Raw genomic sequence first — 288,358 nt, 5'->3', positions numbered from 1 at the left:
GTGTTTTTTTGTGGGGATGGGTGAAACGCTTCCAGCTTGGTTCAAATCAAGTTTCATGTCTTCAAACTTTTGACCTCAATTTACTCAGAGAATTACATTTGCTTCAAGCAATTTAAATCTTAACTGTGATTTACTTACAACTTAAGATTTACTTAAATCTGTGTCTGAATATTCACAGAAGCAGTGCATTCAAAAGATAGTGCAAATATTCAAATGCCATTGAATTAAAGCATGCGTGTGTAAATAATAACATCCAAATCAGGTCAAAAAGATCCAAGGGTCTGATTCATCAATGTCTTTTCCTATAGACACAGAATGAAGGGAAAGCCTTAGTGAATTGGCCTTAAATGGTTGAATGTGGGAATTCAAGCTGAGCCACAAATGGCTGAGATACAGCTGAGTCAAGTCACAACTTCTCCTGAGCCAGCTCCAGTTATTCAAACCTCCTGGTTCAGGTGGGGTTTAGATTTAGTCCAAATCATTCACCCATCTGTTGTATATTTGCATATCATTATCCTATATTTTTAAGTGACTGTCTGAAGAGATGCAGCTCTAGCCATACATCTGATTATGCCGAGAGTACAGTGCATGTGAAGTCTGGGTGATGAAATAAATAATTTAGTATCTGGCACCTTAAGTGTTCTCATTGTTAAGAGAATTAGGCTAATCAAATTCTGTTTTCTCTTTTTATAGGGTAACACTGGTCCTGTTGGTCCAGCTGGCATTATAGGCCCAACAGGCAAACTTGTAAGTGAAACTTATTCTTTGCTGCGGGTAATCCATTTTTGTAATTCTGTTTTATGTTCTTAAATCTCCTTTTCTTAATTATACATGTAAAGCACTGCATTTGCATTTCAAACTTAAAAGAAAAATTGCTTCTCTTCTGACTTTGTGTTTTACACACTGTCCCATAACTTTAAAGGACCCAAGTGTACCAAAACATCATAATCATGATAGTGGTACTAGTTTCACAGGTCGGTTAAAGAGTCCCTTAGTTTGATTCTTATGACAAAGGATCATCTGGCAACCCTATGAAACCACCATCTATATTACTCCTGGAGGAATTCTGCACAACTATACAATGTAGAATATGTGCAGAATTCCCGTCCACGCAGAACACACAGAATTCTGCAAAGCTGCTGTGCCCCTACAGAGATTGCATGGCAGCAGGAGGAGGAAGAAGTAAACCCCTACACATCGGGTCACTTCCTCCTCCTCTGCTGACTTAGACCCTATATTGTGTATGAACCATGCAGTTCATATACACAGTCGAAACTAAGTCGGCAGAGGAGGAGGAAGTGACCCAGTGTGCAAGAGTTTACTTCCTTCTCCAGCCAAGCGATTTTTGCAGGGGAGGGGAAGAGAACAGCAGATGCCAGCTGAATGGGCCATGGGGAGGGTGGGAAGGGGCATAGCTAACTGAATGTGCCATGGGGGAGGGCATACTGCAAACTGAGTGTGCCATGGGGAGTTGGGGGGTGGCAGGCAGAGCAAACTGAATGTGCCATGGGAAAGGGAGGAGGCAGACAGAACAAACCGAGTATGACTTGTGGGAGATGAGCAGAGCAAACTGAGCACACCATATGGGGAGGGCGAGTGTTCCATGGGGAAGGTGGGATGGGGAGCAGAGCAAGATCAGAGTGTGCCATGAGGAGGGTGGCAGTGGCATAGGTAAAAGTTCATTTTTGGGGAGGACCCAGAAGTAGAATGAGGGGGCCTTGTATTCCCCCTCCCCACCTCTATTGCATTATCTCCTGCATTAAGCCATATCTAAGAGATCTCCTGCACGAGTCCTTGCATGTGCAGCCAGAGCAGTGCTTAAGTCGGCGGCATGCATCAGCCACCCATGCCAACATTTTCGTACATGCTCAGTTCAGTGTCCTTGAACTGAGCATGTGCAAGAGTTCCTGCATCAGCAGCTGATGCACGCTGGATGGCTTAAGCGCTCCTTAGACAGCATGGGGAGGGGCTCTCACAGGAGATTACTTTGGCTTTTCAGGGCTATTAAAGCAGAGGGGACTTGAGCCCAAAGTGGGGGGACAAGGCCTCCAAGAACCCTGCTGGCTACGCCCCTAGGGGTGCGAGGGATTTTGCCATGGGGGTGGGAGCAGAAGAAAGTGAGACTGTGCCATTGGTGGGAAGGGGGGAATCAAGCTTGAGGGTGTGCCATGGAGAGGATGGAAGAGATAGAATGATAGCTGCGGAGAGGAGGAGAAAGAATTAGAAGTGAGGGTTAGTGCTTGGGGAAAGGAAGAATGAGAGATAAAAATAATAATGCAGAATTTAAAAAAAATATTGTGCATATAATTTTCAAAAAATGCATAGAATTCCCCCAGGAGTACTGCATACACAGTATATACAAATACATTTTTTGACAACTAGGAACAATTCAGCAATAATTTATTGTTATAATGATTTCAAGGCAATATTTCCATGAGAAAAGAGCATCTGTTCCAATAGACATATATTGAAAAGGTTTTACAAAATCCATACTCTAGTGCTTCAAATAAATATTTCCCTCTGATAATCGTTTTAAGATGATACTTTGGGTCCTTAGGGGTACAACTTGTTTATTTTTCATTTGTATCATCAGGGATTGGTTACCCTGTAGGGTACTTTATTCTTTTGAATAGTTCTGCTCTACTGTTGCGATTCTATAATGATGGGGTTTGTATTTGAAAACAATTTTAAAACCCTTAAAAGAAATACAACTGAATTTACGTAACAACTGAGGCATTTCACGAGACAGCACATTTGGAAGTACAGTACACTAAGGCACCGATGCACAAAAGTCCCCGTTAAAAAAATCCATTGCCTTTAGATACCTGGTAAAAGTTAACGAGTTTGAAATAGCGAGCAATGCTCAATGGAAATCTCATGCAAATCAGCTGCTCACAATTACAGCAAACAGCTTTTTAGAGAAAGCACCAGCGCATGCGTAGAACAGCCACCCGCTAAGCTGCGCATGAGTAGGACAGTCACTCATAAAAACATAAGCGTTGCCATACTGGGACAGATCGAAGGTCCTTCAAGCCCAGCATCCTGTTTCCAACAGTGGTCAATCCAGATCACAAGTACCTGGCAAGATCCCAGAACAGTAAAACAGATTTTATGCTGCTTATCCTAGAAATACACAACAAACTGCAGGAGGAGCAGCTATTACTCAATACACCTTGTACTGTTTACTAAGGGGACGTCTCATACGGTCACATTGGCATTCAATATCATGCCTTTATTGAGCCTCTGCTTTTGTGACTCTTTATAATCATAGACTGCCCCCAGCCTCCGAAAGTGCACTCAACGTGCTTACTATAAATGTCCTTTAGTGTATAAACTTATCTGTGCAACAATTCATTTATGTTTTTCTTTTTTATATATTTTTATATTTTTATAGTGCACTGTCGCTTAAATTCTGAGCTGCAGACAAACTGCAGCACTGGTGTAATGAGCTTAATCTCCTGCAGAAGCAATTGACTTATCTTTGTCTTGCTGAAAGCATCTAGCTTCTTTGAAGTCATTAGATCATGCTGTGACTTTAAACATCCTGCACTTCAAGGATCTCGCTTGTCCGTATTCCGTTGAATCTCCAGTATCCGTCTTATCCCGACAGGAGCCTGTTTCGCATTATACCGCTTTGTCAAGGGAAGACTTATATATAAGACAGAAAAGCGTCACAAAAGCAGAGGCTCAATAGAGGCATGATATAGAATGCCAATGTGATGGTATGAGATGTCCCCTTAGTAAACAGTACAAGGTATATTGAGTAATAGCTGCTCCTCCTACAGTTTGTTGTGTATTTTTCAATTATAATAAGGTGGAGCACTGCCATTTTTGTGTTATTTTTTTTATTGTTATCCTAGAAATAAGCAGTAGATTTTCCCAAATCCATCTTAATAATAGCTTAAGGACTTTTAGGAAATTATGTAAACCTTTTTGAACCTCGCTAAGCTAACTGCTTGTACCATGTTCTCTGGCAATGAATAGAAGAAGTGGGGGGGGGGGGGGGGGTCCAATGCTTCCACAAACAAACCAGAAGAATAAAAAAAACAAAGGTGGAAGAACACCAGCAAGTCCAAAAATAACCACTTCCATATCATCGAGCTGATCAATCCATAGACTGGTGGGTTGTGTCCATCTACCAGCAGGTGGAGATAGAGAGCAAACTTTTGCCTCCCTATATGTGGTCATGTGCTGCCGGAAACTCCTCAGTATGTTCTCTATCTCAGCAGGTGGTGGTCACACACAGCAGCAGCTCTGGCTAGGCCTCCAAGCCTAATCCTTAGGTTTTGTTGAGGCCTGGGGTTGAGGGCTCTTTTGAGCAAGTGCAAACCTGGTGGTGCCAGGTCCCTCCTTTTCTCCCCCCTCCCGCTGGCTCCGTTTAAAAAAAAAAAAAAAATTTTTAAACGTCTTTAAAGGCGTTTAATTCGACGTTTCTTTAAACGTTCATTGCAGCTACTCACTGGGACACCAGTTCGTTACAGCTCGGAGCGGCAAGCAGGTAATTTTACCTTTTTATAGCGGGCAGGGGGTTCCCCGATTCTTCTCCTCGTGGCAATGGCGTCGGAGGGCGAGGGCGCAAAGGCTCGCTCCCCGGATCGCTGGAGCGCTTCTAGAGGGGATGCGGGGGTTTTACAACCTGATTCGCCCTTGATGGGTGATAGTTTAGTGACCGATGAATGTCCCGGTCGTTCCTCCGGCGTGGCGGTTTTTCCCGCCATAAACGCCCATCCCCCGCTCCTCGCCTCCGCCATCTTGGCCGGCCACGCGGCTCGGACGGCTTCTTCGGGGCCGCCCTTGAGGTTGGAGACATTAATGCCATGAACGCCCTTAATTTGGGCGACGGCACAAAAGCGGCTAAAGTTAAGCGCCGTTCTTCCCGCGCGGCTCCTTCACGGAGTTTCGCGCCGGACGCCATTTTGGATGCGCAGCATGTCTCTCCCCCGCTATTGCGAGCGCCGGTTGAGAGTGCGTCTAGGGCTGTTGCCCAGCCTGCGGAAGTGCACAGTCTGGGGGGTTTCTCCCCCGAGTTTGTTTTGCTGCTGCATCAGGCTTTCCTCATGCAAAACGCTGCCCCTGCTCCCTCTTCTGATAAAGAGGTTGAGGTTCCCAGAGGTAAACGCCCTCGGGTTGATTTCCAGGCCTTGGAGGACTTTTGTCTCCTCCGATGTAGATGAGGGCAGCGTGTCTGAGGTCTCCCAACGATCCTTTGCGGATTCCTTGGAGGAGATAGATCCCCGCTCGGATGGAGCAGATGACCCCTCTGCAGCGCGGCTTTTTAGCCCAGAGGATTTGCCCAACCTGTTGTTACAGGCCATGGACACTTTGAAGATTTCCTCTCCGGAGGACGTCTCTCCCTCAGCCCCTGTTGGCTCTGCCATTATGCTGGGGACGAAGCGCCCGCCTAGAACCTTCCACGTGCATGATGCCATGCACACCTTAATTGCGGCTCAATGGGATGTCCTGGAAACGAGCCTTAAAGTGGCTAGGGCTATGTCCCGCCTCTATCCTTTGGCTGTGAGTGAACGTGAGGCCTCTCTGTGGCCTACCGTGGATTCTTTAATCACTGCGGTGACTAAGAAAACGGCGTTGCCGGTGGAAGGTGGCACGGCCCTAAAGGACGCCCAAGACAGAAGATTGGAGGCGGCCTTAAGGTCGTCCTTGGAGGCAGCTGCTTTAAGTTTGCAGGCCTCAGTTTGCGGCTCCTATGTGGCCAGGGCGTGCCGGACTATGGTGCAGCGGGCTTCCCCCTCGGTTCATTCCTTGAGGGCTGATTGGCCGGCCCTGGAATCGGGCTTAGCCTATTTGGCAGACTTGCTGTATGATGTCTGGAGAGCCTCAGCTAAAGGCATGGCTCAGACAGTCTCTGCGCGGCGGTGGCTTTGGCTGAAACATTGGTCTGCTGACCACGCCTCTAAATCCCGCCTGGCTAGATTGCCTTTTAAAGGCAAGCTGCTCTTTGGGGTCGAGCTGGACAAAATCGTGACCGTTCTCGGCACGTCTAAGGGCAAGAAATTACCAGAGGTCAGGGCTCGGGTTAGTACTCGTCCCGATACCTCCATACCGCCCGGGCAAGTCGGGTTCCTCTGCCCCCTCTTCCTTCAAGAGGAATTTCTCCCCCAAGCAGCATTCCTTTCGCAGAGACCGCCGTCCCGGAGGTGCTCCCTCCGGTCCTCCCCCAGGGTCTCGTACCCAATGACGGGGCCTTGGTCCACGCCCCAGTGCAGATTGGAGGACGGCTGTCCTCGTTTCTGGGCGAGTGGACCACTATAACTTCAGACGCGTGGGTGCTGGAAGTCATCAGAGACGGCTACAAGCTAGAGTTCTGCCAACCCTTAAGAGACGGGTTTGTACTCTCTCCCTGCAAGTCTCCGGTCAAGCTGTGGTAGTGCAGCAGACCTTGGACAACCTGATCCGCCTGGGTGCGGTCGTTCCGGTGCCAAAAAATCAGATTGGCAAGGGACGTTACTCCATTTACTTTGTGGTTCCAAAGAAAGGAGGTTCTGTCCGGCCTATCCTCGACCTCAAAGGGGTCAATCGGGCCTGGAAAGTGAGGCACTTTCGCATGGAGACTCTCCGCTCTGTTATAGCGGCAGTGAAGGCAGGAGAGTTCTTGGCTTCCTTGGACATCAAGGAAGCGTACCTGCATATTCCCATCTGGCCTCCTCTCCAACGCTTTCTGCGTTTTACAGTCCTGAGACGACACTTCCAGTTCAGAGCCCTCCCTTTCGGGTTGGCTACTGCTCCGCGGACCTTTTCCAAAGTAATGGGGGTCATAGCGGCCTTCCTGCTAAAGGAAGGAGTACAAGTCCATCCTTATCTGGACGACTGGTTGATCCGAGCCCCCTCTTATGCAGAGTGCGGCAAAGCTATGGACCGGGTAGTTGCTCTTTTGAGCTCCCTGGGATGGATCATCAACTGGAAGAAGAGCCAGCTGCGCCCGACTCAGTCCCTGGTGTATCTGGGAGTTCGATTCGACACCCAAGTGGGCAGAGTGTTCCTGCCAGCAGGCTCAGGTGGACTAGTTCCTAGTAGCCTCTCCTATTCGGGCTTGGGACTACGTGCAGCTGTTGGGCTCTATGACGGCCACGATGGAAGTAGTGCCCTGGGCCAGGGCTCATATGAGACCACTACAGCTATCTCTGCTGCTGCGCTGGACTCCGATGTCGGAGGATTATGCTGTGCGCCTTCCCGTGGACCCAACAGTGCGCAAGGCGCTGAGCTGGTGGACGCAGACAGACAAGTTGTCTGCAGGATTGCCTCTGGTGACCCCGGAGTGGATTGTCGTCACGACAGACGCCTCTTTGATGGGCTGGGGAGCCCACTGCTTGGGAAGGACAGCGCAGGGGCTCTAGTCTCCTGCAGAGGCAAGTGGTCTATCAACCTCCTGGAACTCAGAGCCATTCGCTTGGTGTTATTGGAGTTCATCCCGGTACTCGTGTTGAAGCCTGTACGGGTCCTGTCGGACAATGCCACGGCTGTGGCCTATATCAACCGCCAGGGAGGTACCAGAGCGCCCCTCTAGCCAAGGAGGCTATGAGTCTTTGCCAGTGGGCGGAAGCGAACCTGGAGCAGCTTTCAGCGGCCCACATTGCCGGAGTCATGAATGTCAAGACGGACTTTCTCAGTCGCCATACCTTGGAGCCCGGAGAGTGGCAACTATCTGCTCAGGCGTTCTTGGACATCACGAAGCGCTGGGGCCAGCCGAGCCTAGATCTGATGGCGTCATCGGCCAATGGCCAAGTGCCGCGCTTTTTCAGCAGAGGACGGGACCCTCGATCCCTGGGAGTAGATGCTCTTCTCCAACAGTGGCCGACACAAGAGCTCCTCTATGTGTTCCCGCCCTGGCCCATGTTGGGCAGGGTGCTAGACCGGGTGGCAAAGCATCCCGGCAGGGTAATCCTGGTGGGTCCGGATTGGCCCAGACGTCCCTGGTATGCGGACTTGTTCAGGCTCTCAGTCGACGATCCTCTGCGGCTGTCAGTGGAGCAGGGCCTGTTATATCAGGGTCCCGTGGTGATGGAGGATCCCTCTCCCTTTGGTCTTACGGCCTGGCTATTGAGCGGCAGCGTCTGAGGAAGAAGGGCTTCTCAGACAAGGTCATCGCCACTATGCTGAGAGCGAGGAAGCGCTCTACTTCTACTGCTTACGCCAGGGTTTGGCGTATCTTTGCAGCATGGTGTGAAGCAGGCTCACTTTCTCCCTTCACTGCTCCAATTTCTTCAGTGTTGGCGTTCCTGCAAGAAGGTCTGGAGAAAGGCCTGTCGCTCAGTTCCCTTAAAGTCCAGGTAGCGGCTCTGGCTTGCTTCAGGGGCCGCCTGAAGGGTGCTTCCCTGGCTTCGCAGCCAGATGTGGTGCGCTTTCTCAAGGGAGTTAATCACCTGCGCCCTCCTCTGCACTCAGTGGTGCCTGCGTGGAATCTCAACCTGGTGCTAAGAGCATTGCAGAAGCCGCCTTTGGAACCCTTGTCGAGGGCATCTCTGAAAGACCTGACGTTGAAAGCAGTCTTTTTGGTGGCTATCACTTCAGACAGAAGAGTGTCCGAGCTCCAGGCGCTCTCATGTCCAGAGCCTTTTCTGCAGTGCACTGAGGCAGGAGTGACTATTCGCACAGTGCCTTCCTTCCTGCCCAAGATTGGTTCTCGCTTCCATGTGAATCAGCAGCTCTGTCTCCCTTCCTTTCGTAGGGAGGACTACCCAGAGGAGTACTCCGCTCTTGAATATCTGGATGTGAGACGAGTCATCATCAGATACTTGGAAGTGACCAATGATTTCCGGAAATCGGATCATCTGTTTGTCCTGTTTGCAGGTCCTCGTAAGGGTCTGCAGGCTGCTAAGCCTACAGTGGCAAGATGGGTCAAGGAAGCAATTGCAGCGGCTTATGTGGCCGCGGGGAAGGTGCCGCCTATCCAGCTGAAGGCTCACTCCACGAGAGCTCAGGCGGCCTCGATGGCAGAGGCCGGATCCGTCTCCTTGGAAGAGATATGCAAGGCGGCAACGTGGGCTTCGGCTCATACATTCTCCAAGCATTACCGTTTGACTGTGGCTGCACGGGCGGAGGCCCGGTTTGGAGCTTCAGTGTTGAGGTCAGGGATTTCTATGTCCCGCCCTGGGTGAGTACTGCTTCGGTACATCCCACCAGTCTATGGATTGATCAGCTTGATGATATGGAAGGTAAAATTATGTATAATCATACCTGATAATTTTCTTTCCATTAATCATAGCTGATCAATCCATAGCCCCTCCCAGATATCTGTACTGTTTATATTCTGGTTGAATTTTAGGTTCAAGTTTAGCCTTCAGTTACTTCAGGAGGACTTCGTGTTCAAGTTCTTCTTTCACTTGGATTCTTCAAGAGTTGAGACGACTTTGTGTTACAGTGAGCTGCTGCATTCCTCTCCCCTCCGTTTTACGGGGCTGGATTGAGACATAAATTCTGCCGGCACTCCCTCCCGCTTCGTGCGGCTGTAGGGCAGCTTTGTACCCCTCCCGCTTCGGCGGTGTTAGGGTCAGTCAGCTCCTCCCGCGGTTGCGGTTGCAGGATAAGCCAGATCCCCCCGCATCGGCGGGTGTGGTGTCCCTCCCCCGCTCCGCGGGGATGAGCTGGACGGATTCCCCTCCCCCACTTGTGTGGGGATGAGCTGGGTTAATTCCCCTCCCCCGTTTCGGCGGTGGTGAGCTGGGCAGAGTGTCCCTTCGTGGGTGTAATTCTCTAAGTGCTGAGTCCTGCGGATGGAGCTTTGATATCGACATACTGAGGAGTTTCCGGCAGCACATGACCACATATAGGGAGGCAAAAGTTTGCTCTCTATCTCCACCTGCTGGTAGATGGACACAACCCACCAGTCTATGGATTGATCAGCTATGATTAATGGAAAGAAAATTATCAGGTATGATTATACATAATTTTACCTTTTGAAACCACAGTAGTAAGAGCATCAAATGAAAGTTTATTGGGACCTTACACGGTCCGTGTTTCGGCTAGACAACCTTCATCAGGGGTCTAAAAACATAAAACTAATTAATTTAAAACATCAAAAAACAAAACATAAAAGTTATATTACATATATAAATGGTGAGATGAGACGAATATAAAGCTTTAAAATTTAAAGATATAAATATGAATTAAAATAAAATAATATCATAATGTCAATTGTGAAGCGCTGCGTATGACTGGTAGCACTATAGAAATGATTTGTAGTAGTAGTAGTAGTAGTAATCATACATACAAATCATAAAACTTAATCGCAGTGTTAATACATTACACAGAAAATACATTGTAATGTTTTGTAATTAGAGCAATTAAATATATGTATATGTATATACCCATACTTTCATATGTATATTTTGTATAAATATGGATTATAGTAAGATGTAATATATTGCCCAGGACATAACCCTAACCCCAATTAGATATACGTGAATATATGTCTATATATCTATATATATCAGCACATTTGTACAAACACACATTTGTAAATACTACAGTGTTTTAACAAATAAAAATTCTAGAAATAGATGTAAACATATATGACCTTATATGTAAATATATATGTTCTAAAAGATCACATATGAGCACCTGAGATAGTTAAAAGTTTACGTACCAACAGCTTGACGTACTGTATACAGATTGGCTTCTCGATCTCTCAAGTTGAAGATAAATATAACTATAAAAGATGTAAAAAGATTGTAATAAACCATGGAAATGTTTGAAAAAACAATAAATATTTGAAAAAAGAAAAATTATAAAGAAAAATTGTGAGGAATGAAAATTCAAAAGAAAAAGAAAAAATGATTATAAGAATGGAAATGAAAAATAAAAATGAAAATGAGAATAAAAATAAAAATGGACAATGTTCATGTAGTGAAGTTTCGCACCTGAAGCAGGTATTCTCTGAGGACAGCAGGCTGGATATTATCACCATTGGCCCCCGGAGGATTTTTAGTAAAAATCTACAAAAGTCTCTTCTGGAGCGATCTACCGTGTGAGGCGACCGCACTGTGCATGTGCGTGCACGATTTCCCGCCCGTCGCGTGGTCAGGCTCCTCAGTTGAATCCAGTAGATGAAAAGAAATCAACTCCAAAGGGGAGGAGGGAGGGTTTGTGAGAATATCCAGCCTGCTGTCCTCGAAGAATACCAGCTTCAGGTAAGAAACTTTGCTTTCTCCGAGGACAAGCAGGCTGATATTCTCACGTGTGGGGTATCCCTAGCCCCCAGGCTCACTCAACACAACAAACATTGGACAATTGGACCTCGCAACAGCGAGGGCATAACAAAGATTGACCTGAAACAAGAAAAACCTAACTGAGAGTGCAGCCTGGAACAGAATAAAAATGGGCCTAGGAGAGTTGGAGTTGGATTCTAAACCCCAAACAGATTCTGCAGCACCGACTGCCCAAACCGACTGACGCGTCGACTATCCTGCTGAAGGCAGTAGTGAGATGTGAATGTGTGGACCAATGACCACGTCGCAGCCTTGCAGATCTCTTCAATAGTGGCTGACCTCAGATGAGCCACTGACGCAGCCATGGCTCTAACATTATGAGCCATGACATGGCCCTCTAAAGTCAGCCCAGCTTGGGCATAAGTGAAGGAAATGCAATCTGCTAGCCAATTAGATATGGTGCGTTTCCCGACAGCAACTCCCCTCTTGTTGGGATTAAAAGAAATAAACAACTGGGCGGGACTGTCTGTGGGGGTTTGACCGCTCCACGTAACAGGCCAATGCTCTTTTGCAGTCCAAAGTGTGCAGCTTGCTTTCGCCAGGACTTGTATGAGAGCGAGGAAAAAATGTTGGCAAGACAATTGACTGGTTCAGATGGAACTCCGACACCACCTTTGGCAAGAACTTAGGGTGCGTGCGTGTTATATGAAATTTATGGTAAGGAGCATGAACCACTAGAGCCTGAAGCTCACTGACCCTACGAGCTGAAGTAACAGCCACCAAGAAAATGACCTTCCAGGTCAAGTACTTCAGATGGCAGGAATTCAGTGGCTCGAAAGGGGGTTTCATCAGCTGAGTGAGACCGACATTGAGATCCCATGACACTGGAGGAGGTTTGACAGGGGGCTTTGACAAAAGCAAACCTCTCATGAAGCGAACAACTAAAGGCTGTCCAATGGTAGGCTGACCTTCTACACGTTGGTGGTAAGCACTAATCGCACTAAGGTGAACTCTTAAGGAGTTGGTCTTGAGACCAGACTCTGATAAATGCAGAAGGTATTCAAGCAGGGTCTATGTAGGACAAGAAAAAGGACCTAGGGCCCTGCTGTCACACCAGACGGCAAACCTCTTCCATTTAAAAGAGTAACATCTTTTAGTGGAATCTTTCCTGGAAGCAAGCAAGACTCGGGAGACACCCTCAGAAAGACCCAAGGAGTCAGATTCTAAGCTCTCAACATCCAGGCCGTGAGAGCCAGAGACTGGAGGTTGATATGTAGAAGCGCCCCCTCGTTCTGAGTAATGAGAGTTGGAAAACACTCCAATCTCCACGGTTCTTCGGAGGACAACTCCAGAAGAAGAGGGAACCAGATCTGACGCGGCCAGAAGGGAGCGATCAGAATCATGGTTCCACGATCTTGCTTGAGTTCCAGCAAAGTCTTCCCCACCAGAGGTATGGGAGGATACGCATACAGAAGGCCTGTCCCCCAATGAAGGAGGAAGGCATCCGACTCTAGCCTGCCGTGGGCCTGAAGTCTGGAACAGAACTGAGGGACCTTGTGATTGAGTGGCAAAAAGATCCACCGAAGGGTGCCCCACTCTCGGAAAATCTTTCTGGCTACAGCCATGTTCAGCGACCACTCGTGAGGCTGCATTATCCTGCTCAACCTGTCGGCCAGACTGTTGTTTACGCCGGCTAGATAAATGGCTTGGAGAAACATGCCGTGTTGGCGAGCCCAAAGCCACATCTGCACGGCCTCCTGACACAGAGGGCGTGATCCGGTACCCCCTTGCTTGTTTGTGTAGTACATCGCAACCTGATTGTCTGTTTGTATCAGAATAATTTGGTTGGATAGCCGATCTCTAAAAGCCTTTAGAGCGTTCCAGATCGCTCGCAACTCCAGGAGGTTGATCTGAAGACGCTTTTCCTGAAGGGACCAAGCTCCTTGAGTATGAAGCCCATCTACATACGCTCCCCACCCTAGGAGGGATGCATCTGTCGTCAGCACCTTTTATGGACCCCATACACACACCCGTGCCTCCCAACCTCCCTCCGATACAACTCCCTAGTAGACTTGTGGACCCCGCATCCCCTGTGATTGATGACCCCCCCCCCCCCCAAAAAAAAAAACAATTCCCTGGTGGTCCAGTGGACCCGGGCTGTCCCCTGCACCTTCCACCCTCAAAGCAGAGATTTACCCTGGTGGTTTCTAGTCACGCCTTCCCCTCTCTTTCCTGTATCTTAAAAAAGTTGGAGGCAGGAGAGCAGGAGCAACACTTCCTCTCTTCTGCCTCAGGTGCCACCTCTTCCAAAATAACGGCACCCAGCCCCTGCCTGGTGCATTCTGCGTAGTACTGGGCAGGGCTGTGGCGCTTAGCCCCACCCAGTGCATCCCAAAATGCATCAGTCAGAGGCTGGGCACTGCCATTTTGGAAGAGGTGTTGCTTCTGCCTCCAACTTTAAGGTACAGGAAAAGAAGGGCGGGGGGGGGGGTGGTCACTAGACCACCAGGGTAAATCTCTGCTTGGGGGGTGGGGGGGTGGCCCGGGTCCACTGGACCACTAGGGAATTTTGATTGGGGAGTGCAGGGGGGTTCGCCGGTAGGGGAGTGGTAGGGAGCACAAACAAGCAGCCTTTAAAGCTGTCTGCTTGTGCTTCCCTTCTGTCTGACAGCTCCAGAGCAGCCGTAAAATCTAACGGCTGCTCTGGAGCTGTGCATTGCCTGGAATGCTCATTAGGATAGTAATGAGTTGCTTGTAATACATTTGCATGGGGTTCTCAGTAGCTGCTAACAGCGCACATTAAAGCCACGGGAAACCCCTTTGTGCATTACTCACTGAATAACTTTTGCTTTAGACTGGCTACAACCAGTCTAAAGCAAACATTAACAGCACGGTAAGCTTTGTGCATCAGGGCCTTAAACTGGATGGCTACACAGATAGCGGCTAAATATCACCACAGTCTGTTGAGTTAGCTAAGATCACCGCTATCTATGTATATGCAGTACCACTTGCTATCTGGATAGCAGCACTAGATAAACAGAATAGATTTAAATTCTGCAGGCAGCATTTCAAAGAAACACTGGCCACAGTGTTTGAATATTGAGCTGAGTATTTATGTTTTAATTGTAAATCACTTCATATCCTTTTTGGATATGTGTTACAAATCAAATGATTAAGTAAATATACTTTGTTAATATGCCTTCCCTCCCTCACTGGCCTGAGTACAATCCCGTCCATAGTGTCCCCAGGCCCAGACAACCAGGGGATCTGAATCTAAATCCACACGCTGCCATGTACAGTGCTACAACCTAAACCCTGGTCTAGTGCCTTCATATGCAGGTTTGCAAATATTTATCAATCTGTGTAACATTGGCTAACCTGGATAACAGATTCTGTAAATTTATTTTATTTTCTTATACTATATCTTTAAAAAAATGCCCCATTACATTTCCCAACAATATTTCATTCCCTTAACAGAATGTAAATAATTAAATTATGTATATTATTGTTTTCCAGGGATCCAAAGGTGAAAAGGGTGCTAAAGGTGAAATGGTAAGTTAAATATAATGATGTAAACATACTTCTTAACCTTGTAAATATATTATTTCTTACATTAAATTTTAATATTCACTATGGGAGGCAATTTTAAAACTACCTGCAATGATGCAGAGTCCACAAGAACATTTTACTCAAGGTCTTGCTGCACTTTAGAAAGTAAAAATACATATATTTTCACATTGAAGCTTGCCAAAGGTAAAAGTGTCTGCAGAGATTGCTCTTATGTTTACTGCAGATATTTTTTTCAGCCAAAAACTAGACACATACCCTTAGATTCTTTATATTGCTTTTTGAATTGTGTGAGCAAATTCGGATGTGTGTCCAGTTTGTGCATGCAACATAATTGAATAACGAGCCAATCAGTACCGATAATTGGGCAATTTTCAGTACTAATTGGCAGCACTTAGAATTTACACATGGATCTTTTTAGGCATATTCTAGAAAGAGGTGCATGTAAATTCTAGTATGCGAATCTGAAATGGGGGTATTGTCATGGGAGGAGCACCCCATAATAGCATTCTATAATTTATGTGCATTGTTATAGAATTAGGGTGATCGCTTAATTTACTTGTGGGGATTTACACCAGGTTTTCATTGGTGTAAACGGTCATGCCTAAATATTTTGGCAGTTCCCGGCGCTATTCTAAACTGTGCCGAACTGTAGCATGGTTTATAGAATAGCACCAAGCATTTTGTAAACGCCATTTATAGAATCTAGTCCATAGAAGATAACTTTGTAAGAATCGTGTAGGTCAGCAAACAGATATTTAGTTCCGTGTGTTCAAAACAATGTTAGTATGGAGCCTTTTATAAAATATATGTAGTACCACCAAAGAAGCAGATATATTTGGCACCATGCCCAACATTCAATAAGAGAGCAGCTTACAAGAAGGCTTAGATGTGAGCAGTGGAGTGGAGAGTAGCCTAATGGTTAGTGCAATGGCCTGAGAACCTGGAGAACCTGATTCCCACTGCAATTCCTTGTGCCTCTAGGCAAGTCAAGTCACATAATCCTCCTTTGCCCCAGGTACAAAATAAGTACCTGTATATTGTATGTAAACCAAGTTGATATATCAAATCCCATCCTCCTTTCCTTATACATGTAAGTGATTAAAAGCAGAACTAGTAGATTTTGTAAACCTGCACGTCCATGGGAAGCTAATTAAGGAACCAAACTCTCAAACTCAAAGTTGTTTTCAACATCAGAGAGATGTGCATGATTCTCCTCTCAAGAACTCCTCCAATCCCCAGGGGGTTATGCATTACTTGGAGCAGATATTTATTTATTTATTTATTTATAGCATTTATACCCTGCTCTTTCCCACTCGATAGCAGGTTCAATGCGGCTTACAATGTATGAGTACAGAGTATTATATAAATGCTGATGGGGAAATTTTCAGAGGTATACATGTATTTCCATTCTAAATCCATAGCCCAAAGAGTTAAAGCAATTTATACATTAAGGGGAGAATTCATCAAACGGATTTATGGCGTTAATCCGCATTAAAGGAATTAGCGCTTGCTAAGTGCTAAATGTCCATTCTATACCTAGGGCTTTTAACATTTACCCCAAGTCTATATAGCGCACCTAGCGTTCCATGCCAAAATTCAGGCGTATTCTATAATAGTTCATGTAATTTGATTGGCTTAAGCTAATCAGCATTATTAACAGCAATGAACAAGCAATATTGGCAATAATTAGATTTTATGCACACAACTTGCTAAGCGTATTCTATAATGCCGTGTGCCCTAATTTCTAATGTGTGCACGCAGGCAAAAAGAGGCATGATTATTGGCGGGGAAATGGGCGTTTTGTGGGCATTCCAAAATTTATGCGCATTGTTATAGAATATGACCATCTCCAATCTACGTTCCAGGATTTATGCCATGTTTTCGTTGGTATAAATGGAGGCATGTACTTTTAGGTGCTGGGTTATCAACTAAGCATATTCTATATACCGAGCCTAAATCTAGGCACTGCTTATAAAGTACACAGGCAGAAATGTTTTCCACATGGATTTTTTAGGCACCATATATAGAATCTGGCCCTTAGCATGCACTAATTCCCTTAAGGTGCATTAAGGCCATAATGCTGCTTGATGAGTTCCCCCTAAGTGTTGTACAAAACAAGTAGCAAAAGTGAATATCCTGAAATATTTATATCTGGATATTGATTTTAGGAATGAAAAACTGTCCATATTCAGTTGGAATGTGGTTTACCACGTTTTCATGGTGAACCTGATGTACTCAATTAATCTAGAGTTTATTTTGATCATTTCAAGGCAATTTATTATCCAGGAATATGGGATGCTATCAAAGGTTTTCTTATAATCAATCCTATGCTCAGTGGCATAGCTATTGGGGGCCACGAAGGCTTGGGCCCCCACAAATTGACTCTGGGGCCCCCAGTTTGGCTGAAGTATTTGTCCCACACTGGTCTCGCCATATGCCTACTCTTTTCTTCTCAGTTGCACCGTGCATACTCGTTTTATTGAAACTCAGCATGCGCGACACTTCGCACGTGCTCAGTTTCATTAAAATGAAAGTGGATAGCATAGAAATCACTAAGTGCTCCCTTGTTAAATACTAGCAATTACTACATGCTAATGACTACATTAGCGCACAGCCTGCATAAAACATGCCCTCAAAAAGAAAATAGTGTTAGATTTGCAGTTAACATGTGCTAAAATCCGTGTTAACTTCAAATCCTAACCCTTTAGTAAACATGCCTCTTAAAGAGCACAGCAACACTAATCAGTGAATTCTCTACTTTCATTATCACTGAACTTCTCTAGAATTACAGTTTCTTCATTGTTTAATTTCTGAAATCAAGAAGTTTAAAGAGATTTGTAGTAGCAATCCTGTGCATTCCAGAGGAACGCTGCAATTTTTCAATTAATAAAATCATTAAATCCTATACTCCACTCCTCTTGTTCATAAAAAGAAAAAAATGTTATTTTATAAACATTATGTTGTGGGGTTTTTCTTATTCTAGGGCCCTCGGGGACCAAGAGGTCATCCTGGTCTACCTGTAAGTAATAAAAATATATTTGTATGAAACTTGTTTACAGTTTTAGAAAACTAGAGTGTTTAATGTGAAATTGTTCTCCTTTTTATCTAGGGACCACCCGGGATTCCTGGCCCAAGAGTAAGTTTTAAATTGATAAAGGCTAAGGGGTCCTTTTACTAAGCTGCAGAAAGCACTAGCGCATGCTTACCATGGATTAAAAAGGCACTACCAAGGGACGTGCTCAGGCATCCTGTGGTAATTTTGGAATACTAGATTTTATTTTTTAGTGCAGGGGCGTGTTTGGAGGAGGAGAATAGGCATGCCCTGCGCTAATCGGTTAATGCATGGACATTGGTGTGCATTGACCGATTAGTGTAGGATTAGCATGGGACCACTACAAAATAGGTGGTGGTAAGGGCTCCCACGCTAATGTCCACGATCTAATTGGAAAATTAACATATGGCCATTAATGGAAAAAAAGAAATTGCAGCCATTTTACAGCCACGGTAAAAGTGGCCTCAGTGCATAGGAAACCCACATTCTAAAAATAGCATAGGTCACTTTTTAGCGCAGCTTATTAAAAGGGCTCCTAAATTTGCTTTAAAAATTTCAAAAGCATGTTTATAAATCTCAGATTAGTCCATCATTTAACTATGAAGCATTTTTCGTGAATACTTTCTTTTTTATATATTTATTGATTTTAAATTCTTTTAACAAGAGTATACTTGTCAATTGAAATACAACAAGGTAATACAAGAAAACTTTTAAACCACAATTTTTCCGCTTTCTTAGACCACAATGAGTGAGGGCGTTAATGAATTAGAGAAGATTACAAGGAAAAATAGTTGTAACTTAATTAAGGCTATGTGCAATCCTCCAGCTCAATTTAAACAGACGTTATTTTAGCTTTTTTAAATCTAGAAAGGATTTCAGTTGATCAGGACAAAAGAAAACATATTTCGTCTGACCCAACCGAACAATACATTTACAAGGGTAAGCGAGAAAAAAGGATCCCCCCACTTCCACCGTCCTCTGTTTCATAGCCAAAAAGGCTCTTCTGCTGGGTCAATTTTGTTACGTCAGGGTATATCCATATTTTCCCACCTCCAAAATGAGAGTTGGTGTTCTTAAAATAAAGTCTCAAGATAGAGTTAAGATCCTGTTCAAAAACAAAGGAGACTAAGAGTGTAGCCCTCTCTGTTACATTTTCCAAAGACTGTGAGTATGGCAGATACATTGTTCACATCAAAGTTCACATTTTCTGCGCCCCTTATTTCTCCTTCTTCCCACCTGGGGCTACTAGGTAGACAGAAAATCTTATTTACTGGCGGTATAGCTTGAATACTTTTAAGAACAAATTGTACTCTTCTTACTAGGGAATACGGCGCATAGTGGTGTGCACTATTTCCACGCTGAGTTTTCAGCATGGAAAAGCGTTATAAGGGAAGCAAGGTGCCAAACTGGCCCAAAAACAGCAAATGGAAGTGGAACTACACTCGTATACTCAGTTATAGAATATCACCTAAGTATTTCTGTGCAGATCTGAAAAGGAGGCATAACGATTGTAGGGACATGACCGGGTCAGGGACGTTCTCTTATTATTATTATTATTTATTGCATTTGTATCCCACATTCCCCCACCTATTTGCAGGCTCAATGTGGCTTACATAGACTTGATAACATTGTCATAATAGGCTATCGGATACAATTAGTAATGTGTAGTGCTTAGGAAGGGGTGAGGGAAGAGGGAAGAAAGTTGTTAGGGTAATTATAGGAGGTGTGCGCTCATAGTGAGGTTATAAGTTCTCATTGTAGGCCTTGTTGAAGAAGAATGTTTTCAGAGATTTCCGAAAGATAGATGTTTCTTTGATTGCTTTCAGGTCTTAAGATGTGCGCAGTATTATAGAATTCGGGGGAGCCGCACCTAACTTGTGTGCCAGGATTTACATCTGGGTTCAGTTGGTGTAAATCCTTGCAGCCAAAGTTCAGCATAGATTCCGGCACTATGCACTATTCTATAAAGGATGCCCATCCCGGAGCGCCCTTTATGGAATACCGTTCAGCACCAATTTTTCAACACCATATACTAAATCCAGCCCTTAACAGCTGATACATACTACTGGATTCAAAGATGTAACCAGAACAAAATGATTCTCTAAGACAAAAGAAATCTGAAAATGATGAATAAAGCTGTATGTCTACTCCTAACTACTTAACCATCTACTTAAAAGCGAAGTTTCTTACCTGAAGCAGGTATTCTCCGAGGACAGCAGGCTGGATATTCTCACATGTGGGTGACGTCACATCGGCCTCCGGAGGATTTTTAGTAAAAATCTACAAAAGTCTCTTCTGGAGCATTTCACCGCGCATTCGCGCACGTAGTTTCCCGCCCGTCGCACGGTCATGCTCCTCAGTTGAATCCAATAGATGAAAAGAAATCAACCCCAAAGGGGAGGAGGGAGGGTTTGTGAGAATATGCAGCCTGCTGTCCTCGAAGAATACCTGCTTCAGGTAAGAAACTTTGCTTTCTCTGAGGACAAGCAGGCTGATATTCTCACATGTGGGGTATCCCTAGCCCCCAGGCTCACTCAACACAACAAACACTGGTCAATTGGACCTCGCAACGGCGAGGGCAAAACAAGGATTCACCTGAAACAAGAAACATCTAACTGAGAGTGCATCCTGGAACAGAATAAAAATGGGCCTAGGAGAGTTGGAGTTGGATTCTAAACCCCATACAAATTCTGCAGCACTGACTGCCCAAACCGACTGTCGCGTCGACTGTCCTGCTGAAGGCAGTAATGAGATGTGAATGTGTGGACTGATGACCACGTCGCAGTCTTGCAGATCTCTTCGATAGTGGCTGACCTCAGATGAGCCACTGACACAGCCATGGCTCTAACATTATGAGCCGTGACATGGCCCTCTAAAGTCAGCCCAGCTTGGGCATAAGTGAAGGAAATGCAATCTGCTAGCCAATTAGATATGGTGCGTTTCCCGACAGCAACTCCCCTCTTGTTGGGATTAAAAGAAATAAACAACTGGGCGGACTGTCTGTGGGGGTTTGACCGCTCCACGTAACAGGCCAATGCTCTTTTGCAGTCCAAAGTGTGCAGTTTGCTTTCGCCAGGACTTGTATGAGAGCGAGGAAAAAATGTTGGCAAGACAATTGACTGGTTCAGATGGAACTCCGACACCACCTTTGGCAAGAACTTAGGCTGCGTGCGTGTTATGATGAAATTTAAGGTAAGGAGCATGAACCACTAGAGCCTGAAGCTCACTGACCCTACGAGCTGAAGTAACAGCCACCAAGAAAATGACCTTCCAGGTCAAGTACTTCAGATGGCAGGAATTCAGTGGCTCGAAAGAGGGTTTCATCAGCTGAGTGAGACCGACATTGAGATCCCATGACACTGGAGGAGGTTTGACAGGGGGCTTTGACAAAAGCAAACCTCTCATGAAGTGAACAACTAAAGGCTGTCCAATGGTAGGCTGACCTTCTACACGTTGGTGGTAAGCACTAATCGCACTAAGGTGAAAAGGAGTTGGTCTTGAGACCAGACTCTGATAAATGCAGAAGGTATTCAAGCAGGGTCTGTGTAGGACAAGAAAAAGGACCTAGGGCCCTGCTGTCACACCAGACGGCAAACCTCTTCCATTTAAAAGAGTAACATCTTTTAGTGGAATCTTTCCTGGAAGCAAGCAAGACTCGGGAGACACCCTCAGAAAGACCCAAGGAGGCAGATTCTAAGCTCTTAACATCCAGGCCGTGAGAGCCAGAGACTGGAGGTTGATATGTAGAAGCGCCCCCTCGTTCTGAGTAATGAGAGTTGGAAAACACTCCAATCTCCACGGTTCTTCGGAGGACAACTCCAGAAGAAGAGGGAACCAGATCTGACGCGGCCAGAAGGGAGCGATCAGAATCATGGTTCCATGATCTTGCTTGAGTTTCAGCAAAGTCTTCCCCACCAGAGGTATGGGAGGATACGCATACAGAAGGCCTGTCCCCCAATGAAGGAGGAAGGCATCCGACTCTAGCCTGCCGTGGGCCTGAAGTCTGGAACAGAACTGAGGGACCTTGTGATTGAGTGGCAAAAAGATCCACCGAAGGGGTGCCCCACTCTCGGAAAATCTTTCTGGCTACAGCCATGTTCAGCGACCACTCGTGAGGCTGCATTATCCTGCTCAACCTGTCGGCCAGACTGTTGTTTACGCCGGCTAGATAAATGGCTTGGAGAAACATGCCGTGTTGGCGAGCCCAAAGCCACATCTGCACGGCCTCCTGACACAGAGGGCGAGATCCGGTACCCCCTTGCTTGTTTGTGTAGTACATCGCAACCTGATTGTCTGTTTGTATCAGAATAATTTGGTTGGATAGCCGATCTCTGAAAGCCTTTAGAGCGTTCCAGATCGCTCGCAACTCCAGGAGGTTGATCTGAAGATGCTTTTCCTGAAGGGACCAAGCTCCTTAAGTATGAAGCCCATCTACATGCGCTCCCCACCCTAGGAGGGATGCATCCATCGTCAGCACTTTTTGTGGCTGAGGAATTTGGAATGGGCGCCCCAAAACCAGATTGGATCAAATTGTCCATCACTGAAGAGAATTCCGAAAGTCGGTGGACAGGTGGATCACATCCTCCAGATCCCCTGTAGCTTGATACCACTGGGAAGCTAGGGTCCACTGAGCTGATCTCATGTGAAGACGTGCCATGGGAGTTACATGAACTGTGGAAGCCATGTGCCCCAGAAGTCTCAACATCTGCCAAGCTGTGATCTGTTGAACCTAGGAAACCAGAGACCAAAGGTTGTCTGCTCTTGGCTCGGGAAGATAGGCACAAGCTGTCTTCATGCACAACAGAGCCCCTATGAATTCCAATTTTTCAACTGGGTGGAGATGGGACTTTGGGTAATTGATGACAAACCCTAGTAGCTCCAGCACTTGAATAGTCATCTGCATGGACTGCAAAGCTCCTTCCTGGGAGGTGTTCTTCACTAGCCAATCGTCGAGATAAGGGAACACATGCACTCCCAGTCTGCGTAGAGACGCTGCAACAACTGTCAGGCACATGGTAAATACCCTGGGCGCAGAGGCGAGCCCGAAGGGTAGCACACAGTACTGGAAGTGACGTGTGTCCAGCTGCAATCGCAGATACTGTCTGTGAGCTGGCAGTATCGGGATGTGCGTGTAGGCGTCCTTCAAGTCCAGAGAGCATAGCCAATCATTTTCCTGAATCATGGGAAGAAGGGTGCCCAGGGAAAGCATCCTGAACTTTTCTCGAACCAGATATTTGTTCAGGCCCCTTAGGTCTAGGATGGGACGCATCCCCCTTGTCTTCTTTTCCACAAGAAAGTACCTGGAATAGAATCCCATCCCTTCTTGCCCTGGTGGAACAGGCTCGACCGCATTGGCGCTGAGAAGGGCGGAGAGTTCCTCTGAGTACTTGCTTGTGTTGGGAGCTGAAGGACTGAGCTCCCGGTGGGCAATTTGGAGGCTTGGTTTCAAGATTGAGGGTGTATCCTAACCGGACTATTTGAAGAACCCACCGGTCGGAGGTTATCAGAGGCCATCTTTGGTGAAAAAACTTTAACCTCCCCCCGACAGGCAGATCGCCCGGCACGGACACATTTATGGTGGCTATGCTCAACTGGAGCCAGTCAAAAACCCATCCCTGGTTTTTGCTGGGGAGCTGCAGGGGCCTGTTTAGGCGCACGCTGTTGACGAGAACGAGTGTGCTGTGGCAGAGCCTGAACCGGCTGTCGAGAAGTAGGAGTGTACTTACGGCCACTAGAGGTGTAAGGCGCACTTCTCTTCCCTTTAAAAAAACTTCCTAGATGAGGAAGCAGATGCACAAGGCGCCCGGTGGGAGAGAGAGTCCATAGCATTATCACGCTGATAGAGATAATCAATCAACTCTTTGACCTTTTCACCGAAAAGATGATCCCCCCGGCAAGGGATATCCGCAATTTTCTGCTGAGTTTGTTCCTCCAGGTTAGAGGCACGCAGCCATGAAAGACTGCGCATCACTATACCCATAGCAGAAAATCTGGATGTCACATCGCAAGTATCGTAAATGCCCCTGGACAGGAACTTGCGACACACCTTCTGCTGCCTGACCACTTGGCGAAAAGGCTCGGCCTGCTCCGGTTGGGAGTGCATCAACCAAGCTCTCAAGCTGCCACACTGAGTTCCGCAAATGAATGCTTGTGAAGAGCTGGTACGACTGAATTTTGGAAGCAAGCATGCCATTCTGATACGCCTTCCTCCCAAAAGAATCCAAGGTTCTATGTCCTCGCCCCAGGGGCGCCGAGGCAAAGTTCCTAGAACTTTTAGCTGTTCTGAGAGTGGAATCCACCACCGCAGAGTCATGAGGCAACTCTGGCCGGACGAAACTGGGTTCCCCGTGGATCCAATACTGGGATTCAGCCGGCTGCAAAGAACAAACTATCAAAAAACTCCAAACAGCCTAGAATACAGCCGCCAGACTCATATTTGGAAAAAATAAATATGAAAGTGCTAAACCCTTAAGAGAGAAACTCCATTGGCTCCCACTCAAAGAACGTGTTGAGTTCAAGGTCTGCACGATAGTACACAAACTTATACACGCAGACGCCCCAATCTACATGCTAAACCTTGTGGACCTGCCTCCCAGAAACGCTGTAAGATCATCCCGCAAATACCTCAATCTGCACTTCCCCAGCTGCAAAGGACTGACACATGCCACCACCTTCTCCTACTTGAGCACGCAGCTATGGAATGATCTACCTACAGACCAGAAAGCTATTGACGAATTAAATAACTTCCGCAAATCTCTGAAAACTCATCTCTTCCAAAAGGCCTACAAGGAAAATACATAGCCTACAAACTACTTCAACAAATCACACAATTACCACAGCTCACCTCTAACTTACCTAACACTTCCTGTCTATCCTTCCCCACCCAATATTTAAACAGCTAGAATTGTACTTGACATCATGAAACGACAATGCTTATCTTCTCTTACCAGCATTCAAACTATAAGAAATGTACCTGTTAACACGAAATGATTATGTCATAACCACACTCTGTAAGCCACTTTCAGCCTACAAATAGGTGGGAAAAGGTGGGATACAAATGCAATAAATAAATAATAAATACATTTTCTTTTATATGACTGTTTTATATTTTGTATGTTGTATTTTTTGTCATCTTATTATTATTTTTAGGGGTTTTTTTGTAGTGATGTTTTATTTTTGCTATTCATTGTGCCCCCATCTGAACTTGGTAATAGTAGGGGAATATAAATGCTTGAAATGAAATTATTGTCATTTGGACAACACTAACGGCATTGAATCTCCAGGTTTTATTTGGCTGCTAAAAAGTTAACTGGCTATGCCGATATTCAGCACTAACCAGTTAACTTCTTAGCAGTCAAAGATAGGCCTGCTATTTAAGTGGCCTTTTTTGACTGCTCAACATAGTCGGTTTGGTGCTGAATATCAGTCACTAACCAGGATATTTAGCGGGAGATAATTGGATTCTCTCTCGCTGAATATCCGCAGTTAGGTGCTTAAACACTAACCAGCCAGGAGCCGTTCCTGCCGGTTAAATAGTTTTGAATATCGAGGGGTATAATTTTAACATGCATCTCACTTAGCAAGAGGGAGTGCACAGGGGGTGGGCCATGGGTATGTCCAACATTTAATGTTGTAACTTACATAATATTAGTTACATATAGCGCCACATTTAGGCGCACGCATTTACACCTTTTGATAAGTTATAAGTGGGCGCATCTGAATGTAGACATGAAGAATACTGACTTTTGCTAGTATTCTATAATGGGTTCTGGGCATCCAGATGCCGTTATAGAATTAGAGCTCAGAACACTGTATCTAAGCACAGGATTTGTGGTGACCAGTTAAAGAATTTTCCCTTACAGTTTTAATCTTGTTGATAATTTGCTTAAATTAAGGCAACTTCATGTCTAGTTTATTTTGCTTTGACAGCCTACAGTACCTCTCAAAACTAGTTGCAAATATTTGAATTTAATGCAGCAAAAATTTATCACCTAGAACTGATCTGTAGACCTTCATTTCTTTTTTTTTCCATAGAAGGAAATGGACATCAATGCTGCTATTCAAGCCTTGATTGTATCTAATGCTGCACTACAGATAGAGGTAATGTACCATGGCTTGGCTTGTACATACTGCAGACAATGCTGCTGCCAAAATGCAACTCAACCACAGTGACTGACAATAAAGATGGGTTTGGAAATCAAACTTATAAATTTGTTATATGCCTAATATAAATTTACCATGTTATTTTATAAAGTTATGTTACCTATGAAACCAGACATCATACAATTATTATTTCTTTTGACTTAATTTAGGAGCCCTTTTACTAAGTTGTGCTAAGAAATGGGCTTAGCTTGCCTATATGCAGGTCTTTCCCATGCACTAAGCTCATTTATTGCACAGCCATAAAACATCCTCTTTTCTATTTGTTTTATTTATGGCGATGAGCTAATGTTACCATTAGCACACAACCATTAAAAAGGATTACCATGGGGAGCACGTACCACCTCCTATTTAGGAGGCAGTAAGGGTTCCTATGTTAACCCTGCAGTAAACAACACACACCAATGTGCACACACTAACTGGTTATTGCTTCCATGCCCACTCTCTGCCCATTCCACACCCATACAATACCCCCTCCCAAAAAAATTTAAAAAAATAAATACCTCACACTTAGTGTGCACAGATAACAAAACTAACACAAGATGCTTTAGCATGTCCTCCATTAGGCCATTAACGCTGCATTAGGTATGCGTTAGCACCTAACGCAGCTTAGTAAAAGGGCCCCTTTATTTTAAGTACGTCAGTATGGTACCCTAATCCTAATGCCTAGCTCATTCTGTGCTATGTATATCCTGTGTAACTGTGCAGTTTCTTCTTTGACCTAATTAAGGAAGCCTAGTTCTCAATAGCTAATCAAAAAAATTGAGGCCACGAAGGGAGGCCTCTAAATGTGACTTGTTGCTGGAGAATAAAAACAGTTATACTAGTCAGAAACCAACACTGTAAGACTTTGGGAACAGTTTTGTACAATGAACTAATTGGTGGTTTTCTTTTTTTGTTTGTTTAAATATATTTTTATTAATCGGTGGTTTTCTTGTCTTTCTCTTTATATGTTGTGTTTCTTGTCAATATATTATAACAATATTTTTGCATGATTATAATCTTGCTGTATGGTTGCTGTAATAAATTTAATAAACAATTTCTACTAATATCCACATGCTTTTTTAATTTCATCTGAACTTTTTATTGACTCACAAAACAAAAATGGCTGCATGCGCTTGTGATCTCTGATGGGCAATTGTCTTTAACTGCATGTCTGTGGCTGTGGGTTGGCTTTCTGGTAACAATATATCCAATGGGAATTTCGCAGAGCTACCAAAATACTGAGGTAGCTTTATTAGACCATAGTGCAGAGATATTCAAAACACTACACTACCTGACCAGTTTAATGCACAGTATCAAGAACCCACTTGGCACTCGGGATAACCCAGCACGCATATGCAGGGACCTGCTGAACTGTGAACGCAAAGTGTCAGATGGTAAGTGTGCTCGATTTCCTTCTTACCATTTTATGCAACTTTACACCTGTGGTCTGTTATTTGCTTAATTGACAATTTATCTTTAAAATATTTACTTCAGTCTTTTAATATGCCTAACATTGGTTTCTTAAAACATTTTCAAAGGATCTGTAATGTGTATGTAAGGTTCACTATTTAGATATTTTCCATAACCAATTTTTTTCCACTAATAACCTTAGGCAAGTGGTGTTATAAACGTGATACCAATGTATTCAATAGAAGTGAAATTCAAATGTAATTCAACTAGACTATTACTCTCTCATGTCTACCTGCATATCATTTTTTTGTGACAATGTATTTTTTGTGTATGAAATATGCATATTTCTATGTTAACTCTCTGGAGATTGGAGAATAATGTGGTTAATTTTAATCCCTTTAACACAAAAAATAACAAATTGGTAGAAGTGGCAGAAGATCATATGCATATATTATCTCAGATAACTATATTCTTCCACAATGCCTGGAGAATAGACATACCAGTATAAATACAGAGTTCCTCATTGGAACCAATTATATTTTTATTTCATTTAATTTATTAGCACGATAACTCACCTTTCTCTAACCACTAGGGATAGAACTAAAGATGTAACCAGAAGTCTGGGAGTTTCTGCTAGATTCACAATTATAGATGAAATGAAACCAGTAACAAAGAAATACATAGAAAAAGACCCATATATATATCAATTTGTACCATAAAATAATGTATAAACCTTGCTGTACCACCCCTAGTATCCAAACAGTATTTATTTGAAATAACTTGGCTCCATTCACATAGAGAATGCTTGTACATACAGCCCTATTTCATCTTTATTCCAGAACTGTAAATAGATAGGTTGCAGTCACACATCACAGTGTACACTGTTCCAAAGTATGGGTGCCACACAGCTGAATGGTGATTTCTTCATCATTGATAATTGTTCGGGTTTCAAAGACAAACCACGTATAGGCTCTGCTGAGAGGATGTAAGGTTCCTCTCTGGAACATATTGCACCAACAAATCCACTAGATAAGTTCACATAGCTCAATATTGCTCCAAGTACAAAATAAGTACCTGTATGTAAACCGCTTTGATTGTAACCACAGAAAGGCGGTATATCAAGTCCCATCCCTTTTCCCTTGTGAGAACTAATATTTTAAATGCTGTACAATGCTCCACCAGGAACCAATGAAGTACCTTTAAAATGGGTGTTATATGATCAATATTCGTAACCCACATCAGAAGCCTGGCCAGTTATACACTACAATTACAATCTTTTGAAATGCAGTTTGAGCATACCCTAATAACATGAATTACAACAAATCAGGCCCATAACCAATGGATAAATAATGCTGGCTACATCTTTTACACAATACATGAACTTACTGTCAAGATTTGATATAACTGACAAAACATGTTTTGTACCACTGCTGAAATCTGATTTTTGCATCTATAACTTTGGAACTTTGTAAGTCTAAGTGCTTTGAAAATACACCTCCAAGTCATTCTGACTGAATCTTTAAGAACATAGTAACGTAGTAGATGATGGCAGATAAAGACCTGTATGGTCCATCCAGTCTGCCCAACAAGATAAACTCCTACCCCTGTAATGATGGGATAAGTAGGGGCATTTCCATACATATTTAAGGACAAAGACTCTGATTTTGGAAATAAAAGGATTTGTGAAGCATGTTGTAGATATGTTGGTTGTCTTGATGACTGCCCTTGAAAGTCAGTTCAGCACAGATAAACTAAACTAGTCAGTGAGTTTCTGGTGTGGAGACAACTTAGCTAACATGTTGGGCCAACATTTATTCCCGTGCCTAAATATAACCTCAGCACTAATTTGTAGATTGTGTCTAACAGTGGGTGAAAAAAATACAGTACTTTATATTTCAATTATGGGGTCAGATCTTCCAGATTTGGGATGTGCATCAGTGGATGAATATCAAATTTAAGAGTTGGAATTGTTTATATTCCAAAAGAATAATATACAGTCATGATTTCCCCAGTGTACCTAGGGAGGAATGATCATTTTCTGCAAATAAAACAATGTGTTTTTTATTAGGAATATTGTTGCTTGCATTATTAGGAAAATACTGGATTGACCCAAACCTTGGATGTACTTCTGATGCTATTGAAGTTTTTTGCAATTTCAGTGCTGGTGGCCAGACATGTTTAACACCACTTACCGTGGCAAAGGTATTGTGGAATATTTATTTTATTTATTTATTGCATTTGTATCCCACATTTTCCCACCTATTTGCAGGCTCAATGTGGCTTACAGAGTTTTGTTATGACATAGTCATTCCAGGATATCAGATACAATTAGTAATATACAGAGATTAAGAAAGGGAAGAGAGAAGGAAGGTGTTGGGCAGGATAGTATAGATGATGGATTTTAATAACTGGGTGGGTTGGTGAGGTAGTTTTGTATATATACTTTATTCATAAGTTTAAAATTATTTCTCTGTTATGGAGGTAATTTTATAAAAGAAATTGGTGCATGTAAAGCCTGTTTTACACTCAGAAAAGGGTTTCTATAAAATTGTGCATCTGCATGCACATGTAAATGAAACTACAAATGTGTACTATTCAATAGGATATCAGTCTTCAAACCAATATAGCAAATATATATATATATTTTCTATTGTGGGATTTCTTATATTTGCTTTATTGGTTTTACACTTGTAAATAGCACACACATGGAAAGGGTGTGGCTACTGTTATGTAATTTGCATGTAAGCTTTCCTGAGGGTGTGGTTTGGGTAGAGTGAAGACAAAGTTGCAATATATATGTGTATTTTATAAATATGAGGGTAATTTCATAAAGAACGTACCAATATTTAGGCATCCAGAGTACCTAAATGCAATGACAATGTAATTTGAAGGTGGGCATGAACATGGGCGGGGTGCACAGTTACATACATAAATTATAGAATAGTATAATTTATGCATGTTTTCCTACAATCTAAGCATGAGCATTTACACCAGGCATAAATGCTCACACCTAAAATATAGGCATGAATTTGATCTGTTAAGTTTGTATTCTGTAAAGAAAAGCAAGTGCTACTCTTCTTTATAGAAAGGCTCTCAATAGTCACTTCTACATCCTTAGTATTGGCACCTCTTTATAACAGCGCCCTCTATGCCTGTACATATATACATTTACAGGCACCCTGACAAAATAGCCCTTCACAAAAATAAGAACTATTGTAAAACTTTATTAAATGGCATAATCAAATACCATCTACCATCATCATTCATTCATTTCATACTCTACATATAGTTTAATTCATGATAAACTATACACCTATTAATAGAATATGAGCCACGCTTTTAAGGAAGGTAATAATATCATCGGCATTATACGTTGGAACAAGTGCCTGTAAACGTTTCTCAAGTTGTATGTAATTGGACTTCGACATTCTAGCTGTCGAATGCCTGCATGATAACAAGACAGTTCTATTTCAGTGCAATCTTGTTCTTTCCTAAAAAGATTAACAAGTTTAAATATAGAGGGATTGTGACAGTCGATGGGTTGCTGAAATGATTGGTGCCATGCTTCTAAAGAGTTGTTTGTATGAGGTAAACCATCCAGCACACAGTTGCGTACGTTTTTGCCGCTGCCGTGCAATGAAAGGGCCCTCCTAGTAATCAGATACTGGCGTTATCTCAGGAGGACAGGTTTCAACAGCGTTCTCAACCCCCGCTGTGACATTGTCGATCAGTAGGAAACTCAATGCAAGCAGCATCTTTGTTAATCCAGATAACTTCATTGTCTCTGTAAGCATCTAATAAACCACTATCCTGCATCTTCCTCCAAAGACACTGCCCTAAATGAAATAAACATGCAGTTAAAGGAAAGGATGGAAACACTTTTGACACCGTATTCTGACTTGCTTTCTCAAGGTCAGGTAGCACATTAACGGGGTTCAAATTGGGATTTAACTCCAGAAGGATTTGAAACACGCACATGTAGGTCTCTTTCTTTTTGCCCCTCAACAGAACATAAATTAATTGTTTTGCAGTTTTGTCAATTAAAGCATGAACTGAAAAAACTTGAAAAAATAGTTCCAGGGTGACTTTAAACATCCCATCAAAGAACCAGTGAGGGTTTTTCTTGAGAAGACGTAGATTTGTACTCATTCCAAACATTAATATTCGATTGTCATCACCAACACCTGAATCCCATAGCAGGACGTTAGAATTTCTGGATGTCAGTCGAAGTCCACTATGGATATCAATCTCAGGAACAGTCCAATGATTGGAATAAAGATGATGAGCATGCTTACATTTACGCTGTATGGCCCATTGTGAAGCTACATATGCAGGAAGATGAACAGCCGAATCCAGAGAAATTCCACTGGTGCACTGTTGTATTATCTGCCTTGGCTTTTGCATTCCTTGTTCAGCTCGTCTCTTTATCTCAACCACACAATGAACTGCTTCATTCTTAGAAACATCAGATGCATGGTTATATTCAGTAATAGTTGTTGCTCTTTGGCCTCATACTTTAAGACATCCATTACAAAATGTTATTAGACAACGCCATGACCATACTCATATCAACATTGGTCTGTGCCTTCCAGTAATTATATCCATCTTTCAGCAACAAGTCAATCTCCATTCGAATTGACCTACAGAAAATAGGCAAAACACTAAAAACAAACATATGCAAAAATGAGGATTCAAAGAGAAACAGCCTTATCTGTGAAAGGGCAGCACTATTATTATAAATGACCTAGAGATGGGAATAACTAGTGAGGTAATTAAATTCGCCGATGACACAAAATTATTCAGGGTCGTCAAGTCGCAGGAGGAATGTGAACGATTACAGGAGGACCTTGCGAGACTGGGAGAATGGGCGTGCAAGTGGCAGATGAAGTTCAATGTTGACAAGTGCAAAGTGATGCATGTGGGTAAGAGGAATCCGAATTATAGCTACGTCTTGCAAGGTTCCGCGTTAGGAGTTACGGATCAAGAAAGGGATCTGGGTGTCGTCGTCGATGATACGCTGAAACCTTCTGCTCAGTGTGCTGCTGCGGCTAGGAAAGCGAATAGAATGTTGGGTGTTATTAGGAAGGGTATGGAGTCCAGGTGTGCGGATGTTATAATGCCGTTGTATCGCTCCATGGTGCGACCGCACCTGGAGTATTGTGTTCAGTACTGGTCTCCGTATCTCAAAAAAGATATAGTAGAATTGGAAAAGGTACAGCGAAGGGCGACGAAAATGATAGTGGGGATGGGACGACTTTCCTATGAAGAGAGGCTGAGAAGGCTAGGGCTTTTCAGCTTGGAGAAGAGACGGCTGAGGGGAGATATGATAGAAGTGTATAAAATAATGAGTGGAATGGATCGGGTGGATGTGAAGCGACTGTTCACGCTATCCAAAAATACTAGGACTAGAGGGCATGAGTTGAAGCTACAGTGTGGTAAATTTAAAACGAATCGGAGAAAATTTTTCTTCACCCAACGTGTAATTAGACTCTGGAATTCATTGCCGGAGAACGTGGTACGGGCGGTTAGCTTGACGGAGTTTAAAAAGGGGTTAGATAGATTCCTAAAGGACAAGTCCATAGACCGCTATTAAATGGACTGGAAAAATTCCTCATTTTTAGGTATAACTTGTCTGGAATGTTTTTACGTTTGGGGAGCGTGCCAGGTGCCCTTGACCTGGATTGGCCACTGTCGGTGACAGGATGCTGGGCTAGATGGACCTTTGGTCTTTCCCAGTATGGCACTACTTATGTACTTATGTACTTATATCCACAGAGGAAGCAGAGCACAAGGAACTGCTACAGATCTGTACACAGAAACTACAAACATGAAATGAAAAATCAGACCAGAATATTCAAAAATCAAACTGTTCACATCAAAAAAGAAATCTTTACACAATTATATGCTAAATCAAAATCCAAAATAGAATTATTCTGAAAGACAGTTGCCCAAATTAAATGACAACAGACTTTGGGGAGGAGCCAGCTGTCTTGGTACATGTGGGTACCAATGACATAGGAAAATGTGGGAGAGAGGTTCTGGAAGCCAAATTTAGGCTGTTAGGTATAAAGCTCCAAATCAAGTGCTACCCGTTCCACATGCAGGGCCCAAGAGACAGGCAGAGCTCCAGAGTCTCAATGTGTGGATGAGGCGAAAGTGCAGAGAGGAGGGTTTTAGATTTGTAAGGAACTGGGTAACATTCTGGGAAAGGAGGAGCCTATTCCAGAAGGATGGGCTCCACCTTAACCAAGGTGGGACCAGGCTGCTGGCATCGGCATTTAAAAAGGAGATACAGCAGCTTGTAAACTAGAACCTGGGGGGAAGGTCGACAGTCATTTGAAAGCATATGGTCCGGAACAAGGTATCTGTCAAAGATATCACCAAAACAGGGAAAATAGGGTATCTCGATAGTGAGGTTGCAAAAGAGACCATTGTAGATCAGGCATTCTTAAATAAAAAATCAGACAAAAGATTGCAAATTAATGCTGTCAAGTACTGAGCAAGATGTAACTAGGAACAACAAACATAGTTTGAAATGTCTATATGCAAATGCCAGAAGCCTAAGAAATAAGATGGGAGAGTTAGAATACATTGCACTAAATGAAAAATTAGATATAATAGGCATCTCTGAGACCTGGCGGAAGGAGGATAACCAGTGGGACACTGTTATACCAGGGTACAAATTATATCGTAATGATAGGGTGGATCGAATTGTTGGAGGGGGTAGCGTTGTATGTTAAGGAGGGCCTTGAATCAAATAGATTGAAAATTCTGCATAAAACAAAACACATCTTGGAATCCCTATGGATTGAAATTTCATGTGTAAAGGGAAAAAGGATAGTGATTGGAGTGTACTACTGTTCAACTTGCCAGGATGAACAGACAGATGTAGAAATGTTATAGGAAATTAGGGAGGCTATCAAACTGGGCAACACAACAATAATTGGTGATTTCAATTACCCTGAATGTTCTCGGAATAAGTATTATATATTATCAAAATTTCACCCACAATTCTACTCAATGTACAGTGTGTTTCTGGGTAACTGTGGCAGGAAATAATGAAACACATTTTTCATTATTTCCTGCCACAGTTACCCAGAAACACATTGTACATTGAGTAGAATTGTGGGTGAAATTTTGATTTCAATTACCCCAATGATGACTGGGTAAATGTAGCATCAGGGCATGCTAGGGAGGTAAAATTCCTTGACAAAGTCGAGGACTGCTTTATGGAGCAGCTGGTACAGGAGCCGACAAGAGAAGGAAAAATTCTAGACCTAGTCCTTAGTGGAGTGCCTGAGCTGGTGCGGGAGGTACTGGTGCTAGGGCCACTTGATAACAGTGATCATAATATGATTAGATTTGATATTGGCTTTGGAGTAAGTATACAAAGGAAATCCAATACATTAGCGTTTAACTTTCAAAAAGGAGACTGTGATAAAATTAGAAGAACGGTAAGAAAAAAAACTTGAGGAGCAGCTGTGAAGGTGAAAAATTTACATCAGGTGTGAGTGCTGTTCAAAAATACCATCCTGGAAGCCCAGGCCAAATATATTCCGTGTATTAAAAAAAGGAGGAAGGAAGACCAAACGACAGCCGGCATGGTTAAAAAGTGAGGTGAAGGAAGCTATTAGAGCTAAGAAAATTCTTCAGAAAATGGAAGAAGGAACCAACTGAAAATAATAAGAAACAGCATAAGGAATGCCAAGTCAAATGCAAAGCACTGATAAGGAAAGCAAAGAGGGACTTTGAAAAAAATCTTGCCATATTATCAGACTCTCTCTGTTTAAGTCCACCCAGGTAGGCAATTTGTCCCACTTCTAACTCTTTAAGAACTTATCAAAACTTTCACATTAAACCAGTGTTATTCTTTGCAAGGCCCAGCAGCTACATAGGCCGATGCCAGAACTTCTTTCTGCTGTGGCCCGCCCCTTTCTAACATAGGTTCCTGCTTCTGCAAGGGCGTTCCACGGCAGAGACAAGTGTCAGTGGCAGAGAGCCTATCTAGCTGCTGGTGCCCCTGCACTGGAGAAAAGGATGTTTTGAGATACGGGGGGGGGGGGGGGGATAGAGGGGGCGTGCCAGGCCCACAAAAAGAGGGGGAAGAGGGAGAGATGTTGGCCTCTGGAAGCTGTTGTTGGATCCAGGTTTGAAGGGAGAGAGAAGGAGGTGGACATGGAGGGAGAGGGGTATAGATGGTAGAGTCAAAGATGCAGATATGCAGGAGGCAGAAATGGTGGAGTCGAGGGGCAGAGGGGAGGTGTAGAGATGGTGGATGCGGGGATCAGTGGGCAAAGATGGTAGACTGGGGAGAGGAAGGGAGAGTGGAAATGATGATGGACCTGAGGGGAAGAGGGAAAGAGATGTTGATCTAGGAGTGGAAAGAGGGAGAGATATTGAATTTGGGGGGATGGAAGGGGAGAGAGATGTTAGATAGGGGGGAGGGAAAGACTTTGGACTCAGGGAGGGGGGGAGAGGAAGACTGAGAGAGAGAGATGTGAGACCCGGAGGTGGACGGGAGGGAGAAAGAGGGGAAGAGATGTGGGACCTGGAGGCAGAAGGGAGGTTTTGTATTATTTTACAATGTGGTTTGTAGTGGAGAGATTTATGTTGCCATTGCTCGGATGACACAAGAATCAGAAATTTTTTTTTTTTTTTTTTGGTATAGTGACGTCAATGGAGAAATTTCCTAGTTGTGATCTGCATCTATTGATGTGGGGAAACTGGATTTTTGTGGATGCAGAGCATATTACATTTAAATCATAAGACCTGCTATGCTGTGTGAGATCAAATGGCTGTGAGGGTCATGTCTGCAGTTTGTCACATATGTGAGCATTGACCATCAGGTGTGTTCCAACTGAAAAAAAGATGGAGAACAACTGTCCCAGAGCCTTAGGAGCACTTACAAAGCAAAAGAACATGCACTGCATTCCAAATGTGTACCCCAGATGCACTACTAGCATAATTTAATGACTTTGTACATTTCTACATTAGGGGTTTGTCTAAAGTGAGTTAGAAATATTACAACAGATGCTGAACCAGTAATCTCTATCGGATGGGATGGTTGGGAGGGGCCCATGACCCTTATTGCCCAGGGACCCAGATTCCTGTCAGTCTGCCCATGCCCACAACCTCTTCAGCTGGTCCTGATTGAAGTCCCCTGGCACCACAGCCCAAGTAAGGGCTGTTTCTAATTGGAAGCCAAAGAAAAGAAAAAAAGTGCCATTAGTAGCCAAACTGTGAGAACCAGTGAGTGAGCCAAATAGCAGAGTGGGTGTGAAGATACCAGAGAGAAAGGAAGAACTGTTCCATATATCTCACCTTTTGTAAACAAGTAGATCATGGGGGTCCCTGCCTGCCCATTCTCAAAGCCATCCCATAAATCAGGATTTGGGAGCATGATTATTAAGTGCACTAAGCAGCATTCAGGATTTAGCGCACGCCAATCATTAGTGTGGTCTCTTGGCTCACTAAAAATCCCATGTTAACTGCATAGCACATTAGGATTTGGGTTATGGGTGTAGTGTCGTGTGGTGTGGACTGCACATTGCAGTTAATGTACAGTATTTACTGCATACTGTCACTTATGCAGTTAACATGGGTGCAGTCAATGCCTCCTCAAGAGGAGACATTGAGTATCTGTGCTAGTTGTGAATAAATTGAACACATGGTAAAGAACATGTCATGGCAGTGCTGTAACTGCAGAAGCCATGCTGGACATACATCGAACAGTTAACACACAGCCTCTGTATTTACCACACATTACTTTTAAAACATGGTAAGCCTAATGATTAGACAAGTGAACTGGACACCAGGGAAGTCCAGTTCAAAAATCCCACTGTGGCTAATTGTGATCTTGGCCAAGTCACTTAACCAGTATTCCCTCTAAGCGGGGCACATGAGCAATTTAGGATCGTCGCTCACAGGTTTTACATGGTTGTTTTTTTGTGCTATGTATAGAAATGCATTGCTAATACTGGCGCTCAAAATTTGTTAATTTTTAAAACTTGTTGCTCTCACACAAAAAATTTGCGCACCCCATAGCCGGTCGGTGGCCCAACTGTTTGGGGAGGCTAAAGGGGGCGGAGTTATGGGTGGTGCCAAGGGTGGGGCTTATCTCTAAAATTGTCTGACAACACAGAAAAAAATAAATACGTAAAAGTAAAATAGTCAAAATTACTACCTTTTATTAAATGTAGATATTACATATATATCTTATGTCAAACAATATTTTTATTTTAACTTATAGAACCTCTCTCTCTGCCCCAATCCAACATTGCCCCTTTGTCTTGCCCCTCACCACTATCCAACATTGCCCCTATGTCCTCCCCATCTCTCTCTCCTCCAACATCCAGCATCATCACCCCGTCCCCTCACCAGTTTCCTGTTCAACAAAGCAATGAGACCCAAATACTCCTTACCGCTTGCTTGCTCGATCCGCTGACTCCCTCCCTGGCTTGGTCAGTGTCAGTCACTGATTGAAAAGAGCCGCCCCGTGCTGCAACACTCAGGCTCCGCCACTCCTGCTGCTCGCTCCTCTTCTTCCTGGCACCCCCCGCACCAGCCCTTTAAAAAGAAATGTCCGACGCGGTGGTGAGGCGCAGTGCCTCGCATTTGCATGTAAAAGAAGCGGATCATCTCATCGGGCCTTGCCTCACTGTCCCGCCCTTGCGGAAATAGGAAGTTGCGTCAGAGGAGAGCGGGACAGAATGAGGGAAGGCCCAATGAGATGATCCGCTTCTTTTACTTGCAGACACGAGGTGCTGCGCCTCGCCACCGCGTCGGACATTTCTTTTTAAAGGGCTGGTGCGGGGGGTGCCAGGAAGAAGAGGAGCGAGCAGCGGGAGCGGCGGAGCACCCCTCCCCCCTTGTGCTGACACCCTGCAGCCAGTAAGAAAAGAAATTAGTGGAGCGGGGCGGGCACCGGTGCTGGCGGGGAGAGGAAAATACAATTTTGTTCCTGCTCTGAATTCAGGAAGGCAGGGGAAGCGATAGGTCACGGTTGGGCTGGGAAGGCTTAGCCTCCCCAAGCCTCTTATATGGGGCGCCTATGGCACACACAGTCCTTAGAGGAAACACTGCACTTAACTCTCCATTGCCACAGTTACAAAACTTAGGTTATGAGCCTCCCAGGGACAGGGAAATACCTATTATGCCTGAATTTAACTCACCTTGAGCTGCAACTTACAAAGGAATGGAACTAAATCTAAATAAATATATACATTTAAGTATGAGCCCGCTTACCAATTACATTTTAACTCTATAAACTCATGGTCTAGTTACTGGAATCAGTTAAGTTTGAGAGAGATGAGACATTCTGATGGCATGAATTAAAGCTACGTAGATAGCACCAGTATTCACTGTATAGTTAACATGGACCACATAAATGGCAGTCTTAATGTTGTGAGTCTGTATTATGAAGTTCTCCTCATTACTTTTATCATGTCTTGTGCCGAACATTGTGGATAATAAAGGCAATTCTGTAGACTAGGCACTCACATATACGTGCAGTGTTTAGAATAAAGATGTAAGCGGGCAACCTGCACATATACGCCCCTAAATACCAATATTCTGCCTAAGTACAAATACCCACTTCAATTTGCATAGCTCATATTTACAAGGGGGTGTATACAGGCACAGAGCAGGGGTGAGACATTGACTTTTACGTGTAACTTACAGAATACTGTAAGTTATGTCTAAGTACAACCCTGCCACATTTAGGTGCCCACACAACAGCTCCATAGCCAGGGTAAATACCGATGCGTAAATATTAGGCAAACCAATAATGGGTTACTCTAGTATTCTACAATGGAACCTAGGCACCAAGGTTCTGTTAAGGAATAAGCTACTACCACATTGCTCAGGCATAGAATTTTATAGAGAGTACTTAAATGGAGGCCAGTTATAGAACTGCCCCCAATATCAAGTATTCTGTGATAAATGTTTGTCCTATTTATATACGTTTCAGATATCTACAGCTATCCCTTTGAATTCATCTTAGATGCAGCAAAATACCTTGATTCCCAAAAAAAAGAATATATATCCTCCACTACATGCCTATCTTTGAGAAACCTGGTAGCAGTGGTGGATTGGACATATTGTCTTACTGCTCCATGAATATACTCCATGCTCTTACATGGACATCTGCATAAAATTCTTACTGTAATGTTTGAGTTTTAGTTACAGGTAGATAAGATGACTGTCAGCCCTACCTTTGCAATACATTGGACTTTGGTGTGTTGGACACTGGTGAGCTACGTAGGTATGATGATGTTGATAATGCAGAAATACGCTTGACATGATGTGGTTTCTGTTTTACCAGTTGGAGTTTGGCATTGGCAAAGTGCAGATGAACTTTCTTCACTTATTGAGCTCAGAAGCAATCCACACCATCACTATTCATTGCTTGAACACACCTATTTGGAGCATCAATTGGACGGAGACCCAGAAAACATCTCTGCGTTTCAAAGGATGGAATGGTTACTTGTTCCAAACAAACAAACTACTTGAACCAATTGTTCTTATAGATGAATGCAAGGTAATAAATGAAATACTCTATTTAAAGGTGTGCTAGTTGTAGGTCAAAGCTTACAGAAGGCTAATTTCCTTAGCATCAGCAGCAGATGAAACCAGAGACCTGTGGATTGTGTTCATCTACCAGCAGGTGGAAATAGAGAGCACTGATTTGCTCTGCACATATAGGATGTGATGCTGCCTGACCACTCGGTATTCTCTATCTCCAGCAGTCATATGGACATGTTTCACAGGTCTCCTGGCTTCTTCTGTGGTGGCTCCTGTTCTGGCTTGGCTAGTTCAGTGGAGCTGGGTGTGTTCTGGCTAAACGACGCCAGCTTTAGGGGGTACACATGGTCACCCCAGGTCCCTTCCCCACCCCGTTCTCCTCTCCATGAGTCCTTTCTGCCAGCCCTTCCTTCCTCACAGTGCTGCCTCTGATTGCAAAAAAAAAAAAGGAACTAGTGTACTTGCACTGCTGTGCTATGGCTGTTTGAGGAGAGTGAGTGTGCTGCAACCTTGTTCCTCTTTGGTGAGAGATACCTTCTGCCATTCTACTGCTGAGGTTAGTCCCTTTCTTTCCTTTCTGAAAAAAAAAGGGCACCGTAGGAGGGCCCTGCATGCAGGGAAACAGTGAGTCCAGCTTTAAGCAGGGGTTAAGACTGCAGAGTTAGACAGACGCTGCTCCCGCTGAGGGAAGCAGCGTCAGGTCTGTGCTCGGCAGGGTGTTCAGACCTTGACTCTGTGGAAGACTCCAGCAGCGAATTTCAGGCTGGAGTTTCCCATGCACAGGGGTCACACTCTTCTCCTCGCTCTGATGATTCAGTGGCGGTCACAACTGTGGTCATTACTCCTCTTTTACTCACCTTATTTCCCGATGTTCAGCCTCCAAGATGGCTCCTGTCTGTCCAGCTTCCAAGATGGCTTCTGTCTGTCTTTCATGTGTGCTCACTTCCTGTGTGTTCCAAGCCTCTCTTTGGTGTCAGTGTGTTCCCTGCTCCTGTCCGCAGGAGGTAACATCATCAATGAGAGTCTTTATAAGGAAGGGGTGTACTTGCATTCAGGGCCTTTGCATTGCCAAGAATCATCAGGTTAGTCGGTGTGTTGTTGCACGGTTTACCTTGCCTTGTTCTGTGGGCTCTTGCCCTTCTGCTTTGTCTTGCTCTTGTTTGTGGGCTTCCAGTCCTTCTGTTTGCCTTGTTCACTGTCTGTGGTCCCTATTTGTGGTGGTTTGTCAGCCTTCAGTCTTGGTTCTGTTCTGTTGCCAATGTGTGGAGCAATGGTCTGTCATTCTGAGTGTCTGCAGTAGCCAGCATTGTCCTAATTAGCTCTCTGCTGTGCAGGTGGTCTGCTCCTGTTCTACCATGTCTGCTTTCAGCTTTCTTCCCTCTGTTTGGGACCCCTGCTTCTGCCAAGCTTGTGTGTATATCCTGGACCCTGCTTCTGCCTAGCTTGTGTGTGTATCCTGAACCCTGCTTCTGCCCAGCTTCTGTGTATATCTTGAACCCTGCTTCTGCCAAGCTTGTATGTACGCCCTGTCTGCCTAGTCTGTAAGTCCTGCAGGCCGCCCGCACCCAGGGGCTCAACCTCTGGGGAACGGTGGTCAGTGCAGGTGAAAACCGGAGCTGCTCCAGTCCTGTTTACCTCCTTTTATCCCAGTCCTGTGGTTCCAGCATTTGTCTGCCTACAGCCGCAGTTCCAGTCCTGTCATTCTGGCCAAGTCCATTCCAGATTCCAGCTCCAGCCTCGCTTGTTTGCCCAGTCCCAGCTGGGGGTCTTGCCTGCCGCTGCCGCTCCTAGGCAGTGGTCCAAGGGCTCACATTCTAGTGACTGTTTGTTTTGAATCTGAGATTGTAACAGTGGCCATCTTGCACCGGGGCAGTTTCCGCGGTTACCGTAGACCCATGGTGTTCAGCATCAGCTGCTCTCACTACTTTATCGGGTGGCTCTAGTGATGGTGAGGAAGCTCTGGGTGGCTCTTCCGTGGGAGGGGTGCACCTGCCCATCTTCCCAGAGTTTGTTTTGCTTATGCACCTCATTTTCTTATTAAAACAGGCTGCTGTGGGCTCTGAGAGCCTTGCTCCTCTCACGGGTCCTGTTTCTCAGGCAGAACTCGTCTCTTCTGATTTAGTGGCCCCATCATCGAAGCAGGGGTGTTGGGGAGCTGACTGAAGGGGATCTGAAAGGTCCCTGGTTCCCCAGTTCCTTTTGATAGGGGTGGAGTTTCAGTATCCCTGGAGGCAGCAGACTTGGAAGGCCTGCAGGACTCGGACCTTCAGGTGTTGGAGTCAGATGACCCAACTGCTGTCTGGGTCTTCTATAGGGAGGAATTATCCTCCTTTATCTCCAAAGCCCTGCAGGATTTAAATATCTCTTCTCCTGAGGCAGCTCTTCCAGGAGCGCTGGCAAGCCCCCTGCTTTGCCCCGACCTTCACAATGATGGAGCACAGGCCCACTCCTTGTTCTCAGCAGGGGGGCAGTTGTCCCGCTTTTTCAAGGAATGGCCACGCTAACTTTGGATCGGTGGGTCTTAGATCTTATTTGCAACAGCTACAAGCTCCAGTTCACCTCTCCCGTCAAAGAATTTTTCTTGGTATCTCCATGTGCTGCTCCTCAAAAGAAGCAGTCTGTTTCCTCCATTCTGATGGAACTTTTGCAGCTCGGGGCGGTGGTTCCTATGCCTTTGCATAAACATGGGCGGGGACGTTATTCCATCTATTTTGTGGTCCCCAGGAGGGGAGGATCCTTTCATCCGATCCTGTATCTCCATCAGGTGAACTGGTCTCTGCAGGTGTATCATTTTCGCATGGAGACTGTACACTTGATCATCGCAGTGGTTCAGCCAAGGGAGTTTCTGACAGCATTGGACTGCAAGGAGGTTTACTTGCACATTCCCATCTGGCATCCTCATCAGAGGTTTCTCTGCTTTGCTGTACTGGTGTCAGGACTGTGGTCGTGACCCCTCTTTGACTCTACTACTACTACTACTAACTAGCATTTCTAAAGCGCTACTAGGGTTACGCAGCGCTGTACAATTTAGACATAGAAGGACGGTCCCTGCTCAAAGAGCTTACAATCTAAAAGACAAGAGAACAATCTAAAGACAAGTGAACAATCTAGAGGACGAGTGAACAGTTAATCTGATAGAGTGGATAGATAGGGGCATTCTGTCTATCTAGAGCGGTTAGGTGCTGAAGGCAGCATAGAAGAGGTGAGTTTTAAGCAGAGATTTGAAGATGGGTAGGGAGGGGGCATGGCGTATGGGTAAAGGAAGATTGTTCCAGGCATAGGGTGAAGCAAGGCAGAATGAGCGGAGCCTGGAGTTGACTCACCTTATTTCCCGATGGTCAGCTTCTGAGCTGGTTCCTGTCTGTTCTTTCACCTTGCATTGTTGTTTCTTTCCTGTAGTGTTTCCACTTCCTGTGTGTTTCAAGCCTCGCTTTGGTGTTCAGTGTGTTTCCTGCCTCTGTCCTGTAGTTGTGACATCATTAGAGAGTGCCTTTATAAGGAAATGGTGGATTTTCATTCAGGGCCTTTGCAATGCCAAAGATCTCCAGGTTAGTCCGTGTGCAGTGAAGCACTTCTGCCTTGTTCATAGTCTGTGTGCCCGTGGGCACTTCTGTCTTGATTTCTTGTTTAGGGTGCCTGTGTGCACGTCTGCTTCTGTTCTTCTCTGTTTGTTTGTGTGCTAGGATCAGCCTTCAGCCTTTGTTCTGTTGTTTGTCTGTGTGGGTCAGCTTTTTGTTCTGCCTAGTCTGCCTTGCTTGCTCTAGTCCCCTGTACCTTCAGCTTCAGCTCCAGTCCTGTTGTTCCAGTCCTGTCCCAGCATTGCCTGCTTAAAGCTTCAGCTCCAGTCCTGTTGTTCCAGTCCTGTCTGTTCCAGCACTGCCTGCCTACAGCTTCAGCTCCATTCTTGCTTGTTAGTCCAGTGCTGGTTGGGGGGGGTTTTGCCTCCTGCTACCGCTCGACAACAATAGGCCAAGGGCTCACGTTCCAGAGTCCGTGACTGTTTGTTTAGAGCCTGAGACCGTGACAACTGGATTGGCACTTCCAGTTTCAGGCTCTGCCTTTTGGCCTGGCCACTGCCCTGTGCACCTTTTCAAAGGTAATGGTGGTAGTGGTGGCCACATTGCACTGAAAGGGTATACAGGTTCATCCTTATTTAGACGATTGGCTGATTCAAGCAGCCTCAGTCCAGGACAGTTTACAGGCCATGTCTCTTGTGGTGGACCTCCTGCAATCCCAAGAAACGGTCCACCTCAGCAACATGCACTCGAGTCTGGCGAGTTTTCAAAGCCTGGTACTTCAAGCAGGCCCTTTCTCCCTTTCAGTCTTCTTTATCGCAGATCTTAGCTTTTCTGCAATCTGGTCTTCAGAAGAGTTTAGTGGCCAGCTTGCTGGGAGTACAGGCCATGGCCTTAGCCTTCTATCGGGGTCACATTGCTTGACTTCCCCTTGCTTCTCATCCTGATGTGGTATGCTCAAAGGAGCGACACGTCTTCGGCCTCCACTTATCCGGCTTTGTCTGAATTGGAATCTGAATCTTGTTCTGCGAGTTGAACCAATCCATGCAGCCACGATGAAAGATGTCACGCTGAAGACAGTTCTCTGGTATCCATTTTGTCAGCCCCCATGGTTTCTGAGCTACAAGCTCTCTCTTGTAGGGAGCCCTTTCACCATTTTTCGGAAACAGGGGTAACAGTTCAAATGGAGTGGAGGAGTGGCCTAGTGGTTAGGGTGGTGGACTTTGGTCCTGAGGAACTGAGTTCAATTCCCACTTCAGGCACAGGCAGCTCCTTGTGACTCTGGGTAAGTCACTTAACCCTCCACTGCCCCATGTAAGCCGCATTGAGCCTGCCATGAGTGGGAAAGCGCGGGGTACAAATGTAACTAAAAAAAAATATATATATATATATATACTGTTCCTTTGTTCCTCCCTAAGGTGGTTTCTTCCTTTCATCTTAATCGCTGTTGTTTCTGCCTACCTTTCGTGCGAATCAGTACTGGAAGAATTTACACCACTTGTGCCTTCTGGATGTGTGTTGTGCTGTTCTGCCTTACTTGGACATTACTAATGACATTTGGCAGTCGGATCATCTTTTTGTCCATTTTGCAGGTCCTAAGAAAGGTGAAGCCACTTCTAAGCCCACCATCACTCACTGGTTGCAGGAGGCTATTTCTTTGGCCTATGTTTTGGCTGGCCATTCATCTCCTGATCAGCTGAAGGCTCATTCTACGCATGCTTTGGCTTCTTCTTGGGCGGAGGCATGGTTAGTGAACCTGGAAGAATGTTGTAGGGTGGATACATGGTCATCCATGCACACATTTAGCAGACATTATCAGGTATACGTTTCTGCCCAGGTGGATTCAGCTTTTGGAATCACAGTTATTTTGGCCGGGCTTGCTTCTGCCCACCCTGTTTAGATATTACTTCGCTATATCCCACAGGTCTCTGGATTTATCTGCTTCTGACGCTAAGGAATGAAAAATTATGTCTTACCTGATAATTTTCTTTCCTTTAGTCTTAGCAGATGAATCCAGAGTCCAGCCCTGTGCTTTCTGCTTATACCGTATTCTGGCAGAAGGTTTCTGTCCTGTTTAAAAATAAAATGTTTTTTTATTTTGCCTCATGGTTCAGGGAGGAGTTTGTTTTTTTGTGTGTTTCTGTTTTGTTTTAGATATTCGGTATGACACTAATTCATGAGAGGCATGTCTGTGAGGAAGGAGGTTGTTGGATTCTATCCTTTGCTTTGTTAAGAGATGTACCAAGTGGCCAGGCAGCATCATGTCCTATATGTGCAGGACAAACCAGTGCTCTCTATCTCCACCTGCTGATAGACGGACACAACCCACAGGTCTCTGGATTCATCTGTTGCAACTAAAGGAAAGAACATTATCAGGTAAGACATAATTTTTCATTCAAAACCACTTCTGCAGGTAAATGCTAATTTATATGGGAAACTGCCTTCCTTACAGCAGGGTTCACAGTGCCCATATTTTAAGCTGCATTAAAAAAAATAAAAAAGAAAGAAGGATTATTCCTCAAGCATATTTAAATCTGAAGAGAAAAGCAGCACACGTACCTGGCATTTCAAAAGTATGTGTATGAGAGGTCATGGCAGCCATTTTGTGAGGTTGGCCACTAGGGGCAGGAGTGAGGGGGCTGTGCTCCTGTCCCCAATGACTCTCTGGACCACCAGGGAGTAGAAGGTAGGCCTGGTGGTGGGGCCTGTCTAGAGTGCTCGGGTTGGTGTTGGGGAGGTCGATGTTGTAGGGGGTGGTTTAGACACGGGAAGGGGGGAAGGAAGGAGGAGGCCAGGAGGGGGATTGTGGCAGTTTATGTTTTTTAAAGTTATGCAGGTGCTGGCCTGATATTCAATGCCGGCACCCGCAACGCTAAGTGAGCAAATTTATGACAACTTTTGAACTCTCTTAAATTAGGCCACTTATGGGCTCATTTTCGAAAGAGAAGGACGCCCATCTTTCGACACAAATTGGAAGATGGGCGTCCTCACAGGGTTTCCCAAATCGGCATAATCAAAAGCCGATTTTGGGCGTCCCCAACTGCTTTCCGTTGCGTGGACGACAAAAGTTCATGGGGGCGTGTCAGAGGCGTAGTGAAGGCGGGACTTGGGCGTGCCTAATACATGGGCGTCCTCGACCCATAATGGAAAAAAAAGGGAGTCCCTGACGAGCACTTGGACGACTTTACCTGGTCCTGTTTTTCTTACGACCAAGCCACAAAAAGGTGACCTCCCCTGACTCCTCCAGTGGTCACTAACCCCCTCCTACCCTCAAAAAACATCTTTAAAAATATTGTGTGCCAGCCTCAAATATCATACTCAGGTCCATCACAGTACTATACAGGTCCCTGGAGCAGTTTTAGTGGGTGCAGTGCACTTCAGGCAGGCAGACCCAGGCCCATCCCCCTCTACCTGTTACACTTGTGGTGGTAAATGTGAGCCCTCCAAAACCCACCACAAACCCACTGTACCCACATCTAGGTGCCCCCTTCACCCGTAAGGGCTATGGTAGTGGTGTACAGTTGTGGGTTTTATGGGGGGGGTGTTGGGGGGCTCAGCACACAAGGTAAGAAAGCTATGTACTTGGGAGCAATTTATGAAGTCCACTGTAGTGCCCCCTAGGGTGCCCGGTGGTGTCCTGGTCTGTCAGGGGGACCAGTGCACTACGAATGCTGGCTCCTCCCATGACCAAAGGGCTTGCATTTGGTCGTTTCTGAGATGGGTGTCCTTGGTTTCCATTATCGCCGAAAATCAGAAACGACCAAGTCTAGGGACGACCATCTCTAAGGACAACCTAAATGTCAAGATTGTTTCGATAATACGGGTCCATCTTGTTTCGATAATACAGGTTTCCCTGCCCCTCCACTAGGACGTTTTGCGTGGACGTCCTCAGCAAAACTTGGGCATCCCTTTCAATTATGCCCCTCTTAGTGATGCGGGTGCTGGCACCTGTATAACACCGCCCCTGACCTTCCCACTTTTTTTGTGAGCAGTCAGAGGCGTTATTCAGTGGCACTGCCCGGTTTAGACCACTGAATATCGGGGGTTGAGTTGCCACAGGGAATTTATTCAGACAGGAGCCTCTCCTGTCCGCTTAAAGTTTTTTTTTAACTTATACATGCCTTTGAGCTGATTTTAAGCCCAACGTGGAAATTTTTCCCCATACACACATATTCACTTTGTAAAATGGAGAATACGTGTGTAGATTTTTTTTTCCCTCCCAAGCTACACCTGCTTGAAATCTCTGCAATGGTGTGGATCTCCATGTGTAAATAGCAGCTTTCTGAAATCAGTATTTACACACGTATGTGATATGCCCATGTCAATAGTGCTGTATACACATGGAAATATTTCTAAAGTAATGGCCTGTGTGTGTTAAAACCACCTGTGTAATTTGCAGTTATGTGTGAAAATTGTCCTCAAAACGATCATACTTGGTGCTTAGAAGCCTGCAAAAGTAGCAAATATTTTTAGTAGCTGAAACCACGTCCTTTGGCATCTCAGTTCAGCAAAATACTTATGCAAAAACAAGGAGAATTTGGAGGTAGGATGTTTTTGGGAATTTGAATTTTTATGTGCCCCTAGAGATACTCATTTGGCATTTTCTATATTTTGCTTGTGTCATTTTCATTTTTTTATTGTGATACTCTTGAGGCTGTATGGATAAAACATATAATCAAATTTGTGGAAAATAAAAATGTGAATCCTAGCTTCCACCATCTCAGCTCAGCAGAACAAGGAACTTTAATGAAATTTCATTTGATTTCATTTCAGCTCCACAAAATGTCTGTTTCAGGGAATTTAAAAAGGTATTTAAAACACCAAAAAAACATAATTTTAGGCTTCTTGTACTGCTCCCAGGAATAAGCTCTTTTTCTGTTGGCTCATTTTTTTCTTCGTATTCATTCATTTTACCCCCTTAATGTGTATAAACATATACAGAATTACCTTTGGACATATATCATATTCTCTGTATTAACCCCCCCCCCCCCCCATTTCAGGACCCCAAAAACCCTGGAAAACTCATTTTTAAAACCAAATCAAGATTCATCCAATAATGCCCCCACACACACACACACACACTTGGCATTGCTCTCCTCTACCCTTCATCCCACCCCCGAGATGAACAGATCTCTCCTCTGAAGGTTATGGTACTGAGCCGATGCAGGACCTTGATCATGCGCAGATGCAGGGCAGTGTGGAGGGTGGAAGAGAACAATGCCAGTTACTGCAAGAGGCAGGATGGAGGACAGAAAAGGTGGTTATCGTGGGGGGGCAGAGTGGAGAAGAGAAATGGTCATTGCGGGGGGGGGAGGGCTGAAGGAGAGAAATGGTCATTAACAGGAGGAGAGTCGAAAGAGAAGACGTCATCACGGGAAGGAGGGCTGGAGGAAATAATGCCTCCATTAATAGCCCACCCTAGATGTCAGAAAACTCGATATTTCTAATAATAGTCCAGGCGGTTATTAGAGAGAATATGGTACTTATTCCTATACATCAGAGAACAAATCAAAAGGAAAAGAACATTTATGACATGGGGCTCATTTTCAAAGCACTTAGACACACAAAGTAGCATAGGTTACTATCTTGCTTATTTTCAAACGAGAAGGCCGGCCATCTTCCAACACAAATCGAGAGATGGCCGCCCATCTCCTAACCCCGGCCAAATCGGTATAATCGAAAGCCAGTTTTGCCGGCTTCAACTGCTTTCCATCGCAGAGCCAGCCAAACTTCAAGGGGGCGTATCAGCAGGGTACAGAAGGCGGGACGTGGGCGTGGTTACGAGATGGCCGGCTTCGCCCTATAATGGAAAAAAGAAAGCCGGCCCTGACGAGCATTTGGTCGACCTCGCTTGGTCCCTTTTTGTTCACGACCAAGCCTCAAAAAGGTGCCCAAACTGACCAGATGACCATCGGAGGGAATTGGGGATGACCTCCCCAAGCGGTCACCAACCCCCTCCCACCCTAAAAAAAATTAGAAAATATTTTTTTGCCAGCCTCTATGCCAGCCTCAAATGTCATACCCAGCTCCCTGACAGCAGTATGCAGGTCCCTGGAGCAGTTTTAGTGGGTGCAGTGCACTTCAGGCAGGTGGACCCAGGCCCATCCCCCACCCTACCTGTTACACTTGTGGTGGTAAATGTGAGCCCTCCAAAACCCACCACAAACCCACTGTACCCACATGTAGGTGCCCCCCTTCATCCCTAAGGGCTATGGTAGTGGTGTACAGTTGTGGGGAGTGGGTTTGGGGGGGGGGGGGGCTCAGTATCCTGTGTCGCTGTTAAGTGTTTCCATCTTGAGTTACATAAGGAAAGGCACAATGAGAACAGGATGGAGAATGCCCAGAAAAATCAAAAACAAGAGCATGGTAAAATTTCACCCACAAATACAGCTTTTTAGAGTTCTCACACATTTCTACTTGTACAGTGCTGTTGAATAGGTTAATCATGATCAGATAACATGATAAATTATGTTTTAATTACCACTTACCTCATTTCATGTTACTCTAGTTCCATTAAGAGATAAAAGAACCCTTAAGTTAATAAACAAACTGGTCAGATGGAACTCTAAGCTTGTTTTCACTGTATTGAATCAGTACTTAGTTTCTTAATTAGTACGAAACCCAGAATCATGCATACAAAAGGATCACCATCAAAATTCAGGTACTCAATGTCAGAGACCATCAACCAGCTAAAGGAACCCAGTCCCATAAACATTAAAATGAAAACTACTTTCATTTTCAGTCGCTTACAATTTTTTTTAGGCAATGCCAGCACTGTCTGCTTCAGCCAATCCCGGAGACCTTCTTTCAGTTTCTTCCCCCCCCCCCCCCCCCCCCCCCCCCCCCCCCCCCCCCCCCGTTATGGCTTTAAAAAAAATTAATCGCAACAGAAGAAAAGGTACCAATTGCAGGGGGGTAGGACAAAGAGGAAGAGAGCGGAGAGGTGCTGCATCAGGGTGGCTGGGGAGAGAAGATGCCCAAGCTACAGGGGAGGACGACGCCAGGAGGGGACCTGAGCCCACATTTTGGAAGCTGGTTGTTAAAATAGCTATTTTAACAACAGCTCCCAAATGGCTCTCGCTAGCCAGTGAGAGCCAGCTCCAGCACACCACTGCTATACTCTATGTGTTACTAATTTATTTATCTTAAAATTCAATAAAAAAAATTTTTGACTAAAAAAAAAGAAAACTGTCACAAAGTCCACTAGTAAAAAAAATTACTTGAGGACTTTGCAGATATGCAGACAGTTTGAAAATTGTCATGAGGGAAGATAATTTTCAAAAGCATGAGAGTTACCTTATATGCATACTGCCATGTGTATAGGTTTACCTGGACTGAGCTGAGGTGTTCTGTGGGGTAGGAAGGGGGTTGTAAGTACGCACATACATTTGAAATTTCAACCACACATATGTGAATTAATCCTGAAAATGTATGGAGGAGTGGCCTAGTGGTTAAGGTGGTGGACTTTGGTCCTGAGGAACTGAGTTCGATTCCTGGCACAGGCAGCTCCTTGTGACTCTGGGCAAGTCACTTAACTCTCCATTGCCTGCCGCATTGAGCCTGCCATGAGTGGGAAAGCGCGGGGTACAAATGTAACTAAAATAAAAATTCAAAGAGCAAGTGTTAGTTTGAATGTGTATCTAACCCTAGTCCCCCCCCCCCCCCCCCCCCAGGGGACTACACATGCTTTCCTTTGAGTGATTTTCAAAGTAGAAGTATGCATGTACTTTCACTATAGAAATATGGCCATGTCTGCCCAGAGAAAAATATTCATGTGCGAGTATTTGATATAGGTTCAAGTGGTTGTAAAATTATGTTCATAACTTCTACTGTTACATTGTTAGAATTCATTCTCAAACCTGTAAGTTTCTAGCAGACGAAAACCTATTTCTCTGACTAGGCGTTGTGAGTTTGATTTCTAGGGATACTAATGGTGTGTATTTCTTTGCATTTTCTGCATTCCAGATTCAAGATGGCAGCTGGCATAAGACACAGTTCCTTTTTCACACTCAGGATCCTAACCAGCTTCCAATTGTTGAAATACAAAAATTCCCTCATCTCAAAGCAGGACAGCAGCATTACATAGAGAGCGGGCTGGTGTGCTTTCTTTGAATCTTCTAGTCTTGATGCTTTGGTGACATTTTTTATACCACTGAGGATTTAATAAATAAAATAAGTATCTGTTGTGTCTTTTAAAGAAAAATGTGTTTTGAAGATCATCAAAAAAAAAAAAACATGGAAGAAACCTACAAGCAAAAGTGTTGATTATAGCCTAAAGAATCTCAGGAAGAAAAGACTTCCTCCTAAGAAGGAGAACTGTCATTAAAAAAAAAAAATAGGAACATGACATTGACAAAGTATTTAATTTTTTTTTAATATTGATGGTGCTTTCTTGTATAATTTCCTTAAATGGAGAACTGTATATGAAATGGACTCCTTATCGGCCACCAGAGTTCTTAACCTATTCAACAGCACTGTACAAGACACCCCATTGAAAGCTGGAGACATGCAAAGGAGCAATACTGGCTAGTGCTCCTAAATGTGCAATAGCTTATATCTGAGAGTGACTTATGCCACACTTCAGCAATGTCTTCCTTTTCTTCTAACACAACTAGTCCGATGAGGACACATACATCTTAACAGATGGTACGCTACCTCTTACATGTTGCCTGTTTTTGTGTTGCCTGGTGCTCTTTATAACACAAGGTGCTAGTGGCTTTAGTAGAGATTATTTGATTACTTATTTTCCTTCGAGACTGTATGTACTGGTTACATCAAGATATAATTCTCTTGTAGAAGTACTTATTTGAATGTGTTTGGTCATATAGTTCATTACAAGTAAAAATGTTATTTATGAGAAACCCTTTTCAAGTGTAAAATGTTGGTTTATTTTTTGTGGAAGTGATATGCAAGTCAGTACAATGTAATTACTGCTGTCGGGCAGAACACTTTCTTAGTTCTTGTAAAGACTGCTAGAGAATGACTACAAGAGTTTGATAATTTCTAAAATTTAGTTTATTTTTCAACACCCATTGGCATCCCAAAAATGATGTAATATGTATATATTTTGTAACTCATAAAAAGGTAAATACAGCTGTTAAATTATAATCTGTTCACATTTTAGAAAATCCATGGTTTTCAATATTACTAGGCCATTTCACTTTACTTTCTATTTAAGTCATTAGAGGCTAAAAGTATTAAACCCTATTATTATTAAGAATAATGTTGAAAACACTTTTTTTCCTATTTAAAATGTTGTTTAGTGGATTATTTGACCACACCTGTTGTGAAGACATTCAAATTCTTACATATAACACTGTGCCTCTCTGTATTTGGAAAAAATGTTCGTAAGGTCCATCAAAACCACTTTTAGCCACAGTGAAACACATTTACCATCCTATAATAAAAGTGTGCTTCAAAAGCATATTTTGACTTCTATTGATTTTCTATTTGTTGTTTATTCAAAATTTCCATCAGTTGTCCAGTAACACACTTAGGGGCCCTTTTTACTAAACCACGTTAGAATCTGAGGTTAATGCATTTTTTTAACATGGTTCTTTCTCACGCGCTAAGCCCAGATTCAATGTGCCAGTTTTTTTTGGCTTTTTTTCTTTTCTTTTTTTTTTTTGCAGGTCCCATGCAAAGTTTTCCAGTAGCATGTGGGACTTGAAAAAATTTAACATGGGATCACTTACAGCCTCCTATTTAGGAGGCAGTAAATGCGCTGCGTTAACTTAATGTTACCGCACGTGCTAGCTGGATAATGTAGGAATTCCCACTCTGCAACCAGGGCCTAACCCCTGGTAAGCCTTTCCTCAGCTGAGAGGTGCCCAGCTCTACCACCGGCTGCCCTTCAGGTGCTGTGGAGGACTTGCAGCTCATCTGCATATCCTTACAGCCTTCTCCGGGGTGACACCCAGGTCCACTCCGATCCACTCAGGGCCTGGCATGTTTCTCTTTATGTCTAATCTTTTTCCAGTTGCTAAAGTACCTCAATCGTTTATGGCCCCTATTCACATTCTCTTCCTAGCTCTGTCTCTTCCTAATCTTTTCCCTCACCCCCTACCTCTCTCCGCTAAAGGAACTCACTGCCCATCCATTGACTTCATCACCTCACCTTCTCTCCTACCCTCTTCCTCCCTCTTGGCTTTTAATCTCCGTCTCTTTCTTCCCTCCATTTTGCCTTCCCCATTCCACCTAAATACCTCTCGCCTTCGACGCCTTCGTGGCCACACCTCTCCTACTCTCCTCCGCTCTCTTTTACTCCTTCTCTTACTCTCAGCCGGTGACATCAATCCCAATCCTGGCCCTCCTCACCAACTATTATCCAAACTCTACAGATCTCACCGTGACCTCTCTAACCTCATCTCTATTCCTCTACTCCCTTCCTCTTCTCTGCCCTTCTCTTGCGCCCTATGGAATGCCCGCTCTATCTGTAACAAACGCCCCTATATCCATGACCTCTTTATCTCGCGTCACCTCCATCTGCTCGCCATAACAGAAACCTGGCTGTGCCCTGATGACTCTGCTTCAGTCGCAGCCCTCTGCCATGGCGGTTATTTTTTTTCACATACTCCTCGCCCTGCTGGTCGCGGGGGCGGTGTTAGACTACTTCTCTCTCCCTCCTCCAGATTTCAACCCCTTCTTCCACCTCAATCTCACTGTTTTTCCTCCTTTGAAGTCCACTCTATCTGCCTTTTCTCTCCTCTGCCTCTTCGAATAGCGGTCATTTATCGTCCCCCTGATAAGTCCCTTTCATCCTTCCTCAGTGACTTTGATGCCTGGCTTGCCTTCTTCCATGATCCTTCCTCCCCCTCTCTCATCCTTGGTGACTTTAATATTCCTGCTAATGATCCTTCCAACTCTTATATTTCCAAGTTACTCGCTTTAACATCCTCCTTTAATCTCCAACTATGCTCCACCTCCCCCACTCATCAAAATGGTCACTGTCTTGATCTCATCTTCTCCTCCAACTGTTCACCCTCTAGTTTCCTTGCCTCTGATCTTCCCCTCTCTGATCACCATCTTATAACTTTCACACTTAAATATCCTCCCTCCCAGTCCCGTCCTATCTTATCTAATTTATCTAGGAATCTTCACGATATTGACCCTTCATCTCTATCCTCCCATGTTTCAAACCTCCTCTCTACAGTGGCTCCATCCACATCTGTCAACGAGGCTGTTTCTTCTTACAACAATACTCTATCCTCTGCCTTAGACACTCTTGCACCTTTGATGACCCGCCCTATAAGGCATACAAAACCCCAGCCTTGGCTAACTTCTAATATCCTCTACCTACGTTCCTGTACCCGCTCCGCCGAACGCCTCTGGCAGAAATCTCGGGCCCTTGCTGATTTCTTACACTTTAAGTTCATGCTGACCTCCTTCCAATCTGCTCTTTTACGCGCCAAACAGGATTATTATATCCAACTGACCAACTCTCTTGGCTCTAACCCTTGACTTCTCTTCACCACATTGAACTCTCTCCTCAAGGTGCCCCTCCCCCAACTCCCCCTTCATTATCTCCTCAGACCCTTGCTGAATTCTTTCACGACAAGATTCAAAAGATAAACCTTGCATTCTCTACCTCGCCACCTCTCCCTCCACTAGTCTGTTCCCCTCTCTCTCCTCCCCCTCATTCCCTTTCCTCCTTTCCTGAAGTTACTATTGAGGAAACTACACTTCTCCTTTCTTCCTCAAAATGTACCACCTGTTCCTCTGATCCCATTCCCACCCACCTTCTTAATGCCATCTCTCCTGATCTTATTTCTTTTATCTGTCACATGCTCAACCTCTCACTTTCCACTGTGACTGTCCCTGCTGTCTTTAAACATGCTGTGGTCACACCTCTCCTTAAGAAGCCTTCACTCGACCCTACTTGTCCCTCTAATTACCGACCCATCTCCCTCCTTCCCTTTCTGTCCAAATTACTTGAGCGTGCTGTTCACCGCCACTGCCTTGATTTTCTGTCCTCACATGCTATTCTTGACCCACTACAATCTGTTTTTTGCCCTCTCCACTCAACCGAAACTGCGCTTACTAAAGTCTCCAATGACCTATTACTGGCTAAATCCAGAGGTCTCTATTCCATCCTCATTCTTCTTGATCTTTCCGCTGCTTTTGACACTGTCGATCACAGCATACTCCTCGATACCCTGTCCTCACTTGGATTCCAGGGCTCTGTCCTTTCCTGGTTCTCTTCCTACCTCTCCCTCTGCACCTTCAGTGTTCACTCTGGTGGATCCTCTTCTACTTCTATCCCTCTGCCTGTCGGCGTACCTCAGGGTTTTGTTCTTGGTCCCCTCCTCTTTTCTATCTACACTTCTTCCCTTGGTTCATTAATCTCATCCCATGGCTTTTCCTACCATCTTTATACTGATGACTCCCAAATCTACCTTTCTACCCCTGATATCTCACCTTGCATCCAAACCAAAGTTTCAGCGTGCTTGTCTGACATTGCTGTCTGGATGTCTCAACGCCACCTGAAATTAAACATGACCAAAACCAAGCTTCTCATTTTTCCCCCCAAACCCACCTCCCCACTCCCCCCGTTTTCTATTTCTGTTGATGGCTCTCTCATTCTCCCTGTCTCCTCAGCTCGAAACCTTGGGGTCATCTTTGACTCTTTTCTCTCCTTCTCTGATCATATCCAGCAGATCGCCAAGACCTGTCGTTTCTTTCTTTACAACATCCTTAAAATCCGCCCCTTTCTTTCCGAGCACTCTACCAAAACCCTCATCCACACCCTTGTCACCTCTCGTTTAGACTACTGCAATCTGCTTCTTGCTGGCCTCCCACTTAGTCACCTCTCCCCTCTCCAATCGGTTCAAAACTCTGCTGCCCGTCTCGTCTTCCGCCAGGGTCGATTTACTCATACTACCCCTCTCCTCAAGTCGCTTCACTGGCTCCCTATCCGTTTTCGTATCCTGTTCAAGCTTCTTCTACTAACCTATAAATGTACTCACTCTGCTGCTCCCCAGTATCTCTCCACACTCGTCCTTCCCTACACCCCTTCCCGTGCACTCCGCTCCATGGATAAATCCTTCTTATCTGTTCCCTTCTCCACTACTGCCAACTCCAGACTTCGCGCCTTCTGTCTCGCTGCACCCTACGCCTGGAATAAACTTCCTGAGCCCCTACGTCTTGCCCCATCCTTGGCCACCTTTAAATCTAGACTGAAAGCCCACCTCTTTAACATTGCTTTTGACTCGTAACCACTTGTAACCACTCACCTCCACCTACCCTCCTCTCCTCCTTCCTGTACACATTAATTGATTTGATTTGCTTACTTTATTTTTTGTCTATTAGACTGTAAGGTCTTTGAGCAGGGACTGTCTTTCTTCTATGTTTGTGCAGTGCTGCGTACGCCTTGTAGCACTATAGAAATGCTAAATAGTAGTAGTAGTAATGACACGCCCTCTGTATAAAACTTTTTTTTTTTATAATTATGCATGGGTCTGCTCTAAGCCCTATTCTGTAACATGCACATATAAATTTCATAATGTGCAACTCAAAACCAGGCATGGCTGTGGGAGGGGCATGGGCAGGTCAGGGGCATTTCTAGAAATTAGGCATGATTTTATAGAATACCTGGATTTGTGCACCTGTCATTAGTTGGGCATAAGCATTTACACCAGCTTTTGACAGTCGTAAATGTTCGCGCCCAAATTAGAAGTGTGCCAAGTTAGTGTTCTGTAAAGAATGGTTTGTGCAGAGCACCCTTTACAGAATAAGTGCTGGGCAAGACTTCTACAATCTGTGCTTGATCGTGGCTGAATAAATTTGGATGAGCTGCATTTATCTAGTTGGGCAGACTGGATGGACCATACAGGTCTTTATCTGTCATCAGTGGAGGAGTGGCCTAGTGGTTAGGGTGATGGACTTTAGTCCTGGGGAACTGAGTTTGATTCCTGGCACAGGCAGCTCCTTGTGACTCTGGGCAAGTCACTTAACCCTCCATTGCCTGCCGCATTGAGCCTGGGAAAGCGCGGGGTACAAATGTAACTAAAATAAATAAAATAAAATCATCTATTATGTTATATATGTTACTATCTTAGCATGGGGCATAATCGAAAGGGGCGCCCAAGTTTTCCTGAGGATGTCCTTGCAGGATGTCCTGGTGAAGGGGCGGAGAAACCTGTATTATCAAAACAAGATGGGCGTCCATCTTTCGTTTCGATAATACAATCGTGGACGCCCAAATCGTGAAATTTAGCTCGACCTTAGAGATGGTCGTCCGCAGAGATGGTTGTCCCTGATTTTCCCCGATAATGGAAACTGAGGACGCCCATCTCAGAAACGACCAAATCCAAGCCATTTGGTCGTGGGAGGAGCCAGCATTCGTAGTGCACTGGTCTCCCTCACATGCCAATACACCAACTGGGCACCCTAGGGGGCACTGCAGTGGACTTCAGAAATTGCTCCCAGGTGCATAGCTCCCTTACCTTGGGTGCTGAGCCCCCCAACCCCCCCCCCTAAAACCCACTCCCCACAACTGTACACCACTAGCATAGTCCTAAGGGGTGAAGGGGGGCACCCACATGTGGGTACAGTGGGTTTCTGGTGAGTTTTGAAGGGCTCCCATTTACCACCACAAGTGTAACAGGTAGGGGGGGATGGGCCTGGGTCCACCTGCCTGAAGTGCACTGCACCCACTAAAATTGCTCCAGGGGCCTGCAGACTCTTGTCAGGGAGCTGAGTATGACATTTGAGGCTTGCAAAAAATATTTTTAAAGTTGTTTTTTTAGGGTGGGAGGGGGTTAGTGACCACTGTGGGAGTAAAGGGAGGTCATCCCTGATTCCGGTGGTCATCTGGTCAGTTCATGCACCTTTTTGAGGCTTGGTCGTAAGAAAAAATGGACCAAGTAAAGTCGCCCAAGTGCTCGTCAGGGACGCCCTTTTTTTTTTCCAATATCGGTCGAGGACACCCATGTGTTAGGCATGCCCCAGTCCCGCCTTTGCTATGCTTCCGACACGCCCCCGGGAAGTTTGGTTGTCCCCGCAGCGGAAAGCAGTTGAGGACGCCCAAAATCGCCTTTCGATTATGCTGATTTGGGCGACCCTGGGAGAAGGACACCCATTTCCCGATTTGTGTCAAAAGATGGGCACCATTCTCCTTCAAAAATAAGCCTGAATGGCACCTGTTAGGATGCCATTTACTGAATCTGGCCCTATGTGTATAAATATGGGTTACATTTTGCGCCCTTTTTTTTTTTTGGATGTCGCTTTATTCGTTATTTTTCTTTATTCTTTCTATGAGTTTCTTACAATCCTCTTCCCTTATTATATTTTTCTTTTGTCTTCTTCTTTGCATGATTTTATAGTCAGCAAATGCTGTATTCAGTGTGGTATAGATGTGTAGCTTTTCATTTCTGGTCTAAGAGGCCATTTTACTAAAGGGTGTTAAACCCTAATGTGCACTTCGCAAAGTTAGAAAATGCTTACCGTAAAATGTGTTAGTGTTGCGGTATTTTCTCCTTTTACATCCATACTTTAACTACATATTGACTCCTAATTACTGCCAATTAAGTGCTTGTTAACGCCAATAATTGATTGTTATCCCTTGATTAATTAGTTTACTTGCAGATCTAGGATCACTGCCCAAATTTGGGTGTCCTATTCAGAAATTGGGGGGATAGAATCAATTCTATAACTGGGCATCACAAATTTGGTACCTAGATACAGTGTGCTGAGTGCTAATTCTATAACGGCATCTGGCCTGCCTTGGTAATACTTACCGAGTTGCAGACAGTAACCAATGCGCAAAGGGGATTGCATGCAACTGAGATGCACAGATTCCCCCTTTGTGCATCAGTTGCTGTTGGCGACTCAAAACTGTCAAATGCATGTGGCAGCTTGCACAATCCCTTGTGGTCCAGTGGACTGCCTCCCAACCCCCCCCGTGCTTCCCTGCACCCCTGACCCACAACACAAAAGGTCCCTGGTTGTCCAGTGGACCCCACCCCCCCACCCCCAAGCTTGAGACTTTCCTGTGGTGGTGGGGTCTGGTGAACCCTCCAACTTCCCCTCTCCAAAGTATACCCTAGTGGTCCAGTGGACCCTGCACCCCCTCCCAACTGCCACACTCCAGCAAAGATCTACACTGGTGGTTGTGACCCCCTTCTCCTACCTTACCTTGCCTGTACCTTCAAAAGTTGGAGGCAGGCGCAACCTCTCCTGCTTCGGACCCTGCCACTTCCAAAATGGTGGCACCCAGCCCCTGCGCAGTGCATTCTGGGATGCACTGGGCGAGGCCAAACACCATATATGAAGACTGAACTAGGCCCTGCAGTGCCTTCTAGAAGCTATCTGTTAATGCTGTAGGCTGTGGCAGAAAGTTCAAATTTTAAAACTATGGGGAAAACGATATGGAAACTAATTGTTTGCTTTTTCGATTGTCTTTATCAATAAACCTACAATTCTTCTTTTAAACCCCAATCTTTAAATCACCAAAGTACAGAGCAAAAATAAGGTTCACTTACCCAGAGAAATGTCCTCTTCTCTCAGAACTTCTCAGAAAGAAGGTTAGCTGGGACCTTTCCTTTCTATATAGTTTTGATTCTAAGGGGACTGCTTCAAACAGACCCTTTGAAGCTAATACAGTAGTCAGGTTGCCCTAGTAACCTTTGCAGCTATTCTACCTTCCTCACAGTACCTTAACATCTAATTCAGGTCAGTAGTACTGCTACCTCTCCTGCAGCCAAAGAACAGAAAATCATTTTCTTGTAAGAAAAGGTTTGAGCCCTGCTACCATCCTTTTTAATGCTCTTGGCTGTTACAGACACTGGTACTTTTGTACTGGGGGTGCCCTCATTCAGGGACTCTTTTACTAAGCTGCATAGGTGCCTATGCGCGCCAAATGCATGTCAATTTTGAGTTACCACCCAGATACCTTGTGGCCCTTGCAGTTTCATTTTTGACATGTGTCTGCTAAGTATGCCGGTGTCAAGTTTACAAAGCTGGACACTGGGTTTGTGAGCCCTTGGGCCACTGCCGAGAAGTGGCAGTGGCAGGCAAAACCACCCCACGCTAGAGACAGAGCAGATCTCTGACAAACAGTTAGGCTTCATCTGCACCTGGCCACTATCCACCAAGAGTTGAGCTCAAGGCTTCAGGTGGCCAGCAGGACTTACAAGACAGGGCAGGACTGGCTAACAGCTAGGCAGCACAGGGCCAGCAAGGCAGGGAAAGGATAGGCTAAAGAACAGGACTGAAAGCTGCGAGCAGCCACTGAAACAGGGAACAAACACGGCTAGACAAGAGAATGAACTGAAAGCTGCAAGCAGCCACTGAAGCAGGGAACAAACACAGATAAACCCAGAACTAGACAAAGACCTACAAACAAGACACAAGACTGGGAAACAAGCAATACAGTAAACAAGCAATACCCTAAACTAAACATAGACTAACTAAAACAGGCAAGACTTCAGGCAAGAACAAGAGCAAGGAAACAAACTCAGGCTGAAGTGCAACAAGCACCAACATACCAGGGCCTTAAACGCAATGCAAAGGCAAAGCAGCAAGGTTTCAGAATGGCTAATAAGCCCAACAGCACCTGGAGCTCAGCTGCAACAATCACCAGGAAACCACGGGTGCTGTGTAGGTTCAATCCAAGCAAGCAAGTCTGGCAGCCCAGAAGATCCGGACCGGACTGGGCTGAAATCTGGAACGGATGACAGTCCACAGCATCCACCGGTTCTGGCCACTAGAGGGCAAGGTGAGCACAGACGTAACAGCCGGAAAATAATCTCTTTTTTTGTGGCGCGTGACAAAAATTGGGCGGTAATTGTCATTCTATACGTGTAGACAATTACCGCACAGTTACCACGTGAGACTTTACCGCTAGATCAATGGCTGGCGGTAAGGTCTCAGACCCATAATGGATGTGCAGCTCCCTCTGCCCCGGAACAGGTTACTTCCTGTTCCGGGGGCGGGCAGAGAGAGCTGCAGTGAACGAACGAAGTTTAGTGAACTGGGAGGAGCAGGCACGCACCGCGGCACCCCCCCCCCCCAGCGGCGTGCACCCAGGGGAGGTGTCATCTAGCGGGGGGGGGCACATCGGCACTCCGCCCCGGGTGCCATCCAGGCCAGAAACGCCACTGCTAAGGGCACCCATCTCTGAGGACGGCGCAGCAAAAGGGCAGGGCCAACCAAATCTTGACCTAAATGCTGAGATCACCGGATTTAGAGATGGGCGCCCTCAGTTTTCCCCCATAATGGAAACCTATGGTGCCCATCCCAAAAATAAACCAATCCAAGGCATTTGGTCATGGGAGGGGCCAGGATTCGTAGTGCACTGGCCCCCCTCACATGCCAGGGCACCAACCGGGCACACTAGGGGGCACTACAGTGGACTTGGCAAATTGGTCCCAGTTGCATAGCTCCTTTACCTTGGGTGCTGAGCCCCCCCAAAACCCACTCCCCACAACTGTACACCACTACCATAGCCCTAAGGGGTGAAGGGGGGCACCCACATGTGGGTACAGTGGGTTTCTGGTGGGTTTTGAAGGGCTCACATTTACCACCACAAGTGTAATAGGTAGGGGGAGGATAGGCCTGTGTCCACCTGCCTGAAGTGCACTGCACCCACTAAAACTGCTCCAGGGACCTGCATACTGCTGTCATGAACCAGAGTATGACATTTGAGGCTGGTAAAAAAAGTTCTTAAAGTTATTTTTTTGAGGGTGGGAGGGGGTTAGTGACCACTGGGTGAGTCAGGGGAGGTCATCCCCGATTCCCTCCAGTGGTCATCTGGGCAGTTTGGCACTTTTTTGGTACTTGGACCTAAAAACAAAGGGACCAAAAAAAGCAGACCAAATTCTCACCAGGGACGCCCATTTCTTTTCCATTATTGGCCGAAGCCGGCCATCTCTTAACCATGCCCCGGCACGCCCCTGTCCCGCCTTCGCTACCCTTCCGACATGCCCCAGGGAACTTTCGACCGTCCTGGCGACGGAATGCAGTTGGGGACGCCCAAAATCGGCTTTCGATTATGCCGATTCTGGCACCCCTGACAGAAGGGCGCCCATCTCCCGATTTGTGTTGAAAGATGGGCACCCTTCTCTTTCGAAAATGAGCAGGTTATTGTACTTGAATGTAACTTATTGAGCAAGTATTAGAAAAAGGCGTGAACTAAAATCCCAAATCTGCCCCCACCCACCATGTACAAACCCACCACCCTGCCATTTGACTACTATAACCAAGAGGCAAACAGTAAGGAAGGGTAGAAAGCAGTGCAGGTGGTATTGTTCCCAGGGGTGTGATGCAGAGCTGCCAAGTTACCCAGTTCTAGAGGGTTGTGTGGGGTGGCAGGCGGGGACTTTTTTTGCCAGTCCTGGTTTTGAACTCACATCTCCAATAAGACATATAATCTTCCTGCTAGAATTGGATAACTTGGAAATTCTGGTGATAGGGTTTCTTACTACTTAGATTCACATAATGCATCAAGATGTGGTTGTAAAAAATCCAGGTCTGGCATATAATCTTCCTGCTAGAATTGGATAACTTGGAAATTCTGGCGATGGGGTTTCTTACTACTTAGAAATACTGGGCCTGATATTCAAAATTATTTCAATGGCCAGGAGAGGCTAACCGGCCATTTTCAGTGGTGCTCAACTGGATAGTGCTTTTTTAAGTGCCAGTTTTCAGCATTTAACTGGCTAGGATAACCGTGTAAATAGGAACACATAAAACACAGTCCCATCTTTATGCGATTCTTCACAGCCAGTTAAGTTCCAAATATTGCACTTAACCGGCTATGTTTTAGTCATTTCCATATACCCAGAAATTCAATGCTGGAGACTGGACATGGGCCAGCATTGAATTTCTAAGTATAAAGTCAGTGGTGCTCAACAAAATACTGATCACCATTGGCTGACTATCAGGCCCATAAAACTGACATCTCTAGGAACCCTGCCTCACCCAGAGATGCCAAGGGTGATCCATCCCAAAGCTAGAGATTTGCCACTGCTATGCTGGACTTTTACCATGTTAATTCTCACTACTCACAAAATGGGCAACTCTATCCATAATTTGAGGTCATGTGATTTCGCTACCAAGCCACCTCCTCCTCTTCACCCTTTAACCCACTCCCTCAACCAACCAACCCAAGCTTCCTTCTCCTCTTTTCCTGATATCACCGAAGAGGAAACAGCCCAACTTCTCTCCTCCTCGAAATGCACCACTTGTTCCTCTGATCCCATCCCCACCAACTTACTAAACACCATCTCTCCTACTGTCACCCCCCCCCCCCATCTGCCACATCCTCAACCTCTCTCTCCACTGCAACTGTCCCTGACTCCTTCAAGCATGCTGTTGTCACACCACTCCTCAAAAAACCTTCACTAGACCCTACCTGTCCTTCCAACTACCGCCCCATCTCCCTCCTACGCTTCCTCTCCAAGATCACAGCATACTTGGATACCCTGTCCTCACTTGGATTCCAGGGCTCTATCCTTTCCTGGTTCTCTTCCTACCTCTCCCTCCGCACCTTTAGTGTTCACTCTGGTGGATCCTCTTCTACTTCTATCCCTCTGCCTGTCGGCGTACCTCAGGGTTCTGTTCTTGGTCCCCTCCTCTTTTCTATCTACACTTCTTCCCTTGGTTCATTAATCTCATCCCATGGCTTTTCCTACCATCTCTATGCTGATGACTCCCAAATCTACCTTTCTACCCCTGATATCTCACCTTGCATCCAAACCAAAGTTTCAGCGTGCTTGTCTGACATTGCTGCCTGGATGTCTCAACGCCACCTGAAATTAAATATGACCAAAACTGAGCTTCTCATTTTCCCCCCCAAACCCACCTCCCCGCTCCCCCCCGTTTTCTATTTCTGTTGATGGCTCTCTCATTCTCCCTGTCTCCTCAGCTCGAAACCTTGGGGTCATCTTTAACTCTTCTCTCTCCTTCTCTGCTCATATCCAGCAGACCGCCAAGACCTGTCGTTTCTTTCTTTACAACATCCGTAAAATCCGCCCCTTTCTTTCCGAGCACTCTACCAAAACCCTCATCCACACCCTTGTCACCTCTCGACTACTGCAATCTGCTTCTTGCTGGCCTCCCACTTAGTCACCTCTCCCCTCTCCAGTCGGTTCAAAACTCTGCTGCCCGTCTCATCTTCCGCCAGGGTCGTTTTACTCATACTACCCCTCTCCTCAAGACCCTTCACTGGCTCCCTATCCGTTTTCGCATCCTGTTCAAACTTCTTCTACTAACCTATAAATGTATTCACTCTGCTGCTCCCCAGTATCTCTCCACACTCGTCCTTCCCTACACCCCTTCCCGTGCACTCCGCTCCATGGATAAATCCTTCTTATCTGTTCCCTTCTCCACTACTGACAACTCCAGACTTCGCGCCTTCTGTCTCGCTGCACCCTACGCCTGGAATAAACTTCCTGAGCCCCTACGTCTTGCCCCATGCTTGGCCACCTTTAAATCTAGACTGAAAGCCCACCTCTTTAACATTGCTTTTGACTCGTAACCACTTGTAACCACTCGCCTCCACCTACCCTCCTCTCTTCCTTCCCGTTCACATTAATTGATTTGATTTGCTTACTTTATTTATTTTTTGTCTATTAGATTGTAAGCTCCTTGAGCAGGGACTGTCTTTCTTCTATGTTTGTGCAGCGCTGCGTACGCCTTGTAGCGCTATAGAAATGCTAAATAGTAGTAGTAGTAGTAGTATACTTGAACACGCCGTTCACAGCCGCTGCCTTGATTTTCTCTCCTCTCATGCCATCCTCGACCCGCTTCAATCCGGTTTTCACCCTGTATACTCAACAGAAACGGCACTCACTAAAGCGAATGCTACATACCTGTAGAAGGTATTCTCCGAGGACAGCAGGCTGATTGTTCTCACTGATGGGTGACGTCCACGGCAGCCCCTCCAATCGGAACACTTCCTAGCAAAGTCCTTTGCTAGTCCTCGCGCGCCGATGTGCACCGCGCATGCGCGGCCGTCTTCCCGCCCGAACCGGCTCGTGCCGGCCAGTCTCATATGTAGCAAGACAAAGAGAAGGGAAGACACAACTCCAAAGGGGAGACGGGCGGGTTTGTGAGAACAATCAGCATGCTGTCCTTGGAGAATACCTTCTACAGGTATGTAGCATTCGCTTTCTCCGAGGACAAGCAGGCTGCTTGTTCTCACTGATGGGGTATCCAGGCTCACTCAAAACAACAACCATGGTCAATTTGGCCTCACAACGGCGAGGACATAACTGAGATTGACCTAAAAAATTTACCAACTAACTGAGAGTGCAGCCTGGAACAGAACAAACATGGGCCTAGGGGGGTGGAGTTGGATTCTAAACCCCGAACAGATTCTGAAGCACTGACTGCCCGAACCGACTGTCGCGTCGGGTATCCTGCTGCAGGCAGTAATGAGATGTGAATGTGTGGACAGATGACCACGTCGCAGCTTTGCAAATCTCTTCAATAGTGGCTGACTTCAAGTGGGCTACCGACGCTGCCATGGCTCTAACATTATGAGCCGTGACATGACCCTCAAGAGCCAGCCCAGCCTGGGCGTAAGTGAAGGAAATGCAATCTGCTAGCCAATTGGATATGGTGCATTTTCCTACAGCCACTCCCCTCCTGTTGGGATCAAAAGAAACAAACAATTGGGCGGACTGTCTGTTGGGCTGTGTCCGCTCCAGGTAGAAGGCCAATGCTCTCTTGCAGTCCAATGTGTGCAACTGACGTTCAGCAGGGCAGGAATGAGGACGGGGAAAGAATGTTGGCAAGACAATTGACTGGTTCAGATGGAACTCCGACACAACCTTTGGCAAGAACTTAGGGTGAGTGCGGAGGACTACTCTGTTATGATGAAATTTGGTGTAAAGGGCCTGGGCTACCAGGGCCTGAAGCTCACTGACTCTACGAGCTGAAGTAACTGCCACCAAGAAAATGACCTTCCAGGTCAAGTACTTCAGATGGCAGGAGTTCAGTGGCTCAAAAGGAGGTTTCATCAGCTGGGTGAGAACGACATTGAGATCCCATGACACTGTAGGAGGCTTGACAGGGGGCTTTGACAAAAGCAAACCTCTCATGAAGCGAACAACAAAAGGCTGTGCTGAGATCGGCTTACCTTTCACACGGTAATGGTATGCACTGATTGCACTAAAGTGAACTCTTACAGAGTTGGTCTTGAGACCAGACTCAGACAAGTGCAGAAGGTATTCAAGCAGGGTCTGTGTAGGACAAGAGCGAGGATCTAGGGCCTTGCTGTCACACCAGACGGCAAACCTCCTCCATAGAAAGAAGTAACTCCTCTTAGTGGAATCTTTCCTGGAAGCAAGCAAGATGCGGGAGACACCCTCTGACAGACCCAAAGAGGCAAAGTCTACGCTCTCAACATCCAGGCCGTGAGAGCCAGGGACCGGAGGTTGGGATGCAGAAGCGCCCCTTCGTCCTGTGTGATGAGGGTCGGAAAACACTCCAATCTCCACGGTTCTTCGGAGGACAACTCCAGAAGAAGAGGGAACCAGATCTGACGCGGCCAAAAAGGAGCAATCAGAATCATGGTGCCTCGGTCTTGCTTGAGTTTCAACAAAGTCTTCCCCACCAGAGGTATGGGAGGATAAGCATACAGCAGACCCTCCCCCCAGTCCAGGAGGAAGGCATCCGATGCCAGTCTGCCGTGGGCCTGAAGCCTGGAACAGAACTGAGAGACTTTGTGGTTGGCTCGAGATGCGAAGAGATCTACCAAGGGGGTGCCCCACACCTGGAAGATCTGTCGCACTACACGGGAATTGAGCGACCACTCGAGAGGTTGCATAATCCTGCTCAACCTGTCGGCCAGACTGTTGTTTACGCCTGCCAGATATGTGGCTTGGAGCACCATGCCGTGACGGCGAGCCCAGAGCCACATGCTGACGGCTTCCTGACACAGGGGGCGAGATCCGGTGCCCCCCTGCTTGTTGATGTAATACATGGCAACCTGGTTGTCTGTCTGAATTTGGATAATTTGGTGGGACAGCCGATCTCTGAAAGCCTTCAGAGCGTTCCAGATCGCTCGTAACTCCAGGAGATTGATCTGCAGATCGCGTTCCTGGAGGGACCAGCTTCCTTGGGTGTGAAGCCCATCGACATGAGCTCCCCATCCCAGGAGAGACGCATCCGTGGTCAGCACTTTTTGTGGCTGAGGAATTTGGAAAGGACGTCCCAGAGTCAAATTGGACCAAATTGTCCACCAATACAGGGATTCGAGAAAACTCGTGGACAGGTGGATCACGTCTTCTAGATCCCCAGCAGCCTGAAACCACTGGGAAGCTAGGGTCCATTGAGCAGATCTCATGTGAAGGCGGGCCATGGCAGTCACATGAACTGTGGAGGCCATGTGGCCCAGCAATCTCAACATCTGCCGAGCTGTGATCTGCTGGGACGCTCGTACCCGCGAGACGAGGGACAACAAGTTGCTGGCTCTCGTCTCTGGGAGATAGGTGCGAGCCGTCCGAGAATCCAGCAGAGCTCCTATGAATTCGAGTTTCTGCACTGGGAGAAGATGGGACTTTGGGTAATTTATCACAAACCCCAGTAGCTCCAGGAGGAGAATAGTCATCTGCATGGACTGCAGGGCTCCTGCCTCGGATGTGTTCTTCACCAGCCAATCGTCGAGATATGGGAACACGTGTACCCCCAGTCTGCGAAGTGCCGCTGCTACTACAGCCAAGCACTTGGTGAACACTCTGGGCGCAGAGGCGAGCCCAAAGGGTAGCACACAGTACTGGAAGTGACGTGTGCCCAGCTGAAATCGCAGATACTGTCTGTGAGCTGGCAGTATCGGGATGTGCGTGTAGGCGTCCTTCAAGTCCAGAGAGCATAGCCAATCGTTTTCCTGAATCATGGGGAGAAGGGTGCCCAGGGAAAGCATCCTGAACTTTTCTTTGACCAGATATTTGTTCAGGGCCCTTAGGTCTAGGATGGGACGCATCCCCCCTGTTTTCTTTTCCACAAGAAAGTACCTGGAATAGAATCCCAGCCCTTCTTGCCCGGATGGCATGGGCTCGACCGCATTGGCGCTGAGAAGTACATAAGTACATAAGTACATAAGTAGTGCCATACTGGGAAAGACCAAAGGTCCATCTAGCCCAGCATCCTGTCACCGACAGTGGCCAATCCAGGTCAAGGGCACCTGGCACGCTCCCCAAACGTAAAAACATTCCAGACAAGTTATACCTAAAAATGCGGAATTTTTCCAAGTCCATTTAATAGCGGTCTATGGACTTGTCCTTTAGGAATCTATCTAACCCCTTTTTAAACTCCGTCAAGCTAACCGCCCGTACCACGTTCTCCGGCAACGAATTCCAGAGTCTAATTACACGTTGGGTGAAGAAAAATTTTCTCCGATTCGTTTTAAATTTACCACACTGTAGCTTCAACTCATGCCCTCTAGTCCTAGTATTTTTGGATAGCGTGAACAGTCGCTTCACATCCACCCGATCCATTCCACTCATTATTTTATACACTTCTATCATATCTCCCCTCAGCCGTCTCTTCTCCAAGCTGAAAAGCCCTAGCCTTCTCAGCCTCTCTTTATAGGAAAGTCGTCCCATCCCCACTATCATTTTCGTCGCCCTTCGCTGTACCTTTTCCAATTCTACTATATCTTTTTTGAGATACGGAGACCAGTACTGAACACAATACTCCAGGTGCGGTCGCACCATGGAGCGATACAACGGCATTATAACATCCGCACACCTGGACTCCATACCCTTCCTAATAACACCCAACATTCTATTCGCTTTCCTAGCCGCAGCAGCACACTGAGCAGAAGGTTTCAGCGTATCATCGACGACGACACCCAGATCCCTTTCTTGATCCGTAACTCCTAACGCGGAACCTTGCAAGACGTAGCTATAATTCGGGTTCCTCTTACCCACATGCATCACTTTGCACTTGTCAACATTGAACTTCATCTGCCACTTGCACGCCCATTCTCCCAGTCTCGCAAGGTCCTCCTGTAATTGTTCACATTCCTCCTGCGACTTGACGACCCTGAATAATTTTGTGTCATCGGCGAATTTAATTACCTCACTAGTTATTCCCATCTCTAGGTCATTTATAAATACATTAAAAAGCAACGGACCCAGCACAGACCCCTGCGGGACCCCACTAACTACCCTCCTCCACTGAGAATACTGGCCACGCAATCCTACTCTCTGCTTCCTATCTTTCAACCAGTTCTTAATCCATAATAATACCCTACCTCCGATTCCATGACTCTGCAATTTCTTCAGGAGTCTTTCGTGCGGCACTTTGTCAAACGCCTTCTGAAAATCCAGATATACAATATCAACCGGCTCCCCATTGTCCACATGTTTGCTTACCCCCTCAAAAAAATGCATTAGATTGGTGAGGCAAGACTTCCCTTCACTAAATCCGTGCTGACTTTGTCTCATCAGTCCATGTTTTTGTATATGCTCTGCAATTTTATTCTTAATAATAGCCTCCACCATCTTGCCCGGCACCGACGTCAGACTCACCGGTCTATAATTTCCCGGATCTCCTCTGGAACCCTTCTTAAAAATCGGAGTAACATTGGCTACCCTCCAGTCTTCCGGTACTACACTCGATTTTAGGGACAGATTGCATATTTCTAACAGTAGCTCCGCAAGTTCATTTTTTAGTTCTATTAATACTCTGGGATGAATACCATCAGGTCCCGGTGATTTACTACTCTTCAGCTTGCTGAACTGACCCATTACATCCTCCAAGGTTACAGAGAATTTGTTTAGTTTCTCCGACTCCCCCGCTTCAAATATTCTTTCCGGCACCGGTGTCCCCCCCAAATCCTCCTCGGTGAAGACCGAAGCAAAGAATTCATTTAATTTCTCCGCTACGGCTTTGTCCTCCTTGATCGCCCCTTTAACACCATTTTCGTCCAGCGGCCCAACCGACTCTTTCGCCGGTTTCCTGCTTTTAATGTATCTAAAAAAAATTTTACTATGTATTTTTGGAGAGTTCCTCTGCAAGTACCTGCTTGTGCTGGAAGCTGTAAGACTGAGCTCCCGGTGGACAATTTGGAGGTTTTGAGGCCAAATTGAGGGTGTATCCTTGCCGGACTATTTGGAGAACCCACTGATCGAAGGTTATGAGAGGCCACCTTAGGTGAAAAGCTTTCAACCTCCCTCTGACTGGTAGGTCGCCCGGCACTGACACTTGGATGTCGGCTATGCTCTGCTGGAGCCAGTCAAAAGCTCGTCCCTTGCTTTTGCTGGGGAGCCGAGAGGCCTTGCTGAGGCGCACGCTGCTGACGAGAGCGAGCGCGCTGGGGCTTAGCCTGGGCCGCAGGCTGTCGAGAAGGAGGATTGTACCTACGCTTGCCAGAAGAGTAGGGAACAGTCTTCCTTCCCCCAAAAAATCTTCTACCTGTAGAGGTAGAGGCTGAAGGCTGCCGGCGGGAGAACTTGTCGAATGCGGTGTCCCGCTGGTGGAGTTGCTCTACCACCTGTTCGACTTTCTCTCCAAAAATATTATCCGCACGGCAAGGCGAGTCCGCAATCCGCTGCTGGATTCTATTCTCCAGGTCGGAGGCACGCAGCCATGAGAGTCTGCGCATCACCACACCTTGAGCAGTGGCCCTGGACGCAACATCAAAGGTGTCATACACCCCTCTGGCCAGGAATTTTCTGCACGCCTTCAGCTGCCTGACCACCTCCTGAAATGGCTTGGCTTGCTCAGGGGGGAGCTTATCCACCAAGCCCGCCAACTGCCGCACATTGTTCCGCATGTGTATGCTCGTGTAGAGCTGGTAGGACTGAATCTTGGCCAAGAGCATAGAAGAATGGTAGGCCTTCCTCCCAAAGGAGTCCAAGGTTCTAGAGTCCTTGCCCGGGGGCGCCGAAGCATGCTCCCTAGAACTCTTGGCCTTCTTTAGGGCCAAATCCACAACTCCAGAGTCGTGAGGCAACTGAGTGCGCATCAGCTCTGGGTCCCCATGGATTCGGTACTGGGACTCAATCTTCTTGGGGATGTGGGGATTACTTAATGGCTTGCTCCAGTTCGCCAGCAATGTCTTTTTGAGGACATGATGCATGGGTACTGTGGACGCTTCCTTAGGTGGAGAAGGATAGTCCAGGAGCTCAAACATTTCAGCCCTGGGCTCGTCCTCCACAACCACCGGGAAGGGGATGGCCGTAGACATCTCCCGGACAAAGGAAGCGAAAGACAGACTCTCGGGGGGAGAAAGCTGTCTTTCAGGAGAGGGAGTGGGATCAGAAGGGAGACCCTCAGACTCCTCGTCAGAGAAATATCTGATGTCTTCTTCTTCTTCTCACGAGGCCTCACCATCGGTGTCAGACACAAGTTCACGGACCTGTGTCTGCAACCGTGCCCGGTTCGACTCCGTGGAACCACGGCCACGGTGGGAGCGTCGAGAGGTAGACTCCCTCGCCCGCACCGGCGAAGCTCCCTCCGCCAACGTAGTCGGGGAGCCTTCCTGGGAGGCTACCGCACGCGGCACCGACGCCGGAGACCTCACCCCGGGCAATGGGCCAGCCGGCGCCTCGCTCGACGGTACCGGATGCGCAAGCACCCCCGGTACCGGAGGGGTAGGCAACAGCTCTCCCAGGATCTCTGGGAGAACGGCCCGGAGACTCTCGTTCAGAGCGGCTGTAGAAAAAGGCATGGAAGCCGATGCAGGCGTCGATGTCAGAGTCTGTTCCGGGTGTGGAGGCTGTTCCGGGCTGTCCAAAGGGGAGCGCATCGACACCTCTTGAACAGAGGGCGAGCGGTCCTCTCGGTGCCGATGCCTACTGGGTGCCGACTCCCTCAGCGACCCAGAGCTCTCGGTGCCGACACAGGGAAGGGGACCGGTGACGATGCTTCTTCGACTTCTTGTGACGAAGCATGTCACCGGAGCTTCCCGGCACCGACGAGGAGGACGTAGAATCCAGCCGTCGCTTCCTCGGGGCCGAGACCGAAGGAGGTCGGTCTCGGGGGGGGGGCTGTACCGCAGGAGCCCTCGGGATGGGGGGAGACCCACCCGAAGGCTCACCGCCACCAGCAGGGGAATGGACAGCCCTCACCTGCACTCCAGACGAAGCACCACCGTCCGACGATATCAGCAGACGGGGAGGTCTCGATACCACCGACGCCGACGCAGCCTTCCGATGTCGCCCCGATGCAGAGGGCCGATGCCTCGATGCACTCGATGCAATCGGGGGCGAAGATGAAGGTCCAGGCGCCGACGACATCGAAGCAGTCGATACTCCCGGTGCCGATGCCGACGAAGAGCCCGAGAACAAAATGTTCCACTGGGCTAATCTCGCTACCTGAGTCCGCTTTTGTAAAAGGGAACACAGACTACAGGCCTGAGGGCGGTGCCCAGCCCCCAGACACTGAAAACACGACGCGTGCCTGTCAGTGAGCGAGATTACCCGGGCGCACTGGGTGCACTTCTTGAAGCCGCTGGAAGACTTCGATGTCATGGGCGGAAAAATCGCGCCAGCGAGATCAAAACTCGAAATGGCGAAAATGGCACCGCAAAAATAGGGGGAAGAAAAACTTCGACCGAGGCCTAAATAGGGCCTACCCCGACGACGAAAGAAAACTTACCGGGGCAAAGACTGGAAGTACGGGAAGGGAGAAAACCATAAAGGTCTCCTTCCGACACCTTTTTTTATTTTTTATTTTTTTAGAACGAAGTCGATAAACGACGCGCGAGGTCAACTTTGGGGCACGAACGGCGAAACACGACCATACCGAGCGCAGACAAAAGAAGACTGGCCGGCACGAGCCAGTTCGGGCGGGAAGACGGCCGCGTATGCGCGGTGCGCATCGGCGCGTGAGGACTAGCAAAGGACTTTGCTAGGAAGTGTTCCGATTGGAGGGGCTGCCGTGGACGTTACCCATCAGTGAGAACAAGCAGCCTGCTTGTCCTCGGAGAAAGTCTGTAATGACCTGTTCCTTGCCAAATCCAAAGGTCACTACTCCATCCTCATCCTCCTTGACCTATCCGCCGCTTTTGATACTGTTAATCATAATCTACTTCTTGATACACTATCCTCATTTGGGTTCCAGATCTCTGCCCTTTCCTGGTTCTCCTCATATCTCTCCCACTGTACCTTCAGAGTACACTCTCATGGATCTTCCTCCACCCCCATCCCGCTCTCTGTTGGGGTTCCTCAAGGATCTGTCCTTGGACCCCTTCTTTTCTCAATCTACACCTCCTCCCTGGGCTCACTGATCTCATCTCATGGTTTCCAATATCATCTTTATGCCGATGACACTCAGCTTTATCTCTCCACACCAGACATCACTGCGGAAACCCAGGCCAAAGTATCGGCCTGCTTATCCGACATTGCTGCCTGGATGTCCAACCGCCACCTGAAACTGAACATGGCCAAGACTGAGCTCATTGTCTTTCCTCCAAAACCCACTTCTCCTCTCCCTCCACTCTCTATCTCAGTCGATGGCACCCTCATCCTCCCCGTCTCATCTGCCCGCAACCTTGGAGTCATCTTCAACTCCTCCCTCTCCTTCTCTGCCCATATCCAGCAGACAGCCAAGACCTGTCGCTTCTTTCTCTACAACATCAGCAAAATTCGCCCTTTCCTCTCTGAACACACCACCCGAACTCTCATCCACGCTCTCATTACCTCTCGCCTTGACTACTGCAACCTACTCCTCACTGGCCTCCCACTTAACCATCTACCCCCCCCCCCTTCAATCCATTCAGAACTCGGCTGCGCGGCTTATCTTCCGCCAAAACCGATATGCTCAGATCACCCCTCTCCTCAAGTCACTTCACTGGCTTCCGATCAGGTACTGCATACAATTCAAGCTTCTCCTACTAACCTACAAATGCTCTCAATCTGCAGTCCCTCACTATCTCTCTACCTATCCGTAACCTCCGATCACAGGGCAAATCCCTCCTCTCAGTGCCCTTCTCCACTACCGCCAACTCCAGGCTCCGCCCTTTCTGCCTCGCCTCACCCTATGCCTGGAATAAACTCCACAAGCCCATATACCAAGCACCCTCCCTATCCATCTTCAAATCCTTACTCAAAGCCCACCTCTTCAATGTCGCTTTTGGAACCTAACCATTGTACCTCTACCCAGGTAATCTAGACTGTTCTAATTTTTGATTGTCTGCACTCCTTGTCCTTTTGTCCTTCTTGTCCTTTAGATTGTAAACTCCTTTGAGCAGGGACTGTCCTTGTTTATTGTACAGTGCTGTATAACCCTGGTAGCGCTCTGGAAATGTTAAATAGTAGTAGTAGTAGGCCATGTGATTTTGATGGAATTGTAATGCCCAGTTATGTGGACGATGACACTCTGTGAAGCACATTCAATCCTGCAGGCAAAGTTCAGCATGACTCTAGCATGAAAAGCTCAGATTTGTTCCTATAGCCCAACACCGCCCCAAATTCCTCCACTAAAGACATCAGTGCCATCTCTGACATATCTAATTGTGAAAGAAAGACCAGAACATCATTGGTATGAATGGATCTAACCTAATCTCATTCTATTCTTTCCCCCTAAACCTGCCTCTGCCTTTCCCCCATTCTTTATCTTTGTGGATAACACTCATTCTCCCTGTCTCATCAGCTCATGACTTTGGGGTCATAGTAGAATAGTAAGTGATGGCAAATAAAGACCAGAATGGTCCATGCAGTCTGCCCAACTGTCACACTCATTATCAGCTCATGATTATATCAACAATGAATGTGATGTAAAATACTTGATCATAATTTTTCTTTAGCGTTTCTGGGACATAGACCATAGAAGTCCGCCTGGCCCTGTCCTTATGTTCCAACTACTGTAGTTGCTTTTGAGGCCCGCTCCAGCCTATCTGTCTTGTCATTTGTGGGACACAGACCATAAAAGTCTGCCCAGCAACTTCCTCTGGTTCCAGCCACTGAAGTTGCTGTTGAAGCTCTTTCCAGCCCATCTAAACCGGACTGCCATATAGGGACACAGACCATACAAATCTGACTGTCAGTGGTCCTAGCTCATCACAGACAGAGTCGAAATATAAGCATCATTCAACACATCCACACGCATGCAAACATTTAAGTTTAGGGTTTTTTTTTAATACCATTCATTTTCTAAGAGATCCTCTGTGTTTATCCCACGCCATTTTGAATTCTGTCACAGTTTTTGTCACTATCACCTCCCTCGGGAGGGCATTCCAGGCTTCGACCACCCTCTCTGTGAAAAAGAATTTCATGACATTACTCCTAAGTCTACCACCCCGCAACCTCAATTCATGTCCTCTAGTTTTACCATTTCCCCTTCTCTGGAAAAGATTTGTTTCTATATTAATACCTTTCAAGTATTTACACATCTGTATCACATCTCTCTTGTCTTTTCTTTCCTCTAGGGTATACATATTCAGGTCTTCCAGTCTCTTCTCATATGTCTTTTGGCACAAGCCCCATACCATTTTTGTTGCCTTCCTCTTGAACGCTTCAAGTCTTTTTACATCCTTAGCAAGATATGGCCTCCAAAACTGAACACAATACTGCAGGTGGGGCCTCACCAACAACTTGTGCAGGGGCATCATCACATCCTTTCTTGATGCAGCCTAGCTTCCTTTCTGGCAATGGCCACCACCTTAAGGGGCATTTTCAATATGACATCTAAGTCTGAATTTGGACGTTTTACAAAAACGTCCAAAATCTGAACAGGAAAGAACGTCATTTTCAACAAACAAAAACATCTATCTTTTCCTTTTGAAAATACTTTTTGGAAAAACGCCTTGTGATTTGGACGTTTTATTTTTTGGTCCATTTTCAAACAAAAAATGTCCAAATGAAAAAACGTACAAAATACACAAGAAAATCCACAATAGCGTGAAACCATTCACATGTTCTAAGTGTGATAAAAGATTTGGTTGTAATGTAAATCTCAAAGTGCAGAAGAGAAACCATTTGCATGTATAGAGTGTGGTAAAAGCTTTGGTCAGAAGGTAACCCACACAATGCACCAGAGAATACACACAGGAGTAAATCCATTTACATGTTCTGAGTGTGTTAAAAGCTTTGGTTGGAAAGACTCACACAGCATCAGAGAATCCACACAGGGATGAAACCATTTACATGCACTGAGGAAGTAAAAGCTTCGGTTGCATTGGGACAGATAATTAGGGAATGTACACTCTTGCTATGAAGTATGGAAAAATAGCATTCTGGTATTAAGATATATGTAATGAGACCTCCTTTTTATCTACAGATCTGAATTCAAAGCCCAAATCTACAGATAAACAATAGACAGAAGGCTCAGATGTTATTAAAAAAAATAGAAAGCTTGGCATCAGGTAGAATAGTGGAAAAGTGACATCCCAGGAAAGCAATAGGGCATCCTTGGGGGCACTGCAGTGGACTTTATAAAATGCTCCCAGGAACACATCTCACCATTGCTCCCTTACCTTGTCTGCTGAGCCCCCCCCAAAACCCACTACCCCCAACTGTACACCACTACCATAGCCCTTACAGGTGAAGGGAGCACAAATATGTGGGTACAGTGGGTTTCTGGTGGGTTTTAGAGGGCTCACAGTTTCCTCCACAAGTGGCACTTCAGTGTAACAGGTAGGGGGGAGGTAGAAGCCTGGGTCCACCTGTCTGCAGTCCACTGCACCACTACTAGATTACTCCAGGGACCTGCATGCTATTCTAATGGACCTGAGTGTAACATCTGAGGCTGACAAGTAATATTTTTAATCACATTTTGGGGGTGGGGATGGGAGGGGGTTAGTGACCACTGGGAGAGTAAGGGGAGGTGATCCCTGATTCCCTCCAGTTGTCAGTGGTCATTTGGGGCACCTTTTGTGTGGAGTGGATCAAGGTGAGTTACATTTAGGTATACTGGGTATTTCTCTGTTCCTGAAGCAATATAGTTACTTTATGATCCTCCAACACCATCACACCAAGGTCCCTCTCCCTGTATGTGCATATCAGACCACATCTGCTCTTAAATCCGGAGGGCCCTTTCCCATCTCCAAGGATTTATTAAACAAGTCCTTAAGAGGACCCGCCAGAACCTCTCCAAGCTCCCTCAATATCCTGGGATAGATCCCGTCTGATCCCATGGCTTTTTCCATCTTCAATTTTTCCAGTTGTTTATAAACTTTCTTTCGTAAATGGTATAATATCTACTCCATTGTCGTATGACACATTTTGTATGCTTTATAGACAACGGATAGCTAGAAAATTGACTCTTTAATAGGTCAATTATCATTACTGGGAGCCCCCTGATGCAGGCATTGAGTGCCGAAACACGGTCAATTATGTAGAGCATCAATTTACACTACTAATTCTGGTCGCTGCATCTCAAAAAAGATATAGTGGAATTAGAAAAGGTGCAGAGAAGGGCGATGAAAATGATAAAGGGGATGGGACGACTTCTCTGTGAGGAAAGGCTAAAGCGGCTAGGGCTCTTCAGCTTGGAGAAAAGGCGGCTGAGGGGAGATATGATAGAGGTCTAGAAAATAATGAGTGCAGTGGAACGGGTAGATGTAAAGGTAAAATTATGTATCATACCTGATAATTTTCTTTCCATTAATCATAGCTGATCAATCCATAGACTGGTGGGTTGTGTCCATCTACCAGCAGGTGGAGATAGAGAGCAATCCTTTTGCCTCCCTATATGTGGTCATGTGCTGCCGGAAACTCCTCAGTATGTCGATATCCAAGCTCCATCCGCAGGACTCAGCACTTAAGAGAATTACACCCACGAAGGGACACTCTGCCCAGCTCACCACCGCCGAAACGGGGGAGGGGAATTAACCCAGCTCATCCCCACACAAGTGGGGGAGGGGAATCTGTCCAGCTCATCCCCGCGGAGCGGGGGAGGGACACCACACCCGCCGATGCGGGGAGATCTGGCTTATCCTGCAACCGCAACCGCGGGAGGAGCTGACTGACCCTAACACCGCCGAAGCGGGAGGGGTACAAAACTGCCCTACTGCCGCACGAAGCGGGAGGGAGCGCCGGCAGAATTTAAGTCTCAATCCAGCCCCGTAAAACGGAGGGGAGAGGAATGCAGCAGCTCACTGTAACACAAATTCGTCTCAACTCTTGAAGAATTCATTGAAAAACTTGAACACGAAGTCCTCCTGAACAGGAACTGAAGACTAAACTTGAACATGAAATGCAACCAGAATATAAACAGTACAGATATCTGGGAGGGGCTATGGATTGATCAGCTATGATTAATGGAAAGAAAATTATCAGGTATGATACATAATTTTACCTTCCATATCATCATGCTGATCAATCCATAGACTGGTGGGATGTACCGAAGCAGTACTCACCCAGGGCGGGACATTGAAATCCCTGACCGCAACACTGAAGCTCCAAACCGGGCCTCCGCCCGAGCAGTCACAGTCAAGCAGTAATGCCTGGAGAAGGTATGGGCCGAAGCCCAAGTTGCCACCTTGCAAATCTCTTCCAAGGAGACGGACCCGGCCTCTGCCATCGAGGCCGCCTGAGCTCTAGTGGAGTGAGCCTTCAGCTGGATAGGCGGCACCTTCCCCGCGGCCACATAAGCCGCTGCAATGGCTTCCTTGACCCATCTTGCCACTGTAGGCTTAGCAGCCTGCTTACCCTTACGAGGACCTGCAAACAGGACAAACAGATGGTCCGATTTCCGGATATCATTGGTCACTTCCAAGTATCTGATGATGACCCGTCTCACATCCAGATATTTGAGAGCAGAGTATTCCTCTGGGTAGTCCTCCCTACGAAAGGAAGGGAGACAGAGCTGCTGATTCACATGGAAGTGAGAAACAATCTTGGGCAGGAAGGAAGGCACTGTGCGAATAGTCACTCCTGCCTCAGTGAACTGCAGAAAAGGCTCTCTACATGAGAGCGCCTGGAGCTCGGAAACTCTTCTGGCTGAAATGATAGCCACCAAAAAAACTGCTTTCAACGTCAGGTCTTTCAGAGATGCCCTCGACAAGGGTTCAAAAGGCGGCTTCTGCAATGCTCTTAGCACCAGGTTGAGATTCCACGCAGGCACCACTGAGTGCAGAGGAGGGCGCAGGTGATTAACTCCCTTGAGAAAGCGCACCACATCTGGCTGCGAAGCCAGGGAAACACCCTTCAGGCGGCCCCTGAAGCAAGCCAGAGCCGCTACCTGGACTTTAAGGGAACTGAGCAACAGGCCTTTCTCCAGACCTTCTTGCAGGAACGCCAACACTGAAGAAATTGGAGCAGTGAAGGGAGAAAGTGAGCCTGCTTCACACCACGCTGCAAAGATACGCCAAACCCTGGCGTAAGCAGTAGAAGTAGAGCGCTTCCTCGCTCTCAGCATAGTGGCGATGACCTTGTCTGAGAAGCCCTTCTTTCTCAGACGCTGCCGCTCAATAGCCAGGCCGTAAGACCAAAGGGGGAGGGATCCTCCATCACCACGGGACCCTGATGTAACAGGCCCTGCTCCACTGGCAGCCGCAGAGGATCGTCGACTGAGAGCCTCATCAAGTCCGCATACCAGGGACGTCTGGGCCAGTCCGGACCCACCAGGATTATCCGGCCCGGATGCTTTGCCACCCGGTCTAGCACCCTGCCCAACATGGGCCAGGGCGGGAACACATAGAGAAGCTCTTGTGTCGGCCACTGTTGGAGAAGAGCATCTACTCCCAGGGATCGAGGGTCCCGTCCTCTGCTGAAAAAGCGCGGCACTTGGCCGATGACGCCATCAGATCTAGGCTCGGCTGGCCCCAGCGCTTCGTGATGTCCAAGAACGCCTGAGCAGATAGCTGCCACTCTCCGGGCTCCAAGGTATGGCGACTGAGAAAGTCCGCCTTGACAATCATGACTCCGGCAATGTGGGCCGCTGACAACTGTTCCAGGTTCGCTTCCGCCCACTGGCATAGATTCATGGCCTCCTTGTCTAGAGGGGCGCTCTTGGTACCTCCCTGGCGGTTGACATAGGCCACAGCCGTGGCATTGTCCGACAGGACCCGTACTGGCTTCAACGCCAGTACCGGGATGAACTCCAAAAGCGCCAACCGAATGGCCCTGAGTTCCAGGAGGTTGATAGACCACTTTGCCTCTGCAGGAGACCAGAGCCCCTGCGCTGTCCTTCCCAAGCAGTGGGCTCCCCAGCCCGACAAAGAGGCGTCCGTCGTGACGACAATCCACTCCGGGGTCACCAGAGGCATTCCTGCAGACAACTTGTCTGTCTGCATCCACCAGCTCAGCGCCTTGCGCACTGCTGGGTCCAAGGGAAGGCGCACAGCATAATCCTCTGACATCGGAGTCCAGCGCTGCAGCAGAGAGTGTTGTAGTGGTCTCATATGAGCCCTGGCCCAGGGCACTACTTCCATCATGGCCGTCATAGAGCCCAACAGCTGCACATAGTCCCAAGCCCGAAGAGGAGAGGCTACTAGGAACTGGTCCACCTGAGCCTGAAGCTTGACAATCCGATTGTCTGGCAGGAACACTCTGCCCACTTGGGTGTCAAATCGAACTCCCAAATACTCCAGGGACTGAGTCGGGCGCAGCTGGCTCTTCTCCCAGTTGATGATCCACCCCAGGGAGCTCAAAAGAGCAACCACCCGGTCCACAGCTTTGCCGCACTCTGCATAAGAGGGGGCTCGGATCAACCAATCGTCCAGATAAGGATGGACTTGTACTCCTTCCTTTCGCAGGAAGGCCGCAATGACCACCATTACTTTGGAGAAGGTCCGCGAAGCAGTAGCCAACCCGAAAGGGAGGGCTCTGAACTGGAAGTGTCGGCCCAGGACTGCAAAACGCAGTAAGCGTTGATGAGGAGGCCAGATGGGAATATGCAGGTACGCTTCCTTGATGTCCAAGGAAGCCAAGAACTCTCCTGCCTTCACTGCCGCTATAACAGAGCGGAGAGTCGCCATGCGAAAGTGCCGCACTTTCAAGGCCCGATTGACCCCTTTGAGGTCGAGGATAGGCCGGACAGAACCTCCTTTCTTTGGTACCACAAAGTAAATGGAGTAACGTCCCTTGCCAGTCTGATTTTCTGGCACCGGAACGACCGCACCCAGGCGGATCAAGTTGTCCAAGGTCTGCTGCACTGCCACAGCTTTGACCGGAGACTTGCAGGGAGAGAGTACAAACCCGTCTCTTAAGGGTCGGCAGAACTCTAACTTGTAGCCGTCTCTGATGACTTCCAGCACCCAAGCGTCTGAAGTTACTTTGGTCCACTCGCCCAGAAACGAGGACAGGCGTCCTCCAATCTGCACTGGGCCATGGACCAGGACCCCGTCATTGGGTACGAGACCCTGGGGGAGGACCGGAGGGCGTACCTCTGGGACGGCGGTCTCTGCGAAAGGAATGCTGCTTGGGGGAGAAGTTCCTTTTGAAGGAAGAGGGGGCAGAGGAGCCCGACTTGCCCGGGCGGTACCGACGGGCTTCTTGAAACCGTCCTCTGGAGATACCGGGGCGAGCACTGGCCCAAGCCCTGACCTCTGGTAACCTCTTGCCCTTAGACGTGCCGAGATCGGTCACAATTTTGTCCAGCTTGACCCCAAAGAGCAGCTTGCCTTTAAAAGGCAACTTAGCCAGGCGGGACTTAAAGGCGTGGTCCGCAGACCAATGTTTCAGCCAAAGCCAGCGCCGCGCAGAGACTGTCTGAGCCATGCCTTTAGCCGAGGCTCTCAAGACATCATACAGTAAGTCTGCCAAATAAGCCAAGCCCGATTCCAGGGCCGGCCAGTCAGCCCTCAAGGAAGGATCCGAGGGGGAAGCCCGCTGCACCATCGTCAGGCACGCCCTGGCCACACAGGAGCCGCAAACTGAGGCCTGCAAACTTAAGGCAGCCGCCTCGAAGGACGACCTTAAAGCCGCTTCCAATCTTCTGTCTTGGGCGTCCTTTAGGACCGTGCCACCTTCCACCGGCAACGCCGTCTTCTTAGTCACCGCAGTGATTAAAGAATCCACGGTAGGCCAAAGAAAGGCCTCACGTTCACTTTCAGGCAAAGGATAGAGGCGGGACATAGCCCTAGCCACTTTGAGGCTCGCTTCCGGGACATCCCGTTGAGCCGAAATTAAGGTGTGCATGGCATCATGCACGTGGAAGATTCTAGGCGGGCGCTTCGTCCCCAGCATAATGGCAGAGCCAACAGGGGCTGAGGGAGAGACGTCCTCTGGCGAGGAAATCTTCAAAATGCTCATGGCCTGCAGTAACAGGTTGGGCAAATCCTCTGAGCGAAAGATCCGCGCTGCAGAGGGGTCATCCGCTCCATCCGAGCGGGAATCCGTCTCCTCCAAGGAATCCCCAAAGGACCGTTGGGAGAACTCAGATACGCTGCCCTCATCTACATCAGAGGAAACAGCGTCCTCTAAGGCCTGGGAATCCACCCGAGGGCGTTTACTTCCGGGGGCCTCAACCCCGTTATCGGACAAGGGAGAAGGGGCAGCGTTTTGCATAAGGAAAGCCTGATGCAGCAGCAAAATAAACTCGGGGGAGAAACCCCCCAGACTGTGTATTTCAGCAGCCTGGGCCACAGCCCTAGACGCACCCTCAACCGGCGCTCGCAAGAGCGGGGGAGCCACATGCTGCGCATCCAAGATGGCGTCCGGCGCGACACTCCGCGAAGGAGCCACGCGGGAAGAACGGCACTTAACTTTAGCCGCTTTTTTGCCGTCGCCCAAATCAAGGGCGGCCATGGCATGAACGTCTCCCAGCTCAAGGGCGGCCCAAGAAGAAGCCGTCCGAGCAGAGTGGCCGGCCAAGATGGCGGAGGCGAGCAGCGAGGGATGGGCGTTTATGGCGGGAAAAACCGCCGCGCCGGAGGAAGACCCGGGACACTGACCGGCCTCCAAACTGACACCCAACAAGGGCGAATCAGACTTTAAAACCCCCGCATCCCCGCTAGAAGCTCACACGCGGTCCGGGGAGCGATTCTTCGCGCCCTCACCCTCCGACGCCATAGGCCACGTGGAGATCAATCGGGGAACCCCCTGCCCGCTATAAAAAGGTAAAAATTACCTGCTTCTCGCTCCGAGCTGTAACAACCTGGTGTCCCAGTGAGTAGCTGCAATAAACGTTTAAATAAACGTCGAAATAAACGCCCTTAAGGACGTCCCAAATTTTTTTTTTTTTTTTAACGGAGCCAGCGGGAGGGGGGAGAAAAGGAGGGACCTGGCGCTACCAGGTTTGCACTTGCTCAAAAGAGCCCTCAACCCCAGGCACTCAACAAAACCTAAAAATTAGGCTTGGAGGCCTAGCCAGAGCTGCTGCTGTGTGTGACCACCACCTGCTGAGATAGAGAACATACTGAGGAGTTTCCGGCAGCACATGACCACATATAGGGAGGCAAAAGGATTGCTCTCTATCTCCACCTGCTGGTAGATGGACACAACCCACCAGTCTATGGATTGATCAGCATGATGATATGGAAGCATCTGTTTACGCTTTCCAAAAATACTAGGACTAGGGGGCATGCGATGAAGCTACAATGTAGTAAATTTAAAACGAATCGGAGAAAGTTTTTCTTCACTCAACGTGTTATTAAACTCTGGAATTCGTTTGCCAGAGAATGTGGTAAAGGCGGTTAGCTTGGCGGAGTTTAAAAAAGGTTTGGACTGCTTCCTAAAGGAAAAGTCCATAGACCATTATTAAATGGGGAAAATCCACTATTTCTGGGATAAGCAGTATAAAACGTTTTGTACTTTTTGGGGATCTTGCCAGGTATTTGTGACCTGGATTGGCCACTGTTGGAAACAGCATGCTGGGCTTGATGGACCTTTGGTCTTTCCCAGTATGGCAATACTTATCTACTTGATTTGTTCCAGTTTTGAAGACCCTGGTGTTTTGTGGCTTTGTATATGTATCTTTGCCAGCTGATTGTGGTCCTTCGCCAGAATTTTCTTCTGTGAACAGAGAAGTATTTGTTTAGCTGTTTGCTTTTTCCTCATGGCTCTCCACATAGCGGTCTACAGTATCTTTCAGTCTCACAATTCAATTTTTAGCCTTCCCCTTTTCATTAATATACCTAAAAAATTCTTGTTTCCTCTCCTTATATTTCTAGCCATTTGTTCCTCTGCCTGTGCTTTCGCCGTATATCTTTCTCGGCATCTTTCAGTCTCATCCGGTATTCTTTTCTGTGTTACTCTTTTTGAGTTTTTCTGTATTTCATGAACGCCAACTCTTTTGCCTTTATTTTCTCAGTCACTTGTTTGGAGAACCATATCGGTTTCCTTTTTTTCTTGCTTCTATTTACTCTCCTCACATAAAGATCAGTAGCCATATTTAGAGCTCCTTTCAGCCTGGACCATTGTCTTTCCATTTCTCGTATGTCCTCCCATCCCATCAGCTGTTTCTCAGGTACACCCCCATTTTACTAAAGTCAGCATGTTTGAAATCCAGGACTTTGAGATTTGAGTGGCTGCCCTCTGCTTTAGCTGTTATATCAAACCAAACCATTTGATGATTACTACTACTACTTATCATTTCTATAGCGCTACTGGATGTACGCAGCACTTTACAGACACACTTTCCTCATTTGTGAGCACCTTCCCTCATGGGTTCCATCACCATTTGTCTGAACACAGCACTTTGAAAGGCATCCACAATTTCTCTACTTCTTTCCAAATCCGCAGATGGAACTTTCCAGTCTGCATCTATCAGGTTGAAATCTCTCAGTAACAAGTGCTTCCCCTTTTTTTCCAACTTTTGGACATCTACAACCAGATCTTTATCAAGCTGCTGTGGTTGTGTCTGAGGTCTGTAGACAACACCAAATAGTCCCAATAAATATTGCTGTTTCTTTAATGTAATCTGTAACTGCAAATTTAACCAGCTGCAAGACTATAGCTACTCTGACCTAGGACTGGCAATTAAAAATAAACCTTGCAGAGTTTGTCTACAGTTACTAGCCAAAAGGTAAGAAAATCCAGCAAGAGTTAATATGAATCATCTTTCTCTGCAATTATCCAACAGATTGCTAAAACCTGTTATTTATTTCTCTAAATCATTACCAAAATTTGTCCCTTCCTTTCTGAGCACACTATCAAAACCCTTATCCATCACCTCACGCTTAGACTGTTGCAACTTTCTTCTCACAGGTCTCCCACTAAGCCATCTCGTTCCCCTTCGATCCATTCAACATTCTGCTGCATGACTTATATTCTGAGAGTCACTACACTCATATTAGCCCTCTTCCTGAAGTCACTTCATTGGCTCCCTATCCAGTTCCACGTACAGTTCAAACTCCTCTTATTGACTTACAAGTGCATCACTCTGCAGCTCCTCAGTACCTCTCCACTCTTCTCTCCCTACATGCCTCCTCAGCCAATCCATTTAATGGGTAAACCACTCTTATCTGTACCCTTCTCCTCCACTGCCAACTCCAGATTCCATTCCTTTAATTTTGCTGCACAGTACGCCTGGATTAGACTTCCTGAGTTAGTACATCAAGCGCCATCTCTGGCCATATTCAAATCTAGGATAAAAGTCCACCTTTTTGAAGCTGCTTTTAACTCCTAACTCCTATTTACTTGTTCAGTACCCATGTCTATTTTTCATCCCTAAGGGGTCCTTTTACAAAGGTGCGCTGAAAAATGGGTTGCGCTAGTGTGTGTGTGTTTTGGTGCACGCAGATTTCAGTGCGGCTGTAAAAAAAAGGCCTTTTTAAAATTTTTGCAAAAAATGGACATGCGACAAAATAAAAATTGGTGCATGTCCATTTTGGGTCTAAGACCTTACTGCCAGCCATTGATTTAGCGGTAAGGTCTCATGCAGTAACCATGCAGTAATCGTCTACATGCATAGAATGACGATTACTACCTGGTTTCCACCGCGCACAGGAATAGGTTTGGGAAACACATGCTATATACATTCCAAAAACTGAAACATTCTAATCCATAAATAAATAATAATAAACAAATTCCTGATGGACTTCAAGTGTCTGATTGCTCTCTGCAACTCCCCCGTTGATTTACTGCCCATCTCACTGAACCGAGGGCATCCCCATAGTGTCAAATTCACAACAGCTGCAGTGACGGAAGCTCTTGGAGGAAATGCCCAAACAGCTAAAGCTGTGAGCAGGTCCCTCTATTAAAGAGATTTATGACTCCACTACCTAAAGATGGCGGGAAGGGCGGAAGTGCAAGCCCGGGGGAACCGGCCTCACTCAGATTACACCAGGGGTTGGTGATAGAAGGTGGAATGGAGTAATGAGAACAAGGTTGGTGTGTGCACCAGAGTCTGTTTAAAACTTTTCTTTCTACTGATTTCATCAGAACACTTACTAGGAGGAGAAATCATAAACCAAACTGCATACCGTCAGTATTCTGGTCTAAAGATGCAGCGCTGCAAACACCACTGTTATCGCCAAAGAGAAATTTGGGAGCACTTTTAATCCCAGATTTTAGGTGGGATTTTTCATGTTTGTGTGACTATTAAGGCAGTGCCACTCCACTTTAAGAGGAGAACCTAGGATTCAATTTGAAGTTCCAACAGTAGTGGTGTTGTAAGAATTATTATTATAGGACCTTTTTGCGACCCCTGATGCAGATGCTTGGTCGTCGAAACATGGCCTGTGTCGGGTCTTTGCTTGCAATAATGTCTCCCTTTGTCCTGTTCATGGAGGTCCATTTGTGCTTTTTGGCTTGCAGAGGTTGTATTGGACACCTGCTAGGCAGGCAAGGGTCTCCTGAGCAGCAGCAGGGGGGCCTTTGCTGGAGGCACTGCAGGGGGGGGGGGGGTTGAACATATATGGTGTTCCTTTCCTAATGTTCAGCAATACTGGTGTACTATATGGAAATATCTGGTTGCCTGGCTTGCTGTACCTTGGAAGCTGAACACTAACTTTGTCTGTTTGGGATGTTTGGGGAAGATGCACTGCGCACTGACCTTGAAAAACTGGTGTTGTTTCTGTTGGAAACCAAGATGGCTTTGGCTTGCGCATGGAGATCGGATGTCGCACCTACTATGGGGGGCTGGATGTTGGTCTGTGGGAAGCTGCATAGACAGGATAAGATTGTGTCCTTAAGAGGAAGGAAAAGTCAGCATGAGGGTTTGTGGGCTCCGGTTTCTCTAGCCATAGACCTCTCTAATTTTATTTATTTATTTATTGCACTTGTATCCCACATTTTCCCACCTATTTGCAGGCTCAATGTGGCTTACAAAGACCTGTTGTGGCATTGCCACAACAGGGTAATGAGTACAGTTGGTGTTACAAATAAATCAATGCAAACAGAAGGATCTGGTCAAGTAGATATAGAAAGAGACATTCTGAGTAAAGGTGGGTAGATGTTGTGTTATAGTTAGTTATGGGTTATCGTGATAGGCCTTGTTGAAGAGGTAGGTTTTCAGCGATTTGCGGAAGGTAGATAATTCGTTGATTGTTTTCAAGTGAATTGGTAGTGCATTCCATAGCTGCGTGTTCATGAAGGAGAAGCTGGTCGCGTGTGTTAGTTTGTATTTCAGTCCTTTATAGCTGGGGAAGTGTAGGAGGTCCACAAGGTCTAGCATGTAGGTCGGAGCATTTCCATAAATGATTTTATGAACAGTCATGCAGATCTTGAATGTGATACGTTCTTTAAGAGGGAGCCAGTGTAATTTCTTTCTTAGGGGTTTTGCACTTTCATATTTTGTTTTTCCAAATACGAGTCTGGCTGCTGTATTCTGGGCTATCTGCTTTATAGTCTCGCTTTGTACCTGTATCTGTGTTGCCCTTTGGTTTTTGTATTGGGTATATAGGAGGTGGGTAGACCTGTGTGGGTTGGGGGGCGGGGTGGTGGGCTTTTGGGGGTGCGCTCAATTTATATTTCCTTTTGGGGGGGTTATATGAAACGGGTTTCTATACAAAAATTTGTACTTATTTTGCTGAGATTTGGATTCTAAAATTGTTGATGGTTGAAAAAAGATTATTTAAAAAAAATTCCTTTTTCTACCTTTGCTGGGGGTTTTTTTTTTAAAATCGTGTTGGACACAGTCTCTGGTTTCTGTTTTCCTCTGTTTTCTCTTAACTCACTGGCCAGAATCTCCTTGTGCATTTGGCATTTCTTCTCTCTCCACACCCATCATTTATCTTTCTGCCTTCCTACCCATCCTTTCCAGTATCTCCCGTTAGTGTCCCTGCTTCTATCCTCCTACTATGTTGAGCATCTCCCTTCTCTGTCTCCTTATTCTTGCCCTGTTCAGCATCTCCCCTGTGTCCCTATCCCTCTCCCTTTGTCCAGCACTACCCCTCAGTGTCCCTATCCCTCCCCCTCCCCTTATCCAGCTTCTCCCCTCACTCCTCCTGCAACCTCCTCCCCCGCGCCTGCATCTCTCAATCACTCTGCCTTTCTCTCCTGCTCTCTCCCTGGGGACTTGCATCTCTCTTTCTTCCTTCTGTCCCCTGGGATCCAGCATCTCTTTTTGTTCTTCCTGTCTCCCCTCCCCACTGGGATCCAGCATCTCTCTTCTTCCTTTTTAACCCATCTCCCAAGGGCCAGTATCTCTCCCTCTTCCTCCTCCCCCCTAAGTCCCAATATCTCTTTCTACTACTACTACTACTATTTAGCATTTCTATAGCGCTATAAGGCATACGCAGCGCTGCACAAACATAGAAGAAAGACAGTCCCTGCTCAAAGAGCTTACAATCTAATAGACAAAAAATAAATAAAATAAGCAAATCAAATCAATTAATGTGAACGGGAAGGAAGAGAGGAGGGTAGGTGGAGGCGAGTGGTTACAAGTGGTTATGAGTCAAAAGCAATGTTATGAGTCAAAAGCAATGTTAAAGAGGTGGGCTTTCTCTCATTCCCCATTGCAGGTCTATCACTGCTCTGCTTCCTACCCCTGAAAGTCTTGACATTTCTTCCCTGCTGTCCATGGTCCAGCATCTCTCACTCTCCATGCCTCTTCTCCCCCCACCCAAGCGGTCCACAAACCTTGACAATATGGCTACTAGCGTTGAAGCCATGCTGCCTTGGCACAGGTCCCCTTCTCTGATGCAACTTCCTGATGATGATAGCAGAGGAAAGGGGGCCTGTATTTACATCATTGGCACCCATTACAGGTAAGGTTTGCTGCAGTCAGCTGGGGAGGGGGATGATGGAGAGAGATGTTGAGCCAGAGGGGGAAAATTAAAGGGGGCAAGAGCCATGCTAGACAGGGAGGGGGAGGCAGCCGGCAGTCAATGCGTGTGAAAAGTGCATTTAGGTGTGTGAGCTGGAGATGGGACCCAAAGGAATATAACTTTGCTGTTCTGGTCACCTTTTGTTAGCATGTGGCCAAACTTCAAAGGGAGGGAGGGGGTGCCTTCCCGGCTTTCAGCGACTTGAAATAGCATGTGTGACCCTTCGTCTAAAACGTTGGACAACCCCTGCCTCAGAGATGCCAAGTTACTCAATTCCAGGACCGAGACTTTTTCGATAAGAGCGGTTTTAAATTTACAGCCCAAAGCAGTGTAATATAATTTGTGGATCCTAATCTACCTATTGAAATAAATGGTGCAGTGCAGGTCCTATAATACATTAAGGATGAGGCTGGCAGAAATCCAGGACTGGTCTAGTATCGCCCTTCTGAAACTGGATAACTTAGAAGCTCTGCTACCTTCCGTGCCCAAATCAAAGATGGCCACGGATCAGCAACACTCCTTGCGTCAGGAGGAAGTAGCGACGCTCTAGCAAACTCGTTCGCTGATTCGATAGTCACGTACAAAATAAATCCTGCTCCCCCCTTATGTAGTATTTGGTCGCAAAGTAAGTCGCGCTAGTCCAGCTGGATTTCGGCACTTCTAACACGTGTTTGGCTGGGAACGGGAAGTGGAATTTTTAAGCGCTAGGGAAAGAGGTACCTCCAAGGAAGAGAGCGAGAGTTGTTTCTGGGGGATGGAGGCGGAACGGGAGCGCCATGAAGAGAACTGTGTACTATCCCCGGGCACGAAGTCAGAGCTCTGTAAGGACAGTGACTGCTGGTCGGAGGAAGAAGGTGCTGTAGTCCTTAAGCGTAAGATGTCCCTGCACAGGTGAGGAGAGTGCAACCAACCGTCAGAGCCATACTTCTCCACCTTAGGTCAACGGCTCGCTCATTTTGCACTTTGTAAATTGTATCATTCTATTCTTCTATTTTGACTTCTCCATAGTTTGTCAGCTCATTCATGAGTGCAGATCAGGAGTTATCGACTAATATGATAGATACTGCTCAGGCTTGTGTTTTGAGATTTGGGTTTAGTTTACGCTTTTTCCGTAGCAGTTATATTTGGGTTACCCGAGGCAATGGAGGGTTAAGTGACTTGCCTAAGATCACAAGAGACGTCAATTCAAAAACATAATTTTAACCCAGCTTTCCCTCAGCCTGATGCGCTTACCATCTGACTGCCCCTACAGCATCCTGTTTTCAAAAGTGGCCAATCCAGGTCACAAATACCTGGCAAGATCCCCCAAAAAGTACAAAACATTTTCTCCATCTATACTTCCTCCCATGGTGCTCTGATCTCATTCCACGGTTTTCAGTATCATCTTTACGCTGATGACTCCCAGATCTACTTCTCCACACCAGAAATCTCGGCAGAAATCCAGACTAAGGTATCTGCCTGCCTGTCTGACATTGCTACCTGGATGTCTCACCGCCACCTGAAACTCAATATGTCCAATACTGAGCTCCTTATCTTCCCACCTAAACCAACCTCTCCCCTTCCCTCATTCTCTATTTCTGTGGACAACACACTCATTCTTCCTGTCTCATCTGCTCGTAACCTTGGGGTCATCTTCCACTCCTCCCTCTCCTTCTCTGCACATATTCAGCAGATTGCTAAAACTTGTCGTTTTTTCTGCTATAATATCGCCAAAATTCGCCCTTTCCTTTCTGAGCACGCTACCAGAACCCTCATCCACACTCTCATCACCTCTCGCTTGGACTACTGCAACTTGCTTCTCACAGGTCTTCCACTTAGCCATCTCTCTCCTCTTCAATCTGTTCAAAGTTCTGCTGTACGACTAATATTCCGCCAAAGTCGCTATGCTCATATTAGCCCTCATCTAAAGTTACTTCATTGGCTCCCTATCTGTTTCCGTATACAATTCAAGCTCCTCTAATTAACCTATAAGTGCATTCACATGTTCAATTGTAAAGCGCTGTGTACGACTGGTAGCGCTATAGAAATGATTTGTAGTAGTAGTAGTACGCTGCTTATCCCAGAAATATTTTCTCCAAAAGCAAAGGTTCCTCCTTGTCATCAACAGCAGATGAATCCATTAACTGATGGGTTGTATCCACCTACCAGCACGTGGAGATAGAGAACACTGAAAGCACATGGTGTTCCAGGACGCCCAACCCCCTCTGCCTTCAGTATATCTCTCTCTCCCAGCAGGTGTGGACGTCGCTTCTCAGCTCCTGGATTTTTGCCTGGGGTGGCTCCTGTGCTTTGCCAGTAGAGCAGGGGGTGTTGTGGCTGACAGCGCTCTGTGCGGGGTAAGTTTTGGCGGGAAGGCGCCATTTTGTTTTCTGTATTTGATGGCTGCTGAAGGGGTTAAGCGCTGCTCCCACTCTGGGAAATGCAGATCAGCAGCGGGGCTTTGCAGCACAGGCTGCCTAGATGCTAATGCTGGCATGAGCATGGCGGGCAGTGATTCTTCCTGCCCGCCGGAGTTGGCAGAGGCCGCCATCTTGGAGGCGCCGCGTGACTCAACCCTCGCGGTTGCGGAGGGGTCTGAGTGCAGGGGGATGCCTCGTTTTGAGGTTTCTAGGGAAGCTTTTGCCTCCGCTTCCCCCAATGTGGGGGCGGATGTACAGGGTGAGTTTTTCTCCCCTCAATTTGTGCTGCTGATGCATAAGGCTTTTATGTTAAAAAGAGCACTTCCTGAGGCTCCTGACAATTCCTGTCGGTCTGGGTTGCCTCCGGTTCTTGATAGCCCAGAGTGTGCTGGAGACTTTTTTTCTTCCCCTGAGCTTTAAGCTAAGCGTAGATGAGTGAGTACCCCGTGAGTGAGTGAGTACCCCGTGAGTGAGTGAGTACTCTGTTCTCCCCCGTGGTCTAGTTTCGGGGAGTCTGAGGGGTCTGGCAGGCCCTCGCGGACTGATGATCCAGATGAGTGACTGCTTGCCACAGGAGTTGGATGACCCTAAAGCGGTTCGGATTTTCCACCGTGACGAGCTGTCAGCTCTCATTTCTGGTGCCTTACAGGCCCTTTGTATTGAAGATCCTGACGAGGGCGCTGCCCCTTCTATTAATCCTAGGATGGCTAGCACTAAGCCTTCTTGGGCTTTTCCCGTGCATGCTTCCATCCAAGAGCTTATTTCAGCTCAATGGTACAACCGTGAAGGGTCCCTTGAAGGTGGCCAGGGCTATGTGTCACCTTTACCCCCTGAGGGAAAGTCAGTTGACCCTCTTTGGGATGCCTAAAGTGGATGCTTTAGTCACAGCTGTGACTAAAACGACTACTCTCCTGTGTAGGGAGAGGTTGCTTTGAAAGATATGCAGGACCAGCGGCTGGAATCCGCGCTGAAGTGGCCCTTTGATATCTCAGGCCTTTCCTTACGGGTGGCTATTTGCAGTTCCTATGCAGCCCGGGCCTGCCTTTCCTGGTTGCAGCAAGCGGTTGAGCAGCCCACCGATGGAGCGGGTTATCCTCGCTGAGGTCGGCCCGTGTATGGAGTCTGCCCTGTCTTTTTTGGCTAATGCCCTTTATGATCTGGTCAGAGCTTCGGCTAAGCAGATGTCTGTGGCGGTTGCTGCCCACCACCTTCTTTGGCTCTGGCATTGGCGGCTGACATAGCCTCTAAACAAAGGCTGGTGAGGTTACCCTTTTGGGGCCTTCTTTTATTTGGGGAGGATTTGGAGACGTTTGTTAAGGACCTACCTAGGGGACTCAGTTGCCTGAGGATAGGCCGAGGCCTTCTTCCAAAAGTCCTTCTTTTCCCTCCTCTTCCAGGCCACGTTTTAGCGAAGCTCGCAGGTATCGCCCGGGGCGCTCTGCAGGGTTTGGTCAACATACCCGTTTCCAGCAGAGGAACTCCTTTTGTTCGGACAAATGCGCGGCAGCTTCCGGGCAACGTCCAGGAGTTCAGGGGCGTCCTCCACAATGATGGGGCGCCGGTCCACTCGTCGGTTCCCGCAGTAGGGTGTCGCCTCTTCCTCTTTTTTGAGGAGTGGACCAGGATTACTTCGGATCAGTGGGTCCTAGACCTGATCAGAGAAGGTTACCGGCTAGAATTTGCCGTCCCAGTAGAAGACGCGTTTTTGGAGTCCCGATACGGCACTGCTGTGAAGCAGGTGGAAGTATACAAGACGCAGGTGTTGTTGAAGCTCGGAGCGTTGGTTCCGGTTCCTCCCGCCGAACGCGGCTGCGGTCGTTACTCCATCTATTTTGTGGTGCCTCGAAAAGGCGGGTCGTTCAGACCTATCCTTGACTTACGCAGAGTCAACGAGACCTTAGGAGTGCGACACTTCCGCATGGAAACCCTGCGCTCCGTCATTGCGGCGGTACAGCCAGGAGAGTTTCTCGCGTCTCTGGATCTCAAGGAAGCATACTTGCATATTCCCATCTGGCCGCCACATCAGCGGTTTCTCTGGTTTGCGGTATTCAGCCAACATTTCCAGTTTCGCGCCTTGCCTTTCGGCCTGGCAACTGCCCCTCGGACTTTTTCCAAGGTTATGGTGGTAGTGGCTGCCTTTCTCAGGCGAGAGGGTATCAGAGTTCACCCTTATCTCGACGACTGGCTCATTAGAGCGGATTCGGCAGACGAGAGTCTACTTGCCACAGCCAGAGTTGTTACAGTTCTTCAGACTCTGGGCTGGGTAGTCAATATGCCCAAAAGTCACCTGACACCCTGTCAGTCTCTCGAGTATTTGGGGATCCGGTTCGACACGGCTTTGGGGTTCGTTTTTCTTCCCGACAGCAGGCGGCTCAAGCTTCAGAATCAGGTCCGCCTGCTCCTGCGGATGCCTTGCCCTCGAGCTTGGGACTTTGTTCAGCTCCTGGGATCGATGACGGCCACCATAAAGGTGGTTCCCTGGGCGAGAGCTCACATGAGACCGCTGCAGCTTGCTCTGCTTTAGCAATGGTCTCCGATTTCCCAGGAATACCAACGCAGATTACGGTGGCTTCCTGCGGCCCAGCGCAGTATGGATTGGTGGCTTTCCGACAGCATGCTTTGGCAGGAGATGCCACTGGCTCTTTCTTTTTGGTGTCTGGTGATAACGGATGCCAGCCTTTTGGGCTGGGGAGCTCATTGCCGGGGACGCTATGCTCAGGGTCTGTGGTCCGCCGCGGAAGCGGGATGGTCCATCAATCGCTTGGAACTGAGAGCAATATTTCAGGCTCTTCTGGCCTTCCACAGGACGCTGAAGGGTCTTCCTGTCCGAGTTCTGTCGGATAACACGACAGCAGTGGCCTACATCAATCGCCAGGGCGGCACTCAGTGCAGGGCCCTGGCTGCGGAGGCGTCTCAGATCTGCAACTGGGCCGAGCGCCACCTAGAGCTGCTGTCCGTGGCTCACATAGCCAGTCAGAGCAACGTGCAAGCCGATTTCCTCAGCAGACATCAAATCGACCCAGCAGAATGGGAACTGGCAGACAAAGTTTTTCTTCAGATTTGTGCTAAATGGGGAACTCCAGGCTTGGATCTCATAGCATCAAGCGTAAACGCCAAAGTCCCTCACTTTTTCAGCAAGAGATCCTCGCTCGGCGGGGTTGGATGCTCTGGCTCAACCTTGGCCCTCCGGCCTCCTGTATGTGTTCCCTCCTTGGCCCTTGATAGGGCGAGTTCTACTTCGGATTCGTCTGCACCGAGGATTGGTGATTCTCATCGCCCCGGATTGGCCAAGGCGTCCGTGGTATGTGGATCTTCGGCGGATGCTGGTGGACGCGCCTCTTCCTTTGCCTCGGGTTCCGAACCTGTTAGTTCAGGGTCCGGTGACTATAGAAGATCCTTGCCGCTTTGGTCTTACGGCCTGGCTCTTGAGAGGGCGCAATTGAGGTCAAGGGCTATTCTAATAAGGTTATTGCCACGCTCTTGCAGGCTCGCATGCTGTCTACCTCTGCGACTTATGCTCGGATCTGGCGCACTTTTGAGGCGTGGTGTACGCCAAAGTCTATGTCGCCGACTCTGGCGACAGTCTCGCTCTTGCTGGACTTTTTGCAGGATGAGCTACAAAAGGGCCTGGCCTACAATTCCCTTAGAGTTCAAGTGGCAGCGTTGGCCTGCTTCCGGGGGAAAGTCTCCGATTGTCCCTTGCTGCTCATCCAGATATTCTCCGTTTTCTCAGAGGGGCGCTTCATCTCTGTCCTCCTTTGCGGTCGCCTTGTCCGGCTTGGAACCTGAGGCTCGTGTTTAAGGCGTGCCAGTGATCTCCGTTTGAGCCTTTTAAACGGGTTTCTGAGAAGGATGTGACTCTCAAGACAGTTTTTTTTAGTGGCAATGACGTCGGCTAGAAGAGTGTCTGAGCTTCAGGCTCTTTCCTGTCGGGATCCTTTTCTGCAGTTCTCGGAATCTAGGGTAACTGTTCGTACAGTGCCTTCTGTTCTGCCTAAGGTGGTTTCAGCTTTTCACCTCAACCAGCCCATCTTTCTTTCTTCCTTCCTTCTCTAAGGAGGAGTTGCCAGACTCCTTTGGGCAATTGTGCCTTTTGGATGTCCGCAGGGCTCTGTGGCAGTATCTGCAGATGTCAAATGATTTTAGGAATTTTGATCATTTATTTATTCTGTTGGCAGGTCCCCGACGGGGGTTTCCGGCGTCTAAGGTCACTATAGCCCGGTGGCTTAAGGAACTTATTTTTTCGGCTTATCTGCTTTCAGGGCGGTCGCTGCCTGAAGCGTTTAAAGCACACTCTACGAGGGCAATGTGCTCTTCGTGGGCTGAAATGGGTGTTTTTTCTCTTCAGGAGATTTTATTTATTTATTTTGTTACATTTGTACCCCGCGCTTTCCCACTCATGGCAGGCTCAATGCGGCTTACATGGGGCAATGGAGGGTTGTGACTTGCCGAGAGTCACAAGGAGCTTCCTGTGCCGAGAATCGAACTCAGTTCCTCAGTTCCCCAGGTCCAACGTCCACCACCCTAACCACTAGGCCACTCCGAGATCTGTCGTGCGGCTACCTGGGCTTCTCAGCTCTCTTTCGTGCGGCATTACAGACTGGATGTGGCAGCGCGGCAGGATGCGCATTTTGGAGCGCAAGTGCTTGTTCGCGGAGTTGCCTGTTCCCACCCTACTTAGGGAGTGCTTTGGTACATCCCATCAGTTAATGGATTCATCTGCTGTTGATGACAAGGTGTGAGGATGTTATAATGCCGTTGTATCGCTCCATGGTGCGACCGCACCTTGAGTATTGTGTTCAATTCTGGTCGCCGCATCTCAAGAAAGATATAGTAGAATTGGAAAAGGTGCAGCGAAGGGCGACTAAAATGATAGCGGGGATGGGACGACTTCCCTATGAACATAGTAACATAGTGGTTGACGGCAGAAAAAGACCTGCACGGTCCATCCAGTCTGCCCAGCAAGATAAACTCGTATGTGCCACTTTTTGTGTATACCTTACTTTGATTTGTACCTGTCTTTTTCAGGGCACAAACCGTATAAGTCTGCCCAGCACTATCCCCGCCTCCAGCCCCGGCACAGACTGTAAGTCTGCCCAGCACTATCCCCGCCTCCCAACCACCAGCCCCGCCTCCCACCACTAGCTCTGGCACAAACCGTATAAGTCTGCCCAGCACTATCCCCGCCTCCCAACCACCAGCCCCGCCTCCCACCACCGGCTCTGCCACCCAATCTATTTTCTGAGTAAGGAACATATGTTTCAGTTATAATGGGAATCAAGGAGAGGAAAGATTGGGTACTGTCCATTACAAGCTTTGGTTATGTTGTGTTGCAGAGTGCAGGCATTTATGTTGGGTCGGCGGGGTATGTCTTTTTGAACAGGTAGGTCTTTAATGATTTCCTGAAGTTTAGGTGGTTGTAGGTTGTCTTCACAACTTTTGGCAGTGCGTTCCATAATTGTGTGCTTATATAGGAGAAGCTGGACGCATAGGTTGTTTTATATTTAATTCTTTTGCAGTTTGGGTAGTGGAGGTTGAGGTATGTTCGAGATGATCTGGTTATGTTTCTGAGTGGTAGGTCTATAAGTTCTGTCATATAGCCTGGGACTTGGCCATAGATAATTTTGTGGACCAGGGTGCAGATTTTGAAAGTAATACATTCTTTGATTGGCAGCCAATGCAGTTTTTCTCGCATCGCAATTTGCCAAATATTACTCTGGCTGCTGTATTCTGAGCGGTCTGGAGTTTCTTTGTGAGTTGTTCTTTGCATCCAGCGTAATTTCCGTTGCAATAGTCTGCATGACATAGCACCATTGATTTTATTAGGTTACGAAATATTTCCAGAAAGACTAAGGAGGCTAGGACTTTTCAGCTTGGAGAAGAGACGGCTGAGGGGAGACATGATAGAGGTGTATAAATTTAATGAGTGGAGTGGAACAGGTGGCTGTGACACGTCTGTTCATGCTTTCCAAAAATACTAGGACTAGGGGGCATGCGATGAAACTACTGTGTAGTAAATTTAAAACAAATCGGAGAAAATGTTACCCAACGCATAATTTAAACTCTGGAATTCGTTGCCGTAGAACATAATGAAGGTGGTTAGCTTGGCAGGGTTTAAAAAGGGGTTAGACGGTTTCCTAAAGGACAAGTCCATAAACCACTACTAAATGGACTTGGAAAAAATCCACAATTCCAGGAATAACATGTATAGAATGTTTGTACGTTTGGGAAGCTTGCCAGGTGCCCTTGGCCTGGATTGGCCGCTGTCGTGGACAGGATGCTGGGCTCGATGAACCCTTGGTCTTTTCCCAGTGTGGCATTACTTATGTACTTAAGGAAGGGAAAATTAGGTTCTTACCTTGATAATTTTCTTTCCTTTAGTCACACCAGATGAATCCATGATCCCTCCCTGACTGACTTTAGTTTTTGTACAGATGTTGCATACAGACATTGTGCCTCATCAGGAGTACTTGAAGACAAGTTATCAGAGTTTCTACATGCAGTTTTTATTGCAGGAGGTTGATATCGTCCCTTCTTTGTTTGGTTATTGCCCCAGTTCTGGGACGTTTGTTCTCTGTGAGGAAAGTTTGTTATATTGCCTTTTTTATTCACTCTGCTTTGGAAATTTCATATACTGAAGGCAGAGGGGGTTGGGCGTCCTGGAACACCATGTGCTTTCAGTGTTCTCTATCTCCACCTGCTGGTAGGTGGATACAACCCATCAGTTAATCGATTCATCTGCTGCGACTAAAGGAAAGAAAATTATCAAGGTAAGAACCTAATTTTCCCATTCTGCTACTCAGTTGACATGCGGGTAGAAAGGAAGGAGAGGCACTGGGAGCAGATGCTGAGAGAAGAAGAGAGGCCCTGAGGGCAAATGCTGTAGGAAGGAGAGGCTCATAAGTATTGCCATACTGGGACAGACCAAAGGTCCATCAAGCCCAGTATCCTGTTTCCAACAGTGGCCAATCCAGGTCACAAATACCTAGCAAGATCCCCAAAAACTACAAGACATTTTATATTGCTTATCCCCAGAAATAGTGGATTTTCCCCAAGTCCAATTTAATAATGGTCTATGGACTTTTCCTTTAGGAAGTCGTCCAAACCATTTTTAAAGTCTGCTAAGGCTAACCGCCTTTACCACATTTTCTGGCAACGAATTCCAGAGTTGAATTACACGTTAAGAAAAATGTTCTCTGATTCGTTTTAAATTTACTACTTTGTAGCGTCATCGCATGCCCCCTAATCCTAGTATTTTTGGAAAGCGTAAACAGACGCTTCACGTTTACCCGTTCCACTGCACTCATTATTTTATAGACCTCTATCATATCTCCCCACAGCCGTCTTTTCTCCAAGCTGAAGATCACTGTGTAGAAGAAGCAATGGACAAACAGAGTATTAAATATTATCCTAATGCTAGATAATCAATGTTCAAAAAGTAACAGTGATACAGAATCCGATCTCTTGACATTACAGTATATGTAAAATTCATTGCTATGTTTTGTACAGGTTGATGTCGTTTTACCAGATTAAGAGGGAAGATAAGCTAAGAGAGAGAATTAACAGTAATCTAACCAGGTTAGAACAAAAGCCTTAAGCAGGGTCTTAATGAAATGATGTTCCTTAAGGGCTATGAAAGATTTCTTGGTCACTTGAGAATTGTATAGTATAGGGACCAAAAGATAGAGAGCTGTTCAAGAGAACACCAAGCAAAGAAATAGAATCCTTAAAGGGAACAAATTCCCTTAGTACACTTCTGATCGGATAGATTTTCATAATCTTATTAAGGCCAAGGATAAGATTGTCCTAAAAGGCTTGATTCTAACAGTCATGGGCAATAAGAAGTTAAATATTGTCCGAATAGAGGTTTGCTCTGAAACTCAAATCCTGAATGAGTGTAGCTGAGAAGCCAAAAAATATTGAGCAAGGATTAAGTCCTGCAGGATTCCACAGGTTGAGGGTACAGGGAAAAAGAAGGTATTAATGGAGATCTGAAAGGTTTGAGTGGAGGAGTGGCCTAGTGGTTAGGGTGGTGGACTTTGGTCCTGGGGAACTGAGGAACTGAGTTCGATTCCTGGCACAGGCAGCTCCTTGTGACTCTGGGCAAGTCACTTAACCCTCCATTGCCTGCCGCATTGAGCCTGCCATGGGTGGGAAAGCGCGGGGTACAAATGTAACAAAACAAAAAAAGACAAATTAAGATCTAAACCAATTTAAGATGATTCCTTGGAGGCCTTATTGCCTATAACCACTCCAGAAGAAGTGAATGATCCACAACATCAGAGGCAGCACTGAGATCCAGTTGGATCACCAGAGCATCCTTCTGAACCTCCAGATGCGGACATTCATTTAGCATTGCTACATAGGTAATCACAGTGACCAGTGTGAAAACCTGATTGTCTAGGGTGGAAGGAGTGGCTAGCATTCCAGAAACTAAATGCTTGCTAGCCCAATGCCTTTATTACAAGTTTAGCAAGAAAAAGTAGATTAGAAATTGGACAAAAATTCTGGGGCAAGTGAGGTTTTTGTCTACACCGGTCTAAGTATGGTTTATTTTCATGTTACGGAGACAACCTCCAGAGTCAAGCTGGAATTAACACTGTACAGAAGGATAGGCGATAAAAGACCAGTATTCCTTAAGTAACCAAGGGGGAACAGTGTCAGACAAGGCCTCTGATGGTCTTATGGATGTAATGATCTTTCCAAAACTAAAACGTGACAAAGGGGAAAAATTGGTAAAAACACTTCTGGAATGTGATGTGGAAGACAACCTGAAAGGGCTGTGAGGGGAGATAAGGTGGCAGGTCTACAGGGTTCTTCCATTATCAACAAGTGTGAAACTATTGCATGGCAACAGAGTTCTATTTACCCATTCCATTCCACTCTGGATTATATAGCCCTCTATCTCAGTGTTTCACAGGTCAGTCCTAGAGTGTACCCCCTTTGTCAGGTTTTCAGGATTTCCAAAATGAATATGCATGAAAGAGATTTGTATATAATGGAGGCAGTGTATGTAAATCAACTTCATGTATATTCACTGTGGATATCTTGAAAACCTGACTGGCAAGGGGCAGGACCGACTTGGGAAGCATTGCTCTAATCTCATCTCAAAGCTGAAGAACCTTTTCTTCATAGGGGAGTCATTCCATGCCCTTTATCATTTTGGTTGTCCTTCTCTGTACCTTTTTTAATTCTGCTGGATCTTTTTTGAGAGGTGCAGCTCCTCATTACCTCTCTACCCTCATCTCCCCTTACGTCCCTACCCGAAACCTCCGCTCATAGGACAAATCCCTCCTCTCAGCACCCTTCTCCTCCACAGCCAACTCCAGGCTCCGCCCTTTCTGCCTCGCCTCAACCTATGCTTAGAATAAACTCCCTGAGCCCATACGCCAAGCCCCCTCCCTGCCCATCTTCAAATTCTTGCTCAAAGCCCACCTCTTCAATGTCGCCTTCGGCACCTAACCATTGTACCTCTATCCAGGAAATCTAGACTGCCCACCTTGACATTTCATTCTTTAGATTGTAAGCTTGTTTGAGCAGGGACTGTCCTTCTTTGTTAAACTGTACAGCGTTGCGTAACCCTAGTAGCGCTTTAGAAATGTTAAGTAGTAGTAAGTAGTAGAATTGCACTCAATTCTCAGAGTGCCATCCCACTGTGGACTAGTACAGAAGCATTGTGATATTCTTGCTTAATCTTCATGTCCTATCATTATGTTTGCTTTTTAGTCTGCAGCTGCACACTGAGTAGAAATTTCAGAGTATTGTCCACAACGATGCCTACCTAGATCCTTTTCCTGGGTAGTGATTCCCAATGTGGCATTTAATGTTTGTGCAGCTCCGATTGGGTTTTTTTTTTTTTTTCTAAAAATGGCAGATGGAATTGTGCAAAGTTGGATGCTTAGTCTTAGAATTCCACTTCTGATTTAACAACTCTGAATAATTTGTCATTTTCAGATATGATTACCTCACTCATTCTCATTTCAAGATCATTCATAAGTATGTAAAAAAAAAAAACACCTGTCCCAATACAGGTTCCTGGAGCAATCCACTATTCACTTTTTGCCATTGAGAAAATCTAGCCCTATTGTTTTCTACATTTTAACCCAGTTTCTGATCCACAGAAGAACAGTGGGGTTCTTTTACTAAGCTGTAGCAATAAGTGGCCTTCACGCATCCTTGTGTGGGGTTTTCCCAGTGCTAAGGTCATAAAAATGGCCGCCTTGTATTTTTTGTAGTATTGGCCATGTTCTACTATTCCTATGAACACAGCCATTAAAAAAAACTTTGCTGCATGAGCACTTACCACGCCCATTTTGTAGGTGCTAAGGGCTCATGTAGTATTCCTATGCTAACCAGTTAATGCACAATAATGTAGCTGTGCTAATTGATTGGCGCAGGAATGCCCACTCTCCCCTGACATGCCCCTCACAAAAGAATTATATTTTTTAGTGTGCAGTTAGTGCTAATTTGGCATGTCCCACGGTGTTCCGTTTTAAGTTGTGTTAGGTGCTCTTTTACTAATGCAGCTTAGTAAAAGAGCCCCATTGAGGGACACTTTCGATAAGACATTTAAGTTGGACTTTGGATGTTTTGTGCTAAATGTAAAGAAATCCGAATAGGAAATACCTATATGAAACCACAAAAAAATGTTTTAATATTGTTTGTAACAAGGTTTTGTGCTACATGCATTTATTTTTTTCAGGCCATTTAAAAAAAAAAAAAAAAAAAGTACAGTGTAAAACAGAGAAATTCAAGTCACTGGGATATAGGAGGGGCCAGCATATTTAGCAGACTGGTCCACCAGATACACCAGGAGAGCAAAGGGGCATCCAAGGGGGGCACTGCTGTGGACTTCTTATAAATGCTTCCAGGTACACATCTCACTGTTGCTCCCTTATCTTGCAGCTGAGCCCTCCTAAACCCACTTAAAACCCACTACCCCCAACCGTACACCACTACAATAGCCCTTATGGGCGAAGGGGCCATCTATATGTGGGTACAGTGGGTTTCTGGTGAGTTTTGGAGGGCTTACAGTTTCCACTACAAGTGTAACAGGTAAGGGGAGGTATGGGCCTGGGTTCACCTCTCTGCAGTGCTCTGCATCAACCTATAGACCAGAGACCTGCATGCTTCTCTAATGGACCTGGCTATAATATCTGAGGCTGTCAGAGAGGCTGAAGAGTACTATTCCATATCATCAAGCTGATCAATCCATAGACTGGTGGGTTGTGTCCATCTACCAGCAGGTGGAGATAGAGAGCAAACTTTTGCCTCCCTATATGTGGTCATGTGCTGCCGGAAACTCCCCAGTATGTTCTCTATCTCAGCAGGTGGTGGTCACACACAGCAGCAGCTCTGGCTAGGCCTCCAAGCCTAATCCTTAGGTTTTGTTGAGGCCTGGGGTTGAGGGCTCTTTTGAGCAAGTGCAAACCTGGTGGTGCCAGGTCCCTCCTTTTCTCCCCCCTCCCGCTGGCTCCGTTTAAAAAAAAAAAAAAAAAAAAAAATTTTAAACGTCTTTAAAGGCGTTTAATTCGACGTTTCTTTAAACGTTCATTGCAGCTACTCACTGGGACACCAGTTCGTTACAGCTCGGAGCGGCAAGCAGGTAATTTTACCTTTTTATAGCGGGCAGGGGGTTCCCCGATTCTTCTCCTCGTGGCATATGGCGTCGGAGGGCGAGGGCGCAAAGGGTCGCTCCCCGGATCGCTGGAGCGCTTCTAGAGGGGATGCGGGGGTTTTACAACCTGATTCGCCCTTGATGGGTGACAGTTTAGTGACCGATGAATGTCCCGGTCGTTCCTCCGGCGTGGCGGTTTTTTCCCGCCATAAACGCCCATCCCCCGCTCCTCGCCTCCGCCATCTTGGCCGGCCACGCGGCTCGGACGGCTTCTTCGTGGGCCGCCCTTGAGGTTGGAGACATTAATCCCATGAACGCCCTTAATTTGGGCGACGGCACAAGCGGCTAAAGTTAAGCGCCGTTCTTCCCGCGCGGCTCCTTCGCGGAGTTTCGCGCCGGACGCCATTTTGGATGCGCAGCATGTCTCTCCCCCGCTATTGCGAGCGCCGGTTGAGAGTGCGTCTAGGGCTGTTGCCCAGGCTGCGGAAGTGCACAGTCTGGGGGGTTTCTCCCCCGAGTTTGTTTTGCTGCTGCATCAGGCTTTCCTCATGCAAAACGCTGCCCCTGCTCCCTCTTCTGATAGAGGTTGAGGTTCCCAGAGGTAAACGCCCTCGGGTTGCAGGCCTTGGAGGACTTTGTCTCCTCCGATGTAGATGAGGGCAGCGTGTCTGAGGTCTCCCAACGGTCCTTTGCGGATTCCTTGGAGGAGATAGATCCCCGCTCGGATGGAGCGGATGACCCCTCTGCAGCGCGGCTTTTTAGCCCAGAGGATTTGCCCAACCTGTTTTTACAGGCCATGGACACTTTGAAGATTTCCTCTCCGGAGGACGTCTCTCCCTCAGCCCCTGTTGGCTCTGCCATTATGCTGGGGACGAAGCGCCCGCCTAGATCCTTCCACGTGCATGATGCCATGCACACCTTAATTGCGGCTCAATGGGATGTCCCGGAAACGAGCCTTAAAGTGGCTAGGGCTATGTCCCGCCTCTATCCTTTGGCTGTGAGTGAACGTGAGGCCTATCTGTGGCCTACCGTGGATTCTTTAATCACTGCGGTGACTAAGAAAACGGCGTTGCCGGTGGAAGGTGGCACGGCCCTAAAGGATGCCCAAGACAGAAGATTGGAGGCGGCCTTAAGGTCGTCCTTTGAGGCAGCTGCTTTAAGTTTGCAGGCCTCAGTTTGCGGCTCCTATGTGGCCAGGGCGTGCCTGACTATGGTGCAGCGGGCTTCCCCCTCGGATCTTTCCTTGAGGGCTGATTGGCCGGCCCTGGAATCGGGCTTAGCCTATTTGGCAGACTTGCTGTATGATGTCTTGAGAGCCTCAGCTAAAGGCATGGCTCAGACAGTCTCTGCGCGGCGGTGGCTTTGGCTGAAACATTGGTCTGCTGACCACGCCTCTAAATCCCGCCTGGCTAGATTGCCTTTTAAAGGCAAGCTGCTCTTTGGGGTCGAGCTGGACAAAATCGTGACCGATCTCGGCACGTCTAAGGGCAAGAAATTACCAGAGGTCAGGGCTCGGGCTAGTACTCGTCCCGGTACCTCCAGAGGACGGTTGCTGGAAGCCCGTCGGTACCGCCCGGGCAAGTCGGGTTCCTCTGCCCCCTCTTCCTTCAAGAGGAATTTCTCCCCCAAGCAGCATTCCTTTCGCAGAGACCGCCGTCCCGGAGGTGCTCCCTCCGGTCCTCCCCCAGGGTCTCGTACCCAATGACGGGGCCTTGGTCCACGCCCCAGTGCAGATTGGAGGACGGCTGTCCTCGTTTCTGGGCGAGTGGACCACTATAACTTCAGACGCGTGGGTGCTGGAAGTCATCAGAGACGGCTACAAGCTAGAGTTCTGCCAACCCTTAAGAGACGGGTTTGTACTCTCTCCCTGCAAGTCTCCGGTCAAGCTGTGGCAGTGCAGCAGACCTTGGACAACCTGATCCGCCTGGGTGCGGTCGTTCCGGTGCCAAAAAATCAGATTGGCAAGGGACGTTACTCCATTTACTTTGTGGTTCCAAAGAAAGGAGGTTCTGTCCGGCCTATCCTCGACCTCAAAGGGGTCAATCGGGCCTGGAAAGTGAGGCACTTTCGCATGGAGACTCTCCGCTCTGTTATAGCGGCAGTGAAGGCAGGAGAGTTCTTGGCTTCCTTGGACATCAAGGAAGCGTACCTGCATATTCCCATCTGGCCTCCTCTCCAACGCTTTCTGCGTTTTACAGTCCTGAGACGACACTTCCAGTTCAGAGCCCTCCCTTTCGGGTTGGCTACTGCTCCGCGGACCTTTTCCAAAGTAATGGGGGTCATAGCGGCCTTCCTGCTAAAGGAAGGAGTACAAGTCCATCCTTATCTGGACGACTGGTTGATCCGAGCCCCCTCTTATGCAGAGTGCGGCAAAGCTATGGACCGGGTAGTTGCTCTTGTGAGCTCCCTGGGATGGATCATCAACTGGAAGAAGAGCCAGCTGCGCCCGACTCAGTCCCTGGAGTATCTGGGAGTTCGATTCGACACCCAAGTGGGCAGAGTGTTCCTGCCAGACAATCGGATTGTCAAGCTTCAGGCTCAGGTGGACTAGTTCCTAGTAGCCTCTCCTCTTCGGGCTTGGGACTACGTGCAGCTGTTGGGCTCTATGACGGCCACGATGGAAGTAGTGCCCTGGGCCAGGGCTCATATGAGACCACTACAGCTATCTCTGCTGCTGCGCTGGACTCCGATGTCTGAGGATTATGCTGTGCGCCTTCCCTTGGACCCAGCAGTGCGCAAGGCGCTGAGCTGGTGGACGCAGACAGACAAGTTGTCTGCAGGATTGCCTCTGGTGACCCCGGAGTGGATTGTCGTCACGACAGACGCCTCTTTGATGGGCTGGGGAGCCCACTGCTTGGGAAGGACAGCGCAGGGGCTCTAGTCTCCTGCAGAGGCAAGTGGTCTATCAACCTCCTGGAACTCAGAGCCATTCGGTTGGTGTTATTGGAGTTCATCCCGGTACTGGTGTTGTAGCCTGTACGGGTCCTGTCGGACAATGCCACGGCTGTGGCCTATATCAACCGCCAGGGAGGTACCAAGAGCGCCCCTCTAGCCAAGGAGGCTATGAGTCTTTGCCAGTGGGCGGAAGCGAACCTGGAGCAGCTTTCAGCGGCCCACATTGCCGGAGTCATGAATGTCAAGGCGGACTTTCTCAGTCGCCATACCTTGGAGCCCGGAGAGTGGCAACTATCTGCTCAGGCGTTCTTGGACATCACGAAGCGCTGGGGCCAGCCGAGCCTAGATCTGATGGCGTCATAGGCCAATTGCCAAGTGCCGCGCTTTTTCAGCAGAGGACGGGACCCTCGATCCCTGGGAGTAGATGCTCTTCTCCAACAGTGGCCGACACAAGAGCTCCTCTATGTGTTCCCGCCCTGGCCCATGTTGGGCAGGGTGCTAGACCGGGTGGCAAAGCATCCCGGCAGGGTAATCCTGGTGGGTCCGGATTGGCCCAGACGTCCCTGGTATGCGGACTTGATCAGGCTCTCAGTCGACGATCCTCTGCGGCTGTCAGTGGAGCAGGGCCGGTTACATCAGGGTCCCGTGGTGATGGAGGATCCCTCTCCCTTTGGTCTTACGGCCTGGCTATTGAGCGGCAGCGTCTGAGGAAGAAGGGCTTCTCAGACAAGGTCATCGCCACTATGCTGAGAGCGAGGAAACGCTCTACTTCTACTGCTTACGCCAGGGTTTGGCGTATCTTTGCAGCATGGTGTGAAGCAGGCTCACTTTCTCCCTTCACTGCTCCAATTTCTTCAGTGTTGGCGTTCCTGCAAGAAGGTCTGGAGAAAGGCCTGTCGCTCAGTTCCCTTAAAGTCCAGGTAGCGGCTCTGGCTTGCTTCAGGGGCCGCCTGAAGGGTGCTTCCCTGGCTTCGCAGCCAGATGTGGTGCGCTTTCTCAAGGGAGTTAATCACCTGCGCCCTCCTCTGCACTCAGTGGTGCCTGCGTGGAATCTCAACCTGGTGCTAAGAGTATTGCAGAAGCCGCCTTTTGAACCCTTGTCGAGGGCATCTCTGAAAGACCTGACGTTGAAAGCAGTCTTTTTGGTGGCTATCACTTCAGCCAGAAGAGTTTCCGAGCTCCAGGCGCTCTCATGTCGAGAGCCTTTTCTGCAGTTCACTGAGGCAGGAGTGACTATTCGCACAGTGCCTTCCTTCCTGCCCAAGATTGTTTCTCGCTTCCATGTGAATCAGCAGCTCTGTCTCCCTTCCTTTCGTAGGGAGGACTACCCAGAGGAGTACTCTGCTCTTAAATATCTGGATGTGAGACGAGTCATCTTCAGATACTTGGAAGTGACCAATGATTTCCGGAAATCGGATCATCTGTTTGTCCTGTTTGCAGGTCCTCGTAAGGGTCTGCAGGCTGCTAAGCCTACAGTGGCAAGATGGGTCAAGGAAGCCATTGCAGCGGCTTATGTGGCCGCGGGGAAGGTGCCGCCTATCCAGCTGAAGGCTCACTCCACGAGAGCTCAGGCGGCCTCGATGGCAGAGGCCGGATCCGTCTCCTTGGAAGAGATATGCAAGGCGGCAACTTGGGCTTCGGCTCATACATTCTCCAAGCATTACCGTTTGACTGTGGCTGCACGGGCGGAGGCCCGGTTTGGAGCTTCAGTGTTGAGGTCAGGGATTTCAATGTCCCGCCCTGGGTGAGTACTGCTTCGGTACATCCCACCAGTCTATGGATTGATCAGCTTGATGATATGGAAGGTAAAATTATGTATAATCATACCTGATAATTTTCTTTCCATTAATCATAGCTGATCAATCCATAGCCCCTCCCAGATATCTGTTCTGTTTTTATTCTGGTTGCATTTCAGGTTCAAGTTTAGTCTTCAGTTATTTCAGAAAGACTTCGTGTTCAAGTTCTTTCACTTGGATTCTTCAAGAGTTGAGACGAGTTTGTGTTACAGTGAGCTGCTGCATTCCTCTCCCCTCCGTTTTACGGGGCTGGATTGAGACATAAATTCTGCCGGCACTCCCTCCCGCTTCGTGCGGCTGTAGGGCAGCTTTGTACCCCTCCCGCTTCGGCGGTGTTAGGGTCAGTCAGCTCATCCCGCGGTTGCGGTTGCAGGATAAGCCAGATCCCCCCGCATCGGCGGGTGTGGTGTCCCTCCCCCGCTCCGCGGGGATGAGCTGGACGGATTCCCCTCCCCCACTTGTGTGGGGATGAGCTGGGTTAATTCCCCTCCCCCGTTTCGGCGGTGGTGAGCTGGGCAGAGTGTCCCTTCGTGGGTGTAATTCTCTAAGTGCTGAGTCCTGCGGATGGAGCTTTGATATCGACATACTGAGGAGTTTCCGGCAGCACATGACCACATATAGGGAGGCAAAAGTTTGCTCTCTATCTCCACCTGCTGGTAGATGGACACAACCCACCAGTCTATGGATTGATCAGCTATGATTAATGGAAAGAAAATTATCAGGTATGATTATACATAATTTTACCTTTTTCTTCACATTTTAGGGGGGGGGGGGATGGGAGGGTGTCGGTGACCACCGGGGGGAGTCATGCCCGATTCCCTCCAGTGGACATCTGGTCATTTAGGACACCTTTTTGTGCCTTATTCGTTACAAAAACAGGTCTAGACCAAAATGTTGACGTCTTTGACCAAGACATTTTCATTTTGTTCCATTTTGGCTTTAAAACATCCAAATGTTAGGCACACCCTAAACCTGCCCTAATACCTCCTTTAAAACACCCTTGAAATGCCCTATTGTGATTTTGATGCGTTGCAGATGAAATGCATAGATAAACATCTGGAAAATAGGTTTTGAAAATACCGATTTGGACGTTTTGAGAAGAAATCTGTCCAAATGATGCTTTGACACTTTTTGGACGTTTTTCTTTTTTGAAAATGAGTCACATTCTCTTATCCTTCAGCTTTTTTAAGTACAAAATTTTTTTTATATAACAACCAAGCAAACCTTGTACAGTAAAGTGATCAATTAGAGAAAAGAAATGCACAATAAGCAATTGTTAGAGCAATTGTAGGAAATTAAGGCACTCATTTTCAAAGCCCTTTGTCTTACAAAATTACATAGAGGTATATTTTCAAAGCACTTAGACTTACAAAGTTTTATTTAGTAACCTATGTAACTTTGTTAGTCTGTGTGCTGTAAAAATGAGCCTCTTAAATCTATTAATAGATCATTCAAGTCTATAATTATGGGTTCTAAGAATATATGATATAGAGGAACAAGGAAATAAAACAATGGAAAACTGCCTAACACGTTTTATATAACTCATATGTATTCTACTGATAATTATTCTAATGAGTTACACATTCCCAGATAATCCAGTTAGGCTGAAGAGGCCTCCAAGGAGGGGAGTTTAGTGTGCTCATAAAAAAGGAAAAATGGGTTAAACACTTTACATGATAAAATGTGGGCTATTTTTCATCATCACGGTTACTTTTAGTGCTGCAACAAAAATAGTTTACCCAAAAATGAGTACTTACCTATATTGCTTTAAAGTTCACTGTTCTAAACTGGCAGTTTAACAGGTGCAGGGTACTGTGTGTCTGGTTTTAGTGGTGGCTGGAAAAGTTGATTAAGAGGGGATGGGATGGGGATCCATGATGGCCGCACACATCTAGGAAGGTCAGAGACCTTGTTTCCTACCATATTCAATATGCCAAAAAGACGAGGTAGGGCAGCAGTCCGGGCATCCCCGCTGCCTACTTCATTACCTGTGAGTCCAATGAACCATTTCATGAGGACTCCAGAACAGAGGTATGAGACCAGGAGTGGTCTCTTAGGAAACGCCGGCATTTTGGAGGAAGTATCGGCGCTTTCAGGGCATGATGTTACGCTGAGCCCCGATCTGAGAACTCCGCCCCCGCAGCCACAGTGGACTAGCTCCCCCTCCGAGGGATCGAAAGGGCCTCCACCATTGAGTGGAGTGGACCTGGTTGCGAGTGAAGCACAGGAGAACCATCTTGTGAGGGAGACGGGTGGGGAGTTGGAACCCCCCAAGGTGAGCAGCCCTGTTACAACAGGAGCGGGTCAACGAGGAATTGAATTTGGGAAGAATCCAGAACCTTTGGTGAATATGTCCCCTGGGATACTGAAAAAACCGGCAGAGGTAACTTTGGATTCCTTGTGGGATTTAATCTCTCAAATGGCACAAACTTTCCTACAGTAGACTAGTTCAGTCTCGCAAAAAGTTGTAGAGATTGAACATAGACTGGGAAAAAATGAAATAGAGATAAAATCTTCTTTTGAATGACTTGAGACTATGGAAAAAAATATTTCAAATATGGGAAATTTACAAACAGCAATGTTAAAAGATATTTCAGTTTTGAGAAGTAAAACAGAAATTTATGATCATATAAGAAATTGCAATCTTAGGTTTATAAATTTTCCAAAGATAAAAATGGTGAAACCACTCGATATGCTAAAAAGATATCTTCAAGAAATATTAGAGATACCTGAGACAAGTTTTTCTCCGAGGACAAGCAGGCTGCTTGTTCTCACGACTGGGTAACGTCCGCGGCAGCCCCCACCAACCGGAAGAAGCTTCGCGGGCGGTCCGCACGCAGGGCACGCCCACCGCGCATGCGCGGCCGTCTTCCCGCCCATGCGTGACCGTTCCCGCCAGTCTTTTCTTTTCCGCGCCTGGAGAGAGTCGTGCCGTCGCCGCTCTCTCTTAGCAGCCCCGGAAAGACCGTCGCGTTTACGCGATTTTGTTTATTTTTTCGTTTGATTTTGTTGCCGCGCGCTCCTGTTTTTCTTTTCTGGGGGGAAAAAAAAAAAAGAGAGAGAGCACGCGCTCCTTTTTTCCCTCATTTTCTAGTGAGGGCGTTGCGGCCTTGTGGCCGCGCGATCGATTTATTTTTCCGAGGTGTGATTTCCGCCACCATCGACGACTTTAACTTCGCCGACGCGATTTTTCCGTCGATGTCCTCGAAGGTCCCGAGTGGATTTAAAAAGTGTGGTCGGTGCGGCCGGCCGATCTCGCAGACCGACACCCACGCTTGGTGCCTCCAGTGCCTCGGGCCGGAGCACAATATCAAGTCGTGTTCTCTGTGTCTCGGTCTCCGGAAACGGACTCAGGTTGCGAGGCAAATTCTGCGGGACCGCCTTTTTGGAACTTGCGCCGGCCCGTCGACCTCGACGGCATCGGTATCGACGCCCGGCCCTTCGGTACCGGTATCGATGCCCGAGAAATCGGCACCGATGGCATCGACCCCAGGAGAACAGGTCCCGTCGGCCCGCCGGTCCTCCGGTGAGGGTAGGGGTGAGAGACCGCGTGGGCAGTCGGCCCCGGTCACTCCCTCAGCCCGTGGCCCTCGGGACCGAACCCTGTCTGACCCGGTTCCTCGGGACCGAGGGGGATCGACCTCCTCCTCCTCCATACCACCTGGCACCGGTGACGGGCACCGCAAGAAGGCTAAGAAGCACCGTCACCGGTCGCCCTCGACACTCGGTACCGGGGAGGAGTCGACGCCGAAGCGTCCTCGTCGAGAGGAAAGGTCCCCCTCGGTGGTGGAGGTACCGCCACGTCAGGGTCCCAGCACCTCGGTGCACTCTCCTGGACCCGAGCAGCTTCCGGCACCGACGCCTCTACCGGCCCCCACGTCTTTCCCGACAGCGGGCCTGGACGAGTGCCTCCGAGCCATCCTTCCGGGGATCCTGGAAGGGCTGATGCGCCAGGCGGTGCCGGCGCCGGGGGTGCTTGCGCCCTCGGCGCCGATGACTGTGGCGCCGGCGAGCTCTAGCCCGGTGCTGAGGCCGTCGCCGCCGTCGCCGCTTGCGGCGCCGGTCTCGACCGCCACGCAGGTGGAGTCCCTGTCGACGTCGATGGAGGGAGCTTCGTCCCCGCCGGCGCGGGAGTCCACCGCTCGACGACACCGAGACCGCGGTGCTTCGACGTCGAGCCGGGCCCGGTTCAGGACTCAGCTACATGAGCTTATGTCCGATACCGAGGAAGAGGCCTCGTGGGGGGAAGAGGAGGACCCCAGATATTTCTCCTCAGAGGAGTCTGCGGGCCTCCCCTCTGATCCCACGCCTTCACCAGAGAGGAAGCTCTCACCTCCTGAGAGCCTCTCCTTTGCCTCCTTTGTAAGGGATATGTCTATTTGCATTCCCTTCCCCGTGGTCTCTGTGGATGAGCCGAGGGCTGAGATGCTCGAGGTCCTCGACTATCCATCACCACCTAGAGAGTCCTCCACGGTGCCGTTGCACAATGTCCTTAAGGAGACACTGCTTCGGAACTGGATGAGACCGCTATCTAATCCCATCATCCCCAAGAAAGCGGAATCCCAGTACAGAATCCACTCGGACCCAGAGTTAATGCGGCCCCAATTGCCCCATGACTCGGCGGTCGTGGATTCTGCTCTCAAGAGGGCACGGAGTTCGAGGGATACCGCCTCGGCACCCCCGGGGCGGGAGTCTCGCACTCTGGATTCGTTTGGGAGGAAGGCCTACCAATCCTCCATGCTCGTGACCCGCATCCAGTCATACCAGCTCTATACGAGCATCCACATGCGGAACAATGTGAAGCAACTGGCGGACCTGGTCGATAAGCTCCCGCCGGAGCAGTCCAGGCCTTATCAGGAGGTGGTCAGGCAGCTGAAGGCGTGCAGAAAGTTCCTGTCCAGGGGTATCTATGACACCTGTGACGTGGCATCTCGTGCTGCGGCCCAAGGTATAGTGATGCGCAGGCTCTCATGGCTGCGTGCCTCTGACCTGGACAACCGCACCCAGCAGAGTCTGGCCGACGTCCCTTGCCGGGGGGATAATATTTTTGGTGAGAAGGTCGAGCAGCTGGTGGACCAACTGCATCAGCGGGAAACCGCCCTCGACAAGCTCTCCCACCGGGCGCCTTCAGCATCCACCTCAGCAGGTGGACGTTTTTCCCGGGCCCGGCAGGCTGTACCCTATTCTTTTGCAAAGCGTAGGTACACCCAGCCGGCCCGAAGGCCTCGTCAGGCACAGGGACAGCCCCAGCGCGCTCGTTCTCGTCAACAGCGTGCGCCTAAGCAGCCCCCTGCGCCTCCACAGCAAAAGCCGGGGACGGGCTTTTGACTGGATCCACGGGAACATAGCCGCCCTCAAAGTGTCCGTACCGGACGATCTGCCGGTCGGAAGGAGGTTAAAATTTTTTCACCAAAGGTGGCCTCTCATAACCTCCGACCAGTGGGTTCTCCAAATAGTGCGGTGCGGATACGCCCTGAATTTGGCCTCCCTGCCACCAAATTGTCCTCCGGGAGCTCAATCCTTCAGCTCCCATCACAAGCAGGTACTTACAGAGGAACTCTCCGCCCTTCTCAGCGCCAATGCGGTCGAGCCCGTACCACCCGGGCAGGAAGGGCAGGGATTCTATTCCAGGTACTTCCTTGTGGAAAAGAAAACAGGGGGGATGCGTCCCATCCTAGACCTGAGAGGCCTGAACAAATTCCTGGTCAAAGAAAAGTTCAGGATGCTTTCCTTGGGCACCCTTCTGCCAATGATTCAGAAAAACGATTGGCTATGTTCCCTGGATTTAAAGGACGCATACACTCACATCCCGATACTGCCAGCTCACAGACAGTATCTCAGATTCCGCCTGGGCGCACGGCACTTTCAGTATTGTGTGCTGCCCTTTGGGCTCGCCTCTGCCCCACGAGTGTTTACAAAGTGCCTCGTGGTGGCGGCGGCGTATCTACGCAAGCTGGGAGTGCACGTGTTCCCATATCTTGACGATTGGCTGGTCAAGAACACCTCGGAGGCAGGAGCCCTCCGGTCCATGCAGTGCACTATTCAACTACTGGAGCTGCTGGGGTTTGTGATAAATTACCCAAAGTCCCATCTCCAGCCAACACAGTCTCTGGAATTCATAGGAGCTCTGCTGAATACCCAGACGGCTCAGGCCTTCCTTCCCGAAGCGAGGGCCAACAACCTCTTGTCCCTGGCTTCGCAGACCAGAGCGTCTCAGCAGGTCACAGCTCGGCAGATGTTGAGACTTCTGGGTCATATGGCCTCCACAGTTCATGTGACTCCCATGGCTCGTCTTCACATGAGATCTGCTCAATGGACCCTAGCTTCCCAGTGGTTCCAAGCCACCGGGAATCTAGAAGATGTCATCCGCCTCTCCACCAGTTGCCGCACTTCACTGCTCTGGTGGACCATTCGGACCAATTTGACCCTGGGACTTCCATTCCAAATTCCGCAGCCCACGAAGGTGCTGACGACGGATGCATCTCGCCTGGGGTGGGGAGCTCATGTCGATGGGCTCCACACCCAGGGTCTGTGGTCCCTCCAGGTAAAGGATCTGCAGATCAACCTCCTGGAGCTCCGAGCAATCTGGAACGCACTGAGGGCTTTCAGAGATCGGCTGTCCTGCCAAATTATCCAAATTCGGACAGACAATCAGGTTGCAATGTATTACGTCAACAAGCAGGGGGGCACCGGATCTCGCCCCCTGTGTCAGGAATCCGTCGGGATGTGGCGTTCGGCTTGCCAGTTCGGCATGCTCCTCCAAGCCACATACCTGGCAGGCGTAAACAACAGTCTGGCCGACAGACTGAGCAGAGTCATGCAACCGCACGAGTGGTCGCTCCATTCCAGAGTGGTACGCAAGATCTTCCGAGAGTGGGGCACCCCCTCGGTGGACCTTTTCGCCTCTCAGACCAACCACAAGCTGCCTCTGTTCTGTTCCAGACTTCAGACACACTGCAGGCTAGCGTCGGATGCCTTTCTCCTACATTGGGGGACCGGCCTCCTGTATGCTTATCCTCCCATACCTTTGGTGGGGAAGACCTTACTGAAGCTCAAGCAAGACCGCAGCACCATGATTCTGATAGCGCCCTTTGGCCCCGTCAGATCTGGTTCCCTCTTCTTCTGGAGTTGTCCTCAGAAGAACCGTGGAGATTGGAGTGTTTTCCGACTCTCATTTCGCAGAACGACGGAGCGTTGCTGCACCCCAACCTTCAGTCTCTGGCTCTCACGGCCTGGATGTTGAGGGCGTAGACTTTGCTGCGTTGGGTCTGTCTGAGGGTGTCTCCCGTGTCTTGCTTGCCTCTAGGAAGGATTCCACTAAAAAGAGTTACTTTTTCAAGTGGAGGAGGTTTGTCGTTTGGTGTGAGAGCAAGGCCCTAGAACCTCGTTCTTGCCCTGCACAGAACCTGCTTGAATACCTTCTGCACTTATCAGAGTCTGGCCTCAAGACCAACTCAGTAAGGAATCGCCTTAGTGCGATTAGTGCTTACCATTATCGTGTGGAAGGTAAAGCCATCTCTGGAGAGCCTTTAGTCGTTCGATTCATGAGAGGCTTGCTTTTGTCAAAGCCCCCTATCAAGCCTCCCACAGTGTCATGGGATCTCAACGTCGTCCTCACCCAGCTGATGAAACCTCCTTTTGAGCCACTGAATACCTGCCATCTGAAGTACTTAACCTGGAAGGTCATTTTCTTGGTGGCAGTTACTTCAGCTCGTAGGGTCAGTGAGCTTCAGGCTCTGGTAGCTCATGCTCCATATACCAAATTTCATCACAACAGAGTAGTGCTCCGCACCCACCCAAAGTTCCTGCCGAAGGTGGTGTCGGAGTTCCATCTTAACCAGTCAATTGTCTTGCCAACATTCTTCCCCAGGCCGCATACCCGCCCTGCTGAACGTCAGTTGCACACATTGGACTGCAAGAGAGCATTGGCCTTCTACTTGAAGCGGACACAGCCCCACAGACAGTCCGCCCAATTGTTTATTTCTTTCGACCCTAACAGGCTAGGGGTCGCTGTCGGGAAACGCACCATCTCCAATTGGCTAGCAGATTGCATTTCCTTCACTTACGCCCAGGCTGGGCTGGCTCTTGAGGGTCATGTCACGGCTCATAGTATTAGAGCCATGGCAGCGTCAGTGGCCCACTTGAAGTCAGCCACTATTGAAGAGATCTGCAAGGCTGCGACGTGGTCATCTGTCCACACATTCACATCACATTACTGCCTCCAGCAGGATACCCGACGCGACAGTCGGTTCGGGCAGTCGGTGCTGCAGAATCTGTTTGGGGTGTAAATCCAACTCCACCCTCCAGGACCCGAATTTATTCTGGTCAGGCTGCACTCTCAGTTAGTTGTTCTTCGTAGGTCAATTTTCTGTTGTACCCTCGCCGTTGCGAGGTTCAATTGACCTGGGTTCTTGTTTTCAGTGAGCCTGAGAGCTAGGGATACCCCAGTCGTGAGAACAAGCAGCCTGCTTGTCCTCTGAGAAAGTGAATGATACATACCTGTAGCAGGTGTTCTCCGAGGACAGCAGGCTGATTGTTCTCACCTACCCTCCCTCCTCCCCTTTGGAGTTGCGTTTTCATCTTTTGCTTGTCATTCAACTGGCGGGAACGGTCACGCACGGGCGGGAAGACGGCCGCGCGTGCGCGGTGGGCGTGCCCTGCGTGCGGACCGCCCGCAAAGCTTCTTCCGGTTGGTGGGGGCTGCCGCGGACGTCACCCAGTCGTGAGAACAATCAGCCTGCTGTCCTCGGAGAACACCTGCTACAGGTATGTATCATTCACTACCTCCTTTCACTCAAGTGTATTATATACTTCAAAGAGAACCGAATCAACAACAGCAACAAAATCCCCCGGATGTGACTGCCCTCCTGGAAACTTCAGAAACTGAATTACTACTGCGGCCACTTTGGTAGCCACAGTAGCTTTGCTACCCGACAAACAATGGCTTTTTCGAATGTTTTTTTCAGAATAAAGATAAATTATTTTTGGGCCTAAAAATACTTTTGTTTCTCGACGTTTCGAGAGATACCCAGAGAAGGCGCAGGCAATTTTTGTTATTGAAACCTGCCGTTTTGCAGCTAGGAGGCACATTCTAACTTAGATTTCCTTGTAAATGTATTGTACGATACAATATGGTTAAATATGTGTTTATGGAACCATCCCATTTAACAGCTTTCGTTGCCTCTAAGAAAGTTGGAGTTTAATTGTTTAATTCTCTGTTCTTCCTAGGTGATATTTTCATTAGAAACTATTTTTCTTTAAATTCCTCCTAATTTAGTGAGCTTGGATTGCAAATATAAAGTGGACTTGAATGTTAAGAAATAATATTACATATGATATATTAACTAATTTGATTTTTCCGGATCAAGTATATATTCTTGAACTATGATTTAAATGTATAAATAATAAAAAATAAAAAAAAAGAGGGGATGGGATGGTATGTGTTGGATTGGGTCTGGAAACTTGCATGCTTATCTGTTTGAAATGGTGGAGAAGTCTTGCTAGGAAGTGATAATGTACAGGTAGTCAGACTTTTACAGCTTACAACAGGGATCTGACCTTGGCAATATGGACTGAAACAACTGCAGGCACTGGGTCAATTCTTTTTTTTTTTTAATTCATCTGTTGTGTTGGTTACCTTGTTATCAGAGTCTTCTTTACAAGAACTGGGACAATTTCACTTCTAGTGTGTATAATACTACTACTACTACTATTTAGCATTTCTATAGCGCTACAAGGTGTACGCAGCGCTGCACAAACATAGAAGAAAGACAGTCCCTGCTCAAAGAGCTTACAATCTAATAGACAAAAAATAAATAAAGTAAGCAAATCAAATCAATTAATGTGAACGGGAAGGAAGAGAGGAGGGTAGGTGGAGGCGAGTGGTTACGAGTCAAAAGCAATGTTAAAGAGGTGGGCTTTCAGTCTAGATTTAAAGGTGGCCAAGGATGGGGCAAGACGTAGGGGCTCAGGAAGTTTATTCCAGAAGTAGGGTGCAGCGAGATAGAAGGCGCGAAATCTGGAGTTGGCAGTAGTGGAGAAGGGAACAGATAAGAAGGATTTATCCTTGGAGCGGAGTGCACGGGAAGGGGTGTAGGGAAGGACGAGTGTGGAGAGATACTGGGGAGCAGCAGAGTGAGTACATTTATAGGTTAGTAGAAGAAGTTTGAACAGGATGCGAAAACGGATAGGGAGCCAGTGAAGGGTCTTGAGGAGAGGGGTAGTATGAGTAAAGCGACCCTGGCGGAAGATGAGACGGGCAGCAGAGTTTTGAACCGACTGGAGAGGAGAGAGGTGACTAAGTGGGAGGCCAGCAAGAAGCAGATTGCAGTAGACTAAACGAGAGGTGATGAGGGTTTTGGTAGAGTGCTCAGGAAGAAAGGGGCGGATTTTACGGATGTTGTAAAGAAAGAAATGACAGGTCTTGGCAATCTGCTGGATATGAGCAGAGAAGGAGAGAGAAGAGTCAAAGATGACCCCAAGGTTTCGAGCTGAGGAGACAGGGAGAATGAGAGAGCCATCAACAGAAATAGAAAACGGGGGGAGTGGGGAGGTGGGTTTGGGGGGGAAATGAGAAGCTCGGTTTTGGTCATATTTAATTTCAGGTGGCGTTGAGACATCCAGACAGCAATGTCAGACAAGCACGCTGAAACTTTGGTTTGGATGCAAGGTGAGATATCAGGGGTAGAAAGGTAGATTTGGGAGTCATCAGCATAGAGATGGTAGGAAAAGCCATGGGATGAGATTAATGAACCAAGGGAAGAAGTGTAGATAGAAAAGAGGAGGGGACCAAGAACAGAACCCTGAGGTACGCCACGCCGACAGGCAGAGGGATAGAAGTAGAAGAGCCACCAGAGTGAACACTAAAGGTGCGGAGGGAGAGGTAGGAAGAGAACCAGGAAAGGACAGAGCCCTGGAATCCAAGTGAGGACAGGGTATCGAGAATGATGTTATCTCAGATTTTGGGTGGCTTGTTCTCTCTCTTTTCCTGTTAGCATTTTGTGTTCTACACCTTGTGCTCCTTACAGTGCAGAAACATTAGGAAAATATATTGAAAATTACCCCACTGGATTTTCCTGGATCTCACATTTTCTTCCCCTTTTTAAAAAGGAGGAGGTTTAAGTGTTTGCTATGTACTAATCATTGAAAGAATCTTAATGTGGGGGAGGAGAGACAGACCCTGTGACAGTGACACTTGCTGCTTATTGGAGGGTGTGAGAAAGAAACTGGGGTTATTCATTAAGGGCCTCTTTTATCAAGCCATGTTAGTAGCTCCCGATGTGGTAATGCCGACAAAGCCCATTTGCTTTGAATGGGCTCTGTTGGCATTGCCGCACGGGAACCGCTACTTTGGCTTGATAAGAGGCCCCAAGTTTTATTTCAGCTTACAGCCATGTTATTCATAGAACTGAGTGACCTTTTGTTTTTATCTTGCAGCTGTGAAACATGTGGCTCAGAAGAAGCAAGGTACAGGTGCCCACGCTGCATGAAATATTCGTGCAGGTATAGTCTGTTTATAGTTTGTCAGATGCACTTTCTGTAAGCGCTGGTACTCATAAATTTAAACCACAAATGCACATCATTTTTTCTTTATCTTTTAAGCTTACCCTGTGTGAAGAAGCACAAAGCTGCCATCCAATGCAGTGGGGTCCGAGACAAAGCAGCATTTGTTTCCTTAAGCAAGTTTGATGAAATGACTCTACTTAGTGGTAAGTAGATACTGCCATTCAAAATAAAATCAAAGGTGGTATCAGGTGTATGAGAGACTGGGCATTTGTGAAATGGCTTGTGCCCTGTCGTAGTATAGTAATGCCCTGAATCCATGGTGGCATCCTTGATGTCTTAAATTATCTTAGTTTCCCTACATTTTTCTCTGCAACATCCTATGAAGTCTTTATAGATTTGGTGCCTTTTTAGTGGACTGAAAATGACAGTTGGAAAAAGTCCTGGCTGCCGTGGTAACTATTCTTTGAATTCTGCAGCTTATCAATGGTCTTTCAGCTGCAGCCAATCACTGAGAGCAGGAAATGCTGCTGTGATCAGTAAAGTGTGGAGTTAGGTGGCGGTGCCAAAAGAAATGGGATAGGATAAGACAAACAAGAGGAACTGAGGAATAAGGCAGGGGGAGACAAAAAAAAATATCTTGCGCCAAAAAAAGAAAGCAAGCAGAAAAGGGTAAAATAAGTTAAAAATCATGTAAAATACAGAGCAGACCTAAAAGGAAAACTAGAAGCAGAAAAGCTAAATTTGAGTGAAGAAAAGATAAGATTTAGGTTTCATAACTTTTTTTCTCCCACTTTTTGGACTGGCATCTTTAATTTTCTAAATGCATTTTTATCCCTACACAATGAGATATTAGAAACTTGGGCTCTAGAGCCTGTTTATATCTTTACTTTTGATCTAATACATCTGAAAAAGGAATAAATGGTTTTATTAGTTGATGTACTACTTAGCTTTACTTTTAGCTTAAAAAAAAAATTATAGCCTGCAAAATGCCCAGTGTCCTTTGACATCGAGTCCCATAAGTTATCAGTGTTATGTATAGAAATGCTTTCTTTGTTTCTATTAAACTCTATGCCGGATAATTTCATTGGGTATCTCCTGTTTTCTGTATTATGTTCTGAGAGCAGTTGACCAGCTAGGGTTGAGGAGCCTTTACAAACATAGCCAGACCATGGTTTAAAAATGAACCAAACAATTGTGTGATTCAAAAGGAAAAATATACAGAAATCTGCTCCCTTCACAGGCTGTTAGCACAGGAGTATATATAAAGCAGCTTAGAGTTCAATAGCAAACAAACAAAAGGATCTGGTTCCTACCAGACCACAAAAGAGTTGCAGTGTGTGCAGGGTTTGTAAGGTAAAAAAACATTGCCTACCTGATTACTTCCCCCTCTGGCCCTTCAAATATATATATTGTGGGTGTACTCTGCTGCTTTCTGCTCTGGGCCTCTCTTTCTCCAGCCCTGGGCTTTTATTTTCTCTGGCTGATCTATGCCCTTCTGGCTGAGGTTCCCAGGCTTAAGCCTCTTAAGTGACGGAGTGTGCATCTTCTCTGTTAGACCTGTTTACTAATATGTGTGTTAATGATGTAGTGCACGTCAGTATCTATGCCTGTAAGTTAAGAAGCGGTCTCTGTACATAGGGATCATGAATTTAAATTTGGCTGTCTAGGTTGTAGCTGAAACTTCCTAAGTGTTGCTGGCATACTATTCAAAATCTGCTCCGTAGTGCCTTGGTCTTCACTTCCCATCTTCAAGGTCCGCCAGCATTCGTTAGGCGTATTGTGATGAAACAGTGGGTTTCTAAGCCTGAAAACTGTATTAATAATTTCATGAAATGTATTTCTCCTAATTGGCCAGCAGATGGTGCTTGTTTTGAATTTTAAAGCTCTTCCAGAAAAAAAGACACTCTGTTTTCCAGTTTAAGCTTATAGAAAGGCAATCTGCAGTACCATTGGGCAGCTACTTTCAAAACTGATGCCCTGGGCTCTGATTGGCCCTGAATTTCAAATATAGCCTGATGGTACTGGAGTTTCCCCAGTCTCAGCCAGGGTGCAGAGAGAGAAAGATCTCTTTACTGAGGCCCTGTGAGCAGTTATATTTTGTAATCCGTGAGCAGGTACAGTTCTGTACTACCCAGGTAGTAAACAAATGTTTAGATTAATTTTATAATTGATCCATATTCAGTTACCTGTTACTGTTTGCTGATTTCCCCTTTTTCTGTTCTCTGTTCAAGTTCTTGACAGTAAACATTATTAGTTTATTGACTGCTGTCCTGGACTAAGAATCCTGTTTTGGGGTCTGTGGGTGCTTTCTAGGAACTGTGGGACTCCTGGAGTGTGGCCCCAATGTCTTAGAAATCACCGGGAAATAACCTGAGAGTGGGAGACTAGCCCAGAGTCAACCAGGACCCGGTTGTTGGGAGGAGGGTGATAGTATAGAGCACGTTCCCAAGTGCAGGTGGACCTGAGCAGTGCTGGGGACAGATCCTCCAGATAGCTGCAGGGTTAACCCCAGGTGGGTGCTGGTATCCCTAATGAATGTCTGTATGAGAAGTTTGCATACAGTGGAGGTAGTAAGATAGAGAATGGCACAGGGACAAAGTTTGTCCCCCTCCCCACCCCCACAGCTCCTGTCTCCATCCCCTCCTCGTTCCCTTCGGCTCTGTCCTCATCTGCATAAACCTTGAACACTTAATGATTTTATATTTAAATATTTTTATTAAAGTATAAAAGTAACAATATGCTGTGCAACTGTTGTGTATAAATTACAAATAGAATACAATAATAACAATGAGTAGCTATAATAACCCTCCTTCCCACCACCACCCTCTACTCTTCCAACCCCAACAATAGGTGATTTCCACTACACCAAGGAATCCTAATTCACACTGTTAAAATGTCCAGGGGTATAAAATACAACCCGTTCTATAAGCCCTAGAGGGGAAAATCTTTGTAGCACTGTTACGTTTTTTAAAAATCTGTTGATAAACAAGAAGTGATCAGCAATCTCAGGATTCAGTCTAGCTCTCCTGTCTTCTACAGTCATTCCTGGAATAGAAGATGTGCTGGTAGCAGGATGTACAGGATTCCCCCATGCTTATTTTGCTAGTTGTGGCCAGTATGTTTGGCTTGTTTTTCCAAAAAATCTAAATATCTTTGTAGGATCATTGAAAAATAAATAACAGTTCATTAACTGGCTTCAAAGTAGAAAATGACACGGGGACAAGGTTTGTCCCCATCCCCGCAGTTACTGCGGTGTCCCGTCCCCTTCTCTATAGTAAGAGTGGAGCTTTCTTCATGCATATTCATTAGGGTTATCCTGAAAACCTGACCTATTTGTGGTCCTCAATGACTGGGAGAAAATACTGCTTACGTATTTCCCAGTGAGTGTATCATGTTTACTTTTATCCTGATCCTCTGTGTCTTATCCTGGTGTGGAAGTTTGACCCTCTTAGGATGGCTGGGTAAGAACTACTCACAGTTTTTACATGATGTAGGCCTCTTTACTATTTCACATTTCCTCTAATTGTGTTATTTTCTTCTCTTCAAAACTCAAGATTATCGTTTTCTAGAAGATGTGGCAAGAACTTATGATTGCGCTGCAAGGGATGTTTTGCTGCACAAGCCAACGAGTTATAAATTTGTAAGTAGATAAATGCAGAAAAAAAATCAGAAACAAGAAATGCGGAAAATCTTAAGGGTAGTATAAGGATATTTTGATGCTCATCTGAGAGGTACCATCCTTTTAAGGTCTGAATAGACCAGCCATACTGGCCTTGAAGCCCGCTCCTCTCTCTCAAGAATCATTCATTGTCAGCTGATTCAATATTTTAGGGTAGGGTGGTCCTTTCCTGATTTTTACCCAACTGCATATAGGGGCTTCTAGTCTTATTTTTCTTAGGAAATGCAGTAGTTACTCTTGGGGGAATTTTTTGCAACTGTGTAGTGCAGAATTCTGCAAAGCTGCTGGCGCCCTCTCGTCGTCCTCCTCTGCAGAGAATAGCGCAGCAGGAGGAGAAAGAAATGAACCTTCCTTGTCATCAAGGAGATGAAGCCTTTACGTATGGGGTTGTGTCCATCAACCAGCAGGGGGAGATAGAGAGCACTCAACTTTTCACAGTGCCTCATGGCCAGCTAGCTCCACTGCCGCTTCAGCATTCTCTATCTCCCCAAGCAGGGTGGCTGCAGCTTCTTCGAGCTCCATCAAAAATCTGCCTGGGGGTGGCTCCTGGCTTGCCAGATGTTAGCCGGGGTGTTAAAGGCTATAGCAGCTTCACTTTGAAGGCACATAGGTCAGCCCTTTCCCTGCCTTACTCATGCCCCCGTGGATGTGGACATATTAGCTTGCTTTTCCCTGTCCTTTCCCACTCAGTGGATGCAGGCACATTGGTTCGCCTTTCCCTGCCTTTCCCACTTATCTGAGCCTCCGGAGTGTTTTTATTTACCTCTTTTGCCTCTGCTTTCCTCACAGCATTTGTGGTGCCACGAAAAGGCGGGTCTTTTCACCCGATCCTGGACTTAAAAGAGCTAAAGTCCTTAAGAGTGTTGCATTTTCACATGGAAACCCTGCGCTCCGTCATTGTGGCGGTACAGCCAGGAGAGTTTCTCACATCTCTGGACCTGAAAGAAGCTTGCTTGCACATACCAATTTGGCCCCCGCACCAGAAGTTTCTGCGGTTTGCGGTGTTGGGAAAACATTTCCAGTTTCGGGCCTTGCCTTTTGGCCTCGCCACAGCTCCCCGAACCTTCTCCAAGGTAATGGTGGTAGTAGCTGCCTTTCTCAGGCGAGAGGGTATCCGGGTTCACCCATACCTAGACGACTGGCTCATCAGAGCAGACTCAGAAAAAGAGAGTCATCTAACTACAGCCAGAGTGGTTTCAGTCCTTTAATCTCTGGGCTGAGTCGTCAATATGGTCAAAAGTTACCTGACCCCCTCGCAATCTCTAGAATATTTGGGGGCCAGGTTCGACACAGCCTCGGACTATGTGTTTCTTCCCGAGCAAAGGCGGTGCAAGCTTCAGAATCAGGTCCGTCTTCTCCTGAGGATGCCCCGCCCGCGAGCTTGGGACATTGTCCAGCTGTTGGGATCGATGACGGCCACCTTGGAAGTGGTGCCATGGGTGAGAGCGCACCTGAGACCTCTACAGTATTCTCTACTTCAACAATGGTCTCCAGTATCTCAGGATTATCAGTGCAGACTTTCTTGGCTCCCTGCGGCCCGCCTCAGTATGGAGTGGTGGCTCTCGGACAGCATGTTGCGGCGGGGAATGCCGCTGGCGCTCCCTGATTGGTGCCTAGTAGTGACAGATGCCAGCCTGAAGGGCTGGGGCGCACATTGCCAGGGGAAGCATGCCCAGGGTCTGTGGACGCCCGACGAGTCGGAGTGGTCTATCAACCGCCTGGAGTTTAAAAGCAGTGTTTCTGGCTCTTCTGGCCTTTCAAGTGACCCTGGAAGGATTGGCTGTCCGAGTGATGTCGGACAACACGACAGCAGTGGCCTACATAAATCGACAAGGCGGCACTCAGTGCAGAGCTCTAGCTGCGCAGGCCGAACAAATTTGCCACTGGGCCGAGCTGCATCTACAGTCCCTGTCAGCAGCTCACATTGCAGGTCAGAGCAACGTGCAAGCCGACTATCTAAGCAGGCATCAGATCGATCCAGCGGAGTGGGAACTAGCAGACGATGTATTCCTGCAGATATGTGCCAAATAGGGCAAGCCAGTGATGGATCTTATGGCGACCAGTTCCAATGCCAAAGTCCCGTGCTTCTTCAGCAGACGGAGGGATCCTCGCGCGGCCGGGTTGGATGCCTTGGCTCAACCCTGGCCCCTGGGCTTGCTGTATGTCTTCCCTCCGTGGCCCTTGATAGGGCGAGTGCTCCTGCGGATTTGGCTGCATCCAGGAGAAGTGGTGCTCATGGCCCAGGAGGCCTTGGTATGCGGACCTCCGACAGATGCTGTTGGAGGCTCCCTTTCCGTTACCTCTGGCTCCGCACCTGTTGTCACAGGGTCCGATGGCCATGGAGGAGGCCTGCCGCTTTGGTCTTATGGCATGGCGATTGAGAAGGCGCAATTGAGAGACGAAGGCTACTCAAATAAGGTAATTTCCACTCTCCTGCAGGCCCGTAAGCGCTCCACTTCCGTGGCTTATGCCAGGATTTGGCGCCAGTTTGAAGCTGGTGTGTTTCAAGAGCGCTTTCTCCGTTGCGGGCTCCTGTCTCGCCGATTCTGGACTTGTTGCAGGATGGTGTACACAAAGGCTTGGCCTATAATTCCCTGCAGGTGCAAGTGGCAGCATTGGACTCCCTGCATGGCAAGGTTGAAGGCGTGTCCTTAGCTGCTCATCCAGATGTGGCACGGTTTCGTAGAGGGGTGCTTCGGCTCCGTCCTCCCGTGCGGGCACCTTGTCCAGCTTGGAACCTGGGGTTAGTATTGAAGGCCCTTCAGGGGGCTCCCTTTGAACCGCTTCGGCGTGCTTCAGAGAAAGATTTGACACTGAAGGCCGTCTTTTTAGTGGCCATTACTTCGGCGAGACGGGTGTCAGAGCTCCAGGCGCTGTCCTGTAGAGACCCTTTTCTGCAATTCTCAGAGTTAGGGGTCACGGTTCGGACCATGCCTTCCTTCATGCCTAAGGTGGTTTCAGCGTTTCACCTAAACCAGCCTGCTTTTCTTCCCTCCTTTGTTGAGGAGGAGTTTCCAGATTCATTTGGGCAGTTGCACCTTTTGGATGTGCGCAGGACTCTGTTGCAGTATCTGCGAATTACAAATTCTTTCAGGACCTGATCATATTTTTGTGCTGTTTGCAGGTCCTCGCAGAGGGTCTTCAGCGTCTAAAACCACTATTGCCCGTTGGCTTAAAGAATCTATCTTTTCAGCATTTCTGCTGTCTGGCTGGGCTCCGCCTGAAGCCTTTAAGGCACATTCCACAAGAGCGATTTCCTCTTCCTGGGCGGAAACTGGAGCACTCTCTCTTCATGAGATTTGCAGTGCTGCAACATGGGCTTCTAAGCTCTCTTTCGCCCGACATTATAGGCTGGATTTGGCTGCCAGGAGGGATGCGCGTTTTGGAGCACAGGTGCTAGCGCGTTGTGTGGCTTGTTCCCACCCTATTTAGGGATTGCTTTGTTACATCCCATACGTAATGGCTTCATCTGCTTGATGACAAAGAAGAGAAAATTAGGTTCTTACCATGATAATTTTCTTTCCTGTAGTCATAGCAGATGAAGCAATGAGCCCTCCCTGTATGATTGTCTGTATTACAGTGATTCTGATTTTAGGTGCTGTTCTTGTTTCCTGAAGTTATATTCCTTCCTTGGGGAGTCGGAAAACAGTCTTCAGGATTCTTGTTACAGTTATAGGAGGATGAGTTCATTCCCTCCAGTTCATGTTTTGGGAGGATGAGTTTATTCCCTCCAGGAGGATGCAAGTATTCCCTCCGTTTATACAAAGTGGAGGACGAGTTTATTACCTCCAGGAGGATGAGTTCATTCTCTCCTTTTTTGAGTTCATGCCCTTGTTAAGGGGCCATCGTTCGCTGTGAGGAAAGTTCATATTATTCCCATTGCGGTTTGCCATACTGCTTTGGAAGCTTCAAATACTGAAGAGGCAGTGGAGCTAGCTGGCCATGAGGCACTGTGAAAAGTTGAGTGCTCTCTATCTTCCCCTGCTGGTTGATGGACACAACCCCATATGTAATGGCTTCATCTGCTATGACTAAAGGAAAGAAAATTATCATGGTAAGAACCTAATTTTCCCATTGCACAGTTCACATATACAGGTCTAAGCCAGCAGAGGAAGTGACCCAATGTGTAGTGGTTCACTTCCTCTTCGTCGTCCTCCTTCTCCTCCTCTTACTGAGTGATATCTGTGGTGGACGGGGAGGAAGCAGCTGATTCCAGCTGAGTGTACCATGGGAGGGGGTAGGCAGGGCAAACTGAGAGTGCCTTGAGGCTGGGGGGGGGGGGGGGCAGAGCAAGATGAGAGTGCTCTTGGGAGGTGCAAACAGGGCAAGGTGAGACTATGCTACTAGTGTTTTTTTTTTGGGGGGGGGGAATCAAGCTTGAGGATGTGCCATGGGAAGAGTAGGAGAGGGAAAATAGAAAATAATAGCTGGATAGAGAATGAGAGGTGAGGTGTGTTCCTGTGAGGAGGAAAACGAGAGGTGGGGGTATTGCAGAAGATTTGGGAGGCTGTAATAGGGATCTTTCTGGAAGTTAGAGGGAGAAAAAACTGCAGTTGGAGTTGGGGAGGCTGGAGCCTGAGATGGACAAAGACAGGAGGGAAATTCTGTGCAAAAACAATAAAAATAAAAATGTAGAATTTTGTGTGGAATTTCCCCAGGAGTAATTAGGGGGAGAGCAGGACTACAAATCCTTGCATGCCATGGGGGATGAAAACCAGGACAGGATCAGCCTGTCCTGAAAATGTAAAACTAGTTGGCAATCCTGCCTGAGGTTTCCCCCCCGCCTCCCCCCCCCCCCTGGGAAATTTGCCTCTTCTCTGTGAGTAATACATGTCAGAAGAGTGGAAATAGATTTGACAATAGGAGAAGCAAGATCATAAATAAAAGTTTACTAGGAGAACCCCCCCCCCCCCCCCCCCCCCCCCACACACACACACACACACACTCCTGCTCTGACTACACCACTAGTCAGAAAGCAACAAGGCAGTCGGTCCGCCAAATCCAGTATGGACAATAAAAGAATGAGGCAGACCTTGTAAAAAAAAAACAATGTCTTTATTTGTAGAGTAAAAGCTCCCAGGTATTCTACATAAAATGCCCGACATGGCTGTGTTTTGCCAGTATAAAAATGGCTTTGTCAGGGGCAATAGGTCACTTTAAATGAAAATAAATGCCATCTACACAATTACCATCTACACACTACTAACTGTATCTGACACCCTGATATGACATGACAATGTTATCAAATCTATGTAAGCCACATTGAGCCTGCAAATAGGTGGGGGAATGTGGGATACAAATGCAATAAATATAAATATATAAAATAAAATCAGTATCTAAAAGCAACATATAAATGAAATGATAATTAAATGTATAAATAAACTAAAAACACCAAAGGAACAGAGGAACCTCAAGCTGACAATGCTTTTAAGTACTTAATAAAACAGTGTAAAACTGTTAATAATACATATCTTAAAAGCATAATTTGAATAAATAAGTTCTACGAACATCATAGAAACTCTTAAATGTTAAAATACTGGATGTCTAGGTTCTAAAAACTATGTGCAATAGTAAAACAGTAAGACAAACGGAGAGGAAATTAGTGCATGGCCATTTTAGTGCCGCACTAAAAATGGCTACAGAGCATGCAAAACTCGCGCACTATCACTTTTTAGCACATTTTAGTAAAAGGGACCCCCTGGTGAATAGAGTGCTCCAAATAAATGCATTTGATACCAAATTTTAGCAGGAATTTGTAAATTTGGAATACACTCATTAGGAGTTGGCCTCTCTGTAGAGTTGACGGCTATTGCTCCGAATATGGCGCAAAGTTGGCAACTGTAAAAGCACCGTGGATTATGGTTTTTCATTAGCTGTAGTGGTCCATGCGTGTGGAGGCTATTTTGCTTGGCGGTAAAATATGGTCTTTCATTACTTAAATTATTATATTCTGGTTTTGATACTGTGGGTTTAGCAGAAGGTACAGACTGCAAGCTCCGCTAATCCCTAGTGGCCCTCGCTGGTTCACATTCATACTACCAAACATTGAGTTTTCAGTTTCAGCTGAAACCAGGTGATGAGTTTTGGCCGAAAGCATTCAGAAAGTTTTGGTGGCAGTTTGTTTCGATTGAAACAAAAGGCAGTTTGTCAGTCTCTACTTGAGTCACTTGCTGCATGAACTCCTCCTCTCATGGTCTGAAATCTGGCAAGATTTAAGACAATGAAACAAGCTAGGGAGTTCCCACAATGTGTGGCTCAAACATAAGTGGAGTCGCGCTATGCAGATGGAAGAGAATGGCAGTAGCAGTAACAGCCACTGGACAATGGGACTGTATTTCTGGGTAGTAGTTCAGAAGCTTGAAGTGTTTTGCTTCCTGTTTTTGGTGTCCTTTAAAAGCTTGGCTGTTTCAAAAGTACTTTCCTTAGCATCCTTAACAGATCAGCACAGAACTTGTGGTGTTGTGCACATCAGCCATCAGGTGAAGATGTGGAAAACTCTGAAACGTGACTGCCCATAAGGGCTTTGTGTCGCTCCAGCACTTCAGTATTTTCTATCTCCAGCAGGTGGACGGAGGTTGCTGTGAAGTTCTGGACTGATAAATGATGCCACTTCTGGCCCAGTTAGTGGCTTGTAATCAATTGAGCATCAGGGTTAGCATCGGGGTTAGCTGGACAAGGTGGAGTAGCCTGCCGTGGTATACCCAGTGGTCTGGGTTCTTCTCTATCTCACCCCCAGCTTCATCTTCATTTTAGCCTACACAAATAATGTAAGCAAAAAAAATTGTTCCTTTCTGAGGGCACCAAGCAGACAAAGAGGGATTCTGTTGAAACCAGGGCAGTGGAGTTTTGAGTCTCAGTGCCTGGGTAAGATCCCTTTTGTGCTTCTCACTGCCTTCCAGCTTCCACAGCTCATGGAAGACACGGCATGCCTTGCTGATGCGGCCTACATCACAGCGCCTGGGTAAACTCTCTGCCTCATTCATTACAGCTCCTGGAGAACATGACCTGCCTTACTTGGGCAGCTTTCAGTTCCCGTTCTTCCCAGCATGCTTCCCTTACTTTTCAGCACTTTTTCCTCTGGTCAGCCTCTTCATGTGGTGCTATATGGCCACTTCAGCAGAGGCAACAAAATCCTGCTTTTACACTGAAGTATGGAAATCCACCTTGGGGCATTGTTTGGCTTTCTGACCCTCCAAGCCGCTATCGGCATTCCACAACCATTGAAAATTCTCACCCGACAAGGTTCCAGGCTACGTGTCAGCATACCTGGAGGACACCTCCTGCGGGAGGTGGTGGAAATGAAAATGGTAACAGAATTCAAACACGCGTGGGATAAACATAAAGGAATCCAGTTCTGAAGGAATGGATCCTAAGGAGCTTAGCCGAGATTGGGTGGCAGAGCCGGTGGTAGGAGGCGGGGATAGTGCTGGGCAGACTTATACGGTCTGTGCCAGAGCCGGTGGTGGGAGGCGGGGCTGGTGGTTGGGAGGCGGGGATAGTGCTGGGCAGACTTACACGGTCTGTGCCCTGAAAAGGACAGGTACAAATCAAGTTAAGGTATACACAAAAAGTAGCACATATGAGTTTATCTTGTTGGGCAGACTGGATGGACTATGCAGGTCTTTTTCTGCCGTCATTTCATTTACTATGAAATGTCGGTGAGTCAGTGCTTCAGAGGAAAACATGGAAAAGCGGCCATCACACAAAGTAGGGTCTGGTATAAATTTCTGCTGTTTGAGTAGGCTAGTTATTTAAAGGAGCTGGCCCCACATCAGTAGGAGAGGGGACAATGTGATCTTCTGAGGTCTCGTTATCAAAATACCTTCTGGGCATTGGAACACTGAATATTCAATCAGATATTTGAAAAAGTCAATTGAAAACCCTCCTGTTAGTTTTAGCTTTACATCTGCTTCAACATATAGAATTTAAACAATACTCCTGTGATTTACCATAAAATTTTGGTTCTAATGCCGAAAAGAAGAGGAAAAGCTGTAGCTTCCCAGCAGCTTAGACCCCCCCCCCCCCCCCCCCCTGTTTCGGGTCCGATGGATCTATATCTACAGAGAACTCAGATTTGCAAGCGTCGGTGAGTGGCCTGCTATCTCAGCCAAGGGGAGTTGGAGACCCACAGCAGAGATCTGGGCTGGAAGTTTCATTAAGCCCCGACGATAGAGTCCCTCCCCCACAGCCATGTGGAAGCAGTTCTCCGATATCAGCGTGTGCAAGCTTGGATACCGAAGTGTTGCCAAGTGAAGCAAGAGAGGAAGCAGTTTCAACTTTATCGGAGGAATTGAGAAGTGCTCAGACTTCCAATTCAACTGCACAACTGGCATAGTTTTCAGTGGGGGAGACAGGAGAGATGATTGAAGATGTGAAGATTTCACAACAAACTGAGGTAGAGAGCATTTCATTTACAAATCTTTTTAAAAAGCCCTCTGTTGTGACTCTAGATAGTCTGTGGTCACTGATAGCTGACTTAGAGAAGGCGTTATGCCCCCAGATAAAGAAAATCAATGAAGAAATGCTTATATTGAATGGGAGAGTAAATGAAATAGAAAATGACTTGAAATCAGCTAAGGCACAAATCGTTAAACAGGAGAAAGAATTGCAGCAAACACAGACATTACAAATGACTATGCTTAACGATTTTGTTAATCTCAGGAGAAAGACAAGAGTTCCTGGAAAATAGCTCTAGAAGCAATAATTTACGTTTCACCAATTTCCCTCAACAATCTCTGATCTCTCCCCATGAGATGTTTAAAAAATACTTTAAAGAAATTTTGGAAATGGGGGAAGAGAATATTCCCCCGTTTGTCCGGGTCTTTTACCTCCCTGTGAAGAAAAGTGAGGAACAACAGATACAGAATAATCGAGAGCTTAATGTTTCAGCTTTACTGGAAACTTCTGAATTAGATTAAATAACACCAACTACATTAGTGGTGACAGTAGCTCTAATTCCAGACAAGACTTGGATATTGAAGTTGTTTTTCAAAAATAAGGATAAAATCTTTAAAGGATTAAAAATTCGAGTTTTTCCAGATTTCTCGAGGGAAACGCAAAAACGACGCCAGAAATTTCTTCCGATGAAACAAGACACAAAAGATTGGAGCTACATTTTTTCTTAAATATCCATGTAAACGTTTGGTCACTTATCAGTCACTGAAATATGTATATTATGATCCTATTCAACTCTCTTCTTTTATAACATCTAAAACTAATAAGATAGAATAATAACTATTGAAAATTGATAGTGAATCTTGCAACTGATTTATAACGTTGAATTATTTTCTTAATTTCTCCAATTAATGGACTCCACTTGTGGACTTTTATTAGGTTACGTTTTCTTTTTTTTTCCTTTTTTTTTTTTTTAATCTCTGTTAGAATTATGTTCTATCAAACTTCATTGTAACTAACCGAACTTTCTTTACAAGCTTGTCAAGTTTGTTTTATTTATTTATTTATTTATTTATTACATTTGTACCCCGCTCTTTCCCACATACAGCAGGTCCAGTGCGGCTTACATAGTAAAAGAAAACATCTTACATGGTAAAGAATACAGTAAAAACAAGGAAATGTAGGAACAGTGTTATAAATTGTGATGATCATAATTACTTACATTATGAAAGGCATTACAAAGGACGTGAAAAGAACGTAATGAACTAGAATAGGGAAGGTAGACAAGGATATGATAGGTGAAAGTGAAGGAGAATGGGAGGGGAAATGGTAAAGGATGGAGGGAAGAAGATGAGGGATTGAGTATAACATTGGGGTCAGAGTAAGCGTCGACGTCTTAGCAGGAGTATCGTAGGTGATCTGGTGGAATTAAGCTGGTCCATTAGGGTAAACTTGCTTGAAAAAATGGGACTTTAACATTTTCCTGAAAGGTAAATAGTTATTAATAGCTCGGATGGGTCTTGGGAGAGCATTCCAAAGTTGACTACCCAGAAAGGAGAAACTGGATGCATAGTATGTTTTGTTCTTGACACCTTTGCAGTTTGGGAGGTGTAGATTGAGGTATGTTCGCGATGACATTGTTCTATTTCTAATTGGGAGGTCAATCAGGTTGTTCATATAACTGGGGGATTCTCCTGATATGATCTTATGGATAATTGTATGGACCTTGAAGTATATTCTCTCTTTGATGGGGAGCCAGTGAAGCCTTTCTCGAAGGGGTGAGGCGCTTTCAAATCTTGACTTTCCAAATATAAGTCTGGCTGCCGTGTTCTGGGCAGTCTGGAGACTTTTCAGGACTTGGGATTTACATCCAAGGAAAACACTGTTGCAGTAATCAACCTAAGTGATGACTGTGGATTGAACCAGGTTCCGGAAAGTGTTCAGTGGAAGATAGGATTTCACTCGCTTCAGGATCCACATCATATTAAACATTTTTTTTGTGATCAGCTTAGCGTGGTTATCGAAGGATAGATGACTATCTATTGTAACTCCAAGGATCTTTAACCTACTGGAGATGGGGATGATTACATCTGGGGTATTGAGGGTGGCCGGGAGAGATGGGGAGTATTGAGACGAGAGGACTAGGCATTGAGTTTTTTTCTTTAATTTCATCTTAAAGGCATTGGCCCATGAGATCAAGGTGGACATACCAGTAGTGATTTTATCAGAGATTTCGGATAAATTTGATTTAAAGGGAATAAAAATGGTGACGTCGTCGGCATATATAAAGGGATTAAGGCCATGTTTGGCTAATAATCTGGCCAAGGGGATCATCGTGATATTGAAGAGTATTGGGGAGAGAGGAGATCCCTGTGGTACTCCGCATTCAGACGACCATGGGGATGATATGTTTGTGGTTCCTTTAACTTGATAAGACCTAGTTGTGATGAAGTCTCTTAACCAATTGATGATAATACCTCCAATTCCAAGTTTGTCCAAAAGTTTAGCAAGAATGTTGTGATCTACCATGTCAAAAGCGCTTGACAAATCAAATTGCAAAAGGAGGATTTTGTTTCCAGTTGCGATTTCTTGTTTGAATTTAGCTATTAGAGTAAGGAGGACCGTTTCTGTGCTGTGGGCAGATCGGAAGCCTGATTGTGACTCATGAAGGATAGAAAATTTCTGAATATATTCATTTAGTTGTGAGGTCACTCTGTTCTCCATTAGTTTAGTGATTAGAGGAATGGAGGCAATTGGACGGTAGTTGGTAACATCGTTTGAAGATTTCTTTGGATTTTTTGTTAACATAGTAGTAACATAGTAGATGACGGCAGAAAAAGACCTGCAAGGTCCATCCAGTCTGCCCAACAAGACAACTCATGTGTGCTACTTTTGTGTATACCCTACTTTGATTTGTACCTGTGCTGTTCAGGGCACAGACCGTATAAGTCTGCCCAGCACTAGCCCCGCCTGGTATAGGTGTTAATAAAATATTACCATGATTGGTAGGGAAGGAACCTTGTTGAAGCAGGAAGTTTATGTGAGTGGTGAGATCCAAGATGAAGCATGTTGGGGCATCCCTTAAAAGGTAATTTGGACATGGGTCTAGATGGCATTGTGACTTGGAGAGTATGGAGATGGTTTTGGTGACTTCTTCGGTGGTCAGGGGGGTGAAGTTAGACCAAAATCGGTCAGCTGGTATTTCATCTATATTGGGATGAAGTTCGTCAAGAAATGAGTCTGCAGTGATGTTGCCTTGAGAAATTGATTTGATGTATAAATTTGAAAAATTAATAAAAAAAAAGAATTTAAACAATAGATCCAGTGTAGATCTAGCCTGTCCAGCAAGCACACTGTCTCCTTGTTTCCAATGTTAATTCTAAGGATTGTTTTTTTTTTCCTTTTTATTTGCATATTTTCTTATGCAACACAAAAGATACTCACTCTGGCTGGATGGATTGTGGAAGATTCAGATTTGACCCACACATATGTCAGACTATCCAGTCAGCATTGAGCTGCCAGTTAATGTTACCGCATCTTCTCCAGGACAATGTTTTTGTTATCTTCCTTTCATAACCCTATTGGGCAGTTTGTATAAGAGGTCCCTTGTTTAGTTCATACTCAGCATCCCTCTCTTCCCTTGTCTAACTCAAATGTTTTGTTACATTCTAAATAGCCATCAATAGTGCAGATGTCTTTCCCAGTATTTGGCCTCTTAGCTCCCTGGCATATAGCCAGCCAAAGAAGCCTGGGTTTCTGCTAGAACTTCTAACAGATCGTATTACCTGGCTGTTTAGTCTTTTTATTTTCCTGCATATAATTTTCTTCACACTGCTGAAATTGGTATTGGGGTTTGTGGAAACAGGCTTTGAAGATGTTAAGTGTAGTGCCTTAAATTAGGCAGCTGTTTTGATTCCTTGACCATATTATTTGGCACATCCTGGTTTTAATTTTCAGGCCTTCTAAAAGCAAAATCCCATTTTTTTTCTGTTTTCAAACTTGCTGTTTTATGCATTATATTATAGCTTGGTTTCATGAAGAACAGGGCTCGAAAGTGCAAAATAGACCTGAAAATTCTACCTGTTGGATTTAAGAAGAGAAGAGAAAATTCAACTTTTTTCTGTCAAAAGTAAGTTGAATGTTTCAGCAATGTTAATGATGTTTGAAGTCTTCTTTCATTTTTAAACCATCCATTAGATAGATATGCCTAACTGCTAGACCAAAAGCAAAGCAGCTTTTTTGGTTCTCTTTGGGAGAACATGACAGCAGGCGATAGATTTTCAGGCCACCATTCTCTTGCCAGAGTTATCAAATACTTTTGCTTTTTAGTAAGTGTCTGTCACTCCAGAAGAGAACTGGGCTCTGAAGGCCATATTGAAGATGCCGTCTCCGAGGACAAGCAGAACATCATCCACGACGGGGCTCAGTGTGGGATGCTACCCAGCGCTCTATAACTGAATTCTTCCCTCCTTTTTATTTGCTTAGTGTTTTTTTATTTTTTTGGCATTTTTAAGTTTTCTTTATTTCTTTTTTTTTTTTTTTTGCAGCTCCAGAGGCCCTCTTAGGCTGGAGCATCGAGCTGAATTTGAGATAAACCCCTTTTTGGCCTCACTATTGAACCTTTTGATTTGGCCGCTATGCTTTTTGACATGCCCCAGAAGACCCCCAGTGCTTTCAAGAGATACACCCAGTGTGTTCAGGTGATATCTTGCACTGATCCATACAATTGGTGTGTGGGGTGCTTGGGGCCTGACCATTATTCATCTGTGTTCTGTGCTTACAAATGCAGAAAAGAACACAGAAGGCACATGAGGCCCACCAGAGAGACCTTTTTGGATCCTCAAAGTCCGGTCCATTGATGTCGGCATCAGAAGCATCGACCCCGATGGCTGCCAGGGCTTCATCCGACACTGGGGGTGCACCAGCATCAAGGAGTTCTCCACCTTCCTTGACATCAGGCACCAGAAGCAAGCCCTGGTACTGATCTGCATTTGGTCTGACACCAAGGACACATGGATTTGACGTCGTCCTCAGCACTGAGGGAAACTGATGCCCAGTATTGGCTGAAGGCCAAGAAGCATTGGCATTTGTCCCCTTCGATTCACGGTGCCAGGAGCTCTGGGGCATAGGCATTGGCATCGCCAACACCCTAGAAGCGTTGGTGCTAAGAGGACTTTTCTCCCTTTATAATTCTGGTGCCATCACCTCAGCCAGTGTGCAGCCAGGACCCTACTTCCAATACGGCACCGACCGCTAAGCAGGCTGTCTCCACACAGACACCAGCTCCAGTCTTACCAATGTCTGTCCTCGATGACTGATTCTAGGCCATGCTGAGCGAGGAGTTGGCAGGATTGCTTTTGCTCCCAAGTTTTCAAACATTGAGGGTGCTTGCACCAGCCACAGCACTCAGCCACTCCAAACTTTGAGGTCCATGACACCCCTGTGGAACGGTCCCCGACCCATTTGCCACAAGAGGCATTAGTGTCAGTGTCTGTGCCTCCCCATGCATGGCACTGCTCGACATCGGGGGAGGAAGCTCCCTCGAGGTTGAGACATGAGCAGGCACCTCAGTGCCTGACTCTGTGGTATGGATATAGCTGAGACAGGCAGTCTCAGCAGGCCTTAAAGACTTTTTTGCTGAGTATGACATGGACTGGTCATGGGAGTCTGAGGAATAGCTTGACTACCTCTTGGAGAAGGGGGTCTTATAGCATACCCTCGGATACCTCTTCACCTGGTGAGAGAAGGAGGTCTCCACTTGAGCCCATCTCTTTTACCTGTTTTGTTAAGGAAATGGCAGAGGCCATTACCTTTTTAAGTCTGAAACGGAGGATGAACCTAGAGCCGAGTTATTCTCTTTTTGTGCCTTCTTTTCCTTGGCACCATCGAGTTTAATTTCGCTTAAGCCATTTTCCCTTCCATATCATCGAGACTCCCAGTGGCTTCAAACTCTGTACTCGGTGCAACCGGACCATCTCAGGTACTGATACTCATTCATGGTGTATCCAGTGCCTAGGCCCGACCATATCCCAGCTCGTTGTGCCCTTTGTCTTTGTATGAAGAGAGAGACTCAACTTGCTCGAGAAACCCAATGAGAGAAACTTTTGGGGGCTCGGTCCGGTCCTTCGGCATAGAGGTTGGCAGCAATGAAGGAAGCATTGATGTCGGGAGTAGAGGTAGGGATGACTGCTGAGAGACCCAGACACACTGGGAGCAGCGAGGCATCGAGTGTGTCTCCACCTGCCTCGAGGCCTTCTGCTGTGCAGGCCCCCCAGGACCGTCCATCGTCGGACTCGACCCCGAGGCGACATGAAGATTCTACATCGTCCTCGTCGGCACTGAGGAATCTCGGTGAAGTGCATCGAGTGAAGACTAAGAAGCACCAATACCGATCTCCCTCGACGCATGGTGGCTGGAGCTCCGGGACGCCAAGTGATTCGGCAACCGAGAAGCGTTGACGCCGGGAGGACCACCCCCCTCCATTCAAGAGGTGCCAGCAGTCAAGTTCCTGCTCCCGAGCCCCAGGTGGTTCTGCAACCTCCTGTCCCCTTCTCCTGCATCTCTATCAGGTGGGAATGAGGTTCCTTGCCAGACTGATGGTGATGGTTAATGGGAAGTTCTAATTCCTCAGCTCACCAAAAGATGTGAAAAACTTTAAGGCACAAACGACTAGGGCATCGTTACGGAAACTGATGAAACCCAGAGTAATCATCGATAAGAGGCATCTGCAGATTCCCTACAAACGTCCGAGTGGACGGGGGAAGGAGCTCAGATTCAGAATTCAAGGTGCTGGATCTCTGCCGAAAGTGGGCCAGCTAGAATGACTCCATTCATTTGAAACAGCACATTGTGACAGCAGTGCATCCATGAATGAAGAAGCAGTAGATTCGGTCCAGTCGCCTCACAGAGAGCTTGAGGATCCACTCCTGTCCCACTGGCCCCGCATCCTTTACCGATTGTCGGCTCTCGACAAGTGGATCCGGGCCTTGCTTCTGGAACTCCTGGAAGGACTGCTGTGCCACACTGCATCGGTGTCGGGGGGGGTGCTTTTGCCTACCATGCCGTCTTCTGCAGCTATGTCTGGCCCTCCACCCGCGGTGAGATCTTCGACCAGCGCCTTGTGGCTCTGGTGTCGGCTGCCACCCAGGCCCAGTTCCCCATCGATGGAGGAAGCTTCGCCGCAGTTCACACAGGAGTTGGCCCGTCGACATCGCCCTCAAGACTTCGGAGTCAAGGCAGGTTCGGTCTCGGAGGTCACTGAGGGAAGTGTTCTCCAGCACTGAGGAGGAACGCTCAAGGGAGTCAGAGGAAGATCCCAGGTACTTCTTTGAGTCTTTTGGGATTCCCTCTGAATCTTCCCCTCCACCTGAAAGGAGACTCCACCTGAGAGCCTCTCCTTTTCATCCTTTGTACGGGAACTGGCTCAGGCCATTTCATTCCCTGTAGAACCCAGGGCTGAGAATCTTGAGGTCCTGGATTACACTTCTCCACCTAGGGAGGCAGTGACAGCTCCTTTGCATAAGGTACTGAAGGTAGTCCTCATGCGAAACTGGGCATATCCTCTGTCTGTGCCCATCATCCCCAAGAAGGTTGATTCTCAATATTGGATCCATGGGGAGCCTGAGTTGATGAGGTCTCAGTTACTTCACAACACCATGGGGGTGGACTCTGCTCTCAAAAGAGCCAAGAGTTCTGAAGACTATGCTTCGGCACCCTCCAGGCAGAGAAGCTAGAACCTTGGATTCTTTTGGGAGGAAAATGTATCAGGCCGCCATGCTCATTGCACGTATTAAGTCATACCAGCTCTTCACGAGCATCCATTGCGGAACTCGGTGTGGCAGCTGTCTAGTTTGGTTGATGCCCTCCTTCTGGAGCAGGGCAAGCCTTTTTGCCAGCAGGTCAAGCAGCAGAAGGTGTGTTGTAAATTCTTGGCCAGGGGTCATATGACACTTTTGATGTAGCATCCAGGATCTCTGCTCAAGGTACAGCAATGCACAGACTGTCATGGCTGCATGTTTCTGACCTGGACCAGTCGGTCCAGCAGAGGATATTGGATGTTCCTTGCTGAGGGGATAATCTTTTCGGAGAGAAGGTGGAAGATCTAGTTGACCATCTCAAGAAGCATACAGATGCTATGGCTTCTCTCTCCTGCCGGGTGCCTTCTGTATCCACCTCCTCACCCAGGAGGTATTTTGGTAGGTCCCGGTGTGCTCCCTATTCCTATTCCAGGCTTAGGTACACTCCAGTGTCTCGGCAGCCTGCTCAGGCTCAGCCCCAGTGCGCTCGTTCTTGTCAACAGCTTGCGCCTAAGGCCTCTGCTGCTCCCCAGCAAAAGCAAGGGACAGGCTTTTGTCTGGCTCCAACAGAGCATAGCCGCCATACAAGTGTCTGTGCCGGACGACTTGCTGGTTGGGGGGGGGGGGGGGGTGAATGTTTTTCACCAAAGGTGGCCTCTCATATCCTTCGACCGATGGGTTCTTCAAATAGTCTGGTTAGGATATACCCTCAATCTGATCTCCAAGCCTCCAAATTGCCCACCAAGAGCTCATTCATTCAGCTCTCAGCACAAGCAGGTACTTGCAGAGGAACTCTCCGCCCTTCTAAAGGCCCATGTGGTCAAACCCATATCACCAGGGGAAGAAGGACAGGGATTTTATTCCAGGTACTTCCTTGTGCAGAAGAAAACAGGGGAGATGCGTCCCATCCTAGACCTGAGGGCCCTGAACAAATTCCTTGTCTGAGAAAAGTTCATGATGATTTCCTGGGGCACCCTTCTTCCCATGATTCAGGAAAACGATTGGCTATGCTCTCTGGATGCTTATACTCATATCCTAATACTTCCAGCTCACAGGAAGTATTTTTGCTTTCGGCTGGGGACGCAGCACTTTCAGTAACGCGTACTGCCCTTTGGCCTAGTGTCAGCTTCCAGGGTATTTACCAAATGTCTAGCGGTAGTTGCAGTGTCGCTACGCAGACTAGGAGTGTATGTGTTCCCTTATCTCGGCAATTGGCTGGTAAAGAGCACCTCGGAGGACGGTGCTCGGGAGTCCATACGGAGGATTATTCAGGTGCTGGAACTACTAGGGTTCGTAATAAATTTCCCCAAGTTCCATCTTGACCCTGTTAAACAATTGGCGTTCATAGGAGCCTTGCTCAACGTGAGAACTGTCCGAGCCTATCTTCCCGAGACACGGGCAGACAATCTTCTGTCCCTAGTGTCCAAGGTTCGACAGTCTCAGCAGGTCACAGCTTGGCAGACGTTGAGACTCTTGGGCCATATGGCCTCCACAGTTCATGTTACACCCGTGGCACATCTTCACATGAGATCTACTCAATGGACCCTGACTTCCCAGTGGTGTCAAGCCAGAGGGAATCTAGAAGATGTCATCCAAGTGTCCCCACAGCTGGTACGCTTTCTTCAGTGGTGGACAATTCGATCCAATTTGACCTTGGGACGTCCATTCCAAATTCCTCAGTCGCAAACAGAGCTAACAACAGATGCATCACTCCTGGGCTGGGGAGCTCATGTAGATGGGCTTCACACCCAAGGGGCCTGGTCCCTCCAGGAAAAGAGACTTCAAATCAATCTGCTGGAGCTTCGAGCAATCTGGAACGCTCTAAAGACTTTCAGAGATTGGTTGTTGAACCAAATTATCCTAATCCAAACAACCAGGTTGCGATGTATTACACTAACAAGCAGGGGGGCACCGGATCTCGCCCTCTGTGTCAGGAGGCTGTCCAGATGTGGCTCTGGGCACACCATCAAGGCATGTTTCTCCAGGCCACTTATCTGCCAGGCGTAAACAATAGTCTGGCCAACAAACTGAGCAGGATAATGCAACCTCATGAGTGGTCTCTGAATATGAGCGTTGCCCACAAGATCTTCCGATTGTGGGGCACCCCCTCGGTGGATCTTTTTGCCACTCATCTCAGCCACAAAGTCCCTCGGTTCTGTTCCAGACTTCAGGCCCATGACAGGCTAGCATCAGACGCCTTCCTTCTTCATTGGGGGACAGGTCTCTTGTATGCGTATCCACCAATAACTCTAGTGGGAAAGACTTTGTTGAAACTCGAGCAAGATCGTGGAACCATGATTCTGATTGCACCCTACTTACCGCGTCAGATTTGGTTCCCTCTTCTTCTGGAATTGTCCTCCGAAGATCTGTGGAGGTTGGAGTGTTTTCTGACCCTCATCACACAGAATGAGGGATCACTTCTACATCCCAACATCTGCTCTCTGGCTTTCACAGCCTGGATGTTGAGAGCCTAGAATTCACTTTCTTGGTTCTTTCGGAGGGTGTCTCCCAGGTCTTGCTGGCTTCCAGGAAAGATTCCACTAAGAGGTGTTATTGTTTTAAATTGAAGAGGTTTGCCGTCTGCTGTGACAGCAAGGCCGTAGATCCCCTTTCTTTTCCTACACAGACCCTGCTTTTGAATACTTTCTACACTTATCAGAGTCTGGTCTTAAGACCAACTCTGTAAGGGTTCACCTTAGTGCAATTAGAGCGTGTCATCAGCGTGTAGAAGGTAATCCTAACTCTGGACAGCCTTTAGTTCACTTCATGAGAGGTTTGCTTTTGTCAAAGCCCCCTGTCAAACCTCCACCAGTGTCATGGGATATCAGCGTCATTCTCACCCAGCTGATGGAAGCTCCTTTTGAGCCACTGAATTCCTGCCATCTGAAATACTTGACCTGGAAGGTCGTTTTCTTGGTGGCTGTTACCTCAGCTTGTAGGGTCAGTGAGCTTCAGGCCTTAGTAGTGGATGCACCTTATACTAAGTTTCATCACAATAGAGTAGTCCTCCGCATGCACCCTAAGTTCCTGCCGAAGGTGGTGTCGGAGTTCCATCTGAACCAGTCGATTGTCTTGCCAACATTTTTTCCCTGTCCTCATTTCCACCCTGGCAAAAGCAATTTACACACCTTGGACTGCAAGAGAGCGTTGGCCTTTTACATGGAGCGGACAAAGCCCTTCAGACGGTCTGCCCAGTTGTTTCTCTTTTGATCCCAACTGGAGGGGGGGGGGGAGTCATTGGTAAACACACCATTTCCAATTGGCTAGCATTGCATTTCCTTCACTTATGCCCAATCTGGACTGACTCTAGAGGGCCATGTCACGGCTCATAATGTCAGAGTCATGGCTGTGTCGGTAGCACACTTGAAGTCAGCCTCCACTGAAGAAATTTGCAATGTGGTCTTCAGTCCACACATTCACATCTTATTACTTCCTTGAGCACGATACCCAATGCGACAGTTTGGGCAATCAATGTTGCAGAATCTGTTTGGGGTTTAGAATCCAACTCTAGACTGAAAGCCCACCTCTTTAACATTGCTTTTGACTCGTAACCACTTGTAACCACTCGCCTCCACCTACCCTCCTCTCTTCCTTCCCGTTCACATTAATTGATTTGATTTGCTTACTTTATTTATTTTTTGTCTATTAGATTGTAAGCTCTTTGAGCAGGGACTGTCTTTCTTCTATGTTTGTGCAGCGCTGCGTATGCCTTGTAGCGCTATAGAAATGCTAAATAGTAGTAGTAGTAGTAGTAACTCCACCCTCAGCTAGTTTGTATATAGTTTCAGGTTAATCTTTTTTTTATGTCCTTGCCTTTTCGAGGCCCAATAGACTATTGTTTGTGGTTTTGGGTGAGCCTGGATGCTAGCGATACCTCACTTGTGACAATAACTCAGCCACTTGTCCTCTGAGAAAGCAAAGATACTTATCTGTAGCAGGTGTTCTCCAAGGACAGCAGGCTGATCATTCTCACAAACCTGCCCACTTCCCCTTGGAGTTGTCTCTCTCTCTTTTGCTTTTCACTGAACTGAAGAATGTGGTTTTGCAGCGGGCAGGAAGGCACTCTGCGCGGTCGGGTGCAGAATGTGCCTCAGAAGGCTCTAGCAAACTTTTTTGCTATACATAATGCCGGTTCCCAGGCTGATGCGGATCGTCGACCCACTTGTGAGAATGATCAGCCTGCTATCCTCGGAGAACGCCTTCTACAGGTAAGTATCTTTGCTTTAATTCTGAGCACTAGCCCAGGTTCTATTTGTTTAAGCTCATGGGATTATTTCAGAAGCAGATAGGATTTCTCTCTGTGCCCTGCAGTTGTTAACAACATCTGGGTTTGTTTTGGCATCTGATTGTGAGGTTTTTTTTTGTTTTTGTCTTCCAAAAAAAATGTAAATCACACAAATAACCTGTACAAAGTATTAGAGGAGGAAAGGTATATTGCTAAGTGTGAGGTTAAGAGGCTCATAGTGCAGCGAAAGTTGATCCTGGGGAACAGGGGTCAATTCCCTCTGCAGCTCCTTGTGACTCTGGGCAAGTCACTTAACCCTCCATTGCCCCAGGTACAAAATAAGTACCTGCATATAATATGTAAAACCACCTTGATTGTAACCATAGAAAGGCTGTATATCGAGTCCCATCCCCTTTTTCTTGTACTTCTCTGCTCTTACATTCCTGTGCTGTGACAAGCACACTCCAACAGCCCTATGCACTCACAAACCACACCTCTCTCTGTCCCCTCCCACCCCCAACACAAGAATGTCTATTGAATACATACAATTCCAATTGAATAATTGTTGTAATGCAGTGGTTCAGAATCATAATCCTGTCTAATTCTTATTCTAGGAAGGCATATGAAGCTGTCTAATATGCATTTTGTGTCTTAAGTAAATGTGGGGATGAGATAAATCCCTCCTGTTGAGGTGATCAGTGGTATTGAATGTTTGAAGGGAAATACTAGTACAGTTCTGGATTTTTTTTTTTGTAGATTTACCACTGGGTGTCACTCTTGTTAAGAAGGGCAAAGCAGCTCTTTCAGCTGCAGGCTAAAACAGTGCCTTGTTCTCTGCTATAATGTTGATGTCTTGTTCTGTAAAACTTCATTAGGGACGCCTGTAAATCTGCAGTAATGGAAAAGTTACCTAATCTAATACAGAACTTGTTTACTGCTCAAATCCCATCTGGATGTTCTAATCTAGGCAGTTTACAGCATAGAAGCCCATGTATTACATATGGGGAGCTTTATCAACTAATGTACATTGACAGGTGTACAATAAAGTGATAAAGATTACTTCAAAATATGTTCAAAAAATAAAAAATTTAAACAAATTCTCAAAATTTAAATACGGGTTTGTTTCCTTCAAAATTGTAAATAATTTGACTCTGTTCTGAAACATTGAGGTAGATCATTCCAAATTGAAATATCATTAAGTGAGAACATAGCATCGAGTTGACACTTATATCGTAGCCTTTTAACAGTTGAATATCTTAATAAAAATGTATCATGAAGCTGAGATGAAACAAATGATGGATGGGACAAAGGTCGAATTAGTAAGTCCTGAGAATCTGTGTAATGTATGAAAAGCGATACAGATATAATTTTAAAAGTAACATGAGCTTTTACAGGAAGCCTGTTAAGAAACCCAGAAATACTGTCGTATTTATTAATCCGTAAAATCAGTCAAGCTGTTTTGGATTTGGATTTTAGGCTTAGTTCAGGTAGTAGAGGATGGGCACAAGGCAAGCATTTTTCATTTGTATTTGGTTAATGTAGTCTGTATTTTTTCCATGATTTTTTTTTATTTGCATTTAAAATATAATATCCACAGATTAAACTTATGATAATGGAAAATTATTTGAAACAACACCTATGTAAAAATTTACAGAGAAAATATAAAAGGAAAAAATATTACAATTCAGATTACAACACCTTATAGGCCAAGATACCAGGAAAAAAGGAAAAGAAGAAAAAACATAACAGAGCAAACGGAGGAATCCGCACTCGAAGCCAATCTCGCAGCATATACCGTCTTGGTACCATCAGTAGATAACATTCTCCAATCCTTCCTTAGAAATAAATTCCATCAATTTCCTGGGGTCAAAGAAAACATAATTAATATTATTTAGATACTATACATCTGCAAAGAAATTTTAAATCAAAAGTAACACTCAGAGCGAGAATTCTAGGCTTAACAGCCAGAAATTCCCTTCTCCTTTTTAGGGTATGTCTAGCAAAATCAGGAAACACTTGTATAGATGATCCCAAAATCTTTGCTTTCTTGTGACAAAAATAAAGACAAAATATATTATTCCTATCTGGTTCCAGAGCAGAAGTCACCAGAAGTGTAGTTCGCTCAGTTAATAGATCTAGAGAGCTTTCCAAAAATTCAGTAGGATTAAATTTAGATTGGGGTCCATCAGTGGGATTCCTAGAGGCTTCTGATAAATATTGGGCTCTGACTATAGGCAGAAAGCCTTCAGTCAACCCCAATATCTTCTGAAAATATTTCTTCAGCGTGTCTAATGCAGGAATTAACGGAGATTTAGGAAAATTCAGGAATCTCAGGTTATTCCTTCTGAGACAATTGTCCAAATATTCAAGCGTACGAGCCTGAATATTCCTCTCTTTAAAAGCAGTTAACAGAAAGCTCTGAAGTCGTTTCTTATTCTCTAGGGAACCCACTATGGAAGCTTGTCCCAAATCCTTAGTTAGTATTGTACAAGTTTTTTTTTCAACAAATGTACCTCATTCCTAAAGGAAGCAGAGACTTGTAAGAGAGAAGTCTGTATACCGGAGGTGGCATCATACAAGGACTCCAGAGTCACCACTGCAGGTTTCTTCTGGTCTCCAGGACCCAAGGTGGTCATTCCCTCGGGTGAAGAGATGGACTGAACTCCACTCTGCCTCTCCTCAAAAGCTGACATCGCAGCGGAAGATGCTGCAATTGATCCTCACTTCACCACCAGAGGTTGAGGGAGCCCCTTTGGCATTTTCAACACCAGCGTTCCTGCTGCAGCCAAACCACCTCTGGATCTAGGAGGTGCACTATTCAGAGGAGGGCTCAACGAAGCACCCTCCATGCTGTGGTCTGAAGCTGACCCAAAAGACACAACCGAAGTGTGTGCAAAGATCTTCAGCAGCCAAACTTTTCCGGGGTGACTTCCTTCTGGGTAAGGCCTCCACTGGAGCATGGGGTCTCACCCCTAGCTTTCGCCTTCCACTTCCCCATGAATTAACTCTGTGTCTGATCTTCAAGACCCTTAAAGGAAATGGCCGTGAGTACCTGAAGAATAGGTTAATCCTCTACACACCTCCAAGGATACTAAGGTTTTCTCAATGCGTATCACTGACCACACCCTCTCCAAAAGACAGTACACGATGCCTGATACCTGAAAATGAGCCTTCTCTGGAGTAGCCCCCACACTCTGGAATGCACTGTCTGAAAGGCTCCGCTTAACAGAAGACTGTCTCTACTTCAGGAAGCAGTTGAAAGCTTGGCTGTTCATCCAGGCCTTTAATGGAAGAAGTAACTTAACTTGTTAGTCTCACTCACACACACAAGGAGTGACATGGGCTGCAAATACTGCAGCAGTACATGTTTATCCACTCCTACCGTGAGATAATAATATTTAATCATTTGTCTGACCTCATGTGCAACTTCCTTTAAATTAGTCGCCTTACTTTCTATCGCTTCTTACTCCTAATTCCATCTTTGTTTTACCCTTCACTATCAATTAAAATGTTCTATTCCTTAGCGTCCCTCTGGACTGGACCGGCGAGTGACTGCTGGATTGTTCACGCCTTCTGAGAATTCTGACTCATCTGAGAGAGCCAATAAGTGCCCTTGCTATGTTGAGAAAAATCCAGTATGCTCAGTCTCCAGCAGGTGGAAGGTGGTGAGCCCTGTCAGTCCCTCTCTTCTTTCTGTATTTGTCTCTTTTGAAATTTTCTGTGTATTTGGTTTAGAAAAACAAACCTCTTTTTTTTTTTTTTTTTTTGTCTTACATGTGTACTTTATGCGGGATGCAAAGAACAAATCATAAAGAAACTTCAGACCGCTCAAAACACAGCAGCCAGGCTTATATTTGGAAAAACGCGACTTGAAAGCGCAAAACCCCTCCGAGAAAAACTGCACTGGCTCCCAATCAAAGAATGTATTGCTTTCAAAATCTGCACCCTGGTTCATAAAATTATCTACAGCAAAGCCCCAGGATACATGACAGACCTCATAGACCTACCAACCAGAAACACAACAGGATCAGCACGAACATACTTAAATCTCCACTACCCAAAGCTCAAAGGACTCAAATACAAATCAATTTATGCATCCAGCTTTTCCTATATAAACTCATAACTATGGAACGCAGTGCCAAAAGTCGTAAAAACAACGTATGACCACCTAAACCTCCGGAAATCACTAAAATCAAACCTGTTCAAAAAGGCATACCCCACCGACCCAACTTAAAAGCCTGAATCCCTGCAACACAACAAAACCAAAGCTCGTAATGAACATAAAATAACTCTTCCTCTCTAAGATCCCCTAATGTCTGTTCCACATGAACCTTATTCTACCATAGTATCACTTTGTATTTGTTCATACTGAAATTGGTAAATGCCTTTACGGTATTATGTAAGCCACATTGAGCCTGCAAATAGATGGGAAAATGTGGGATACAAATGTAACATAAATAAAATAAATAAAACCTAATTTTGGAGGCAGAGCTCCATGAGGGCCTCTTGTTGCCTTGGGGGTGTTACACCTGGGGGGGGGGGGCGGGTCCCTTCCCCCAAGTCCTCCCTGCACCTTTGTGGCTCATTATGTGGGCTCTTAGTGCCTCAGACTCTTCAAGGGAGGTGGTTCTGAGTGTGGGAGAGGCAGCTGCATTTACTGTAGTTAAAAAAAAAAAAAAAAAAAAAAAAGAAAAGAAAAAAGCCCTTAAGGGAAAGGGTGGTGGGCAGGCAAAGTGGCTCTCCTCCTTACCGCTAGTTTTTTCAGTGTCTCTAGACTCTCCTCTGCTGCTTTTCTGGCAGCATTTAAAAAAAAGAAAGCAGGGAGTGCAAGCCACACTGCAGCTGTCCTCCCAGCCATGCTGCAGCTGTCCCACTGGCATGACAGAGAAGCTTTCGCGCCTCGGGGTTGGAGGCAGTGGGCCTTGTAAATATTGCACTGCCATAGAGGGAGTATCGGATCCGGGTCCTTCTACCGTGGTTTTACCATCCTCGTGGGGGGAAGGGAGTTGACTCAGCAGTCCACACACAGGTTCCTGCGGTTCCCGTTTTGGCGGGAACCACCACCATTTTTTCCTCTTCAGAACAGCCTGTTTCCCAGTCCCCTCCTCCTGGACAGGCTCAGACTAGCACACTTTTTTTCTTCTTTCTGCTAGCTCTGAGGGAAGATTTCCCCCGAAGTTTGTTATGCAAAAGTTGAATCCTCTTTCCACCACTGCAGGTAACCTAGGACAGGGTCAGGTGGTGGCATCAAAAAGGCCTAGGAGGTCCTGGAATCTGGAGGAAGACTTGGAGTCAGACCCAGATCAGGATATGCCCTGCCTTGCAGACCAGAAATTTTCTCAAGGTGATCCCTTAGATGAAGAGACTGGTCATTTAGGTTCCGAGATGGATTCCCTTGTCCCCAGGTAGGATCCTTTTGTACAAAGAATTTTCCACAAGGAGGATCTTCAGGAATTAATTTCTTTGGTATCTTCCATTCTAGCTTTCGAGGAGGAAGAGGCTCCGGCTTCTGTGTCTCACAAGGTGAACGTCCTGTTAAAGGGAGTCCTCAAACCAGGGTACACCTTTTCCATGCATCAGACTATCAGGGATGTCATTCAGGCTCAGTGGGATGTCCCAGACTCCGTGTTCAGACCTGCCAAATCTATGGTCTGTCTTTATCTGGTTTTGGAAGCTGACAAGATTCTTTTAAAAACCCCTGTAGTAGATGCTGTAGTCTCGGCGTCACGAAGTGCAGTTACAGATGGGGGCATGGCTCTTAAAAATGTTCAAGATCGTCAGCTGGAGACGTTGCTCAAAAGTAGTTTGATGTTTTGGCCTTAGCAGTTCAGGCTGACATCTGTGGGTCCCTAGTGGCTACAGTTTGCTTTCGGTGGTCGAGAAGGTGCTTGACAGGACTTCTGATGACTGGTACCTATATAGACACGGAGGTGGCTAAGCTGGAGATGGGTTCAGGTTTTTTAGCAGACACCTTGTATGATTTGTTGCGGACGCCAGCTAAGTCTGTGGCTTTGGGAGTGGTCGCGAAGAAGTCTCTTTGACTAAGGGGTTGGTCAACAGATGCGGCTTCTAAGTCTAAACAAGTTCCCTTTCCAAGGCTCTTTGTTATTTGGTGAGGATTTAGAAAATTTGGTTTGCAGTCTAGGGGGAAATTAAGGTCCAGAGACTCCCGGAAGACCGACCTAAGGCCTCAGGACACGGCCTGTTTTCAGGTCAGTTGAGGGCGCAACTTTCGCTGCTTCAGATTGAGTAAGTCGGCTCTGCGCAACATTCACGTTTCTTCCAAAGAAATCAGTCCTTTAGGGGAGCTTGTAGAGGAGGCAAGGACTTGGGAGCCTCTTTCCAGTCTCCCACTTGCCCCTCTCAATGAAGGTGTCGAGGCCCAGCTTCTGGTTCCCGTGGGTGCGCGTTTGGCACAGTTCGTCCAGAGGTGGGCCCAGATTACCTCTGACCAGTGGATCTTGGAGTTCAATAAGGGTACACCTTAGAATTTGTGTGCCCTTTGTCAGATGCCTTTCTAGAGTCTCCTTGCTGATCTTGCACCAAAGCGGCCGTCAGGGGCACTCTTGAAAGGCTTCTCAGCCTCCAGGCCATTTGTCCCATTCCGGCAGCAGAGCTCAGGCAAGGGCGGTATTCAATTTACTTTGTCATTCCCCCCAAAAAAAGGTTCTTTCCAGCCGATTCTATATCTCAAAACAGTAATTCAGACTCTGAGTCTCTTCTTTTCGTATGGAGACTCTCTGCTCGGACATTGTAGCAGTCACACCCAGAGAATTTTTGATGGTGCTAGATCTGACAGAAGCCTATCTGCACATCCTGATCCATCTGTTACACGAGCATTTTCTGCACTTCGCCATTCTTGGGCAACATTTCCAATTTCGGGCATTACCATTCGGCTTAGCAACAGCTCCCCAAACCTTTACCAAAGTAATGGTAGTAGTAGCACAGCCCTCAGGAGGAAGGGATTTTGGTTCACCCTTACCTGGACGGTTGGTTCATTAGGGCCAAGTCCTTCTAGGAGACTTTCCCGATCACAGAGAAGGTAGTTCAATTTCTACAGTCCCTCGGTTGAGTAGTCAACTTCCAAAAGAGTTGCCTGTGGCCCTCTCAGTCCCTGGACTATCTGGGAATGCGCTTCGACACTCAGAGGGGTCGTGTGTTTCTGACAGAGGCCAAGATTTTCAAGTTGCAGTCCCTAGTTTGTCAGTTCCTCCTGTCGTCTTGGCCGACAGCGAGAGACTATCTTCAGGTCCTGGGGTCCATGGCAGCAACAATAGAGGCGGTGCCACAGGCCACATGAGATCGCTTCAAAAGTTCCTGCTCTACAGGCGGTCCCCACAGAGGGAAAGGGAAATGGGACTTGATATACCGCCTTTCTGAGGTTTTTGCAACTACATTCAAAGCGGTTTACATATATTCAGGTACTTATTTTGTACCAGGGGCAATGGAGGGTTAAGTGACTTGCCCAGAGTCACAAGGAGCTGCAATGGGAATCGAACTCAGTTCCCCAGGATCAAAGTTCACTGCACTAACCACTAGGGTACTCCTCCAGGGATTCCCTTTGGAGGAAACTGCCGCTCCTGGTTCAAGAGCGGGGCAGTTTCCTTTGGTGTCTTCGCAGTGGATTGTGGTTACGATGGACGCCAGCCTAAAGGACTGGAGAGCCCATTGTTTGGGCCAGTATGCACAAGGTATCTGGACGCCGGAGGAGGTGGCCAGCTTGCTCGATCTCTTAGAGACGAGGGCAATACGCTTTGTGCTTTAAGCATTTTGTCCATTCCTGGAAGGCCAGCCAGTGCGCATCATGTCCGACAATGCCACAGCAGTGGCATATGCCAAATGTCAAGTGGGGACAAGAAGTCTTCTGTTAGAACAAGAAGCTGGCCACCTCATGAGCTGGGTGGAGATTCATCTTCTAGCTCTTTCAGCGGCTCACGTAGCAGCAGTAGAAAATGTACAGGTGGATTTTCTCAGTCACACCACTCTGGATCCGGGGGAGTGGGCCTTCAGTGATGACGCATTTTGAGTAGTGGTGCGTTGCTGGGGACTTCCAGTCATGGATCTGTTCGCCTTGACTGCCAATGTGAAAGTGCCAATGTATTTCAGTTGCCGGAGAGACTCGAAGACTCTGGATCGATGCACTGCTACAGCCGTGGCCTGGGAACCTATTGTATGCATTTCTTCCGTGGCCCCTGATAGGTCGCCTAATCCAAAAAGTGGAGGTGCACAGGGATCAGGTGATTGTGATAATCCCGGATTGGCCTGGCAGACCCTGGTACGCCTGCTTGTCGGGTCTCCACTGAAGTTTTTGGGGGATCCTGGGCTGTTGGTTCAGGGGCCGGTAGTACATCCAGACCCTGGTTGATTTTGAGCATGCAAGGTTGACTAAGAGGGGGTTACTCGGCAGGGGTGGTTTCTACCATGCTGAGGTCTCTTCACGGTTCCACTTCGCTTATTAGGTCAGGACTTGGAGAGTTTTTGAGGCGTGGTGTGCCGAGTTTGGTATCTTTCCTTTTTGGGCCTCCATTGCGCAGATTCTAGATTTTTTGCCACAGGGGCTCGAAAATGGTGTGGTGTTGTCCTTGCTTAAAGTTCAGATTGCGGCCTTATCTTGTTTTAGGGGTTGAGTTCAGGGTAAGTCCCTGGCCTCTCATCTGGATGTGACTTGTTTTTTAAGGGGGGAAAGTCTCGTGTAGCCTCCCGCGCGGGCTATTTTTCCCTTGTGGGACCTTAATTTGGTTCTCGCAGCCCTTTCTCATCCTTCCTTTGAACCTCTGACGGCTTGTACTTTGAAAGATTGACTCTCAATGTGTTTTTTCTGGTGGCTATTGCTTCAGCTAGGAGAGTTTTGGAGTTGCAGGCTCTTATTTATTTATTGCATTTGTATCCCCCATTTTCCCACCTATTTGCGGGTTCAGTGTGGCTTTCTTGTCGGTTGCCGTGGTTTTGTGGCCGGTTCCTTCCTTTATCCCCAAGGTCTTGTTGCGTTTTCATGTTTCTTAGCCCGTGGTTTTGCTGTTCCTGGGGTCTTCAGGGTCGGAAGGGAAGCATCGTCTCAAGTGTCTTGATGTCAGAAGGGCTCTGAAATTCTATTTGAAGCTGACTGAGGAGTTTCAGCAGACAGATAGCTTGTTTGTGCTCATTGGGGGAACCCGGAAGGGGCTGGTGGCTTTTAAGCCCACTATTTCTTGTTGGCTTAAGGAGATAATTGTGTCTGCTTACATTTTGGCAGGCAAACCAGCTCCCAAGGGAGTAGAAGCCCACTCTACTAGGGGTCGGGCAGCTTTTTGGGCTAAGAAGTGTTTAGTTCCTCCTTTGGAAATCTGCAGAGCAGCGACTTGGTCCTCGTTGCATTGAAGCATTACAGGCTGGACGTGCAGGGTCATCAAGGTACAGTGTTCGGGTTGCAGGTTCTCACAGCAGGGTTGCTGGGGTCCTGCCCTTGACTTCACTGTTCTGTTACTTCCCATCAGTCGCTTGCTGGGCCAGTCCAGAGGGATTCTAAGGAAGGAGAAATTAGACCTTACCTGCTAATTTGATTTCCTTTAGTCCGTCTGGACCGGCCCAGATCCCTCCCGTATAGAAACAGATATTTCTTTTCGTTCATTTCCAAGGAGCGCATCGGTTTGTTTCTTTTGAGGAGAGCTGTGGTGTGTGTTCTTTCTTGATTACTATAAAAATAAATTCTCCGAGGACAAGCAGGTTGCTAGTTCTCATGACTGGGTCGGCGTCCACAGCAGCCCGAGGAACGGAAATCTTCCTAGCAACAAAAGTTTGCTAGAGCCTTCGAGCGTGCGGGGCGCAGCCATCTTCCTGCCTGTCGCGCGAGAGCCCCGATCAGTTCTTTTCTTTCCGCATGAAAAGAGCCTTCGTTTTTTTTTTCTTCCTCCTTTGCCTTTTCCTTCTTTCTTAGGTTGTTTCCCTTCAAAATTAAAAAAAACAAAAACCCTTTATTTCCTAGTTTTTTTATCCTTAAGTTTCCTTTCGCTTCCGTCGCAGCCCTCTTAGGCCGCTCGTCTGCGTTTCTCATTTTTGTGCCCTTACTTTTGGCAACATCGAGAATTTTGACTTTGCCGCCGCCGCTATTTTTCTGTCCATGACATCAAGGGCTCCCAGCGGCTTCAACAAGTGTACTCTGTGCAACTGGGCGATCTCAGGTACCGATCCCCATGCGTGGTGTCTTCAGTGCCTTGGGCCCAGATGCATGTAAGTTGTGTCTTAGCCTTAAAAGGCGGACACAGGCGTCGAGAAAAGCTCTTTGGTATCATCTGTTTGGAGCTTCACCCGGTTCTTCGGTGTCGACGTCAGTACCGAGGTCGGCGGCGTCAATATCGGCACCGGAGATGGCATCGACTTCAGGAGTGCAGGTAATGGCTGTCCAGAGACCACCACACGCTGGGAGCAGTGAGCCGTCGAGTGGGTCTCCACCTGCCTCGAAGACTCCTGCTGTGCAGGCCCACCAGGACCGACCACTTTCAGACCTGACCCCGAGGAGACGTGTGGATTCCACGTCCTCTTCGTCGGTACCGAGGAGCATTGATGACGTGCATCGAGTGAAGGCTAAGAAGCATCGTCATCGGTCTCCTAAGCACGGTACCGGGAGCTCCGGGGCATCAAAGGATTTAGCACCCGTGAAGCATCGATGCCAGGAGGACCGCTCACCTTCCATTCAAGAGGTGTCGGTGCGTCGGTCTCTTGACAGCCCGGTACCGCCTCCTCACCATCCACGGGTTCTGACACCGACTCCTGCATCGAACCTGCAGTCTTTCTCGACAGCGACTCTGGACATGCGCATCCGAGCCATTCTTCCAGGTTTTCTGGAAGGGCTGCTGCGTCAGTCTGCTCCGGTACAAGGGGTGTTTGCGCCCTCCGTACCGTCGATGGAAGCAGCAGCTGGCTCCCCGCCTGTGGTGAGGTCTCCAACGCCGGTGCCGCTTGCGGTATCGGCCTTGGCTGCCACCCAGGTCGACTCCCTGTCGACATCAGTGGAGGGAGCTTCATCGCCGCCAGCACGGGAGTCGACTTCTCGACATCGCTGTCGAGGCAGGCTCAGTTTCGGACTGCAGTCAGGGAACTCTTGTCCGACACCAGTGAGGATGCCTCGTGGGATGAAGAGGAGGATCCCAGATATTTCTCTTCTGAGGAGTCTTGTGGTCTTCCCTCTGATCCTACGCCTTCACCAGAAAGAAAGCTTTCTCCCCCGGAGAGTCTTTCTTTCTCTTCATTTGTCCAGGAAATGTCTGTGGCTATTCCCTTCCCTGTTGTATCTGAGGATGAGCCCAGGACTGAGATGCTCGAGGTCCTTGACTATCCTTCGCCACCTAAGGAGTCATCCACGGTCCCTTTGCATAATGTCCTTAAGGAGACATTGCTGAGGAACTGGATGAAACCGTTAAGTAATCCCACCATTCCCAAAAAAGCTGAGTCCCAGTATCGGATTCATGGAGAACCTGAGTTGATGAAGTCGCAGTTACCTCACGACTCTATGGTTGTGGATTCCGCTCTCGAGCCAAGAGTTGTAGAGATTTTGCCTCGGCGTCCCCGGGGAGGGAATCTAGAACCCTTGAAACCCTTGACTCTTTTGGGAGAAAGGCCTATCAGTCCTCTATGCTCGTGGCCAAAATTTAGTCCTACCAGCTCTACACGAGCATTCACTTGAGGAACACGGTGAAGCAACTGGCGGACTTGGTCGATAAGCTCCCTCCAGAGCAGGCCAGGCTTTTTCAGGAGGTGGTCAGGCAGCAGAAGGCGTATCGTAAATTCATGTCCAGGGATGCTTATGATTATTTTGATGTTGCATCCAGAACCGCTGCCCAGGGTATAGTGATGCGCAGACTCTCATGGCTGCGTGCCTCTGACCTGGACAGTCGAGTCCAGCAGCGGATTGCGGATGTCCCTTGCCGGGGGGGATAACATTTTTGACGAGAAAGTCGAGCAGATGGTCGAGCAGATCATGCAGCGGGAAACCGCTATGGACAATCTCTCCTGCCGGGTGCCTTCTGCTTCTACCTCAACCGGTAGACGTTTTTTCCGGGGAAGGAGGAATGTTCCCTATGCATATAATAGGCATAGGTACAATCCTCCTTCTCGACAGCCTTCTCAGGCTCAGCCCCAGCGCGCTCGTTCACGTCAACAGCGTGCGCCAAAGCAGGCCCCTGTGGTTCCCCAGCAAAAGCAAAGGGCGGGCTTTTGACTGGCTCCAGTTGAGCATAGCCACCATAAAAGTGTCCATGCCGGATGATCTGCCGGTCGGAAGGAGGCTAAAGTTTTTTCACCAAAGGTGGCCTCTCATGACCTCCAATTGGTGGGTTCTTCAAATAGTCCGGTTAGAATACGCCCTCAATTTGATCTCCACACCTCCAAATTGCCCACCAGGAGCTCAGTCCTTCAGCTTCCAGCACAGGCAGGTACTTGCAGAGGAACTCTCCGCCCTTCTCAGCGCCAATGCGGTCGAGCCCGTTCCACCAGGGCAAGAAGGGCTGGGATTCTATTCCAGGTACTTCCTTGTACAAAAGAAAACGGGAGATGCATCCCATCCTAGACCTAAGGGCCCTGAACAAATTTCTGGTCCGATAGAAGTTCAGGATGCTTTCTATGGGCATCCTTCTTCCCATGATTCAGGAGAACGATTGGCTATGCTCTCTGGACTTAAAGGATGCTTATACTCACATCCTGATACTTCCAGCTCACAGGCAGTATCTTCGATTCTGTCTGGGAACACAGCACTTCCAGTATTGTGTGCTGCCCTTTGGTCTGGCGTCTGCACCCAGGGTCTTTACAAAATGCCTGGCGGTGGTTGCAGCTTCACTACGCAGACTGGGCGTGCATGTTTTCCCTTTTCTCGACGATTGGTGAAGAACACTTCAGAAGCAGGGGCTCTACAGTCCATGCAGATGACTATACAACTGCTGGAGCTACTCGGGTTTGTTATAAATTACCCAAAGTCCCATCTTCCAGTTCAAAAACTAGAATTTATAGGGGCTCTGCTGGACTCACAGACAGCTCATGCCTATCTTCCTGAGGCGAGAGCAGACAATTTTCTGTCTCTGGTTTCTCTGGCCTGAGCGTCTCAGCAGATCACGGCAGATGTTGAGACTTCTAGGCCATATGGCCTCCATAGTTCATGTGACACCTATGGCCCGTCTGCACATGAGATCAGCTCAATGGACCCTAGCTTCCCAGTGGTATCAAGCTGCAGGGGATCTAGAGGATGCAATCCAGCTCTCCACCAATTTTCGCAATTTCCTGCAATGGTGGACAGTTCGATCCAATTTGACCTTGGGACGTCCTTTTCAAATTCCTCAGCCACAAAAAGTGCTGACAACGGATGCATCCCTCCTGGGGTGGGGAGCCCATGTCGATGGGCTTCACACTCAAGGACTTTGGTCCCTCTAGGAAAAAGGTCTTCAGATCAGTCTTCTGGAGTTGTGAGTGGTCTGGAACACTGGCTTTCAGAGATCGGCTGTCTTATCAAATCATCCAAATTCAGACAGACAATCAGGTTGCAATGTATTACATCAACAAGCAGGGGGGCACCGGATCTCGCTCCCTGTGTTGGGAAGCCATCCAGATGTGGCTTTGGGCTCGCCGTCACGGCATGCTACTTCAAGCCACGTATCTGGCAGGCGTAAGCAACAGTCTGGCCGACAGATTGAGCAGGGTAATGCAACCTCACGAGTGGTCGCTCAACATGGGCGTGCGCAAAATCTTCCGAGAGTGGGGCACCCCCTTAGTAGATCTTTTTGCCACTCAGATCAATCACAAGGTCCCTCAGTTCTGTTCCAGGCTTCAGGCCCACAACAGACTAGCATCAGATGCCTTTCTTCTGCATTGGGGAACAGGCCTTCTGTATGCGTATCCTCCCATACTTCTAGTAGGGAAGACTTTTCTGAAACTCAAGCAAGACTGCGGAACCATGATTCTGATTGCTTCTTTCTGGCCGCGTCAGATTTGGTTCCCTCTTCTTCTGGAGTTGTCCTCCGAAGAACCGTGGAGATTGGACTGTTTTCCAACTCTCAGAACGAGGGGGCGCTTCTACATCCCACCCTCCAGTCTCTGGCTCTCACGGCCTGGATGTTGAGAGCGTAGAATTTGCTTCCTTGGGTCTTTCTGAGGGTGTCTCCCGAGTTTTGCTTGCTTCCAGGAAAGATTCCACGAAGAAGCGTTACTTTTTCAAATGGAGGAGGTGGAGGAGGTTTGCCGTCTGGTGTGATACCAAGGCCTTAGATCCTCGCTCTTGTCCTACACAGACCCTGCTTGAATACCTTCTACACTTGTCAGAGTCTGGTCTCAAGACCAACTCAGTAAGAGTTCACCTTAGTGCAATTAGTGCTTTTCATTGTCGTGTGGAAGGTAAGCTGATCTCTGCACAACCTTTAGTTGTTCGCATCATGAGAGGTTTGCTTTTGTCAAAGCCCCCCGTCAGACCTCCACCAGTGTCATGGGATCTCAACGTCGTTCTCACCCAGCTGATGAAGCCTCCGTTTGAGCCACTGAATTTCTGCCATCTGAAGTTTTTGTCCTGGAAGGTCATTTTCTTGGTGGCTGTTACTTCAGCTCGTAGAGTCAGTGAGCTTCAAGCCCTAGTAGTGCATGCTTCTTACCTCAAGTTTCATCATAACAGAGTAGTCCTCCTCACTCACCCTAAGTTCTTGCTGAAGGTGGTGTCGGAGTTCCATCTGAACCAGTCAATTGTCTTGGCAACATTTTTTCCCCGTCCTCATACCCGCCCTGCTGAACGTCAGTTGCACACCTTGGACTGCAAGAGAGCATTGACCTTTTATGTGGAGTGGACAAGCCCCTTCAGACAGTCTGCCCAAATGTTTGTTTCTTTTGATCCCAACAGTAGGAGAGTCGCAGTCGGGAAACGCACCATTTCCAATTGGCTAGCATATTGCATTTCCTTCACTTATGCCCAAGCTGGGCTGACTCTTGAGGGTCATGTCATGGCTCATAGTGTTAGAGCCATGGCAGCGTCAGTGGCCCACTTGAAGTCAGCCACTATAGAAGAGATTTACAAGGCTGTGATGTGGTCTTCAATCCACACATTCACATCTCACTACTTCCTTCAGCAGGATGCCCGACACGACAGTCGGTTTGGGCAGTCGGTGCTGCAGAATCTGTTTGGGGTTTAGAATCCAACTCCACCCCCCTAGGCCCATTTTTATTCTGTTCCAGGCTGCACTCTCAGTTAGATGTTCTAGTTTGTAGGTCAATCCTTGTTCTGTCCTCGCCGTTGCGAGGCCCAATTGACCTTTCTTTGTTGTTTTGAGTGAGCCTGGGGGCTAGGGATACCCCAGTCGTGAGAACAAGCAGCCTGCTTGTCCTCTGAGAAATGAAGATACATACCTGTAGCAGGTATTCTCCGAGGACAGCAGGCTGATTGTTCTCACATACCTGCCCACCTCCCCTTTGGAGTTGTCTTTCTCTTTCTTATTGCTTTGTTATCGAACTGATCGGGGCTCTCGCGCGACAGGCGGGAACATGGCCACTCATGCGTGGTGCGCGCACCCTGCGCACTTGAAGGCTCTAGCAAACTTTTGTTGCTAGGATGATTGCCATTCCTCGGGCCGCCGTGGACGCCAACCCAGTCATGAGAACAATCAGCCTGCTGTCCTCGGAGAATACCTGGTACAGGTATGTATCTTCATTATTTTGTAACATGCTGTACCCTAGTGCCTACGTGGGCAAGGCACTTTAAGCATGTTGCACAGGCTTGTTATTAGTCTTGTGTCATTGGCTGCTCAGGTTCCCGGGTGCACAGATTGTCTTTTCTATCTTTCTGCTTTGTTACTGTATACTGGATTCTTCTCAACCTAGCAAGGGCTCTTATTGGCTTTCTTAGATGAGTCCGAATTCTCAGGCTCCAACTGCTGGAAGGCATGCACAACACATCAGTTGCTCGCTGGGCCGGTCCGGAGGGACTAAAGGAAAGCAAATTAGCAGGTAAGATCTAATTTCTCCTTATGTATATTTTAAGTATTTACTTTGTATTGTTGTTTGAATATTTTTACTTCTGTAATTAGCTATTGCTCATGTTTGATCTATTCTTATTGTACTTCCTTGAGTGAATTCCTTCAAAAGGGCGGTAAATAAATCCAAACAAACAAACAAGTAAACATGGGGAGAAGCGCCCAAACAGCAGGCCAGACTCAGAAAGTAACAGGAGCTCAGATGCACACATCTGCCACCCACGCCATCTTGATCCCATGGCCTCCATGCTTAATGATTTTTTTAAAATATTTTTTTTAGTTCATTTCATATATTTATTTTAATAAAATATATATGCGCTCAATATTCAAAAGGGTTTGACAGGGTAGGAGAGGTTAAGTACTACTATTAGTACTGCTTATCATTTCTGTAGCACTAGTAGACATAAGCAGCTGAAAGGCTGTCCGCCTGCTAGGCTAACTTCACTAAATATGAACTTGTATGCAGTTAGTTTCTGGGTTGCTGCACTAACCCGGATATTCAGTTCCAGAAGTGAGATATGCCCTGGTATTGAATACAAGGGGTTAACTTGGCCGAAGGCTGTGAGCAGCTTAGAAGTAGAGAGCTGCACGGCTTCCGTCCCCGCGGGAATCCCGCGGAACCCGCGGGATTCCCGCGGGAACGGAGGCAGTTCCTGCGGGGTTCCCGCGGGGATGGAACCAGTTCTGCGGGGTTCCCGCGGGGACGGAGGCAGTTCCTGCGGGGTTCCCGCGGGGATGGAACCAGTTCTGTGGGCTTCCCGTGGAAGTGTAAGCTGCACCTGCACCAGCCTCTCATCTATCGAATACCAATTTATTTGAGTGCTGTCTCCTCCTCCTTGCTTTAACAGCATAAATGTGGAAAGTCTTCCATTAAGGAGGTGGTAGAGTCATAAATGATGACGGAATTCAAAAAGGCGTGGGATGAACACAGTGGATCTCTAATTAGAAAATGGAAGTTATATAAAAGCTAACCTTAAATGGCTGCATGTGTGTGGATATGTCAAGTGACACTTAGATGGCGACTCTGGCTGTGATGAACTAGAGCTGATACCTGGCAGACTTGTATGGTCTGTGTCTCATACATGGCAATCTGGTGTAGGATGGGCTGGAAAGGGCTTAGACAGCAACTTCAGTGGCTGGAACATGAGGACAGTGCTGGACAGACTTTTACAGTCTTTGTCCCACAAATGAGAACATGAATAGGCTGGAGTGGGCTTCGATGGCAACTCCAGCAGTTGGAACATAAGGATGGGGCCAGATAGACTCCTGTGGTCTTTGTTCCAGAAACACGAAAGAAAGACCATAATCAAGTATATAATATCACACTCGTTGATTTAATGATGAATTGATCATGAGTGTGACTATTGGGCAGAGTGGATGGACCGTTCAGGTCTATTTGCTGTCACTTACTATGTTACTATTAATCCTCTTTGCTCCCAGGCTGGTGCACAGACCTCAGCTCTGACAAAGGCACGAGAATCAGATGTCACCTGACCTACTGGCGCGTGCATGTGGCAGCCTCTCAGCACACACTGCCAGTGAATCAGAGACAAATCTTACATGTGCGCACCAGAGTGATCCAAGTTCCAACTTCCATTCCTTCCTTGCCTACAGTGCTGTGGCTCAAATCCAGAAAGAGACTGAGGGAGCTGACTGGAACTTTCTTTTATGTACTATTAAATTCTTACAGGGATGGGTTAAATTCTTACGGGGATGGGTGGGGATGGGTTAAATTCTTGCGGGGACGGGTGGGGACGGGTTGGGATGGTTTAAATTTTTGCGGGGATGGGTGGGGATGGGTAAGATTCCAGTGGGGATGGGTGGGGACGGGTAAGATTCCAGCAGGGACGGGCGGGGATGGGTTGGATTTCTGTCCCCGTGCAACTCTCTACTTAGAAGCCACTTATTGCCATGAGCTGACTGTGTCAACCCTAGGTGCAGTAGGGAGGTCCCCTTACCCAAGAAGGCTAACAATCTAAGTTGCACTTGAGATGATGGAGGGTGAACTGACTTGTCCAAGATCAGTGTGAAAGAAGTGGGGTGGGAACACTAGTTTTCAGCCTGCTTTTCCTACTACTATGCTGCTTTCCAGTCTCTTCAACAAATATTGCTCCAGAGGGTAGGAATGGCTGTCATGGTATGATTTTTGTATTGCTGGACCTCATTTTGGATGATGGTCATATTCTTAGATATAAAAAACTGATATATCAAACATATAAATGGCAAGTGACCGACTCACCTGCAAATGCGCAGTAGAGACTTCCCTCTCTGTCTCGCCCTCACGTCAAGACGTGATGACGTCAAAGGGCGGAACAGAGAGGGAAATGGAGTCAGAGTCACTGTCAGGTGCTGCCGCCTGGAAACAAACATCGCGCGCACCAACCTCCACCCTCCCCCCCCCCCCCCCCCATCCATCCCTGCCGCCGCTCCCTCCCTCCTCCGCCGCAGGGGGCCTGGCACGGAGGGGGGAGGGAGCAGCGGAGAGGAGGGTAGCTGGAAATCTTACCCGTTTTTACGGGCTTAACGGCTAGTCAAACTTATAAACGACAAGTGACTGACTCACCTGCAAATGCGCAGTAGAGTCGGAACGCTGAGAGTGTAGAAGTCCAAGCCCCGCCTCCACCAGCAGTACTGCCCAGTAGGCAGGAGGGCTTGGACATGGGCGTGGAAATCGGAGGAGGAAGGAGCAGGGAGGGAAGGAGGGGGCGGAACTGAGGGAAACAGACGCTGGGGGGAGGGCAGGGGAGAGAGCAGGGTTGGTGGATGGGGGGGGGGGGGGGGCATAGGAAAACAAAAACTAGCCCGTTGTTACGGGCTTAACGGCTAGTGTATATATATGTATGTGTATATATATATGTGTGTGCATATATAGATATATATATATATATATTGTGGTATTCCTTTTTGAACAGGTTGGGTTTTAGTGATCAGACTGTTAGGACTGTTGGAGGGGCTTGGGGGAACAGGCAGGGGATAGGGAAGCCTTGTGGGTCCCTTATCCAGGTATGGGCAGCTCCTTGAAGTCACCTAGGTGTGCCAAAATTCAGTGGCAGTATCCAAATAACTAAGCAGACATAGTTAAAACCACATTTTATGTGGTCCTTCTTGCTAATGATAATAAATATATATATATATTTCCATATCATCAAGCTGATCAATCCATAGACTGGTGGGTTGTGTCCATCTTACCAGCAGGTGGAGATAGAGAGCAAACTTTTGCCTCCATATATGTGGTCATGTGCTGCCGGAAACTCCTCAGTATGTTCTCTATCTCAGCAGGTGGTGGTCACACACAGCAGCAGCTCTGGCTAGGCCTCCAAGTTAATTTTTAGGTTTTGTTGAGTGCCTGGGGTTGAGGGCTCTTTTGAGCAAGTGCAAACCTGGTGGTGCCAGGTCCCTCCTTTTCTCCCCCCTCCCGCTGGCTCCGTTAAAAAAAAAAAAAAAAAAAAATTTTGAACGTCCTTAAAGGCGTTTATTTCGACGTTTATTTAAGCGTCTATTGCAGCTACTCACTGGGACACCAGGTCGTTACAACTCGGAGCGGACAGCAGGTAATTTTTACCTTTTTATAGCGGGCAGGGGGTTCCCCGATTCTTCTCCTCGTGGCATATGGCGTCGGAGGGCGAGGGCGCAAAGGGTCGCTCCCCGGGTCGCTTGAGCGCTTCTAGAGGGGATGCGGGGGTCTTAAAGCCTGATTCGCCCTTGTTGGGTGACAGTTTCGTGACCGATGAATGTCCCGGTCCTTCCTCCGGCGTGGCGGTTTTTTCCCGCCATAAACGCCCATCCCCCGCTCCTCGCCTCCGCCATCTTGGCCGGCCACGCGGCTCGGACGGCTTCTTCTTGGGCCGCCCTTGAGGTTGGAGACATTAATGCCATGAACGCCCTTAATTTGGGCGACGGCACAGAAGCGGCTAAAGTTAAGAGCCGTTCTTCCCGCGCGGCTCCTTCGCGGAGTTTCGCGCCGGACGCCATTTTGGATGCGCAGCATGTCTCTCCCCCGCTATTGCGAGCGCCGGTTGAGGGTGCTTCTAGGGCTGTTGCCCAGGCTGCGGAAGTGCACAGTCTGGGGGTTTCTCCCCCGAGTTTGTTTTGCTGCTGCATCAGGCCTTCCTCATGCACAACGCTGCCCCTGCTCCCTCGTCTGGTAAAGAGGTTGAGGTTCCCAGAGGTAAACGCCCTCGGGTTGATTCCCAGGCCTTGGAGGAATTTGTCTCCTCCGATGTAGATGAGGGCAGCGTGTCTGAGGTCTCCCAACGATCCTTTGCGGATTCCTTGGAGGAGACGGATCCCCGCTCGGATGGAGCGGATGACCCCTCTGCAGCGCGGCTTTTTAGCCCAGAGGATTTGCCCAACCTGTTGTTACAGGCCATGGACACTTTGAAGATTTCCTCTCCGGAGGACGTCTCTCCCTCAGCCCCTGTTGGCTCTGCCATTATGCTGGGGACGAAGCGCCCGCCTAGAACCTTCCACGTACATGATGCCATGCACACCTTAATTTCGGCTCAATGGGATGTCCCAGAAGCGAGCCTTAAAGTGGCTAGGGCTATGTCCCGCCTCTATCCTTTGGCTGTGAGTGAACGTGAGGCCTATCTGTGGCCTACCGTGGATTCTTTAATCACTGCGGTGACTAAGAAAACGGTGTTGCCGGTGGAAGGTGGCACGGCCCTAAAGGACGCCCAAGACAGAAGATTGGAGGCGGCCTTAAGGTCGTCCTTTGAGGCGGCTGCTTTAAGTTTGCAGGCCTCAGTTTGCGGCTCCTATGTGGCCAGGGCGTGCCTGACTATGGTGCAGCGGGCTTCCCCCTCGGATCATTCCTTGAGGGCTGATTGGCCGGCCCTGGAATCGGGCTTAGCCTATTTGGCAGACTTGCTGTATGATGTCTTGAGGGCCTCGGCGAAAGGCATGGCTCAGACAATCTCTGCGCGGCGGTGGCTTTGGCTGAAACATTGGTCTGCTGACCACGCCTCTAAATCCCGCCTGGCTAGGTTGCCTTTTAAAGGCAAGCTGCTCTTTGGGGTCGAGCTGGACAAAATCGTGACCGATCTCGGCACGTCTAAGGGCAAGAAATTACCAGAGGTCAGGGCTCGGGCTAGTACTCGTCCCGGTACCTCCAGAGGACGGTTGCAGGAAGCCCGTCGGTACCGCCCGGGCAAGTCGGGTTCCTCTGCCCCCTCTTCCTTCAAGAGGAATTTCTCCCCCAAGCAGCATTCCTTTCGCAGAGACCGCCGTCCCGGAGGTGCTCCCTCCGGTCCTCCCCCAGGGTCTCGTACCCAATGACGGGGTCTTGGTCCACGCCCCAGTGCAGATTGGAGGACGGCTGTCCTCGTTTCTGGGCGAGTGGACCACAATAACTTCAGACGCGTGGGTGCTGGATGTCATCAGAGACGGCTACAAACTAGAGTTCTGCCGACCCTTAAAAGACGGGTTTGTACTCTCTCCCTGCAAGTCTCCGGTCAAAGCTGTGGCAGTGCAGCAGACCTTGGACAATCTGATCCGCCTGGGCGCGGTCGTTCCGGTGCCAGAAAGTCAGCTTGGCAAGGGACGTTACTCCATTTACTTTGTGGTACCAAAGAAAGGAGGTTCTGTCCGGCCTATCCTCGACCTCAAAGGGGTCAATCGGGCCTTGAAAGTGCGGCTCTTTCGCATGGAGACTCTCCGCTCTGTTATAGCTGCAGTGAAGGCAGGAGAGTTCCTGGCATCCTTGGACATCAAGGAAGCGTACCTGCATATTCCTATCTGGCCTCCTCATCAACGCTTTCTGCGTTTTGCAGTCCTGGGACGACACTTCCAGTTCAGAGCCCTCCCTTTCGGGTTGGCTACTGCTCCGCGGACCTTTTCCAAAGTAATGGTGGTCATCGCAGCCTTCCTACGAAAGGAAGGGGTACAAGTCTATCCTTATCTGGACGACTGGTTGATCCGAGCCCCCTCGTATGCAGAGTGCGGCAAAGCTGTGGACCGGGTAGTTGCTCTTTTGAGCTCCCTGGGATGGATCATCAACTGGGAGAAGAGCCAGCTGCGCCCGACTCAGTCCCTGGAGTACCTGGGAGTTCGATTCGACACCCAAGTGGGCAGAGTGTTCCTGCCAGACAATTGGATTGTCAAACTTCAGGCTCAGGTGGACCAGTTCCTAGTAGCCTCTCCCCTTCGGGCTTGGGACTATGTGCAGCTGTTGGGCTCTATGACGGCCACGATGGAAGTAGTGCCCTGGGCCAGGGCTCATATGAGACCACTTCAACACTCTTTGCTGCAGCGCTGGACTCCGATGTCGGAGGATTATGCTATGCGCCTTCCCTTGGACCCAGCAGTGCGCAAGGCGCTGAGCTGGTGGATGCAGACAGACAAGTTGTCTGCGGGAATGCCTCTGGTGACCCCAGAGTGGATTGTCGTCACGACGGACGCCTCGTTGTCGGGCTGGGGAGCCCACTGCTTGGGAAGGACAGCGCAGGGGCTCTGGTCTCCTGCAGAGGCAAAGTGGTGTATCAACCTCCTGGAACTCAGAGCCATTCGGTTGGCGCTTTTGGAGTTCATCCCGGTACTGGTGTTGAAGCCTGTACGGGTCCTGTCGGACAATGCCACGGCTGTGGCCTATGTCAACCGCCAGGGAGGGTACCAAGAGCGCCCCTCTAGCCAAGGAGGCTATGAATCTTTGCCAGTGGGCGGAAGCGAACCTGGAGCAGCTTTCAGCGGCCCACATTGCCGGAGTCATGAATGTCAAGGCGGACTTTCTCAGTCGCCATACCTTGGAGCCCGGAGAGTGGCAGCTATCTGCTCAGGCGTTCTTGGACATCACGAAGCGCTGGGGCCAGCCGAGCCTAGATCTGATGGCGTCATCGGCCAATTGTCAAGTGCCGCGCTTTTTCAGCAGAGGACGGGACCCTCGATCCCTGGGAGTAGATGCTCTTCTCCAACAGTGGCCGACACAAGAGCTTCTCTGTGTTCCCGCCCTGGCCCATGTTGGGCAGGGTGCTAGACCGGGTGGCAAAGCATCCCGGCAGGGTAATCCTGGTGGGTCCGGATTGGCCCAGGCGTCCCTGGTATGCGGACTTGATCAGGCTCTCAGTCGACGATCCTCTGCGGCTGCCAGTGGAGCAGGGCCTGTTACATCAGGGTCCCGTGGTGATGGAGGATCCCTCCCCCTTTGGTCTTACGGCCTGGCTATTGAGCGGCAGCGTCTGAGGAAGAAGGGCTTCTCAGACAAGGTCATCGCCACTATGCTGAGAGCGAGGAAGCGCTCTACTTCTACTGCTTACGCCAGGGTTTGGCGTATCTTTGCAGCGTGGTGTGAAGCAGGCTCACTTTCTCCCTTCACTGCTCCAATTGCTTCAGTGTTGGCGTTCCTGCAAGAAGGTCTGGAGAAAGGCCTGTCGCTCAGTTCCCTTAAAGTCCAGGTAGCGGCTCTGGCTTGCTTCAGGGGCCGCCTGAAGGGTGCTTCCCTGGCTTCGCAGCCAGATGTGGTGCGCTTTCTCAAGGGAGTTAATCACCTGCGCCCTCCTCTGCACTCAGTGGTGCCTGCGTGGAATCTCAACCTGGTACTAAGAGCATTGCAGAAGCCGCCTTTTTAACCCTTGTCGAGGGCATCTCTGAAAGACCTGACGTTGAAAGCAGTCTTTTTGGTGGCTATCACTTCAGCCAGAAGAGTTTCCGAGCTCCAGGCGCTCTCATGTCGAGAGCCTTTTCTGCAGTTCACTGAGGCAGGAGTGACTATTCGCACAGTGCCTTCCTTCCTGCCCAAGATTGTTTCTCGCTTCCATGTGAATCAGCAGCTCTGTCTCCCTTCCTTTCGTAGGGAGGACTACCCAGAGGAGTACTCTGCTCTTAAATATCTGGATGTGAGACGAGTCATCATCAGATACTTGGAAGTGACCAATGATTTCCGGAAATCGGATCATCTGTTTGTCCTGTTTGCAGGTCCTCGTAAGGGTCTGCAGGCTGCTAAGCCTACAGTGGCAAGATGGGTCAAGGAAGCCATTGCAGCGGCTTATGTGGCCGCGGGGAAGGTGCCGCCTATCCAGCTGAAGGCTCACTCCACGAGAGCTCAGGTGGCCTCGATGGCAGAGGCCGGATCCGTCTCCTTGGAAGAGATATGCAAGGCGGCAACTTGGGCTTCGGCTCATACATTCTCCAAGCATTACCGTTTGACTGTGGCTGCACGGGCGGAGGCCCGGTTTGGAGCTTCAGTGTTGAGGTCAGGGATTTCAATGTCCCGCCCTGGGTGAGTACTGCTTCGGTACATCCCACCAGTCTATGGATTGATCAGCTTGATGATATGGAAGGTAAAATTATGTATAATCATACCTGATAATTTTCTTTCCATTAATCATAGCTGATCAATCCATAGCCCCTCCCAGATATCTGTACTGTTTTTATTCTGGTTGCATTTCAGGTTCAAGTTTAGTCTTCAGTTACTTCAGAAAGACTTCGTGTTCAAGTTTTTTCACTTGGATTCTTCAAGAGTTAAGACGAGTTTGTGTTACAGTGAGCTGCTGCATTCCTCTCCCCTCCGTTTTACGGGGCTGGATTGAGACTTAAAATTCTGCCGGCACTCCCTCCCGCTTCGTGCGGCTGTAGGGCAGCTTTGTACCCCTCCCGCTTCGGCGGTGTTAGGGTTAGTCAGCTCCTCCCGCGGTTTGCGGTTGCAGGATAAGCCAGATCCCCCCGCATCGGCGGGTGTGGTGTCCCTCCCCCGCTCCGCGGGGATGAGCTGGACGGATTCCCCTCCCCCACTTGTGTGGGGATGAGCTGGGTTAATTCCCCTCCCCCGTTTCGGCGGTGGTGAGCTGGGCAGAGTGTCCCTTCGTGGGTGTAATTCTCTAAGTGCTGAGTCCTGCGGATGGAGCTTTGATATCGACATACTGAGGAGTTTCCGGCAGCACATGACCACATATAGGGAGGCAAAAGTTTGCTCTCTATCTCCACCTGCTGGTAGATGGACACAACCCACCAGTCTATGGATTGATCAGCTATGATTAATGGAAAGAAAATTATCAGGTATGATTATACATAATTTTACCATATATATATTATTTATTACCATGGTTGTGTTTTTTATTTATATATGTCCCAACTATCTTTTGGAAGGCGCCCCAACATGTTTTATTTTAGATCTCACCTCGCACTTAAAGTTCCTACTCCAGCGAGGCTCTTTCCCCACCAGACATGACAATATATTACTAACACCTATACCAAAAAACCCAAGAAAACCTGCAAACGATATCACCAACTACCGTCCAATTGCCTCCATCCCTCTAATTGCAAAACTGATGGAAAACAGAGTGACCTCGCAACTCAAGGAATATATTCAGAAATTTTCCATCCTGCACGAATCGCAGTCGGACTTCCGTTTGGCCCATAGCACTGAAACGGTATTTCTTACCTTAATATCCAAATTTAAACAAGAAATAGCAATTGGAAACCATATCCTTCTCCTACAATTTGACTTATCTAGCGCTTTTGACATGGTTGATCATACTATCCTAACCAAACTTCTGGACAAACTTGGGATCGGTGGCAATATCATAAACTGGATAAATGGCTTCATTACCACAAGATCTTACCAAGTCAAAGGGACTACAAACATATCATCCCCATGGTCTTCTGAATGCGGGGTACCGCAGGGATCTCCGCTTTCCCCAATACTCTTTAACCTCATGATGATTCCCCTGGCCAGGTTATTAACCAAACATGGCCTTAATCCATTCATCTACGCTGACGACGTCACCATATTTATCCCCTTTTAAATCCAATTTATCTGAAATCTCCGACAAAATAAATACTGGCATGACCACCCTAACCTCTTGGGCTAACGCTTTCAAGATGAAATTAAAGAGAAAACACAGTGTCTAGTCATTTCATCTCAATACTCTCCATTTCTCCAGACTACTCTCAGCACCCCAGACGTCAAACTCTCCATATCTGATAACCTAAAAATACTTGGAGTTACGATTGATAACCATTTATTATTCGAAAATCATGCTAAATCCATCACACCAAAAAAATGTTCAACATGATGTGGATTTTGAAATGAGTGAAATCATATCTTCCCTTAGATACCGTCCGGAACCTAGTGCAATCCACAGTACTTACTCACGCAGACTACTGCAACAGTGTCTTCTTAGGCTGTAAGACTCTAATCCTGAAGAAACCTTCAAACTACCCAAAACACAGCAGCCAGACTTACCTTTGGCAAGTCAAAATTTGATAGCGCAACACCTCTTCGAGCTAAGCTTCACTGGCTCCCCATCAGAGAAAAAATAAATGTTAAAGTCCACACTCTGATTCATAAGATTATATATGGAGAATCCGCTAACTACGTGACTAACCTCATCGACCTCCCAACCAGAAATAGTTCATCGTCTTCTCATACTTACCTTAATTTACACCTTCCCAACTACAAAGGTATTAAATACAAGACCTCCTATGCATCAGGTTTCTGCTTTTTGGGCAGCCAGCTTTGGAACGCTTTGCCACAATCCATCCGAACAATCAACGACCATCTACCCTTCAGAAAAATGTTGAAGACACATCTCTTCAAGAAAGCTTACTCTAACGACCCAACTTAACTTTCAGCCCACCCACATGATTCTGTCATGACGATAATCATACCTCAGACCAGTTTCTCCCAATCTCCTTCGCTCATCCCTCAACCTTTTCTTCTCCATCCTTTTTACACCTTACCCCTCCCAACCTCTTTTCCTTTTGCTCATCCTATCTTTGTTTACCTCTCCATGTTCAATCCACATAATAACCCTACTATTACTATGTTTTACTCAACTTGTTATATCCTCCTGCAAGACTATGTAATTCTATTTACTATATAAGCCGCATTGAACCTGCTATTTGTGGGAAAGCGTGGGGTACAAATGTAATAATAATATATATATATATATATATTTTTTTTTTTTTTAATTTTATGTAAAGCATGGCGAGACATTGGTCATGTTTGATTGCATTGTTCTCTGATTTATGGTACTCCACTCCCCATCTCTTCTGTGCCCCAGGGTACATGATCACACACAGGAAGAGTGCTGAGCCGGCCATTGTGTTAGATCAAGTTGGCCTTTTTACCATTGAAGCAGATAGTGGGGTTCATTGACCAACTCAAGCAGTGCTATAGAAAGGGATCACCACAAACTGTTTTGAAACAGACTGAGAGGTATTTCTGTGATGCATGCATACATAATGAAGCCAGTCAAACGTTGAGATTTTGTTTTTAATACTTTGCATTAACCTGCCAAACCATTTTCCAGTGTGGCTGGTTTAATGAGTAAGCTGAATTAACTGTTCTATTTTCCTTCTTATTATTTATATATCTATAAAGTCACACAATAATACACACGAGGAACATATCGTGTTTGTTGGAAGCATTTGCCTTTTGTTTTAAATGGAAGAGGGCACGAATGTCTCGGCACCTGGTCTTTGATTCAGTGGGTAAATTTTCCAACTGCCACTTTGTCAGGATGTGGGGATGACTGGCCTGTCTGCTTTCCATGCTGATATTTTCATTTCATTTTGGCACATTTAATGAAGAGCTGTTAGCTGGAGGAAAAGGTCATGCTGGAATGACTCATTATCAGTTTTTGGATTTTTTTTTGAGCAAGGTGTTTTTTCCTATACTGTATTTGTGTGAAGAATTTCCATGGAAAATTGTGCTGCAGAAAGCCCTCAGTGTCAAGCTCTATGTACCCCACTGCATTGGAAAGTCTAAAGAATCCCCACCAGCTAGCACAAGAGCTTAAACTAATAAACAAGAGAGTACCTGAACAAAAATTTGTATTCTATTGGGTAGCTTTCCAGTTGTGGCGCGGATTTGCAGTGTGCCAGTCTCCCTGGTTCTTTCTGTTCTAGATATGTGACTCGTAGATGTGTTGTACTTTCCCTCTAATTGAACATGAGAACATAAGTGTTGCCATACTGGGACAGATCGAAGGTCCTTCAAGCCCAGCATCCTATTTCTAACAGTGGCCAATACAGGTTACAAGTAAATGGCAAGATCCCAAAACAGTACAATACATTTTGTGCTGCTTATCCTAGAAATAAGCAGTGGATTTTCTCCAAGTCCAACTTAATAATGGCTTATGGACTTCTCTTTTAGGAAGCTATCCAAACCTTTTTTAAACCCCGCTAAGCTAACTGCTGTTACTGCATTCTCTGGTAAAGAATTTCAGAGTTTAATCACACACATTGAGTGAAGAAATATTTTCTCCGATTTGTTTTAAATTTACTACTTTGTGGCTTCGCTGCATGCCCTCTAGTCCTAGTATTTTTGGAAAGAGTAAACAAAAGATTCACGTCTACCCGTTCTACTCCATTCATTATTTTATATACCTCTATCATATCTCCCAGCAGCCTTCTTTTCTAAAAGCTGAAGAGTCCTAGATGTTTTAGCCTTTCCTCATAGGGAAGTCATCCCATCCCCTTTGAAAAATGAACTTGTGGAACTATTGTTAGTGATATGTAATTTATCTTTAAAATCAAACATGGTACCAGAAGATTGGAGGGTGGCAAATGTAATGCTGATTTTTAAAAAAGGTTCCAGAGGTGATGTGGGAAATTTAAGCCTGAAATCAGTGCCAGGCAAAATGATAGAGACTATTATAAAGAACAAAATTACTGAGCATATTCAAAAGTATGGATTAATGAGACAAAGCCAACATGGATTTAGTGAAGGGAAATTTTGCCTCACCAACCTACTACATTTCTTTGAAGGGATGAACAAAAGTGTGGATAAAGGTGAACCGGTTGATATTGTGTATCTGGATTTTCAAAAGGCATTTATTTATTTATTTATTTTACATTTGTATCCCACATTTTCCCACCTATTTGCAGGCTCAATGTGGTTTACATAATACCGTAAAGGCGACCGCCAAGTCCGGTATGGAAACAAATACAATTTGATATTAGGGTCAGGTAAGGTTAGTATATTCAGATACATAGGGATCGAAGATGGGAAGGAATATATTGACAAAGTACTGACTCCAGAGGAAATCGGAGAGTCATGGGATAGGAGGTAGTGTTCTCTTGTGTATTAAAACTGGTTTAACGATTGAAAACAGAGAATAGGGTTAAATGGTCAGTATTCCCAATGGAGAAGGGTAGATATTGGGCTCCCTAGGGGTCCGTGCTGGGACTGTTACTTTTTAACATATTTATAAATGATCTAGAGCTGGAAGTAACTAGTGATGTAATTAAATTTGCTGATGACACAAAGTTATTCAAAATTGCTATATCGCAAGAGGATTGTGAAAAATTACAAGTAGACTGGGAGACTGGGCATCCAAATGGCAGATGACATTTAATGTGAGCAAGTGCAAAGTGATGCATGTGGGAAAGAGGAACCCGAACTATATAACTGCGTGATGCAAGGTTCTACATTAGGAAACACCGACTGAGAAAGGAATCTAGGTGTTATTGTTGATGATACATTGAAACCCTCTATTCAGTGTGTGTCGGCGGCTAAGAAAGCAAATAGAATGTTAGGTATTATTAAGAAAGGAGTGGAAAACAAAAATGAAGATCTTATAATGCTTTTGTATTGCTCCATGGTGCGACCACATCTCAAATATTGTGTTCAATTCTGGTCACCGCGTCTCAGAAAAGATATAGTGGAATTAGAAAAGGTACACAGAAGTGCGACAGACTATAAAGGGGATAGGAGGGCTTAGAGGAAAGGCTAAAGCGGCTAGGGCTCTTCAGCTTGGAGAAAAGACGGCTGAGGGGAGATATGATAGAGGTCTATAAAATAATGAGTGGAGTGGAAATGGGTAGACGTGAATCGCTTGTTTACTCTCTCCAAAAATACTGTACTAGAACTAGGGGCACGCAATGAAGCCAGAAAGTAGTAAATTTAAAAAGAATCAGAGAAAATATTTCTTCTCTCAACATGTACTTAAACTTTGGAATTCGTTGCCAGAGAATGTAGTAAAAGCAGTTAGCTTAGCAGAGTTTAAAAAAGGTTTGGATAACGAATTGCATTCAAAATCTGCACTCTGGTTCACAAAATTATTCACGGGGAGGCCCCGATCTACATGGCAGACCTAATAGATTTAGCAACCAGAAACACAAAAAGTTCAGCACGCACATACCTAAATCTCCACTACCCAAACTGCAAAGGACTAAAATATAAATCAACATATGCATCCAGCTTCTCCTACATAAGCACACAACTATGGAATGCACTACCAAACGTCTTGAAAACAATGCAAGAACTAACAATCTTTCAGAAATCATTAAAGACCAATTTGTTCAAGAAGGCATACCATAACGATCCGGACCCCGCAACACAATGAAACTTGTACCAGAACAAGACACTTAATTCTTCCTTCTTAACCACCTAATTCACCATGATTTAACGCAATTACCACTCTGTATTACTCATACCGGAACTGGCGTTCGCCATCACGATACTATGTAAGCCACATTGAGCCTGCAAATAGGTGGGAAAATGTGGGATACAAATGCAACAAATAATTAAACTTCCTAAAGGAAAAGTCCATAAGCCATTATTATAATGGACTAGGGGAAATTCCACTGCTTATTTCTAGGATAATAGCATAAAATGTATTGTACTGTTTTGGGATCTTGCCAAGTACTTGTGACCTGGATTGGCCACTGTTGGAAACAGGATGCTGGGCTTCATGGACCTTTGGTCTGTCCCAGTATGGCAGTACTTTTGTACTTATGACCTGGGGAAAGCCACTGCTTAGTCTTTGGGGTAAGTATCATGGAATCTTGCTATGTTATGGGATCCTGTCAGGAACTTGTATCCTGGACTGGCTACTGTTGGAAACAGGATACTGGTCTAAATTGACATTTTGGTCTCACCCAGTATGGTGTTTCCTTTGTTCTTATGGATCTCCATGGTGATCAGTGGCAGTCAGCACGGGGGATGTGAATCAGTGGACATCTATAGACAATGCTCTTACTTTTAGATGGGTTTCCTGTTAGACTGGAAATCCATACAGACTGCAGGGGTCAGAGAGCAGGACCCTGTGCAGACCGCTGCTACTGTTTCTAGCACTACTGTTGCTGCTGTTCCCTTCATTCTTTGCAAAGCAAAAAAGCACCAGGAGCATTCAAAACCAGAACTGATCCTTCAATTAATAGTATAAATTGATGCTTAATATCATTAACTCGACATGGGTCGTGTTTCGGCACTCAATGCCTGTATTGGGGGGTTGTATAATAAAACGGTTACAAAATGAACCAGCCCACCATCGGGCTCCCAGTAATGATAATTGACCTTTAAAGAGTCAATTCTCTAGTGTTCTGTTCTCTGTTCAGCTGCCCTTTATTCTTTGGATAAGTAGCGGAGGAAGAGGGAAGTAGAGATCTATTGTTTCATCATCCTTTAGGGTCTCATGAATTTTTAACTGTTAAAATAGGGTCTTATTTGAAGTGTAGGAGGTTCTGATCTGAGGTCTTATATCTTAACCCATTAGTTTCCAAATGTTCTCTCGTCCCTCACAAAACTTTTGCATAAGAACATAAGAATAGCCATACTGGGTCAGACCAATGGTCCATCTAGCCCAGATCCTGCTTCCAACAGTGGCCAATCTAGCTCACAAGTACCTGTCAGAGACCCAATTAGTAGCAACATTTCATGCTACCAATCCTGGGGCAAGCAGTGGCTTCCCCCATATCCATCTCAATAACAGATTATGGACTTTTCCTCCAGGAACTTGTCCAAACCTTTTTTTTTTTTTTTAACCCAGATATTTTAACCAATGTTACTACATCCTCCGGCAACAAGATCCAGAGCTTAACTATTCTTTGAGTGAAAAAATATTTCCTCCTATTTGTTTTAAAATAATTTCCATGTAATTTTGAGTGTCCCCTGATCTTTGTACTTTTTGAAAGAGTGAAAAATTGATTCACTTCTACCTATTCTACACGACTCAGGATTTTTAGACCTCAATCATATCCCCCCCCCCCCCCTCAGCATCTGTTCTCCAAGCTGAATACCCCTAATCTCTTTAGCATTTCCTCATATGGGAGGAGTTCATCCCCTTTATCATTTTGGTTGCCCTTCTTTGAACCTTTTCTAATTCTGCTATATCTTTTTTGAGATACGGCAACCAGAATTGAACACAATACTCCATGGAGCGATACAGAGGCATTCTAATATTCTTGGTCTTTTTTCCATCCCTTTTCTTATAATTCCTAGAATCATTTTTTGGCTGCCGCACACTGGGCAGATTTCAGCATATTGTCTACAATGACACCTAGATCTTTTTCTTGAGTGCTGACTCCTAGGGTGGACCCTAGCATCAGGTAACTATGAATCAGATTATTCTTCCCAATGTGCATCACTTTGCATTTGTCCACATTAAATTTCGTCTGCCATTTGGATGCCCAGTGTTCCAGTGTCCTAAGGGCTTCCTGCAATTTTTCGTAATCTACATTTGTTTTGATAACTTTGAATAGTTTTGTCATCTTTAAATTTAATCACATCAGTCATCATTCTGTTTTCTAGATCATTTATATATGTTAAAAAGCACTGGTCCCAGTACAGATCCTTGAGGCACTCTACTATTCACCCCTCCTCCATTGAGAAAAATGGCTATTTAACACTACCCTCTGTTTTCTATCGAATAACCAATTCCTAATCCACAGAAGGACATTACCTCCTATCCCATGACTTTTTAATTTTCTCAGGAGTCTCTCATAAGGAACTTTGTCAAAAGCTTTCTGAAAATCTAGATATATACTACATCAACTGGCTCACCTTTATCCACATGATTATTTATGCCTTCAAACAAATTAGGCAAATTGGTGAGCCAAGACTTTCCTCGGCTGAACCCATGCTGACTGTCCTATTAAGCCATGTTTTCTATGTGTTCTGTAATTTTATTCTTTATAATAGTTTCCACTATTTTGCCTGGCACTAAAGTCAGGCTTACTGGTCTGTAATTTCCCGGATCACCCCATGGCAACCTTTTTATAAATCGGCATTACATTGGCCACCCACCAGATGATTTTAATGACAGGTTGCAGATGACTAGCAACAGATCAGCAGTTTCATGTTTGAGTTCTTTCAGTTCCCTGGGGTGTGTATACCATCCGGTCCAGGTGATTTTTATCACTCCTTTTAACTTGTCAGTTTGGCTCAGTACGTCTTCTAGGCTTACCGAGATTTCTTTCAGTTCCTCTGCATCTTTGCCCTTGAAAACCATTTCTGGTACAGGTAGATTTGTTGCATCATTTTCCATAAAAACCGAAGCAAAGAATTAATTCAGTCTCTCCGATATGGCCTTATTCTCCCTGAGTTCCCTTTTGCTCCTTCATGATCTAATGGTCACATGCATTCCCTCACAAACTGAACTATCTGGACAGGGTTTAACTGTATTAGCTGAGGGTCCTTTTTTTTGTTTGTTTTGTTTACAGACAAATTTATTGGCACCATGCCTTATTGGTAGCAGACACTGACCCATTTTTAGCACATGGACCTGATTTACAAAAATAGTTTCCCATAGGCTCAAAGTGAGTAGAAATGTTTTCTAAATAAAACTGCTTCTTTAAAGTTTAGTTGTGTTTTATATTTACATGAATGGGGTAACTTTTATAAAGTATTCTCTATGTGTAAAGCAAGTTCTAGTTGCGGAAAATGACTATTATAAAATTCCAGTTTAGTAAGCACATTGAAAGAGAGAGCTGCTTTTCATGCATACCACACATGACATTTTGTAGGTTAAGAAAATATTGCAAAGGAAAGGGGATGGGATTTTGTATACTGCTTTTCTGTGGTTATATCAAAGCAGTTTACATATTATATACAGGTACTTACTTTCTACCTGGGGCAGTGGAAGGTTAAGTGACTTGCCCAGAGTCACAAGGAGCTGCAGTGAGAATCGAACCCAGTTCTCAGGCCACTGCACTAACCATTAGGCTACTCCAAATGCCATACTGGATCAGATCTCCATTGAGCCCAGCATCCTGTCTCTGACAGTGGCCAGCCCCTGTCTCTAGGAAGTACCCACAGATCCTAAGAAGTAGATCTAATTCATCAGAAGAAGCAGTAGCTTTCCTCAGGCCTACTTGGCTAACATTTATTCAGAACGTTTTCAAGGAACTTGTCTAAATTCCTTTAAAAAAAAAAAACCCCAGCTATGCTAGATGCGCTGACCATAGTCTCTGGCAACAAATTCCACAGTTTAATTGTGTGATCAGTGAAAAAATGCTTTCATCAATTTATATCTACTACTTATTAGCTGGTTTTCGTACTACTTGAAAATGTAAACAAATCTTCCCTTAATTAGCAGTTCACTGTGTTCATGAATTTATAAACCACTTTCATGTATGTCTCTTCTCGAGGAATAAGAGCACTACCTTCAGTAATTTTTCCTTATAGGGGATTTACTCCATCCCCTTTTTCATTTTTTATTGCCATTTCTGTCCCTTTTCTAATTCTGCTATATCTTTTTTTTTTTTATGGGGTGACTAGGACTGTACACAGTACTCAGGGTATGTTGCCTCATTCAATTAAAAGGAAGCTCTGGAATAAGGGGGCATAGGATGAAGATGAAAGTGGATGGACTCGAGTAATCTAAGTAAATATTTCTTTACAGAAAAGATGGTAGTAGTGTGGAACAGCCTCCCAGTGGAGGTGGTGGAGACAGTATCTAAAGTCAAGAAAGCATGGGTCATGTACATAACATAGTGAGAGGCAGATGCACTAAACTTTATTGACCTTTTAACGACCAATTTTTGAACTGTGGCATGCATTAAAGGACATTTTCCGACGAGGGTAGCAGCTAACGAAAACGGAATGCAGATGAGGGATTCCTGTAGAAATTGTATTGTAACGAGATGCACTAACCTTTTCTGATTGACTTAACGCAGGAAAAACGCTGGAAAATCTACGAGAGGTCTGTACCTCTCGTTGTGGCTGTGTGGACTCGCAAAGACTGGCAAAGCCTGTCCTGTAAAAAAAAAAAACCTAGCCAATCCAGAGCATGTTTGAGCCTTACCCAGCAAAAAAACAGAAACATGTGGCTCCCCGCTTCCCCCTGCATATAGAAAACAAAAATCAAAAAAAGGATCGGGAGGGGGCAAAGGCGCTCGTCAGGAGCGTCCTGTATGGACGGTACATCGAGGGACGACTCGACGCCCAGGAAGCGGCAGTGCCGGGAGGAGCGTTCCCCCTCGGTCGAAGAGGTGTCACTGCGTGAGTCCGCGGGTACCTCGGTACCGTCTCCTGGACCCGAGCAGCTTCCGGCACCGGCACCCACACCGGCCCCTCTGCCTTTCCCGACAGCGGGCCTAGACATGTGCCTCCGAGCCATCCTTCCGGGGATCCTGGAAGGGCTGATGCACCCAGGCCCTGCCGACACCGGGGGTGCTTGCACCCCCAGCGCCGTTGATGGAGGCGCCGGTGGGCTCTGGCCTGATGCTGAGGCCTCCGACGCTGCTTGCGGCGCCGGTGTCGACCGCCACGCAGGTGGAGTCCCCGTCGATGGAGGGAGCTTCGTCCCCGCCGACGCAGGAGTTCACCGCTCGATGCCATCATCGAGGACGTGGTTCCTTGCAGTCGAGACGGGCCCGGTTGAGGTCTGAGCTGAGAGAGCTCATGTCCGACACAGAGGAGGAGGCCTCGTGGGGGGGGGGGAGGAGGACCCTAGATATTTCTCCTCAGAGGAGTCTGTGGGCCTTCCCTCCGTCCCCACTCCTTCACCGGAGAGGAAGCTCTCGCCTCCTGAGAGCCTCTCCTTTGCCTCTTTTGTCAGGGATATGTCCATCAGCATTCCCTTTCCCGTGGTTACTGTGGATGAGCTGAGGGCGAAGATGCTCGAAGTCCTCGACTGTACATCACCACCTAGAGAGTCTTCCACGGTGCCGTTGCACAATGTCCTTAAGGAGACACTGCTTCGGAACTGGTTGAAGCCACTATCTAATCCCACCATCCCCAAGAAAGCGGAGTCCCAATACAGGATCCACTCAGACCCAGAGTTGATGCGGCCTCAATTGCCTCATGACTCGGCGGTCGTGGACTCTGCTCTCAAAAGGGCACGGAGTTCGAGGGATACCGCCTCGGCGCCCCCTGGGCGGGAGTCTCGCACTCTGAACTCGTTTGGGAGGAAGGCCTACCAATCTTTCATGCTCGTGACCCGCATCCAATCATACGAGCATCCACATGCGGAACAATGTGCGGCAACTGGCGGACCTGGTCGACAAGCACCCTCCGGAGCAGTCCAGGCCTTTTCAGGAGGTGGTCAGGCAGCTGAAGGCGGGCAGAAAGTTCCTGTCCAGGGGTATCTATGACACCTGTGATGTGGCATCTCGAGCTGCGGCCCAAGGTATAGTGATACGCAGACTCTCATGGCTGCGTGCCTCTGACCTGGACAACCGCACCCAGCAGCAGCTGGTGGTTGTCCCTTGCTGGGTGGATAACGTTTTCGGCGAGAAGGTTGAGCAGTTGGTGGACCAACTACACCAGCGGGAAACCGCTCTCGACAAGCTCTCCCACCGGGCGCCTTCAGCATCCACCTCTGCAGGTGGACGTTTTTCCCGGGCCCGGCAGGCTGCACCCTACGCTTAAAGCAGGCGTAGGTACACCCAGCCGGCCCGAAGGCCTCCTCAGGCACAGGGACAGTCCCAGCGCGCTCGTTCCCGTCAACAGCGTGCGCCTAAGCAGCCCCCTGCGCCTCCACAGCAAAAGCAGGGGACGGGCTTTTGACTGGATCCATGGGAACATAGCCGCCATCAAAGTGTCCGTGCCGGACGGCCTGCCGGTCGGGGGAAGGTTGAAACTTTTTCACCAAAGGTGGCCTCTCGTAACCTCCGACCAGTGGGTTCTCCAAATAGTGTGGTGCGGATACACCCTGAATTTGGTCTCCCCTCCACCAAATTGTCCACCGGGAGCCCAGTCCTTCAGCTCCCATCACAAGCAGGTACTTGCAGAGGAACTCTCTGCCCTCCTCAGCGCCAATGCGGTCGAGCCCGGGCAGGAAGGGCAGGGATTCTATTCCAGGTACTTCCTTGTAGAAAAGAAAACAGGGGGGATGCGCCCCATCCTAGACCTGAGAAGCCTGAACAAATATCTGGTCTGGGAAAAGTTCAGGATGCTTTCCTTGGGCACCCTTCTACCCATGATTCAGAAAGACGATTGGCTATGTTCCCTGGATTTAAAGGACGCTTACACTCACATCCCGATACTGCCAGCCCACAGACAGTATCTCCGATTCCATCTGGGGACACATCACTTTCAGTATTGTGTGCTGCCCTTTGGGCTCGCCTCTGCACCACGGGTGTTCACGAAGTGTCTCGTGGTGGTTGCGGCGTATCTACGCATGCTGGGGGTGCACGTGTTCCCTTATCTCGACGATTGGCTGGTGAAGAGCACCTCAGAGGCAGGAGCTCTTCGGTCCATGCAGTGCACTATTCAACTTCTGGAGCTGCTAGGGTTTGTGATAAATTACCCGAAGTCCCATCTCCAGCCAGTCCAATCTCTGGAATTCATAGGAGCTCTGCTGAATTCCCAGACGGCTCAGGCCTTTCTTCCCGAGGCGAGGGCTCGGAATCTCCTGTCCCTCGCTTCCCAGACCAGAGTGTCTCAGCAGATCACAGCTCGGCAGATGTTGAGACTCCTGGGCCATATGGCCTCCACGGTCCATGTGACTCCCATGGCTCGTCTTCACATGAGATCTGCTCAATGGACCCTAGCTTCCCAGTGGTGCCAAGCCACCGGGAATCTAGAAGATGTCATCCGCCTGTCCGTCAGTTGCCGCAATTCGCTGCACTGGTGGACAATTCGGACCAATTTGACCCTGGGACGTCCATTCCAAATTCCGCAGCCCACGAAAGTGCTGACGACGGATGCATCTCGCCTGGGGTGGGGAGCTCATGTGGATGGGCTCCACACCCAGGGGGTGTGGTCCCCCCAGGAACAAGATCTTTAGATCAATCTCCTGGAGCTCCGAGCGGTCTGGAACGCACTGAAGGCCTTCAGGGTTCGGCTGTCCTACCAAATCATCCAAATTCGGACAGACAATCAGGTTGCAATGTATTACATCAACAAGCAGGGGGGCACCGGATCTCGCCCCCTGTGCCAGGAAGCCGTCAGGATGTGGCGTTGGGCCTGCCAGTTTGGCATGCTTCTCCAAGCTACATACCTGGCAGGCGTAAACAACAGTCTGGCTGACAGGCTGAGCAGAGTCATGCAACCGCATGAGTGGTCGCTCCATTCCAGAGTGGTACGCAAGATCTTCCGAGAGTGGGGCACCCCCTCGGTGGACCTTTTCGCCTCTCAGACCAACCACAAGCTGCCTCTGTTCTGTTCCAGACTACAGGCACACGGCAGACTGGCGTCGGATGCCTTTCTCCATTGGGGGAACGGCCACCTGTATGCTTATCCTCCCATACCTTTGGTGGGGAAGACCTTACTGAAGCTCAAGCAAGACCACGGCACCATGATTCTGATAGCGCCTTTTTGGCCCCGTCAGATCTGGTTCCCTCTACTTTTGGAGTTGTCCTCCGAAGAACCGTGGAGATTGGAGTGTTTTCAGACTCTCATTTCGCAGAACGACGGAGCGCTTCTGCACCCCAACCTTCAGTCTCTGGCTCTCACGGCCTGGATGTTGAGGGCGTAGATTTTGCTTCGTTGGGTATGTCTGAGGGAGTCTCCCGTGTCTTGCTTGCCTCTAGAAAGGATTCCACTAAGAAGAGTTACTTTTTCAAGTGGAGAAGGTTTGTCGTTTGGTGTGAGAGCAAGGCCCTAGAACCTCGTTCTTGTCCTGCACAGAACCTGCTTGAATATCTTCTGCACTTATCAGAGTCTGGTCTCAAGACCAACTCAGTAAGTAATCACCTTAGTGCAATTAGTGCTTACCATTATCGTGTAGAGGGTAAAGCCATCTCTGGAGAGCCTTTAGTCGTTCGATTCATGAGAGGCTTGCTTTTGTCAAGGCCCCCTGTCAAACCTCCTGCAGTGTCATGGGATCTCAATGTCGTCCTCACCCAGCTGATGAAGCCTCCTTTTGAGCCACTGAATTCTTGCCATCTGAAGTACTTGACCTGGAAGGTCATTTTCTTGGTGGCAGTTACTTCAGCTCGTAGAGTCAGTGAGCTTCAAGCCCTGGTAGCTCATCATGCTCCTTATACCAAATTTCATCATAACAGAGTAGTACTCCGCACTCACCCTAAGTTCCTGCCAAAGGTGGTGTCGGAGTTCCATCTTAACCAGTCAATTGTCTTGCCAACATTCTTTCCCAGACTGCATACCCGCCCTGCTGAACGTCATTTGCACACATTGGACTGCAAGCAAGCGTTGGCCTTCTATCTGGAGCGGACACAGCCCCACAGACAGTCCGCCCAATTGTTTATTTCTTTCGACCCCAATAGGAAGGGGGTCGCTGTCGGGAAACGCACCATTTACAATTGGCTAGCAGATTGCATTTCCTTCACTTACGCCCAGGCTGGTCTGGCTCTTGAGGGTCATGTCACGGCTCATAGTGTTAGAGCCATGGCAGCGTCAGTGGCCCACTTGAAGTCAGCCACTATTGAAGAGATTTGCAAGGCTGCGACGTGGTCATCTGTCCACACATTCACATCACATTACTGCCTCCAGCAGGATACCCGACGCGACAGTCGGTTCGGGCAGTCGGTGCTGCAGAATCTGTTTGGGGTTTGAATCCAACTCCACCCTCCAGGACCCGATTTTATTCTGTTCAGGCTGCACTCTCAGTTAGTTGTTCTTTGTAGGTCAATTTCTGTTATGCCCTCGCTGTTGCAAGGTTCAATTGACCTGGGTTCTTGTTTTGAGTGAGCCTGAGAGCTAGGGATACCCCAGTCGTGAGAACAAGCAGCCTGCTTGTCCTCGGAGAAAGCGAATGATACATACCTGTAGCAGGTGTTCTCCGAGGACAGCAGGCTGATTGTTCTCACCTACCCTCCCTCCTCCCCTTTGGAGTTACGTTTTACTCATTCCTTTGCTTGTCATTCAACTGAGCGGGAACGGTCGTGCACAGGCGAGAAGATGGCCGCGCATGCGCGGTGGGCGTGCCCTGCGTGCGGGACCGCCAGCGAAGTTTTCTTCTGGTTGGTGGGGGCTGCCGTGGACGTCAACCCAGTCGTGAGAACAATCAGCCTGCTGTCCTCGGAGAACACCTGCTACAGGTATGTATCATTCGCTATACCGCACCGAGCATGTGCGACTTGTTTTTTTTGGTGCATTCTTCGTTTTTTAAAAACCGTTATGGACTTTTAACGATTTAGATTTTTTAACGTTTGGTTGATGCATCTGGCTCTAAGTGACCACAAATAAAGATCTGAACGGTCCATCCAGTCTACTTAATTTTACTGAAGTCTCTGTTGAAGCCCTCTCCAGCCCTTATGTGGGACATAGATCGTATAAGCCAGCCCAGACTGGCCTTAGGGCCAGATGCACTAAACTTAACGAGCCATTAACAAGCAAGTAGTAAACCGTGGCATGCACTAAAGGCTTCTCCGAGCCATTTTCTGATCACGGTAGCAGCTAACGAAAACGTAATGCAGATGATCCAAAGGCTATTGCAAGGCTATTATAATGAGATGCACTACAGTTTTCCGATCCCCTTAATGTGAAAAACCTAACGGGAGGTCTACACCTCTCGTTGGGGCAAATCGGAAGAAAAAGATGTCATCAAGGACGTCCATCACCTGAAACCCCCCCCCCCCCCCCCCCCCCACTCCAAAGATGTTCTTTTTGGACGTCCTTCACTTAATAAAAACCTGTGCTGCCGGAAAGGAAGACGCCGCGCCACTCACCCCCTCCACGGCCTGCTGCAGGAAGGCTCCAATGCGGCTTGATCCTAGCAGGAGAGTGCAGTTGAGGACGTCCTTCCAAAAAGATGTCCTTTTTTGGACGTCCCCACCCCACCCCCACCCCTGGCAATAATAAAACCAGCCTTTTTGGGCGTCCACTCAGTGGAGAGACTTGGAATTCTCTGAGCCAATCACAGCGCGTTTAGCTCAGCTAAACGCGCTGTGATTGGCTCAGAGACTTCCAGGTCGAAGGACGACGCGGCGTTTTGTGTCCCGAATTCCGGTGCTGAAGACTAACACTAGCCCACAGGATAAAGAGCTATGGGTGCAACGGTTGAAGGAGGAGTACCAAAGTTCTCATCAAGGTCAGGGAAAACCAGTCCCTTCTTACTGTTTTCGGCTTAGGCGCTTTGCACACGGGTGTCACACTGAACTATGTATGTGGGGAACCCGTTTCCGGCGTGTATTTACGAGTGTCACTGTCGACTCAGCTCTCTCTAGAGTGTGGGGTTTCTAATTGTTTATAGGGGATAGTGGCGCTTTGTGAAAAGAAGTATAGTTTAGGGGACGTCCAAAAAGGCCATTTTTATTATTGCCGGGAGGGGGGCGGACGTCCAAAAAGGACGTCTTTTTGGATGGACGTCCTCAACTGCACTCTCGAGCCGCATCAGAACCTTCCTGCAGCAGGCCGTGGAGGGGGTGAGCGGCGCAGCGTCTTCCATTCCCGGGCGGCGCAGGGATGGCCACAGGCATAGCGAAGGTGCCATAACTTTTTTTTTTTTTTTTTTTTTTTTTAATTTTAAGTCCCTCACGGGGACTTGGGACAAGCTGCTTGTTCTTTTTTATTTATTTATTTATTTATTTTACCTGGGTGTTAGGCGCATTTTGGACGTATTTGGCATGCGCAGAGCAGCCAGCATAACGCTTGGCTGCTCTACGCATGCTCGATCGGCAGACTGGCCGACTGGTTACCGATGGAATAGAGAATGCAAGTGAGCTACAACGAGCAGCTCATTTGCATTCCTTTTCCTTGATGCATGCCCGTTCCTTACCAATTCGCTAAGGGATTCGGTAAGGGAAGGGCTTTAACGATTTTTTAGTGCATCTTCCCCCTTAGTTTTTACAGCCAGAGTTGTTATCTAAGCACCACTTTACATACCATTCATTTTCTAATTAGAGATCCTCTGTGTTCACCACACGCCTCTTTGAATTCAGCCACCGTTTGTTTTCTGCACCACCTGCCTCGGGAGGGCATTCCAGGCATCACCCACCCCTCTCCGTGAAAAAGAATTTTCTGACATTACTCCTACCACCCTGCAATCTCAATTCATGTTCTCTAGTTTTACTATTTTCCCTTCTCTGGAAAATATTTGTTTCTATATTGTTTACTCTTTCCAAAAATACTAGGACTAGGGTGCATGCAATGAAGCTACAAAGTAGTAAATTTAAAACGAATAGGAGAAAATATTTCTTCACTCAATGTGTAATTAAACTCTGGAATTCGTTGCCAGAGAATGTGCTAAAAGCAGTTAGCGGGGTTTTAAAAAGGTTTGGATAGATTCCTAAAAAAAAAGTCCATAAGCCATTATTAAGATGGACTTGGAGAGAATCCGCTGCTTATTTCTAGGATAAGCAACATAAAATGTATTGTACTGTTTTGGGATCTTGCCAGGTACTTGTGTCCTGGATTGGCCACTGTTGGAAACAGGATACTGGGTTTGATGGACCTTCGGTCTTTTCCAGTATGGCAACACTTTTGTACTTACATTAATAATTTCAAGTATTTAAATGTTTCTATGGTGTCTCCCCTGTCCTTCATATCCTCTAGGGTATACATATTCAGGTCTTCCAGTCTCTTCTCATACGTCTTTTGGCGCAAGCCCCTTACCATTTTTGTCACCTTCCTCTTGACCGCTTTAAGTCTTCTTACATCTTTAGGAAGATATGGCTTCCAAAACTGAACACAATAACAAGTGGGGCCTCACCAACGACTTGTACAGGGACATCAGCACCTCCTTCCTTCTGCTGTTTATGCCTCTCTTTGTACAGCCTAGCATCTTTCTGGCTACAGCCAGCCACCACCTTATCGCACTGTTTTGTCACTTTCAGATCCTCGGATTATCACCCCAAGGTCCCTCTCCCTGTCTGTGCAAATCGGCTTCTCACCTCATAACACATACGGCTCCCTTGGATTTCTACTCCCTGTGCATCACTCTCCACTTCTTTGCATTGAATTTTAAACATTAGTCCACTCCATTCTTGTGCTTTTGCAGATCCTTTTTCATGTTTTCCTCTTCATCCAAGGTGTCCAATCTGTTACAAATCTTGGTATCATCTGCAAATAGGCAAACCTTATCTTCTAACCCTTCAACAATGTCGCTCACAAATATATTGAACGAAATTAGCCCCAGCACTTATCTTTGAGGCATTCCACTACTCACCTTAACTTGCTCCGAGTGAATTCTATTAACCACCACCCTTTGGTGTCTGTCAACCAGTTCCTAATCCAGTTCACTACCTTGGGTCCTAACTTCAGCCTGTCAAGTATATTCGAGAGCATCCTATGAGTAACCGTGTCAAAGGGTTTCTAAGGGAGAAGGGCTAGTAGATGGGATGGATGGGCAGACTGGATAGGTCGTAAGGTCGTTATCTGCCGTCATTTTTTATGTTTCTACACCATAGATCTATACAGAGGCATTTTGATATTGTTGTGGGGTTTTTTTTTCTTTCTACGTTACTTTCTGAATAATTCTGATCATCTGCCCAAGAGAGAGTTCCTCAGTTGTGGCTTTATAAAACATCATTAAAGAACAAGCTGAAGATTTTGATGCATTACTGTACACCGCCTTGAGTGAATTCCTTCAAAACAGCATTAAATAAATCCTAATAAATAAGTTGTCCACAGTGACTCCAAGATCCATTTCCTGGATAATGACTTCTAAAATGGAACCTGGCATTTATGTACCTGTAAGTTAGGATTGTGTTTTGCATCATTGTTCAGCTGTCCACATTAAATGTAATTTGTCATTTAAGATGACCAATTCTCCAGACATAGTAACATAGTAGATGACGGCAGAAAAAGACCTGCACGGTCCATCCAGTCTGCCCAAAAAGATAAACTCATATGTGCTACTTTTTGTGTATACCTTACCTTGATTTGTACCTGTCTTTTTCAGGGCACAGACTGTATAAGTCTGCCCAGCACTATCCCCGCCTCCCAACCACCAGCCCCGCCTCCCACCACCGTTTCTGGCACAGACCGTATAAGTCTGCCCAGCACTATCCCCGCCTCCCACCACCGGCTCTGGCACAGACCATATAAGTCTGCCCAGCACTATCCCCACCTCCCAACCACCAGTCCCGCCTCCCACCACCGGCTCTGGCACAGACCGTATAAGTCTGCCCAGCACCATCCCCGCCTCCCGCTCTGCCACCCAATATACAAGAGGCTAACCTGTTTACCAGAGTTCTTTACATAACTGGTACACCAATCCTATTTGGATTAAAATAAATGAACAACTGGATCAACTTTCTCAAGGATACAGTTCTCTAAGTAGCAGGTGAGAGTCAGTTTACAATCTGTCACTAAGGGGCCTTATAAAGTTTATACTCCTAAATTTACACTTCTAAATTTATGCTCCAAAATAGATTATGCTTGTAATTTTGGAGCATAACCTTTAATAGAATAAAGCCTAACTCCCTAATTCTATAAAAGTCACTAAAAACTGCATGCGCAAATTTGGGTATATGCCCAATTTGTGCATACAATTTAACTGGACGAGCTAATTAGCATCAATTTGCTTTTTAAAAAGCAATTATGGGCACTAATTAGATTTAATTGGGATTTACGCACGTAAATTTTACACAGTTCAAAAAGGGGGGTGTGGAAACAGGAGGGTCATGGGAACAACACGGGTGCTCCTAATATTTATGCGTGTTGTTATAGAATGAGAAGACATATGCGCCTAATTCAGGCACGTACAAGTCCTTTTACAGTTCCTCACAATCTGCTTGTGTTTTACTATTTGAATATTTTTGTATCAGCTGCACATTTGATCAATTTACTCATTGCCTCCTTTTCTGGGTAGTTAATAAGTTAAACAGTGCTGATCCCCGGGACACTCCCTGTTTACCTCTTTCTGTTAGGAAACTAGGGGTAGGTTAATGATAAGGAGAGAGCAAGACCAAATAACCCTGTCCTTACATCACATTTATGTAGATAATGTTGTGAATTGTTATGATGTGTATGTTGAAAACAAGACCTGAATTGGTGGTAGGTTGAGTGAAGGTATCTTGAGAATTTGGACTGAAACATTGTAGAACTATGATGCTATTGACCTAGTTAAGACGGAGGTCTCCTTCAGTGACACAGCCAATCTCAGAGTAGTGGGGGAAGGAGGTCCCCTAACAATAATGTAATAAACCTGCTCTCTGGGGTTGTCGCTTGACGTCAATCATCTCTACCATATAGTCTCTCCTCTCCTTGACTTCCTGTTCTCCTCCACAAACTTTCTTCCCTAGTGCACACTTTGGCCCAGCCTAGTCAATTTACCTCCCACCCATTTCTCTCACCAGTCAGCTGCCCCCATCCTGTACCCACCCTCTTCCCTTCTAAACCAGTTTGATAATCTGCCCTTCACTTTTCCCAGAGGCTTGCCTCCAGCACAATCTCTAAAGCTCCTTCCTCCTGCGAGCGCTGCATTCAAAATGGCGGTGCCCTGCCTTGGGCATCCTGAATGCACTGGGCGGGACTTCAGTACCATAAAAGGGAGAGACTCCATTTTATGGTACTGAATCACTGCCCAGTGCATTTCGCTGCCATTTTGAAGGCGACGCTCCTCCTCTTGCGTCAAAGTATGAGTGCGGGCTTGGGGGTACTAGGCCACCAGGGTGGTTGGGGGGGGTACCCACTATGCCACTAGAGAAACATTTTTGCATTGGGGGGGGGGGGGTGCTGGAGGTCCAGCAGATCTCCAGCCCTTTGTGTTGGGGGTGGGGGAGTTGTAAGCATTCAAATGCATGCTGGACAGGGCTCTCCATTCCTCCCTGTAGGGTTTGCGGTGGGAGCAGCGCCAATATTTGGCACGCTGCCCACTGATCATTGGGGAGGAATACATAATGCCCTGTTTAGTATGTATTTGCATGCTACTTGCGCTCAGAGCCGGTGAGCTTGTTACACATGCCGGCTCTGATCATAGGGTGCAGGCAAATGCAGGTGCTAGTCCGGCACTAATGGCCTCTAGTGCCCGTGTTTACCTTTGATCATCTGCCCAAGAGAGAGCTCCTCGGGTGTGGCTTTATGAAACACAGGATTCTGTTAGCTGTGAAGCACTCCATTCCAGCTGCCTTGCGGTGTGCTTCTGTCCTGCATAGTTCAGTGAAAGTGCAGTATGTACCGTTTGTGTCTATCTCAGGTGCTTGTTATGTTAAACCAGATGTCCCAGACGCTTGGCCATGGCAAATGTTTTTATAAATTCCTTGTGAGACAAATGCACAGAGAGCTGCATTGTACTGCTGGGTGTTTCCATGGTCTAAGCTGGTTGAGGGAGGGGTGGGTTTAGGAGCATGTCCACTCACTTGCTGTCTCTGTTGGTTTTTCCCTGTTTTGTACAGTATACCTCATAAATGAGTTGAGAAAGAGTTTGCTCTCTGTTTTCTTATTTGCATGTCTGGGGTGTGTGCCAGCTTTCTTTGACCTTTAGTGCACTGTGTCTGTTCCAAACATTGTGCAGTGTGTCCCTTAGTAGGGCTGTTGATCTGTATGGAGGAGGACTTGTCAGACAAGTTATAATCTGTCCTGAGCTGTGCACCTTTAAGACATTATCCTCCATCTGCCCCAGATGGGGCTTTTGTTCAGCAGTTTCATTCACAAAGCAAACGGAGCACAGAGTAGTCTGTTGATTAGGAGTGAAATAGATTTAAAAAGAGACACAGAATCAACATTTAGAAATCTTCATTTTCTTTGTTGCTCCACATCTGTTGTCTGTATGAGGTCTGTTTTGGTGTTGCAGGTGGCAGTAATTTTTCTGTTTTACCTAAAAACTGACTAGTTGTTCATGGCCTTACTTTCTCCTCCTGTTCTCTTACAAGCCTTTGGTTTTCATCTACTGCTCTGCCACTACCTTGTCCCTAAAAAATCCCCAGAAGCAAACTAAACTGCTAACACCATTAACGATAGATGTCTAATCTGTCACTCCTCTTTTGTACAAACAAACCTTCCGTAGACATGGAGGCAGTAGAACTAGAGGACATGAATGGAAGTTGCAGGGCAGTAGACTTAAGAGTAGTGTTAGGAAATGTTCTTTCTCAGAGAGCATATTGAATGCCTGGAACTCCCTTCCAGGTGAAGTGGTGGAGTCAAAAACAGTGAAGGATTTCAAAAAAATACATGGGGATAAGCACAAGGGTTGCCTAAATAGAAGGATGGAGACACAACTTAGCTGTTGGGGTGTTATGTTGGACAGGAGTAGCTGGGGGAACCTAGGCCAGTGTTGGATAGACTTCTACAGTCTGTGTCCTGCAAAAGGTGAAAGACAGGTGAAGATCATTGGATATCCCTTTTATTATCATATGCTATGAGTGAGGGTGATGCACATCTCAAGGGGGAGGGGATAACCTCTTAATGTTGAGATTAGCAATATTGTTAGCAGTACCTTTGGTTATAAAATATATCATTCCAAGTCTGCATCATATTTAACTACCCATATGTGGTCAGCATGATGGCAAATTGCCAGCTGGTGTTTAAGCATCAATGACTATAAGCCGCACAGTAACGGGTGCAGCTTCGCCTTTATTGGGCAGACGAGATGGACCATGGGGGAGGGGGGGTCTTAATCTGCTGTCATTTACTGTGTTACTGTATCTTTCCCAGGAGCCTATGGTATAAGAGGGTGACTTAGAATGATTTCAATTCTTTGTATGTGAAAGTTGACTAAATAAATATGGCTTTATATACTGTAGCATGCATTATACTGGCAGTATCCTTGCGCTTGGTAGCATAAGGACAGGCAGCTTGAAACTTGTGAAGCAGAGAAGTATCTATATTTTGTGAGGGAATTGGGAAATATAAGGAAAACAGAAAAGAAGTAATGGCAGATAAAGACCTCCAAGCCTATGTAGCCTAACTGTTAATTTTAGCCTCTTGCCACCTTCTACCATTTCTGTCCCTTCTGTTTCCACAGATAGGTTTCTCCATGCATCTGCCGCATCTTCTGTTAGAGTGTGATTGTGTAGACTATAGCTAACATTTATGTACCCATTGAATGCATAAATATTTAGCATGCACACTTAAACATGTAACTGCCAGTATGCCACCTAAGCAGTACTGTGTAACTAGGCGACTGTCTTGCATAGTGCGTATTTGTAAAGGTCTGTACACATGGGCAGAGCATGGGTGTATCGTAGGCAGGGCTCCAACCTATGTGTGTATTGTCAAGTGCGTCCCTGCCACATTTTGGTGCTCACATTTACTCAAACTCTGTGGTTCGTATAAGTGCAGTTGCCTAAATGTTAGGCATGCTGATACTGAGTTACTCTAGTATTTTAAAAGGAAACTAGGAGTCTAGGTTTTGCTATAGAGTAGGCTCTTACCATTGGCTCTCAGGGCACCCAGTTATTGAATTTCCTTCTAAATGACTTTAGATATGAAGAAGTAGATGGTATTCATCCCAGAGTACTGGTAGAACTGAAAAATGAACTTGCGGAACTATTGTTAGTAATATGTAATTTATCCTTAAATTGAGTGTGGTACCGGAAGAGTGGAGGCTGGCCAATGTAACGCTGATTTTTAAAAAAGGTTCCAGGGGAGATCCGGGAAATTACAGACCGGTGAGTCTTACATTGGTGCCGGGCAAAATGGTAGAGACTATTATTAAGAACAAAATTACAGAGTATATTCAAAAGCATGGATTAATGAGACAAAGCCAACATGGATTTAGTGAAGGGAAATCTTGCCTCACCAATCTACTACATTTCTTTGAAGGGGTAAACAAACGTGGATAATGGAGAGCCGGTTGATATTGTGTATCTGGATTTTCAGAAGGCGTTTGACAAAGTACCTCATGAAAGACTCCAGAGGAAATTGGAGAGTCAGTATTCTCAATGGAGAAGGGTAGTTAGTGGGGTTCCCCAGGGCTCTGTGCTGGGGCCGCTGCTTTATAACATATTTATAAATGACCTAGAGATGGGGATAACTAGTGAGGTAATTAAATTTGCTGATGACACAAAGTTATTCAAAGTAGTTAAATCGCGGGAGGATTGTGAAAAATTACAAGAGGACCGTACGAGACTGGGAGACTGGGCGTCTAAATGGCAGATGACGTTTAATGTGAGCAAGTACAAAGTGATGCATTTGAGAAAGAGGAACCCAAATTATAGCTACGTCATGCAAGGTTCCACGTTAGGAGTCACGGACCAAGAAAAGGATCTAGGTGTCGTCGTTGATGATACGTTGAAACTTTCTGCTCAGTGTGCTGCGATGGCTAAGAAAGCAAATAGAATGTTAGGTATTATTAGGAAAGGAATGGAAAACAAAAATTGAGGACATTATAATGCCTTTGTATCGCTCCATGGTGCGACTGCACCTCGAATATTGTGTTCAATTCTAGTCGCCGCATCTCAAAAATGATATGTTGGAATTAGAAAAGGTGCAGAGAAGGGCAACGAAAATGATAAAGAGGATGGGATGATTTCCCTATGAGAAAAGGCTGAAGCGGCTGGGGCTCTTCAGCTTGGAGAAAAGATGACTGAGGGGGGATATGATAGAGGTCTATAAATAATGAGTGGAGTGGACCAGGTGGACATGAAGCATCCGTTTACTCTTTCCAAAAATACTAGGGGGGCATGCAATGAAGCTACAAAGTAGTAAATTTAAAACGAATCGGAGAAAATTTTTCTTTTCTTAACGTGTAATTCAACTCTGGAATTAGTTGCCAGAAAATGTTTTTAAAAAGTTTGGATGGCTTCCTAAAGGAAAAGTCCATAGATCATTATTACATTTGATTTGGGGAAAATATTTCTGGGATAAGCAACATAAAATGTTTTATACTTTTTTTGGGATCTTGCCAGGTATTTGTGACCTGGATTGGCCACTGTTGGAAACAGGATGCTGGGCTTGATGGACCTTCGGTCTGTCCCAGTATGGCAATACTTTTGTAGATTCTTCATCCAAAAAAAGGAAAAATGTGCATGATTCAGGCTTTTGGAAGACATTTCTTATGTGGCTCTTCTGAGAAATAAGCACATAAGGTCATGACTGAGGAGAGGCCAAATAACTAGGCAAAACAATGAAATAGACCTGTGAGATATTGTGCTATTCTGACTGTAATGTTTATCCATCAGTTCTTTTAAGGCACTAGATTGTCATAGAGCCAAAGCCCTAGAAAGATATGGACAGATTAGAGGCAATCCATTTTAGCAAAGGGAGGTCGTATCTAACTAAGGTGTGAATAAGCATGTGGATAAAATCCCTCATGAAGGAAGAGACTCTTCAGGAAATCAAAAAGCTCATGCGATAGATTCTTACTGCGCATTCACAACTGGTTAAAAGGTAGGACGAAAGGGTCGCTATTCTCAGTAGGACATGTTAAGTATTATTTATTTTTTTATTATTTATCTAGATTTTGCTCGCACCTCTTTCGGTGTTATGTTCTTGGATCAGCTCTTCAGATTTATCATTGTTTAGGGAACCACAGAAGTGGAAAAAACACCAGAGTCCCACGTGAGAGATACAGCTAAAGAAGGAGTGGGAACAGGATCAGGCTGTTCGAAACAGACAAGGGACTTTCAATATGTAGTTTGAAACTTTTATTTGGTGATGACTTGTCACGGTACTATGTTTCGGCACATAAGTGCCTGCTTCAGGAGTCTGCACAGATATAAATAATTGCAAACATATGATATTAAATCACAAAGTATAAATAAAACATTAAATAGTGGTGTAAAATAAGTCAACATAAAATCAGAGATGATGAAATACGAGCCTTTTTTTAAGACATACGATTTTATTTATTTGCCTCTTCTAAATATTGTCCATCCCATATGACATTCACTTTGTCAATTGCTTTACTTACATAACTCTTGATATTGTCTCTCATTTTTAGATACTCCTTTATAAGACATCCCATTTTATTTATTTATTTATTTGCCTCTTCTAAATTCTGTGTATCTCATGACATTCACTTTATCAATTGCTTTAAGCAATTCATAAGGTATTATACTCTTCACTTCATTTATAATACATTTCACGTCACTCAACCACTTCATTTTATGAATCATTGTTTAGGGAGCCATGCACACAATCCGTCACTTCTGGTGTGGTGACTTATCTTAGCCTACTTGAGGACATGCCACATCTTATGTGTTTTAAGCTTGAATTCCACCATCTCCATGTTTGTCATGAAATTTACTGCAGAACCACTGAGTCCTAGCTTTGTTGGTCATTAAGTATTCTCATCATAAGGTTTTGAGAAGTTGAAGGCCATATCTTGTACCAGAAATCTCTTCCCTGGGATGGAAGTGTGCTGTTCTTGGATTTCTGTCCTAATCTTTGCAGTATTGTGTTCCAGTCACTTAAGGAACCTCTCTAAGGGTGGCAGTTGAAGGCCATATCTTGTACCAGAAATCTCTTCCCTGGGATGGAAGTGTGCTGTTCTTGGATTTCTGTCCTAATCTTTGCAGTATTGTGTTCCAGTCACTTAAGGAACCTCTCTAAGGGTGGCATGGGTAGTGAGAAAGAGGTCTGCCTGAGTTGTCTTCCAGATGTGACAATCCTGCTTCAATGAATGAAGGAGGGGAGTTGGTAATCTTGCTCCATCCCTGTGGGTGCCATCATGAGAGAGTAGGGTAAGAAATTCTAGTGTGAAGATGTTTCCATGTACAGTTATTTTATGTGAGTTAGCTTATGATGCAAAACTGTGTTCAGTTAAATCAGCAATAAGAAATTATGTAGAATAGTGTATCCAATCGTGCTTCACATCTGTTCTTTATCTTAGTGTTTCATATTTTTTTTGTTAATGCTAGAGCCTATGAATCAGCTCAAGCATTTGTTTTGAAGCTATATTTTTTTATTAAAGATTTTTGAAATTTATAGTTCCAAAAGAAATCGCATAATATGCAGAAACAAATTAATTCCCAGAAATTTAACAACAAAAGTCCACATTGAGAAGTGTTTCAAAAAAACACAAAAATTGAGCAGTATTTCAAGTTAGGAAAAACATCCCTGACACTCAGTTAGTGCAGGATTACCACGGGAGCCCTTACTGCGTACAAAATGGGTGGGGATGAGTGCTCACGCAGTAATTTTTATTAATGACTGCATACTAATGGCAACATTAGCACACAAAATATTATCACTGCATAAAATTAAAACAATGGTATATTGTAATTTAATGGACCATCAGAGGTGACCTTCCAGTAGAGGAAAAATGCTCTTATAGATGAATAAAGTAGATGACACTTTATTTCGTCATCAGTCCAACTTCATTCATTTTTTTCTTTTTCTTTTTTTTTAATTCATATGGGGTTTTTTGTTTTGTTTTGTTTTTTTACTTTATCATTCTCCAATACCTCTAGTGGGAAAAACTTAGTTGAAACTCAAGCAAGACTTCGGAACCATGATTCTGATTATACTGTACTGATATGGTTCCCTCTTCTTCTGGAATTATCTTGCAAAGAACAGTGGAGATTGGAGTGTTTTCTGACCCTCATCACACTAAACAAGGGGTCACTTCTACATCCCAACCTCCAGTCTCAGACTCTCACAGCTTATTTTTGAGAGCCTAGAATTTGCTTCCTTGCGTGTGTTGGAGGGTGTCTCCCGAGTGTTGCTGGTTTCCAGGAAAGATTCCACTAAGAGGTGTTACTCTAATTGGAGGATGTTTGCCATCTAGTGTGAGAGCAAGGTTCTAGATCCCCTTACTAGCCCTACACAGACCCTGCTTGAATACCTTCTACACTTATCAGAGTCTGGTCCGGAAGGATTCACCTTAGTGCAGTTAGTGCTTATGAACATGTGGAAGGTAATCCTATCTCTGGACAGCCTTTAGTTCGCTTAATGAGAGGTTTGCTTTTGTCAGTCACCTGTCAAACCTCCACCAGTGTCATAGGATATCAATGTCGTTCGTACCCAGCTGATGAAAGCTCCTTTTGAGCCACTGATTTCCTGTCAGGTCATTTTCTTGGTGGCTGTTACTTCAGCTTGTAGAGTCAGTGATCTTCAGGCCTTTAGTGGTGGATGAACCTTATATTAAGTTTCATCACAACAGAGTAGTCCTCACTCACCCTAAGTTCGTACCGAAGGTGGTGTCGGAGTTCCGTCTGACCCAGTCGATTTTTCTTTCCAACATTCTTTCCCTGACCTCATGCCAAAAGCAGCTTTTATACCTTGGATTGCAAGAGCGCATTGGCCTATTACATGGAGCGGACAAGGCCCCACAGACAGTCCGCCCAGCTTTTTGTTTCTTTTTAACCCAACAGGATAGGGGTTGCCATCGGGGAAATGCACCATTTCAATTTGGTTGGCAGATTGCATTTCCTTCACGTATGCCCAGGCTGGGCTGGTCATGTCATGGCTCATAATGTCAGAGCCATGGCTGCATCAGTAGCCCACTTGAGGTTGGCCTCTATTGAAGAAATTTGCAAGGCTGTGACGTGGTCTTCAGTCCACACATTCACATCACACTACTGCCTTGAGTAGGATACCCGATTCGACAGTCGGTTCGGGCAGTCAGTTTTGCAGAATCTGTTTAGGGTCTACACTCCAACTGTACCCTCTAGGCCCATTTTATTCTGTTCCAGGCTGCACTCCTATTCAAATTGTATATAGTTTCAGGTTAATCTGTGTAATGTCCTCGCCGTTGTGAGGCCCAATTGAACAGTGTTTGTTTTTTTTCGGTGAGACTGGAAGCTAGGAATTCCCCACTTGTGAGAAGATAGAAGCCTGCTTGTCCTCTGAGAAAGCAGGTATTCTTTAGCAGATATTCTCCGAGGAGAGCAGGCTTCATATTCTCACAATCCCTCCCACCTTCCCTTGGAATTGTCTCCTTGGTTATTTTTACTTTATTTTTTTGCTTTAGTATTAAACTGAGGAGACCGCACTCACGCGGCGGGCGGGAACGCACTCGTGCATGAGTAGTGGAGCACGACTCACGCTCCACCCAGATCTTTTTTTTGTTTGTTTTTACTATGGCGAAAGTCTGACCAGGCAACGTGGATCAGTGTCGCTCACTTGTGAGATTATGAAGCCTGCTTTCCTTGGAGAATACCTGCTACAGGTAAGTATCTTCGTTTATCACATGAGGTAATTACTAGAAGGAAATAATCATTTTAAGTCTCTATGTATAATATAATTAAATTTCCTTTGCAAATACAACCCTTTTTTCTAATGATGGGTGACAAAAAAAGACTTAGGTGTGGATGCTGTTTGTGTAGCATTAGTAAAAGGCTCAGCTTTTCTTTTGTAGAAGCAAGCTAGAAAGTGCCACAGCATTACAATAAATAAATTTGGACTGTAGTAAAAAAAATCTGGTTGTGAATGAATAGACCTTTAACTCATACCACACAGTCTTTAGTTAAAATACATTTTGGTGCCTGAGATGGCCAGTATTCATTACTGAGGTCTGTGATGATTATAAACTTGTAAATATCTCAGTTGATGGGAGAGTATGAGAAACCTAAAAGGTTGGTGATTTATTTTGGTTGTTTTTTATAGTGTTATATGTGATGTTGCTATTCAAATGGGTTTTATTTCACCTCTTCAGTTGTCCCTAGTAAGAGGTTATCCTGCTGTTTCTTGAGATAACCCTTCACATTAGCTTTTCTTCCAAATTTTTGCTGCTGGGAAATGATTGCATCCCCTATGTGCAGTCAAATATTTAAAAAACAAAAACTGCATCCGGTCTGACGTGTATAATTGCCTGGTCTTAGTGAAAATTGTGTGTATAGACTTGAAATGAGGTGAACAAAAAAAAAAAAAAGAAAATCATCTTGAGAGCCCCCTTCCAAGGTCAGCTGTTCTGTTTTGTCAGGAGAAGACGTCTGGTGCTTTTTCATCTTTCCCTATTCCACCAGTGTCCCACCCATCACAAGAGATTTTGCTTTCATAAAACCATGTTGGTTTAAGGAAATGAGTAGAATGTATGGCTGTGTCCAGTCAGGAGATCTTTCCATCATCACAGATTGGTGGCTTTGTGATATTCATGGCAGAAGATTAGGTCATCATTTTCTTTGTTCCGAAGCCAGAGTTCCAAAATTAATTTTTTTTTCTTTTCTATTAAGAAAGTTGAAAGCTGACTTCCTTTTTTAATCAAAATTTTACAAGGAAATATTTGATAGAAGTACGTTTGGAACAAATTTGCTGCTGTGCCACTGTCATTCTTACTCGTGATATACCTGTATAAACTCTTATTTAAAATGCTAGCTTAATCTTCCAGAAATGATTTCTTTTTAATTCCTGACTTTTATCAAGTTTATCCCTATATTCAAAGGATCTTATATAGAACGGCTGCATGCAGTAGCACCAGCTGACGAGCCACCTTCCGTGCAACAAACTCCCAGTCTCTGGGTTGCAGACCTCACTGTCCGGCCTGGTTGCATGACAGGGCAGCGAGCCTTATTGAAGCTTCAGCATGGAGTTCCCCTTTCAAGAGTTGCACTGAATCTGACCTTGCATCTCAGGAAAAGCTGTGGTTAACAAACTAAGAATCAGTGTTGATTCCAGTAAACAAATTCTATAAATCTCAAGTGTTGGAGACAGCAATAACTCACATGCAGAATTAAGGGTACTTAGCAACAAATTTGTTTTCCGCTGTTTTTGCCACTACATGCACGCACACCTTTTTTGTTTCCGCTTGGCAGAATTCTATGGGATTACCTAAAATCCAAATTATGCTGAACCCATCACACTTGTTTTGTCAGATTGAGATAAACTACTTAAAATTTACTGTGTCTTAGACTTTGCATGAGTTTAATATTTTATGCAATAGACAAAATTGGTATATAAAGGTGCTCATTTTCAAAGCACTTAGACTTACAAAGTTCTATAGTAACTATGGAACTTTGTAATGAAAATGAGCCCCACAGTAACCTATTTAACTTTGTAAGTCTACATGCTTTGAAAATGAGCCTCAAAGTATACTGATGCTTCAGCAACAGATTTTAATTCTTATGTTCATTATAGCTTTGTCGTCTTTGATGTCTATCTAGTTATGGAGGCACACAGCCTTTGCTGTAAAGGCTGTTGTGCTTGGTTAATCCTTCAGAGCCAAACTCTGAAATTGTGGTTTATAGTCATGGTTCGTTAAGATTAATGAAATGGTGTCACTGTTTTATCTGTTCTGTGGATGTTAGTGTTTTGGCACTGGTGGGATTTTGGGATGGCCCTCTAAATGGGAATTTATATATTATTTCTTTCTGTCACTACTTTCTAAGTATCTTGGGTTGACAGACAGCACTACAAATTATTGCCAACAGTAATCGTAGGGATATGGTCATACATATGGTCACATTATGCTCAGTAAAAAGAATATTGCACAGATACGGGGCTATGAGCAAAATACACTGTAGGCCCAATATAATGTTGGATTGCTTATAACACGGTCAAGGATTGGGCCCCATTTTTTTTCCTTTTGTTGTTGTACTGTTACACCATAGACCATATATAATGTGAATTTACTTACTATATGGTCAAATAAGTTGGAATCCAGTGTACACATTATATTGGGTCTACTGTGTACTAGTATGCATTTAAGATGATATTTTGGATGCTTCAGCTTGTGGCAGAGATTATCTCCTTCAGTTTGGTAACAACTTTGGCTTCCTCGTAAAGAACATACATTCTTTATTTAAATCTCTTTAGGGAAATAAACCTCCTCCCCGTCAGTTGAGCTATTCCCTTAACATTTGCTGGTAATGGGGTGTATGTATGGAATTTGAGGGACATTTAATCATTTTGAGATCCAAATTGAGTAAATGGCCTGAATACTTCTTTGTTCAAGTAATCTTCATTTGACCTGTTTGATGTGTTACTTTTTGGTTTTTTTCCAGGCAAAAGAGATTCTGCTGGCATTTAAAGCTTATATTTCCCCAAAGTCATGCTGAATACATGGCCAAAAGGTACATATTTTCATTTGCTGGTAAGGTCATAAACCTGTTCATAATGATGTGAATTCCCTTATGCTAGTGTGGTAGCAGTGCCTCCATTTGCACCTTAGTAAACTTAAAAGCCGAGTCAAGCAGCAGTGATTTCCAGTAGTGTGTGGGCTGACTGAGGCTGAATTCTTCCCAAAGAGCTGTGCCTTTTGTAATGTGCTTTGCTTTGTTTTTGGGTTCAGGGTACCAGATGACAGAACACTTCACGAGATCCTTAAGAAATATATTAGTCTCAAAGAATCTGATCCTGTAATTCGTCAAAGGTAAAATGAACACCAATTTTCTTGTCTGCTAAAATATGATTCCAAACCATATTTGGTAAATGTTTAATTACCGTATTTAATCTGATTTTTGTGCATTAATATTTTAGGCCCCTGTGTACTAACTTGTGTTCACAGTTTAACACAGTAATTGCTGCATGCTAACACTGTGCACTAATTCCAGCAGAAAACACCATTTTGAAGCATTCAATAGATGGGGCCTGCACCCTATAGTTGAACGCAGCAGATTGTGTGTTTTGGTTTGCTACTTTTCAAGAGGTGTAACTTCCGACATTGTGCCTTATCTGTCATTTCCTTGTCATCAGCAGCAGATGAATCCATTAACTGATAGGTTGTATCCGCCTACCAGCAGGTGGAGATAGAGAACACTGAAAAACCATAGTGCCTCTTGGACGGCTAGCCCAAACTGCCTTCAGTATTTCTCTATCTCCTAGCAGGTGTGGACGTAGCTTGATCAGCTTCTGGATTTCAGACTGCCTGGGGTGGCTCCTGTGCTTTGCCAGTTGAGCAGGGTTGTTGTGGCTGGTGGTGCCCAATTTTAAAGGCATATACATAAGTACATAAGTAATGCCACACTGGGAAAAGACCAAGGGTCCATCGAGCCCAGCATCCTGTCCACGACAGCGGTCAATCCAGGCCAAGGGCACCTGGCAAGCTTCCCAAACGTACAAACATTCTATACATGTTGTTCCTGGAATTTTGGATTTTTCCCAAGTCCATTTAGTAGCGGTTTATGGACTTGTCCTTTAGGAAACCGTCTAACCCCCTTTTAAACTCTGCCAAGCTAACCGCCTCCACCACGTTCTCTGGCAACGAATTCCAGAGTTTAATTATGCGTTGGGTGAAGAAAATCTTTCTCCGATTTGTTTATATAGGTTCGCCCTTTCCCTGCCTTACCCATTCCCCCCACCTCCCGGAGTTCCTCTGTTGCTGCCTGCCTCCAACTTTCCTCACAGTGTTAAAAAAAAAAAAAAGAGCACTTTTACTACATGGCTGTTCTGAGGCTTTTTCCAGAGATTCTGGTTCTGTGCAGCTTGACTGGAGCTCGCTGACTCAGATTTCTGAGGTGAGAGTGGTGCCCAGCTCCTCTGGGGAGGTCCCGCGGACGCCGTTCCGAACGGGGTACGTTTTGGCGCGAAGCCAGCATTTTATTGCCATAGTTCCGTCCAGTCAGGCGATGGCTGCTGAAGGAGTTAAGCGCTGCTCCCGTTGTGTAAACGCAGATCAGCGGGGCTGTGTAAAACGTGCTCCTTAGACGCTCACGCTAGTATGAGCATGGCGAGCGATGTTTCTTCCCGCTCAATGGAGCTGGCAGCAGGCGCCATTTTGGAAGAGCTGCATGTCTCGACCCTCGAGGTTGCGGATGAGTGGAGTGCAGAGGGACGCCTCGTTTAGAGGCTGCCAGAGGAGCTCCTACATCCGTTTCTCCTAATTCAGAGGCGGAGGGCTAGGGTGGATTTTTCTCAGTTGCACACATTGGACTGCAAGCGAGCACTGGCCTTCTATCTGGAGCGGACAAGCCCATTCAGACAGTCCGCCCAAATGTTTGTTTCTTTTGATCCCAACAGAAGGGGAGTGTCTCTCGGGAAACGCACCATCTCCAGTTGGCTAGCAGATTGCATATCCTTCACTTACGCCCAACCTGGGCTGACTCTTGAGGGTCATGTCACAGCTCATAGTGTTAGAGCCATGGCAGCGTCAGTGGCCCACTTGAAATCAGCCACTATTGAAGAGATTTGCAAGGCTACGACGTGGTCATCTGTCCACACATTCACATCTCATTACTGCCTACAGCAGGATACCCGACGCGACAGTCGGTTCGGGCAGTCAGTGCTGCAGAATCTGGGGTTTAGAATTCAGCTCCACCCCCCCAGGCCCATTTTTATTCTGTTCCAGGCTGCACTCTCAGTTAGTTGTTTCTGTTTTTAGGTCAATCTCAGTTATGTCCTTGCCATTGCGAGGCCCAATTGACCTCTGTTTGTTGTTTTGAGTGAGCCTGGGGGTTAGGGATACCCCATCAGTGAGAACAAGCAGCCTGCTTGTCCTCGGAGAAAGCGAAAGATACATACCTGTAGCAGGTATTCTCCGAGGACAGCAGGCTGATTGTTCTCACAAACCCGCCCACCTCCCCTTTGAAGTTGTGTCTTCCCTTGTCTTTGCTTTCTATCTGACTGAGGAACACGCTCGCGCTACAGGCGGGAAGACGGTCGTGCATGCGCGGTGCGTGCGAAGGCTAGCAAAATTTGTTGCTAGGAAGATCTCTGATCCTGGGGCTGCCATCGGACGTCACCCATCAGTGAGAACAATCAGCCTGCTGTCCTCGGAGAATACCTGCTACAGGTATGTATCTTTCGCTTTTTATGCTGCTTATCCTAGAAATAAGCAGTGGATTTTCCCAAGTCCATCTTAATAACAGCTTATGGACTTAAGAACTTGCCCAAACCTTTTTTTAACCAAATCAAGCACTTATTTTTAATTACTTAATCATTGTTCAACATTCTGGTACAAACTTGAAAAAAAACACATCCATATTACTTCAGATTAGTCATAATAATCAGAATGTACAGTTTTTAACTTTCTAACAAAACAACTAAATCAAGAATCATCCAAGACCCTCACCTCCCACTTCCTCATGCCATCCCACCATTCGTCCTCCTGAGAATAAAATAAACCCACCAGCTGTAATAAAAACATAATTGTGCAAAATACTTTATAAGGAAAAGTTAATGTATAATAAAAAAGAAAAGGGGATATGACATTTCATCCATAATAGAAACTTGGTAATGGAGGAGAGGATTACTAATATCTCCCTACCCGACATTAATACTACTTATACTTTACCGTTTCAGGTACCAGGTATTATTGACTGAAGAAAAAAACTCCAGGACTTTAGCTCAAGGAGTATTTGAAGTGGAATACATCATTTACCGCTTGACTAAGAGCCATCTCTATTCATATTTATCTTTCTTGCCCTGCAGTACAGCTGTAATTTTCTCATATCTACAAGGCTCATCACAAGCACTTTTTTCCAGAGTTGAAAAGTTGGGCCCTGAGTGGATGGATCTCCAGGCCCGTACTATCGTCATGATCAGGGAGCCCCAAGTATCCTCCTATAGACCCATTAGAAAATGCCCTAATAGGCAAGTGCTTGTCAAATTTTGCGTAGAAATACCGTCCACTTTAAAATAGTACCCCATGCCAAATCCCAAAATCCTTTACTTTTAACACAGTCCCACCAGTGATGCTCATACGTGCCCAGTGTCCCACATCCCTGCCAGCACAGACCCTCTTTATTACTGGAGCAGCCAAATGTTTTTTCCTATGAGGAGTCCAGTAAAGACAATGCACAAACATATATTGCAGTTGTCTATAATTGGTCACTCCAGAGCAGTGATGTATATACAGTATGTCTGATCCCAAAATTTATCATCCACAGGTTCATTGAGCCAGAATTCTTATGCCTGTTGGTCAGGTATATGCAGCCCTACTAAGTTTCTAGATCTTCTGGTCAAAATCTTTTAATCCAATGAATCTTTGAACAAAGCTCTGTTGATTTTTCTATACAAATTCACTTTAGCATCTGGATGGTGCAAGAAATTCCTCAATTGAAATATTGAAAAAAGGAATCTTGTAATCTGTAAGATCTTGTAACATTTGGTGGGACAAAACTGTCCCATCCAGAGTGAGATCTGCACACGCATGGAATCCGAATTCTTCCACTCTAATCTCCAATGATTTTGTATATTATGTGGGAAAATAAATGTGATCTCTTGATGCACTGCTTGGAAAAAAGAGCACTGGAAAGTCCTCACTGGGTCCATATATTATCCCAAATAATATATAAAGGGTCTGAAAAAGAATGTTGTCTCACATTATCCCATTGACCCTTCAGGTCTTCTACTTTGATTTTTATACCTTTAGAGACGGAGAAAGGGTTCAGAAATGCCCTCTCCTGATGGCCCCGTCTTTGGCTCGGAATGGTCTTTTAATGCCTTAAGAACTGCAGCTTTACAATTAAAGCACAAATTTGGTAATCCTACCCCCCACCCTGTACCCAGGATAGTTTGTCATTGTAAAGAAAGTTTTCCCCTTGCTGTATAAAATCTGTCAGTATTCTGTCCCATATTCTGATGTAATACTAGGGTATACTTATAGGTAATTGGGTAAATAGAAATAAATTTGGGTAAAATCTTCATCTTCACCATTGCCACTCAGCCCCACCATGTCAACATCAAGTGACACCAACAGGCTCATTTTCGAAAGAGAAGGACGCCCATCTTTCGACACAAATCGGAAGATGGGCATCCTTCTCACAGGGTCGCCCAAATCGGTATAATCGAAAGCCGGTTTTGTGCGTCCCCAACTGCTTTCCGTCGCAGGTACAACCAAAGTTCATGGGGGCGTGTCGGAGGCGTAGCAAAGGCGGGACTTGGGCGTGCCTAACACATGGACGTCCTCGATCCATTATGGGAAAAAAAAGGGCGTCCCTGACGACTTTACCTGGTCCTGTTTTTCTTACGACCAAGGCACAAAAAGGTGCCCGAACTGACCAGATGACCACCGGAGAGAATTGGGGATGACCTCTCCTTACTCACCCAGTGGTCACTAACCCCCTCAAAAACATCTTTACAAATATTTTTTCCAGCCTCTATGCCATCCTCAAATGTCATACTCAGGTCCATCACAGCAGTATGCAGGTCCCTGGAGCAGTTTTAGTGGGTGCAGTGCACTTCAGGCAGACGGACCCAGGCCCATCCCCCTCCCCCCCCTACCTGTTACACTTGTGGTGGTAAATGTGAGCCCTCCAAAACCCACCACAAACCCACTGTACTCATATCTAGGTGCCCCCCTTCACTCGTAACGGGCTATGGTAGTGGTGTACAGTTGTGGGTAGTGGGTTTTGGGGGGCTCAGCACCCAAGGTAAAGGAGCTATGTACCTGGGAGCAATTTATGAAGTCCACTGCAGTGCACCCTAGGGTGCCCAGTTGGTGTACTGGCATGTGAGGGGGACCAGTGCACTGCGAATGCTGGCTCCTTCCACAACCAAATGGCTTGCATTTGGTCGTTTCTGTGATGGGCATCCTTGGTTTCCATTATCGCCGAAAATCAAACGATGAAGTCTATGGACGACCATCTCTAAAGACAACCTAAATTTCAAGATTTGGTCATCCCCGACCGTATTATCGAAACGAAAGATGGACGTCCATCTTGTTTCGTCGATAATATGGGTTTTCCCGCCCCTCCATTGGGACGTTTTGTGAGGACGTCCTCAGCAAAATTTGGGTGTCCCTTTCAGTTATGCCCCTCCAAACCTCCAATTGCTTCAGTATGGAATCTACTAAGGAACATAATTATGTCAGTATAGGTAAGCCAGGAATTGAGAGAGCTTAACATCAAGATATCTAAACCCTTTAGTGGTAACCTTAAAAGGGACATTGTCAGGAAGATCTAATTTTCTCATATAGGTGGCTTCAGTTTTATCCTTGTTCATTTTATACCTAGACAAGGTTGTAAACTTGTCAATTTCCTTCAACAGATGTGATAGGGACCCCCTAGGATTTTGAACAAACAGAAAATATTATCTGCACACATTAACACTTTATGATCCTTCCCACCAATTGTAGTAGGGTGTATACCTAGGTTCTGCCAGCTGCCACATACAAGGAGTTCTATCCCCAGCGCAAGGAGCAACAGTGACAATGGGCTTCCCAGCTTGACCCCCCCCCCCCCCCCCCCATTGTAAAAGGAAAAGATCTGACAATATCCAATTGACCACTATCCTATTAATGGGAGCATCTTAGAAAGACCTCACCCAGGTGCCAAAATTCCACCCCTGGCCCACTATTTGCAATACTCAAAATAAAAAGCCCCACCGCTCTATCAAAGGCTTTTTCTGCGTCAACTGCTAAATATATAGTACATAAGTACATAAATATCTAATATCGACTACTATGCAACCACAAAATGCCAACTAACCTCACCGCCATACACTAATACTCTCACCCTAATGTCCTCACCTGAGCAACTACATAATGCCGACACCTACACAAGATCACAATGCATTCTTCCACCATGTTTGTACGCATTGGAATGGCAATCGCCATTACGGCAAATGTAAGCCACATTGAGCCTGCAAATAGGTGGGAAAATGGGGGATACAAATGCTACAAATAAATAAGTATTGCCATACTGGGAAAAACCAAAGGTCCATCAAGCCCAGCATCCTGTTTCCAACAGTGGCCAATCCAGCTCACAAATACCCGGCAAGATCCCAAAAATGTACAAAACATTTTTTTCTCCGAGGACAAGCAGGCTGCTTGTTCTCACGACTGGAGTTGACGTCCACGGCAGCCCCCTCCGACCGGGGAAAAAACTTTGCGGGAGGTCCCGCACGCAGGGCACGCCCAAAGCACATGCGCGGCCGTCTTCCCGTCCATGCGCGACCATTCCCGCTCAGTTTCTTTCCCTTTCTGCGCTGGAGAGAGACGTGTCTTCGTCCCTCTCCTAGTCAGCCCCGGAAACCGGATTGCGGCCTAGCCCGCGTTTTTCTTTCTTGTTGTTACGCGTTCGCGTTTCTTTTTCTCTTCATGTTAAAAAAAAAAAAAACAATAGTAGAGAAGTTTTTCCCTCGTCGTTCTTAGTCGCGAGGGCGCGTCGTTGCGGGTGTGCTTTTCACCGCCACCATCGACGATTTTGACTTTGCCGACGTGATTTTTCCGTCGATGTCCTCGAAGGTCCCGAGTGGATTCAAGAAGTATGGTCGGTGTGGCCGGCAGATCTCGCAGACCGATACGCTTGGTGTCTTCAGTGCCTCGGCCCGGAGCATAATTCCAAGACGTGCACCTTGTGTCTCGGCTTACGGAAGCGGACGCAGGTGGCGAGGCAAGTTGTTCGGGACAGTCTTTTTGGAACTTGCGCCGGCCCTTCGACGTCGACCTCGACGGCATCGGTGTCGACGGCCGGGTCTTCAATGCCGGTACCGATGTCGACGGCGTTGGCGCCGACTATGGCATCGACCCCAGGAGCACAGGTACCTTTGGCCCGGCGACCTGCCAGTGACGGCGGGGGTGAGCGGCCGCGCGGGCAGTCTGCCCCGGCCACTCCCGCTGCTCAGGGCCATCGGGCCCGAACCCTGTCGGATCCGATACCTCGAGGCCGTGGGGGCTCCACCTCCTCCTCGTCCCTTCCGCGGAGCGCCGATGACGGACATCGGAAGAAGGCCAAAAAGCACCGTCATCGGTCGCCTATGACCCACGGGACTGGCAGCTCCAGGACATCGAGGGAGGACTCGACGCTCAGGAAGCGGCAGTGCTGGGAGGAGCGTTCCCCCTCAGTCAACGAGGTGTCGCTGTGCTGGTCGGCAGGTATCTCGGTACCGTCTCCTGGACCCAAGCAGCTTCCAGTACCGGCACACACACCTGCCCCCCTGCCTTTCCCGACAGCGGGCCTCGACGAGGGCCTCCGAGCCATCCTTCCGGGGATCCTGGAAGGGCTGATGCGCCAGGTTCTTCCAGCACCGGGGGTGCTTGCGCCCTTGGCGCCGTTGATGGAGGTGCCGGTGGACTCTGGTCCGGTGATGAGGCCTCCGATGCCGCTTGCGGCACCGGTGTCGACCGCCACGCAGGTGGAGTCCCCTTCGATGGAGGGAGCTTCGTCCCCACCAACGCAGGAGTTCACCGCTCGACGCCATCATCAAGGACGTGGTTCCTCGCAGTCGAGACGGGCCCGGTTGCGATCTGAGCTGAGAGAGCTCATGTCCGACACCGAGGAGGAGGCCTCGTGGGGGGAGGAGGAGGACCCCAAATATTTCTCCTCAGAGGAGTCTGTGGGCCTTCCCTCCTACCCCACTCCTTCACCGGAGAGGAAGCTCTCGCCTCCTGAGAAGCCTCTCCTTTGCCTCTTTTGTCAGGGGTATGTCTATCAGCATTCCCTTCCCAGTGGTTACTGTGGATGAGCCGAGAGCGGAGATGCTCGAAGTCCTCGAATATCCATCACCACCTAGAGAGTCTTCCACGGTACCATTGCACAATGTCCTTAAGGAGACACTGCTTCGGAACTGGTTGAAGCCACTATCTAATCCCACCATCCCCAAGAAAGCGGAGTCCCAATACAGAATCCACTCAGACCCAGAGTCAATTGCCTCATGACTCGGCGGTCGTGGACTCTGCTCTCAAGAGAGCACGGAGTTCGAGGGATACCGCCTCGGCGCCCCCTGGGCAGGAGTCTCGCACTCTGGACTCGTTTGGGAGGAAGGCCTACCAATCTTCCATGCTCGTGACCAGATTCCAATCATACCAGCTCTACACGAGCATCCACATGCGGAACAATGTGCGGCAACTGGCGTACCTGGTTGACAAGCTCCCTCCGGAGCAGTCCAGGCCATTTCAGGAGGTGGTCAGGCAGCTGAAGGCGTGCAGAAAATTCCTGTCCAGGGGTATCTATGACACCTGTGATGTGGCATCTCAAGCTCTGCGGCCCAAGGTATAGTGATGTGCAGACTCTCCTGGCTGCGTGCCTCTGACCTGGACAACCGTACCCAGCAACGGCTGGCGGATGTCCCTTGCCGAGGGGATAACATTTTTGGCGAGAAGGTCGAGCAGTTGGTGGACCAACTACACCAGTGGGAAACCGCTCTCGACAAGCTCTCCCACCGGGCGCCTTCAGCATCCACCTCCGCAGGTGGACGTTTTTCCCGGGCCCGGCAGGCTGCACCCTTTGCCTACAGCAGGCGTAGGTACACCCAGCCAGCCCAAAGGCCTCCTCAGGCACAGGGACAGTCCCAGCGCGCTCGTTCCCGTCAACAGCGTGCACCTAAGCAGCCTCCTGCGCCTCCACAGCAAAAGCAGTTACAACTTAAACATAGGTTAACTACTTCTACCTTTTAAATAACAATAAAAATCAGACAAAAGATTGCCAATTAATACTGTCAAGTACTAAGCATGATGTACTTAGGAACAACAAACATAGTTTGAAATGTCTATATGCGAATGCCAGGAGCCTAAGAAATAAGATGGGGGAGTTGGAATATATTGCACTAAATGAAAAATTAGATATAATAGGCATCTCTGAGACCTGGTGGAAGGAGGATAACCAGTGGGACACTGTCATACCGGGGTACAAATTATATCGTAGAGATAGGGTGAATCGGATTGGTGGAGGGGTAGCATTGTATATTAACGAGAGCCTTGAATCAAATAGATTGAAAATTCTGCAGGAAACAAAACACTCCTTGGAATCACTGTGGATTGAAATTCCATGTGCAAAGGGGAAAAGGATAGTGATAGGAGTGTACTACCGTCCGCCTGGCCAGGACGAACAGACGGATGCGGAAATGTTAAAGGAAATCAGGGACGCAAACAAACTGGGCAACACAATAATAATGGGGGATTTCAATTACCCGCATATAGACTGGGTTAATGTAACATCTGTACACGCAAGGGACATAGGATTTCTTGATGAAATCAAGGACAGCTTCATGGAACAGCTAGTTCAGGAGCCGACAAGAGAAGGAAAAATACTAGACTTAGTCCTTAGTGGTGCTCATGATCTAGTGCAGGGGGTAACGATACGAGGGCCGCTTGATAACAGTGATCATAATATGATCGGTTTTGATATTGGCATTGAAGGAAGTGAAACTAGGAAATCAAGTACGCTAGCGTTTAACTATAGAAAAGGTGATTACGACAAAATGAGAAAAATGGTGAAAAAAAGACTGAAAGGAGCAGCTCGCAGAGTAAAAAACTTGCATCAGGCGTGGATGCTGTTTAAAAACACCATCCTGGAGGTTCAGGACAAATATATTCCACGTATTAGAAAAAAGGGAAAAAAGACTAAACGTCAGCCGGCGTGGCTAAACAGTAAGATAAAGGAAATCATTAGAGCCAAAAAACAATCCTTCAGAAAGTGGAGAAGAGAACCAACTGAAAGTAACAGGATAGATCATAAGGAATGCCAAGCCAAATGCAAAGCGGAGATAAGGAGGGCAAAAAAGGACTTTGAGAAGAAATTAGCGTTGGAAGCAAAAATACATAGTAAAAATTTTTTTAGATATATTAAAAGCAGGAAACCGGCCAAAGAGTCGGTTGGGCCGCTGGACGAAAATGGTGTTAAAGGGGCGATCAAGGAGGACAAAGCCGTAGCGGAGAAATTAAATGAATTCTTTGCTTCGGTCTTCACCGAGGAGGATTTGGGGGGGACACCGGTGCCGGAAAGAATATTTGAAGCGGGGGAGTCGGAGAAACTAAACAAATTCTCTGTAACCTTGGAGGATGTAATGGGTCAGTTCAGCAAGCTGAAGAGTAGTAAATCACCGGGACCTGATGGTATTAATCCCAGAGTATTAATAGAACTAAAAAATGAACTTGCGGAGCTACTGTTAGAAATATGCAATCTGTCCCTAAAATCGAGTGTAGTACTGGAAGACTGGAGGGTAGCCAATGTTACTCCGATTTTTAAGAAGGGTTCCAGAGGAGATCCGGGAAATTATAGACCGGTGAGTCTGACGTCGGTGCCGGGCAAGATGGTGGAGGCTATTATTAAGAATAAAATTGCAGAGCATATACAAAAACATGGACTGATGAGACAAAGTCAGCACGGATTTAGTGAAGGGAAGTCTTGCCTCACCAATCTAATGCATTTTTTTGAGGGGGTAAGCAAACATGTGGACAATGGGGAGCCGGTTGATATTGTATATCTGGATTTTCAGAAGGCGTTTGACAAAGTGCCGCACGAAAGACTCCTGAAGAAATTGCAGAGTCATGGAATCGGAGGTAGGGTATTATTATGGATTAAGAACTGGTTGAAAGATAGGAAGCAGAGAGTAGGATTGCGTGGCCAGTATTCTCAGTGGAGGAGGGTAGTTAGTGGGGTCCCGCAGGGGTCTGTGCTGGGTCCGTTGCTTTTTAATGTATTTATAAATGACCTAGAGATGGGAATAACTAGTGAGGTAATTAAATTCGCCGATGACACAAAATTATTCAGGGTCGTCAAGTCGCAGGAGGAATGTGAACGATTACAGGAGAACCTTGCGAGACTGGGAGAATGGGCGTGCAAGTGGCAGATGAAGTTCAATGTTGACAAGTGCAAAGTGATGCATGTGGGTAAGAGGAACCCGAATTATAGCTACGTCTTGCAAGGTTCCGCGTTAGGAGTTACGGATCAAGAAAGGGATCTGGGTGTCGTCGTCGATGATACGCTGAAACCTTCTGCTCAGTGTGCTGCTGCGGCTAGGAAAGCGAATAGAATGTTGGGTGTTATTAGGAAGGGTATGGAGTCCAGGTGTGCGGATGTTATAATGCCGTTGTATCGCTCCATGGTGCGACCGCACCTGGAGTATTGTGTTCAGTACTGGTCTCCGTATCTCAAAAAAGATATAATAGAATTGGAAAAGGTACAGCGAAGGGCGACGAAAATGATAGTGGGGATGGGACGACTTTCCTATGAAGAGAGGCTGAGAAGGCTAGGGCTTTTCAGCTTGGAGAAGAGACGGCTGAGGGGAGATATGATAGAAGTGTATAAAATAATGAGTGGAATGGATCGGGTGGATGTGAAGCGACTGTTCACGCTATCCAAAAATACTAGGACTAGAGGGCATGAGTTGAAGCTACAGTGTGGTAAATTTAAAACGAATCGGAGAAAATTTTTCTTCACCCAACGTGTAATTAGACTCTGGAATTCGTTGCCGGAGAACATGGTACGGGCAGTTAGCTTGACGGAGTTTAAAAAGGGGTTAGATAGATTCCTAAAGGACAAGTCCATAGACCGCTATTAAATGGACTTGGAAAAATTACGCATTTTTAGGTATAACTTGTCTGGAATGTTTTTACGTTTGGGGTGTGTGCCAGGTGCCCTTGACCTGGATTGGCCACTGTCGGTGACAGGATGCTGGGCTAGATGGACCTTTGGTCTTTCCCAGTATGGCACTACTTATGTACTTATGTACTTTTGGTCAATTTATACTTAACTACAATTTTCTGATGACCATTACACATCCTCAATATTACCAATCATCAACACATAAACAGTCTATTACATTTCATTTATTCCTGCTTTAGAAACATGAACAGATTAAATTTTGTGAGCAATTCACGTTATCTGCTTTACAACAAAATGTTCTCGACTAGAATTCAAAAATCAACCAATATTAAAAAAATTGTTCATTCTAATCCCAGCCCGTACATTGGCAAAAAAATGCCAAACTCTTGTTCTCTCCGGACTCTCCGAACAGTATATATCAGTTCTTCTACCACATTCGTGGTTAACTGTCCGTACTTTCAATTATATAAATATTGTCCAAATACTGGTCAACAGAAGTTTTCATTCACATATAGTCGAAAAACCAGTGAGTCACTTCAAATCTTCAATTGCAAATATCTGTAACATGTCTCGATCTTTCCAACCAAAATCCTGGATCCCAACACAGGCCGTGTTTCAATCATTACTTCTTCAGGAGAGCCTTAATAGAATATGTATAATACAATCAATACATCACATATCTTACAACCAATACTGGAATAAGGTTAAATTACAAACTACCTACCAGCCACAATCGAGCGCTGAGCTCACTAATGGGAATCTCGGAAGAGAAACGTGACTAACGTCACTACAAATTTGAATGATCAAACTTTACTCTAGTCTACACATTTATACCGTCAACAATAACGCCCAATCTATTTCTTTATTTAAACCCAGGGGCTGAACGGTTTTCCAATTAAAGATAAAACGCTGTTCCCTCTGAACCAGTTCTGCTTCGATATTACCATACCCTCCTTGTAAACTGTTAATAACCACAAATCGCAAATCATCTGCTACATGACCTAATTCCAGCCAATGGCTTACCAAAGGTGTATCAACCTTCTGTAGCCGGATATTACTCAAATGCTGAGCTATACGTAACTTGACCTTACGTGTAGTCTCACCTATATACCATAGTTGACAAGGACAACATATGGCATATACTACATTTGAAGTATTACAATCGGTAAAGGATCTTAAATAAAAAAACTTTTTTATTGATGGTACCCAAATGCGAGTGGTATTTAAAGCATGTTTACAGTATACACAAGAATTACATGGCTTATGGCAACCCTCTTCTTGGTAACCCTCTACAATCTTAGAGGGTTGCCATTGGCTGGAATTAGGTCATGTAGCAGATGATATTAAGGATCTCCTGAAGAAGTAATGATTGAAACACGGCCTGTGTTGGGATCCAGGATTTTGGTTGGAAAGATCGAGACATGTTACAGATATTTGCAATTGAAGATTTGAAGTGAATCACTGGTTTTTCGACTATATGTGAATGAAAACTTCTGTTGACCAGTATTTGGACAATATTTATATAATTGAAAGTACGGACAATTAACCACGAATGTGGTAGAAGAACTGATATATACTGTTCGGAGAGTCCGGAGAGAACAAGAGTTTGGCATTTTTTTGCTATGTACTATGTGTGTTTGCCTCCAACGCAATCTTTTTTTTTTTTACGTCCCTCTTAGCTTTCCTTATCAGCACTTTTACACATGGAATTTCAATCCACAGTAATTCCAAGAAGTTCATTATCCTTTTCCCCTTTACACATGGAATTTCAATCCACAGTGATTCCAAGAAGTGTTTTGTTTCCTGCAGAATTTTCAATCTATTTGATTCAAGGTTCTCGTTAATATACAATGCTACCCCTTCACCAATTCGATCCACCCTATCACTACGATATAATTTGTATGTCAGTGTCCCACTGGTTAGCCTCCTTCCACCAGGTCTCAGAGATGCCTATTATATCTAATTTTTCATTTAGTTCAATATATTCTAACTCTCCCATCTTATTTCTTAGGCTCCTGGCATTCGCATATAGACATTTCAAACTGTGTTTGTTGCTCCTATTTACATCATGCTTAGTACTTAACAGTACTAATTTGCAATCTTTTGTCTGATTTTTATTTGGGGACACCTCATCTACTACGGTCTCTTTTGCAACCTCACTATCAGGATATCCTATCTTCCCTGTTTTGGTGTTATCTTTGAAAGATACCTTATCCCGAACCATGCGCTTTTGAGCGACTGTCGGCCTACCCCCCCCCCCCCCCCCCCCCCCCCATTTCTAGTTTAAAAGCTGCTCTAGCTCCTTTTTAAATGCCGATGCCAGCAGCCTGGTCCCACCCTGGTTAAGGTGGAGCCCATCCTTTCGGAATAGGCTCCCCCTTCCCCAGAATGTTGCCCAGCTCCTAACAAATCTAAAACCCTCCTCCCTGCACCATCGTCTCATCCACGCATTGAGACTCGGAGCTCTGCCTGTCTCTTGGGCCCTGCGCGTGGAACAGGTAGCATTTCAGAAAATGCTACCCTAGAGGATCTGGATTTGAGCTTTCTACCTAAATTTGGCTTCCAGAACCTCTCTCCCACATTTTCCCATGTCATTGGTACCCATATGTACCAAGAAATAAGCAGTGGATTTTCCCATTTTAATAATGGCTTATGGACTTTTCTTTTAAGAAGATATTCAAACCTTTTTTAAACCCCGCTAACTGATTTTACCACATTCTCTGGCAACGAATTCCAGAGTTTAATCACACATTGAGTGAAGAAATATTTTCTCCGGTTCCTTTTAAATTTACTACTTTCTAGCTTTATTGCGTTCCCCCTAGTCCTAGTATTTTTGGAAAGAGTAAACAAGTGGTTCATGTCTACCCGTTCCACTCCACTCATTATTTTATAGACCTCTATCATATCTCCCCTCAGCCATCTTTTCCAAGCTGAAGAGCCCAAGCTGTTTCAGCCTTTCCTCATAGGGAAGTCGTCCCATCCCCTTTATCATTTTCGTCATCTTTCTCTGTAGCTTTTCCAATTCCACCATATCCACTTTGAGATGCAGTGACCAGAATTGCACACAGTATTCAAGGTGCAGTCTCACCATGGAGTGATACAAAGGCGTTAACATTATCTTTTTTATTTTCCATTCCTTTCCTAATAATACCTAACATTCTATTTGCTTTCTTTGCCACCGCAGCACACTAAGCAGAGGGTTTCAAAATATCATTAACAATGTCTCCAAGATCTTTTTCCTGGTCGGTGACTCCTAATGTGGAAACTTGCATCATGTAGCCACATCTCAGGTTTCTCATGCCCACACGCACCACCCCACACCCGCCCACACCAAACACTATCCTCAGTCGTGCAAGGTCACTTTCCCCTTCCTGTATAGGTCTATTAATCCATTGCTGCTCCTCAGTCCACAGCTGTGTTCGAGGACCTCTCTGTCTTATATAGGGTTTCATAGAATTTTTTTAACTCACCCGCAACATCTGCACTAGCAATCACTGGCATTCCCTGTTCATTTACCAAGAACTTGACCCCACTTAGCGTTTCTTTGCTTTCTTAATTGCCAGGCAAGTACTTTTCCTGCCCTATCCCATACTCCATAAAATCCCGCCTTAAACATGTAAGCTAAAATTTAATATTTTGAGTATCTAAGAGATTAAGGGCCCTCCTTGGCTCTTGTAACTAGAGTAGTGTTTTTGGGTCTTTAACATGTTTGTCTGTAAAGATTCTGTTGATCTGATTAAGGTATCCCTCTGCCTATCCCTTTTTTTTACTCTTGCTCCCCTCTGTATCGATAATAGTCTTAGGTATGCTTTCCCTGCATCCCAAGTAATGTGTAGGGGAGAGGTCTCCTCATTAATATTATGTCAAAGATATTCCTTCCATTCTTTTTGCATCCATGCTAGCACTTCAGTTCATGTAAGAAGCGATACATTAGCGCTCCAAATTTGTTTCTCCTCAGCCATTGTTCGCTGAGGAGAAACCATATCATGATCAGATAAATAAATAGGGTGAATCATTAAGTTCCCCCATCTGTGCATCTGATCTAGGGTGGCAAATAAATAATCAAGTCTGGAGTAGGTGAATGTGTCATCCAGATTAGAAAATACATAAGTACATAAATGTTGCCATACTGGGACAGATGAGTGTCGATCAAGCCCAGTATCCTGTTTCCAACAGTGGCCAATCCAGGTCATAAGTACCTGGTTTCCCAAAACAGTACAATACATTTTATGTTGCTTATCCTAGAAATAAGCAATGGCTTTTCCCAAGTCTGTTTTAGTAATGGCTTATGGACTTTTCTTTTAGGAAGCTATCCAAACCTCTTTTAAACCCTGCTAAGCAAACTGCTTTTACCACATTCTCTGGCAATGAATTCCAGACTTTAATTGCATATTGAGTGACAAAATATTTTCTCCAATTCATTTTAAATTTATTAATTTGTAGCTTCATTGCATGCCCCGTAGTCCTAGTATTTTTGGAAAGAGTAAGCAAGCTATTCACATCCACCCATTCCACTCATCATTATTTTATATACCTGTATCTTATCTCCCCTCACTTGTCTTTTCTCCAATCTGAAGAGCTCTAGCCATTTCAGCCTTTCCTCCTAGGAAAGTCGTCTCATCCCCTTTATCATTTTCGTCACCCACCTATCTCGAGGCCTCCTGCTTTGCAGGCCCCTTGGGACCGTCTATCGTCAGACCTGAACCCGAGGCGACGTGAGGATTCATCGTCATCCTCATCGGCACTGAGGATCCTTGGTGACGCGTTTTGGGCACTCCTAGGCATCAAAGGATTCGGCACCCGAGAAACGTTGGCGCTGGGAGGATTGCTGTCCCTCCATACAGGGAGATGCCAATTCGCCTGTCTCCAAGCATCCGAGATCCTGCTCCTGCGTCAACCCCAGCAGTTCTTTAACCTGCACCTCAACCGGCACCCCAGCTTTTCCCGGTGTCAACCCTCAATAAGCGCATCCGGGTCTTGCTTCTGGAATTGCTGGATGGCCTCATGGCAGCGGTGTGCATTGATTTCGGGGGTGCTTGGGCCTGCCGTACCTCCCATTGCGGCCCCTGCCTGGCCCTCAGCCTGCAGTGTAGCCTCCGATGCCGCTTGCGGCCCTGGTGTCAACTGCCATCCAAGCCAGCACCCCTTTGACGTCAGTGGAGGAAGCTTCTCTGGAGTCAAGACTGGAGCAGACTTCTCAATGCTGTTCTCGAGGATACCGTTCCTCGGCATTGAGGCAGGTTTGGTCTTGGCAGTCCCATAGGCAGATACTGTTTAATACAGAGGAAGAGCGCTCATGGGATTCAGAGGAGGATCCCAGATACTTCTCCTCAGGTGAGTCTTATGGGATCCCCTCTGAACCCTCCCCTCCACCTGAAAGGAGACATGTCCGCTGGAGAGCCTTTCATTTCCATCTTTTGTTAAGGAAATGGCTGATGCTATTCCATTTCCTTTGGACGTGGAGGATGAGCCCAGGGCCAAGATGCTTGAGGTCCTGGACTACACATCTCCTGCTAAGGAGGCTGTGATTGCCCTTCTCCACGTGGCACTCTAGGAATGTCCTCTTCAGGAGCGAGGAGTCCCTCTGTCAGTCCCTCTTGTGCTCAAGAAGATTTACACCCAGTATCGGATCCACAGTGAACCTGGTTTTGTTGGGCCTCAGTTACCTCACAATTCCATGGTGGTTGAATCTACTCTCAAAAGAGCCAGGGACTATGCCTTGGCGCCCCTGGGCAGCTAGAACCCTGGATTCTTTTAGGAGGAAGATGTACCAGGCTTCAGTGCTCATCTCCTACCAGCTCTTCATAAGTGTCTACTTGCAAAACTTGGTGCGACAGTTGTCAGACTTGGTGGATGCACTCCCTCTGGAGCAGACCGAGCCTTTTCACCAGTTGGTCGAGCAGCAGAAGACATGTCGAAAGTTCTTGGCCAGGGGCACTTATGACACTTTTGATGTGGCATCCAGGATCTCTGCTCAAAGTAGAGCAATGCGCAGACTCTCATGGCTACGTGTTTCTGACATGGAACACACTCTGTTCAGCAGCTGCTGGCGGATGCTCCTTGCCAGGTGTAACGTTTTTGGAAAGAAGGTTGAGGAGGTCGCTGACCAAATCAAGAAGCATATTGATACAATCTCTTCTCACTCCTGCCGGACACCTTCTGCATCCACCTCCTCAGCTAGGAGAGTTTTTGGGAAGCCAAGGAGCGCTCCCTACTACTATTCTAGGCGTAGGTACACTTCTTCAGCTCAACAGCCTACTCAGGCTCAGCCCCAGCATGCTCGTTCACATCAACAGTGTGCGCCTAAGGCCCCTGCTGCTCTCCTGTCAAAGCAAGGGACGAGCTTTTGACTGTCTCCAGCAGAGCATAGCTGCAGTAAATGTGTCCATCCCTGACGACGGTTGGGGGGGGAGGCTAAAAGTTTTTCACCAAAGGTGCCTGTTATAACTTCCGACTGGTGGGTTCTTCAAATAGTCCGTCTCAGATATGCCCACAATTGGCATCTCAAATCACCAAATTGACCACTGAGAGCTTATTCATTCAGCAGCTCTCAGCACAGGCAGGTACTTGCAGAGGAAATATCAGCCCTTCTAAAGGCCCATTTGGTCAAACCCGTTCCACCAGGGAAAAAAGGACAGGGATTCTATTCCAGGTACTTCCTTGTGCAGAAGAAGACTGGTGATGTGTCCCATCCTAGACCTAAGGGCCCTGAACAAATTTCTAGTCTGAGAAAAGTTCAGGATGGTTTTCCTGGGCACCCTTCTCCTAATGATTAACAGAAACGATTGGCTATGCTCTCTGGACTTAAAGGATACATATACTCACATCCCAATACTTCCAGCCTACTGGAAGTATCTTCGATTTCGGCTGGGAATACATTGTGCCTCTCTCCCAGGGGGATTTATGGGGGAAGACCCAGGGAGCTCCTTTATCATGCGATCATCTTAGGTAGCTGCTCCACCGGAAGTCCCTTGTCAAGCACGTAGGTCCCACACCAAAGCTTTGATAGTGTACGCTTTGAGGAGAAAATGTTATTCCACAAATCTGATCAGAAACATTACCACATTTGAAAAGCTGTCAGGAAATTATCCTTTCTATCCTTTTTTTGTATGTGTGTGTGTATTTAATACATGCAAATGTCACCTAGTATTTTCCTAGCCAAACCAATTTTAGTTTCCTGTCAATGAATATTTGGTTGTGTTTACTGTGGTCTGTGTCCCTTATTTTCAGATTAAAGGCTTATATCCTGTCTCAGTCAGGAGTCAGTGTTTTTATGAAGGCGGAAAGCGAGAAGCACAGCTCAGCCAGGTGAGAAATATATATACTTGTGGTTCTTTAAAATGCAGCTGCACGCATGAATGTTCTTTTCAGTACGGATCATTTGTGTTTTGTGTGTCTCCACATCCTTCAACCAAACTCTGCTGTGGCAAGGAGAAAACGCTGATGGATAAGCTGGGTGAGTTTCATAGCCTTTGGCTTGCTAAGATCCATTTCATTCAGTGCTGCCAGTTTTAACTTGTGATAGTACTACTACTACTTAACATTTCTAGAGCGCTACTAGGGTTACGCAGCGCTGTACAATTTAACAAAGAAGGACAGTCCCTGCTCAGAGGAGCTTACAATCTAAAGGACAAAATGTCAAGTTGGTGTAGTCTAGATTTCTTGAGTAGAGGTGTCTTTCATGAGGTACTTTGTCAAACGCCTTCTGAAAATCCAGACACACAATATCAACCAGCTCTCCTTTATCCACATGTTGGTTCACCTCTGCAAAGAAATGTTAGCTGAAATTAGTTTTCCCAGCCACCTTCCAGAGATTCAAGACAACAGTACCAGAGTAAGGAGATCAGAAGAGCCCTCTTCCTAGATGAAAACCCATAATACATAATCTAATTGATATTTCTCAGCATATTTCCCCATGACGAGTGTTTCACTTCACCACCCTCTAGGTTTTACCCACATTTTTCTACCCCTGCCCTAATTATATTACATTTTGCATATGTACCAGTTGTCCTCAAAGAGTATTTTGTTCCTCTGTTTACTTATGCTCCCAAAAAATAAGAAAGTGATGTAAGGCAGGCTGAGTCTCGGCAGATCTCTGTGCTTAGGATTCTGCTCACTGCTGTGGATTTTGATGGCAACTGTGAGCAGCTCCAAGAGATAAAGTGGAGTTTATTCTAGTTGACCAGTAACGGCTTTAATTAAGTTTGCTAAACTGCATTCCTTCCTTGAAAGGCAACATGTCCCAATGACATTTAGCTGATCCCCTGAGGCATAAAACATGTGTTTAAAAGTAAAAAGACATTCTGGAAGGCAAGACAGATTTTTCTCCTGCATTGAGGATAAACACCCATTTTTCCTGTAAGGCTTTCATTCTGTAATTTGTGTAGTGCACAGGAATCTAGTGTAATCAGAAATTGAATGATATTTTAAAAATTGGCAGGATTAGGAAAACATTTTTTTTTTTTTAATTTTATCTAGCATTGGCTAGGAATTCATTTTTTTTTTAAATTTTATCTAGCATTGGCTAGGAATTCATTGAATGCTTTTTAGTACCATCCAGAAGTGTTGCTGTTCTTATAGCATGGACCCAAGGTTTATAACTCCTAGGATACTATCATAGCACTACTACTACTGCTGCTATCATTTCTATTGTGCTACTAGACATATTTAGCGTTGTACAGATACACATGAGAGAGGGTCCCTGTTCAGTGCAGCTATATAAGAAACACAAAGAAGCCAAAACAGAAGGGTCCTGAAAATGTCCTTACTTTATAAACATGGGTAAAATTGTGAGAGCTGGGATCAGGGAAACCAGGATTTAAGGTCTAAAAAGTAGGATGTTAGGGTAGAGGAATAGAGCAGTAGGAAGGGAGCACAATACACTGTTTCTGAGAGACTGTTCAGGCTGTATGTGGCTGGTCATTCTCTATTCCATCACTACTTATTGTTTCAGCATTTACCAAATGTCTTTATGGAGTAGAAAATTTTCATTTTAAAAACTTGGGCACACACCAGAATGTTTTGTGAGCCAAAGTGCCAAAAAAAAAAAGAAGATTTTTAGAAGCACCTTTTATAAGTAATGTCTTCGTCCATCCCATCCATCCGCTTCTGTTAGTGCATGTGGCAAATGTGGCTGGGCAATAAATGGACACAGCACCACAGAAGAGACTAAAAGGCAAATGTGATTCCTAAGCTCCACAGGCTAAAGCTGGAATCTCATACAATTAGTGACCAAGGGGGAAGTGTAGGAAGGAGAGTTTGGGAGGTAGAAGGAGAAGATAAAAGGTGGGGTGGGGTGAATGTGTTTTTTTATAGCCACACTGGTACAACTATCACACACCCACACTTGCTCCCCCTTCATGCTTGGCACCCTACCCCTCTCTTGAATGAACACACATGTGTCTTCCCACAAAGATTCTGCTACATTTTTCAGAATTAAGAATAAATAAAACTTGTTGACTGTTAACACGTCAAGTATTCTGGTATTTGAAGCCATCTCACTTTGAAACCTCTTACTTGATGCATTACCACCCCATTTATGTAAATGCTAGCAAGGTGCCTAAGTGCTGTTCTTCAAATACCACTTAACTTACATAGCGTGTATTTACAAGCAGATGTACACAGGGACGGAGCACGGGTGAGACATAGTCAAAGCTCCATCTTACATGTGTAACTTCCACTCTGCTCATATCACGCACCCTCAGGGCACCTAATTAGAGACGAGTTATAGAATTGTCTCCTTAATGTCTTATACCACATATCTCTAAGCCTGTTATCTACTACTGACCACAAAAGTGCTTTTGAGTAAGTGCTTTAAAAGAAAATATTCTCAAGTGTTAAATGGATTATTTTGGGCATATAAATTGTGGCCAGAATTGTAGGTGAGATTTGGGGTGTTCCAGGGCAGTGCCACTTAAAAATCAAACATAAGGAGATTAGGAGAGCCCTCTTCGTAGATGACAACACACACTAAAAACATGGATAGACAGAATATAGTAATTTATCAAATAAATAAACAAATCAAACAAACTAGTATAACTAACTTCCAACATATTTCCCCATGTCTGGAGTATTTCACTTGATCAGTCTCCAGGTTTTACCAAGGTTTTTTCTTTCCTAATTGTATTACATTTTGCACATGTCTAAGCAGGTTGCACAAGAATGGTGACAAAAATGATAACTGACGACTTCCCTATGAGGAAAGGCTAAAGCGGCTAGGGCTCTTCAGTTTAGAGAAAAGACGGCTGAGGGGAGATATGATAGAGGTTTATAAAATGAGTGGAGTGGAATGGGTAGATGTGAATCGCTTGTTTACTCTTTCCAAAAATACTAGGACTAGGGGGCATGCAATGAAGCTACGAATTAGTAAATTTAAAACGAATCGTAGAAAATATTTCTTCACTCAACGTGTAATTAAACTCTGGAATTCGTTGCCAGAGAATGTGGTAAGAACAGTTAGCTTATCGGGGTTTAAAAAGGTTTGGATAGCTTCCTAAAAGAGACGTCCATAGACCGTTCTTAAAATGGACTTGGGGGATAAGCAGCATAAAATGTACTTTTTTGGGATCTTGCCAGTTATTTGTGACCTGGATTGCCACTGTTGAAGACAGGATGTTGGGATTGATGGACCTTCGGTCTGCCCCACTATGGCAGTACTTAAGTACAAATAGGGGGGATGTTATCAACATGGGCTATTATTAAGATGTGTTATTTTACTGTGAACCCTATTTATTAGTAACTAGGTTTCATTGCATACAATGAGACCTTTATTAAAATAGCATGAGTTAGTAGTAAAATAACCTGTCAACAGTAGCCCTTAACTATGCCCAGTAGCATTTGATTTGGACTGTTCAAGTTATGCGTAGATATTTTGTGGTGCTGCTGAATATAGGTATATTTTGAAAGCATCTAGGTTAGACTTTCAATTTTATACTTTTCTCTGCATGACAGAGTATTGACTTGGGTGGTACTTTTATAACAGGGTGCATAGGTTAATAGGGTGGGAAGGTGCCTTTGTGTGTTTATAAAATACGAGCACTAATCCTGCAGACATTGAGTCCAGACTAAGATGCAGACATTGTGCCTGCTTAACAGCAGGTGTAAATCTCCGCTTGTATTTTATAAAATGTGTATAAATTGCAACTCCACCCGTGCTCCACTCAGACTCTGCCATTGAAAATGCCTACTGTACAAGCACATGTTGTTTATTTATTTATTGCATTTGTATCCCACATTTTCCCACCTCTTTGCAGGCTCAATGTGGCTTACAATACATCATGGATAGTGGAAATATAATAGAAAAATAGGCATTTAGTGTTACAGAAAATTTTTGGTAACATGTTAATAAGACATGATAGTAGTATGACAAGCAGATATAAGACATTTCTAACTACGTGTGGAGGATTTATTTATATTCACATTGGTTGATCTTTGTGGTAAGCCTTGCTGAAGAGATGGGTCTTCAGTAGTTTGCGGAAGTTCGTTAGTTCGTAGGTCATTTTTAAGTTGCAAGGCAGTGCGTTCCATAACTGTGTGCTTAAGTAGGTGAAGTTTGACGCATGCATTACTTTGTATTTTAGGCTTTTGCAGTTAGGGAAGTGCAGATCAAGGAATGTGCAGGATGATCTTTTGGCATTCCTGGGTGATAAGTCTATCAGGTCTGACATGTAGGCTGGTGCATCTCCATGAATGATTTTGTGAACTAGGGAGCAAATTTTGAACGTGATGCGTTCTTTGAGTGGGAGTCAGTGTAGTTTTTTTCGTCGGGGCTTGGCACTTGCATATTTTGTTTTGCCGAATATGAGTCTAGCTGCAGTGTTCTGGGCTGTCTGAAGTTTCTTGATTATTTGCTCTTTACAGCCAGCATAGAGTACGTTGCAGTAATCTAGATGACTGAGCACCATTGATTGTACCAGATTACGGAAAACATTCCTTGGGAAGAAAGGTCTTACTCTCTTTAATTTCCACATTAAGTGGAACATCTTCTTGGTTGTGTTTTTCGCATGACTTTCGAGTGTTAGGTGTCAATCGATGGTAACTCCAAGAATTTTTAGGGTGTCCGAAATAGGAAGGTTCAGATTTGGTGTGTTAATGGCTGTGAATTTGTTCTTATGTTGAGATGTGAGTATTAGGCATTGGGTTTTTTCTGCATTAAGTTTCAATCTAAAAGCATCCACCCATGGAGACTTTGGTTGATGTCGTTGGAAATTTCCTTTAAATCTTGTTTAAATGGGATGTAAATCGTTACGTCGTCTGCGAATACGTATGGGTTAAGGTTTTGGTTTGATAGTAGTTTGGCTAAGGGTATCATCATTAAGTTGAATAGGGTCAGCGATAGGGGAAATCTCTGTGGGACTCCGCATTCGGGTATCCATGTGGCTGAAGTAGTCGAGTTGGATGTCACTTGTTGCATTCCACATACTTTATAGGAATCCATATATGCTCAAAAATGGTTTATAAAATTACCCTCTATGACCAAGCGCCTAGTTTAAGGCAGCTGAAAGACGCCTGTTTAAGCCTATTTTATAAAGAAAAGTAGGTGTCTGCTTTTGTTATAAACTACTAGCTTATGTGTCTGAAAACGCTCCTTAATTCAAGGTGAGATCACTTACACCATCCCTGAGCTGGTATAAATGACCACACCTATATTTTGCAAGTACATAGGTAAAGTAGTTAATAATCAACCTGCATTCTTGCGCCCTCTGTCATTCGCACTCCCACAGTGAAAGTATATGCCACGGTGTCTGGAAAAAATGGAACCCATAACATTTGTCCAAATAATTAAAAAACAAACGTACTATTATTAAAAATGATTGCTATTATTGACAGGTGTTACTGCAAGATGCTGTAAAAACTTTGATCCCTGTTTTCAAAATGACGTCATTCAGGAAGTGACCATTAAGATCTGTTTTAGCAAAATGTCATTTTGCTAAGAAGATAAGTTGTGATTACATTTTTTGCGACAAAATAACGCATAAGACGCAAAGCATTAGCTAAGAGAGTTTCCTAATAAGGGTTGGACTAATGTATTTTCAAAGGTCATACTAAATGTTTAAACAATTGCAAAGTATTTTGAAACTATGTAAGGGGGGAGACGTTTTTTTCTTCATATGATCAATCAAATTCCCTGTTTGCTATTTCAGTGTTAAATCATGCAGGAGTATAACCTGCATCGAGTGGTGGATGTGGATTTGGCCACCTTGTAGGGCAGACTGGATAGACTGTTACAGTGTTTATCTGCCATCATTTCTGTGTCTCTTCCTGAACTCACTGCCACCTGCTGCATATCATAGTTTGCTTGTGACTCCTCCAGTCCACGAAGGCTGCAGGAGATGATGGGGCTTTGGAGTTAGGAGAGTGAGTGAATGTGACAGCAGAAAGTGACTGAGGGAGAGTGAGGAGATGGGAGAATTGAGTGCATTGGAGACGGGCAGGGAGAAAGTGAAGGGGGATGTGGGTATGAGTGAAAAAAGGGGCCTTCATCAGAAGGAGTTTCCAAGTTTATTTAGAATTTACTACCCCGCCCATTGTCGGCCTTCAGGGCGGTTTACAATCTAATACAGAAAAAGATAAATAAAATAACATTATACAAACAAAAGTTTAAGGAAGAGGGTAAAACGGCAATAATAGAAAAGAAACATGGGAACACAAAGGAAGGAGGTATGTAAGAACGGATCACGTATCTCAGCCTTCCTAGTCCATCAGCTACCACCTTGCTCACTCTGTCCCTCTACCTGTGATATTCCCTCCATCTGCTCCCTAATCTGCTCTCTCCTTCCATCTCTCTGTAATTTTGATCCTTTATCTTTAATTCAGTTAATTTACTTAACCACATTTTGCAAAACAAAACAAAGCAGTGTACATCATGCATATAGGGGCCCTTTTATGAAGTGGCGGTAAGCCCAACGTGGGCGTACCCCTCACTAAAAGGGAAGTACCGTCAGGCTACCACAGCAGCCTGCTGGTGGTTTCCTCCCCCAGTGCGCACAATTTCTAGTGCTGCAAAAATATTGATGTGGCAGTGTTTCTCCCCTCCCCCCCCCCCCCCCCCCCGAAATGGCTGCTGAACAAGTGGTTCACTTGCCGCATGGCCATTTCTTTAAGAAAAGGGAAACCTGCTTTTTCCCGCTGCAGTAAAAGGGGGCCCCCTTTTGCCGCAGCTTCATAAAAGGACCCCAAAATATATTTTTAAAAAATGCTTAACACAAACATCTAACAAAGCCAGACAACTACAATCAATAAATCTTTAAAGAAATACCAGAAACAGTAAAACAGAGTAAGTACCTCCTATCATGATGCTGGAGGCATATGAGCACTTCAGTGGCTTGAGCTAAAATTCAAAGGAAGACTCCACTGAAGCATTGGAAAAGCAAAGCCAGTGTGTAAGGCTGTACTGCATGACCTGTCTGAACTTCAAAGGCCAGGAGATGAGCCAAGTCTCTCTCCTTTTTGTACCTTGGACAGGAATTTCTCCTGTTCCCCGAGATCCTTTCTCATCTCCCTCTGAGATCCCCTTCTTTCCCCATCTCCCTTCCTCTATCTCCACTCTCTTTAACCCCCCTTTCTTCCTAGCATTCAAACATTAATCACTAAGGGCCCCTTTTACCAAGTTGCAGCAAAAGGGGGCCTGCGCTGGTGTCAGTGTGTGTTTTTCATTCGCGCTGATGCCCTCTTTTACCTCAGTAGGTAAAGGGTAAGTCTCTTTTTCCTGCAGGAAATGGCAGTGCTGCAAGCGGTCATTTCAGGGGGGAGCCCTCACCACCATCCATTGAGGTGGCGGTAAGGGCTCCCGCGTTAACCTGGCAGTAATAGGGCAGCACACGGCACAGCCCGATGTACTGCCGGGTACACTCCAGCGCAATAAAAATAAATATAAGGGGGGGGGGGGGGGGAAAAAGGATGTTGGACATAGCAGGATTATTGTTGTATTAGATAATTATGGGGGAATTGATCTCCAAATGTTTGATATTCAGATACAGTAGGATTACTATTGTATTAGAGGGTAAGGGGAGATTCATTCTCCAAGATTTTGTTACTTTGAAGTGTTAATAAAAAAGTTTTATAAATAAAAATAAATAAATAAATAAATATATTTTTGTAGCGCCAGATATGACGGTGTGCTAGGGGTGGGAAGTACCACCAGGCTGCTGCCCTGTTTAGCAAAAGATATACACAGAGTGTATGGATGCAAATATACTACCCCTAAGGGCTATTTGACTAAGGTAAGGAAGAGTCTCGTATGTAATCCACGATAAGAATACTTTCATTCAACAGGTGAATCAATTATTCGTGTTCATATCTTAATCATCGACTGAGCCTCCACCATCCTAACTAAACTAACAAAGAAGTGACTTGCACAAAATTCTCTATATATTAATTAATGTACACTGCACTTATCTTAGGCAGGTTGGTGCGCTCTTAAACCCCGACAGGTCCCCGTTTCGTATTCACTTTATCAAGGGGGAGTGCCACCAATTCTGTCGATACAAAAAAGAAAGAGAAAAAAGAGGGTCAAGTCACCTGCACACTAAACGCAGCCCTCTTATTGTAACCTCTCTCAATATTTGCATTTTTTCACTATGTTTGCTGATGGCTTACCCGATTACTGCCCCAGACATCTATGTGTGCTGACTTGTTCTAATAAATCAAAATGGCGACAGCGTCTTTTTATTATTATTCACGGCAGGAAACAGCTGATAGTATCATTCTTAACCTCCGTACGTATGAGCGTAATGCGTCTCTTAAAGGAGTAGTCACTTTATAAAACTGACTTAAGAAAACCTAGTTTAAGAAAAACAACTACAACGAACCCTGGAAAACGTCTTGGAGAGAACCTTGGGGGACCCTTAAAAAAGGTGTATCAAAAGAAACTACCCCATTGGATATATGTGTTTAAACCTGCAGGTTCTATTGTGCCCAATGTAAAAATCCAAAATGTTTCACGCTGTAAGACTCTTCTATTGAAATCACCACCCCTCTTCAGGGGGGATACTTGCTCAATCACCATACACTTCAGATCTTCTATGGTGTGCTTGTGGGACACCCAATGTTGGACTAGGGGTGCCCCTAAATTCTGAGCATTTATGCGTGATCGGTGTTCAATCAATCTTTCATGTAAAGATCTGATTGATTTTCCAATGTAGTATTTGCCACATGGACATACAATATAGTAAATAATGCCCACTGAGCGGCAAGTGGTACACCCCTTCAATGTAAATGTTTTGTCATTACAGGTAAAACTCGTGCCTTCAATGGTTGCAGGGCATGTTTTGCAGCAAGATTTCATACATTTGTAATGTCCTACAAGTGTATCATCACTATTGTTGCTCGATACAATAGGTAAAACAGCAGGACTCAAAATCTCCTTAAGATTTTTGGAGCTTGAAAATGCAGTTCTTATGTTGTAATCCGCGAATATGGGATGAGATCTAATAATATCCCAATGTCTTCTAACTATGCCTGCTGTTACTTCGCCGCCTGGAGTGTATCTTGTGACAAACGTCATAATGTGATCATCATGCTGTTGTTGTTGTGTGCCATGGAGTAACAAATCTCTGTTGTTATACTTTGCCCTGGTGTATGCTCGTTTGATTACTTTACGCGGGTAATTTCTTTGTAATAATTTAGCACCAAATTCCTCTGAATGTGTGTTGTAATCTTCATCTGTGGTACAGATGCGCTTGAAGCGCAGGAATTGAGAAAATGGGAGACTCTGTCTTAATGCCTTGGGATGGCAGCTGCCAAACTCCAGGAACGTGTTTCGGTCCGTGCTTTTAGTGAACACTTTAGTGACAAACTGTTTGCTAGATAGAAAAATCTCCACATCTAAAAAATGTATCTTGTCATTCGACCAAGTTAGAGTGAACTGAATCCTGATGTGACATTGATTAAGCCACTGATGGAACTCCTGTAATTCTTCTACGCTGCCATACCAGATTACAAAGAAATCATCAATATGGCGCCTTCAGATACCCAAATGTTCTTTAAAGGGAGAGACATGCAGCCATTTCTTTTCAAACCATGCCATGTATAGATTGGCTAGGTTGGGCGTGAAAGTAGCTCCCATCGCCATACCCGATTTTTTGCATGTAGATGACTTCCTGAAAACTGAAAAAGTTATTACATAGCGCCAACTCTGCCAGTTCATATAAGAAACTGGTAGGAACTTGATGTGGATTGGGACGAGCATTCAAATTGTCAGCAATGATATTTAACAATTCATCCTGCGGAATCATAGTGTATAAAGACTTGGTATCAAAAGTGGCCATTAAGGTCGGAGTATCGGGTATCTGTATTTCTTGTAGAATATTGAGGAAATGCGTAGTGTCTTTAATGAATGCTGGGGTGGCTTTGACAAAGTCTTGTAAAAACGTGTCCACATATATTGACAAAGGCGGAAAATAAGTTGTGCTGCAGAATTTTGGACAGACTGGAGAGGAGAGAGATGGCTGAGAGGAAGACCAGTGAGAAGTAAATTGCAATAATCCAAACGAGAGGTGAAAAGGGTTTTGGTAGCGTATTCAGAAAGGAAGGGGCGGATTTTGCTAATGTTGTAGATAAAGAAACGACAGGTTTTGGCGATCTGTTGAATATGCGCAGAGAAGAAGAGAGAGGAATCAAAGATGACTCCAAGATTGCAAGCCGAGGAGACAGGGAGGATGTGAGAGCCATTAACAGAGTGTCGCGTCCCGCGCTCCTACCTGCTCCTCCGCCACGGGGGGCGGGAGCCAGCGTCCTCCGCGGCGATGGGTAGCGGCCCAGAGGCCTCGGCGGGGAGTCAGGGGCCGCCGCAGTGATGGCCGTTTCGGCCGGGCCGGAGGCCGGCGACTGCGTCCGCAGGTCTCTTGGTCGCCGGCTGTGGGGGCTACGTTCGCGCCGCCGAGGCACGATGGTCGACGTCTTCTTCCCTCCTGGGCAGGAGGGCCCGGAGCTCCGCCTCGGAGGCGCACGATTGAGAGGCCAAGTTGGTGGTCCCGCCTGGGAAATCGGACAGAGCCAATCGGAGGGGCTCTGCCGATGCACAGGGCCGGATTGGTCGGCTGTCCCTGCGGGGGCGGGGTGGCTGATGTGGTGCTGTATTTAAGGAGGGGAACTGAGCTAGCACTTTGCTTCAGGTTCTGTTCCCGAAGCCAGTCTCCGTGGTTCCTGTGTTCTGTCGTTTTCCTGGTTTTGCTGATTCTGGAATTTGGACTGTTTCCTGGTATCTCTGCCTAGCTGCCTGCCTCGACCTCCAGCCTGACTTTGACTTCTCTACTAGCCGCCTGCCTTGATCTCTTGCCTGACCTCGACTACGCCGTTAGCTGCCGGTCCTGATCTGCTGCCAGTGTTTGGACTTGTCTTTCCTCCTGCCCGCTTCTCTCCCGGTTCCAGCCGAGGTCAGTCCGGTAACCCCGCGGTTCCTGAAGTCCCGTTGACCGCCTGCAGCTGGGGGCTCAACCCTTGGTGAACTGCGGTCGCCGCGGGTGAAGACTTGGGGTTGCGTGGCTGTCCTTTGAGGTTCTTTTGGGCCTTGCGGGACCTAAGGGCTCACCCTCTTTGCGGACAAGACACAGAGATAGAGAATGGGGGAAGAGGGGAGGTGGATTTAGGGGGGGAAATGAGAAGTTCAGTTTTAGTCATGTTTAGCTTCAGATGGTGTTGAGACATCCAAGCAGCAATGTCAGACAAGCAGGATGAAATTTTGTCCAGGATTACGGTTGAGATTTCAGGGGTGGAGATGTAGATCTGAGAGTCATCTGCATAAAGATGGTATTGAAAGCCATGAGATGAAATCAGGGTACCAAGGGAAGAGGTATAGAAGATGGAGAAAAGGAGGGTTCCAAGGATGGAACCCTGGGGGACACCAACTGAAAGTGGGATGGAAGTTGAAGTGGAACCGCCAGAGTGAACACTGAAAGTGCGAAGTGAGAGGTAAGAGGAGAACCAGGAAAGAACAGGGCCCTGGAATCCAATCGAGGGTAGCGTATCAAGGAGTATGGTGTGGTCAACAGTGTCGAAAGCAGCAGATAGGTCAAGAAGGATAAGGATAGAATAGAAACCTCTGGATTTAGCCAGCTGCAGGTCATTAGAGACTTTGGTAAGTGCAGTTTCAGTAGAGTGAAGAGGGCGGAAACCAGATTGGAGTGGGTCAAGAATAGGTTGAGAAGAAAGGAAGTCAAGACAGCGGCGGTGAACAGCGTGTTCAAGTAATTTGGAGAGGAAAGGGAGATGGGGCGATAGTTGGAGGGACAGGTAGGGTCAAGTGAGGGTTTTTTAAGGAGTGGAGTGGCAACAGCATGTTTGAAGCCATAGGAACAGTTGCAGTGGCGAGTGAGAGATTAAGGATGTGACAGATGACAGGGATGATAGTAGGAGAGAGAGTGCTAAGTAGGTGAGTGGGGATGGGATCAGATGAACAGGTAGACATAGTGCATTACAAGTGAAAAAGTCACATATTAGGCTTTGACTTGTGGTCCTGCTAAATGACAGCTTTCAGAAATTGCTAACACATTGTGGTTTACTAAAATGCTTTCAGTGGTCATTGTGTTTTGCATACAACATCTGGTTTTAAGTTGCTGATCTTTTACCTCCAGTTTTTCTCCTTGCCTTATCGGGGTTCAAAATTTCCAGTTATGAGCTCTTCATTAGTGACTAAGGGTCCTGTTTATTAAGCTGTGCTAGAGGCGCGCTAGTGTTTTTAGCGCACGCTGTGTAGATTATATTCCTATGGGCATCTACACAGCGCGTGCTAATTTTTAGCACGTGCTAAAAACAGTAACGCACCTTAGTAAACAGAGCCCTACAAGTTCAAAGTTCAGTGTTTCATGCAGGAAACGCTTCTCTCAGGCACTGCTGTGCTAGCTTTTTCTCATAGTCTGAGGTTAGACCAATAGGTTGCAGAAGGAGTTGGGAGCCAGCAGCACCTGAAGAAAATGCTTCTTGTTGCCTTCCAGGAAAATGTACTCATGCAAACAAATCTAACCAATATATATATTATATATTAAGAGGAGCGCCCTCAGAGATTCAAACACCCACGTGGTAGTCCATCTAGACCAGTAACGGGTGGCATAGCACTTCATTCATTGGACCGCTCTCTCTTTTGTGATAAAGTGCAACAATGTGCTATTAGTGCTTAATGTACCATAATATGCCTTAACCACTCATCAGTCAATAACAAAAACCATAATAGCCAGCTTTTGTAATAAGGAATACGAATTAAAATATACAGAGCATTGTTCAAAAGTATTGTTACTTAACTTATGAGCCCCGCGTTGGAACATCCTGAGGACGAGGGCTCTCTAGGTGAAATCATTGATTGCTCATGTAGAAAGACTGCTCTCCCCTACAACGTAACAAGATGCCAGATACTGCGGGTTTCAAATCAGCTTTCTTCAGGAACTCGGGTTAAGGCTGGCTCTCCGCAGGCTGGCAGCAGTTTTGTATGTAATGTCCCCTTGGACTCTTTTTGAGAAGGCAATTAATATATATGAATAAACAAGTACATAGTATGTGGTGTAAGAACCATGAATCCTGGCTCAGATTTCTGATGGCTTACCATGGGTCTGCCCCTAGTTCCACCACTTTTCCTTGCAGGAAGAAGTAGGTATATTTTTAGCATCATATATACTTGGCCATTTTTTTAAAGGAACCTTCTCTACATGTAAACACCTATTTACCTGCAAAGCTTTAAACTTTGCCCCCTTTAAAGTACACTAGTTTGTCTCAGCTGTTAGATCTTTCATAGAAGTAAGAGTGTTTTTTTTTTTTTTGGGGGGGGGGGTCTATTTGCTCAATGATAATACATATGTTATAACTGAGGCACCCATTAAGATTGCTAAACCTTTTTCTACAGAAGGAAGCATGATGAATCAGTTTTCAGTCCTGTCCTTTTTGTTTGCTTGTTTGAAAAATATTTTTTGAAAAGAGAAATCATGTAGTAGTTTCTTTATCCACATAGTTGCAGAAAGCTAAAGAGCCATTTTCTCACAGTTGTTCCTTTATTTTGCAGAATGGTGGCAATATCATCTGTGTGCAAGGAATGTGTGCCACACCTCATGTATTCTTGGAGGGTATCCATATTGAATTACAGGGTTGGCTTATTTTAAAACAGAATGACAAGCATAATGGGTACGGTTGTTTTGTATAGCATATTAAAGTTTTCAGAGCCAGGCTTCTCACTGTGGAACATATGTCATGAATTACAGTTTCTTCCAAAGTACAGGTTTTTAGGACATGCTTCTAGAGCTCGCAGTGTACTGAGGAATAATTATTGAAGGGAAAGTTTCGGAAACTGATTTTAAATGATGGAGACAGCTCCAAGAAGTGGAATATTTACTCTTCCAGCAAGGATTTGACAAGAGAAAGGAAAAGGGAAGAAAATACTTTGCTGTTAGTATGGGCTTCTTTCCAGCTGCAGAGGTCTGTTGGCTTGTGAAGTTCCAGCTTGTAGTGTGGAAACGGATGCCAACCAGCGCTTAGGCAAAGATGACTGTAGGACTTACTAACAGTAGCACTCTGTTCTCAAATATAAAAACCGCACAGAGTTTAGAGCAGGAATTAACCATGATAATTGGCTAGTGGGTGAAAAGAGCCCACAAAATTAAGATAAGAGAAGCAAGCAGGAGACTATCAGTGAAGGAACTCACTGTGCCTTTACAGAAGGAAAAACCTACCACAAATTAGAGAATGCATAGGATGGGTGAAAATGATGAAATATAAACCTCAACATTTCCTTTTGCATAGAATGTTGCCAGTTATTTTAAAACCTGAGGTACTGAAGTTAAAAACTCTCCACATATGTGTTCCTTAACACTTTTTTTTCTCTGCCCCTTGGAGACCATAGGAAGGGAGGGGGAGATATCTTGTGACTTTTGACACTGGTGGGAATAATGTGTCACTGGAGAACAGTTCTGTGTTTTGGCAGCTATATAGCGGAAATTTCAACTAATTTTAAATATTTTAAAAGCAAATAAAATAACATTAAGAAAAGCTGCAGCTTTCATTTTTTTGTATAGTGTTGACCAGATATTGCTCTGGTTCACAGCCTTTCATTAAAAAGCTCTTTGCTGGGTTTCCATTTCTCAGTTTGGGCTGGATGAGACAGACAAACGTTCAAAGAAGCTGTGTATGTTTATAAATGGGAGGGTCCTGTGAAATATGAGCAGACTAATACAAGTACTTGAGACAAAAGTGCAGTATGAAGGAGAGTATCTTTCTACAAAATAGCGGACAACAGTACAAGCAAATATATAGTTTATTAGTAATAAAAGGCTAGATTCTATATATCACACACAAAAAAAAAAAAAAAAAAAAAATCAGAGCCAAATTCTATTTCTGTGCAATATATAGAATATGGCAAGTGGCTATGACAGGGCCTAACTTTAGGCACGGCCATTTAAGCCAAGTAAAACTTGGTATAAATACCAACGCCTAAGTTAAGCGCAGAACAAGTGTATTCTATAACCCTGCATGTAGTTTTCCGAAACACCCATGACCCGCCTATATCCACGCCCCCTTTTCAGCAGCACACATTAGGATTTATGTGTATCACTTTGTAGAATACGCTTAGCAGGTAGTGCAAGTAAATTCTAATTAATGCCAATTAGTGTGGATAATTGCTAACATTCAATTATCAGCGCTGATTAGCTTGTTAATTAAGTTGTGTTCATTATTGAATATGCATCGATTTCTGTGTGGAAATCTCAGCATGATATATAGAACCCGGGGGGGGGGGGGGGGGTGTGTGTATCCACAGATATAAAAAGTAATTAATTTTGCCCTGTGAAACCTCTTATTTTCTTTCTTTCTCTTCCTGCCAAGCTCTGATAGAGAGGGAGGCTGCATTGCATTGTATTGAGGCTCTAAAGTGCATTTTACATTGTTGAAACTGATATAATTATTGGGAATATCTGGATTTATATTACAACAAGGAAAGTTTTTTATATTCTAGGGCAATTTTGAAAGTTAAATCATTTGAAAATTCTTTGACCAGACTGTACCAATTCTGGTCCCATCCAGAGAATTGCCTTGATAACAGCATTTAGCTGACCCATTGGGATTTAATCATTACACAACAGGAGGAAAGGGTTGGGCTCTGAATAGGGTTCAAACCATTTGTAACTTTCCTCAGGTGCTGACCTGTCTGTACCTGAAACAAACTCCTCCAAAGTAAAGCAAATTCTGACCTTTTAAATTCCAAACTTCTCAACTTTCTGGCTATAGGTGAGATACCTGATATTCTCTTTAATTTAATGCTTCTTGCTTAATTAATTAATTTTGCCCTGTGAAACCTCTTATTTTCTTTCTTTCTCTTCCTGCCAAGCTCTGATAGAGAGGGAGGCTGCATTGCATTGTATTGAGGCTCTAAAGTGCATTTTACATTGTTGAAACTGATATAATTATTGGGAATATCTGGATTTATATTACAACAAGGAAAGTTTTTTTTATATTCTAGGGCAATTTTGAAAGTTAAATCATTTGAAAATTCTTTGACCAGACTGTACCAATTCTGGTCCCATCCAGAGAATTGCCTTGATAACAGCATTTAGCTGACCCATTGGGACTTATAATCCCACCAACCCTCCCCACATCCCTCCCACCCCAGGGTTTTCCACTCATTTATAGACAAACCAAACCTCATTAACTTTACTCAATCATACACAGGCAGTCTTACAGACTGTTAACCCCAACTAAGTACACCTGTTCATACCCATTTCAACCAATCAGGATGACTTTTATTCTCTGCAATAATTGTGGTGCTTTAGTTTCAAGGCCAATCATCTGGAGACTTAAAGCTTGCCCTATCTGTCTTCAGCTATCTAGTTTTAAACAAGAGCTCAGTAAAGTAATGCAAGAATAGGATACAATTAAAGCAGCTTGTAGGACTGCACAGAAAAATAGCTTCTCACCACTCCCTCAAAGAATAAAACCACATAAGAACAGATGGTTCACAGTAGGCTCAGGCAGACTTCGTCATGTGACACAGAAGCATCCGCCCGCACAAGTGTTGCCATTAAAGAATTCTTTTGCTCCATTACAGCACTGTAATGCTCCTGAAAATAGAACTGAGGCAGAGGAAAAAGCAATACAGTTGGAACAAAAAGACATGAAGGTACCCAAAGTGAAAAGACACCCCCAAATCACTAATGTTGAAACACATACCAAGAAATATAGATGGAAGGCGATGGCCACAAATGCTCGTAGTCTAAGCAATAAAGTTCATGACCTTCAAGCCCTGATGTTGGAGGCAGACTTAGATGTTGTTGCAATCACAGAGACATGGCTCAACGGTTCCCACGAATGGGATGCAAGCATACCAGGCTATAATCTATTTAGGAAGGATAGAGAGGGTCGTAAAGGTGGAGGAGTAGCTCTGTATGTGAGGAATGATATCATGGCAACTGAAATGACAGGGACCTGGGGAAAAGAAGAAGCGATATGGATCACCTTAAAAAGAGAGGATAGAACCTCTGTCCACGTGGGTGTTGTCTACAGACTCCCGACACAATTAGAGGAACTAGATAAAGATCTGATTGCAGATATTCAAAAAATTAGGAAAGAAAAAAGAGGTTCTGTTGATGGGAGATTTCAATCTGCCGAATGTAGATTGGAAGGTTCCGTCTACCAAATCGGAAAGAAGTAGAGAGATCGTGGATGCTTTCCAAAGTGCTCTGCTCAGACAGATGGTGACGGAACCCACGAGGGAGGGAGCGATGCTGGATCTGGTGCTCACAAATGGGGATAGTGTGTCAAATGTCCGAGTGGGTGCACACCTGGGAAGCAGTGACCATCAAACGGTTTGGTTTGATATAACCGCTGAAGTGGAGGGCGGCCACTCTAAACTCAAAGTCCTGGATTTCAAGCGTGCTGACTTTAGTAAAATGGGGGAATACCTGAGGAAGGAGATGATGGGCTGGGAGGACGAACATGAAGTGGAAGGGCAGTGGTCCAGGCTGAAAGAAGTAATAAATAGGGCCACAGACCTTTATGTAAGGAGAGTAAATAAAAGCAAGAGAAAAAGGAAACCGATATGGTTCTCCAAGCAAGTGGCTGAGAAAATAAAGGCTAAAGAGTTAGCGTTCCAGAAATACAGAAAATCTCAAGAAGAGGAACACGGGGAGGAATACCGGATGAAACTGAAAGAAGCCAAGAGAGAGGTACGTCTGGCGAAGGCGCAAGCGGAAGAACAACTGGCTAGAAATGTAAGGAGGGGCGACAAAAATTTCTTCAGGTATATTAGTGAAAGAAGAATGACTAAAAAGGGAATTGTGAGACTAAAAGATACAGCGAACCGCTATGTAGATAATGATGAAGAAAAAGCCAATTTGCTAAATAGATACTTTTGTTCTGTTTTCACTGAAGAAAATCCTGGAGAAGGACCGCGAGGGACTGGCAAAAGTGCACCTGAGAATGGAATGGATATAGCACCGTTCACGGAAGAGAGTGTGTATCAACAACTTGGAAAACTAAAGGTGGACAAAGCCATGGGACCGGATGGGATCCACCCCAGAATATTGAGGGAGCTCAGAGAGGTTCTGGCGGGTCCTCTTAAAGATTTGTTTAATAAATCCTTGGAGACGGGAGAGGTTCTGAGGGACTGGAGAACGGCGGAGGTGGTCCCTCTTCACAAAAGTGGTGATAGGGAAGAAGCTGGAAACTACAGGCCGGTAAGCCTCACTTCGGTTATTGGAAAAGTAATGGAAGCCATGCTGAAGGAAAGGATAGTGAATTTCCTAGAAGCCAATAAGTTGCAAGATCCGAGACAACATGGTTTTACCAGAGGGAAATCGTGCCAAACGAATCTCATTGAATTCTTTGATTCGGTAACTGGAGAATTGAGTCATCGACATGCTATAGACGTAATCTACTTAGATTTTAGCAATGCTTTTGACACGGTTCCCCACAGGAGGCTCTTATATAAACTAGATGGGCTGAAGATAGGTCCCGAAGTGGTGAACTGGATTAGGAACTGGTTGACGGACAGACGACAGAGGGTGGTGGTAAATGGAGTTCGCTCGGAGGAGGGAAAGGTGAGTAGTGGAGTGCCTCAGGGATCGGTGTTGGGGCCTATTCTGTTCAATATATGTGTGAGTGACATTGCCGAAGGGTTAGAAGGTAAAGTTTGCCTATTTGCGGATGATACTAAGATTTGCAACAGAGTGGATACCCGGGAGGGAGTGGAAAGCATGAAAAGGGATCTGGGGAAGCTAGAAGAATGGTCTAAGGTTTGGCAATTAAAATTCAATGCGAAGAAATGCAAAGTGATGCATTTAGGGAGTAGAAACCCACAAGAGACTTATGTGTTAGGCGGTGAGAGTCTGATAGGTACTGAGGGGGAGAGGGATCTTGGGGTGAAAGTATCCGAGAATCTGAAGGCGACGAAACAGTGTGACAAGGCGGTGGCCGTAGCGAGAAGGTTGCTAGGCTGTATAGAGAGAGGTGTGATCAGCAGAAGAAAGGAAGTGTTGATGCCCCTGTACAAGTCATTGGTGAGGCCCCACCTGGAGTATTGTGTTCAGTTTTGGAGGCCGTACCTTGCGAAGGATGTTAAAAAAATGGAAGCGGTGCAAAGAAAAGCTACGAGAATGGTATGGGAATTGCGTTCCAAGACGTATGAGCAAAAACTTGCTGACCTGAACATGTACCCTGGAGGAAAGGAGGAACAGGGGTGATATGATACAGACGTTCAAATACTTGAAAGGTATTAATCCGCAAAAAAATCTTTTCCGGAGATGGGAAGGCGGTAGAACGAGAGGACATGAAATGAGATTGAAGGGGGGCAGACTCAAAAAAGATGTCAGGAAGTATTTTTTCACGGAGAGGGTGGTGGATGCTTGGAATGCCCTCCTGCGGGAGGTGGTGGAGATGAAAACGGTAACGGAATTCAAACATGCATGGGATATGCATAAAGGAATCCTGTGCAGTAGCAATGGATCCTCAGAAGCTTAGCCAAAATTGGGTGGCGGAGCAGGTGGGGGAAGAGAAGTTGGTGGTTGGGAGGCGAGGATAGTGGAGGGCAGACTTATACGGTCTGTGCCAGAGCCGGTGATGGGAGGCGGGACTGGTGGTTGGGAGGCGGGAAATACTGCTGGGCAAACTTGTACGGTCTGTGCCCTGAAAAAGGCAGGTACAAATCAAGGTAAGGTATACACATATGAGTTTATCTTGTTGGGCAGACTGGATGGACCATGCAGGTCTTTTTCTGCCGTCATCTACTATGTTACTATGTAATAGAACACAGGAAAAGAAGCGAAGTTAAAACAGAAAACAGTGATTTAAAAAAAAAATCATAAATTATTTTTAAACAAAACAATGATCAGAACCATATTGCATGTTGAGGATTGGATTAGCTAAAGTGATTCTCCTACATAGTATCTACACTTGCTCAAAACTTGCTGCTGTCACTTCTGTCAGTCTTTCATTTCAGAACGTTTTGGATCTTAGCTTGTCCTATTTTGACATCCACTAGTATTTTCCCAATGAGCTGAAGAAGTTACTTGGCATTAGCTGAGCTAGTAGGAGAATATTGTAGCACTTGAGCCTGCATACTCACTTCTCTTCCTTATCACTTCATCCCAGTCCAAAATGTATTAGGAAGCTTCACTGTAAAGCATAAGTAACTCTACCAAAATGTAAATTGTAAGCCACTTTGAACCGGAATTTGTTTTTGGATAATAATGGTATACAAGAATGCATAAATAAATAAGCTAAAGCATATAATGTGGCAGTTAATGAAACAGCTGGAAGATAAGGAAAATGCTTGTCCTTTTCATTTTGTAGTGTCCATGACTCCTCACTGGAGAGGTGTGAATAGTTTTGTGTTATTTTCATGCCATAAGTAACTTAGACATAGACAACTTTTAAATTTAGAACGGGGGAGGGGGAAGCTGACAGTCGCTCAGGAGGGCATGGTTTGGAGGACATTTAGGGAATCCCAATAGGGAGGTTTCAACAAAGGTGAAAGAAAGCTGAGAGTGTTTAAGGGTAGAACAGAGCAAAGGCTGCAAATTATCCCTGTCAACTTCAAAGCAGCTTGTAGAACAAACTTTGAAATGTCTGTATACAAATGCTAGAAGTCTAAAAAAATAAGATAGAAGAGTTAGAGTATATAGCACTAAATGAAGAGGTAGACATATAATAGGTATCTCAGAGACCTGGAGGAAGGAGGACAATCAGTGGGACACTTATCAGGGTATAAATTATATCGCAATTATAGGGTGGGTCAAATTGAAGAGGGGGTTGTGCTATATGGTAAAAAGGGAATTGAGTCAAACAAAATGAAAATTCTGCATGACACGGACAGCAACGTGGAATCCTTATGGATAGAAATTCCATGTGTCAAAGGGGAAGAATATACGTGTGGGGCTATATTACCATCCGCCAAGCCAGAACGATCAGACAGATGAAGATATGATAACAGAAATTAGAAAAGCTAGCAAATTTGGTAACAGTATAATGTGATTTCAATTAGCCCAATATTAACTGGTTAAATGCCACATCAGGGAGGTAAAATTCCTAGATGTAATAAATGACTGCTTCATGGAGCAACTGGTCTAGGAACTGATGAGGGGGAGCTATTTCAGATCTAATCCTTAGTGGAATGCTATGCATAGTATGATAGGTAAAGGTGTTGGGTTTGCTGGGAAACTGTGATATGACATGATCAAATTTGACTTAATAACTGGAGTACAGTCACTATGGAAATCTACAGTAGCGGCATTTAATTTTTTGAAAAGGTAACTTTGATAAAATGATGGAAATGGTTAAAGAAAAACTGAAAGGCTCAACTGCAAAGGTTAGGACTTTAAACCAGGCATGGATGTTTGTTTTTTAAAAATACCATTTTGGAAGCCCGAACCAGATATATTCCATATATTAATAAAGGTGGAAAGAAAAGCAAACGACAGCTAGCATGGTTAAAGGGAAATGTGAAAGAGGCTATTAGAGCCAAAAGAAAATTTGTTAAAATTTGGAAGAAGGATCCAAAAGAAGAAAACAAGAAACAACATAAACACTGACAAATTAGATGCAAAGCATTGATAAAGAAGGCCAAAAGAGAAGCTTGCCTCAGAGACAAAAACTCATAGTAGTAATTTGTTTAGGTATATCAGAAGCAGAAAGCCTGTGAGGGAATCCGTGGGACTATTAGATCATTGAGGAGTAACTGGGACAGAGAGGATAGGGCCATAGCAGAGAGGCTGAATGAATCCTTTCCCTCATCTTTACTGAAGATGTACGAGATCTACCTGTACCAGAGATGGTTTTCCAGGGTGATGATGCGGAGGAACTGAAAGAAATCTTGGTTAACCTGGAAATGTACCAAGCTAAAGAATAGTAAATCACCTGGACTGGATGGTATATACCCTAGGGTATTGAAAGAACTCAAATGTGAACGTGCAGATCTGCTGTTGGTGATCTGTAACCTGTCATTAAAATCATCCATAGTTCCTGAAATTTGAGTGTGGCCAATGTAGCACCAATTTTTAAAAAGGGAGTTAGGGGAAATTACAGAACAGTGCTTGGCAAAATAGTGAAAACTATTATAAAGAATAAAATCACTAAACACATAGACAAACGTAGTTTTAATGGGACACAGTCAAATGGAGTCAGTCAAGGAATGTCTCCATTTGCTTCATTTCTTTGAATGCGTGAATAAACGTGGACAAAGGTGAGCTGGTTGATGTCGTGTATCTAGATTTAGTGTTTGACAAATTCCCTCTTGAGAGACTCCTGAGAAAATTAAAGAGTCATGAGATAGGAGGCAATGTTCTGTTGTGGATTATTAATTGGTTGATGGATAGAAATAACCAGCGCTGAAGTTGCAAGTTCTGGGCTGAGGGACCAGAGCAAGGCTGCAGCCACAATTGGGCCTCCTGACCTGACTGTAAGGCCAGTGGTTTAGAGGAGGCCAGGAGAAGGTGCTGCTTTGTGGCAGTGGTGGGTCAGCACAGGGCTCTACTTGAGCAGTGGCAGGCCAAGGAACAGTGCTACAGCTGTGATGTAATGGGGTCTTCTGACTTGACTCCCATGTCCTAGGGGTCAGAGGAAGCTGCTGCTTTTCTGTTGGTTGTGGGTCAGCACAGAGGAGAGCTCCAGCAGTGGCAGGCCACAGTACAAGGCTGCAGCTGTAATAAAATGGGGTCTCCTGACCCAACTTGCATAGCCCCGGGGTTCAAAGGAGACAAGAGAAGGGTATGGCTTTCCAGCAGTGGAGGGTCAGAATCTGTAGCTTCTGTACAGCTATCTAAGGAGCTCCTCTGCATGTGCTCCTTGTAATTTCTGCACCTGCTCCAAATTCAGATGCCACTAAAGGACACACAAAAGAGGGAGAAAGTAAAAAGGATCAGTTTTCTTGTCAGTTGTCATGTACCCTCTGCTGGTGTGAGATGGTGGGAGGGAAGAGAGGGAGCGATGTTGGACACAGAGCGAGGGTGGATGAGCAGAGAGGGAATGCTATTGGACCTGGAGAGGGGACCCAGAGAAAGAGAGCATGATGTTGGACCCGGGGAGGGGTGGCAGGGGAGCAGAGAGAGAGAGAGCAATGTTAGATCCAGGGAGGGGTGGCAGGGAAGCAGAGAGAGAGATCGATGTTGGATCTGGGGAGGGGTGGCAGGGGAGCAGAGAGAGAGAGTGGACTCAGGGGGATGGGTGAGCAGGAAGAGAGCGACGTTGAACCCATGGTGGGGAGGTGGAGAGAGAGAGATGATGGTCCCGGGGCAGGTGAGGAGAGAGAGAACGAGGTTGGATGGGGAGGTACAGAGGAGGGAGGGATATATGTTGGACCTTGGGGGGGAGGGTGTAGAGAGAGAGAGAGGTTGCATCCGGGGTGGTCAGGAGGAGAGAGAGAGATGTTGGTGGAGGAAGGGTCCAGAGGAGGGAGGAAGAGATGTTAACTTCATCCTCGCTGTAGGACTTCTGTTCTGTTGCAGTGTAGTCTCACTGTGGGCTTCTGTACATGTACATGCACTGTGATGTGTCCACTCCAAATATAAATAATCTATCTGATACCTCAAAACGTATATGGTGTATAGCCCCGCCCAGCGCATCCCAGGAATCACTGGGTAAGGCTGGACGCCGCCATTTTGCGGTGTCGCAGGAAGAGGAGAGAGGCAGGCTACCCTCCCTCCTCCAACACACAAGGTAGGGGGGACTGGTGGACCCCTTGCTGGAGGACTGGGGGGGGGGGGGAATCGTCGGGGGTGGGGTTGGTTGGTCACCACTAGGCCACCAGGGACCTTTTGCTGGGGGAGTTAGGGGGGGGCTGGGGACCCACCAGATCTCCAGCCCTCCCTGGGGGGGGGGGGGGGACCGGAGGTTCGCAAGACCTCCAGCCCCCTGTCGCTGGCAGGTTTGCTGTTGGAGGGAATAGGGGCCTGTCAACATGCAAATGCATGCTGGACAGGGCTCACCATTCCTCCCCAATGATCTGCAAACCCTAACGCCAGCTCGGAGCTGGCGTAGGGTTTGCCGCAGCCAGCGACCCAATTTTTGGTGCGCTGGCCGCTGATCATTGAGGATGAATATGTTTAGCCCTGTTTAGCATGCATTTGCATGCTAGTTGCGTTCAGAGCCCTCGAGCGTGTTGTTTCACGCGCTCGAGGGCTCTGATCATGGGGTGTTAGCAAATGCCAGCGCTTGTATGGCGCTAACAGCCTCTAGTGCCGGCATTTGCTTCTGATCATCCCCTTGTTAAGGGCCTGACTAACCAAGATCTTCCTCCCATGCTGTCGGTGAGGAGGGAAAAAGCTGAGCGTGAATCAGGCCTTTAGTCCTATAATCTGCTCACCAGCTAATGTGTGCAAGCTAGCCAGTGTCTCATCCATGTACCACAAGAAAAATCCTGCTTCCTACATTTTCAGTTAGTGATTGCTAATCAAGGTTTACAGTTGCTATTAGTTTTTTCAACAGGCACAGCATTGCTAATATTGTTAATTATGATTTGTTCAGTGACAATGAGCCTGAAAACTGAGTTTATGATGTGCTTTGTTTTCCCAGTTTAATTTCTCTACTGTCTTCCCTCTCTGTATACGGTTATTGGTTAGCCATGTGTCTTGCTATTATTACATTAAGGAGAATTCTTTTGTTTTCTTCTGCTTTCACTTCCAGAGCCCAGCTAATAACTACATCAAAGTATTATTCACCACCCAGGAATGAGCATGTGTCTGTTATTACCTCTGCTGGGCCACTGCATTCAAGCACTAACACATTTATCTTTGGAAAGGGTTTTTAGAAATGCTGAATGCAACTTTGGCTACTTAAATGAAGATGGCTCACGGTGGACAAGTGAAGCCTGTGCCCCCGGGGTTGCCAGCTCCTGCCAGCTGAGCAATAGTATTTTATATGCTGCCTGAAAAAGGTGTATTCCCATTCCTAGAAGCTTCATTGATGGGAACTGCATTCACATTACAGAAGTCTCTTCAGATCTCGTGTTTTGAAAACTGTACATTGGGTCAGCATAAGAAATATCATGAGATGACAGTTTGAGCTTTCAGGATCACTTATATCTTTGGTTTAGGACAGGGGTTCTTAACCCATTCCTCAGGGCACACACAACCATTTACGTTTCCAGGATCTCCACAGTGAATATGCATGAGATAGATTTGCATGTACTCCTTCCATTGTATAAAAATCTATTTCATGCATGTTCATTCTGTTAAAATCTTGCAGCATCTTTTCTAGTTGCACCTCTCCTTTTTAGGAGAATTTTATTTGACACTGTGCCCAGTTTTGTCATTCTTTTCTTTTTCCATTTTGCTTTGCAGAAGTACACAGGATAATCCAAATCCCATTAATTCATAAATGTTTAAAATAAAAAATCTCTTCATGATTCTGAGGATGTGAGGCTGCTGTGTTTAGAGAATTAGAGAGTAGAGGCCTTGCCTGTAGGGATAGGTGCTAGGAATTACTGCCTCAATATCTGAGGTCTTCTGTTGGCAGAAGAAAGGTTCTCATGCACAGTATAGATTGTGAGATCTTTATGTAGGAAGGAATTGACCTGCTAATGTATTGAGTATCCTGCAGTTTTCAGTCTGCACAAAACATTTAAGGAACTCTCCATAATGTGCATCATTACCACATCTGCCCTGCTATTATGGTTGTGTTATATATATATATATATATATATATATAACCATGATAAAATGTGGGATACAAATGTTATAAATATTATATATATATATATATATATATATATATATATATATATATATACACACACACACACACATATGGCGCCCCAACATGTTTTATTTATTTATTTATTTGTTACTTATATCCCACATTTTCCCACACATGCAGGCGCAATGTGGCTTACAGAGAATTACATAAGAGTACAAACTTAACAGCTTAGGCAAGCATAAAGAAGTAAACATGGGGGAAGAAACTAACAGAGTGAACTAAGTAGGGTAAGGGACAAGGGATGTTTTAATCAACATGGTAAATTGAGGGATAAGTCTTAGCAAAGAGGAATGTCTTTAACAACTTCTTAAAAAGGGCATGGTCCACTTGAGTTTTAAGGTGGCGAGGTAACGTGTTCCAGTATTTGGGACTCCAGTAACGGAAAGACGAGGCGAAGATTTTCTTATACTTGACTCCCTTACAATTCGGGAAATGGAGGTGAAGATAGGACCGAGCAGCAGGGTTGGCATTTCTAGGCGGAAGGTCAATCAAGGGGAACATGTATTCCGGGGCAACCCCATAGATGATTTTATGTGTTAGGGAGCAGATCTTAAAAGCAATGCGCTCCTGTACAGGTAGCCAATGAAGTTTAAAGCGTAGGGGGTCAGCGTGTGCAAAACGCCGCTCGTTTAGGATGAGCCTCGCCGCGGTGTTCTGAGCCGTTTGGAAAGTTTTCACCTCCCACTTAAACTTCCTACTCCAGCGAGGCTCTTTCCCCACCAGACATGACAATATTTTACTAACACATATACCAAAAAAACCCCAAGAAAACATGCAAACGATATCACCAACTACCGTCCAATTGCCTCCATCCCTCTAATCGCAAAACTGATGAAAAACAGAGTGACCTCGCAACTCAACGAATATATTCAGAAATTTTCCATCCTGCACAAATCGCAGTCGGGCTTCCGTTCGGCCCATAGCACTGAAACGATACTTCTTACCTTAATATCCAACTCTAACCTTCTCATACTGGGAGACAGCAATTTACATCTTGAAGACTTCAATACTAAGAACATACAAGAATTCAGGGAATTCTTCAATTTATGGGAATTTAATTGGATTAACACTCAAGCAACACATGTTAAAGGCCATACATTAGACCTTTTCACTTACAAATTCTCTTCAGACCACACCTTCACAATAACAGACACAAATTGGTCTGAAATACCATGGTCAGACCACTTTAAATTAAATATATCTATGAATTGGAGTATAAAAAATCTAATCCAGAAGCAGGAACGACAAACTTTCACCACAAGGGGTGAAATCATAGTAACATAGTAGATGACGGCAGAAAAAGACCTGCACGATCCATCCAGTCTGCCCAACATCCGGTACTTTTCTGGCAACAGTTCTGTGCGAATGATTGGTCCACCTTAACTGATTCCAATCAATACCTTTTAAATTGGGACAACAGATGTAAACACATACTGGATGCAATAGCACCATTACAAATTAAAAACATCTCGAAGACAAAATTCACTCCCTTGGTTCAACGATGAACTGAAAAAACTAAAAACTCAAACAAGAAGACTTGAACGCACATGGAACAAAATGAAAAATGAACAAACGTTCTCTGCATGGAAATTAATGCTAAGGAAATACAAATATGCCTTCAGACAGACTAAAAGGTCATTCTGCAAATCCAAAATTGGACCAAATTACAATGATTTACATAAACTATACCAAACTGTCCATAATCTACTAGATGTTACACAGATCACTTTAGTCAACACTGAAAGCCCATCAGCGAATGATCTAGCCACTTACTTCAATCAAAAAATCATCAAATTAAGATCCACCCTATCAACCAACTCTTCTAATTACGAAACTTTCATGGATTACTTAGACCCAACTACGGACGACTATCCTGCTGACCGAATATGGCTAAACCTCAACTCCCTTATTGAGGATACAGTCACCCAAACAATCTACAGATTTACTAAATCACATTGTAAATTGGATATTTGCCCTAGCCATCTTATAAAATTTGCTCCTCGGTTTCTTCACCAATCTTACCACCTATTTAAACCACATGTTCCAACATGGTTACTTTCCTGATGATAAAGATAATATATTACTTACTCCAATCCCCAAAGATCAAAAGAAAAAACTAAATGGCATAACTAACTATCGTCCAGTTGCATCCATCCCTCTCATAGTCAAATTGATGGAAAGCCTAGTTACTAAGCAACTTAATGATTACTTGAATAAATTCTCATTATTACATGTATCCCAATCCGGATTTTGTGCCAATCACAGCACTGAAACAGTTCTTATTACACTTCTAACTAAATTCAAACAAATTATCGCAGCTGGCAATAACATTCTACTCCTCCAATTCGACATGTCTAATGCGTTTGACATGGTTAACCATAGTGTTCTATTAAACATCCTCAAATACTTTGAACTAGGTGGAAGCATATTGAATTGGTTCCACAAATTCCTAACTGTAAGATCTATTATCAAGTAATATCCAAGTCGACTATATCCTCACCATGGAGACCTGAATGTGGAGTACCTCAAGGATCACCGCTTTCACTAGTTCTTTTTAATTTAATGATGTTACCATTAGCCAAATTATTATCTAATCAAGGCCTAAATCCGTATATTTACGCGGACGATGTCACAATATACATTCCATTTAAGAGCAGCATATCAGAAATCACAGATAAAATTCATACCAGTTTCCAAATTATGAACTCATGGGCGGATGCCTTCCTACTTAAACTCAACGCAGAAAAAAAAACAATGTCTTATCTTATCATCGCAGTTTAATATAAACACGCCATCCCACACTCTCCCTGTTGCAAACAACTTGAAACTCCTAGGAGTTACTATTGATCGAAATCTCACCCTTGACAACCATGTGAACAATGTGACAAAGAAAATGTTTTTTTTGCAATGTGGAAGCTGAAAAGAGTGAGACCTTTTTTCCCAAGGGAAGTATTTCGTACGCTGGTGCAATCATTGGTATTAAGCCACCTGGATTATTGTAACTCCATTTTCGTAGGATGCAAGGAAAAAACTATTAAGAAACTTCAGACTGCACAGAATACTGCAGCTAGACTCATATTTGGTAAGGTGAAATATGAGAGCGCCAAACCCCTTAGAGAAAAATTACATTGGCTTCCACTAAAGGATTGTATTGCCTTCAAAATTTGCACCTTGACCCATAAAATCATCCATGGAGAAGCTCCTTCATACATGTCAGACCTAATTGACTTACCGGCACGAAACATCAACAGTTCGTCGCGTACCTTCCTGAACCTCCACTACCCTAATTGTAGAGGACTCAAATACAAATCAATACATGCATCTACCTTCACATACCTCTGCACAAAAGCATGGAACAAACTACCAAACACTATAAAAATAACACGTAACTTAACAAACTTCAGGAAATTACTGAAAACACACTTGTTTGAAAAAACTTGCAATAAGAATCCTCCTTAGAACTTGATTATTCTGTATCTAAACCAACCACCTAATCCCTCTAAACTGATTATATTAGCCATATTATCATATTTTTTTTCTTTTTCATTGTTATGTAAATTATTCCACAGACATATCTTCCTTAATTCTTACATAGTAATATGTTAATTTAGAACAAACCTCTTACTCTGTTCATAACTATATCTTTTGCAATATAATGTAAACCACATTGAGCCTGCAAATAGGTGGGAAAATGTGGGGTACAAATGTAGCAAATAAATAAACAAGAAATAGCAATTGGAAACCATATCCTTCTCCTACAATTTGACATATCTAGTGCTTTTGACATGGTTGATCATACTATCCTAACCAAACTTCTGGACAAACTTGGGATAGGTGGCAATATCATAAACTGGATAAATGGTTTCATTACCACAAGATCTTACCAAGTCAAAGGGACTACAAACATATCATCCCCATGGTCTTCTGAATGCGGGGTACCACAGGGATCTCCGCTTTCCCCGATACTCTTTAACCTCATGATGATTCCCCTGGCCAGGTTATTAACCAAACATGGCCTTAATCCATTCATCTACGCTGACGATGTCACCATATTTATCCCCTTTTAAATCCAATTTATCTGAAATCTCCGACAAAATAAATACTGGCATGACCACCCTAACCTCTTGGGCTAATGCTTTCAAGATGAAATTAAAGAGAAAACACAGTGTCTTGTCATTTCATCTCAATACTCTCCATTTCTCCAGACTACTCTCAGCACCCCAGACGTCAAACTCTCCATATCTGATAACCTAAAAATACTTGGAGTTACGATTGATAACCATTTATTATTCGAAAATCATGCTAAATCCATCACACAAAAAAATGTTCAACATGATGTGGATTTTGAAATGAGTGAAATCATATCTTCCCTTAGATACCGTCCGGAACCTAGTGCAATCCACAGTACTTACTCACGCAGACTACTGCAACAGTGTCTTCTTAGGCTGTAAGACTCTAATCCTGAAGAAACCTTCAAACTACCCAAAACACAGCAGCCAGACTTATCTTTGGCAAGTCAAAATTTGGTAGCGCAACACCTCTTCGAGCGAAGCTTCATTGGCTCCCCATCAGAGAAAGAATAAATTTTAAAGTCCACACTCTGATTCATAAGATTATATATGGAGAATCCGCTAACTACGTGACTAACCTCATCGACCTCCCAACCAGAAATAGTTCATCGTCTTCTCATACTTACCTTAATTTACACCTTCCCAACTACAAAGGTATTAAATACAAGACCTCCTATGCATCAGGTTTCTCCTTTTTGGGCAGCCAGCTTTGGAACGCTTTGCCACAATCCATCCGAACAATCAATGACCATCTACCCTTCAGAAAAATGTTGAAGACACATCTCTTCAAGAAAGTTTACCCTAACGACCCAACCTAACTTTCAGCCCACCCACATGATTCTGTCATGATGATAATCATACCTCAGACCAGTTTCTCCCAATCTCCTTCGCTCATCCCTCAACCTTTTCTTCGCCATCCTTACCCCTCCCAACCTCTTTTCCTTTTGCTCATCCTATCTTCGTTTGCCTCTCCATGTTCAATCCACATATCTACATAACCCTATTATTACTATGTTTTGCTCAACTTGTTATATCCTCCTACAAGACTATGTAATTCTATTTACTATGTAAGCTGCATTGAATCTTCTATTTGTGGGAAAGCGCGGAGTACAAATGTAATAATAATATATATTTTTTTGTGTGTGTGTGATTATTTCCAGTCAAAGGACTGTATCATGGTGCTGAATCCTGTAAAACCCTTCCAGTGCTTGAGCGAATGAAGGAAGCTGAGGTGATCATCTTGTCCAGCGATTCCTGAAGTAGCCTCCAAAGTCCACCCTACCAGTCCTGTTTTCAGGATCTCAATAACAAATATTTATAACGGTTACCTAATATATGCAAATATATCTTAGAAATATGCATCGTGGGTATCTTGAAAACCAGATTGGTGGTGTGAGACTCAAGGGCTGCATTGGAAATCATTGATTTAATCTATTCCAGTCTTTCCATTCAGAATCTATACTATACTAGTCTGCTGTTAAAAAGCTTGTGAGCCAGGATTACCATCAGTAAATCCAAAAATATGTTTTGTTTTGGTTGACTTCCATTGGATTGTCTTTTTTCTTGCTGCTTCCAGGAGACATAACATTCTTCTCTATGGGGAAGGGGGTACATGTTAACATAAGTTTTGTGAATCAGCCAATAGGTTAACCCCAAGATTAGCAAGACTCCCCCACACACTAAGTTCACTACCACCCATGGCTTCCACACATTGTCTATCTTTGCTGGCAGAGATGCAAGTTATACAGAGTAGCACATTGCCAAGGCACTAAGCCAGGCAGAGGCTGCCTCTCAGCCATAATTGGCCCGATTTAAAAATACTATAGAGTCAGATTGAGAAATAGATCCCAGTGCGGTCAGGAACTGGCAGAAGAAACCCTGCTGTGTTTCTTTGACATTTGCAAGACTGAGCCAATACCGTGGTTCAAATCAGAGACCATATCAGATTGCTGGTCTCCTTTTTATGTCACCCCCCCCCCCCCCCCTCCTCCTTTAACCATTGTACCCAGTATATTGAAATAAAAGATGTGGAATTTATCAACCATATCTTCTGCTCTGACATCTCAAGGGGCAATTTTTAAAAGTGTTTGCTTTGGGATAAAGCTATATCAAAACAAGGATCCTGTATTTATGTTTTAAATTTGTGGCTTGTGTTGTGTAATGTGTGTGAATTCTACTTTCACTTTGAAATGTTCACACATACTTTTCCAGCAAAAATCTACCCGCCCGAAGAAGCAGGTGCCTGTTACCATGCATATCGTTTACTCAAGACAAGTTCAGAGTGCCATCTATGCAGGGGTGTGTTGGTGAATTTTTAACAATGGGCTTTCTCTCCGGGCGTAGCCAGCACTGCAATTTGAGGAGTCAGGGATGGACTTGAGAGGGGGGCCAATGCCTGCCTGTCTTCCCCCCCCCCCCCCCTCGTGCAGGCACACTAGGCATACCTTTGCTGGCAGGGAGGCTGAGCCCCACCAGCCAATAATGACTGCCACCACTCCCCGCTGCTTGTTTCTGGCTCTGAGCAGCATGCTGGGACTTCTCATGAATGCTCGAGAAGTCCCACCCTGCTGCTCAGAGGTGGAAACAAGGAGCTGGGAACAGCAGCAGTCTACTTGGCTGGTGGGGCTCAGCATCTCCACCAGCAAAGTAAAAAAGATTTCATGAGGGGGCCCGAGCCCATATTTTGAGAGCCAGTTGTTAAAATAGCCATGGGGGGGGGGGGGGGGGGCTACTTTAAGAACCGGCTCCCAAATTTCTTAAAAACGTAACAAACAGCTCTCACAAGTCCAAGAGACCCCGCTCCAGCTCTACCTCCCCCAAACTGAACACAGTCTCTAAAGGGAAGTATTACATCTGTGTTGTGGGATGCCATGCGGACCTAGCCACATTGAGGAAGAGCATAAATTGCTATGTAAATATAAAACTTTATACTCTGTATTTTGTAGCTGGTTTATAATTTTCAATCATAGTAGGCAAATGAGAAGTCCTGAATTGTTAGACGATTGTTTCAACCTAATTTTTCCAAATTAGCAAATGGTCACGAATTCTGCTTATAAAAGCTCCAGATTTTAAGTTTCTTGTACGTTTTGATTTACAAAAAAAAAAAAAAATGCCTTACAAATTATTACTGTTTTGATAAAGCACACAGATATGGAGCAGCATTTTAGAAAGAACAAACAAGTTGGAATTGAAATATCTACATCGGGGTGCCTCAGGTTCCATTAGTATTTTAGAACAGGATCTGCCAATGTAGAGTCTGTTCTAAAATACATGGAGAAATGGACATTTATGAGCTGGTTACATGTTTACATGTGGCAGGAAAATCAATTTTAGAATGAAACCAGTACTTATTGGTCAAAACAGGCACATGAACGATGTTATGAAATGGCAACATAAGCATGTGCTAGAAGAACATAAATGTTTGTCAACCATTTTAGAGATACAAACCTTTCTAAGCTATCAGAGTTCAGTACCTTGCCAGTTTTACGTTCAGGGATGACATCAACCACTGGGGGATTAAGGGGGCTACCTCCCCTAATCCCTCCAATGGAATGAAGCTCAATAGAAGCACTTTTCTGAAACCTAGATGTTGTGGGTAGCAGGTATAAATGCTTATGTTTGTTTTGGACATAGACGTGCATTTCCCATTTGAAACGGGGAATACAGATTTTTTTTTTTCAGACCATACCTGCTTGCCAGATGCCCCTTACGAAGTGCATTTGTATATGGAAGGCCCTGCTATGGGGTTTTCTCCATACATTGCAATGTTTTGTAAATACATTTCTATGTGATGGGAAAACGTAACAATGCTGTGGGAGTACTACAAAATATAAGTTCCAAAAATAGCTTTTTAAGTCTTTTCTCTTTTTAACTGAAAATATAGAAGACTAGTAACTAGATATTTTGAGTGAACAAAACAGTAAGGTAAACCAGTCTCATTCAAATGACTCAAAATATCCCAGTTTCAAGGCAGATTTTATACATAGACACATAACAAATGCTGTAGTGTTTAATTACAAGTCTAGTTGTATAAAATAAGAATAGCACATGGGGTGGAGGTTTGCCCACATGACAGAAAATAGGTTTGTGTGTGGTGGTTTATTTGTAGAAAAAGTACATTTTCCCAGGCTTCAGTGAGACTCACCATTTTGATCAATTTTATATATATTCTAAGAATGAAAAGAAAACCTTAAGGAGAGTATACAATTTTAAAAAATTATTTTTTTAATTATTTTAAGATGGTATGAACTGGATTCTGAAAAAAGTCTTTTTGAGAATTTGAAAAATAAGACAATAGTCGAGTACCCAACGTTGCACGTGGTTTTGAAGGACTTCAGGAATGACTTTTTGGGTGTTGGCCAAGGTAAGCACAGTCTTAGGCCTTGCACTTCAGTGTTTAGATTAGATTTTTAGCTGAATAAAGAGTAACAAAGTATGTACTCACTGTGAATGATGAATATATGTAGCATTGACCATTTTTTTTCTTTGTCTAGAAAGCCCATTCTCAGTCTATGAAATCTATTTTTGTGAAAGTGCCATTTTGTTAAATGTTGTCAAGTAGATGCTTTTGAGTTCACTGAGCACATACAACTAATTTGTTCTACGTTGTGTGTTTCTTTTCTATGTACCATGGAAACGGCTAGTAAACACAACCACTCAAATTTCCAAGTTTGGTCCATGCTGAAGTTTGCACAAAAAAACTCTTTAAATCAAAACATTACATAGTGCCTAAGACATTGAGTCTGTTAGATTATAGTGTCTTCCACTAATGTGTCGTTTCCGCAGAGTTAGTAATTTCTTCTCACTCTTTACCTCCTTCCCTGCCTCCTCACAAACACAGATTTGACCATATGAACCAGTGCTAAACACTAGAGAAGAAATGTGGTCTAATGGTTTGAATGATAAGTTCTTTGAGAAGTCTTGGGATTGGCTCTCTTGATGACTTTCTAATTGACTGTCTCTTATCCCAAGAGTTCAGACCTTGTTGCACAAAGAATAGAATGCAAAACCAAGTCTCTATGTATATGGTGCTCTTGAGTGTTTATATTTGACTATCTTGAGACCTGATTACATCCATTCAAGATAGAGAATATTTTAGTGAAATTTGAGTTTTAGGAATATTTAATTTTCCTGTCTTTTTGTTTAGATCTGTTTCATTTCTTGCCTTCATGTTGCTAATTTCCTGTTCTTTTTTTTATCTTGAAAAATCTATTCTTATTGTTTCTTTAGAATCATTTCACTATTTTTTACTTATTTTTTGAACATTCCTCCATTTTTTTTCTTTCCCATTCTGTACAATCCTCAACTCCTGCTTTTCCTAAATGTTTCTTCCTCTTTTCCTTTTCCTCCACAACACACTCACCTGCTCTCATTTTTTCACTGTTGCCTTTATCCTTTTTCGATATTTTTAACCATAGAATATATTGCAGTGCCTCGGGTACAAAGCAGGGTCCCCTTACTGGCCTGATATATCTTCACCTTTTAGCATCCCCACAGACATATACACTGTCATCTCCCACCAGCAGCTCCCAGCACGCCATCATTTCCCATCAGCTCACCTCAACAGTTTTCACCAACACCTCATTAGAGAGCCTATAGCAGCCCCAGCACTGCCTTTGTCTAGCTAGTGCACACTTCACCACATCCCACGCATCGGCCTGACTTCCCTGTGCTTTGTGGAAAAGTGCACCCACATACATAGTAGATGACTTCAGCAGGAAGCAGAACTGTATGTTTTATGATAACAAGGAAAATTGTTCCCCGAGTACAGAAAAACACAATACTCCCATTGTGTTTTTACAACAGCGGAGAAAAAGGAGAGAATTTTTAAATCAGAAGTATAATTCTAGATCAGCACAGCACACCTCCCCCCCACCCCAGTACAGTTTATAAATGCCAATATGTACCACCGGATAGACATTTTCAGTTTAATGTTTCTCAATTTTTGATTTTTTTTTTTCAACTCACTTATTTGCTGACACGCATCCAGGGAAAATAAGAATCCCAGGTTTATAGTTTGTGTACAAGAGACACTGGTGGGCTGTAAAGAACTGCACTGTTTATAAAATGATTAAATTAGTTTTTATTTCCAATCAGAATGTGTCTGCGGAAGTAACTGCAAATGCTACCTAAAGGAAATTGGAAAAAAAGCATAATGAAGCTTATTAGAGAATTGTGCTCTGGCTTCAGGCCACTGCTGTGTGTCATTTTTTATTGCTGGGTGGCAGTAAATATTTATACAGAAGAGGAGGAAAGGCATAAGAATTGTTATAAACACTGAATTCTTTGTTTTAATATTGTCCTAGAGACCAGCGATACCAGAAGTCCTGCATTGCCTGCTCTGTCTCAGAATGAAGAAGAGGAGATAGAGGAAGGGGAAATACGAGATAGCACCTGAAAACAGCAGACTAAACTAAACAGGTGCTAGGAAGAGAAGTGGTGTGTGAGGGTGTTTTATATATACATATATAGCCATTACTTTATAGAATAAAATATATTTTTATCAAATGCAGCACTTGAAGTTCTTGTGTAAATGTGAAAATATTTCATTCCCATTTAGTTTCTCTACAGGGCTATAAAACAGCAGTTCTCAAACTCCTTTTCTCATGGTCCCAAGTAGGTCTAGTTTTGAGGATATCCATGTTGAATGTGCATGTGAGAGAGATTTGAATACAAACATGTTCAGTGGCGGCCCAAAGCAGTCTGCTGCCTGAGGAGATGAATGAGATGGTGCCCCCCCCCCCCCCCCCCCCAAAAAAAAAAAAAAAAACCCTCCCTCCTCAGAACTACAATCATGGAGTGAGGTAGGTGGGATTGACAGGAGCCAAACAATTATTACAAAATCATGGAAATACATAAACCATATATATTTACATATTATGGACTAGATTCAGTATATGATGCCTGAAAAATCAGCACTGATTATATTTGTGCCTAGATGTATTCAGTAAACTGCTTCTAGATATGGGGCACAGCTTATAGAATACGCCTAATAGGTTCATAAAGGATGCCTAACAGCCATGCCCACACCTAACTCTAGGTGCGTCCATTTACGCCAAGTAAAACTTGGTATAAATACCGGCACCTAAGTTAGATGTGGAGCAGGTGTATTCTGTAACCCTGTGTGTAGATTCTCAGAATGGCCATGCCCCTTTTTGGCAGTGCACTTTAGAATTTATGTGCACCACTTTACAGAATATGCTTAGCAAGTTATGTATGTACATTCTAATTAAAACCAATTAGTGTCATGTATTGCTTTATTCCCTCCACTATCAAACACTGTGTGGTGAAAGACAAAACCTTGTAAACAGACATTCAGAAGCTTACCATACTGATGTTAAGTAAAGGACTCAAACTGCACTAACCCTACCAATGAAAAGTTAGCACTGCAAATGTTCTAGTACACCAGCACCTCCAGGGATTGTGGGTGTGAGTCTTTTACTAAGCATAGGGGGTGATGGGCTCGTTTCCAGCTGGAAAAGATGGACCACTACAGAATCCTATACAGAACCTACATATCAACTGAATCCTTCATCCCTGTTACACAAGGAAAACAGGCCATCACTTAGGAAAAAAAAATATGAAACAAAAAATGAAATGTAAAACAAAAGAAACCAGATTGTGATCAGTAAGACCTCAAAAAAACAGCGATGCATCATTCAGTACAGAACAGAATACAAGAAGTTCACATTTTCAAAGCTGACGTTATCTTTCTCTAAATACATTTGTATCCTTGTTTTCTGATCATTTTTATTTTTCAAATTTGATTGGTCCTGGTCTCCATATACTACTTAACTTTTGTTGCTTTTCTCTGAGTCCCTTTCCAGGATCTGTTTCTTCACTGTCCTGTCTTTTTCCTTATGCCTGAATCTAACACTGATCCTTCTGTTTCATTTTTCTCTCCATGGCCACCTTGTTGGGCAGACTGGATAGACCATTCGGATCTTTATCTGTCATTTACTGTGTGTGTGTATTTTTCTGTAACTAGATTTCATCTCTCCTTCTTCCCACAATCCTCTGTCTTCTTTCACCTACTTACCTGCTTTCCACTTCCTATACTTTCCTCCCTTGTCCTCCTCTCTCTCCTCTAGCTCTTATTCTCTGAATTTCACTCACTTTCCAGTCTCACATTTCCAGCCCCTGTATTCAATGCCTCATCAGTCTCTGCCTCTCCTCCCTGTTATTCATGCCCCCCTCTCCTCCAGTCCCTGTCTTATGTCTTACTCCGTTATTCAGATTCCCATTCCCCCTTTTACCTCTCCTGTTTCCACCCTATGTCACCTTTTATCCCTCAAACACTCTTTGTAGCCCTCATTTCCCCCTTTCCCCAGCAGCCATTGTCCCCTACCTCTTCTCCCATATTTCCTTATCCACTTCCCCAGCATCCACTCACCACCACATCCAATGATTTTCTACCCTATCTTTCTTCGATCTTAAACCCCAGCATCCATCACTGTTCTTCTCTGTCTTCACCTTCCCCATGTTTTTCTCCTTCCATCAGCCCCCTTCTATCTGCCCAGCACCCCTAAATCCACTGCAGGGAAGGGAGCGCCTTTCTCAGCTTAAGCCATTCTAGCTGCCAGCACTGCACAGGAATTGAAAGTAGAAAACAAATACTTCCATGCATGAAATAGAAAGTAGATTCTCTCTGATTTTAGCAGCTGTGTGATGCCAAGTGCCAGCATCCAGAGCAGCTGGAGCAAAGAAAGGAGCTCCCTGCTCTATAGCTGATTTAATGACACCAGACCAAGCAGATAGTCGAAAGCAGCTGGCACAAGGTTTGGTGGAACCAAAAGAGGCTGGTGGACCACAAAAATATGAAAAGGGTGCCTATCCCACAGAGTGACATTCACCACCACAATGACTTTCGAAGGCAATGAGTGAGATTTTCTACCAGTGCATATGGAGTATAAATATGGAAATATCTGTGTTTTGTTTTCCAAATACTGCAAAGACTGTATGGCAATGATTCTCAACCTTTTTTCAGTTAGGACACACCAGATGGATAATGCTCATATATGTGACACACTGCATATATGACCCTCAGGGACCTTTGGTTCAACACAATATAGCAGATCTTATGAGTTAAATGTAACCATGCTATGCATCCACAAAATTCTAACCTCCCCCTGACAAGTGCAGATCATAACTAGGACTTTTCTCCATTACAATGCAATTATTCTCATTCTCATGTCATTGGAGTAATAGCAACCTAAATACCTCTACCAGGCACCATTGTGAAATGCAAAACCTAAAGAAAATCCAAACTCAACATACATTTAGCAAACATGTTGTATAACAGTAGCACCAATGCTATGATTCAAACACCAAGAACCTTACCTATTATTCCTGGGGGAATTTGGTGCAAATAAAAATTCTGCAGAAAAAGTTTGGAAAGTCTGTGCACAGTATTTTAAAATTCTGCATCTTTATTTGTAATTTTTTTGTGCAGAATTTCCCCAATCCTATAAGATGTAACTACTCCCCCAGCTTCTTCCTTTACCAGTAATATTGCTTTCCAGGTTTCAGCTTGCCCAGCTCTCTCTCTCACTCCAACTTAGCTTCATGTTCCAACATCCCCACCGTGCTTTAGTTTGAATCCCCTTCCCTTCCCCTAGCATTCTCTGCCCCCTAGTTCTTTCTCTTCCCTTATTGCTCAACCCCTACCTCTCTGTATTTTTTCTCAACCTTGCCCTCCACGTTATCGTGTTTTCCTCCTGGATAATGTGATATAAGAATGAAACAAGCAGCTGCACATCAGACAACTTCCTCCCCCTTTGCTGGCCTGGACCTGCTATTTATTTGAACCATAATGGACTCTGTATAGCAGCTGGGCCCAGGCCAGCAGAGGAAGAGGAAGTAGTCTTGTTTCTTCCTTCTGCCGCATGATCCATGAGGAGAGGGTAAGTGGGGGGGTGGGGGGGGGGGGGGGAGAGAGAGATTTGTACAATCTGTGGATGTGTGCTGCAAGGAGAGGGGGGATCAGAAACCTGACAATTTTTATGAATAGTCAGCACTGCAAATATTACACTGGGCCCTAAATTTCCAAAATGCCTACTTTCAAGTAAAACAGAAGAAGTGGGACTACTACAGATCTCAACACAAAATATATACAAACAAATATCACACCTCAGTCACACGCAAAACTCAAGACACCCTCACCGAATACTGAACAAGGGATCTCAAATTAGACAAATATGATGACAAAAAATTGAACTGGGAATGCCAAGAAGTTAAGCTCAATACATACTGCAACACTGGAGAATCAAACACAAATGCATTATCATTTCCCAAAGTTAACATATTCCAGTTAATAAATTTAAAAAAAAAAAAAACACTTTTTTCTACCTTTGTGTGTCTGGGCATTTTATTTTTCCATCACATTGGTCACATTTTCTCTTTTCTGCTTTCCTGTTTTCTTCTAATTCTGTTTCCAGTGGTCACTGTCCATTTGTTGTTTATTCTCTCACCTGTCTTTTTCCATTCCCTTACTAATGTATCTGACTTATTGATCTTAAAGCTCTCTCCTCTATTTTCTTTTTCTTTTCTGCCTCTGTCCACTCAAATTTCACCCCCTTACTCCTTTTCATTTTTCATCTGCTTATCAACTTTGTCTCCTTATCTCATTCCCTGCCTCATTCATTTCCCATCCTCCTATTCCCTTTTATCTTTCATCTGCTCCCTATTACCACTGTTTTACCCTTTGAACTCACTGTCCATCTTGTTACTCATCTCTTTGACATCCAGGGTTGCCAACTCCATAGTTTTCCCACGGGCTTGGGTGACTCTTTAGGTGGCCGTGGGCAGTTTTCACCAGTCACAGGTTGTGACTTGCTGGGCAGTTTTGGGGCAGTACAGCGGCCGTGCAGCCTGCCCCACGCCAGTTGACTGATTGGCTCTGTTAGATTTGGAGCCAGAATGAGGCTTGGTGCATCTCCAGTATTGGTGACCAGTAGAAGGTGAGGTGGGTGATGAGGTTATCTCCTGATGGAGCATCGGGAGTGCGAGGTGCAGCACTGCACAGCAGTCATGTGGGAAGAGGAGGCAGAATGAGAAAGCAAGCAAGCGTGCTCCTCAGATAGCCTGTTGAGCAGCCTGAGCCATCTTTGGGCTTCTTTTTGGGCATGAGTTAGGCTGGGAAGTTTCTTCCTATCTGGCAACCCTGCTTTCCTTTGGCCTCTCCCACATGGGTCCACCATTCCTAAAATCTACCCTCTCTCCCTTGCTCCACCCTTGTAACCCAACATCTCCTCCCTCCCCCCAACTTGAAGCCTGGTCTCGCTTTCCCTCCCCCGAATTTGACATTTCTTTTTCCTGCTCTTCCGCCTACTCTCCCTACAAAAGTATGACATCTCTCCTGCCTCCCTTCCATTCTCAGGTTTGCCATTTCTCCCACTGAATCTAGCTCTCCCTCTGCCCTCCCCTTAGTCCATCTCTCCTTCCCTCTTCTGCTCTCCCTTCAACCCTCTTTGCTGACTTCTCTCCCTCCCATGTCCATCTGTCCCTCTTCCGCCTTGCCCCCTGAACCTGACATCTCCCCCTCAAATCTGATATCCCTCCCCTCCATTACCCCATCCCCAACAATCTCTCCCTTCCTGCCTCCTTTCTAGCCCCATTCCTGTATTCAACATCTTTGCCTACTGTTGTCTATCATCATCACTCACTCTCCCCATGCACTCCACTTCCACTCCCCCCCCCCCCCCCCCCCCCCGGCTGTGGTCTGGCATCTCCCTCCTTCCATCCCTTCTCTGAATGTACCTTCCTTTGCTTTTCAAAAGTTGGCGGTGGCAGCGATTTCCATAAACTGCCCTGCTGCTGGCCCTGGCCTGCGTCTGTGATGTACTTTCTATTTCCTCAGAGGTGGGTTGGGAACAGTAGCAGGGCAGTGTATGGGAATTGCTGCTGCCTCCAACTTTTGAAAAAGAAAGAAGGTAGGTAGGTTTGAGGAAGGAAGGGGGAAGGAGATGGATGGAGGGATGCAAGCTCTGCAAAGAGGGAGAGATGGCAGGCCAGCCAGCAGTGACAAGATGCCTCCATGAAAAGTGCTGCCTGAGCCCCCCCCCCCCCCCCCCTACTGATAGAGCTGCCCCTGGTCATGTTAACTTATCTATTTGGTTATCCCAGACTAGTGCTGGGACGATGAGCATCAGAAGAGGTGGAGGAACTGAGAATTTCTACACTAAGGTTATTCCCCCCCCCCCCCCCCCCCCCCCCCCCCCCCCATTTGCCTTCAGTAGATTAGTGTTGATAAATTATTACCTATTTCCATCACATTTTGCTTTGTTCCTTAATTTCATGAGCATAGCTTCGGATCAGTGATGGAACCAGAAACCTAAATGAGCGCTTAGGATTGCAGCATGTATTAGTAAACTGATCCATTAACCATACCATGGAAATGGAATTTCATTTCCACTTATCCTCTAATAGCCAGGATTTAAACTCAGAGAGGAGGGTGGCTCATGGTTCTGTTCGCTTTCTATTAGCCAGTGCAAGTATGGTTTGCATTCCTGGGGAGCTTTCCAAACAGAGGCTCATAAGGTTACAGATAGTGTCAGAATGGATCACACAAAATCACAGAACACTGTTTCATCCCTTCTATGGAGTTTGACTCTGATGGCCTGGATGTGTGTCAATTCTGCAACTGGGTGCATACAGTTGTATGCACTTTGTGTGTGTAAGTGCACTACTTGCTATTCTGTAAGATAGTGTGTAAGTGTTATAGCACATAACTACTAGGGGGTGTATATATAGGCAGAGCCAGGGCCAACCCAAGGCAAGATGCCGCCTGAGGTGGGGCTAACATGCCGCCTCCCCCGACCAAGATGCCACACACACCCCCAGGTGTTTTATCTCATCAAATCTGGCAGCTATTCCCATACGCTGCCCTGCCACCGCCGGCACCCGCCTCTTCCCTTTACTGCAGCTGCCTGAGCGAAACAGGAAGTTCTTCGAGGACAAGCAGGCTGCTTGTTCTCACACTTGGGTCGACGTCCACGGCGGCCCCAGGAACGGCAATTTTTCAAAGCAAAAATCAAAGTTTTGCCAGAGCCTTCTGGTGTGCGCATCGCGCATGCACGGCCGTCTTCCCACCCGTCGCGTGAGTGCTCCCACTTAGTTCCCTTTTTCCCCGCGGTAGAGAGCGGCTGCGTTTGTGGTCTCTCTCTTCAGCCCTTGGAATGAGCCTTCGCCGGTTTTCGAAGTTTTACTTCGGTTTTTTTTCTTCTTTTTTATTTCTTTTACCCTGTTCCCTTTATTAAAACAAACAAACAAAAAATTTCGTTTACCTCTTAGTTTTTGGCCTGGTTACGTTTCCGTTCGCCTCCGTTGCGGCCCTCTTTTCTCCTTTTGTGTGCTTCCTTGAGCCACAATCACGGATTTTGATTTTGCCGCCACTATTTTTCCGTCCATGTCATCAAGGACTCCCAGCGACTTCAAGAAGTGTACGCGGTGCAGCCGGTCGATCTCGGGTACCGATCCCCACGCATGGTGTCTTCAGTGCCTTGGGCCCGACCATCGCCCAGACGCATGTAAGTTGTGTCTTAGCCTGAAAAAGCGGACACAAGCATCGAGGAAAGCTCTTCGAGACCGACTTTTCAGAGCTTCGACCGGTTCCTCAGTGTCGACATCGGCACCGGGGATGGCATCAACTTCAGGAGCGCAGGTAATGGCTGTCCGGAAACCACCACACGCTGGGAGCAGTGAGGCGTCGAGTGGGTCTCCACCTGTCTCAAAGCCTCCTGCTGTACAGGCCCAACGGGACCGACCAGATTCGGACCCGACCCAGAGGAGGCATGTGGATTCCACGTCCTCATCATTACCGAGGAGTCTGCATGACGTGCATCGAGCGAAGGCGAAGAAGCATCGTCATTGGTCTCCTTCCAAGCACGGTACCGAGAGCTCCGGGGTGTTGAAGGATTCGGCATTCAAGAGGTGTCGGTCTTCGGGCAGCCCGGTACCGCCTCATCGACCTCCGCAGATTCTGACGCCGATTCCTGTACCGACCCCGCAGCCTTGCTCGACGGCGACGCTAGATGAGCACATCCGAGCCCTTCTTCCAGGTCTTCTGGAGGGATTGCTGCGTCAGTCTGCTCCGGTGCCAGGTGTGCTTGCGGCCTCTGTACAGTCGGTGGAAGCGGCAGCTGGCTCTATACCTGTGGTGAGGTCCCCGACACCGGTACTGCCTGCGGCATCGGCTGCCACCCAGGTCGATTCCTCGTCAACATCAATGGAGGGAGCTTCATTGCCGCCTCTCGACATTGCCATCAAGGACATGGTTCCTCTGCGTCGAGACGGGCCCGGTTTAGGACTGCAGTTAGGGAACTCCTGTCCGACACCGATGAGGTTGCCTCATGGGATGAAGGGGAGGATCCCAGGTATTTCTCTTCTGAGGAGTCTTGTGGTCTTCCTTCTGATCCTACTCCTTCACCAGAAAGAAAGCTTTCTCCCCCGGAGAGTCTTTCTTTCTCTTCATTTGTCCGGGAAATGTCTGTGGCCATTCCCTTCCCAGTGGTATCTGGGGATGAGCCCAGGACTGAGATGCTCGAGGTCCTGGACTATCCTTCGCCACCTAAGGAGTCATCCACGGTTCCTTTGCATAATGTGTTCAAGGAGACACTTATGCAGAACTGGATGAAACCATTAAGTAATCCCACCATTCCCAACAACGCTGAGTCCCAGTATCGGATTCACGGAGAACCTGAGTTGATGAAGTCGCAGTTACCTCATGACTCTATGGTTGTGGATTCCGCTCTCAAGAGAGCCAGGAGTTCTAGAGACTTTGCCTCGGCGCCCCCGGGAAGAGAATCTAGAACCCTGGACTCTTTTGGGAGGAAGGCGTATCAGGCCTCTATGCTCGTGGCCAAAATTCAATCCTACCAGCTCTACAAGAGCATTCACTTGAGGAACACGGTGAAGCAACTGGCAGACTTGGTTGATAAGCTCCCTCCGGAGCAGGCCAAGCCTTTTCAGGAGGTGGTCAGGCAGCAGAAGGCATGTTGTAAATTCCTGTCCAGGGGTGCGTACGATACTTTTGATGTTGCATCCAGAATCGCTCCCAAGGTATAGTGATGTGCAGACTCTCATGGCTGTGTGCCTCTGACCTGGACAATCGAGTCCAGCAGTGGATTGCGGATGTCCCTTGCCAGGGGGATACATTTTTGGTGAGAAGGTTGAGCAAGTGGTTGATCAGATCACGCAGCGGGGAAACCGCTATGGACAATCTCTCCCACTGGGCGCCTTCTGCTTCTACCTCATCTGGTAGACGATTTTTCCGGGGAAGGAAGAATGCTCCCCAACCAGGTCGGACCCCAGACCAAGAAGGCCTACAAGGGGGCATTATATTTTCAAAAATTTTACCTGTTAAACCAGTGAAGGGAAAAGGTAGTTGCAAATACACATACACAAGCCAACTGCCATTTCCTCAGCTTGGCTCCCGGTCTCCTGCCAAAATTCCATATAGGACCAGCCAAATCTGCAGCAGTGATTTCTTCAGTTATCTCGTCTCTGAAGATCTCCACATGAACTATGTTTTTTTTTTTAAACTGCGGTTTTTCAGCCAGCTGACAGTGCTGCCTCAGAATCTCAGGAGTTAACCCTTTCAGCCCTGACAGCCAGTACAACACTATTATGCTGCAACCTGCTGATTTTATTACAAATACAAATTTAAGCAAGGTACAAGTTTATCTTATTGGTTTGCTGCATATAAAACAAGATATTTAAAAAAAAAAAAAAAAGTAAAATATGCATTATATGCATGGCATCATAAGTTTGAAGGTATTAGCCCACTTGGTTAAATGATAGGAGGTTGGTAAAACTGGTGACTCAATCATTAACTCGACATATTATTGTTGAATTTTGGAAAAACAATTTTCAGGGCATGGACTGGAGGAGTAGACTAGTAGTTTGTCAGGATTTTGATAGTGAGCCCTTGTGCTCTGACTGAGCACGGTGAATGTGGAGATGCCGCATTCGGTCGGTCAGCCGAACAACCCTGGGCTTCACCTGGGAGCGACCACCGTTCCCCAGGAGTAGAGCTCCCAAGTGCAGGTGGCCACCAGGACTTCTGGATACGATTGGGATCACACGACCGCCGGCCGTGGCAGGCGGAAGCGGAAAGAGCAGTGAGGGATGAAACACTCCACAGGACCAGGCTGACAGCGAACAAGCAATGGACCAGGTCAATCCGAGGGTCTGGGCAGGGAGCAAACAGAGAACAGTCAGGGTCAATCCGAGGGTCTTGACAGTTAGCAAACAGAATAGTCAGGGTCAAACTGAGGGTCTTGGCAGGCAGCAAACAGAGAATAGTCAGGTTCAATCCGAGGTTCTAGGCAAGTAGAAAAGCCAGTCACTGGAACGAGCGCACCAACCTCTACCAAGATAGAAGCTGAAGCAAAGATGGTGGCACCAGCCAGCTCTTAAATAGGCCTCCAATCAGAGGATCCCGATTTCAGCTGAGAGGCAAGAGATCTCATAGGGCATGCCCTAAAGATGCTCAAGATGGCTGCTCTCAGATGATCCTGCCAAGATGGCCGCCTCTTAGATGATCTACCAAAGATGGTTGCTGCCTAGATGATCCCTCCAATATGGCCACCGTCAGAAAAACAAGGTAGGATTGCAACATAGTTAGAGCACTCGGTTTGATATTCAGGGACGCTTGGTTCAATTCCTATTGCTATTGTTTGCGATCTTGAGCAAGCCACTTAACCCTCCATTGCCTCAGGTACAAAAACTAGATTGTGAGCCCTCCAGGGACAGGGAAATACCTTGTGCACCTGAATGTAGTTCACCTTGACGTACTACTGAAAAAGATGTAAGCAAAATCCAAATTAATAATAATTTACTCTTCTGAAGTGCAAGAGGTTCAAAGCCAGTTTTAACAGTTTTTGTGAGAGCCTTATTCCCCAATGTGCTTGTTGCCCCATCACTATTTTAGGAGTAAGAAATGTTAGTTGGACTGATTGACTTCTAAATGATCCTGCCATAGGTAGAAAATGCCTGCCTACAGTATATACAATATTCAAGATATGCTGGCTGCTATATTAGTTGAGTTGTACAGTGGATACTTGGAAGTAGATCACTGCTGGGGAGTAAGGACTAGGCTGTAAATATTAATTTCAAAGGAGGAGAAGGACTTGCAGTTGTGCCAGAACTATAAACCTATTTCTTTTCTTAATGTCCACCTACGTAGATTGAGCAGGGTTTTGGCAGAAAGGCTTCAAAAAAGTTATTGAGTTAATATAACAGAGCAGGTCATTGCGCCCTCCTCTTTCTGAACTTCTTTGTTCAGCTTGCTGGGATGTCTGGCTTCCAGCCTAGTCCTCTGGTGCCTCAGGTGAATTCTGGTCTTAGCATGTCTTCATCCAGATCTGCGTCTCTGTTACTCTCCCAGCTCTTCCAGGCCACTGACTTGGGACTCCAAACCCTTCTCTATTTTCTCCCCCTCCTGGAAGTCCACTGCTCTTTTTGGTCAGCCTTTCCCCTTTCAGTCTATTGGCTCCTGGATCCCCTGACCTCTTCAGGTTCCTCACAAGGACTTCACTATTTCCTTCCCCTTGCTATCTTGCAGTCTCTTCTCTTATAGGTCCAACTGGTTGTGGTTGGCCTTGGTGAAAATTAGTTTTCCTCCATCCCCAAGTTCTTCCCCAGGGACTCAAATTTTACTTATTTTTTTTCTTTTCTGTAACTTTATTTGTATTTTTTCCTCTTTCATCCATAGAACTTTGTTTTTGCTTTGATTCCCTGATTTGCTTGCCAATACCTGTTCCAGGACATGTACGTTCCATTATAGTTTTTTATTCACCCAGATAAGAACATAAGAAATGCCATGATCATATTTCTATAACAGTTTGTTTAGATCTTTTTTGTCATCCTTGATCTTTTTGTAACACCAATTGTATCTTTGACCCTGGAATGGTGATGCCATAACAGGTCTTTGTAAGCCACATTGAGCCTGCAAATAGGTGGGAAAATGTGGGATGCAAGTGCAATCCTATATAATAAAACGCACCTCCAACATTCTGAAGCTGACTGCATGGCTGAGGCATTCCTGCTCTCTGTATCCATCTCCTGAATTGACATCATGAACTTCCGGGTTCGTCACAAGCAGAAGTGAACAACCACACAAGGTTTCTCGGCTTCAGAATGTTGGAGGTGCATTCTATTAAATAGGATTGGTCAGTTCCATGAAGCACAACCAGAGCTCAGCGTCCTGCTTAGTAACGCTCAGACACCATAGAGAGTGGTGGGGCCTGACACCAGAGAGGGGGGGGGGGAGGTATCTCTGTCACACACACACACACTCTCTCTCTCTCACAGTCAATGTCTTTCTATTCTCTCACTCTCACACACTGTCTCTCACACACTATGTCTCACACTGTATCACATTCACTCTCTATGTGTCACACAATCACTCACACACTCTCTTGGTCTCATACACTCAGTCTCACAGAGAGTCTGTGTCTCACACACACTCTCTCGCACACACTGTATCTGTGTGTGAAACACGCTCTCTCTCTCTCACACTGTGTCTCACATACGCACTTGCACACACTCATTCTCACACACACACTCTCTCACAGACACACTCGCACCCAGACTCACTCTCTCTCTCTCACATACACTCGCACATTCACTCTCTCTCACACACACACACAGTCACTCTCACATACACTCTCTCAAACACACACCCCGAGAAAAACCTTGCTAGCGCCCATTTCATTTGTGTCAAAAACGGGCCTTTTTTACTAATAAATAAATAAATAAGCCAAACCAAAGGTCTGTCAAGCCCAATATCCTGTTTCTGACAGTGGCCAATCCAGGTAACAAGTACCTGCAGGATCCAAAAGATTACATCCATTCTTTGAGACTTGCATCCAATAATAATCAGTAGCTTTCCCAAGTCTACCTGACTAATAATAGTTTATGGACTTTTCCTCCAGGATCTTGTGTAAATCCTTTCTAAATTCAGCTATGCTAACTACTTTCACCACAACCTCTGTCAAGAAATTCCATAGTTTAAGTGTGTGCTGAGTGGAAACATATTTTCTCTGATTTGTTTTAAAAGTGTTTCCTGTTGGGCTTCATGGAATAGCTTCAAGTTCTAGTACTATTTGAAAAGTTAAGTAATTGCTCCTTATTTACCTGTTCATTCCACTCATGATTTTATTGACCTTACATCATGTCTCCTCGTGGCTATCTTTTCTCCAAGCTGAAGAGCCCTAACCTGTTTTACCTTTTATCTTAGGGGAGCCCTTCCATCGCCTTTATCATTTTGGTTGCCCCTCTCTGAATCTTTTCTAGTTCCACTAAATCCTTTCTGAGATAGGATTGCCAGAACTATACACAGTGCTCAAAAGAGTTGATAGCCTCTGTTTTATTTTCCATTTCTTTCCTAATTCTTACCATTGTATTTGCTTTATTGATCACAACACACTAAGTAGAGGATTTCAACATACTGTCCACAATGACCCTACAATCTTTTCTTGAATGGTGATGCATAATATGGAAGTTAACATCATGTACCTATAGTTATATTTTTCTGTCTGTGTATTATTTCTCTTGTCCATGTTAAATTTCATCTGCAATTTAAGTGCCCAGTCTCATAAGGTCCTCCTGCAGTTGAAAAGGTGAGTTCCAAAACCTGTTAAGCACATTTTATTTTCAAAAATAAGTTCATATTGGAAATAGACTGCCTTTATAGATAGCCATAGGATGTGTGAAATTTGCACTAAAAAGGCATTCATTCAAGTATATGATATTCAGTGAAAAATCTTTTTTTACGTTGGATAAAATTCTTAAAAATAAAAATTTGAATTTATCCACAATACATCTTTTTGTATTTAACAGGTTTTGAAACTCACCACTTCAATTCCTCACGATTGGGTCATGATTTAACTCTTTTGAAAGAATTTGTGTCATGAACAAATTTGATTGCGTCTGTCATTGCTCTCTTTTCCATATCAGGTAGAATTCATGTTAGGGAGGTTCTGGGTGTTTTCGTTTGAGGATTTTTCATACATAGAGGAGGGATGCACCTTGAATTCAGTAGATGCTAAAAAGGCTTTTGACAATGCGTGGTGAAAGTTCTGGTGTGGAACTTGGGAATGACTTATACATTTAAAAAATGAGTGCAAAGTAATGGTATCTTTGGAGCTGAATAGCTGATGCCTTTTCTTAATGTACTTTATTGTATATCACAAATATCAAAACTTTGTAAAATTATCTAACACATAAACCAGATACACATACACACACCCACATTCATCCAAGCCTAACACCAAACTTTACTAATACATCAGATATGCCTGCCTACTATGTTAAACCCTAGCAGTTAATTCTTGTTGCAGTTAACATTTCCTTCAAAACCTTCATTTAGATAGTTTGCTGATTGTCCATATTATCAGCCTATGCTGTCATCACTGTTCTCGTTACTACTGTTGAATTTAACAGTTCCTCCAAAAACTTTCCTTTAAATGGTTTGTTGATTGTCCATATTATCAGCCCACTGTTAACACTATACTCGTAACTGCTTCCGGAGCATTCTCCTCAAAACCACATTTGACTCTTCAAAACCAGCAGGCTTCACTTTAGTTTAACAGGTTTCAATGCAGCATCTGGATCCTTCAAGCCAATCTTCACAAATCAACCCTTCATCACACACAGTTTCCCGTACCCTACACAGCCTGTATTTCAATACATGAGCGTCATCAGGGGTCAGATTCCTAAAACAAATGGTTACCCTGATGGCATGTTGACATCCAAAAAATTTACTGTATCACCCCCTATGTGATGATCAAAATGAATATTGGGGTCCTGCTCATTCAAATATATTGGAAATTGTTTTAACTGATCCTCATCCCCTCACCAAATCATTAAGACATCATCGATATACCGCAGCCATCCCATCACGCTCGAGAAAAAAGTTGACCCATACACAAAGTTCTCTGTTGCCCCTATGGTGACCCCTTTCACCTGTAAAAAATATTGATCTCCAAACCTAAAAAACTTTTGAAAAATAATCGATTGTGCCATCTGATATAACAGGGATACTCATCCTTCAGACAGCTGTAACGTGTTTAACAAACGTGTTTAACAATTGTTTCACCATCTGTACGGCTGCCCTTTGTGGTATGTTCGTGTATAAAGCAGTAATGTCTAGTGAAACTAGAATGACCTTAGGCCCTATTTGTTCTGAGTAAGCCTCCAACAATTCCAATAAGTGACTGGAATCCCTCACATACGATCTAATGCTATTTAAACATGGACGCAAGTGAAAATCAAGAAATTGGGAAAGGGGTTCAAACAGAGACCCTTTACTCGAAACTATAGGGCAGCCCGGAGGGTGGTGGAGGCACTTGTGGATTTTTGGAGAAAAATAAATTTCCGGGACCACCAAGAATTGCTTATATAAATATTTAAATTCTCGGGCTGATATTATCCCCATGTTTATTAGTCTCTGGGCTGCCCTATAGTTTCGAGTAGAGGGTCTCTGTTTGAACCCCTTTCCCAATTTCACAATCAATATATAATAGAGACCCACTAAATGCAAATGTCTCTCATTCATATTCATTGTAGTGATCTTGAAAACCAGATTAGCAAAGTGTGCCTCCGGGAGAGGATTGAAAAGCACTGCACAAAGGATAGCCTGAAAACTCAGCTTTTGTACCCCTTGAGGTTGGGAAGTGAAGTGTTATGGTTAGACGAGGGAGTGAATCTTGATGAAGTTAGTATTAATATAACTAGTATAGTTAAACTATTTAAGAATTTGTAAGTCTAAGTGGATTCAAACCTACACACAAAAAAGTGCACATTAAATGTGATATGGCACTTCAGAAAACCATCTTTCTGGGTAAATCTTTTTCAGTTGCTCAGAAAGTGCAACCTGTATGCAAATGTAAAAAACAGTAACAACAGGTAAGAGGGACCAACACCTTGAAGCAGGAGAAGTTCAACAGCAACCAACACAACCTATGTTTTGGCATGCTGTTTTCATCTGAATCTAGAACTAAAAACACTATGCATCCCCTTGAGCAGAGAAGCACATCAAGGTGGTTTACAAAAATTAAAATGTTAAACAATAAAACAAAACCATACAAACACTATAAAAATGTGCATGCCATCTCTGTCCCTGCCCCTAGCCCTGGCAGAAGGCCAGTTTAAAGAAGTCTTCAAGGACATTTTAAATTTTGAAAATGAGAATTCCTGATGCAAATAGAGTGGCAAAGAATTCCTGAGAGTAGGGGCTAAAAATAAAATCATGAGGATCAGGAAATCTCCAAACAGGTATAAAAAGGGGGAGGAACAGAACCGAGAAGCTTGGGAAGACCACAAACTTGGGAGAAGTACAGAAGAGATATAATTAGTCATATAAGTTGGCCAATTGGGACAGAGAGCATGAGAAGAGACTGGAAGCCAACGATGAGTTGCGAGATACATGATCATACCTGGAGCACTTGACAACAGCTTTATCACTGTGTTTTGAATAATGTAAGTCAAAAAGGATGTAAGACTGTTATAAAGAGAGTTGCAGTAATTAATCTTCCCAATTACCAAGGAAGGAAGAAGTAAGTGCTCACTAAATTCAAAAATTCTACAATTGTTGAAGTGTTCAAAGGTGAATATGGACTCTCAAACATGAAAAGTCGTGGAGAAAAAAGACCTCAGTGTAACCGGCAACACCTCTTTTTAAAGGACACACCTTTTAGTTAGAGAGGGCACCTCATTAATCATAAGTCTGAAAAAAACTCCACATCAATAACTTTCATGCGATGTATGCCAGTAAGTGCTCCCAATGAGAGCCAAGACATAACAGACCTAATTCAACTGAGCAAAATACAAGATGATATAACCACAGCAGCAATCTGAAGCTGAAAGGAAAGAATGGAGTCCAATATTTCTCTCAGAGTGCAGATACCATCTTGAAATAACAAAGGATCATCTTTAATCAAAGGGGCCAAGGAGAGAGATGGAAGGAGTTCAGATGAACTAGATGGATTCTCATTTAGATGTATTTAACACAAGCTTATGGGCTTCCAGCAAGTTGGCTACAGCAGTCAGGCAGGCCCCTATCAGGAAAATATCCAGAGAGGAGGAATCAACTGACAGCAGTATCTGCACATTGTCAGTCTAGATGTAAGGCTTTAACCAAAAGACTGGGTAATAGGGGCCATAGGTTAGAGAAGGCAGAGAGTATGTTTTTGAGACAAGGAGCACCCACAAGAAAATTGAAATGAGCACCCATACAAATATGATCAAAACTACTTCAAAACATCAGCAGTAATTCCTAAGTGCAAAGTGATGCATGAAGAAAAGAAGAACACAAAGTATAGCTACATGATGCAAGGTTCCACATTAGGAGTCACCACCCAGGAAAAGGATCTAGGTGTAATTATTGAAGATACTTTGAAACCCTCTGCTCAGTGTGCAGCAACAGCTAAGAAAGCAAATGGAATGTTAGAAATTATTAAGAAGGGAATGGAAAACAAAAATGAGAATAGTATAATGCCTTTCTGTCGACCGCACCTCGAATATTGTGTGCAATTCTGGTCACTGCAGCTCAAAAAAGATATAGCGGAATTAGAAACGGTACAGAGAAGGGTGATGAAAATGATGAAGGGGATGGGATGACTTCCCTATGAGGAAAGGCTAAAGAGACTAGGGCTCTTCAGCTTGGAGAAGAGCTGGCTGAGGGTAGATATGATAGAGGTCTATAAAATAATGGCATGGTCGTTGTTTAAAAATTCCATCTTGGAAGCCCAGACCAGATGTATTCCATGTATTTACAAAGATGGAAAGAAGAGCAAACAACAGCCAGCATGGTTAGAAGGTGTCAGACCTGTGAGTTTATTAATTTTATTTATTTATTTGTTGCATTTGTATCCCACATTTTCCCACCTATTTGCAGGCTCAATGTGGCTTACATAATACCGTGATGGCGATTGCCAATTCCAGTAAGAGAAATACAGTGGTCTTGCATTAAAGTTCATAAGTGACAGAGTAAATTAAGTATTCAAGGAGAAAGTGTTAAGTTTTGTCCAGTTCTGATATGAGTTTCGATTGTGTTGCAGGGTTCAGGTGTTTAGGTTGGATCATTCTGGTATGCCTTTTTGAACAGGTTGGTTTTTAATGATTTCCGGAAGTTTGTTAGGTCATGCATTGTTTTCATGACGTTTAGAAGTGCATTCCATAGTTGCATGCTTATATAAGAGAAGCTGGATGCATATGTTCATTTATATTTTAGTCCTTTGCAGCTAGGATAGTGGAGATTTAGGTATGTGCGTGCTGATCTTTTTGTGTTCCTGGTTGGTAAGTCTATAAGGTCTGCAACGTAGTCTGGGGCCTCGTCGTGAATAATTTTATGAACCAGGGTGCAGATTTTGAACGCAATTCGTTCTTTGATTGGGAGCCAATGTAGTTTTTCTCGTAAGGGTTTGGCGCTTTCGTATTTCGTTTTTCCAAATATGAGTCTGGCTGTGGTGTTTTGGGTTCTTGTACCAAGTAGAGCACTGCCGAGCCCGGTACTCGGACCAGGTTCTGTTTGGCGGCTGGACAACCCCGGGTTTCATCTGCGCTGACCGCCGTTCCCCAGAAGTTGAACCCCTAGGTACGGGCGGCCTGCAGGTCTTACGAGATGGAGCAGGAAGCGGGGTGATGAACGTGACAGCCAGACAGGCAGCAGGCAAGAGAGTGATCCAGGTACAGACAGAGTCAGTAGGCAGGCAGCAGACATGAGAGTAATCCAGGTTCAGGCAAGGTCAGTAGGCAGGCAGCAGACACAAAGAGTAATCCAGGTACAGGCAGAGTCCGTAGGCAGGCAGCAGACATGAGAGTAATCCAGGTACAGGCAGAGTCAGTAGGCAGGCAGCAGACACAAGAGTAATCCAGGTACAGGCAAGGTCAGTAGGCAGGCAGCAGACACAAAGAGTAATCCAGGTACAGGCAGAGTCAGTAGGCAGGCAGCAGACACAAAGAGTAATCCAGGTCCAGTCAAGGTCCGTAGGCAGGCAGCAGACACAAGAGTAATCCAGGTACAGGCAGAGTCAATAACAAAGAACAAAGTAGAGGAGAAGCACACTACTGGCGTCTGACATCTGCAGGGAGAAGGGGCACAGCCATAGGACAAGACCAGGGGAAGGAGGAACCGGAAGACCAATAGGAGAGAAGCAAGGGAAGCCAGGCAGAGGAAGAGCAGACCCAGGTGGGTGGAAGCAAAGCAATCAAGGAGCCTGGAAGCCAGGCAGAGAGAGAGCAGAGCCAGGTGCATGGAAGCAAAGCAATCAAGGAGCCTGCAGCCAGAGAAGAACCACACACACATGGCTCAGGGCTGTGCCAGTCAAGTGTGCGTGTCGACGGGACCCTGCGCAGTCCAAGGACGCCGCTTGCGTTGAGGTAGGGGACATGACAAGAAGGTGAAGTGAAAGAGGCTATTAGAACAAAAAAAAACATCCCTCAAAGAATGGAAAGAAAATAAGAAATATGAATATGAAGAAAATAAGAAGCAACATAAGCACTGGCAAATTAGATTCAAAGCATTGATAAGTCTAAAAGAAAATACGAAGAGAAACTTGCTGCTGAGGCAAAAACTCAGAGTAACAACTTTTTCAGGTACATCAGAAGCAGAAAGCCTATGATGGAATCCATTGGACTGTTAGATCATGAAGGAGAAAAAGGGGCACTCAGGGAGGACAAGGCCATAGCAGAGAGACTGAATTAATTTTTTATTTCAGTCTTTATGGAAGAAGATGTAAGAGATCTGCCTGTACCAGAAATGGTTGTCAAGGGTGATGATGTGGAAGAACTGAAAGAAATCTCAGTGAACCTGGAAGATGTACTGAACCAAATCGACAAATTAAAAAGTAGTAAATCACCTGGACCGGATGGCATACATCCTAGGCTACTGAAAGAACTCAAACTCAAAATTGCTGATCTTCTGTTAGTGATCTGAAACCTGTCATTAAAATTGTCCCTAGTATCTGAAGATTGGAGGGTAGCCAATGGTCTGCCCCCCCGTATGCATGGAAGCAAGTTGCCTGCTGTTTATATGTATATGTTGGATATTGATTATTTCAGATTGCATTGCCTGTATCAGGATATAGTACTTGTATCTCTAAGAGATGAAGGTGTACCCTTGTACTACAAATTTATGCAATTTTGTAGTTCTCTCTGATGGGCTCCTTCAGAGCACATGCAAAGCTCCCTGTGGTTTATGGGAGGCTTCCTATTGGTTGCTTGCCTTCTACCATGCTGAGCTTATTCTGCTCCCTCCTCTCTTCCTTCTCTCTCTCTCTCTCTCTGTCTCCTAGAGCATGGCAGGAGCAGCCCTCTGACTGCATCTGGGTAATGTTGTGTATTCACAGTATTGGGTTTGAATGCTTCATTCTGGGAGTGAAGTAGCGTAATAAAGGCTTGCCTAGGACGTGACAGCCAACATAACACCAATTTTTAAAAAGGGTTCCAGGGCTGATCCAGGAAAGTACAGACTGGTAAGCCTGACTTCAGTGCTGGGCAAAATAGTGGAAACTATTATAAAGAATAAAATTACAGAACATAGACGAACATGGTTTAATGGGACAGAGTCAGCATGGATTCAGCCACGGAGAGTCTTGCCTCACCAATTTCCTTCATTTATTTGAAGGTGTGAATAAACATGTCGATAAGGGTGATCTGGTTGATGTGGAGGTATACTTTCAAAGCACTTGGACTTACAAAGTTTACGTGGTAACCTATGGAACTTTGTAAGTCTAAGTGATTTGAAAATGAGCCCCGTAGTATATCTAGCTGTTCAGGCAGCTTTTGACAAAGTTCCTCATGAGAGACTCCTGAGAAAATTAGAGTCATGAGATAGGATGCAATGTTCTGTTGTAGATTAGGAATTGGTTATAGGACAGAAAACAGAGGATAGGGTTAAATGGCCATTTTTCTCAATGGAGGAGGGTGAATAGTGGAGGGCCACAGTGCTATTTAACAAAGTTATAAATGAATTGGAAACCAGAACAATGAGTGAGGTGATTAAATTTGCAGAAGAAACAAAACTATTCCAAGTTGTTTAAACACATGTGGACAGTGAAAAATTGCGAGCAGACCTTAGGAAGTTGGAAGACTAGGCATCCAAATGGCAGTTGAAATTTAATGTGAACAAATGCTATTGGGAAGAATAATCCAAATCATAGTTACCTCATGCTAGGGTTCACCCTGGGAGTCAGCATCCATGAGAAAGATCTAGGTGTCATTGTAGACAATATGCTAAAATCTTTTGTCCAGTGTGCGGTGGCAGCCAAAAAGCAAACAATGTTAGGAGTTATTAGGAAAGGGATGGTAAATAAGGACAAGAATACTAAAATGTATCACTCCATGGTGTGACCTCACCTTGAGTAAGGGAAAGGGCATAGGATTTGATATACTACCTTTCTGTGGTTACAATCAAAGTGGTTTATATATTATATGCAGGTACTTATTTTGGATATGAGGCAATGCAGGGTTACGTGACTTGCCCAGAGTCACAAGAAGCTGCAGTGGGAATCAAACGCAGTTCCCTAGGATGTCAGGCCACTGCACTAACCATTAGGCCACCCCTCCTCAATTCTGGTTGCCAATTGTAAAAAAAGATATAGCGGAATTAGAAAATGTTCAAAGAAGAGCAACCAAAATGGTAAAGGGGATACAACTTTCTTGTATGAGGAAAGGCTAAAGAGGTTAGGGTTCTTCAGCTTGGAAAAGAGACAGCTGAGGGGAGGTATAATTGAGGTCTACAAAATCCTGAGTGGTGTAGAAAGGGTAAAAGTGAATCAATTTTTTTACTTTTTCAAAAAGTACAAAGACTAGGGGACACTCAATGAAGTTACATGGAAATACTTTTAAAACAAATAGAAGGAAATATTTTTTCACTCAACAAATAATCAAGCTCTGGAACTCATTGCCAGAGGATGTGGTAATGACAGCGTATCTGGATTTTAAAAAGGTTTGGACAAATTCCTGGAGGAAAAGTCATAGTCTGCTATTGAGATAGACATGGGTAAGCCACTGCATGCCCTGGGATTGGTAGCATGTAGTGGCATTCCTAGGGGGGGGGGCGGTGGGTGCGGTCCACCCTGGGTGCACGCTGCCGGGGAGGTGCCGCGCTTGCCTGTCCTCCATTGTTTCATGCTTCTTCTCTGCCCCGGAACAGGTTACTTCCTGTTCTGGGGCAGAGAAGAAGCATGGAACAACGGAGGACAGGCAAGCACGGCACCCCCCCAGCGGTGTGCACCTGGCGGGGGGGGGGTTCCTTCGCGGGGGGTCCGCGCTGCATTGGGGGGGCGCTGCACCTGGGGGGCGGGGCGCATCGGCAATCCGCCCTGGGTGCCAGCCCCCCCCCCCAGGAACGCCACTGGTAGCATGGAATGTTGCCACTATTTGGGATTCTGTCAGGTTTTTGTGACCTGGATTGGCCACTGTTGGAAACAAGATACTTGACTAGATGGTCCATTGGTCTGATCCAATATGGCTATTTTTATGTTCTCATGGTTCAGTCGACACTCATCACTATGTGTTCTTTTGTGGGAGGAGCAAAGGCCTTACCAAAGGATCTAAAAGGCCTCTTAAAATACATTTACAAGGAGCTAAAGAAAACAATTCTGTAATCCCTTTGAGATTTTCTGTTCCTCTATGAACAAATGTATCCACTATCCACATTATTGAAATATGAACATTGGTTACTGAACTCAATTAGAATTATATTCAAGATTCTAATATTAGTATTTAAGATCTTCAACTCAATTTTATCTCAATTATTAATACCTTATTCTTTAGCTAAAATGCTCAGATTAACACAGCAAAATTTGCGTGAGTTACTATCATGTAGACATGTTTAGCAAAATACTGTTCGACTTTCTATTTTTAGTGTGGTGGGTCCCTCAAATTGGAACAAACTTCCTATTTTTTTAAAGCATGAAACTATCATATTGAGTATTTAAGAAAGGTCTCAAGACACATCTTTTTCTTGATGTATTTAGTCTGGAATGATTTTGGATAGTATTTTATACTTTTGGAAATGTGGATAGAAATGCAGTACTGGGTGTCTGGGTCATGCAGGAAACTAAGACATATCTTAAATATATTTTAATCTTCCTTTTTTGTCAGATATCATTTTTGTCTTCTAGATTTAATTGTTTGTAAACAATTATAATGGTATACTAAGTAGCGATATGTCAAGTTAAAAAAATAAATCAATCTGTTTTGATCGACTCTTCCCTGGAGATATTCTTCTAAATTTCACTGGCAGACTCTATCTTCAAATGCAGGAGCACTAATGTTAAATGTAGTAAACTATCAGATATGTGGGTTGAAGGGAATATCACAGGATCAGTTCTAATTTTGGAGAGAAACTTGATTTGGTACCTTAAATGAGTGAAAATTTCAAGAACCTCTTAATAGTGGTGTAGCCTTGCACTGAGCAAGTAAATATGTGTTATACAATACACTGTGATAGACATGAATACAGACAGCTTTAACAAAATCTAGAGAGGTTGGGTTTGTGCTGTTTGTAATCCCAAATGGTGTGATCTCTGCAGTTTATTCTATGGAGGTTCAAGAAGGCTGATTTGTGCTCCTATTTCTTCTCCACCCCCCCCCCCCCTTATTACATCCGTTACTATACAGTGTTTTCCATCCTTGCCCTGGGGCAGACCTAATTGGGCTAGCTTTCAGACACTCTGTAAGGAATATTTATGAGATCTATTTGGATACATTGGGGGTCCAGGTTTAGGGAGCTGAATCCCTCAAGAATATAATTTCCTTCCAATCCTCTTTATATCTTTATAGTTGTTAAATTGGCCACAAGGTGGCAGTGTTTGTCAGTGATGGTACCACTTCCCCTTTTTATTGTTCTAATAAAGACATTTTTCCAATATTTTCATTCTTAACAATGAAACTTTTAGCCAAATGAAAACAGTAAAAGCAGACATCTGATGCTAATATGGTGTGTGTTTTTTTCTGGTTATTGATTCAACTGGGACCAAAGAAAACGGTTGATGTCATATTGCACTTCTTCAATATGTCTTTAAAAAATATAGTAACTACATAGCATACCTAAGGCTAGACATTGTTCTTGTTGCTGTCTCTTTCATGTGTATATAGGAGGGGTAGAGTTTACCTTTTATAACTGGGCTCTACAAGCACTAGTTAAGGTCAGGTATGACGGATGTTCCTTCTTCACAAATGTCCACTGATAACCTCTGTTGCTCAGTAATGAACCTTTCCGAAGATATTGACAGTTGTACACAACACAGCAGATATGATGTGGCTAATTCTCAATGTCAATAAGTGTATTAGAGTCTACAGAATTAATTCTCAATACAGTTGCCTTGCTCAGGAATTAGTTCAGGCTTGACAAAGCAAAAAAGCAAAGAAAAATATTTTAAAGTCCTATGGCTTGTGATACTTCATCACATTCCACTGGTTTTGAAACTGCTTCTGACAAAATAAATAACCTCACACAGCTAGCAAGCAACACTGTTTTTACTAGAGGGTGCTCAGTTCAACTGTTGTGATCCTCAAAACTCCAAAATATCAATGCATTATGTTTGTGATATAGAGATTGTAGGTTTTTAATGATAAGTTTAGACCATTCTTCTTTTTGAAGACACTCTCTAAGCCTTATCATGTGAATGCAGAGAGTTGCTTTGTATAGATCCCATAAGGCTTAGGAATCTTCTGTTGAGTTGTAGATGAATGGCCTTTATATAATTAGATTCTAGCTAAGGTATATTACACAGAAGGAAAGCATTTTTGTCAGATCTTCCCTTTAAGCAAATCATTCACCACCATATTATAATTAAGATGATTTGCCAGTCTGTTGCTGCAGCACATGGAAACATAGAAAATGACTGGAAAAACTGAGAAAAAACATAAAACACCTACAGCTACTACTCCAAGAAGATGAATCACTGAAAAAGAGATTTCCTGCTTTGCCAATACTGGCTTTCCAACAACCACCCAATCTGAAGCAAAAATTAGTGAAAAGCAAAATCCCAACAGAAACTCAAAAAGAAAACAATGATGCTATTCCTTGCAATATACCAAGCTGCAAACTATGTCAGCACATATCACAGGACCCCATATAGGAAAGATATTCAACATAAAGGGATTCTACTTTTGCTCCTCTACTAATATAGAATATCGACGAAACAACTAATTTTCGCAAATCTTTGAAGACACACCTCTTCAACAAGGCATACAAAGAGAACACATAACCGTAAAAAACTACCTCACCAACCCACCCAGGTATTAAAGTCCACCTTCTATACTGTCATGCTTAACACCTTCCTTCTCTATTCCCTTACTTAATCTTTTTACATTACTAAGTGTATTTGACATCCTGGAATGACTATGTCATAACAAAATTCTGTAAGCCACATTGAGCCTGCAAATAGGTGGGATAATTTGGGATACAAATGCAATAAATAAATAAATTCAGAAAAAGTGAAACATGCTACATTGGCAAAACAAACCAGATGTTAACCACAAGAATCAATCCACATAGACATTGCATCACTTTGAGAACACTCAGAACTCTTGAATCAAAATCTTCTTTAATTCAGTAATTAAAGAAAAATAACTTACAGTTCAGATGTGCTGGACAAGAGTTTTTGCCTTGCAAATTGGGAATCTGTTCTCAACCAGCTCTCTCTCCATGCAGGAGAGAAGCTGGGAGGAATTCAATAACACGCTGAGTAGTAATGCTGTTTATACTTTTACACTTGTAAAATCTTGGTAGAGTCACAGTAGTTTGAAAGGCTCATACAAGAGAATACAGCAATTCAGTTCACAGTCTAACTCTCCAGACCCAATGAACAGAGAAGGGGGAGGGACAACTTGCCCAGCAAGCTTAGAGAACAAGGCAAGCCAATAGAAAGAGTCCCATAAGACACAGGGAACTTGACATGTGCTCTGAAAGAGCCTATTACAGAGAACTACAGGATTACGGCGATTTGTAGTCTTATTATATATCCTATTCTCTGCCTCCATAAAAATAGGAGGCAGACACTCCCTGCCTGGTATTGGTAGATGCCACTATTTAGCAAACTATCAACATTATAAGCATGCAAAGTCCATTGATAAAGTTGGATCTTGTAGGTTGACAACTCTTTGCTTGTCTCAAATTCTCTGTCATTCAGGTGACTTCCCTCTTGTAGTCTCGCAGGACCTGAAACAAGAGACAGACAACACAACAAACTACAGATGAGAGAAAAAGTCTCTGGAGTGGACGATGGTCCACGGAATTCACGTCTCTTCATTGAGGTGGCAATAAGGGCTCCCAGGCTAACCCAGCGGTAAAAGAAAGTGAGGTCACTATCAAAAGTAACCCCAAATATTTTAAGAATTCCTAAGTGGAAGGGGAACACCTTTAATAGGCAGTGCCAAATGGATACCCTTACAGAGGAAAATTACAGCGTCAGGTTTAGCGATATTCAGCTTCAACTTGTTTTCCAGAATTCAGTCTACTATCATGTCTAGCGCAGAGGATAATGTTGTGATGGTAGATGGAGAGTGTGAGTCAAGAGGATCTGAATGTCTTCAACACAAATGAAAAAAGTAAAGCGAAGAGATTGTATGAGTAGAGCAAGGGGAGCAAGACAGATATTTAAGAGTATAGGACCCAGAATGGAGCCCTGAGGGACACTCCATAACAGCAATCAAGGGGTAGATATCGTAACAGAATAATTATGTAGGAGTCGTTGATTAGGTTAGGTAAGAGCAAAACCAAGCAAGTGCTTCATTGAAATCAGCCAGCCTTTGAAAAAGAGCCTATTATGACTCACCAAGTTAAAGGTGACTGAAAGATCAAGAGAGAGAAGAAGAACATTTTGTTCACCATCTATAGTTAATTTGATATAATTGGTAAGGCCTCAAAGAGTTTGCTCAGACGAACGCTGGGCACAGAACCCAATTTGGCAGGGGTGTAAGACGTTTGTGTTTTCAAGACAGTAAGCAAATAAAACCAACAAAGCTTTGTCTGCAGAAAAAGAAGATGCAGTGAGATACATCGTCTGTCTTGACAAAATGCATAATATTGAACAGTTTTCTACTGTTGTTGGTTGGATTCCTCCTTTTTGCAAAAGTGAACTAGTTTGGAAGACAGCACATTTTTCAATCTAAACTGGAAAACTGTTGCTGAAATCTGTATCTGAATTGATCAGAGAAATTGGGTCAGTAGCAGACATTTCTTTGAGGTATGATTTTGATTCTTAATTGACTGATTCTGTTGGAAGTCAAGAAGTGACTGCATTTCTTGGTACACTGGGGCTCAAGCTTTTATCTTTCTGTAAGTGATATATAGCCATAGTTCCTGCTTATTGCTTCCACATGCTGAAGAAATGAAGCCAGTTTCATTCTCTGTCTGATATATTAGATGGCTTTTTACATCTGGATAAATCACAAGTCTTGCTCTTGGTAACTGCATGTTATTGCAAATTATGTCATTTATATATTTCTTATTTCTGCTTCAGATATTTCTTAAAGGTATTTGAATTTTACTGTGTGGGTAATGACTAGTAGTTTTTTTCTAAGCTAGCTTAGCAATTACAATAGCACTAAAAACAATTAATGGATATGGTTGATAGCATTGAAGTCCCCATAAGCACTGAGAGGGAAAGTTGGGCTACTGTTAAGTTGGGTTATTTTACCACAAGTCGAATTATTTTAGCACAAAATCTCATTGCATAAAATAACCTGACTTGTAAAATAAGCCACTTAAAATGTAGCCCACATTGATAACTTCCCCCCTAAATATGTTGACATTTTGAGTTTTGTAGAATATCTCATACTCAAACTGTCTTACATTGTGCTTTAGAAATGTACACCAGAGAATGACCCAGGGGCAAAGTATGTCCCCATCCCTGTCCCGTCCCCTTGGGTTCTGTCTCCATCCCCACCCTACCCCTGCAGGTTCTGTCTCCATCCCTATCCCATCCCAGTGGGCCCTGTCTCTGTCCCCGCCCCATCTCTGCAGGTTCTATCCCCATCCCCGTCCCATTCCTGTGTGCTCTGTCCTCATATGCAGAAGCCTCGAACACTTATGATTTTATATTTGTCTTTTTATTAAAGTATAAAAAGGAACAATATGCTGTGCAATTGTTGTTTATAAATCACCAAAAGAAAACAATAATAAAAATTAGCAACTTGTCTTCTTAGAAGATGTGCTGGTAGCAGGAATGTATAGGATCCCCCCATGCAAATTTTGCTAGTTGTGGCCAGCATGTTTATTTGTTTTTCCAAAAAAATTAAAATATTGTCGTCTGCACAGTATGTTTTTTCAAGCAAAAAAGGTGCCGGTACTCCAAATACCAGGCCACCCTTCAGGGGTGGGGTGATCACTGTAGGACCCACCCCACAATTGCCAGGCCCCCTGCAAAAAGTCACAGAATCTATGACAAGGTAGAATTGGTGTGTGGAGCCTGAGCTCTTTCATTAAAACTTGGGGTCCATGGGTTAATTTTAGTGGACAATGGAAAAGGTGTCGGTACTCAGTACCCCCAAGTACCCCCTCAAAAAAAGCCCTGCACCTGCATCACTTAAATATAAATAACAGTCCAATTCATTAACAGGTTTCAAAGTAGAAAATGGCACAGGGATAAAGTTTGTCCCTGTCCCCTGCAGGCTCTGTCCCCACCCCGTCCCTGTGGGCTCTGTCCCCGTCCCCGCAGTTACTGCGAGTCCCCGTCCCCATGTCATTCATTAATGTACACCATTATAGGTACTCTGCAGGCATTTCTTCATTGGAATGGTTCTCAGTTTTTAAGGCTCACATGAGAAAATAAGGGCAGCTTGAGTTATTTATGTCCACTAACTCTGTTAACGCATGTTATTAGTAACCAGGTGCCACCAATATGGATTGAGCTCTAATCTCCTCAGCACTGTGGCGTTCTTGGGTTGCAAGCTCTCTCTAACCCAACACTTCCAAAAAATGTTTTGCCCAGAACACATTTGAATGCATGAAACATTCACATGTTATTCTATTCCACTCATAACTTATATTCCGCTATATCTCCAAAGGATTCATTGCAGATTACAAGAGAAGAGATATCTAAATTAGATGGAATTACAAAAATTACATTAATAAACTTACATCAAACTGAATTTATATCTGAAAACATTAACATCTTCAACTACTTCCTAAATAATAAAATGAATAGACCTAACTTGATTTTATATATTATTCCAAATTTTTACCCCTAGATACTGAAAGGAATTAAATCAAATTGCTCTTAATCTGAACTCCATTAAAATTTGGAAACATCAAAGAATTAGAATAGTTAAGATTGAGAACTTCGCCCTGTAAACAATAAATTTGAATAATTAGAGAGACTAACTGGATTTAGCCCTGCCAAGCTTTTAAAAAACATACAAGTTATTTTGAATTTAATAGAAGAGTGAACTGGAAGCCAATGCAATCTATCAAGAAGAGGGACCACTCTCTCAAGCCTACTAGCTTTTGAAATCAGTCCAGCCACCGTGTTTTGAAGTAACTAATTTTGATGATTCCAGCTCTACCTCCCTTATATCTGCGTCTCACTCCATGTTGACTTCTATCATCAGCTGACAATGTGGCTGCAGGCCCCACCATCCATTGAGCCTGTATAGGCCATATAGCATCCTGCTGGCCTACATAGGTTGCTGACACTGCTTCCCTGATATTGTGGTCGCAGCCCCATAGAAGGATTTTGTGATTCTATGTGGGATTGTGACCCACAGTTTGAGAACCGCTATTCTAGCCTAATGCTGGCTTATCTTGAGACATTCAAGAAATTGGTTCAACATAGTGCCTTGGACACATTGGGCCCAATATTCAAAAAGACTTATGCAGTTGGTACCAACACCAACTGCATAAGTCTTTTTCTAAAAAAAAAAATTTTTCCAGTGGTTATATACATAACGTTATGCATAGAGAAGGAGATTCGATATATGGCGCCTAAAAAATTGGTGCGGAAATCAGTGCTGACTAAGCATATTCTATAAGCATTGCCTAGATTTAGGCGTGGTATATAAAATACTCTTAATTGATATCTCAGTGCCTAAAACTACGTGCATCCATTAACACCAATGAAAATGTGGCATAAATCCCAGCACATAGATTTACGCACACTGGGCCATATTCCATAACTATGCATGAAAATTTCAGAACACCCACAAAACACCCATTTCCCCACCCATAACCACGCCCCTTTTGCCTATGTGCGTTAGAAGTTCGGCGCACTTCATTACAGAATACGCTTTTCAAGCTGTGCACGTAAATTCTAATTATTGCTAATTAGTGCTCATTATTGCTTGTTAAGTGCTGTTATCAGCAATCATTAGCTTATTGAGCTTATTAAGTTACGCTTGTAGTTATATAATTCGCTTGAATTTTGGCACAGATCTCTAGGCATGTTATATAGAATTTGGGGGAGAATGAGTTATACATACATGGGAAGGAGAGATTAGGGATGGTTTGTGGAAGTTGCTGACATTTAACTCTTTAGTGACAAAATTCAGTCAATAAGTGGATGATATCTGTTTAAGGGGCCCTTTTACTAAGCTGCGTTAAGCGCTAATGCACACCTAATGTAGCAAAAATGGCCTAATGTGGGACATGCTACAGCGTTCTTTGTTATTTTTGCCATCTGCAGTAATCATTTTTTAAAAACGTTTTTGGAAGGGGGCATGTCAGAGGTGGAGAGTGGACGTGGATGCATTATTCAGTTTGCGCACTGACATTAACACATGCTAACTGAGAGGTCCTTTTACGAAAATGGCAAAAGGGGACCTGTGCTGGCGTTGGTGCGTATTTTTGATGCGTGCCGAGGCCCCCTTTTACCACAGCGAGTAAAAAGGAGGTCTTTCTTTTTTTTAAAGAAATGGCCGTGTGACAAGTGAAGCACTTGCTGTGTGGCCATTTCGGGAGGGGACCTTTTTCCGCCACTCTTTCAGGTGGCGGTAAGGACTCCCGTGCTAACTTGGCGATAACCAGGCAGCACACAGCACTGCCTGATTACCACTGGATACACACTGGTTCTACAAAAATTGAAATATTTTTGTAGCGCCGGAAATGGTGCGTGCTGAGGGAGGGAACTACCGCCAAGCTGTTGCGGTAGCCCAGTGGTACTTCCCTTTTAGCGAGCGGTAAGCCTGCATTTGGATTACCGCCACTTCGTAAAAGGGCCCCTGAATAATGCAGACTTAACACAAGAGCCCTTACCACCTCTAAACTGAAGGCGGTAAGTGCTCGCAAGTTAATTTTTTTTAATGGACACGTGCTAATGTTAACATTGATGCATAGCCAAAAAAATAAAAGAAAAAGGCCAATTTTACAGCCACGACAGAAATGGGATTAGCATACAGGAAAGATCCAAGTAAGGAGGCGCTAAGCCCTTTTCATAGCGTATCTTAGTAAAAGGACTCCCAAGTTAGGTCACCATAATAGCAGGCCTAACTCAAATGGATAGTTAATGGTTCCAGCCAGGGGCAGATTAACCATTGGGACAATAAGGCAGTCCCTGAGGGCCCACAGCAGTAGGGGACCCACTCTCCACTAGTTTTCATTTAGTTTTATTACTTTTGATAGGTAGTTAGGGGTCCATGACCCTTAGTACCTGGGGGTCCTGACCACTGTCAATCTGTCTCTCTTTCTAGCCATCGCATGAATGTATATCCATTTGACTACCAAATCCGGTGCTTCATCTGGCTGCTGCCACAGAAAATTGGAGCCATTTTCTTCAAGTGGGAGTGTGGTAAGCTCACAACAATCATTCGTGTCCTTCAGATCTTTCTATAGGTGAGTGCATCTCTTCATTGCCATGAAACACTGAGTTGCTTTATGTGAGCAGAAATAGTCTCTAGCCCTTCAGATATTCACTGTTTCCATACAAATATTTGGATTCGTGTAGTTCCCCCTTCATTACCAAATTGTTCCTCAATGTAGGCGTCAATCATTAATTATGATGTGCTGAGACCTAAGGAATCTAGGGGCTCTTTTATTAAGCCGCATACGCGTCTACGCGTGCCCAATGGAGTTACCGGCTGACTACCACATGGCTCTTGTGGTTATTTCATTTTTGGCGCACGTTCGATATGCGCCAAGTAGCATTTGACACACGTAGGCCATTACTGCATGGATTCTTTACCGCTAGGTCAATGGCTGGTGGTAAGGTCTCGGACCCAAAATGGACGCGCGGCTATTTTGATTTTGCCGCACATCCAATTTCGGCAAAAAAAGGCCTTTTTTACAGGCGAGCTAAAAAATGGATCAGAGCGCGCCCAAAACCCGTGCCTATACTACCGCAAGCCATTTTTCAGCGCGCCTTAGTAAAAGGACCCCCTAGACTTGAAGTTACAGATTAAAAAGTAAGACAAAACTAAGCAGCTTGAAGCCTAAACCATATCAAAGCTCTCAAAATCAGCATTTTTCACAAAGTTCAAATTAAGGCTCATCCGCCTGAGGTTCATTCACATTATGTTCCTGAGTACAAGTAAACAACAACTATCATGCCCCAACATTTCAAGATG

At 45.5% G+C, this 288,358-nt stretch overlaps 2 protein-coding genes across 3 annotated transcripts in view; both read left to right on the top strand.

Annotated features, from left to right (window-relative positions):
* Positions 1 to 52,783, top strand: part of COL24A1 (collagen type XXIV alpha 1 chain) — an 804,368-nt gene extending 751,585 nt beyond the window's left edge. Inside the window, exons 52-60 of one of the 2 annotated variants that reach the window (XM_030205801.1) lie at positions 694 to 747; positions 14,679 to 14,714; positions 17,716 to 17,751; positions 17,842 to 17,868; positions 25,819 to 25,884; positions 27,155 to 27,323; positions 29,432 to 29,541; positions 39,662 to 39,877; positions 51,342 to 52,783. In XM_030205801.1, coding sequence (XP_030061661.1) covers positions 694 to 747; positions 14,679 to 14,714; positions 17,716 to 17,751; positions 17,842 to 17,868; positions 25,819 to 25,884; positions 27,155 to 27,323; positions 29,432 to 29,541; positions 39,662 to 39,877; positions 51,342 to 51,488 — 861 coding nt within the window. In that variant the 3' untranslated portion in view covers positions 51,489 to 52,783. The remainder of the gene's footprint in view (positions 1 to 693; positions 748 to 14,678; positions 14,715 to 17,715; positions 17,752 to 17,841; positions 17,869 to 25,818; positions 25,885 to 27,154; positions 27,324 to 29,431; positions 29,542 to 39,661; positions 39,878 to 51,341) is intronic. The other variant, XM_030205800.1, reaches the window with a different exon arrangement.
* Positions 52,784 to 89,960: 37,177 nt separating this feature from the next.
* ZNHIT6 (zinc finger HIT-type containing 6) lies at positions 89,961 to 256,312 on the top strand. The gene is made up of 10 exons (XM_030207787.1): positions 89,961 to 90,258; positions 119,511 to 119,576; positions 119,676 to 119,782; positions 123,134 to 123,219; positions 135,678 to 135,781; positions 200,421 to 200,489; positions 200,708 to 200,788; positions 219,852 to 219,929; positions 254,083 to 254,207; positions 256,150 to 256,312. The coding sequence occupies exons 1-10, from the start codon at positions 90,122 to 90,124 to the stop codon at positions 256,239 to 256,241; spliced, it is 945 nt and encodes a 314-aa protein (XP_030063647.1). The 5' UTR covers positions 89,961 to 90,121; the 3' UTR covers positions 256,242 to 256,312.
* Positions 256,313 to 288,358: the final 32,046 nt, after the last annotated feature.

Source organism: Microcaecilia unicolor, chromosome 6 (genome assembly GCF_901765095.1).
Source record: "Microcaecilia unicolor chromosome 6, aMicUni1.1, whole genome shotgun sequence".
NCBI lineage: Eukaryota > Metazoa > Chordata > Amphibia > Gymnophiona > Siphonopidae > Microcaecilia > Microcaecilia unicolor.
Note: the sequence above shows the minus strand (reverse complement) of the source record. Positions and strands in the feature narration are given on the sequence as shown.

Coding starts and splice junctions, on each gene's coding strand:
- ZNHIT6 (XM_030207787.1), top strand. CDS start 90,122: ATGGAGGCGGAACGGGAGCGCCATGAAGAGAACTGTGTACTATCCCCG. Junction 135,782..200,420: donor TCAACTTTTTTCTGTCAAAA/GTAAGTTGAATG, acceptor GTTTTTTTCCAG/GCAAAAGAGATTCTGCTGGC. Junction 200,789..219,851: donor GATCCTGTAATTCGTCAAAG/GTAAAATGAACA, acceptor CCTTATTTTCAG/ATTAAAGGCTTATATCCTGT.